This window comes from Lemur catta, chromosome 2 (assembly GCF_020740605.2).
Source record: "Lemur catta isolate mLemCat1 chromosome 2, mLemCat1.pri, whole genome shotgun sequence".
Taxonomy (NCBI): Eukaryota; Metazoa; Chordata; class Mammalia; order Primates; family Lemuridae; genus Lemur; species Lemur catta.
Genome location: NC_059129.1, coordinates 132,911,393 through 133,155,185, shown reverse-complemented (window position 1 = coordinate 133,155,185; position 243,793 = coordinate 132,911,393). Strand labels below are relative to the sequence as shown.

The window sequence follows — 243,793 nt, the reverse complement described above, 5'->3', positions numbered from 1 at the left end:
CAGCCGACGAATTCTGATAGGTTCTAAAACAGGATTTGTCATAAACGAATTGCTTGACCCTTGACACTCACTTGTAAAATAGACACTCTGACTTCCTAACCTCTGAGGAATGTGGGCAAAATCAAATGGGAGGGAAAGTGAGCAAGCACGCTAAAAAGATACTAAGGTACGCGACGGACTACCAGCTGAGGCCGACACCGCTCCGGCTCTCCGCCGTGGCTGCGGCGAGCGGGCGGCGAGAAACTGCGCAGGCGCGCTCTGGCGCCCGGCCACACCCCCGCCGCCGGTCCCACTCGGCGCGCGCACGCCGCCCGGCGTCCTCGCTCCCGGGGCGTCCCCCCGCGTGCGCCGGAGTCGCCAGGCTGCCCTCGGCACCGGAAGTGGCGGTGGCGGGTTTGCCTTGAAATTCTCGGCCAAGAGAAGCAGCGCCGGGGCTGGTGACGGTTAACTGGGCAGTACTGGGGCCGTGAGCGGAAAGCGGGGTGGTTGGGGCTGGACTGAGTCCCTCTTTCCTCGCTCGCAGGAGCCCCGCTCGGCCCTTGCCCTGCGCCTGGCGGTAGGCGGTTTCCCGGGGAGCCTGGGCCGCCACAGGTGAGTGTTTGCTCTCGCGGTGCTTTGGGGACCCCGGGTCCCCTAACTCCGGGCCGGCTCTGCAGTGAGGGCCCGCTGAGCATCCTGCGGTAAGTCTGCCTGCCTGCGCCTGCGCTGAGGTCTTAGATCCTTGCCGTTGTCGCTGACACCTGTGGCTCAGGCGACAGTCCCCACTACCTGAGGAATCGTGTCTGGCCAGGAACTTTTCAGAGGCTCCTGTCCATCCCATCGAAGCCACTGGCCGAGAGAATGTGTTTTTAGTTCTTCGCCTTTTTGACTGGTAGTCTCCCGAATCCGTCCACGCCCAACCCCTGGCCTGAAACCGTCACCCGTGAAAAACCCCGAAACCCATGACATTGGGGTACGCCTTACTTTCTTACAGTTTGTTAGGTTGATGTGATATTGTCGGGAATGTTGTTTTTTATTTAGTTATTCTAGAGCCGGGCGTCCTCTGGGAGGCTTATGGCCCTTTTGTTTGATGATACCTTTTAGAAACTTACCCCTGGAAACATTTGTTTCATGCATATATTATATTGATGACAAAGTTAGAGATAAACCTGAATACTTAAGCGTCTTACAATGGCTAATCTCAAGCCCTTATTTAATCAAAAGTAGTTTCTTTTTTAAACTGCGAAGTACCACTTTTAGTTACTAACTTCCGACAGCACAGTGATGCACCCTTTTCTCTTGAAAGCACTAATTTATGTCTAGTTCTTTGCAATCAGACCTTTAGTTACTGATGAAAACTATTCCTGATGTTTTCGAACGTGTGCGATAGATCTTTGACATGTAGTCACAATGATAGTCACTGTAGTAGATGTCAAGAAAGAGTTTTGTAAGGTTTATACGGTCTTAAATGTCTCAATATACAGCCCTATTTTCTTTTCCAAAGGAAATGGTTTTTGTAATCAGTGAGTTCTGATACCGAGAAATAGGAGTAGCACTCTTTGTTTTGTATTAACATTAACAACTTGGGACCTGTAACATGCCTTAAAAAAAAAAAAGGCAGTGCTGATCAAGTTTCCAACATTCCTAGACTGTGAAAAGCTGTATAAAGCTCCTTTCTGGCATTGGTTATTGAACAGTACTAGGCACACTGTGTAGTCTGTAATGATTCTGCACCTCATTTTGAAACTGGTATCACAAGTCTAACAAATATTGAGGATTACAGACTCTTGCACTATTAATACGGTAATAGTACTGTATTAATGTTGGAATTCTGTTTACAACAATGATTTGGGTTTCTTTTTTTAACTACTTGACTTCAAAAAAGCATTATCGCATCAATAACGTCAATGTTGATAACATGCTAAATAGATTTTACTTGTGGTGTTTATTGATACTGCTTGGATGGCTTTTAAATTTCATTTTAATTATTTTACTTGCTGATTTGTTTTGTTAAGCTGAAAGAAAGTTTACCAAATACATATGTAGTGGACTTTTTATGTATTTTTTTTCTGAACAGTTTTTTTTTTGGTGCTTTTTAAAAATAGTGATAACTTTCTTGTACTTGAATATTTATTATATGATGATTACATAGGTAAGAAAAATGTATGCCATGCTGTAATAGGTCTTGGGTCACTCATTTATTATGCTTATTCATAATCACCAGTGAGTGATGTAAATTGGCATATGTTTTTTTTCATATCCCAGAGATGAACATTCTGAAAATTTCTTACCAGTGTATTGCCACTCTTAAAGTCACACACACTTGGTTTACTGAAATGCCTTCACGAGAATGCATAATTGGGTTTCATGATCTCTTTTTGTTTTAGGAAATAAATTTTGCAAGTATTTTAAGACAGTTTCAGGCTTTCAACATTAATGTTGATTTTTTTAGTCTGTGCTTTAATATTAATAATATTCTGTGCTTGTCTCCTCTTAGTAAGCAAAGAAAAGAAACAACTTAGAATAAAGTAATATCTCTTCCAATAAAAGAATTTCAAGGTCTAATTCTGTCTTACTTTTGTCTTTAATGCAATTCCTTGCAACTCAGTTGGTGCACCTTGAATATTTTTTGAATGAATGACCTATGCACATTATGGTAAAAAACTGCAGTATGAGTGGAACCCAGCCTAAGATTTCTTAAAAAATTAAATGGATAAGGTATCTTCTTTAGGTGTGGAATAGGGAGGGCCCCATATTTGTTGTTAAGAGAGAGAATAAGAATCTTAGAACTCAGATTGTTACCTGTTCTTTTTCAGTCTCTTTGGTCTTCTTTTTCTTAATCCTAGAGGAGAAAAAAAAACACACTTTTAGTCTCTTTGTGGAGATACTACACTGCATCACATATTGTTTGCTAGAAATTTTGCTGTAAATGGAGTTTTGAGTATTTAATATTAAAAATTTGATTCTGTTACTTGCAATTTCATATTGCATCTTGCTCAATTTAAATAAATTTAGTCATTAGCAAAGTTGTAACTACTCAAGCCATGTAAGCAAAAGGATGGTTCTGTTAGAATAATATAAAGGAAAGACTTGATGTGAGATAAAGCAGGCACAGCCTATGATTATCTTTCTGTTTAATAGTTTGTAACCAAGAGTATGAATTTTGGGGCTATCTCATTTTTATAAGTGTTCTATTATTGTTGAACCAATAAGTAATGTTACAGTTCATAGTGCTTAAAATTTGGCCTGTTAGCTTTTTTCCAAATAGATTGATTTCTTCAAATTTGCCAGTTATTGTGCTAGGTAGACCCAGTTTCTGTCCTCCTGCAGTGTAATTTTAGCAATGATAGGGATACATTTTGAAAATTGGGAGAATTTCATAAATTTACAGTGTTGACATTCATTTGAGAAATGTGTTTTAGGCTTAGAAAATACTAAAGGGATGGGGAAAATTGTCTTTGTCTAACATTTAGTGAAGTAAGGGAGCTTTGATACTATTTTCTGTAAACACATTGTTTCTCTGATAACCAAGGATTTTTCAGGTTATTTGTTAATGTGGCCTTGGATTGACTTTATGCTTGTTAAAAAATTTCAATTCATTGGCTCCTAAGGAATTTATCTGATTAGAAAGAGAAGTTTAAAACACAGAACCTTTAAAGAAGGCCCAGAGTGACTTCTATGAGTTTGGAGCCATTGAACCATGGCCCTCAAAAAAAAAAAAAAAAAAAATTGAGGACCACCTACATATAAGTAATTAATTTAGAATTTTTTTTTTTTTTTTTTTAGTAGGAGAAAGGGAAGACAGATCTGGAGGGAGTTTATTAAGGAAAAGAGAGAGGGAAAATATATGAGAGGCTTGATATCCAAGCTCATCCAGATCAACTGTGTACTTTCAGCGGTTGGCCCCAATTATACTCTTCTAACCTTGCCCAAACTAGGTGTCACTATAGGGTATGGATGGCTTCAGGGCAGAAGTAATCACATAGGCATCAAGCTGTAATCCCAGTTTGGTAAGGATGAGCTGAGGATCCAGGAATGTGAGCGTACTGAGGGTCAGGAAGTGGACAAAGGACAGAACTCTTGGTAGTTAAGACAAAAACCTGGCAGTATTCAGTCATTCAAAGATTTGTTGAAATCTACTGTGTGACAACATGGTTCTAAGTGCTGGGGATCTAGCAGTAAATAACAGAGACATGGTCCCCAGCCATGAACCTTTTTTTAAGGTGGAATATTATCAGTGGTCATGAATCCAGGGAGTCACTACATAGGTCATGGGATCTTATTCCTTTTCTTTTGGACCTCAGATGCCCAGTCTTTTTTTTTTTAAAGGTGAAGAGTGGCCCTCGGCTCCCACCATAGGGACTGGTGGACCACTCCCCACCAGGATGCCCAGTCTTGAGTTACTCATAGACCTCATTTCATAGCTGTGTTGCTTCATAACAAATTACTCACAAATTTAGTGGCTTAAAACAGCAGACATTTATTATCTCACAGTTTCTTTGGGTCAGGAATCTCGGCATGCTTAGTTGAGGGCCTCAGATTCAAATTCTTTTTCAAAGCTGTAATCAAGGTATCAGCCAGGGCTGTAATCATTTTAAGGCTCAAATAAGGAAGGATTCACTTCCAAGCTCACTTACATGGTTATTGGCAGGATTCAGTTCCTCACTGGTTGTTGGCCTGGGGTCCTCTTATTTCTTTGCCATGTGAGCCTCTGTACAGGGCAGCTCACTATATGGTAGCTGGTTTCCTTTGAGTGGCCCCGCAAGAGACAGTGAGCAGGACAGAAGTCACAGTCTAGTCTCAGAAATGGCATTCCATTATTTGTTACAAACACACAGTCAAGGGGAGGTAATTACTCAGGGGTATGGGTACCAGGAGGTAGAGGTCTTTGAGAGTCACCTTAGAGACTCACTGCAATTATCCATAGATATAAGGTCCTTCTTTTGTTGTATTTATTTATTTTTTATTTCTCCTCTACCCTTCATCTGGTTTCTTCACTCACATTGTCCTCCTCAACCTCCATAGACTCTTAAATATACTTAATGTATGTTCTTGGATATGTATGTATCCTTTAAAAAAAAGTGTTTTATGTGGCATATGTATTTTTTAATTTATATAATGGTATAGGGATTTAGATCTTGTTCTGTGTCTAAGATTTATTTTTACCTAATCCTGTATTTTGATGATCTGTCCATATTGCTATCTGTAAGTTTTGTTCATTGCTACATGATATTCCATAGTATGTATCTACCGCATTCCTCTAGCAAGGAATAGTTAGATTGGCTCCAACTTCTTGATTTCTCAAACAGTTCTGTCTAAAAACAAGTCCCTTTATGGATCTATGTAAAACTTTCTTTGTAATATTTACAAAAGGGAGGGATTTCTGGGTCATAGGGTATATGTATACATGATTTCACTAACTACTGCCAGATTGCTCTCCAAAATGGCTATGCCAGTTTATGCCTACACATTGTATTTAATATGTAAGGTTTTCTTTTTCCTTAAATCCCTGCCAGTACTTAGTATTATTGGAGTTAACTAATTTTATTTTGAATCTGGTAAATAAAAGAGGTCTCTAATTGCTTTGGTTTGTATTCATCTGTTACTAGTATCTGTACTTGTTAGCCAGTGGATTTTCTTTTCTGTGAATTGCTCTTTACCCATTTTTGTGAAATACTTTTGTCCATTAGTGTGAGGAATTACAATGATAGATGTTTTTTTATTTTTTATTTTATTTTTTGAGACAGAGTCTTGCTCTGTTGCCTGGGTTAGAGTGCCGTGGCATCAGCCTAGCTCACAGCAACCTCAAACCCCTGGGCTTAAGCAATCCTCCTGCTTCAGCCTCCCAAGCAGTTGGGACTACAGGTGCTCACCACCACACCCAGCTAATTTTTTGTTTCTATTTTTAGTTGCCTGGCTGATTTTTTTCTATTTTTAGTAGAGATGGGGTCTCCCTCTTGCTCAGGCTGATCTTGAACTCCTGAGCTCAAGGGATCCTCCCGCCTCAGCCTCCCAGGGTGCTAGGATTGTAGCCATGAGCCACTGTGCCCAGCCAATGATAGATGTTCTGATCGTAAGTCATCCTTACTTTCCTGGGATAAACCCTTCTTGATTTTGTGTGTATGTGTGTGTGTGTGCACGTGTGTGTATGTGTTTTGATGCATTGTAGGTAAACTAATATTTTATTGTAAGTGAAATGGGCCTTGTTTTGCTCTTATTCATTTCTCAGTTAAGATCCCAGTCTCATAAAAAAGAGTTGGTCAGCTTTTCTCTTGTTTTCTGGATCAACATTTATGTGATTGGAATTTCTGTTTAGCAGTTTGATAAAAACTATACTAGATGCAGTGGCTCACACCTGTAATTCAAGAACTTTGGAAGACCAAGGCAGGAGGATCACTTGAGGCCAAGAGTTTTGAGACCAGCCCGGGTGCGGTGGCTCATGCCCGTAATCCTAGCACTCTGGGAGGCCGAGGCAGGAGGATTGCTCGAGGTCAGGAGTTCGAGACCAGCCTGAGCAAGAGCGAGACCCTGTCTCTACTAAAAAAATAGAAATTACCTGAACAGCTAAAAATATATAGAAAAAATTAGCCGGGCATGGTGGCTCATGCCTGTAGTCCCATCTACTTGGGAGGCTGAGGCAGAAGGATTGCTTGACCCAGGAGTTTGAGGTTGCTGTGAGCTAGGCTGATCCCGTGGCACTCTAGCCCAGACAACAGAGAGAGACTCTTTCTCAAAAAAAAAAAGAGTTTTGAGACCAGCCTGGGCAATAGCAAGACCTCCTCTCTACCAAAAAAACAAAAAAAAAGTTGTTTGGTAAAAACTCACCTATGAAAACCCTCTGGGCCTGGAGCTTTTTACATGGGGAAGTCTTTTATTAAATTGTCATTTTTTTAGGCTATAAGAGAAAAAGAAAAAAAAAGAAAATTTTGGTTTTTTTCATCTCAGATCTGCCTAGTCATTTTCTCTTTTTCACTTTGTATTTTGTTTATTTATACATCCTTTTCTTCTTCTTGATCAATCTTGTCAAGGATTTGTTTCTTGATTTTTCAAACACCCAGATTTTGGCTTTATTAATCTTTTCTAGTTTGTGGGGGTTTTCTTTTTGATTTCTTTTGTTTTTATTTAAGTTTGGCCCTTTGTTTTTTTCTCTTCATGTATTTTTTGGTCTGCTCTAGTTTTTTTCTAGCTTCCTGAGTTGATGGCTTGCTCAGTTGTGTTCACTCTTATGGTGGCAGGGCATGGTGAGTCTCTGCTGTTGTGTTCAGCCACTCTTCATCATTTGATATTGTACACTTGCCCCAATCCTGCCATTCAGGGCACCTCAGCATGGGAGCTGCTCTTCCTAAGGAACTGTCTTCCTTAGTAGTCATCATCTAGCCTAAGGTGAGTGGAAGCTCTTAAATTAAGAGCTCGTGTGTTGACTTTGTTTTTTTTTGTGGTGTTTTGCTTGTTTTTTAATCAGCTCCCCACTCTATCCAGGCCTGGGTTTGCGCTGAAGTACCCTGCTTGCCTCTGTCTGGTATTGGGCTACCACTGCTGGTTTTCTGTCCTGTGTGATGAGGGGGCTAAAGTGAGCAAAGATTGGCCAAGGCAATGAAGGTCAGAAAGGACACAGCTAGAAAACTAGCTATGTAATACTATGAAATACACCTATTTGGATACCCACTGACTCCCACTGAGTCAAAAATCTTACTTCCTTCATACTTATATCTCTTCTCAGCTTTCCTGTGATCTTTCATGATTTCTTCACCTTTTTAGTTCCCCAGGCTTGAAATTTCATTCATTTTCAGTGTCTTCTCCACGCAGTGAGTTCGTAAGTAATCTTGGGAGTTCTTTTACCACAGAGTTTCAGATTTGCTACTTTTTATTCCCATAGCCACATTCCTAATCCCAATTATTACCCTCTGAAAAGCACACAGATCTTTCCAACTTTGAACTTCATGGTGTTTATAGTTAATAAATAATAGTAATCACTGTCAACATTAAAAAGCAAATATCAGGTACCTACTTCTAATGCTTTAAATCCATATCTATATATCCATATCCTACTAAGTGCAAAGATTGGGCTAGGTTTTCTCATGTAGAAAGTTTCAGGGAAGATGTATTTAGCATTTATTAAAGACCTATTCTTTGCCAAGTATTATGCTAGGTAATTTAAATAGTCATTTATTGGCTGTGTGTGATAGCTTATGCCTGTAATCCCGGCGCTTTGGGAACCCACAGCAGGAGGATTTCTGGAGGCCAGGAGTTCGAGACCAACCTGGGCAACATAGTGAGACCCCAGCTCTACAAAAAAATTTTAAAAATTAGCTGGGCATGGTGGCGCTCACCTGTAGTCCCAAGTACTTAGGAGGCTAAGGTAGGAGGATTGCTTCAGCCCAGGAGTTGGAGGCTGTGGTGAGCTATGATCATGTCACTGCACTCTAGCCTGGGCAATGGAGAAAGACCCCATCTCTTAAAAAACAGTCATTTATTCTTTACAGTGCAATTCTTGGAAGTAGTTACTATCTTAATTTTACAGATTTAAAAACTGAGGCTTAGAATAAAGTTACGGGACTTGAGCAAAGTGGCAGAATTACAGTTCTAACCAAGATTTTTCTAACTTCAAAACACATATGCTTTCTGCTAATCCATACAGCCTCCAAAAAATGTATCTAACATTCAGCATTTGTTCTGGTGTTTAATAAGACTTGTGTGTCATGCGCTGAGGATACAGGCTCATACCTTTCAGATGTAAGTCCTGTTCTCAGAGAACTTAATCTAGGAGAGATAAGACATATTTTAGTAATGCAAAGTAGACAAGTGCCTTGAGATGAAAATCACAGTAAAGTGTTAGGGGACTTTACAGTAGGGAGAGTTTATTTTGAACTGAAGAGTTCAGGGGCTAGACATACTGGAAAATCTGCCATCTGAGCTGGGCATTGACACATAGGTAGGGTTTGGGTGTAGGAACCAAGGTGTTTCTTTGAAGGAGTGGAAATAGCAGGAGCACATGTACAGAGATGGAAAATTAGGTGTGTGTGATTGTGAGCTTCTTGAGGGAACACTGGAAAGTACACTATTAAAAAACTCTTTGGTACTTATTTTTAAGAGACATGTAACATGAAAATGTTTCTCTCTTTTTTTTCCAGCTTACAGTTGAGCATGAGTCTTCTTATGATTAGTGAGAATGTAAAATTGGCTCGTGAATATGCGTTGCTGGGAAACTATGACTCTGCTATGGTATATTATCAGGGAGTTCTTGACCAAATGAACAAGTATCTATACTCAGTCAAAGATACATACCTCCAGCAGAAATGGCAACAGGTGAGAATCATGGCTGCTGTATGTTTTAATGGCTGAAGATTTAGATAAATTGTCAATGCTATGTACAGCTACACATTAAGATTGTATGATTTATTACATGGATTTTTATATAATGTTACTTTAAACTTTATTATATTAGTAATAGTCCACTTTCACCATCAGCAGTATTATGAGTTCTACTTAATTATTCTAGTTGTTGGAATCTGATAGATTTTTTAAAAATTAATGGTTTTGACAATTTTTTTAGATTACATTTTTACCTGGCAAAAATAGAGTTGACTTTATTCAGCCATTGTCAAAACTGCAGAGGGACATGTGAATCTCACTGGTACCATATTCCCTGTAGAGCTTTATAAAACAGGTCATATTTGAATGCTATATGAGGAATTTCAGTCACTGAGTACCAACACAAATTTACACAAAGTGAAAACTGTAGAATTTACAGGTCCAGTTGAGGGTGGCATTTATAGCAAGATTCAACTATGTCACAACAGGAGAGAAATGTTAAGAAGTTAATAGTCTTTTTGAGTTGATGTTCTAGGTAGAATATTATCCCTCAGATCTACTGAACTGCTTTTTTAATATTGTTCCATATTTGTCTTTAATTTCTTTGAGAGAAACATCCTCTTTGACTTTAACTTCTTTCCTAAATCTGCCCCTTTATATCCATTACATTACCAGAAAGGGAAAATATTTTATATCGTAAGAAGTCTAAAGTTTTCACTGAAGGACATTTTACACCTTTTGTTGTTAGGCCAGAGGCTTTTATTTAAGTTGTCTAAGCTTTTGTGTAAAGATAATTTAAAATTAAACGTTTAAGTTGTAAAACAAAACATTATCAACTTCATTTCAATATTACACATATATAGTTTTTTACCAACTTTCTTATTGTGGTAAAGTATACATAACATTTACTGTCTTAACCATTTTTAAATGTACATTTCAGTGGTATTAATACATATGTTTATAATGTTGTGCAACCATCACCATATATAGTTTTTAAACTGAGTCAAGACCCAATATTATAATGCAGTTGAGTCAAAAACTATATATAGTTTTAAAATTGAGTCAAGATTGCTTTTTAAAAAATACCTTGGTTGTATGTGAGTTTAGACGTTTATCCTTTGAAGCCATGTTTTTCAAACTAAGTTGTGATCCTTTAGTCAGTTATAAAATTTGTGGCTTCTGATCACCATTTTATTTATTTTTTAAAAATTATTTACTGATATATAATAGTTGTATATATTTTGGGAGTACACATATTTTGATACCTGTATGTAATGTGTAATGGTCAAATCAGGGTAATTGGGACTGATTGGCATTTTTAAACTTAAATAGGATAAAAACCATCAAAGTACAAATTGGAAAAGTTTTATTTTTGTCAAACTTTAAAGTTACAGCTAACTTTTCAATTTGTTATGCAATTTAAATAAGAACAGTAACATGATTTAGTTAGCCAGGGTATTTAGTTCTTTGTCAGAGTTAATTTCGCAATTGAAAACAAAAAATTAATGAATCATTATTAAAATTTTGACAGAATATAAATATTGATGTAGTTTACTGATATTAAAATGGAGGTTTCTAAAATCTCTAATAAATGGCCCTAGTTTAATCTTGTCAATGATTTATTAGTTATGGAAATGTAAAGAGCCTTATTCTTCTTTGAAACCAGGTTTGGCAGGAAATAAATGTGGAAGCTAAACATGTTAAGGATATCATGAAAACACTAGAGAGCTTTAAACTAGACGGCACTCCCTTGAAAGCTGCACAGCATGAACTTCCAGCTTCTGAGGGAGAAGTCTGGTCCATGCCTGTACCTGTTGAACGAAGGTAAGTGGAGGTCTTTTAGAGAAACCAATTAGCCCAAGAAGCTTATAGCATTGATTATATCTAGGAGGAGGACTGGGTGGCTGAGAACAGGAATGGGAGGGAGTTTTTTCCTGAATATTGTCTTATAACTCTTGAATTTTGTATCATGTGACTCTATAACTTATTTCAATAAATAGAATTAGGTGGAAATAATCTGAAGATATGCTTTCATGAATGTATTCAAAGTAGTAGAGACAATATTATCTTGTAGAAGGAGACTGGAGCTAGGAATCTGTTTCTGTCTTTGCCACTATTATTTATAGCTTTGAGAAAATAATATAATCTTTTTAGGCTGCAGATTTTTTTTATGTAAAGTGATGAAGTTAGACCAACAGTGGTTCTCAAACAAGCTATCACAGAAGAACTGCTTTTCATCAAGTTATACTGCTGCTAAAATTGAAAGAAATGGAGTTTTTAATTCACAGAAAAATAAAAGACAAAATGTTCTGAATTTTAGAGTTTTCTCTAGCATTTTTTTCCCTGGCTTCCTACTACCAAGTGCCAGCAAATGAACAATTAGTGAAACTGGTATTTACTGAAATGCTATAAATAGCCAATTGTGCTTAGTTTCACTGCATATTTTTTAACTGACAAGTGTGCACGTGGACGTTACTATTTCACTGACAGAACAGATTTCCTATTTTGCATTGTACGTTTAAATATTGAATCTATCATGGCTTTCTAGAAAACATTGTGACTTCCAGGTTGCATTAGGATGTTGCTCAGATGTTTTTCAGTTTTAACATTCTATCATTGTGACTCTTGATTTTTGGTTGTACTTTATAATCATAGGTGCTGGATACTGAGCACCCACAATGTTCTGAACTATTTTAGGCTACAGGTGTTATTTCATTTATTGCTTACAATAAGCCTTCCAAATGAGTCTTATTTTCCCTGTATTTCAGATAAGATGGCTGAGGTGTAGGGAAATTGGATAACTTTTTCACAGTATTACCAAGCTAATAACCAATGGAGCTAGGATTTGAACCCAGATATATTGCATTTTATAATAGTCATTACAAAGCTGGCACTCTCTGTCATAGTAGTCCTTCTCAAACTAGCATATGGAACAGTCTCTTAGGGACATTAATTAAAAATGTGGAACTAGGGTGTCACTTACAGTCTGATATAATAGATACCAGGTGGAACTTAGCAATCTGAAGGTGATTCTGATACAAGTGGTCCATGGGTCACACTGAGAAGACCCATACCAAAATATTCCTGAGATTTAAGGGCAATTAATGGGTATTGATTTTTTGCCACTTTAATTTTCTTCAGATCCAGATAAAAATACTGTACTAATGTTCTGTTTTGAACTTCTGATATCTTTTAAGTATTTACTGAATTTTTCCCTTGCTTCATAAGTACTTTCACAGAAATTATATTTTCTGCTATATTTAATAGTTCATTAATAAAAGCACAGTAGGCTCATTAAAAAATAGAAAAATTCATAGAAGTAGGCGATCAGTCAGTCATTCTAGTTTATTTCCTTCTGATCTTCCATGCATTGTTCATTTTCATAGTAGTAGTTGCGCTATATCCAAAATTCACAACACTGTATGCTTTTTAAAGAAAAATAATAGGCAGCAATCACTGTAGAGTTACTATATGCCAGGTACTGTGTTAATTGCTTTTACATATATTATTTAATTGTCAAAACAACCTTAGAAGTTAGGTACTAATTTTTTTAGCCCCCGTTTCTGATGAGGAAACTTAAGCTTAGATAGGTCAAGTAATTTGCTCTTTGTGTTGTAAACATTGATGATCAATAAGTGATGTTAAACCTTTTTCTCTGCAGCTTTTTAAACATTATTTATTTAATTTTTTTGAGATAGAGTCTTGCTCTATTGCCCAGGCTAGAGTGCAGTGGCATCATCATGGCTCACTACAACATCAAATTCCTCAGCTCAAGCGATCCTCCTGCCTTAGCCTCCTAAGTAGCCGGGACTGCCTGTGTGTGCCACCATGCCCAGCTAATTTTTCTATTTTTTATAGAGATAGGGTCTCACTATGTTGCTCAGGCTGGTCTTGAACTCCTGGCTCAAGTGATCCTCCCACCTCAGTCTCCCAAAGTGCTATTATTACAGGCCTGCGTCACTGTGCCTGGCCTTCTCTGCTGCTTTTTAAGGGTTATTTGCTACTGTCCTGAGCGGTACTTAACCTACATAATTAACCATGCTCTTATTGGTGGTTTTCCCTTTTTTCGTTATTATTAATAAAGCTGCAGTGAATATTTTTTCCATATTTATGATTATTTTTCCACATTTAAGATTTTTTTCTTAATTTCAGAAGTAGAACTAATAATAGATAAGTCAAGTTGTATTTTTATTTTTTGTTTTTTTCTTGCCTGTTAATGTTTTACTTCTACTTGCTTTCTCATTTCTTTCCTCCTGGAGAATCATCACTTGGTCCTTGTATTAGTCTGCTTGGGCTACCATAACAGAATATTGTAGACTGGGTGGCTTAAACGACAGAAATTTGTTTCTCACAGTTCTGAAGGCTAGGAAGTAAGTCTAAGATCAAGGTGTGGCCAACTTGGTTCCAGGTGTGGGCTCTTTTCCTAAGGCAGACAGCTGCCTTCTCTCTCTATCCTCATATGGCAGAGAGAGTGAATGGGCTCTCTGGTGTCTTTTATAGGACACTAATCCTATCAGATCAGGGCCTCACCCTGTGTACTCATTTAACCTTAATTACTTCCTTACTCCAGATAGTCCTATTGAGGGTTGGGGCTTTAACATATGAATTGGGCAGGGGCACAAACATTCAGTCTATAACAGCCCAATAACTCCTCTCAGTTATTTGTAAGATCTTTCCAGTGAAGAGAGATGCCCAGTAAAAAATCAGTTGATTCTGAATTTAGTGAAGTATTTGGTCTCCTCAGTCTCACGAACAGAGGAAGGAGAATTCTCTGTCAGGCATAGTGGAAGTTAATGTCTTCTTGTTGCTTCTTGCTTTCTTCAGTAGCTTTTTCTGTTCCTGATTTTGAATGTCCTGGATTACTCGTAAGTTCTCCTGATTGACTTTATTTGCTGCATCTTTCTGTTTCTTCCTGTAATTTATTTTACTTGCTCCCTTAACTGGATTTCTTTCAAGACTCTTTATTTTTCTGTTAGTCTTCATTTATACTCATGCTTAAGAGAGTCATTCTTTCTTCAGTTGTGTTGGTAATACTAATCTTGTCATCACCTAAATTTTAGTCCCATTTAAAGAGCAGATTCATCTGATCCAGTATGGTTTTCTAGAGCTGTGCACAAAAAAAACGTGAGCACCAGGAGGTTCATTGAAGCCTATAAAGAATACATTAGAAATAGCTTAAATGCCCCTAGATGTGATTCTTTTAAAGCATCTTTTAAAAGTCAGCTGATGTCCCTAAAATATCTTCTCATAAATAAATAAAAAATAAAACCTAAAGTTTTCACATATCTTTCAAGGCCCTATGAGATCTAGTTTCTACAGCCTCTGTGACCTACGTTCTTATAACTCTGTCCCTCAGGCACTGTGCTGTGTGGGCTCACTGAACAAGCCAACCACACAAATGCTTCAGTCCTTTCACTAGCCTTTCCTTCAGCTCAGTGTTCAACGGCTGACTCGTTCAGGTCTCTCAACTTAATTGTAACCTCAGAAAGGCTGTCTCTGACTGCCCCAATAAAATACCACCCTCCGTCGTCCTATATCCCCTTACCCTTCTTTATTTTTCTTGATAGCACTTAGCATCATCCATGTACTGTTTATTTCTTCGTTGATTTCCGACCCCACACACACACACACACACAAATACTTCTATGAGAGTAAGGGTTTTTATTAAATTTATTTTTAATTTTATATCTAATACCTAGAGTAGCACTTGTCAATAGAAGGAGTTCAGTAAATTATTTTTTGAATGAATGAATGGCTAGCAGTAAGAAGTGGATGAAATGGCACATTTCATGTAATTGCCATCTAGTCATTCATGAGGTGATGATATAGGAATTGTCTCATGATACAATAAGGAGAGAAAAATATAGGAGTGTATATTGTATAGGAGTGTATGTTCCAATTTTGTTTAATTGAAAGGTAACTATTAATATAAGAAATAGACTAGTATGCTAAATGGTTAATTTTGGGTAGTAAAGTTACAGGCAACTTTTTTATTCTTTATGTAATCATCCCTTGGTAACTATGAGGGCTTGGTTCCAGGACCCTCGCAGATACCAAATTCCACAGATGTTCAAATCCCTTTTATCTAGTATTTGCATATAACCTATGCACATCCTCCTGTATACTTTAAATCATCTCTAGATTACTTATAATACCTAATACAATGTAAATGCTAAGTAAATAGTTGTTATGCTGTAATATTTAGGGAATAATGCAAAGAAAAAACGTCTACACATGTTCACTACAGCCTCAGCTCTCCCTTTTTTTTTTAATATTTTTGATTGGCTCTTGGTCAAATCCATGGATGTGGAATCCACAGATACAGAAGGCCAACTGTACTTTATTATATTTCAGTGTCTATTTTGTATTGTTTTTCTAGTAAAGAAAAAATATATATCTTACAGGAATATTTGTGCTTGGCTATCCAAGTTCTTAAATCTAAACTGAACCCCCATCATTGCTTCACGTACACATTGGTTTGGCTTTATTATCCTTCCACTTCCAAATTCTCATGCTGAACTTTCCATATATAAGAGTGTTTTTTTTTTTTTTAAGAGACAGGGTCTTGCTCTGTTGCCCAGGCTAGAGTGCAGTGGCATCATCATACACTACAGCCTTGAGCTCCTGGGCTCAAGTGATCCTCCTGCCTCAGCCTCCTGAGTTGGCTAGGACCATAGGTGTGCACTAACTTCTAAATTTTTTGTAGAGATGGGGTTTCACTGTGTTGACTAGGTGGTTCTTGAGCTCTTGGCCTCAAGTAATCCTCCCACCTTGGCTTCCCAAAGCTCTGGGAATACAGATGTGAGCCACCACACCCAGCTGGAGTGCCTTTTTTAATAGTGTGTCTCTCGGATTCCTCTCGCTGTTACTGCCTTAAGCTAAGCCCTCATTTTATGTCTCAATAACATTTGTAACCTAAAAACATCTTCCTGATTTCTGTGTTTTCTTTATCAGTGTATCTTGTTCAGTATTAGGCTAATCTTTCTAAAACGTTTTCAGTGGATCCTTGTTGGCAGTTAGCGAAAAGCCAAGCCTCTTGAACCAGTAGTCAAATCTTCTACTTACTGAACCACCTTTTCTGTTCAGTATCATCCCTTAATGTTCACCATTCTGTTAGGCTAATGTCTTTATAATCCTCTGCATAGATTAAGCTCATTTTTATTTCTTTGCATTTCTTCATTGATTTTCTTGTCGCCAGTTGCACCCCCTTCTTTAGTTCCACTCCTGTGTTTCCAGTCCTAGTTTATTTTATCTTCATGAGGCCATTTCCATTGCCATAGCACTAGGTCTGTTTCACACATTCTAGTATTCTTGCCTAGTTTTACATATCTTTTTTTCTTCTTTCTGCTTAACTGTACTGTGATTTATCTGAGAATAGGACTCCTTTCCTTTTTTCTCTTCCTCCTTTTAAATGACCCAGCGAAATCTAGGAACATAGTAGGAGCGTAATACATGTTTCAGAGGTCTGAATTCTGCCACAGAAATAAAGATGAAATGAGGGTGATGTATGTAAACATAAAGCACCATACCTGAGCTCTTGTAACTGTCCGTAGCTAGTGTTTATATCAGTTTTTTAAAATGGGAAAATGATTACATTTTATTAAAACACAAGAATTATGATGCAGGCTGAGCATCCCTAATCCAAAAATCCAAAATGCTCCAAAAGCTGAAACTTTTTGAGTGCCAACATGACACTGAAAGGTCACACTCAAAATGTTCATTGGAGCATTTCAGATTTTGGATTTTCAGATTAGGGATGCTCAACTGGTATGTGTATGCAAATATTCCAAGATCAGAAAAAATTGAAAATCCAAAACACTTCTGGTCTCCAACATTTCGGATAGGGGACACTCAACCTGTATATTCTGTTAATAAATAAAATGGTACCAAATTGCATATATACCAGTGAATAAATGTGAATTGAACACCACTTGTATTGCATTCTGGTTGTTTTGATAAAACTCTATTCTGATAATTGCTCTTTTCAATTTCCAACAGTCAGACTAATTTTTCATTTACCTTTGATATATACAGTAAGTTTCCTTTCTAAGTAGAAGTGACCAATGCTTCCCTTACATTATTTCTGTAATATAACAATACTGTAGTCCTCACATTAAATCAACACCAACAGCTATGTTAAATTTAAATTTTATATCTTCGGCTTTAACATCCTCAAGTTTGTTCAGTCCTGTCTTGTGTTCATAGACTCTAACTTACACACAATGTATGTTCATCCATATTTGGACCAACTTCAGGAGTTATGATTTTAATGATGTTTTATTTGATTAGACCCTCTCCAGGACCTAGAAAACGCCAATCTTCTCAATACAGTGACCCTAAACCACATGGTAACCGTCCAAGTACAGCTGTCAGAGTTCACCGTTCATCTGCACAGAATCTTCACAATGACAGAGGGAAAGCTGTTCGTTATCGTGAAAAGAAAGAACAGAATAAAGGAAGAGAGGAAAAGGTAAATGTTAATTGATTTTCATAAATGAAAAGCTATTTATTAACCTTAAAAATGAAGACTATACAACTTTCAATAAGTTTTAGTCATCAACTAGCTAGAGCTATAATAAAACCCTAGTTGTGGCTGGATGCGGTGGCTCATGTCTGTAATCCTAGCACTCTGGGAAGCCAAGGCCAGATGATTGCTCGAGGTCAAGAGTTGGAGACCAGCGTGAGCAACAGCGACACCCTGTCTCTATCAAAAATAGAAAAAAAATTAGCTGGGTGTGGTGGCACGCGCCTGTAGTCCCAGGCCTCTTTAAATTATTTTAAAAAATAAATTCTATCTTGCTAAGCTACCCCTTTCTTGATTCTTTGGCTAGAGAAAGCAGACTTCTGTTGGGGCTTTATTTGTCCATATTTGTGTTTCCAGGTTGCTGGATTCTTCAGCCCCAAGTCTGGATATATGGAAAAAAAAGAAACCCCAGGGAATTCACACCTTGTCTGAGTTCCTTAGCCAGTCTACTGCCTTCTCTATATCTTTCAGAGTCTTGCAGTTGTTTTTTATATAATGCCTAAGGGTTTTAGTTCTACTTAGTGGAAAGAAGTATGTCTTCTCCATCTTCCTGTAAGTGAAAGCCTGGTTGTTATTTTTAAGTAACTGTTTTAAGTGAGCAATGGATTTGTATTTATAATTTTGCTAGCTTTAAAAATAACTTTTTTAGGCCAGTCACAGTGGTTTACACCTCTAATCTTAGCACTTTGGAAGACCAAGGCGGGAGGATTGCTTGAAGCCAGGAGTTCAAGACCAACCTGAGCAACATAGCAACAGCTTGTCTCTACAAAAAATTGAAAAATTAGCCAGGCATGGTGGATTGCTCCTGCAGTCCTAGCTATTCAGGAGGCTGAGACAGGAGGATTGCTTGAGCCCAGGAGTTTTGGGTTGCAGTGAAATATGATGGTGCCACTGCATTCTAGCTGGGGTGACAGAGCGAGACTCTATCTCAAAACAAAAACAAAAACAGAACAAAAAAACACCTGGTCTTGGCCGGGAGTGGTGGCTCACGCCTGTAATCCTAGCACTCTGGGAGGCTGAGGCGGGAGGATCCCTCGAGGTCAGGAGTTCGAGACCAGCCTGAGCAAGAGCAAGACCCCCCCCCCCCCGTCTCTACTAAAAATAGAAAGAAATTATTTGGACAGTTAAAAAATATATAGAGAGAAAAAATTAGCCGGGCGTGGTGGCGCATGCCTGTAGTCCCAGCTACTCGGGAGGCTGAGGCAGCAGGATTGCTTGAGCCCAGGAGTTTGAGGTTACTGTGAGCTAGGCTGATGCCACTGCACTCTAGCCCGGGCAACAGAGCGAGACTCTGTCTCAAAAAAAACAAAAAAACACCTGGTCTTAAACCCAGGGACTTATCTCCTGGTTAATTGGTCCATCTGTGCAACTTTGTTTTGAGCATCAGAAAAGGAGTGTAGGTTCTTTTTAACCCCTTAACTATTTTTTATACCTCCTATTAGTTAGTATTTTCACTTAGAGGAAATTATTGAATAGATGTGTACATAAAAGAAATTGTACTAGTTCAACTAATTAAATAAAACCCCATTAAGTATGTCAACATTTGAAATTCCATACCTCCCTTTGGCTGATCCATTATAGCACTGTTTCTCCTTTTGTCCTAGCTTAAATTTGTTTTGCTTTGTCTGCAAACATTCCCTCAGCACTGTGTTCTATGGGAGAAAAGAAAGAGAACTATTAATAGAAAGTGCCTTTTATTTGTGTCTTCCTGAGCTTACATTATATGTTCCTGATAGTCAGGGACAGTGTCTTCTTTCTATTCCCCATAACTGCTAGCTAGCACAGAATAGATACTTGTTAAATATCTGTAAATGAGTAACAACTTTGTAAATACTTGGAAGAAACGATTACCTTCTCCTCTGTTAAGTGTTACATAGTACCTTCCCTGAATCTTTTGTTAGTGTTGGAGGCTGAATGTGGAAATCATGACACAGATGCTAAGACTTTGAATATCACAAATAATGGTAAGTCTAGACATTAACAATGGCATTAGCACCAATTCACAAAGGAATCATGTGCAACAAAAATGTTATGGGGATTGGGTAACAATTCTAGTACATGACAGAGTAAATGATTATATATCCTAATGCACAGCTTCATAAATTTTCTTTGCTCATAAAATCCATAAAAATCTCAGTAATTTTTATACAGCACCTCTAGGCCAAAAAGAATACCCATCCATTTATGAAGAAGTTAGGTTCAAACAACTTGTTTATGTCCTGACAGCCTAACACCTGCTGGGCACTGCAGTTTCTCAAACCTTGTAGTTGGAATGGACGTTCCACCCTGATTCCTCTTCCACATTGATTTTCTCACTATGTCTTTTATCATAGCAACTTCCAAAAACCCGGTTTCACAAAAATATGACATTATTTAAAAGGAATATAGCAGTAGGAATTGTGAACTACCTTGAGCTGGTAGTTCACACAGTGTTCAACAGATATCACCATGTTTCCCTCAAACATTTAAATGATCCTGCAGTGCCTTGCGAGGTTTGCCGTCATGCCCTGGGTACCTCGGTATACAGTTTGGGAACCATGGCCCTAATGACTGTCATCACAGAGAATGAGAGGAATCTCACCTAAGAACTGAGATGTCTCTTTTGGAGGGTGGAGGCAATAGTGAAAAAGGATGTTGTTAGGAGCATTGTTGAGGACTAAGTAGGTAGTTAAAGATTGAGCCATATAGTCTTGGCTAAATAAGCCATTGGTCTTTAATCTTATCTCCTCTAAAGCATTGAGATAAATGTCATACATGTCTAACATTGAACTAGTGACCATAGTTAATCTCAGTATTAATTTTTTTGATGCTAGCCAGTTCATTTACTTAGTCATTTTTGTTATTTTTGTTTCATAACTTTTGCCACACTCTTTTCTATAAAAATAAAAACTGAGTGTGAAACTGATATTGATATAGAAGAGTGACTTAGAGACTTTGATTTTATCCTTGTTGCTTGGACTAGTGTATTAGCTTTTTAAATAATATCAGTTGAGTCCAATCTTTGTTTTGTTTTGTTGTTTGAGACAAAATCTCACTGTGTCACTGTGGGTAGAGGTCAGTGGTGTCACCGTAGCTCACTTCAACCTCAAACTCCTGGGCTCAAGCGATCCTCTTCATTCAGCCTCCTGAGTTTCTGGGACTACAGGCACATACCACAATGCCCTGTTAATTTTTCTATTTTAAGTAAAGGCGGGGGTCTTGCTCTTGCTCAGGCTGGTCTCGAACTCCTTAGCTCAATCAGTACTCCTGCATCAGCCTCCCAGTACTAGGATTATAGGTGTGAGCCACCTCACCCAGCCCAATCTTTGTTTCTTACTCACAGAAACAAAATACAGTTTTTGAATCAATCAAAAGCTCTTGTTTTTTTCTCCCAATGTAGAATAAATCACCTGCTGCAGTTACAGAGCCAGAGACAAATAAATTTGATAGTACCGGATATGATAAGGACCTAGTAGAAGCTTTGGAAAGAGATATAATTTCCCAGAATCCCAATGTTCGATGGTAAGTCATATCACAACAAAATAATTGGTGCTAATGATACTTTTTGGAAGAGAAAATGGAACAAATGTGTGTATGCACTGAAGATCAGTCCTTGGGGAAAAACCAGAGTATATACAACATGAGCATGACACATCATGAAAAACTTTTCTTTGTTCAGGCTGTACCTTTTTTTTGTCTGAGATTATTTTAATTAATAAAAATTTATATACAAAATGGGAATAAGATCACAGAAATGTCATCATTTGGGGGCATCCTGTTATGGTGAAAAGGCAGTGATCTTTATGTATATTTGTTGCTTATTATCTATAGCATCCTATAAATGTTGCTTCTGTTTTCTATTAGAGCAGTGGTCCTCAACTTTATTAATGTTATTATACATCTAGTCAAAGATCTGTAACCTATCACAATGAATTGTGAAAGCCCACTTTCCCACAAAGTTAGGAATATTCTGTTATATATTTTCTGTTAAAACCTTAATGTTTATTAGGTGTAGTTTTGAGTGACATTACAAATTTTGGGGGATATTTGATATTTATACAATGAAAATACATTTTCTTAACAAAAATTGCTGTGTGTAGCAGTAGTAGTAATAGGTGTTCCAGTGGTTGTGGGCGACTCCATAGCAATCTCTGTTTTACTGTTTAACCTTGGTGTCTACCTCTTAATAGAACTGGAGGCAAAGTAACAGTATTGCAGCCTTTCTGTTCTTTGTGCCCTTTTTTAGTTTTTATGCCTTTTTTTCCCCCCAATGGGCTCTTTGTTTCTAAATCATGGACATTACAGACGTAGCCTCATAAGAGCAGAAATTTAAAATGAGATGGCATGATAACACTTAAGAATGGACCTGCGGTCCTATATTCTCATGAGCCAATCTGAAAACCATTACTGCCAAAAACTGAAAACAATATGGTGTTCTTTTTATATCCTGGTTGACATGGTAGGCCTCATCACAGTGTGTTAGCTCACTGGTGCCCAGAGAGAGGCTTAGCATTCTGTCAGCGGGGTAAAATCTTATGCTTCCAGTGGTTCTCAAGAATGACTGCATAGAGTTCAATATATAATCTAAGGAGCTGTTGATAAAATATCTTCTCTTTCAGGGATGATATCGCTGATTTAGTAGAAGCGAAAAAGTTGCTTAAGGAAGCTGTGGTGTTACCAATGTGGATGCCCGAATTCTTTAAGGGCATTAGGAGACCATGGAAAGTAAGTTTATTACCAGGACGGCATTGGCAAAGTGAATGGCAGCGTGTTGCTATAGAGAGCCAATATTTATCTATGTTAGGAAAAGTGGAGAGAGAAAGTGGAGTAAGGAAATTTTTAAATTAAAAAATATATGTTGTGCTATTCAGAATTTTGTTTAAACTAAAAGCTATTGTAAAGTTTCCAAATAAGAAATAGGTATCATGTGATCTTTGGAAAATTGAATTCATAGCAGTTAGAATTGAGAATCTATCTTATTTAGAATTAGCTTGTATTTGTAAATATGACCTAGCCAGCTAATGCAAAAATACTCCATTTTATGTGTCATGCTGCATAACTTGTAACCTATATTTTGGGGGTTGTTCTTAAGAAATAATTGAGAAATATCTGCATCTGGTGAGTACTTTGTAAAGTCATGGGCTGATCTAAAAAGAGACTGTCAATAAAACTTCCTTGGATTTGGAAAATGTGTTAATGGGTAACTGCATATATTACTAGTTTTAAAACTCCTTTAAATGTTAAGTGATAAGATACAGAATTATAGACATACTTTGAGTAAACTATGTAAAAACAAAACAAAACAAAAAACCTAATTGGTCTGAGTAAAAGGACTAGCAGGAAATACATCCAGATGCTAATGGTACTTCTGTTAGGGTATTGATATTATAAACTACTTTTTCTATCTTTGAGTTCCAAATTTTTAATAATGTAGTTATCTTCCTTTTGTAATGGACAGAGTAAATTTGTGACAAAGTATCCTTTTGCTTATCTTTTATTTGTCTTAATATTATATATAAATTGGTTAAAGTTTTATACTTAGTAATGAAATTCTTATGAGTTAGAACAAGGCAGATAAATCCTTTCCTTAGGCTATTAATCTCTCAACAGGGAGTGTTGATGGTTGGCCCACCTGGCACGGGAAAGACCCTCCTTGCTAAAGCAGTGGCTACAGAATGCAAGACAACATTCTTCAATGTCTCTTCATCAACTCTGACCTCCAAATACAGAGGAGAGTCTGAGAAGCTTGTTCGTCTTCTGTTTGAAATGGTGAATGTTTGAGACAGCTCTAATGATTCTTTACCTCTGTAAAGAGAGACAGTGAGTTGTAGCTCTCTCCAGTATATAGAACAGCTAGGCAGGATGACATTCTGCCCAGAGTATGATTCCTGCATCCTGGAAGCTAGTATCCTTTAACTTGAGTTTCTCTTTGTCTGCTTTGCTCTAGAGGTGGATCCATATCTGCTAGTGGATGAGTGTGCTCACATTATGGGACCTGCATTACTAATGTGCTATAGGGATCTGAAATTATGATGTTTTTTAAATCAATAGGCTTAGTTATAATATGGTAAATGCAGTATTTATCAACAGTGCCAAAAGGTGAGAATCTTAGGTAGTTCTGGAACTTAAGTCACCTCCAGTCTATTAACTACACCAAATACCTTCAGTTTAAGGATCTGATCTTTGGATTAAGTTCTTTGCTTCTTACTTTGAGTTTCCTTTTCTTTCTTCCACGTGTACAAGTCTTAGTACCAGTAGAAGAAATGCAATTCAACAAGTTCTGGTAGAGTGTTTAATTGAATTCAACAGCCTATTAAACTTCAGACTTTGTTAAGCTTCACTGATTACATCAGTCTTGCCTCTAAGGAACAGTGAAGGACAGTATTATGCCATTAAAACATATTAGAAAATGTCTAATGTGTTAGGACAGAGTTATGCCATTATGTAGATAGCGACAAAGACATGAATTCTTGATCATAATGGACAAAAGCCATCATATCAGATCTTTCATATCAGATCAAAATAAAACAAGAAATCTAAAACTTTCACAATTTCAGGTTATCCTTTTTTTTTTTTTTTTGAGACAGAGTCTCGCTCTGTTGCCTGGGCTAGAGTGCAGGTTATCCATTTTTTGAAAAGGCTTTTTTCTGTTTCAGTTCCTATGTTCTTTCTCCTTCAACTATGACAATTCATTTGCCATAAGGCAGAGTTTAAAAGGTTCTTAATGGCTTATTCATAGTCCATAGCACAATAGGAATCTAATGGAGAACCTCTTAGATCATTTCGCTGCCCTTTTTTTTTGAAATAGGGTTGCCCTCTGTCACCTGGGCTAGAGTGCAGTGACATCATCATACTCACTGCAACCTCAAATTTGTAGGCTCAAGTGATTCTCCTGCCTTAGCCTCCCTCCCAAGTAGCTGGGACTACATGCGCATGTCACCAGGCTTGGCCAATTTTTCTATCTCTTTTGTACAGATGGGGTCTTCCTCTTGCTCAGGCTAGTCTCAAACTCCTGGCTCCAAGCAATCCTCCTGCCTTGGCCTCCCAAAGCATGAGGATAACAGGCAAGAGCCACTGTGCCTGGTCAGATCATTTTGAAAAAGTAGTTTGCCCATTGCTTGAGAAGAAACAAAAGTAAATTGCCAATATTCCAGAATAAATAGGCCTTTATTTTTTTGAGACATGATTTCACTCTGTTGCCCAAGGAATACATTAGTGTGATCATAGCTCACTGCAACCCCAACTCTTGGGCCCAAATGATCCTCCTGCCTCAGCCTCCTGAATAGCTGGGACTACAAGTGCATGCCATGTCTGGTTGTCTGGTTAGTTTGTGTTTTTGTTTGTTTGTTTGTTTTTATAGAGACAAGGTCTCATTTTGTTGCCTAGGCTGGTCTTGAACTCCTGGGTCGAGTGATCCTCCTCCAGCCTTAGCCACTCAAAATGCTGGGATTACAGGCATGAGCCACCAGGCCATAATTAGGCCTTTTTTTTTTTAAAAAAAGTAAGCTAAATAGAATAAATGGTAAATGTAGAGTCTTTAGAGTCAGGTGGCCTGGGTTCAAATCCACTTCAGTCGCTTTCTTGGTTGCTTAACTGTGGGCAAATTCCTCTCCTTTTTTGATTCTCAGTTGCTTTATCTATAAAGAAGAGAACAATAATATAGAATGCACCCCTGTAACGTTAGGAGAGTGAGAGGAGCTAATACATGTAAATGCTTAATATACAGCCTAACTCATAAGGGCTCAATAAATATTTGCTGTTATTGTTTAAGAATTATTTGGTGTATTTCCTAATGTAAGAATTTTTTCTTTTTTTTTGAGACAGAGTCTCACCTGTCACTCTGGGTAGAGTGCAGTGGCATCAGCCTAGCTCACAACAACCTCAAACTCCTGGGCTCAAGTGATCCTCCTCCCTCATCCTCCCAAGTAGCTGGGACTACAGGCATACCCCACCACACCTGGCGAATTTTTTCTGTTTTTAGTAGAGATGGGGTCTCGTTCTTGCTCAGACTGGTTTCGAGCTCCTGTGCTCAAGCAGTCTTCCCGCCTCAGTCTCCCAGAGTGCTAGGATTATAGGCATAAGTCACTGCACCTGGCCCAAGAAGTTTGTTGTTAATCATTTTTTAAACCAAATATTCAATATAGAATCACTCCATAAGAAAGTTTAAGCCCAAAATGATGATCAAGATTTCTAGAAAATAGAATTTGGATGAATAAACAGCATTTTAAAGATTTTTCTAAAAATAAAAGTCCATAATGGCAAATGAACATTACACACTTAAACATGCAATTTTACTGGGTCTGTCAATTCTTTGAATTATTATAATCTAGTATTCTCTAAGAGGTTGGAAACACCCTGCCTCCTAAGTATGGATTTAGTCTTAGTCTGTTCACTTGGAAAATCCAAATTTTTAAATCCTACTTCTTTTCTGATTGAAAATTTGAATTCTAAGCCATCTGTTTCCTCCAGAGGGATAGTTTCATTTTTCATAAAGAGTCATTACTTAGGTTTTAGGTACTATGTGTAAAAATTTTTGTACTTGTTTTTCAAGAAATGGAAGGGAAAGAATGAACTTATCATCATTAAAGCATCCAAGAAAATTTGCAATCGAAATTTTAGGTAGGAACCATCTACCAGCAGTCCCTACACATCAACAAAAATTAAAATATCAATCTGTTGCCATATCAAGCGAAAACAACTAGACTGATTCTTCCCAAATACTGAGGTGTATAGAATGGTCGGGCTTCTATATGACACGTGCAAAATTGACTTTTGGTTGGCCAGGAAGGTACTGTATAGAGAGGTCTGTAGTAGATACCAATTGATTCTGCCTGCACAGCCCTAAGAAAGGCCTTTTTTTTCATTTGCAAATCATTCTTCTTTCATTCTTACTCCACTACTTCAAAAGAGGCCAACTCTACTTGGAGCTCCAAGGATATTATTTAGGCCTGGCCAATAAGATCACTCCAATTCTTTGACCAAAATGACGAGTTCAGGTATGAGCACATGACTCAAAACTGGCCAAATATTAATCTTTGGACTTTCACTGGCACAACAGCAATATGAAGGCTAATTTCTCTGGGATTACCATAAGGATAATAATAAAAATAAGGATTGAAAGCCAGGCATGGTGGTGTGTACCTGTAGTTCCAGCTACTCAGGAGGCAGAGGTGGGAGGATCTCTTGAGGCTAGGAGTTTGAGGCTGTAGTACACTATGATCATGCCTTGGAATAGCTACTGCACCCCAGCCTTGGCAACTTAGTGAGACCTTGTCTTTAAAACAAACAAACAAAACAAAAAAATCTGCTGTACAGGCCTACAATCAAAGCCAACCCAGAGGAAAAGAGAGCCAAAAGTCAGAGACACAGATTCTGGAGGACATCTGAATTGCTGGATCCTGCTAGGCCTAAAAACCTAACAAGTAACTTGTAAAATTCCCAGTTAATTCTAAAGTAAAAAAATAAACTCACTCTGGAAGGCCGAGGTGGAAGGATCGCTTGAGCTCAGGAGTTCAAGACTAGCCTGAGCAAGAACGAGACCCCATCTACTAAAAATAGAAAAAAAATTACCTGAGCAACTAAAAATAGAAAAAACTAGCTGGCCATGGTGGTGCATGCCTGTAATCCCAGCTACTCAGGAGGCTGAGACAGGAGGATTGCTTGAGCCCAGGAGTTTGAGGTTGCAGTGAGCTAGGCTGACACCATGGTGCTGTAGTCCAAGCAACAGAGTGAGACTCTTATCTCAAAAAATAAAAATAAATAAATTAACTAACTTGTTTAGTTACTGTAACAAATTGCTTCCTAAATCTCAAGAGAAGGGTGATACTGTTCAGTCTTAGCTACTTACTAGATTAATACTTGACTAAGACCTGTTATTTAATGGATCAAATTAATCTTCCCCGTTACTTTGTGGAAGAAATGCATTTACGGTGGAAAAATAAACTTGGAGGATATTATTCAGCCCTAAAAAGGAATGAAGTACTGTACATGCTGTAATATAGCTGAGGCTTGAAAAGATGCTAAACAAAAGAAGCCAGACACAAAACGCCATATATTATATGGTTCCATTTATATGAATTGTTGAGAACAGGCAAATTCATAAAGACATAAAGTAGATCGGTGGTTACCAAGAACCAGAGGGCAGTGCAGTATTGATTATCTTTTGGGGTGATGAAAATGTTCTGCAGTTAGATAATGGTGATGGTTACACAACACTGTGAATATACTAACACTGATTTGTATACTTTAAAATGGTGAATTTTATGTTATGTGAATTTTGTCTCAGTTTTAAAAAACTTGGGATATGTAAATAGACTCTTCTAATTGACTACTTAAGAATATTAAAATGTACCTGTTATTAGTCAAACGAAAAATATGGCAATTTAATTAGAATTTCTTGGAGGGAATCTATGTGATTCTATTTAAGGTAATCGTTCTTTTTAACCCAATTTTTTTCTAGAACTTCAGAACATTATCTGTTTACCCACCCAATAAATGTTTACCCACCATAGTTATTTATATCATAGTAGTATGCAGGATAATCCTGTATTTATATCACCCAGATAAATATATATAGCCAGTAATATTATTGAATGGAACAAAAGAATTGTGATATAAGTACGTAAGTCTGCATTAGAAGCTATATTTTAGCTGTTCTAATTCTATCCTCTCCCCCCAAATATTAGGGTAAAAGGGAGAGATGAGCAGTGTGTGTCAGCCTCCTCAGCTGTTTTCTAATTGCTAACCTGTAGATTGTTTTAAAATGAAATAAAAACTCCATGTTGCATGATTTCTTCCTTTAGGCTCGGTTTTATTCTCCAGCCACCATATTTATTGATGAGATAGATTCCATTTGCAGTCGCAGAGGGACTTCTGAAGAACACGAAGCAAGCAGAAGGGTGAAAGCAGAGCTGCTGGTTCAAATGGATGGTACGTACCTGAATACACACAAACTGACTTGGGGGGGGAGGGTGCTAGGTGTCTCCAGCTCCATGGGTTGAGCTCCACCCATAGTGCTAACCCATGGCTTTTAATAGGTGTTCGTAACTCCAGGTAGACTAGAGGGGCTGGCAAGTAGTTCCTGAGATTGACAGCAATAAATTCAGTACACTGACAGTGGTGGCGTGTCAGAAATAACATCCACAGGACATCCTTTGGCACATACACTGACCTCTCATTTTTAGCCATGAAATTGAAATAGAAATAAATACGCATAAATTGGACTTAGAGGTTATGTATGCTTTTGAAAAAAATTTTAAATTGGTATGTAGTTGAGCTGAACTGGTGTTTTGATTAAATCTATTTTGAGTCATAATTTTGCATACTACAAAAGTCATTTTCTTTGGATTACAAATTCACATATGTACCAGTTAGCTGTCTAAGTCTTAAGGCAGCTCGAAGACTATACTACCTTGTATTGTTGTGCTAAATATTTGGTGATCTTTAAATGACTGAGCTTTATTTGGTACAATCCAACTTAATATTTTTTTGTCTTCTCCTCCTTACCCCCTGACTTTAGGTGTTGGAGGTGCTTCTGAAAATGATGACCCTTCCAAAATGGTTATGGTTCTGGCAGCTACTAATTTTCCCTGGGATATAGATGAGGCTTTAAGACGACGTCTTGAGAAACGAATCTATATTCCTTTACCATCAGGTATCTTCATTTAAATCTTGTCAGAAAGCTCCTGTTAACTTTTAGGTAGTTTTGTTTAGAGAATTTAAAATTTGGTATTAACTTTCCTTAAGGGGATAAATGTAGAGTGTTTTCCCTTTTGTTAGTAGTTTGGCTGTATACCTTGATACTAAGAAATTAAAAATTCAGTGAGATGTATGGCTCTAGAAATGTTAAGCAAATGAGCTCTAAGAATTGGAAAACTCCTCACACAAAGTAGATTTGAGAAAAATAATACACTATATTTATATTGAAGGCTTACATTTTTAACTTTGTTTCTATCATTAGCAAAAGGCAGGGAGGAGCTATTACGAATAAGTCTACGTGAGCTGGAATTGGCTGATGATGTTGACCTTGCAAATATAGCAGAAAACATGGAAGGTTATTCAGGTGCAGACATTACCAACGTGTGCAGGTATGAATTATTTTGGAAACATATGTTTTTGTGGGTGTAAACTTCTAACATGAAGTTTTTATGTTGAATTAAGATAGATGAATAAAGATTGACCCTATAGTCAGAGTCACAAGTTTTGGGTTTAGTTTAGTATTAGCAGCTCCTGGTAAGATATTTGGGTATCTTTCATGTCAGTGAAGAGTCGACAGTTCATTTGAAAGCTACAACTTCAAGAAGCTATGCTAGAATAATTTGTGCAAAATAGAAAGTAATTAATTGTCTTGGATTTAAAAAATTGGTGTATTCCTTCACCTGTGAAATAGGAAATGATTGTGAAATATAATGACCTGGCACACCCACCAAGTACAGTCTCATTTTCAGTGAATATATCCTAAATGTGATGGGAATAGCAGTTGAAAGAAAGACCTTCTGTAATCCAGCTGATTTAAGTAGGTTTTGTCCTAATCTGTTAGCTCAGATGCTTATTAACCAGGAGCTTGACTTTACTAGTTTCCTCATCTCTAAAGTGAGTATACCACACAGGGTTATGAGGATTAGAGATAGCACGTGTATACACAAAGCAGGTGTCCTGCTATCCCTTTGCATAAATGGTGGCTGCTTTTAAAGATGCAACTTGGTGAAAAGCAAGAGCAACATGAATCTGAAGTTTCTCTCTTTTTTTTTTTTTTTGTAAAGCACATAGCGGGGAGGGGAAAAGGAGAAACCACTTGATCATCTGGCTTTTATGCTACATAGAGAAAATATTTAATTTTCTGGTTAACAGGTTCTCTTCTGTCTGATGTGATGTTTATTATTCCTTATTTTGTTGAATACTTACAATGAAATTCACTTGCTAACTTCTTTATTGTACTCTTTTTCTGGGCTTTTATATTCAGTATTAATTATTTAAATTGATGAGCATCTTTATTTTCAACATGGAGGATTTAACTGCTAAAAACCACAACAGGGCTTGTATTCCAATGAGATTCTATACAGTACTACATATGTGTATGTGTAAGATCATAATTAGAGAATGGTACAACAGATGCATTGAAAATTTCTTTTCACACTTTTTTTTTTCCCTGAAAATCTCACAGGTTTTAATTCAACCAAAATAACACTTTGTGGTTTTTTTTTTAAACTTAAAACAGGGATGCATCCTTGATGGCAATGAGAAGGCGTATTGAAGGTTTGACCCCAGAAGAAATCCGAAATCTCTCAAAAGAAGAAATGCACATGCCTACAACAATGGAGGATTTTGAAATGGCTTTAAAAAAGGTTTCTAAGTCAGTATCTGCTGCAGACATTGAAAGATATGAGAAATGGATATTTGAGTTTGGATCATGCTAAATTCTCACATATGAGAAATCTGCCTTAAGTATTTGAAATAATAATTAAATGGAGTAATTCATTGCACTGAGTGCTATATTTTTTTAAGCTTTCATAATGGTAAGATTTTTTAAAAACCTTTATGATTCTGAATAAAGGCAATATTTTTAAGCTGAAAATTTGTTTTACTTAACATTACCAGATTTCTATTTCACTGATCACAAATGCTAACAAACACAAATGTTACTTAGCTTGGAAAGCTGTCTTTGTTTTTCTTTTCTTTTTCTTTTTCTAGACTATGTTTTTTCCAACTGAATTAGCCATTCATACTGGGTTACTGAATAGCCAACAGACCACAAGGAAGACATCACTCTTGGCTCCTGTTTAAAACCAACAGCTACAATAGCAAACGACCAGTGTTGATTCAGGGCCTAGGAAAGCTGCATTAAATGCACTTCTAAGTATAGCATGTTCTCTCCCACTGTCTGCTATTCTTACTCATAGGAAGGAGAATAAGATTGGCCCTCGTTCCTCAGGTGCCAGTGGATAACTTAAAATCCCAAAACATTTTTACACAAGTAGCTAATTAAAGCATGAGCCAGGCCCAATGTGCCTTCTTTCCCACCAGCTGTTACAGTAGCTTCCCTTCTTTCTGGGAGAGTTTTAAAGACTTTTCATTTTACTGTGCATTTAAAAAGGAAAAAAAAATAGTCTTGCCTGACTAGTTTTTATTCTGCCTGTGTAAGAGGTTGCACTAGAGGCAAGTAGGTATTTTTCTAAGCCTGTGCCGCTCATTATACTCCAATTAAACTCATCAACTAATGCATACTAAACTCATGCATGCTAAAGTTAATGGTATAAATAAAAGCTAATAAGTGAAATAAAAGTTAATGGTATAAAGTTTTATAACTTATTGTGTCCTCCCAACCACAGCCTCAGGGATTGAGTACCTTGCTGTGGTCCCAGATCTCACTGGGAAGGAGAGAAGTCAGGATAGGAATCTGTGAACTGCAAAGCCTGTACTCTAGACCATGTGGCCTCCTAAATTTTTTTCCTTGCTAGAATCTATAAGTTTATGGTTAATGGAGGAAATAAGACTCTGTGATCATTTGGAGTTAGAACTGGTGCTTTCTAACAACTTATGTAGTGAGGAAGAGCATAAAGAAAAAGTGTTACTAGCTGGTAACTTTGGGATCAAATTATAAATTGCAGGCTATTATTTATTTTTCTATAATATGGAGATAGGAGTAATAACTCTGTAAAATGTAATAATTAAAAACATCTAGGCAAAATGAAACATCACTCCTTCATTCTACTGTCATCCTTCCCCACAACACACATATCTATTTAGCCTAAATATAAAGTGGTTTCAAAACCAACCATTACTTGGACAAGGGTTTTAAAATGATGGGTTGCCATTAAAAAAAAGTTAACAACATCACGTATTACATAAAGATAAGGTATATGTACTAGGTCACATTGTAAAATATGTCAATATATGTGATGTTTTTAAAAAGTCAGAACACTAGTAGGGTAAATAGCACTACACCTAGAACCACAAGACCAAGGGCACACTCCAATTCCATGGCATCAATGAACTCAGCTGATTTGAGCCTTGGTTTCAGCCAGTGTAAATGAAAGGAGCTATGAGGTAATTTCTCCTGGGCAAAATTTTCATATAATTATAACCAAAATAGCTGTACTTGTTTCCTCAAAAGAAAAAAAGTTTATTTTAGAGTGAGAACATGTCACTACTTTTAAATCCTGGTGCATTCAAGTAGTCTTGGTACAGGATACAATCAAATCACGATACACTTCAATGATTTTATGCTGAGTCATATACTTAGTATAAAGGCACATTGTACTGAATAAAAAATAAAAGTGTTAAGTTCTTGAGCTTTTAAATTAGAATTTTATAAAGTGCTTTCCATAAAGTCTTATATATTATAGTAATTAAGTGGATATAATTTCCTTAACAAAGGCACCTTGAAATGTTATTGGCACATGGCATTTTTTTTTTTTTTTTTTGGTAATTTCAAAGTCTCTTCAGTATCTTCTCTTCCACTTTTTGTTTAAATTTTCTGTAACAATTCATCATCTGAATAGCCAGCCCTTTTAGAGAACAAGGTGAACTTTAACTTGGCACTGTAAAGGTCAATTTTCAGACAGTCTTAGGAGTTTAATAATTTCTCTAGTGTTTAAACTGATTCTTAATGATTTTTAAAAAATTATATTCAAGTGGCAAATTCCATGATTTGAGATAGTGTTTTAAGTACATGTTTTATCTTCAAGGATTTCGGCTGTTTTCTCAGGATCATCTGGATATAAGTTGATAGCTGTCACAGGTATAACATTCACTTGATCCCACTGAAGAATTCCTCTGAAATAGAAGATGATTAATTACTATCAAAATTAAGTATTTCCTCTGCCTATATTTTGGAAGGGTTACTTCAAGGTTATAAATTAAATATAAACCTAAGGTCAGGTGCTTTTGCTTCATTCTATTTAAAAGTTTATAATGGTTGTACAAACTCTGAGCCTAAAGTCACTGTAACCAAACTGGAGGAACGAAAGGTACAGAGGAAGTTCATTACTTCGTATGGTAGGGAAGGAAAGGATAGGGTAAATATAGATCTCTAAAACACAGAGTTAGTTCCCTAGATATGCCCAGGTTGAGCAAAAAGACTAATAAGCCCGAGCAGCTTTCTAAACGATACTCACCACTGGAACACAACCTTAGATCTTCAGACAGCATTTCTCATTTTGTTACTTAAAATCTCTGACCAAACAGTAGGTCTTTGGATTGAATCCAAGACCCTGTATTGTAAGTTCAATGTTACCCAATCACAGCATCAACAGAGGCTAGTTGTTTATAGAACTGAACAAGCTGATTCTAAAGTTAATGGGAGAAACTGCACAAGAATAGCCATAACATTGTTTTAAAAGAATAGGGAGAAGAGCGAGTTGCCCTAACCACCTATCAAAGATATGGCTTAAAATCTTTGAATCTCCAGAGTGGTGTCTTTTATATGACAGAGATGACTGATGGCTGGGGCCTCCTGGATAGCCTCAGGATGGAGGCTGGTTGCCAGGGGAATCAACCCTGTGATTAGAGGGTTGGAACTTTCTGTCCCACCCCCCTACCCCCAACCCCCAACCTGGGGATGGGTGGGAAGGAAGGGGTGCTGAAAGTAAGGTTGAGTTGATCACCAAAGATGAATGATGTGATCAACTGTGCCTATGTAATGAAGCCTCTATAAAAACCCAAAAGGACTAGAGTGTGGAGAGCTTATGGATAGCTGAACACATGGAGGTGCACTGAGAGTAGTGTACCTGGAGAGGGCATGGAAGCTCCGTGCCCCTCCTGCCCTTCCTACACCTCGCCCTATGCATCTCTTCCATCTGCCCATTCATCTGTTTCCTTTGTAACAAACCAGTATATGGAAGTGTTTCCCTGAGTTCTGTGAGCCGTACTAAGTCGGGGTCATGGGAACCCTGATTTATTGCCAGTTGGTCAGAAGCACAGGTCACAACTTGGGGCTTGGGATTGGCATCTGAAATGAGGGGCAGTCTTGTGGAACTGAGCCCTTAACGTGTGGGACCTTATGCTCTCTCCAGGTACATAGTGTTGGAACTGAGTTGAATAAGAGGACCCCAGCTGGTTGCTCGTGGGGAGAAATCAAAGCATAAGGTATTGTACTGAGTGTGAGAGTAGGAAAAACCAAAGTGTTTTTCCTATTTCCTTCAGGACTGTGCAGCCATAAAAAGAATAGGTATGCTAAATATAATTATGAATTGTCAACCAAAAATAAAAACATAAATAAAATTGGCATTTAAAAAGCAGGTAACTATGGGGGACAAAAGAGGATAAGCTTATATATGCACTGACAGGAAAAGATCTGAAGTTCATAGTTCCCAAACTGCACTGAGACCCCTGGGTTGGCATGGCAAACTCACACAGGCTTCACAGAATATTTTCAATTTTCAGGAGACTTCATGTGTAATACTAGCTTGAGGGTAGTTCATGGTTTCAATATTAGACTGCAAAACATTTAATGAAGTCATATTTCCAAACTGGGTTTTTGGTGGTGCTACAGTTTAGAAGTTTGTTCTCTCCAAACCTCATGTTGAAATTTAATCCCCATTGTTGGAGCTAGTGCCTAATGGGAAGTGTTTGGGTCATGGGGGTGGATACCAATCCCTCATGAATAGATTAACGCTCTCCCTGCAGCTGCAGGGTGAATTCTCACTCTTAGTTCCTGCAAGAGCTGGTTGTTAAAAACAGCCTGACTGACACCTTCTGCCTTTCTCTTGCTCCCTCTCTCACCATGTGATCTCTACACATGCCTCCAGCTCCCCTTTGCGTTCCTGGTCAAGGAAAAGCAGGCTGAGGCCCTCACTGAAGCTGAGCAGATGCCCAACCCCATGCTTCTTGTACAGCTTGCAGAACTGTGAGCTAAATAAGCCTCTTTTTATAAATTACTTAGCCTTAGGTATTTCTTTATAGCAACATAAAACAGACTAACAAAGGTAGTTGCTGTGATAAAAAGCAAATACCATACAAAAACTAATGTTGAACACCATCCAATCTGATTCCAAGATACAAGTGATTGTGTAGTGCCCTATAGACACACACATGCCATTAGCAATCTCTTAAATTAGTAATTTAAGAATAAAATAAAAATATTTTTCTTTAAATTTTTCTTTTGGCCTAGGTAGTGACATTAAAAAAGAATTACTGGCACACTACGGATGTTATGGACTAAGAACGTTTAGGAACCTCTGTCTTAAGTGAAAAATGCAATCTGCAGAACAATTAAGAGTCTGAGTTGATAAACAATTACAATTATCTAGTATATATTTACATCAAGACATAGAATTTGGATAAAAGATGCCAACCCAAACATGATCATGGCTACCTCTAAGTAGAAAAATAAGAATTGAAGAACAGAGAAGTGAAGACATACAGTTACTTGCTCTCTACAGTTCTGTACTGATTAAATCTTTTTCTACCAGAACGTACCCTCAGTACAATTGCCATTAAAGTATATCGCAAACCTGGTTTTTAGTTTTATATTACATCTGTACAATGTAATTTAGCTAAGCTGAAAACTGGTCATCTCCCCATTGTGATTTTTTTCTATTAAGATAACTAAAATGATAATGGTTTAACTTGTGGAAATGCTAACAATAATTCATTTTAAAATTTATTATAAAATAATTCCTTTGATTAAAAAAGCAAATATAACAGGAAGTAAAAGTCAGTCTTTCTACCCCTGCTTTCTAACTCCCACTCATTAGAGATAACTTTTCTCATTCTGAAAAGTTTCTATGCATTTATGCACATATTATTACATAATACTTTTGTTTTACCCAAATGCAATCATATTGCTTTGCACCTTTTCCCTCTACTTAACAGATTTTGGACTTTTTCAGCCAGAGAGAATGCCACTGCACATGTGTGCCATTATTTAGTCAAGCCCTCACTGATAAACAGTTAAGAAGGTTCTTATTTTGCTTTTGTTTTCTATTACAAACAATGGTGCAGTGAATATCCTGCTAGTCTTATGAAATGAACTACATTTTAAACTGGTACTTTAGACTTGAAAATACATAGTGAAGTCCTCTTGTCCGTCTCTGATCATACACATTGCATTTTCCATTATATGTATTTTTTCCTTTCCGTAGTAAAGTTTGTTTATTTTCTATTTATAGAGACAAAGTCTTGCTATGTTGCCCAGGCTGGTCTCCAACTCCTGGCCTTAAGTGATCCTCCCAAAATGCTGGGATTACAGGTGTGAGCCACCACGCACAGCCAAGTTTAAGTTCTTAAAGAGCAGAGTTTATCTTATTTGCATTTGAATCTTTAAGCATCTTGATCACAATAGGTATTCAATAAATGTGTTTTAATTTTGCTAAAGTTGGAGGATGGGCTAGGAAAAAAATAGGTGTTATTTTCCCTCCCACTTGTCTTACCTTTCATTTTCATATTTTCTACTCTATAATAAGTATCTCACTTTTTAATTATTAAAAATACTGTTTCAAAGGTAAATACTTACTTGTATTCAGAAACTGGGAAAAGCACCTTTAAGATGGTTATTATCACAGCTGCTCCTATAATTCCAACCACCATGACGTTCAAAAACATAAAGAATACTGGGAAAACACTGCTCCAGAACCTACAGAGATCTTTTCTAAACTTTTCCATCCACTGACACATTACCTAAAAAAAGAGTTATGATTAGATATGCAAGTTTCACTGAGCTCCAAGAATAACCTTTAAGTTTTTTAATGTTTTAGCTTTCGTGTAATGAAAATATTCTATATTTTGATTGTGTTGGTGGGTACATAGGTGTTTTCATTTGTAAACTAACTATATTTTAAACAGGTGTATTTTATTTTAAAATGTACCTCAATAAAGTTATTTATAATTTTTAAAATTATGTTTCATAATATACACACAGAAAAGTTAATATCCTTTAAGATTATTTATATTGTTGTCTAACTATAAGTCAAGTGAAAATAATGACTAGTTGACAAGAGATTAGTTAGGCTAGTCCACTATAAACAAAATGTACCAGAGTCAACTGTTTCCAGTAGTTACACAAGAGAAAGAGGAGAAAGATAAACATATTAGTAGCTTTTAAAACAGATGAGAAGCTCACTGTGTGTAAAACATGTTTCTATACATTAAGAGCAAGAGAAGAATCTAAGGTGGGCATTGATGGCATGGGCTGTGAAGACAGTCTGCTCTGGGGCTCACCTGCAGGGGGAGGTCAGGCGACAGGGTGAGGATGCTACAATCCAAATCGCTACAGTGACCCCAAATAAGCAATCCTGACCTTCAGTGGGAACTTCTCCTTTGAGACTAATCACAGACCCTGATCATTTAAATGGAAATTATCTTGGTTAGGGGTCTAGCTAATATATAGAGAGATATTAAGAGACTCTCTCTGAACCCATGAATATCTTCCTAGTAAGCAGTATAAATGTCATAGGTAATATGAGTACTTAGTAGGTACCAATGTATATTTATATATAGTACCCCTCATTACAACCATCTCATTAGATACTACTTTATACTACTTTATGGGTTAAGTGGGTGCCCCATTGTACAGATAAAGAAACTGAGGTTAAAGAGATTAAGGATTTGTCTAAGATCACACAACCAGTAAGTGGCAGAACTGGGTTTCAAGCCCAGGGTGTCTGACTCCAAAAAGTATACTCTCAGCCATTTGTGCTTAATCACTGTACAAAATCCTGAGGGCATAATGCACATTGTGTACACAACGTAGGAGTTGCAGAACAGACAGAAATATGGGGATATGAGAAGGAATTCTGGAACTTAAAATTCCAAATGAAATCCATTACCGCGATAATCATGATCTGACTATATTATTATTAATGAAGTTTGAAGAAGAAAACAGTAATACCTAAAAATACTACATTAAAACCACCACGATGTGTTCATTATCACCAATGTTCACTCCATGGTTCCAACCTGGAGGTTTCCACCTCATTTTAAATGCCAGGACCTATTTTCTTCATCATAACCATAAATGCTATGATAACACCAAATAAAGATAACACCAAATACTTGGTTTACCTTATATGAAGATGGAGGCTCTGCTCTGAGAGGAGTTTCAGGTAATTTTCCAGGTAAAGCATCTTCATCTACAGTGGTTTCCACATTCCTGATAAGATACTGGCTAGTGGTCTGCAATGAACTAACACTTTCTACTGAGGAGGAAGAACAAAGTTAACAAAATCCTAGGGGCATGCTAGTGTCTCTCCTACTAGTCCTAAAATCACCATACCAATAACATTTAGGATAACAACATACATTTTACCATGGGAGAAAAAAATAAACATATTTGAATGTGCACTGATTTAAATGCCAGAAGGGAGATATAAACTAAGAAATTCAAGGGGGGATAAAGTACTTATGATTTTGTCACATAGGAAGCGAAAATTTTAAGAAGTTCTATGTTGCAGTGAAAAAATGAATCCTCCTTCCTCTAAATGAACTTTTACAATATTCTTATTACATATTTTGTGATGAGTACCCAGAGAAAGAGTGGATAATTACCAAAAAATGTCACTATCCAATCAGCATTGATGACGTTCTACTAAAGCTCAAAATAGATTCCTGAAGTCCTTAAATGTACATATAAAGTAATATATGTCAAAGTATTTTTTAAAGAGGCTTATTTCCAAACATATTAACTATAATTAAAGATATAAAGCAACTTTTTCAAATAGTGTAAAACTAACAAAGTTCAATAGCATATAAAGCTATCCAACTAAAGAAATAATTTCCTTAATACTTTAAATAATAGTCATTTAAATTACCTTTTTTGGAGAGGTTGGGAAGGGTAACTAGAATGTCATTGTCTCGGGAAATAGAGTACAGCATGCTTTCCTCCAAAGGAAGGGTGTAGTTTGAATGTCTGAGTATTCCCTGGTTCTTAACTAAAATATCAATTTCAGTGACATCCTTTTGTTGAGCCTATGAAAGGAAAAATAATTATTCTTTAAATAATGGTGCAACTCCATAAGAATTGAAAAGTGAATTTTCTTCCTTGATTTCTATAACTAAAAAACTTGTCCTATAGACAATTACTCTTTATCCCACCCCTCCTACTCCCACTTTGGGGCACTTAATTTGCAACTTTAGTAATATTCCTGGTTTGCTTTAGCACTACTATAAACTTAATCTCAGTTCCATTTCATTTACTCATAGAGACTTACAGGAAACAGTAGCAGACTGTGAACCAAATTCAATCCCTTCACTTACTTTCTCTGTTTAATGATGTTCATAACATTTTTAAATGATACAAACATACATGAATATAAGCAATTAAAAAATGCAATTTAAATGCTAATATAAGTATACAAAAAATCTAAATGATTAGATAAATGCAACATTAGGAAACCTTCCTTATCAAGTCAGAAACGAGTAACTGAACACATGCATAATACCTGGCACAAATTTAAAGCTATATGATTTAATTCCCAATTAATAAGCATACTATCTTACTTGTTTTCCATCAATCTCTACTACCTCTTCTTGAATGACAATTAGTTGCAAACTGGAAGCAGATGTCATAGGCCACTCATGAACTAAAATCCTTACACTGACAATTCCAAAATATTCTTTTTCCTCCAAATTTTCCAGATTTTCATTCTTCACTATAAAAAAAAGTAGTGACAGCTTTGAACAAATATTGCCACCAAATCTGTTACTAAATTTGATTATTTTGATGACATTTACATGGAACAAGACAGTTGTAAACCAAATTCTTTGGCTTTCTTCATCCCTGACTTCAATGCTGTTTCAGACTTATAAAAACAAACACAACTTGACAAATCCTTATGACCGTTTATGCTCATTTGAAAACAGGAAAATGCTTTGATCTTTAGATTTTGTATGAAATATCACAGTAGCAACATCTTTCCTATTCTTTTACGCAGGTTGGCAATAAGGAACCAACAGGGCGTAACTATTTATAAAGCAGGCCAGAAGATACAATCCCATGTTTTAGCAAAATAAGCACATTCACTCATCTATCCAATCATCCACAAAATCCTGTGACAGAAGGAGCCCAAGCAGTAAGAACACTAAGTTTTTTCCTCAGTCCTGTCCCTAGTAAGTAACTTGTTACTGTTGGAGAAGGTAGGAATGGGCAAATAAGGTGGGAGAGGCCCATGTCACCTCCTAGTAGGGGCAATTGGGTGGGACTGGCTATTGGCCATGTTCCTCTCTAGCTAGGAAACCCCCAGCCCCACCGCAATAGACAGGGGGTATAGTAGTTTCAGCTGGCTTATAGAGACAATGGCTATTCTATTAAGGTAGAAAGTGCTATAGAAAAAGATAAAACAACATACCCCAATAAAACTGCCACAAATAATCTGAGGATTCTATCTCTCAAATAATCTGAGGATTACTTGCCACATAGGAACCCAGATGCAACAGACCCAGCTGTTCAAACCGATTCTGTGTTTTTATAGTCCTTTGACTGGAATAGCCCAATATCTAGTTCATTAGCCATTTACTATTACAACATTTGCCCAACTATTCTCCCCTTCTTTAGTCCCACCTCCTCCAAACCACAGTGCCAGACTAATCTCACTATGGTGCAGCGTTGATTCCACAGGCTCCTGCTCAGACACCTTCAGTAGCATCCCTGTGAGTTTTTGGTAGTTCCCCAACTGGTCCACCTTCTTCAGGCTCCTCATCTTGGCCCTTGCTGCTCCTTTCTCTCTTGTGCCTAACCTCCTCACATCCTTTGGAGCTCACCACTGCAAAAAGTCCCCTGTCATGGTCCATCTCAGAGTTTCAATTGACCATTTACCCACTGGTCTCCCTCCTGGAACATTAAGCTCTTTGTCAGCAGGTCTGTGTGCCTGAAGGCTAGGGCACAAGAGACCCAATGGGTGAGAAAAATGCAGTCATGCAAATACATCAAAGCAATGACTCTTTAGCCCACAAATTTGGCACCTCTACTGTAGAATAAAATTAAATGAAAATCACCAAAAGCCCTTCATATTCCGACTTCGTTACTGTGGTAGACAGCTTTCAAAAATGGCCGTAAATGATCCTTGCCTCCAGGTCCTCATACCCTTGTGTAATAGTCTCCCTGTGTGCTGGACCTAGTGACTTATTGCTAACAAACTGAGCATAGAACAAGTGATGGAATGTCACTTCCTGATTAGGTTATAAAAGACTGTGACTTCTGTCTTGCTAGTACTTTCTCTCTTGCTGGCAGGTCTCACTTGTCCTCTCACTGATGAAGCCAGCTGCCATGTTGTGAGATGCTCTACAGAGAGGTTCATACAGCAAGGAATTGAGGGAGGCCGGCAGCCAACATCTGGTGAGGAACAGAGGCCTCTGCTCAAAAGCTCACAGGGAACAGAATCCTGCCACCAACCACACGAATGAGGCAGGATGCAGATCTTTCCCAGTTGAGTCTTGACATTACAGTAGCCTTGTGAGAGCCAGAGGAACCAGCTAAGCCAAGCTCAGATTCTTGACCTACAGAAACTATGAAATAATAAACATAGGCCACTGAGTTTGGGTTAAATTGTTATGTATCAATAAATAACAAAGATGCCTACTAAAGAAAAAATTTTTTAAGGAATTAAAGAAGATTTGTTGTTGCTGCATTTAATGTTTCGAAGATTCTTATTTTAATTAGATAAGATGAGCATTTACTTTGGCTATCAAAAGAAACAAATTAAATGCAACAGGGATGACTAGAAAGATGGCTATAACAAATAGAGCAGCTAGGTTGCATTTCATGTCAAATTTCCTGTGAATATAACATATAACATCAAAAAAATTATTATTTAAATAGTACTAGCACTTCTTTTCCTAGGTACCATAGATTAGCTTGTAGTACACCAACCTTTTTGCTGAGAACCACTATGTAAAAAATACACACCCACATATACACTCAAAACCAACATCTGACTAGAGGCTTCAGAGAGCTAAAAGACAGCACTTAAGGGGCCAAGAAGAGAGCTCACTGGGGTGAGCACAATATCTTATGCTACTTTTCCCCACAGGGCATTTGCCAACTCCCAAGCTGAACACATGGAAAAGTTGAAAAGCTGCAAGTAGAAAGCAAAGATTAGGAGGCAGAGAAGCCTGACAGGCAGTCTCACACAATCAGGAAGAAAATGAGATGTTTCAAATGAACAAAACCTCAGATAATTCATTGCTAACAAACCTGTACTAAAAGAAATACTAAAGGGAATTCTTTAGGCAGAAGGAAATGACCCCAGATGGGAGCACAGATAAGAAGGAACAGAGAGCACTGAAAAGGGTAACCATGAGGGTAAACATAAATGAATATTGGACTACATAAAACAGTAAGAGTCATTATGTTGCATGGGGTTTAACACCACAAAGAGTTAAAATACTTTATAATAATAGCTCAAAGGCAGAAAGGGAATAAATGGAATTTAAGTGTTCTAAGGTTCTTGCATTGTTTGGGAAATAATAAAAGTACTAATTTATTGCTATCAAGGGTAACTACTAAAAGTAGTAAAATAACACAAAACCAACAAGATGAGGGAACTATGAATCCAAAAATAATTAACTCAGAAGAAGGCAAAAAGGGGAAGAAAAACACAGAACAGGTGGGACAAAGAAGAAACAATTTAGACAGAGGATTTAAAACCAAATATATCAGTAATTATATCAATGCAAAGAAATTATACTACATATTAATGCATAATATGTAGTAATTATATTAATGTACATATGTATAAATAAATTAAAAACCAGATTGACAGAATGAATTAAAAACAACAAATATATGCTGCTTATAAGATATTCACCTTAAATAAAAGGACCCAGAAGGACTGAAAGAAAATGGAAAGGTAACACAAAAATCCACCTCCCCTCCTGCCCAGCCAAAAAGCAGTCATTGCTAAACTAATATAGATAAAGCTGATTTTAAGGCAAGAACATCAACAAAGGCAAAGACAGACATATAATGATAAAAAAGTCAATCCACCAAGAAGACAAAACAGTTCTGAATCTGTACGAGTAATATCATGTCAAAATATATAAAGCAAAAAATGAAAGAAATGAAAGAAGAACAGACAAATCCACAGAGTGGAGATTTTAACATATTCTTCAACAACATGATTAAAAATCTGACCTGGCATGCATCATATCCAACTAACTTTTTAAGTATACATGTAAAGAAACATTTATTAAAACTGACCATATGCTAAGCCATAAATCAAGTTTAATTTCAAAAGACTGAAATTATACAGACTATACCTCTGACAATAGAGAGGAAATCAGTAAAAAGTCTCAGATGTTTGGAAATTAAACAATATACTTCGAAATGACCATTAGGCAAGGAAATAGCAAAACAAATAATTAGACACTTTTAACTACATGATAATTAAAATATATAACAAATCAGCTGGGCATGGTGACTCATGCCTGTAATCCTAGCACTCTGGAGGCCAAGGTGGGGGGATAGCTTGAGCTCAGGAGTTCAAGACCAGCCTGAGCAAGAGCCAGACCCATCTTTATCAAAAATAGAAAAAATTAGCCAGGCATCAGGGTGTGTGCCTATAGTCCCAGGTACTGGGGAGGCTGAGGCAGGAGAATTGCTTGAGCCCAGGAATTTGAAGTTGCAGTGAGCTATGATGCCACTGCACTCTAGCTGGGGCAGCAGAGCAAGAGTCTGTCTCAAAAAAAAAAAAAAAAAAAAAAAAAATATATATATATATATAATAAATCAAGTATAGGATATAAGTGCTTAGAAAAAAATTCACTGCCTTAAATGCATATATTAAAACAGGTAATAAAGATTCTATCTATATTCCTCACAGTTGTTACTCCATTCAAATAATGATATATTCTAAAGTAACATATTTGCTTACCTTTAAACAACTCAAAAATTTAAAAGGTTAAATAGAAAAACGTTCTACTGACATAAGGGTAGATGAAACCGAAAACTAGAGAATGAGACAGACAATTCAGTGCCAATCTTATGAAAGAAAAAAAGTGCATATAACAGGAATAGTCAATTTAAAATAAGAAAAAAGTTTTGAACATATTAGTGTTATGTACTCTGAAAATGATGCATATTTTTACTTTAAAATGGAAATATATAATACCCAAGAATTGTTTTACGAATTTAATATAATTAAAAACAGAACAATTATGGAAATAATTTAGTAGTACTCACCTATCAAAGTATGACAGCTTATTCGGGTTACACCACTATTTACAGGAAAGTCATTTACATATACCTGTCCACTCTCATAGGTTATGTTAAGAACAACCTTAAAATAAAGCAGCATATACATTAATTCCAATGTTTATAAATAATGACCAACTTTTAATGTCAAAAATATATTATCCAACTAAATCACATGTGTAGGTAAAAATAAAATAGGCTGCATAACACTTAAAAATATATTAAAAATATAAAGAGACAAACCTGTTCTTTAGATACCTCCCCATTATCTTTCATGGTAGTTACATTAATTCTGATGCCATCCTGCAAAACAAATATTATATAAACTGAGTGGTTATGCATTTTACAGACTGAGAATAACTCAGCTTTTTCTTTTTCCCTCAATTATATTTACTGTCTAATCACTTATAACAGCATTAGAAAATTTTAAAAGACCGTCATTTTCATTTTATAGCTTTTCTTGCACCCTTATTCACAACTCCAATTTTTTATAATCTATATACTTTTCATTTAATTGTGAAATATATCACATGAGCATATATAAGCAAATGTAGAGTTTAGAAGATTTATACTCATGTATCTACTACCTAGCTTAAAATCTAGAATATCAGCCCTGCCCTAAAGCCCTTGCATGGTTCCCTTCCCTCCCCTCAGAGGAATCCCCATACCAACCTTCCCTGGTAATCATTTCTTGTTTTTCTTTGTAGGTTTACTACCTGTGTATCTCTCTCTAAACAACATATTTAGATTTATCTGCTTCTGAGCTTTGCGTAAGTGGAATAATTTTGTTTGTTTTTAGAGACAGGGTCTCACTCTGTTGCCTAGGCTGGAGTGCAGTGGCACAATCACAGCTCACTGCAGCCTTGTACTTTTGGGCTCAAGCCATCCTCCTGCCTTGGCCTCCTGAGTAGCTGGGATTACAGGCACATGCTACCACGTTTGGCTAATTAAAAAAATTTTTTTAGAGATGGGGTCTCACTATGTTGCCCAGGCTGGTTATCAAACTCCTAGGCTCAAGCCATCCCCTGCCTTGGCCTCCCAAAGTGCCGGGATTACAGAGATGAGCCACATGAGCCCAGCCCAGGGGAATAATATTGTACGTATTCTTCTGGAACTCCTTTCTTTTAATTGAAATTGATGCCTGTAGCTATAGTCACTTATTTACAGTGCCGTGTAACATTCCATCATCTGACTACCAATTTACTTGCTCATTCCACTACCCATGGAGATCTGAGTTGTTTCCAACTTTTTTGCTTTTATAAACAAAGTTGCTCTGACCCTTTCTTGAGTGTGTTTCTTAGCCAAGTATCTGCAGTGCTGCAGTTTTACTGTAGTCTACCTGAATATTTCAGTTTATTGATGACATGCTTTCTATAAAGAAAACACTATTTTAAGAAGTATTTGCCACTGACCATAGGAAGTAAAATCTGTCATTTGTAAATAAAATTCTTTCCTAAATTTATTCACAGATAGACACTGTTAACCTAGAATAAAACCATAGTCTTCTCAAATACATTTTCCTTGGGGTTGTATTAACTTTTAAAATAGAAAAATTATTCATAAACATCAAAAATAATACACAAGTATATTTCTTGGCACTGTGAACATCCTGAATACTCTCTATATAATTTCCAACAATTGAGAGAATAAGACTGAGGTGATTTCATGAGGTTGAGTTGATTCCAGGAATAACCTGTAGAACAGGATTTATACCATATAAGGCCCACACCATACATGTAGGCTGAATTTGGTGCACTTCCCAGCTCCCTAGGAAGCTTTCTAACTAGCAATAGTAATTCCTCAGAACCAGCCTGATTTCTCCCAGCCTACCTTGATCTAGATTAAGCTTCGGTTAGAACCAATAATACCTCTAAAACAAGGCAACATTCAATAAGCCACCAAATTTACAGCTATATTGTTTTATGTTCAAATGCCAGTTAACCATTCCTCTTTTCAAACTACAAGATTCATTAACTGTAAACTACTGTTCTTTGAAAAGCCCACAGGTAAGCCTCCAGGGCTAGAGTGCCATGGCATCAGCCTAGCTCATAGGCAACATCAAACTCCTGGGCTCAGGTGATTCTCCTGCCTCAGCCTCCCGAGTAGCTGGGAATATTGGTGCACACCACCACACCCAATTAATTTTTCTATTTTTAGTAGAGATGGGGGTCTCACTCTTGTTCAGGCTGGTCTCGAACTCCTGAGCTCAAGTGATCCTCCCACTTCGGCATACCCAGAGTGCTAGGATCACAGGCATGAGCCACCGGCACCCAGCCCAATGATGTTGTTCTAAGAAACCTTTCTATAACATCTGCCTTTCAGCAGTGAACACAAACTATAGGGTTAGTAATTTACTGCACTTACATGTATCACTTGCCTAGTAAAATACAGGATTTGAAAAAGACAACAGACACAAGCATACTGTATTTTCCAGAAAACCAAGTTCAATGAGATTCTTTTTTGGTCTTTCTGAATGATTTTATTGCAGAAAGGAACCACATTGTTTACAGCCTCCTGGCCTGGAGTTTGGGGCCAGGTCACATTTCTTGTTCTTCCTGAGAACCTGTGATTGAACTGGAAGTTCAGGCTTGTGAGCCTGGGTTGTGTGTACTAAGAAAGTGCCTAGAGACACTGAAAAGTTTCTCCTCACAAATTTTCAATTCTTCCCTCTAATTCCCTCTCATTCCTCATGGGATGCCCATCTGAGACACAACAGCCTTGCTAAGGGTAAAGGTAACAGACACCTGGTTTAAAATAAGTAAGTCTGAGGGAAATATATGAAATATACAGTTATGCATACAAGAAAGTAAATGTCATCTGAATGCCTCTTTTGGTGACTAAGTTGTTTTAACATTAGAAGAATATACTATGAAAACTTTTATTATTTTTTCAATCTTGTGTGACCTCAACTTCTGACAACTGCATACACAAAGACAGAAAAATGTTTACAACCCAATAAATCTGAGTCACTGAGGGAAGACAGGAGAACTTTCCTGACTTCAACCAGTTTTCTCAAATTTGCATCAGGCTAGATGCAAGGATGGACAGACGTGCTAAAGCAAGTATAGTAAAATGTTAACGGTAGTCTAGGTTTGCACTGTTCAATATGGTACTCACTAATCACATGTGACTATTTAAATAAAATTAAATAAAAATTGTAAATATCGGTTCCTCACTGGCACCGGCCACATTTCAAGTGTTCAGTGGCCACAGGAGTCTAGTGACTACTCTAACGGAGAGAGCAGACATAACCACCACTGCACAAAGTTCTCCTGGACAGCACATCTAGTATGAGGGACCACTGCAGAATTCTTTCAAATTTTCTATACATTTGGAAATTTTTCACAAAACATTGAAAAAAACTGAGACCAAGAGGCTTCAGCTTCCCACCTACACGTTCCAAGTAGTAAGAGTCTCCTTCTAGTTGCTCAGCATTCATTTAATCTGTGAAATTCTGAGTTTAAATATGAACTTTCCAAAAGTGGAATGAGGGCCTAAGAAGGGAGAACTAAAATGATGAAATCACTAAGAGCCAGCTGACATTGAAGTGTATTTCAAGCTTGCAGTCAAAAATGTATTCTTCTCAGATTATATAGACATAAAAGTCTCTTTGGACACGCAAGTGTTGATGATAATCTTTAACACATTGACTGCCACACTAGAAAAAAAAATTTTTCCCTGGGGCCACGGTGATTAAAAAAAAAAAAATGATGGTTTCTAATTTGTTATTTTTTATTTTTTTCTGTAAGCTATATGCAATACAATACATGTTTTTAGAATTAAATTGTCAATATTAATTGTAACAATAAGAACATCCACAAGATTTTCACGAACCAACTGCAGGGTTTTGTTTCACGAAGCCCTGGGCTCAAAACCAGCCTGCGTTAAATACAATTCATATGGCAGTCAATGTGTTAAAATTTAAAAAAGGCGAAAATACCGTCCACATTTCTAGAACTTTAGATTTATTTCATTTTGATTTGGTGTCCTGTTGCTGGTCCGTTGAATTCATATCTTTTAAGCAGATGCAACTGTAGTTTACATATAATTTCAGATATAAGTGGTTCTTAGGGGACCCAATGTTATGGCTTCCTGGAATGTCTCAGCGAAACTGAAACTGAGAAATACTTTTCATTTTTGTACCAAAGTGGAGGAAGGTCATTACTCTAAAACATTAAAAGTTAAAAAAAAAAAGGTGACATTTAGCGTGCCAGTCACCTTTGTATCTAGAGTATTCATATTCAAGTCTTGACTAGTAAGGCATACCAAGGTTATGTCGTCATTCTTAGAAAACTCAGATTTTAAAATATTCAAACTTCCCTACCATAGATTCAACTGTAGAAAGACAAATACTGGAGTAGGTCGGCCCGACTCCACGGCAAAAATGGTGAGAATCAGCCCCCTTTTAATACGATGATGCAATGGTTCCGAAACTTCAGCCGGCCTCGGAATCACCTGGCGGGCTCGTTGACAGACTGCCGGCCCCGCCCCCAGAGTAAGCGAACCGGGTTCCCCGGGGACGCAGATGCTGCCAGTCGCGCCCGGCTCGCGGAACCACTTCTCCGACACCCGACAAGAAGACAAAGTCGGTAAGAGCCAGGTCTTCAGCCTCTCCCCACCTCTCCAGCCCCGCGGAGCCCCACAGCCGCGCCCTGCCGACCGCCAGGCCGAGCAGGCACAGGTGGCCTGGAAACGCGCTCTGCAACTGGGCAACTGCCACCTCCCCCGAGCACACAGACACCGCCTTGCTCAAGTGCCGGGCTCTACCCCCGGACGGCGCCATTACAAGCCTGAGATCACCGGCGATCGCGCATTTTGGACGGCAAAGCCACGTCAGGACGAGCAACAGTTCGGGCCGCTCCGAGAATCTCTTAAGTTTTGTGACCCGAGGCTCCACCACGCAGTAACCGGCCCCTTTCCGTCCCTTCCGCTCGCCCTCGCGCCCCCTCCCACGCCGTCCCCATTTCCTCGCGTGCCGCTCCCCACTCCTCCTCTGGGAGACCCGGCCCCGGCCCCTGCTCGCCGGCAAGACGTGGGAGGCGTCGTTGCGGACGGCCCGGGCCTCCCCGAGGGTCCGAGCCCAAGAGTGGCCAGTCGTTCCCGCCCTGCCCTACCTGCGGGGCTCGGGACGGCGGTGGCGGCTCGGGGGCGCCCGTCGTCAACCACCCGGCGGCCGGCAGCGCCACTAGCAGCAGCAACCGGAGGGCGAACGGCCCCGGCGGAGCGCCCTCCATCTTGGACAGCCCCGGCGGCCGGAGGCGGGGGTGGAGCCAGCAAAGGGGCGGGGCAGAACCTTCCAGGGGCGGGGAGAGGGGCGGGGCCTGGCCAGAACTGACAGAGCAGGGCCCTCCCCAGTGGCCGCGGAAGGTGCTGGGAGTCTCCGACGTTCGGCTCTCCGGGGGAAGAGCGATCTGCGCACGCTCACAGCCGCGCAAGAGCAAGGAGCCACCTCAAATGGGACCTCAAAGTAGGACCCGGTGGTCTGGCCGGCGCTCGGGGTTGGGGAGGAGTTCCAACCTGAAGGACTGTGAACGTGTTCGTTGCCATTATTTTTTAAATTAGTATATACACACATATATGTATATGTGCGCATATATATACATGTACTATAAGATGAAACCTATGGTAATCTTTCAGAATACTATTACACGTTAAAAATGAAACATCACATTTGGAAGGAAAATTTTTATGAAGTCGTTGTTCCCGTCTTTGGCTGCACGTGGGAATCTCCCGTACAGCTTTAAAAAGTACTGAGGTCTCCCCGGGAACTCCAGTTTCTGGTTTAAATTAGTCCGGGCTGCGGCTCGGGCACTGGTAGTTTTCACAGTCCTGCAGGTGATTCACGATGCGTCCGAGGCTAAGAATCCACCACGCGTTAAATGTTCAATGTTCATTCAGCCACTGCTGGAGGCGGCGAGGGGACAATACTCAGCCGGAAGCCAGACCACCTGGGCTCTCACAGCCTTTTTCGTCAGTATCTTAATCTATAAAATGAAGATCTTAGACTTTTCCTCCACCTTTCAAAAAGGCCAGGTGCCGGACAACCTAAAGACAGCCCCTACATCCCAGAGCCTGCTGAAATTTTTCAAACCAGCCAATCCTAAGCCTGCTTACCCTGCTCTGCCCTGCCTTGTCTTTCCCTTGGAAAACACAAAGGCTCTTTGCTTCTGCTTTCCTCTCCTCCCCAGCCTTCTGACACACCCTGGTGCTTCCCCATGTGGCCCTGCAAGGTGTGGTGTCTTCCCCTCCTCACTACCTCATCCTAGTCCAGGAACTGTAACAAACTATCCTTTCAGTGGCAATTGTCTCCTGATCTATTGGCCTCTCCATGCCTGAAAAATAATAAAACCTATGTTTTAAAATACCTTATCAGTATATACTAAAGAGGTCAACGAAAAAATTATCACAACAAAGAAAGGGCAGTTAAAGTACTTCACAAGGACAGGAAGATGAAGCAGGTTTCTAGAAAGGGCAGAATATCCTGTTTTCCAGCCAAACAAAACGTTCTCTCAAGCCCTGACACCTGCCACTGTTCCATGCATATATCTCACTATAAATGTGATGACAACAGTGACTAGGATGAATCTCAATTCACCAAACTGGGATTCCTTAGGGTATGAGAGGAAAAAGCAGGGAAAGGGGTGGACACTGAGTAAAGGAAATCATATTGGCTTTGTCAAACACAGGAATACTTCTGTACCATATGAGCATAAATATGTGGGTTTTTGTATATACAATTAGGTAGAAGACAGCTCATTTAATGCAGTATCAGGATTATACTTTTGACAATTTTAGTACGGCTACAAACATTTCAACATGGTTGTTCAGAGTAGGTAGATGATGTCAAAATAAGAGAAATTAGTCATGGTGGTTGGTGATGTTGATATATTTTTTTTTTATTTGAACAAACTTATGGGGTACATGTGAAATTTTGTTACATGTATATAATACATAGTGATCAAGTCAGGATATTTAGGGTATTCATGTACCTGAGTACAATACATTTTTGTTTAACTATAGTTACCCTATTCTGCTATCAAACACTGAATTTATTCTAACTGTATGTCTGTACCCTTTAACCCACTTCTCTTCATCCTCCTCCCACCCCCTCACTCACCCTTCTTCGTCTCTTATGTATCTTTCCACCGCTTTACCTCCATGTGATCCAATTTTTTAGCTCCCATATATAAGAGAGAACATGCGATATTTGTCTTTTGGTGCCTGGGTTATTTCGCTTACCTCTAGTTCCATCCATGTTGCTGCAAATGACATGATTACATTCTTTTTTATGGCCAAATGGTATTCCATTATGTATATATACCATATTTTTTTATCCATTCATCCATTGATGGTCAGTTAGGGTGATTCTGTATCTTTGCTATTGTAAATAGTGCCACAATAAACATGTGAGTGCAGATATCCCTTTGATATATTGATTTCTTTTCTTTTGGGTAGATACCCTAGTAGTGGGATTGCTGGATCGAATGGTAATTTTATTTTTAGTTTTTTGATCAATCTGTATACTGTTTTCCATAGTGGCTATATTCCCACCAGAAGTGTATGAGTTTCCTTTTCTCTACATCCTCTCCAACATCTGTTATTTTTTGTCTTTTTAGTAATAGCCATTCTGGGCCCAGCGTGAACGCTCACGCCTGTAATCCCGGGAGGCCTAGGCAGGAGGATCGCTTGAGCTCAGGAGTTAGAGAATAGCCTGAGCAAAAGAAAGACCCCCTAAAAATATAAAAAATTAGCCGGGTGTAGTGGCATGTGCTTGTAGTCCCAGCTACTTCGGAGGCTGAGGCAGGAGGATCACTGAGCCCAGGAGTTTGAGGTTGCAGTGAGCTACGATGACGTCACTGACGCCACTGTACTCTAGCCGCGCGACAGAGTGAGACTCTGTCTAAAAAAAAAAAAGGAAGGAAAGGGAAGAAAAGAAAGAAAGAGAGGAAGGGAGGGAGAGAAGAAGGGAGGGATGGAAGAAAGAGAGGAAGGGGGAGGAGAAAGAGAAGGAAGGGAAGGGAAGAGGGAAGGGAGGGAATGGAAGGGGAGGGGAGGAAGGAAGGAGAGATAGAGAAAAAAAAGACTTACGAGGAAACCCCAGGAGTCATTCCAAAAAGGAGGTGGCAGAAGACCATGCCGCGGGCGCCCTCTGCCGGATACAAAGAAAGGGCCGCTCGGAGGGCCGCTCTGTTCTTTAGATGGACACAAAACGCTATACTGGGTCCCTTCTGCGCGACAGGCTTCCGCGGAAGTCGCCAAGGGCCGGCCGAGATTTTCAAAAGGGCCACGCCGGGAGCGAGACCAACCGGGATAACCCGTCAGCTGGACGTGCCGTGTGCAGAACAGAAGACGCTGCTGGAACGAGACGGCGGCGTCAGAGGTATGACGCAATCAGGCGTCGCGCCGAGGGTGACGCAAGACGTAGACGTCGGCGGGCTGCGCCAGTTACGCCCGCGGGCTTGTAGCGGAGGAGGAGAGGGCGCCATGGCGGTTCTGCTGGAGACCACTTTGGGCGACGTCGTCATCGACCTGTACACCGAGGAGCGGCCGCGCGGTGAGGCCTGTGCCCTGCTCACTTCTCGCCGGGGCCCCGAGCTCATTCCCCTACTTTCCCTTCTCTGCACAGTCCGTGGGGGCCGTTGGCTCGAGCTGCTGGGCTGCTGGTGCCCGCGACCGGGCTGTTTATTAGCGGGGTTTGCTTAGAAAAGTTTTTGTGAGAATTCGTTTGAGCCTCAGCAGCCCTTCTTCCGTATCTTGTGTTGGCCCGTCGGGTGGAGGGTGCTTGCGGTCATTTGGGGGGCGGTGTGTGGGCGTGTGTGTGCTACGCGGGCTGCATATACAATAAGCATAGCTTTTGTGGCTTTACTGTGCTTTCTTTTCTCGTGAGTGGAACATAACTATTGCTTGGTGTGTAATCAGTCAAGTCTTTATGAAAGCAGGTAGGATGTGCTTAGCGCGACGAATGTGGGCATCCCGCGTGGATGGAGGAAGAGGCTGTCCGGGAGTAGGAACGGAGCCTGCAAGGCACTGGGCTGAGTCCTGGGCTAGGCGTCTTGCTCTTGAGGGTCTGATTTTCCATTGAAGGAAGTTGACGGGGGAACCCATTTTAATTTTTTAAGTGTTGTAGTAGAAGAATGTAAGTTGCCATGGAAACCAGAGGAGGAAGTAATTCTTGGTGGGTGGGGTGGGGAGAAGCGAGGCAAGCAAAGACCGTAGAACACTTGAACTAGCTCGTTCAAAGATGAGTGAGAATGAGAGTTTTCTTTGCTTGGAATTTTCTGGTAACGGCAAGTAGTTTAACTTGGCCGGAAGGAATGGTATGAGTTGTGGAATGGCAGAGTGCGAGTATGGTCAGATAGATACGTTGTAGGTCAGATCGTGAATAGTCCTGTGTGTTCTACTGATGACCAGAGTCTTTGAAGGTTTTAAAAGCAGGATTGAAGTATGGCATACTTGTTTTGAGAAGATAATAGGAAGCAGTGTGAAGACTGTATTAGAGTAGGAAGAAACTGGAGACCAGTTTGTTACAATCAAGGTCCTGCCCCCATGGAATGCAGAGCCTATCAAAGAGGTTGAAACAAGTTGGAGTACTATACAAGTGCCTCCTGCCTTACAAAGATTTCTCCCACACTCAGCTATTCCTCCCTCCTCCTCGCCACCCCCACCCCCCCAAAAAAACACTACAAACTCTCCCATACCATCGTTACCATTCTTATGTTGCCTCTAACCCACGTTCCTCTCCATTCTTGCCCTTCTGGCAAACTTCTCATTGTGTAGATCTCAGATCAAACATGATCTCTTCTGTGAAGCTCTCCCTCCTCCCTAAGCAGAGTTATCCGTTTCTTCTGCTCTTTCTCAGGTCTTTTTATTAAATATAAACCACATGACACATTTTATTATAACATTTACCTATTGTCCTGGAATTATTTACAAATCTTGTCTCCTCTCAAGAATGTAAACTTCAGTGAGAGCAGGAACTGCACCTTAATTATCGCTGTATCTTCAGTACCAAGTACAATGCCTGCTCCTTTAAGGGCACACACTAGAGGTTCATTATATTGACTAATGCATATAAATGTGCTGTATTGGTTAGGACTGTGCAATTAATAGAAACCCAACTCAAACTGGCTTAAACAAAGAAGATTAATTGCCTCATGTTATTGGGGTAAAGTTGGCTTTAAGTATGGCTAGATCCAGGGTTTAAAAGAATATTATAGGCATTAAAAAAAAATTTTTTTTTGTAACCAGACACTGAATGAGGGAATTTTATTTCTATCTCTTGGTTTTGCTCTAAGTTCCTTTGACACTCTATCCATGTAGAGCAGCACCTGGCAAAATAAGTGAGCCTCTTTCCCCAGAGTTGTGAGGAACTAAAGGGGAGGCAGGGTTATCCCAATGTAATTAACAAGCAGTGGTTCTACAAAGATAGTCTGGAACACCAAGAACATTAAGTCCACCCCCTGTGTACGTATTTATAAGCATATGATTGGGTATCTCCTTATATGTATGTCTGTTTATTCTGTAATAAACTTATCCAGACTTACCTACTTCCTCCCTTTCTTTCTTCCTTTTTTTTTTTTGCTTTTAATTGTAGAAAATTTAAAACATACAGAAGTAGACAGAATCATGTAAATGAACTCTCATGTATGCATGACCAGTTTTGTTTAACAGTTGTCAACACATAGCTAATCTTATTTCATTTATAATACCCTCACCTCCACTGGATTTATTTAATCTGTAATTAAATAAATTTAATCTGTCATTACTTCAGTATGTATCTCTAAAAGATAAGGACTTTAAAAAAAAAACAGAACCACAAATCATTATCATACCTTGAAAATTAGTAGTAATTTCTTATATCATTTAAACTTTCTTATTATCTCATAAACATTTTAAAAACGGGTAATTTGAATTAAGATCCAAACAAGGTCCATATATTAAATTGGTTAATATACTCTTAAATATATTTTAATCTATAGGTTCTCCCCTCTTCCCCTTTTCTTTCTTGAAAAATTTTCTAGAAGGACTCTGGTTGATTTGTCTATGTTTGAAATTTGTAAAATTTCTCTCATTTTGCATTTGATTATTTCCCTGCTGTGTCTTTTAACATATTTCTCTATTCTATTTCCTATAAATTGCTACTTAGTTCTAGAGCCTTGATCAGATTCAGGTTTAAAGTTTTTGGCAAGAATATTTGATATAAGATAATGTGTACTTTCAGCTGCATCACATTCAGGAGGTACTTGATGTCTAGTTGACTCTTTTTGTGACGTTAAAATTGGTCAGTGGATTTAGGTCTTGTCACCTTTATAAAGTGTTCCCATCAGCTTTCCATCCAAAGATTTTGGCAGCCGTTGATGATCATTTCTTAGATCATTATTTTTGTTTTCTAGTAAAAAGGACTATTCCTTTTCTAGTTATTTCTTATTTGCACATTCTACTCCTTTTTTTCTTACTTATTATTTAGATCTCAGATTAAACATGATCTCTTCTGTAAAGCTCTCGCTCTTCCCTAAGCAGAGTTAGCTGTTTCTTCTGCTCTGTCTCAGGTCTTTTTATAAACCACATGACACATTTTATTATAACTTTTATCTATTGTCCAGGTTTAACAAGAATCCCAGAAATATATTTGGGAAAAACAACTGAAAGCCTGATATTCAGCACTCCCTAGGAGTTTAGCCCCATCTTTCCAGCTTTTTACCCTCTACTACTTTGTAATACCAGAATATTACAAAACTTGACTGGTCTGTTGGACTAGTCCCGCCCTGCCAAAAAAATTTAAATTCCCACTTTCAGATATTTTCTTTTTCTTCCTTTTTTTTTTTTTTTTTGAGACAGAGTCTCGCTCTGTTGCCTGGGCTAGAGTGAGTGCTGTGGCGTCAGCCTAGCTCACAGCAACCTCAAACTCCAGGGCTTAAGCGATCCTACTGCCTCAGCCTCCCGAGTAGCTGGGACTACAGGCATGTGCCACCATGCCCCGCTAATTTTTTTCTATATATATCTTTAGTTGGCCAGGTAATTTCTTTCTATTTTTAGTAGAGACAGGGTCTTGATCTTGCTCAGGCTGGTCTCGAACTCCTGGACCTTGAGCGATCCACCTGCCTCGGCCTCCCAGAGTGCTAGGATTACAGGCGTGAGCTACCGCGCCTGGCCCCCACTTTCAGATATTTTCATATCTTCCAAGAATAAAATGCTCATCTTTACTCTCTGCCAATCTGGTTCTTTTAATGTTTGCCTTAAGCCTCCCTGGGAGGTCTTCTAATTTCCCTACCCAGAAACAGTGTCTTTTGAACTCTTGTGGCATTTATTAAATTACTTTTTATCGTGTTACTATTTAAGTGACATAAATGATATTAATTAGATATGCCTAGAATTGTAACTACTTGTGTTCAGGTGTGAGGACCCTAGTTTAATGTAAGCTCCTTGAGGCCAGGGACTGCCTAATAGATGTTACTGTCTTTCTGGTTTCTAACTTAGCGCCTTAAGAACTTGTTAGCATGTCTTTCCACAACTAGACTGTGAACTTGTTGAGGGCAGGGACCACAGTTCAGTGGCATTTGTGATGGCAGTGTCAAGCATCTAGTAGATACTCAGTAAATGTTTGTTGGATAAGCAAATGAATTTATATGAGAAAGCTTGTTCATGGTAAGTATGAATTTTTGTGAAGGGTTATTTAACCACTGTAAAAAAATTTGACCTTGGATGTTTTATTTTTCTTAATTTATATAATCTGTACCCATTTTCATATCTTCTGCTAGATCCTTACCATTATATTAATAGTATCTCTTTAATTGTTCTTTTTCTCTTAATTAAATTAATTTATCAATAAATGATGGCTTATTCCAGATAAGTGTCCATTTCCTATATTAGCTCAGATGCCCAAAAAGTCCCATGAAAAAAACATAAAAAGATAATTTAAAATACGTTGTTTTTTTCCTAGACCTACTGCTCTTCTTTATAGTTTTGGATACTTGACTGTTTTTTTACTTTTCTTTTAATGGTTATTTAGAAATTAAATTGTACTGTGCTTTTACTTGTTTAAAAATAATTTGTGGATTACTGTGATAAATTTAGTATTTACTTTCTTTCAGCCTGCTTGAATTTCCTGAAGTTGTGCAAAATAAAATACTATAATTATTGCCTTATTCACAATGTACAGGTAAGTTGGTAGATATTAGTCATGTCCTTTGTTATTGAAACCACCTAGCATATTCTGTTAATTAACAAAGAATCCTGTGTATTATAGAGGGATTTTATCATACAAACTGGTGATCCTACAGGGACTGGTCGTGGAGGAGAGTCTATTTTTGGGTAAGTTCTCTTATTCTTAAATGAGGAAAAATAGAATTGCTCATTTCAATCTGCATTTTAAAATATGGTTCAAATTTAGGATTTTTCTCCAAGTTCCCTAAATGTCTGTTGTAAACAAGAAAAATATTTTGAATCATAGGGGCATTTCTATAAAAAAGTGGTTGGCAACCACGTACATTACTAGTACTTTTGTGTTTCATTTTGAGACTACGTATATTGTATGACCTTATTATATTTATTTTCAGTCAACTGTATGGTGATCAAGCAAGCTTTTTTGAGGCAGAAAAAGTACCAAGAATTAAGCACAAGAAGAAAGGCACTGTGTCCATGGTGAACAATGGCAGTGATCAGCATGGATCTCAGGTTAGGAAATGGGTGAGGACATGAGCTTTGCTTAGAAATGAAGGACTAGAAGGAACCCACAGAGTTATCTTCTTTAACTGTCCAGTAAGAAAGTTTCAATCAAAGATATTTGTTAGGAGAAAAAAGTTGCCCTTTTTAATATTAAAACATTATTTTATCCTCTTAAATGTAAGACATACCCATTGTGAGGAAATTAAAAAATACACAGATGTACAAAGAATAACATTACCCACAGTTCTACCATACTTGATTATCACTGTTGGTATTTGTGGCCCATTTCGTTTCAGTATTTGTTCTCTTTTAAAAACAGATTTTGCTGAGTACATTCATTGTCTTGTTTAATCCTCACAGCAACTCCATTGGTGTAAGTGCTTTCATTTTCCACTGAGTACACATGAAGAAGTTGAGCCATGGTTTGTCCAAATATTTTAAACAATCAAGGGGACATCTGTGTATGTGTTGATATTTTATATACAGGCATACCTTGGAGATATTGGGATTTGGTTCCAGACTACTGTAATACAGTGAATATCACAATAAAGCAAGTCACATGAATTTTTTGGTTTCCCAGTGCATATAAAAGTTATATTTATGCTACATTGCAGTGTATTAAGTGTACAATAGCATTAGGTCTAAAAACAATGTATATACTTTAATTTAAAAATATTGATAAAAAATGCTACTAATCATCTGAGCCGGCAGCAGGTCATCAGCTTTTAGTTGATGGAGGGTGGAGTCTCGCCTTAATGTTGATGGCTGCTGACTGATAGGGTGGTGGTTGCTGGAGGTTGGGTGCTGTGGCAATTTCTTAAATTAAGACAACAAATAAGTTTGCCACATAGATGGACTCTTCCTCTCATGAAAGATTTCTCTGTAACATGCAATGCTGTTTGATAGCATTTTACCCACAGTAGAACTTCTTTCAGAATTGGAGTCAGTCCCCAGAAACCCTACCGCTGCTGTGTCAACCAAGTTGATGTAATATTCTAAATACTTGGCTGTCATTTCAACAGTGTTCATACTAACTCCACCAGGAGTTGATTTCATCTCAAGAAACCACTTTCTTTGTTCATCCTTAAGAAGCAAGTTCACATCCTTTCAAGTTTGATAATGAGATTGCAGCAATTCAGTCACATCTTCTAGTTCTTTTGCTACTTCCACCATGTCTACAGTTAGTGAAGTCTTAAACCCCTCAAAGTTATCCATGAAGGTTGGAATCAACTTCTTCTAAAGTCCTGTTAATGTTGACATTTTGACCTCTTCCCATAAATCATGAATGTTCTCAATGGCATCTAGAATGGTGAATCCTTTCCAGAAGGTTTTCAGTGTACTTTGCCCAGATCCATCAGAGCAGTCACTGTCTAAGACATCTACAGCCTTACAAAATGTATTTCTTTATTTTTGTTTTTAGAGATGGGGTCTTGCTAAGTTGCCCAAGCTGGGCTCAAGTGATCCTCCCACCTTAGCCTCCTGAGTAGCTTATACTATATGTGCACACCACTGCACCTGGCTGTATTTCTCATATAATAAAACTTGAAAGTTGAAAATACTCCTTGATCCATGGCCTGCACAATGGATTTTGTATTAGCAGACATGAAAACAACAGTAATCTCCTTATTACATCTCCAACTCCTGGGTGACCATGTGCATTATCAATGAGCAGTAATCTTTTGAAAGGAATCATTTTTTCTGAGCAGCATGTCTCAACAGTGGGCTTAAGATATTTAGTGAACCACACTGTAAACAGATGTGCTGTCATCCAGTCTTTGTTGTTCCATTTATAGAGCACAGAGTTGATTTAGCATGATTCTTAAGGGTTCTAGGATTTTCAGAATGGTCAACAATCATTGGCTTCAACTTTGTCACCAGCTGCATTAGCCCCTAACAAGAGAGTCAACGTGTCCTTCGAAGCCGGGCATGACTTGTCTTTTCTAGCTATGGAAGTCCGAGGTGGCATTTTCCTCCAATATAAGGTTTTTTCTACATGGAAAATCTGTTATTTCATGTAGCCACCTTTATCAATAATCTTAGCTAGATCTCTGGATAACTTGCTGCAGCTTCTACATCAACTTGCTGCTTCACCTTGCAGTTGTATGTTGTGGAGATGGCCTCTTTCCTTAAACCTCATTAACCAACCTCTACTATCTTCAAACTTTTTTTCTGCAGCTCCCTCACCTCTTTCATCCTCAATAGAATTGAAGAAATTTAGGGCCTTCCTCTGGATTGAACTTTGGCTTAAGGGAGTGTTGTGGCTGGTTTGATCTTCTATCCAAATCACTAAAACTTTCTCCATATCAGCAATAAGGCTGTTTTACTTTGTTATCATTCACGTATTCACAGGAGTAGCACTTCTAATTTTCTTCAAGAGCTTTTTCTATGCATTTACAACTTGGCTAACTGTTTGGTGCAAGGGTCCTTAGCTTTCAGCCTATCTTGGCTTCCAACATGCCTTCCTCACTAATCTTAATCATTTCTAACTTTTGATTTAAAGTGAAAGGTGTGCCATTCTTCCTTTTACTTGAACACTTAGAGTCCATTACAGGGTTATTGACCTAATTTCAATATTGCTGTGTCTCAGGGAATAATGAGGTCCGAGGACCAGGAAAGAAATGGGGGAATGGCTGGTTGGTGGAGCAGTCAGAACACCCATGACATTTATGGATTGAATTTGCCATCTTATATGGGCACAGTTTATGGCACCCCCAAAACAATTACAATAGTAACATCAAAGATCCCTGATCACAGACTACCATAACATGTGTGATTGTAATTTGCCAGAATTACCAAAATGTGACACAGAGACACAAGGTGAGCACATGCTGTTGGAAAATGCACTAATAGACTTGCTTGACACATGGTTGCCACAACCTTTCAAACACACTACCTGTGAAGCACAATAAAGCAAAGTTTGTGTAATCTTTTTACTTAGTTCTAGTAACAAGTGTGTAAGAATCGGTGCAGTAAATGTAGTTTTACTTCTGTAAGTATTTTTTTGTCAGTCTGTAACTGATTTCGGTTTGAGTTATATATATATATATTTTTGTGTTATGTGTCTTTCTATATAGTTTCTTATTACTACAGGAGAAAGTCTAGATTACCTTGATGGTGTTCATACAGTATTTGGTGAGGTGACAGAAGGCATGGACATAATTAAGAAAATTAATGAGACTTTTGTTGACAAGGACTTTGTACCATATCAGGATATCAGGTGTGGTTACTAATTACTATCTGAATGTACTAGAATGTTTTAATATTACGATGTGTAATATTATGATGCACAAGTAGTGGTATGCATGAGACTGGTATTCATAGGACTGTTTTCTGGATAATTCTAATTCCACAATGTGAGTTAATACGAGACTATAAGAATCTTTATAATAAAAAGGACCTTTTGTATTTTTACATTTGTAATAATTATTTATAATTGCTTATGTTGGGTGAAATAATTGTTTTGGAATAATTTATTAATGTTTTAGTTTGGTGGTTTTTTTGGTGGAGGGGGTATACTACTTAAAGGGCTTTTATTTTTATTTGTTTTTTTTGAGACATGATCTTGCTCTTTTGCCCAGACTGGAGTGCATGGCATGATCATAGCTCACTGTAACCTCAAACTTCTGGGCTCAGGAATCCTCCCATTTTAGCCTCCCTAGTGGCTAGGACTACAGGCACATGCCAACATGTCCAGCTAATTTTAAAATTTTTTTGTAGAGATGGGGGTCTTATTATGTTTCCCAGACTGGTGTTGAACTGGAATCAAGCCATCCTCCTGCTTCAGCCTCCCCAAGTGCTCGGATTACCACCCTAAGCCACTGAATACCTGGCCTAATTTACTTTTTTTAAATGCAAATTATTGAGAAATAGGGCAGAAGTTCTAAGATTTAGACATTTATGTTCGCTTACATCTTAAAGTAATGCAGGGTAGTAAATATGATATCAAACAGTGAAAAACAGTAGCACTCATTATGAAAATATGCCTAGAGTAATAATATCCTTTTACAGTATTTTTTTTTTGGCATTAGAGATACTCAAGTTATTAGAATCTATGAAAATATGGATTTTGAAATAACTTAAATGTAACATTTAATTTGGGTTTATTTTCTAAGGATAAATCATACAGTGATTTTAGATGATCCATTTGATGACCCTCCTGATTTATTAATTCCTGATCGATCACCAGAACCCACGAGGGAACAATTAGATGTAAGTAGAGCCCTCTTGTGATTAAATGTACATGCATGTTAATGATTAGCATGGATTTAGCTTTTTTTGTCTACCAGAGCTTATTCCTTTAGAATTATTATATTACCTTGCTTAATTACACTAGAACAAGTTTAGAGTTCTTTTTCTCTTCTACAGAGATAGTCATTTATCTAGCTATCTTTTCATTTCCCTAATTTTTTTTTTTTTTCCAGTTTGTGTTCTACTGGAACAACCTTAGCTCTGGAAGCTTGTGTGAACACCTTGGGGAAGTTTTTCTTGACACATAACTCTAGTTAGGAATATAGGTTCAAGGCCAAATTAAACCATCATCTTATGAGGGAACTTTTCAACTAGGGATACCCTGGAGCCAGGCTAGAACCCAGAAATTTCTGTGGAACGGCACAAACTTTTCTCCTATATGTTTTAATATGACCCCTCAAAGTCGAGTTTATCTTTATGGTTGGGATTGGTGCTTAATTCTAAGATCATTTATCTTCTTCATTCAGTAGTTAGTTGGATAACAGATAGTGTCTATAAAAATGTTTATTTTGACTTTTTAATCAGAAACCCAATCTGGCTAATATTTTAGAATTAATTAAAATCAATTTTCAGAGTGTCATAAATTTGTTTTAGTTGGTATTTTAGCACATTTGATGTAAGTAAGAATAATGTGTTCCATGTTTTTCTGATTTTTTTATTCTTTAAAAGTAAATTCTGCCTTACAGAGTGGTCGAATAGGAGCAGATGAAGAAATTGATGATTTCAAAGGGAGATCAGCTGAAGAAGTAGAAGAAATAAAGGCAGAAAAAGAAGCTAAAACTCAAGCTATTCTTTTAGAGATGGTAAGATAACAGTCTTTTGTTCAAGTAGTTGTTTTGCAACATATTTAATATATACTCGTTGAAAGTTTATTTCTGGACCTTTGATAAGTCTTGAAATATTAAAAATCTAGCTAAAAATTTTTTATGGATTAAATTTGGTGATATATGATAATGCATATGAAAATAACAAATTTGGCTCCACTTTCAATATAGTGCCAAGTGCCTTTTGAAAAAGTGGGAAGTGAATATCTCACTTATAAATATTAACTGAATTTCAGTTTTTTAATATTCATCTCATTTTTCTTTTTTTAAATAAAGTCTTGAGAAATTATTCATCCAATTTTTAAATAGTGTTTATTTGGCTGAATTTTATGTATATCAAAGAATAATTCTTCATCATACCACTGAAATGTTAAGATTAAATAGAATAGTGGTTGAAAGGTAAAATAAACCTAGGTTGAAATTGAGTGCTTTAAAATATATTCCTTCTCTGTATTACTAGTAGTATGAAGTCCTTTGGGAAACAGTCAGTAGATGATCAATTGACCTGACTAAGGCATTGTTTTCTATTTCTTATTTTTGTGGAATAGATGTATTTACCACATGGTAGATGATCAATAAATATTTGAATGAATGGATGATAAAGTTTTTATTATTATTTTATATAATAGAACTTTCAGATTTGTGGGGTTTTTTTAGATTATATTAACATCACCAGTCTCAGTGAACAAATATTAAAGGATATAATTGAAGAAAACTTTGCTGAAATAAAAAACCTTGAAAATGCACATTTTAATGAACACACTGTGTATCTGAGAATATTGACCCAGAAGAAAGAAAATTACTGGACTTAAAGATCTTTTGAGCAACTGGGCAAAAGGAATAAGTTACTTATAAGGGAAAGAACAATAGATTATTAGACTTTTCAACAGCAACAGTTTAGGAAGTATATGTCAGAAGAAAATGTATTACAATTTCTTTTTTCTTTTTTGAGACAAGATCTTGCCCTGTCTCCCAGGCTAGAGTGCAGTGGCGTCATCACAGCTCCCTGTAACCTCAGATTCCTGGGCTCAAGCCATCCTCTTATCTCATCCTCCCAAGTAGCTGGGACTACAGGCATGTGCCACCATGCCGGGCTAATTTTTTTACTTTTTGTAGAGACAAGGTCTCAATATTGGCCAGGCTGGCCTCAAACTCCTGTTCTCAAGTAGTCCTCCTGCCTTGGTCTTCCAAAGTGCTAGGATTACAGGTATGAGCCACCGTGCCTGGCCTTTGTAGTCTCTTTAATCTGGAAGGGCCCCTTAACCTGTTTTTGTTTTTCATGACATTAACATTTTTGAAGACTGCAGATCATTTATTTTATAGAATATTTTTCAATTTAGGTTTATCTACTTTTGCCTCATGATTAGATTTAAGTTATGTGCGCATAGCCAAAATAGTATATGAGTAATGTTTTGTCCTCCTCAGATGTCACATCTGGAGGTACAGGACATCGATCTGCCCCTCATTGGAAAATAGTAATTTTGATCACCTGGTTAAGTTAATCTGCTGCCTGGTGTCTCCAGTAAACAATCTGTGGCAAGATACTTTGAGACCTTTCGAATATCTTATTCCTTGTCAAATTTTCCCCCTAAATTTCTTACCCATGTATGATTTTTGCCTGAACCAATCTTGACTCTGATGAGTGCAATAAGGTAATTTCCCAACTCTACCACTCTTCCACAATTGTTGTCCTCCATTCTACTGTAAGCAAGAGCCCTCCTTTCTTGTCAGCTTATCTACCTGTTCACTATCAATATGGACTCAGTTGGATTCCTTTTTTTGTTTTGTTTTTAATAATTAGACCACTTTTTAGAGTAATTTTAGGTTTAGAGAAAAATTGAATAGAAAGTACGGAGTTCTTGTGTACTCCCTCCTCCATTCTTCCCACAGTTTTTCCCATTATTAACATCTTGCATTAGTGTGGTACATTTGTTAGGATTGATAAGCCAATATTAATACATTATTATTAACTAAAATCCATAGTTTACATTAGGATTCACTCTTTGTGTGTACATGCTATGGAATTGACAAACGTATAACATATCCAGTATTGCAAGATCATACAGAATAATTTCACTGCCCTAAAATCACCTGTGCTCCACCTGTTCATCACCCCACCCCACCCTCCTTTCCTGGCAACTACTGATTTTTTTTTTTAAGGAGACAGAAGTCTCACTCTGTTGCCCAGATTGGAGTACAGTGATCACAGCTCACTGCAACCTTGAACTCCTGGGCTCAAGGGATCCTCTTGCCTCAGTCTCCCAGTAGCTAGGACCACAGGTGCTTGCCACCACACCCTGCTAATTTAAAAAAAAAAAATTTGTAGAGTTGGGGTTTTGCTATGTTGCTTAGGCTGGTCTCAAACTCTGGGCCTCGAGCAATCCTCCTCCCTTGACTTCCCAAAGTGCTGGGATTACAGGCGTGAGCCCATTTTTCTTTTAGTTGATGAACTTGATTGAGGTTAAAACTATAACAAAGTCCCACTGATCTTTTTACTGTCTATATAGTTTTAGCTTTTCCAAAATGTCATATAATTGGACTCATACAGTATGTAGCCTTTTTAGATTGGCTTCTTTAACTTAGCAATACACATTTAAGGTTCTGCCTTGTCACAGAAATAAACTTGATAGTCTATCTCTTTTGATTGCTAAATAATACTTCATTGTATGGATGTACCATGGTTTATTTATCCATTCACCTATTGAAAGATATCTTGGTTGCTTCCAAGTTTTGGCAAGTGTGAATAAAATTACTGTAACCGTTTGTGTACAGATTTTTGTGTGGGCATAAGTTTTTGTTGCATTGGGTAAATATCTAGGAGTGCAATTGCTGGATTATATGGTTTAGCTTTGTAAGAAACTGCCAAACTGTCTTCCAAAGTGGCTGTACATTTTGCATTCCTACCAGCAATGAATGAGAGTTGCTTTTTCTCTACATTCTTGCCAGCATTTGGTGGTATTATTCTTGATTTTAGCCATTGTAATAGGTGATCCTGTGTTCTTTTGATTCTTACTGTTAACATGTTTCTTCTGTTTTCTAAGAAAACAGAATACTTTATTTGTGTGTAATGATAATTCAACTAGTGTTTTGTAAAATTAGTTTTGAACCTCATAGCAGTTATGAATGTTTTAAATTTCTTATTGTATTTTAAAGTTAGCTTTGATGAAGTAGTATAACAAGTTATTTCTTCAATTTTTTATTTGATTATTATTAGTTCTTAATCCCCTAAATGTTCTGCAGGAACAAGTTCTTTTTTAACTCATTAACTTTTTTTCTGATGTGTGCTTCCCTTTGGATATTACAGGTGCTTTGGGGGATTTTTACTAATTTGCTCTCCCCCTTCTGTGTTACGATAATTCTTATTAGATATAGATTATTATTTTATGATAGATTTCAGAAACATTGAGCAAATCTTACTGGGTCTGTTGCTTCTTACTGTTTCTCATTTTCAAGATTTTTTGGGGGGAGGGAGGTATTTATCCAAGAGGAAACACTTTACATGATGATTTTTAACAAATCATCTCTAAGATTGAATATATGTATGAGGGAATATTGTTGGCTGGGAGGGTTAGCTCACACCTGTCATCTTAGCACTTTGGGAAGCCAAGGGGGGAGGACCACTTGAGCCCAGGAGTTCCAGATCAGCCTGGGCAACACAGTGAGACTCTGTCTCTATGAAAAATTAAAAAAAAATTAGCTGGATGTGGCAGCCCACTCCTGTAGTCCTAGCTGCTTGAGAGACTGAGGTAGAATTGCTTGAGCCCAGGAGTTCAGTGTTGCAGTGAGCTATGATGGCACCACTGCACTCTAGCCCAAGTGATAGAGTAGGACCCTGTCTCAAAACAAAAAAAAAATTTGGAAAAAAAAAAAGAAAAGGAATATTGTTGTCCCACCTAAAGGCTCATGGGAAATATTTTTCCCACAGTGAAGTCAATACTGTCATCATGGTTCTCTCCTATTGTCATCCTCAGTGGTTCTTCAGTAGGAAGTGCTGTGCTCTGCTAATGGCACTAGTTGATTGTGAAGTTGACTTCAGTTTGGCTGAAGTAGAAGGTCAAAGGGTGAGGATGAGAGGAAAAAAATAGAAACACTCTCTGGGAATTGTTGCTATTCCATCTTGAACAATAATGTGGAAAGAATTAAGCATTAAAAATCACAGAAGGCTTGCTTCAGTATGATAATATTTTTCAAAAGTTCAAAAACAAGCAAAACTAAATAATGTATTGCTTGGAGGTGCATACTATGTAGTAAAACTCTGACAGGCAAGGGAATGACCAGAAAGGAAAACCAAAAAGTGTATTTGTCATCTCAGAGAGACAGAGGGATAATGGGATTGAGGAACATTTTAGTTTTTAAGCCAGGTAGTAGCATCATAGGTGGGTTTTATTTTCATACTTTGTAAGGTAGATACACTGTACATAAATTCTCCTTTTTAAAAATATATCAAATACTTGAACAAAGAAAAAGTAGGGATAAAATTGGGGCTTTGTTTTTTTATTTTTTTATTTTTTGAGGCAGAGTCCCGCTCTGTCACCCTGGCTAGAGTGCCGTGGCATCAGCCTAGCTCACAGCAACCTCAGACTCCTGGGCTCAGGTGATTCTCCTGCCTCAGCCTCCCGAGTAGCTGGGAATACTGGTGCACACCACCACACCCAGTTAATTTTTCTATTTTTAGTAGAGATGGGGGTCTCACTCTTGCTCAGGCTGGTCTTGAACTGCTGACCTTGAGCGATCCTCCCGCCTCGGCCTTCCAGAGTGCTAGGATTACAGGCCTGAGCCGCCGCACCCGGCCTAAAATTGGGACTTTGAAGCCAGATAGAGCTGAGTTCAAATCTCAGCTCTGTTGCTTACTACTATGTAGCCTTGGCAAGTTACTTGTTTAACCTTTTTGGATTTTCTTTACTTGACTTTAAAACAGAAATTTCAGGATTGTTTTAAGAATCAGCAGTAATATATTTGAAGCCCCAAGCACAGTGTTCACACAAAGTATGATTCAGGAATTTATTAACTATTGATATTATTAATATGAGGAATAGCGTAGTTTCAGATTTCTTTTGCTGAGCCTGCAGTTTATAATGTAAATTTAAATGTTTTAGGGAAATCAGCATTGTGGGCTTAGATAGGATATTTAGAGTGGAAAATAAATAATGAAATTGATTTATGTTCTTGTTTATAATTGAGGTGGGAGACCTACCTGATGCAGATATTAAACCTCCAGAAAATGTGCTGTTTGTTTGTAAATTGAATCCTGTGACCACAGATGAGGATCTGGAAATAATATTCTCAAGATTTGGGCCAATAAGAAGGTAATCCCTAGAATTAACAAAGGAGAAATTTGGAAAAACTAGAATTAGTTGATGGTTTTCCGATGATATTAATATATTTTTGGTGAGTCTGTGAATTCTGGGTGAATTTTGTACTGGTGAATTTTTATGGGTGAGTCTTTTGACAGTATGGAACAAAAGTGTATATGTGTGTGTGTACACACACACATAAACACATATGCATAAACAATTGAATGATTGTCCCACTCTCGATACAAACATTTTTACTTTAAAACAGGAAATGAGTGGAACAATTTAAGTCTGCTTCTATGATATTCTCAACAACCTTCTTTAATATTTAATATATTTGTCTCAATTAATTCCCAGAATTATCAGCAATCTATGTCAAAATTAATTTAAATCTAAATTTTCCAAAATTTTTCTTTTGGTTAATTTTCCCTACATTATTAACGCAAAAATCTGTGAAGCTAGTATTTCTGTGAGAAAGAGGTCTGTTTTGTAATTGATAAAATATTATGTTTAGGATTTCCTTTTATGTTTTTAAAATGAGACTTATACATGGGGAAAGGGACAAACCAGGTGCTTTTCAATTCCAGCTTATTAGCCCTTCACTTGGTTATTTTGATAGGTTAGTTCTGTGTAATAGTTATACTTACAGTGTTAAATTTGAGCTTGGCTTATGTTAAAATTCAAAATCCAAAACATAAACTTACTAAATATTTACATGTTATGAATGTGCATGCATTATTCTACAGTAGCATTAGATATTCTATAATTCATCTATATTTGGCCTAGAAATGCATTATGATTTTAAAAATTGTTTAGCAGTTTACTTTTGCCAAAGGATAATTAAATATTTCTATTCTTCAGTGCTTAGGGATTGTAGGACTATAGGCCTACATAGAGCATTTAGAGTAGAATTTATATAATTTAGTTGCCAGGCTGATGAGCTGTTTTTAGAAAAGAATTGTTATTGAAAAAATTAGGAGAAATGTTCTAAATTTAACTTTGCCTTGTGATAACTGGCTTATTTTGTTCTTCAGTTTTGAGTGAGAGTGAATGCTTTCTTCTTCTTTTTTTTAATCACTTTTAAAAACTTTTTTTCAGTTGTGAAGTTATCCGAGATTGGAAGACAGGAGAGTCCCTCTGTTATGCTTTTATTGAATTTGAAAAGGTATGTTTTAATACATATATATTAAGTTTGGAATTTATTTTTTTTTTATGTGACATTAAAATGTGAAAAATACAGAACTTTTTCTGGTTTCTAGAATTACCCTTTAGGCACCTAAGAAAATTAACTTCATTATATTCAAATAGGGAATAAATTCAGCATCTGGGTTTTTTTTTTTTTTTTGAGACAGTGTCTCTCTGTTGCTGGGGCTAGAGTGCTGTGGCATCAGCCTAGCTCACAGCAACCTCAAATTCCTGGGCTCAAGCGATCCTCCTGTCTCAGCCTCCTGGGTAGCTGGGACTACAGGCACGTGCCACCATGCCCAGCTAATTTTTTCTATATTTAGTTGTTTGGCTAATTTCTTTCTATTTTTAGTAGAGACGAAGTCTCGCTCTTGCTCAGGCTGGTCTCGAACTCCTAAGCTCAAGCAGTCCTCCCGCCTCTGCCTCCCAGAGTGCTAGGATTACAGGTGTGAGCCACCGCACCCAGCCAGCATCTGTTGATGTTAATGTATATACCTTTACTTTAGGTTCAGGTACAGTGTGCATGAATGTATGTTTAGAACTTTTCAAGTTTTATGTAAAGTCCTTCACAGACTCTTCATGATTTTTCAGTGTTACTTAAGTGAAGACATAATTGAATAATAGAAAGTGAACTGAACTGGGTGTTAAGATCTAGGCATTAATGCAAGCTCTGTCACTAGCCAGATATTGTATTAGGTTATTAAAGTATGAAATGTCCAATTTCTTTAAGTATTAAGTTTGACAGGTGATATCTCTGACATTTCAGTTCGATGCTTCTTGTTTTATTTTTATTGTGAAGATACATTCTCAGTGTTTGAAACACATGCTTTGGCTTGTGATTATCTTTCAAAATTTTTTTTTTAGAGCTATTTTTGTGAAACCATGGCTAAGTCAAAAATTCATGTTAGTTTCGAATATAAGTTCCATCGTGGAACTAATGCAGTATAGATAGCTCGAAATATCAACGAAGTGTTTGGGAAGGATGTGGCTGATGAACACACAGTATATCAGTGGTTTGAGAAATTCTGTTCTGGAGATTTTAATCTTGAAAATGAGCCACATGGGTGACCTGAGACCAAGGTGGATAATGAGCTGAAAGCTGTAGTGGAATTGAATCCATCTCAACCTACGTGTGAATTAGCAGCAAGTTTGATATTTCTATTCCAACAATATTGGACCATTTGAAACAAATCAGCAAGATAAAGAAAGAAGCTGGATAGATGGATTCTACATGAATTAAAGGAGCGTCAGAAGAGAAATCATCTTGAAGCTTACCTTTCTTTGCAGTCACAACATAAAGGCAAATATTTCTATACCATGTTGTTACATGTGATGAGAAATGGATTCTTTTTGATAATCACAAGTGTTTGTCACAATGGTTGGATAAAGATGAAGTGCCAAAACAACAGTCCCAAACCGGATATTCATCAAAAAATGTTAATGGTGTCTGGTGGTCCAGTGCTGGTATTATCCACTATAGTTTCATGAAACCTGGTCAGTCGATTACAACGGATGGATGCTTGTGATTCAGCTGCCAAGACTGATCAACAGAAACAGGCCAATCCTCTTGCAAGACAATGCTTGACTACACGTAGCACAAACAGCACTGCTCAAACTACAGAGGCTGGACTTGGAAACTTTCTGTCATCCCCAGTATTCACCAGACCTTGCACCAACTGACTACCACTTCTTTCCAGGAAAAATATTCAATTCTCAACAAGCTGTGGAAAATGCCTTTCATGATTTCATCTCTACTCTCCAGGCTGCTTCGGTGCTGGCATAAACAGGCTAGCGTTAAGATGCCAAAACTGTGTCTATAGTTCAGGCACATACTTTGATTAATTGTATTGCTTCTTGTTTGAGATATAATAAACTATACTTTTGATTCAAAATTGGATATTTCATGTTTAATGACCTGATATGATATTTGACAGGTTATTTAACCCTTTTTTACCTTCCTTTTAAATAAAACTTGGATAGTGGATTAGATGGTCCCTTCTAGATCTATAATGAGATGATAGCTTATGTTGTTCAGATATGTACTTTAAACCAGGCATTATGTTACTTTTCTTGCATTTAATCCTCACAAGTCTGTAAGATAGATACTATCCTCCTTTTACAAAGAAGTAAACCGAGACACATAGTGATAATACGACTTGTTCAAAATCACACACTTAGTGAATATCATAGCTGGGATTTGAACTTAGGTATATCTCGAACTGTTCCTGTTGAGTTTAGCTGCTGTGCTATGCTATTTCTTTATGTAGCTTGGACTAATGTGTATTCACTAGTAGCTCATTGTAAGTTAGAGTTATTCCAAAGCATTTATTGAGCACCTTCTATGTTTCAGGCACTGCAGTAAAGCCTAGAGTTATAAGATGAATAATGAAGGGTTGAGTAAGACAGACACATAATAAATTTACCTAGACACGGTGTCAGATATAATAGAAATGATACATACAAGGTACCTTGGTGCCAGCAGAAAGAGGATCTTTACCTTTGGTTTGCTATGAAAAAATTTTTGTAGACCTGACACTGCCATTCTATCATTGACACCATAGGATATATTATTTATTTGCCTGACTTCTGCCACTTCTGGCCCCCCATGCCCTGCTTTTTGGTTTGTAAGAATTCTTTATATTTTTAGATGTGAGCTCTTTTTTGGTTTTATGTGATACAGATATCTTCTGCTCTATGGATTGTCTTTTTTTTTTTTTTTTTCTTTTTTTTAAGAGATGGGGTTTGCTATGTTGCCCAGGCTGGACTCAAACTCCTGGGCTCAGGTGATCCTCTCACCTCATCCTCTTGAGTAGCTGGAACTGTAGACGTGCCTTTTCCCTTTCTTAATGGTGTCTTTTGATAAACAGAAATTTCTAATTTTAATTTAGTTTATCAATATTTTTCTTCCTTTTTATGGCCTATTTAAAAAATCTTTGCTTATTCCAAAGTCATGAAGATATTCTTCTTTTTTTTGGGGGGGGGGGGGCGGGGGGACAAAGTCTCACTCTGTTGCCCAGGCTAGAGTGCCATGTGTCAGCCTAGCTCACAGCAACCTCAAACTCCTGGGCACAACCAATTCTTTTGTATCAGCCTCCTGAGTGGCTAGGACTACAGGCATGTGCCACCATGCCCAGCTAATTTTTTCAATATATTTTTAGTTGTCCAGCTAATTTCTTTCTATTTTTAGTAGAGACAGGGTCTCACTCTTGCTCAGGCTGGTCTCAAACTCCTGACCTTGAGCGATCCTCCCACCTCGGCCTCCCAGAGTGCTAGGAGTCGAGGTGTGAGCCACTGTGCCCAGCCTGAAGATATTCTTCTATGCTATTTTTAGAAGCTTTGTGAAATTGTTTCTCACTCAAATCTACAATTTGATTTTTGTGTGTGTATTTTATGTTAAGTTGTATTTTTCTTGCGTTGAGTAGCCAAGTGACCCAGCACCATTTATTGAAAAGGTTGTACTATCTCCACAGCTGTGCAGTGCCACTTGTGTTATAAATCAGGTATCTATATATGTGTAAAATCTGTTTCTGGATGTTGTGCTATTGCACTGGCTTATTTGCTATTCTTGTACCACTGTTACATCATGTTAATCACTATAGGTTTATAATGTCTTAATATCTTGTAGTGTGAGTCCTCCAACTTTGTTCTTGAAAATTGTCTTGGGTATTTTTGTCTTTTGCATTTCCATATGTATATTTTTGAATCAGTTTCTCAATTTTATAAAGATTTTAATCACTATAGGTTTATAATGTCTTAATATCTTGTAGTGTGAGTCCTCCAACTTTGTTCTTGAAAATTGTCTTGGGTATTTTTGTGTTTTGCATTTCCATATATATATCTTTGAATCAGTTTCTCAGTTTTATAAAGATTTCTTTATAAATAAACTATTATTTAGATATAAGTAAATTGAGTATTTGCAAATACTTTCCACCTGAAAAAATGATCTGAGAACTTTCTCTTTGGGGAATTGGCATGGTGATGGAATTACACCTGTGTAAATAATCAAATTCATCATATACACATTGATTGCCTACTGTGTGCCAGATGATGTTCTAAATGATGTAGATTAATAAAACTTTGTATCTTCATAGAGTTTATAATCCACTTAATCCTTGACCCATGGTAAATAATAAATATGATTATAACTAGTTCCTTTACCTGCTTCTCTTTGAATTGTATCTAGTAAGTTGTGAGTAAACTAAGGAATATATTTCCAGAAATGAAGAAGAAAATTCATCAGTGCTGGGTTGAAATGTGTCTAGTCTTCAGATGTAAGAAACAGAGATTTAGAGTTTGTGAAATTACTGACAGGAAGAGTTCTTGAATAGCACAGACCTTGGTATTACAGATCCACATCGTATTATCCAAAACTCTTGGAAATAGCTGGGCTTCCAAATTTAGAATTTTTCAGAATATAGAAAGGTAATATTATATGTATGCATACACAGACGTGCATATTACATCTATGCATTGTGTAATACCCTTCTAGGTCATCAATCACAAAATTATTTCTGCTGTGAAATGAATGAATATTCATACTAAGTGAAAAAAATAAGGTCATAGCCTACCATTAGGTCAAGTATTGCTGCCAAATTAATTTAACACCAAATTTATGAAAACAACTTTCACTTTTCAGGATGTTTTTGGATTTTGAGTAAAAAGAATTATATATAACATTATCAGTAAGTTTATGTATGTCCATTGTGATCAGCCTGTCGTGAAATCTTCACTCTGACTCTTGCCAACTCTGTGACTTTTGACAACTTCTGTACCTCTCTAAACTTTTGTTTTTCTCATTGAGAAAATGGGATAATACCAGGTAGTACCCATGGGTTTGTTAACAGAGTTAATTGAGGTAATAGATACAGAGCATTTAAAGCAGCAACTGGTGTGTAATAAGTATTCAAATATTAATTTTAGTAACAACAAACCTTTTGTGTTTTCAGTATCCTAGCTACAGAAACCTTTTCTGTAAAGATTTATACTTGAGATTTTATAATTACTTTCAGGAAGAAGATTGTGAGAAAGCATTCTTCAAAATGGACAATGTACTTATAGATGACAGAAGAATACACGTGGATTTTAGCCAGTCTGTTGCAAAGGTTAAATGGAAAGGAAAAGGTATGTTGTTTTATCTTCCTTTGTTTCTGTTCTGCTTTGCATGCTTGTATATATAGCCTTTGACTTGGTGCTGTTAATTAGGAGAAATATTAATTGATGTAATTCCTGCCATTTGTGATTTTACAAAGCTGCTATCTAGATAGAGTCTGAGGTAGAGTGTATGTGTGTCTCTGTGTGTATTTTAAACTGATGAAAAATATATTTTCTACGTTTGTATTATAGTTATCCAGTGCAGACATTATGTGTTTCCAAACTTGTTATTATGACTTTATGGTGGTTTGATTCTCTTAGATGCAAAACTTAAAAAAAGTTTTTTTAGGTTTATTTTAGCTGTCATATGATACAAAATTGAAAAGATCCATATCAGTATATAAAATGCCAATTTATTCATTTCAGTGGCTGCTCAGTGTTCTATTGAATGTATATGTCATAATTTATTGAACTAGTCCTATTATAATGGACATTCAGGTGTTTCTGATTTTTACTCTTCTATGTACTATCCATGTACATATGACATTTCACACATATGCATACATATATGTCAAACAAATTCCTGGTAGCATGCCAGACTTAAAGTTGGGTCTCTTGTATGCTGAAATAATACGAATTTTTGATTTTTGGTGCAGTGTTTTTAAAAGATTTTACTTTGGGCTGAGCATGGTGGCTCATGCCTATTATCCCAGCACTTTGGGAGGCTGAGGCAGGATTGTTTGAGGCCAGGAGTTCAACACCAGTTTGGGCAACATAGTGAGAACCTGTCTCTATAAAAAAATTTTAAAAAATTAGCCAGGCATAGTGGTGTGTGCCTGTAGTCCTAGTTCCTCCTGGCTGAGGCAGGAGGATCACTAGAGCCTAGGAGTTTGAGGTTACAGTGATCTATGGTTGTACCACTACCCTCCAGCCTGGGCAACAGAATGAGACCTTGTCTCCAGAAAAATAAAAAAGGTTTCACTTTGGTGGTTATTCACAGGTAATAGTAAATTTTACTAGGAGCTTTAGGATTACTTTCTTTTTCTATAACACTTTTCTAAATTACCCAGGGTTGGTAGCACATGCCTATAGTCCTAGTTGTCAGGAGGCTAAGGTGGGGAGGATTGCTCAAGCCGAGGAGTTGAAAGGCTGCAGCGAGCTATGATTGCATCATGCATTCCAGCCTGGGCAACAGAGTGATAACCCTCTTTAAAAAAAAAAAAAAATTATAACACTTGGTTGTTATTAATAAGAAAGAAATAGAGAGCACTATTTAGTAGTGAAGTGTTGAATTGTTTGGTAGATTGTATTACCTTATGGAGTTTAGACAAGGGAGAAATTATTAATAGCTGGTGTAGGCAAGGAAGGCCCAGTGGAAGTTGTGATCTCTGTGATGGGAGAGAGAGTGACTTGGATTGGGGTTCCACGTACTATTGGTCTCTTCATGAAACCTTCCCTACTACTAAGACACATGACTAGCTCTTAATAGTACTGTTTTGAGTGATTTGTGAAAACTAAATTGAAGTACTAAGATGTGTTTTTCACATGTGATAATTGCAGCTTTCTGAACAAAAGATTCAAATAAGTACATTCAAGAACTATTGGTGAGTGGCTGGCATAATGCACTGTCGTTCTGGTCCAGTAGTGCAGCCAGGTGGCTCTTACGTGGGGCTTTGTCCTCCAAAGAGCTAATTTAATAGTGTCATTTTGGAAATGTATGAAACAAGTATTATTATAATTCCTCATTATGGCTAAGGAATTTGAGGCATAATGTTTTGACAGGATTTACCCAGAGTCATATACACTGATGATTTAGGCTCTAAATCTAGTTTGGTTTTTTCTCTCAGTCCTGCCTTCTTCCCAACTCATCCATCCCCTGAAGAAATGATACTACTTTCCTAAGTTTTTCAATATAGTTTACTTACAAGTTGGCTTTTAAGTGAATTTCTTTGTTTTTTTTTTTCCTAAAATGTCACATAGGAGAGATGCTTTGATTCTGTGTATGCCATCATAAACATAGTTTATTGTTAATTTTGTGAAAACTATATATATTATTAATATTTTAAAAATAAAATGTATATTATGTATCATTCACAGTGCTAAGTGTTTTCCCTTATAGTCTAATGATTCTGTCAGCTCTGAAATGTTGGTATTGTTTCCAATTTATAAATGAAGAGAATGAATTTCAGAGAAGTGAAGTGTCTTACCGAGGACTCTCCCACTAGAGTCAAGGTTTAAATCTAGAACCTTTCACTTTAATGTTGCCCTTTCTATTATACCACAACTACCTCATCCATAGTGAAACTCCTAATGGCAGGCACATGACAAATAATTTTGCAATGATAAAATGATGCCTGTTTGTTACTGTTATTAGTTATTTTAACTCTTGCAATAGTCTGTTTCATATTTATATGAAAAATTGCCTGCTGGCTATTTTTGTTTCCAGAGTGTTCAGAATTACCAAGTAGATTCATCTTGTCTTTGATATTTACACCCCTTTTTCATTCTTAGTTCCCTCGTCCTTTAAAACCTTGACAATCAAAGAGTATACAGGATTCATAATCAAAACATCTCTCTGTGTTCCTCCAGTTTGCTTTGCTTGTACGTTTAACCTTAGATCCTTCTGTAGGAAGCTTTCCAGAGAGGCAGGTTAGTCAGCAGGTGTGGGACATGGATAGGAACTGAATCCTCATCTGGTAGCAGACTAGGCTTGAGCAGAGAGACTACATAAATGCTCTTTCTTTCTGGTCCTGCCGCTGTAGACTAGTCAGGATGTAACAGTAGGTCCTGTTTTCCCAAGGAGATTTTTGGCACTTGCGAGGAATAAAAGTGCCCCTAAGCCAGAATTTCAAGGCAGAGTGTGTGTTTTCTCTTTGGTACTTTCACTAATCCTCTCCTCTCACACCTCTTTAGGGAACTTCTACACATATCTTGCTGTCTCCTGTCTGCTTAGTGCTTTGTTGCGATTTGACGGCATAGTATCTCTTTTGTCAGATCATTAAAGGTTTTTTCAAGCCTTACTTCTTCCAAACTTGTTAAATCTTTCAGATCTTAAACTCGGGTCCCAAATCCTCAATCTTCCATTGAACTTAATGTTCTCATGGACTCAATGGCTCTACTTAAATACTACATTATTTGTGTGTAATTTATTTGAAAGTTTGATGATGTAATATTCACATATTTCATTAGGTGGCAGCATATGACTGCCTAGATGGAGATCTGATTTCAGTTAAATTAGTGGTGGAGATTGAATTACTATGATTCTTTTGTTCACTTCTCACCCTTTTTCTGTGTCCCAATATGTTACCATTTGTAATAACTCTTATACCTTTTATGAAATAATTATTGTTTCTGATTAATTAGGTCATTTTTCATACTAAGCTCTTTTTTTCTTTTCTTAATATACAGGTGGGAAATACACTAAGAGTGATTTCAAGGAGTATGAAAAGGAACAGGATAAACCATCTAATTTGGTTCTGAAAGACAAAGTAAAGCCCAAACAGGAGTATCCTTAAAAAGAATCAGTTAGTCAATATGTATTGACCATGCACTATGTGTCTAGTACTGTGTGATGTGTTACAGAAAGTCACGAAGGCTATAGAAGACAAGGTTCCTAAATCCAAGTTGTTTGTGAAGTAATAACTTAGTTTATCGTTACCTCTTTTCAATAGCTTGTCATTATTTCTTTTCAAGGTCTTACTCTTTTTCATTATACTCTAATGTATGGAGAAAGTTAGTGTTGAAAGAAATAAGCCTAATTCTTTTACCTTCCTACTCTTAGGTTAAATGCTTACCATATTCTCAGAAGATCTTTGGGTAAGAATTGTTATTGTTGCTAAGCTAAATCCGGTTTACTAGCTTATTCTTTTGTAATATATTTAACTTCCTTATCTGGATAACAAAATCCTGTAGTTCTCTGTTACAAGATTAGATTACTTTTTGCACGGTACATTGTCGTTTCATAAACACATACTGAGCTTCTACTGAATGCAAGAGTTGACTTTTATGGTATTAAAAGGAAGTCCATTGACTTGACCATTTAACTCAGATTCTTCCAAGTTTTAGGTTGAGACAAGTAAAAAGCAATGAAACATACTGTTTCTATTATGTCATTTTAATTTGTTCACTGATTTTTCCTGTTATAAATCTATCACTCCACACTTTGCAAAGGTGATTTCTTTTGTGATTCTTTCTGGTGAATGGTGTCTTTGTTTACTAGTTTCTGTTGGTATTTCAGGGTTTTTTTCCTCCATGCTATATAGACATTTCTTTTCCAAGTGTTCATCAAAGAAAGATGAAAATCAGATTGAACTGTTGTATATTCATGTTTTAAGATGTGTTGACTGTGCAATGCCTAAAGTATTGTGAAGTGTCAGAGCTGGATAAAGTCTGAAGGGTACTGACAAAATCAGCATGAGGAGAGGCTTTCACATTCAGACAGACCAAACAAGAGCTGAGATTTGGTCCAAAAAGATCAACTTTAGAGAACGTATGATTGAAAGCTCAAAATCATAAAAGGTATGGATGGAATACACTTGAGATTTATTTACCAAATCTTTTAAATTAAGTTTAGGCTAACCACTAATAACTGCAGCTGGAAGAAGGGGAATGTGTAGGACAAATAAAAGGAAGTACAGGCTGGGCACAGCAGTGGCTCACACCTGTAATCCCAATACCATGGGAGGTTGAGGCACAAGGATTGCTTGAGGCCAAGAGTTCGAGACTAGCCTGGCAATGTAGTGAGACTTTGTCTCTGCAAAAAATATTAAAACAATTAATTGGGCTTGGTGGCATACACATGTAGTCCCAGCTACTCAGGAGGCTGAGGGAGGAGGATCACTTGAGCCCAGGAGGTCAAGGTTGCAGTGAGCTATATTAGTATTACTGTGCTCCAGCCTGGTCTACAGAGCAAGACTCTGTCTCAAATAAAAGGAAAGAAAGGAAGTATAATTGTAGACCACAAAGTAGAGGGAGGCACCTTTTTCCCTTTGGATGTAGTTCAGGCTGAAAAGAATGAATACATAGCACGAAAATGTTCTAAATTCAAGAGAGTAGATTACTAAAGATTAAGAAAGGAAACTAGGCCTGTTTGAGAAAAAAATTTCTGGTTTAGTACTGTTCAATAGAACTTTCTGCAATGATAGAAATGTACTATATCTCCACTGTCCAGTATGGTTACTCATATAGCTATCAAGAATGTAAGATGGACTGAGGAATTGAATTTTAAATTTTATTTAATTTCAATTAATTTAAACCACCACATATGCCTATATTGAACAGCATAGCTTCTAGTTTTTTGAAGTTGATGTAGAAGACAGGCATATCTTGGGACAAACCACTGTTAATCATTCTCAAGTGATTAATGGGATTTGGAACAAGAAAGAAGAAATTTATGAGTCTGACCCAGTAGGATAATCTTTATGTTCTTGGTAACTGATAACTTTCATTTTAGTGAGGCATTTATAATTTTAGGTAGAATAATAGAGGGACAGCCAGAACACACATTTATAATTGTAAGGTTCTCTCTCTCTTATTCATATTATCTGTTATTTTGTTACTTATGGCAAGGGGAGAGGGTTTTAGGAGATAGTCTAATGTACAGATAAGTTGTTTTAAGTCAATTAGTATAGATTATTAATAAGAAGGGAAGTTTCTTTAACATGACCCAGCTAGACTTTGGGGATGAAATTGGAGAATAGTGGTCAGTGAGATCACAAATCTGTGTTGTATTTGAAGGATTTTGGAGGGATTTGACATCTAAAAATGTTGATTTTAGTGGTGTGGTGAGTAGAAGATAGTGGATAAGCAAGGAAGGGATATAACAAGTGTCTTGGTGGCATAACATGTAATCAACAAATTTTTTTTCTTTTTATTTCAAGATATTAAGGGATACAAATGTTTTTGTTAGATGGATACACCGTATAATGCCGAGGCCAGGGCTTTCAGTGTACAACAGATTCTTAGTTAGCATCTGTTACATACCCAGTTTCCTCAGTCCCTGCCCAAATGGAGCTTACATTTTATTGTTGGAGTAGGGGGGAAGAACAGACATTAAATAATTACCATTAATTAAAAATGTCTAGAGTATTGCAAAAACTAACATTTGTGGGATGTGGGACTTACAATAGTTGGCGGGCAAGTAACACTAAAAGAAGTGACCTGTGACTCGAATATAGGAGAGAGGAGGGCTGAGGTAGTATGCTGTTTTCTTTAACTGTTATCCATCATTTAAGAAATAGTTTACATGTTAACCCAGTAGTCACAGTACAATCATGAACACACGTGCACACACAATTGAAACAAAATTTTATAAAATAATATTTTTATTAGGTATCATGCACTCTATTCTATATTTTAAAAATTATGTTTGTGACCTGCTAAATGGATTTTGTATTCCATTGCTGAATTGTGATCATCAGATCAAAAACTCTAAAGCAATTTGGACAGAGGGAACAGCATGTGCACAGCACATATTTAGACCAAATCATATGCAAGGGATATTGAGTTTGTGTCTGAAAAGGAAGATCCAGAAGATAGGCTGGGGCTGGGAGCAGTGGCTCACATCTATAATTCCATCACTTTGGGAAGCCAAGGTGGGAGGTTCGCTTGAGGTCAGGAGTTTGCAACCAGCCTGAGCAAGAATGAGACCCCATCTCTACAAAAAATAGAAAAACTAATCAGGCCTGGTGGTGCATGCCTGTAGTCCCAGCTACTACATGGAAGGCTGAGGCAGGAGGAGGATCACTAGAGCCCAGGAGTTGAAAGTTGCTGCAATAAGCTATGATGACTCCACTGTACTCCAGCATAGCAGCCTGGGTGACAGAACAAGACCCTGTCTCCAGAAAAAAAAAAGGAAATAGTCTGGAAACAATGTGGGATAGTATAGTGTCAAGGAGAAAAGCAGTTGGAGATAATGGAATCATAATAGGGTGGTATGGCTGACTAACCCCCTTTAGCCATCTCGTGGGAAGTCAGAAAGGACAGTGTTTTCCTATTTGATCTTCTGTAGAAGTGAGACATCCCTGAGAAAAGCATTGATCGGTGGCACTATGACATGAGACTCTGATCTTAAGGGAAGTGTGTCTGCAACTAGAATAGCTCTGCTTGTTGGACTTCCTCATAGCTTGCTTTTTGAAAACCACTCTTCTAGCTCATGCCAGCCTTCCTCAAAATCCATTTTAGAAGTTGAGATTATTTTCAGTGGAGGTTGTAATCGTTTTATATTTTCTCTTCTAAGACAGTATATTAGAGAAAATGGTTATCTCTGAATTAAAACATAATTTTTATCGTTTATGTGAAATAATTTTAACACGTTTATGTGAAATTTTAAAAAGAGTCTCACAGTTCCATCACCTAGACAAATGACACTTCTGATTTCTCCTTTTTCCTTTTAAGCCTTTGTCTTTTGTAAAGTTATAATTGTATGGTATATGCAGTTTTTGCTTCAAGCTTTTTTCACTTTTAATTTTCATAAATACCTTTCCAGATTTTCTCATAGCGTTTGTCATTGTTAGTAACTTCCTGTAGAATATTATACATGTTGAAGTACTATTAATATAATGCATTTAAGTGTATCTTTATTACTAGATATTTTGTTGTTCCTACTTTATGGTATTAAAAATAATCGTATTGTGTATGCCTTTGTTCATTTAACTTATTTAAATTTTTTTTATAAATTCTTATTAGAATGTAAACATGATAACAATAGGATTGAACTAAAGGAAGAGTCATATGAATGTACCTGATTGTTATATGCTTCTCTGGCGTTGAGGTTTATAATATCTTAATTTTTTCATTATTGACAAACGTGTTTCCTTAATTTTTATGCTACTTATATTTTCATTTGTGGATATAGTTTTTTTTCCCCTCTGTATTTTTTGCCTACTAGTTGTTAATTGTTCAAGATCAGTGTCCTTTCCATTTTTCCTGACTATGAAAACATCATTTTTATTTTTAAAATGTACTCTATGCTTTTTTTTTTTATTTCAGCTTATTATGGGGGTACAAAAGTTTAGGTTATGTATATTGCCCATGCCCCCCGATCCCTCTGAGTCAGAGTTTCAAGCGTGTCCATTCCCCAGACAGTGTGCATCGCACTCATTATGTAGGTATACACCCATCCCCTTCCCCCACCCCCCACATACTCTATGCTTTTGAGATGGTTTTTGCTTTAAAAAGTTACCTTTAGCCTTATGATCTACTTTTATGACCTCCTTTGTTTACCAGATTCTTCTATTTGATGTCTTACCAGTGTTATTTCTTACACTTGTCCTTAACTAACTGCTGCAGTGCAAAATACGATCTTATACTAGATGAGCAGGCAGAAGACTCAAAATCAAGTCACTCACACACAAGTAAAAAACACAAGAAGAAAACCCGTCACTGCTCTGAAGAAAAAGAAGATGAGGACTACATGCCAATCAAAAATACTAATCAGGTACTTCTCATGTCCAGACTTAGATGTGGAAACACAAACATTTTATCCCTTTATAAATTACATCTTAATGGTGTAATTTAGGAGGTAACGGATAGCTCTGAATAGAGATAGAGATGTTTGCAACTTTAGAATGGTTGCACTGGAGTATTGGACTTAAATTTTCAAAAATATATATTACAAATTATAAAACGTTGTTTTTGAAGTAACTTAATGTATCTCTGTCATAAACTTCCACATTGTGAAGCAAGAGTGATTTCCATACCTGTGGATACTCATTTCCATCAAAAACAAGTATGATTATGCTGAAAAGTTCTTCTCATTTATCTGCTTAATTTATCACCAAATGTTATGTATAGCACTTACAACTCTTGAGGTTTTATGGCATCTAAAACATTTATGCCCTTCCATATTGTATATATGAAATAAAAATATAATTAGCTTGATCATCCTATAAGCTCTCCTGAACAGCACATTTTTAAAAACAATAATAAAAAAATCCCCAAAGAAAATTGATTGTAAAAAGAAGAAATCATTTCCAACCTGCCTTTTGGCGCTCAGTTAAATAAAAAGCAGATTACATCACGGCCCCTTGCTTTTGTTTTACCACAAGGAGACATTTGAGCTAGGACCTGGTGGATGAGAAGGATTTCAGTAGTCTGAGGTGAGAAGGGAGGGACTCAAGATAGTGAGAATGTCAAGCAGAGACAGAAATAGAGAAGTGAGGTATGGTAGGCAAAATAAAGGACTTACTGTCAGTAGAACAAGGTATTTCTACACTGCTAGTCATTGAAGTGACCTTGACAAGTTACTTAACTTTCTGAGCCACAGTTTCCTGCTCTGTGAAACTGAGATAATACTTCATAGGCGTATTGTTAGGATTAAGTGGAAAAAAAAAAAATATATATATATATATATATATGTATATGTGCAAACACTTTATGCACTGGCTATTATTGTTACAGCTTTTTAAAAAAAATTTTACTATTGTAGTCAAATTACTATGTTTTAGAGTTACTTGGAATAGTTTCTGTGGTTATGCCATTAACTAGATTCATATTTCAGTTAAATTGTTTTCAGTGTTTGCTTGCAAACTTTTTGTTTTATAGTTTAAAAAAACTATTTTCAAAGTAAAATCTACAAAATGTTACAGAGAATCTAGCTTCCATCCTTGTCCCTTCCTCCTGTCCTTCTTCCCTCTGTAGATAACTATTTTGTATGTTTTATGATTTGGACATTAAACATACAAAATTTAAAAAAATTTCTAAGCAAATAAATATATATATCTTAGTTCCCTATTTCCTAGGTAGCATTCGTTCCTACTTCTTGCTGTAGTCCAACAGAGGTATAATCTCTTTCTTTTATAGCCCTTTAGCTGTTTAAAGATTGCCATCATTCCTGCCCAACCCCCAGTTTTTAAGTTACATCTTTGTCAATTCCTTTAAATAAAAGTAGTAGTAGCTAACATTTTTTTGTCCTTACAATGTGAGGTTGGTTCTTTTATCACCTTTTGACAACAAAGAAAGTGAAAACAAAAAAGATAAAGTTATTTGTCCGTAATTTTACACAGCTAATAAGTAATGGAACTGCAGTTTAAACTCAGACTTGGACTCCTAACTACTCTACTGCTGCTCTTCTCACCTGGGATATATTCCAGTCAGTTTTCTTTCCTAAATCCCATTGTCATTTTAGTAAAATTTGTCCCATAGTGTAATATTCCAATGTGATATAACAGGAACCTCTCCTCCTCCTCAGTTTCTGTACTCTATTACTTTAAGATAACCCCAATCTTTTTTTAATGGTGGCTGTATCACATTTCTGTGAATATTTTGTATGTTTTCCACTAAAAACTCCTAATTCTCCCCTCCCCCGTGTGCTGCTTTTAGCTATGCCTCCTCCTCATCCTGCACTTATACATGGACTCTTCAATGAATTTAAACGTGAAATAAACATTGGCGCATTTGAGATAATCATAGGTCTAAAGTTCAGAGACTAGCTGGGTTTTAAGTCTGTCTCTCCCCCTCGGCTCCCCCCTTTTGTGGATCTTTTTGGTCCTGTTTAATTACTTAAAACCTTATAGTACAAATATCCTTCTCTTTTGACATGGAATAAAAAACATCAAGTTTTGGGAATGCTGTCAGTATTGATTTTTTTTTTTTTTTTTGAAGAATTTTAAGGCAATCAGAAACTTAGGAAACTGTTAACTTCTGAACAATGTCTTAACTTTATTTCTCCCCTCAAAATGTATTAAAGTAAATATTGTTTATTTTATACTTTGATTTAATAATACAGCTACATTAATTTTCTTTTCTTTCTAATAAAACTCAACCATCAGTATTTGAGGTTTTAGTAGACCCCAATTTTTTTGTATTCTGATTATTTTCCTTTTGATTTCAGTCTTAAAAAGGCAATTATTGAAGGGAACTTTTCAGTCCTAGGTTAATTTCAGATCTAGCTCAAATTTTCCTATTTGTTGGTAATTTGCTTGGTGAGTCTGGTTTCCTAAGAATGTTTTAACTTATTTCTTCAAATTCTTTGTTTTTTATTGAGTGACAGCCATACTATTCAATTCGAAAACGTCTCTGCTTAATTTTTCCACCTCATGTCTTAATTCCAAAGATGGTTTTTGTGTTGTTGAGGTTTGGGTTTTACTGGGGTTACAGGAAATGAGTATTCAGCTGGGGGTTGCCTAGCCGAGAAGTATTCATACTAGTTATCAGTCCTCCACTGGGGTTTTCATAGTGTTTTTATTCTTGTAATTTGGGACTCTATTTTTACTGTCATTTTAATTACTTAATGTTAATGATTTAGATTTAACTAAGTCTTTGATTTAGTCCCAGAGACCTGAACAAGGATAGCTTTTAGTTAGATTAGACTTTTTGACTACTTTACATCAAGTCATTTGCTAGGTTAAGTTGATTGCTTCAAGTTGGCCATTTTGTGTTTTTGGTTTTTTTCTTTCCTTTTTGGCCACACGGTAGTTTAATCATCTGTCTTAAATATATAATAAAATAATAGAATTGTTTAAAGTCCATACTGGAAAGGACTTAGAACTTACCTAATTCATTTCCCTCACTTTAAATATGAAGGTAGTGATCCCACAGGTCCTTAGGCCTTTATAGTTTAGTCGGAGAGCTAGACCTTAACATTTATTTTGATTCAGTCAGGTGTTTTTTTCATTATTCTGTACCCTCCCTTTTCAGTTTTGTATGTCGTTACTGATCCATTAAATACTTACCTCCAGAAACCTTCCCTGATAAATCTAACCTCAAGAGTACTTCTTGTTTGACATATCTCCTAAATGGCAAAGACTGTTTGAACCCAGATCTGCCTGACTTCAAAGCTTATTATAGTTTTGAAAATTATTCCAAGTAGGAGTGGATTTTAAAGTTTCAGTCCAATTCAGATTTTCATCTTCCTCAGTTTTTTCAAAGAATTAAGTATTATATAACCTTTTATTTCTTTTATTTGATATATTTTTAATCTTTTTTTATGTGATGTCATTTGGAAATACATCTCTCTTGTATTGTAAATACTCAAAGCATTTAAGTGCCTATTTATAAAATAATGTGCTGAGGATTATATGGAGTTATTTAATACATTGGCTGATAGTCTCTGCATTTTACATTTATTGTCTCAACCAATACAGAAATAAGTACTAGGTGTACAGACATAATAGTACATAGATATTTATATTTTGTGTAGTTACAGGAAGTATAAAAAATTCTTTTATCTAGGAATGTCATTTTGCTAGAAAGTAGATGGGAAAGGATTTTTCTACTTCATGAACTCTTATACAATGACAAGAACTATTGGGATTGTGTGGAAAATCATGAATCAGTTTATATTATTATATTCCACAAACACTGTGAATATAACGGTCATTTTAGATCTATTTTCAAATACTGCCAACTCTATGCCAGGTGTAAGGTATAGTTATCTAGACAATTAACCATTTGCTTAAAACCCAATTCTTAACCATGAGTATCCATCACTCTGGATTTTAAGCTTTGACATTTATGTCTACAATAATAATGTCTCTGTGGTGATCGAGTTGGGACCCTTAAGAGTTCAGTCCTTATAATTTTGCCTTTCCTTTGGGCAACCTTTTGAGAAAGTTGCATTTTACAGACTATCTCTTAAAAGTGCGTTGACTCTGGTCTCCTAACATTTTAGCCATGTGCTGAGATACTTGTTTTAATTAGGGATAGGGCACATCCCTCTTCTTTATGGGAAAATTACTACTGCTATTTAATTATTAAGAATAGAATTAAAGGTACCTCTTTGTTGTCTTTGAGGCAATGAATTATTCCAGTGTTTATAACTGATTTTTAAGAAATATGTAAATAATAATTTTAACAAAAACATACCAGCCTAATCTAAACATAGAAAATTTATTTGAAGATCTGGAGAGAGGCTGTTATAAAATACGGTAAAACACTTTAAAAATTAATCACTTAGATGAAAATATACAGTATTCCATTTAAGACTGGTTGACTTGTCTAAGCCCTTTTCCTGCTATGTTATTTAAGTGATGTCTTCTTTTGGGAGTCTTACAGGAATGGTAGTAGTTTCATTTCATTGCAGATCAATGGTGGGACCACATTTTGGGGAAGCAGAGGAACAGGAGGTGGAAATCTGACTATACATAACCAGAATTTTTGGTATTGCAACATTGCTCTAAAGATGCCCAGCTGTTTTTGCTTTGTAATTTATTTTATTGTTAAAATTTAATGAATTAATTAGAGATAGGGTCTCACTCTGGTGCTCAGGCTGGAGTGCAGTGGCACAATCATAGCTCACTGCAGCCTTGAACACCTGGGCTCAAGCGATCCTCCTGTGTCAGCCTCCTCAGTAGCTGGGACTACAGTTGCTCACCACCATGCCTGGCTAATTGTTTTTATTTTTATTTTTTATAGAGGCAGGGTCTTGCTATGTTGCCCAGGCTGGTCTTGAACTCCAGGCTTCAAGTGGTCCTCCTTCCTCGGCCTCCCAAATTGCTGGGATTACAGTTGTGAGCTACTGCACACAGCCTGCTTTGTAATTTATAAGATTATTAGCATTAGTGTTAGTGTTCAAATCTGAGCTGTTACAACAGCTTGCTGATGGTAGACTTTTCAAAGTTTCATTAAGTGGCAATGCCCACAAAATGATTATTTTACTGATTCATTTGTAACTCTCCATTCTTTTGACAGGATATCTACAGAGAAATGGGGTTTGGTCACTATGAGGAAGAAGAAAGCTGTTGGGAGAAACAAAAGAGTGAAAAGAGAGACCGGCCTCAGAACCGAAGTCGTAGCCGATCTCGAGAACGGGATGGCCATTATAGTAATAGTCACAAATCCAAATACCAAACAGATCCTTATGAAAGAGAAAGGAGTAAAAAACGAGACCGAAGCAGAAGTCCAAAGAAATCCAAAGATAAAGAAAAATCTAAGTACAGATGAAAGATAAGAGGCAGAAATGAGTGGCTAACATACTCACCCTTGTCTGACTTAGAGTACCAGGAAAGCAGGTGTTCAGATTTTGTGTCAAAACAGTTAAAGGCTCTGCTTGTTATTTTTCTCGTACTAGGATCATGGCCCTTTTAGGTTAATACTGATTATATAGGGCACTGAAAGATAAAGAACATTTTCTTTATATACATTTTTCACACTAATTTTATTATTATACATAAATGGTAGTCTTCATTTTTAAGTCACATTTTCACTCTTTTTTTTTTAGTGAAGTATTTCATACTACAAAAAAATATATAAACATGTATATATAAGGTACAAAGAATAATAAATGTAAATATCTGTGTACCCATTAGCCAGTTTAAGAAATAGACTATTACCTACATTTTAGAAGTCCATTATGGGCCCTCTCCCTCTCAAGTAATTATTTTGCATTTTGTGTTTGTCATTGTTATTAAAGTTTTACAACATATGTATGTATCCCTAAATGAAATGTTAATTTGTATGTTTTTGAATTTTATATAAATGGCATAATGTATGTTTACTTCTGTGACTTTCTTTTTCCAATGTAGCGTTTTTTTTGAGAGTCATTCATTTTTTTATTGCTATATAGTATTATATGAATATGCCACAACTTATTCTTCTGTTGATGGACATTTGGGTTTTGTTTTGCTTTCACTTTTGGAAACAATGCTGCTGTGAACATTGTCTACCTAGGCATGATATTGCTTGGTTGTGTGGTATGGGTATCTTCATCTTTCCAAGATAATACCAGATTTTATTCTGAAGTAGCTGTACCGGCACTGTGAGTTACCTTTGTTTCACATCATCTCCAACACTTGTTAACACACTGACTGCCACACTAAGGGAAAAAAAATTTCCCTGGGGCCATGATGTTTTTTTATTAAAACGATGCTTTCTAATTTGTTATTTTTTACTGTTTTCTGTGAATTATATGCAACTCCACGTTTTTAGAATTAAATTGACAGTTAATTGTAACAATAAGAACATCAACAAGTGAGATTTTTGCAAACCAACTGTAGGCTTTTGCTTTACAAGGCCCTGGGCTCAAAACTAGCCTTAGTTAAGTACAACTCACGTGGTAATCAATGTGTTAAATTTGGACTTTTGAATTTTGCCAATCTAGTGGATGTTAAATGGTTATCTTATTATGATTTCCAGCAGGAAGACTACTGTTCTTACCTTTGTTCTTCTCTATGTAAAGTGTTGGGGTTTTTTTTCTGGATGCGTTTAAGGTTTTCTCTTTATCACTGGTTTTAAGCAATTTCATTATGAGGTTCATGATGCAGTTTTCTTTCATGTCTCTTCTGCTGTGACTGTTTACCTGTGAGTTTATTGTTTTCATCAAATCTGCAAATTCTGGGACATTTTTTCTTCACTTAACATTTTTCTGTCTCTCTGCTCCTCTTCACTCATCTCCTAGAGTTCTAATTTTTAATAATTGTATGTATGTTAGTCCACTTGGAATTGTCTCGCAGCATGCTGATGTTCTTCAGGTTTTTTAAAGTCTTTTTTCCTCTCTGTTTCATGTTGGATAGTTTCCATTGCTGTGTCCTCATCGTTCATTAATCTTTTCTTCTCCAGATTCTTATCTCCTTTTAATCTCTTCCAGTGTATTTTTCACCTCAGACGTTATATTTTTAATCTTTAGAAGTTCTATTTGGGTCTTTATCTTCTATGTCTCACCCTGACATGCTCATGTTTTCCTTTATCTTTTTGAACATCTCGTATATATTTATAATAGCTGTTTTAATGTACTTGCCCATTCTGCATCATTTCTAGTCTGTTTCTATTATTCCCATCCAATCCCAACCCTTCCCTATATCCTGCCCATCCCCTCCCCCATTGGGTTGTAATTTCCTTCTTTGCATCCCTGGTAATGTTTGGTGGTTACATTGGGTGCTAGACTTTTTGTATTCAGTTATCTTGAGCTTTGTTCTAGGACATGATTAAGTTACTTGGAAGCAGTTTCATCATTTCATAGCTTGCTTTTAAGCTTAATGAGTTAGGACCAGAGAATGGCCTTTAATCTAGGGCTAATTTGACCGACTACTAAGGTAACAAATACCTTTGTGAATAATCTTCCTTCCCTATTACGCGGTTTCTCCCCTCTACCATTTGGGAACATGAACTGTTCTGAGCCATATATGAGCTCTCAAATTGTACCTTCTGTTCCTTTTTGGTAGTTCTTTCCCAGCCTTGGGTAGTTTCCTCACATACATCTGCTGATTATTGTTTAGCTGAAGACCCGAGGGGAGCCCTCTGGAGCTCCCTCCCTTTCCAATACTCTGCTCTACAAATTTTACCTTGCCTCCCCTGAATTCTCTACCCAGGAGGTTTATTTCTCTAGCCTAGTGCTACGGCCTGGGAATTCCATGTAGTAAGCTTGGGCGATTGTGGGGCTTTCCTTGTTTTGTTTTCGTTCTCTCAGGAGTCACTGTCCTGCACTGGCTGTTGTCCCCATGTCTGAAAAACTTTGTTGTATATATTTTGTACAGTTTTTTTTTTTCTAACAGGAATTTGAAAGAATGTACAGGTTTTTAATTTAAAATAGGGAAGGTAAATCATGCCTCTGTTACCCCATTTTGACAGAATAGAAGTTAGTTGTCGTTTGGATTTGTATTTCCTGAATGCTAACAAGGCTGAACATCTTTTCAGTTATATGTTATATTCATTCTTGATTGCTCTCTGTGAAAAGCTTGTTTCATATCTTTTGCCCATTTATATTAGGTTATCTTTTTCTAACTAATTTCTTTAAAGAGGTTTTTTTATATATTGTAGATACTAAGAATAAGTCAGGGAGTGTTTCTATTTTCTTAGAAGTGAAGAAAAAGATTTAAAATATCGGTTCCTTGAAAGTTGGCTAAAGCTTGCCTATAAAATTGTCTGAACCTTGCATTTCTTTTATGAGAAAATTTCTTAACTATTGATTAGATTTCAGTTATTATAGAGTTATTAGCTTTTCTATTTCTTTAGTGTTAATTATTTTTGTTATTACCTTTTTCTGGGAATTTGTCATCAGAGTTTTTAATTTATTGATGAAGTTGCTCATAGTTTAGCTGGTAGGTTTTTACTGTCCTTTTATTTTTACTTTATTGATGAATGTCCTTATGTTTTATTGCATGTCATGAACAGCTAGATTATTTTTAAATGTAATCTTTGGCGAATTTAGTGCATTTTGTTGTTTACTGATCTATTTGGATTTATTCCTACCACCTTCGTTTGTGCTTTTTATGTTTCTACCTCCCTCATTTTGGGGGGATTTACTTTAAATTATTACCACTCCCCCATCTTTTTGTTTTGGGAAACTGCCTTTGAATTTTACCACCCACACTTAACAGTGGAATGTTAGTATCTTTACCTTCCTCTCTAATGGAGAGAGTCTTGGAACTCTTTATGTCACCCCACTTAAGACTTTTGGGCTATAATCATCCAGTATGTTGAATCTTAGCTTGTGATTTTTTTTTTGAAACAGAATCTTTCTCTGTCGTCCTGGCTAGAGTGCAGTAGCGTCGTCGTAGCTCACTGCAACCTCAAACTCTTGGGCTTAGCCCAGGCCTCAGCCTCCCAAGTAGCTGGGACTGCAGGCATACATCACCATGCTCAGCTAATTTTTTTAATTTTTGTAGAGATGGGGGTCTCAATATATTGCCCAGGCTGGTCTGAAACTTTCTGAGCTCAAGCGATCCTCCTGCCTTGGCCTCCCGGAGCACTTAGGATTATAGGCATGAGCCACCATGCCTGGCCTATTAGCTTGTGATTTTTAAGCTTAAAATTAGACCTTGAGCTGGGCACAGTGGTGCACACCTGTAGTCCCAGCTACTTAGGAAGCTGAGCTGGGAGGATCGTTTGAGGCTGCAGTATGTTATGATCATGCCTGTGAATAGCCACTGCACTCCAGCCTGGGCAACATAGTGAGACCTCATCTCTTAAAAAAAAAAAAAATTAGACCTTGTGATGATTATTGCTTTTATGTAAATACTTGTTTAGATTTACCCATGCATTAAAATAGTTTCTTTACTTACTATTCCTTTTGCATCTCAGACCATTCACCTAGGAAAATTTTCTCTCTCACTGAAGCACGTCCTTTGAGGTTGCTTTAGCGACAATCTGTTGATGGTAAACTCTTAGTTTTTGTTTATCAGAAATGTTTTTAGTTCACTGATGTTGCATAAAGTTAATTTTCTGTATACATAATTCTAAGTTGACAATTACTTTTTCTCAGTACTTGTCTTTTACTGTCTTTTGACTTTTGTTACAGCTTCAGCAATGTTTGTTGTCATTCCAAATGTCATTCTTTCAGATGTAATATGACTTTTCTTTCTGGCTGCTTTTTTGCTATTATTAATTAAAGTTTTGATTTTTACGTTAATTGTAGAATAATACAGAGAAATCCCATGTACTCTTTACCTACTTTCTCCCAATGATACCATCCTATAAAACTGCAGTATACTATCATAACCAAGATGTTGACATTGACACAGTGGAGATAATAGAATATTTCCATCACTTACAAGGACCCCTTGGGTTGTCCTTCTATAGCCACACCTACTTCCCTGCCACTTTCATTTCCTCCTTAACTCCTGGCAACCACAGATCTGTTGTCCATTTCCATAATTTTGTCATTTCAAGGCTTTTATATAAGTGGAATTATAAAGTATTTGGCCTTGTGGGGGGAGCTGATCATAGTCCCAAAAGACACAATCCCGAACGCCATAATCCTGATTGTTGAAATCCTGAAAGATCAAAATCCCTAAAGTCTAAAATCCTGAAAATCACAGTCCCCAAAATATAATTCTGCAAAATCTAATTTAAAAATGCCTTAAAAGATACTTATATTTTAAAAGGGGATTTATTTGAAAGACATAAAAAACAGGACAGAACACTTCATAGGTCTTTTACACAATAAAATAAAATAGACAATAATAGAATACATGTTTTTCCAAGCATAAAAAGGTATACTATGACATACAGATATAACAGTTAAAAGCAGATAAACCATATTTATAAAGAAACATGTCAAAAAGGGAAATGTGTACATCTGTATCAGGTTAGTAATTGTGTACACCCAGCTTTATAACTGCAGTCACCTGAAATAACTGACAAACAACCGATTTTTCCCACCCACTTCGCTCAGACTCACACTAATCTCCACTGGAAACACTCATAGATACACTCAAAATAATGCTTTAACAGGTTTGTAGATATTCCTTAACCCAGTCAAATTGGCAAAATTAAGCCCACAAATCCACCCTTTGTCAGTTTGGAACATACACACATCTCCTTAAACTATACTTAATTTCCAAATAAAGACAACAACAAGGTAATAGTTCTGCCTAATATGCCGCAACTATCCTGTGATTGTGATTTTTGGCATTTTAGATGTTTGTTAGGGATTTTGATCTTTTGGGATTATGGCATTCGGGATTATGATCAAGTCCTCTTTAGAGACTGGCTTTGTTTCCCCCCCACACACTCAGCCTTATTCTTTGGAGATTCTTCCAGGTTTTTTCATTCATTTTTATGACTCAGTAGTATTACATGGTATGAATCCACTACAATTTGTTTAACCCTTCACCCACTGAAGGACATCGAGGTTGTTTACAGTTTGGGACTATAATGAATAAAGCTGCTGTCAGGTTTTGTGTGAACATAGTCTTCATTTCTCTTGGAATTTGCTCAGGAGTGCAATTGTTAGGTCATATAGTTACTGTCTAATTGAAATTTTAAGAAATCACTGAACTGTTTTACAAAGTGGGTCAAACCGTCATACATTCCCACCAGCAATGTATGAGTGATCCAGTTTATCCGTGTCCTCACCAGCATTTGGTGGTGTAACTCTTTTATTTTAGCCATTTTGATAGGTATATAGTGACTGTTTTGGTTTTCATTTCTGTCTCCTTCATTGCTAATGATATTGAACGTCTTTTCATGTACTCATTTTGCCATCTGCCTATCCTTTTTGGTGAAATGTCACTTTATGTCTAATTGGATTTTCTTGTTTTTTTTTTTTTTACTTTTGAGTTTTGAGAGTTCTTTATATATTTTACATACTAGTTCTTTGTTGGATATATTGTTTGCAGATATTTTCTCCCAGTGTGCAGCTTCTCTTCATCTTAAAGTTTTGCACAGCAAAAGATTTTTAATTTTGCTGCAATTTATCAGTTTTTCCTTTTCTGGACTGTGTTTTTGGTGTCAAAAGTAAGAACTCTTTGCCTAGCACTAGCTTCTGAAGTTTTTCTCCTTTTTTTCCTCCCCTAGAAATGTACATTTAAGTCTGTGATCCATTTTGAGTTAAATTGGGGGGAGCGGCTTATGGACATCCACTTGGACTAGCACTATTTATTGAAAAGGCTCTAGCTGCTTTTAAGGTTTTACTTTGTCTTTGATATTCTAGAATTTCACTGTAATGTGTCTAGACGTGTGTTTTCTTTGTGTTTATTGGTATATCATTTCCTGTGGCTGATGGCTTCATGTTTTTCATTATTCTGGAAACTGCCATTTTCTCTTCAAATACTGCCTCTCCCTGTTCTATGTATACTTTTGTAACCCCAGTCAGTTTTATGTAAGATTTTCTCATTCTGTTCTTTGTATCTTAATTCTCATATTTTCCATATGATGAATTCTGAGTAATTTTTTCAGGTCTGTATTCTAGGTCTCCCATTCTTTCTTCATATAAGCCCAATCTGCTGTTTAACCCATCTATTGAAATTTGAATTTATTTCAGCAATTCATTTTTAGAAGTTCTGTTTGATCCTTTTTTGAATTCTCCTGGTTATTTTATTTTATTTTGTTCCTTGCTCATTTATTTCTACTATTTTATTTACATGGCTACTTTATGTTTTTGATAATTTTAATATCTTATTTTTTTGAGAATTAAATTTTTTTCTCTTGCTGACCCTTGTAAACATAGTGGCTTCTTTCCTTGTGTGTTTTGGGTTTTTTTATTATTATTATTAAATTGAGAGTACATACTTTGAGACTCCTAAGGTACTTAAATTGAGGATGCTTTTCTTCAGAGGGGATTTATATTTACCTTTCAGATTCCAAGTGAGGCAATCACCTGGGGCCACTTTCATTCCTTGGCATTTCCACGTGCAAGCATAGTGTACTTTTGAACCCTAGACCATAGTGAGAGTTGACTAAATTTCAGAGAAAACGTGTCTATTATTAAGGTCTCCCGTCCACACCATCATGATTGCAGAACTGGGGAAAATGTTTTTTTTCTAGCCTAGTCTTTCTCTGATGGTGGCCCCTTCTAGTCTCCTGGTTTCATATGAAGATCTTAGATTCAGCTTCCCAATTCTCTTTCAAGCCCAAAGCCTCATCTGTCAATATCCCTCATCACTATGACCTGAGGCCCTTAATCCCCAGCTGTACATGCAAGGGCCACCCTGATTGGTGGTTTGCTTACCATTTTGTTAATGTATTTGCGGGTCATGAGGAATTTCCCCATCTTGCAATCTCATCAATGTATTTAAAAGTATGATTGTTGTAATTTATCTGGCATGTAATGTCTTATGGGGGAGGTGGAGAGGGTGGTCACAATTCAGAATACCTAGTCCACCGTACTGCTAGAGCAGATGTCTTCCCACTGTTGTACATCATTCTTAGCCATCAATAGAAAGAATTTTAATTACATAAGAAACTATCACCCTGAATATAAAAAAATAAGTATTGTCCATACAAAAGATTCTAAAATGTGGTCTGAAAGAATAAATGAGCAAAAGAGAGAAATACTGGTTGTATGTGATAGGAGCAGTGAGAAGAAATAACCTGATACCTGAAACTTGAATTCAATAGATTCAGTGGGAAAAACCAAAGTAAAATTTTTTAAACCTAGCATTTCAAGGAAAAACTTTCCTCAATTGCAAATGCTGATATTTTAGGTATGAGAAACTGTGGTTTTAATAAAGATGTGTGGATAGAAACACTTGAGTTACAGCAATCAGTAATTTTAATAATGATTCATTCCCTCTAGCCAGAGTGTTCACAAGTATGCTTGATTAACGTTAGCTTTAGGTTACTACTACTATGTAGGATAAAGTGACCATATTTTCTGCTTCTGTTTTGCTTCCCCAGGTTTTAGGTGAACTCTTATAATCAGGCTCCAGTGATATATCCTACTGGCTTTTGCTGAAACTGAGAAAAATTGAGTTGGTAGTAGTCAGATTTTTTTTTATTAAAAAAAGTTATTTTGAGCCTAAAACTTCTCAGTTATTATAACATCACTGTAAAGTTTCAGCTTCATCTTTCCTACCAATTGAATTTTTGAAGATTTTGATCAGAACCATTAAAGGCTAAATAAGAAAGAAACTTTAAATAGGTTGAGCAATTATACTTTTACAAATGTCTTTTAATAAATCGATTGCTTATTAGTTACTAAAAGATATATTCCATCTTTGTTTTCCACTCATCATCACAAAGTTAAATCTCAAGTTTGACATTTCTTACCCGTCTAGATTGAGTCACAAAGAATGCATAATGGAGAGTAAAATCGAAATCACAGAACCTTACCTTTTCAGTGGCTGTTGCTATGAAACCGTGTTTTGATGGGAAATTTCAGAGACGCTGTGCTTCCTGTTGTTAAACGACAAAATGTGGAGATCCCCTTCATTTTCAAAATTATCTCCTCTTAAAGCAAGTAATCTGAATCATTCTTCTGCCAAGGGGACAATCTTTATTCTTTGTCCACGCTGGACTATTAATTAGGCTTAATTAATTTTGCTAGGGGCACTACCAAGAGTTAACAGTTTTGTGTTTTGCCTCCTCTGTTATGCCTTGTTTATTGAATGGGCAGAGGGGCAGGATTTTTGAGTGATGTTTTATGGACAATTAAAAAGTTATATTTTTGCTATTTACTCTGCTTAGAACACTGGGAAGCTCAACAGACATAAAGGATTGCAAATATGGTAACATACTAGCAAGAGAGTTGGTATAAATAGAGAGGTAAGAAAAGTACTGCTAGCCCTGAATCTAGACCAAGACCACAATGAACTCGGGTTCCTTAAAATGAGAAAAGTTTTGTTTTCTTGGTCTGGTGGAGAGAGCTTGGGATTCCAAGTCGGAAAACTTGAGTCAGGAGTGAAGGTGTGTGAAGGTGGTAACAAGCGACGTGGGGGGGGGAGCAGTGCGATGAGCTGACTAACGCGGAGCACTAGCAGCACCATGCAGCGTGACGAGGGCCCAAAGAGAGGATGTTGAGTATGATTTCATTTAATATCTATTCCACACACAACCCCAAATCCAGAGTGAGCTTCCCAGAGGAGGCGATGTATAAGCTGAGACCCGCATTTGATATCCAAGTTGGCGCAGCGCTAGAACATAGAATAGATACCACAACAGTAAAAAATGTTAAAGTCGCACAGTCTTTGCTACATAATCCACTCATTTGGCATTATAGAAAATATTTCAAATATCTTCAGAATGGCCATGGATGGATGTGGCTTTAGTAAACTTCTTCAATCTGGTGGAAGAGTGTCAGAATGGAACCCACGTGGTTGACGGTGGTCTGTGCTGTGTCAGAGGGATGTGTGGCCAAGGGCTATCCTGGAAGAATCTTGAGGACAGGCATCTTGTATTCATCTGGGCACCTCTGCCATGCAGGGGAGTGCCTCACATGGTAGGAAACTGGCCTTGCAAATACTGCAATCTCCGTGGATGGCAGCATATATTTTTATCTTCAATATAATCCTCAATATAAGTGATGTTTCATTATTACATTGATAATTTTCTGCTACTCTCAGGTAAGCCAAAAACACATGGTCCTTTTCCCCTAGCATATGCTTATAGGAAATAATACGATGGGCTTGACCATGAAACTTGCCTAATTTGCAGGTCTGTCCCAGATGTGCAGGGAGAGGGACATCCAGCAAGTGCAGGCACAGGCAAAGCTGCATCCGTGCAGCCAGCTGCTCTGCTCCTCAGCCTGCCAAATCCTTCAGGCACAGGCCTCACTCTAGCTGCTCTGCTGTCTCCCCACCGTGAGGTAGGAGTGTGCTTAACTGTGAGTAGATGGTTATCACAACCAAGAGCTCTGAGGGATGGTGTTTGAGGGGATGAAGGGTGTGTTAGTTTCCTAGGGCTGTCATAACAAATTACACAAGCAGGATGGCTTAAAACAGCAGAATCTGTTCTCTCACAGTTCTGCAGGCTGCAAGTCTGAACCAAGGTGTTGGCAGGGCCGTGCTCGCTGTGCAGGCTCTCAGGAGAATCCTTGCTTGCCCACTCCTGGCTTCTCCAGTCGTTCCTTGGCTTACAGCTGCATCACTCTACTCTACCTCTGTCTTCACGTGGCCTTCTTCCTGTGTCTCCTCTGTGTCTCTCCACCCATCTCTGTCCTTTCTCTTATAAAGACACCAGTCATTGGATTTAGGACTCACTCTAATCTGGTATGACTGCCTCTTAACTTGATTACATTGGCAAAGACTCTGTTTCCAAATAAATAAAGTCACATTCACAGATATTGGAGATTGGGACTTGAACCTATCTTCTGGGGGACACAATTTAACCCACTACAGGGGATAAGGTGTTTGCAGAGCTCAAGAAAACCTGCAGCACCTTGGCCAGAGGTTAGCAAAGATGGTGAGCTGAACCTTAGAACCCAAGTTTCTAAACATAGGATGTTGCACGTGTTCAAATGTGACCCCATACAAGTCAATGTCATCAGCCCAGGGATAGGTGCTTTATCTTAACATGTGCTTCATCGTTCATTATCCTTTGCCTTCATCAAGGTTCTTCTACCTGTTTCCCAGAGTCCTTGTGTCTTTTCACTTACAGTCTCTCTTCCTAGGCGTGGATAGAGTGTTAGTACAAACCATCTCACATTTCCCCTCGGGCTTCTTGTAAGGAAACTAAAGACTCCAGAAAAGGTGGTTCCTTCTGAGTCAACTTCAATCCATAGGAGATACACATTGCAGCAGCTTCAGGGAGATTTTCCAAAATGCCAATTTATTTAGGTTATATGGACACAATCTTGCTAAGTAGGATCAAAACATAAGTCAGGCATTCGAGCCATGGGTAAATAGGACACTAAACAATAGGGTGACGAATCTAGTAGCCAAAGTTGGAGAAAGAACAGAGTGTCGTGGAATGTCATTACTTTTCCTACCGCTGGTTGCTAGGAAATTCTGACATCCTTGGCAGGCCAGGCTCTTGCCCTGGTTAGGGCCAGTTTATCAGCCTTAGCACTGTGAGACTATTGGTTTCCCAACCTGGTGGCTTCCTGATGGCCTAGAAATGGAAACCATTTTATTTCAAAATCTTAAAATGGCCTGTGTGTGAAAAAAGATATGAATGATTTCGTCAATTTTATTTTTAAAATGAAAATACTTTTTAAAAAAAAATGCTTTCTAAGTTTTTGCTGAGCTGAGTTAGTTTACCATGAGCCTTAGTCCCAGCCATACGGATCATGTCATGCTTCCTTGTGCCTCTGAGTCTATGCCTAGATTTTTCCTGCGGCTGGAATGTCCCAGAGCCCCAGACTCCCCCACCTGGAACACTCTAACTCAGCCTGTAAAGTCAGCCAAGCCCTCATTTCCTCCATAAGTCCTCTGCCTCTTCACACAGTCAGGCGCTTCCTCTTTGATGGGGCCTGTGCACCTGGCCATCCCTCTAGTCCAGCAGTTTTCAACCAGGGGTGACATTTCCCCCAAGGAGACACTTCATAATGTCTGGGAGACATTTTTAGTTGTCACAGTGGGGGCAGCAGCTGTGCCACAGCTAGCTGTGGTGATGGACCAGGGATGGTGCAGAGCATCCTACGGGGCACAGGACAGCCCCACAGCGTGGGATTATCCAGCCGCACGTGTCAATAGCACTGAGGTTGAGAAACCTTGCTTTACTCTGACATTTACCATGTGGCTGTAACTATTTGTTTACAATCATGCCTCTACTCACTCGGGCAGAAACTTCATTCAGTTAGTGATTATATTAATATTCTCAGCACGGTGCATCGTATAAAGCAACGTTTTCTAGACATGAAATGTACTTAGCAGTTTTATTGCCTTGATCCCTGCAGTTGTTTAAGATAACATCTCAGGTGGAACTCAGAGGAAGTGACACATAGATTTTATTTAATAAACTAAAATTGTTAAATACAGAATTGTTTTAAATTAGATTATTGGGCTAAGCCAATAACAATCACAGTGAGATTACTGGCTAAGCCAGTAACAATGACGTCTTCCCCACTTGCTTCTCTGTGTGTACTGGGGGGACACACATTCTTATTGATGACTTGGGGGGCTGTTTTACCTGTCTCTGTAGCCCTCTGATGATTTTTCAGGGTTTTCTGGGTGCTAGACTTTGCCATAAGTTCTAGTAAGCCAATCTTTAAAGCTTATGTTCAAAATATTAATAATAACGGCCATCTATTGAACATTTAATATATACACTGTTCTAAGCACTTTATATATATTAATTAAATTCTCACAGTATCCTTATGAGGTAGACAAGTTTACTCTCCCCATTTTATACATGAGGAAACCGAAGCACAGAGGGGTTAGATAATTCTGGAGGTTACACAGTTAGCAAGTAGCAGAGCAGTCTGGCTTCCAGTTCGTGACACCAAACTGCCCATCATAATAAGCTTAAAGTCTTTATTATACCATTCATCAAAATAAATTCCAGATCACAATTAAAGATCTGATTATAAAAAATAAAACTTTCCAACTTTAGAGAAAATTACAGGAAAAAATTTCTTTACAATCTCAGGATAGGGAAGGATTTCTCAAACCAGATTCAGAAAGCACAGGCTTTGAAGGAAAAAGGAATATTTTGACTATACAAAGGTAAAAACATCTGTAGGCCCCCAAAACATTATAGACCAAGCTGAAAAATGTGTGTTAGAGTTGAAGCAGATATTTACACAGCATATACAAAGATAAAGGATTAGTATGAAGAATATAGCCGGGCACGGTGGCTCACGCCTGTAATCCTAGCACTCTGGGAGGCCGAGACAGGTGGATTGCTCGAGGTCAGGAGTTCGAGACCAGCCTGAGCAAGAGCGAGACCCTGTCTCTACTAAAAATAGAAAGAAATTATATGGCCAACTAAAAATCTATATAGAAAAAATTAGCCAGGCATGGTGGTGCATGCCTGTAGTCCCAGCTACTCGGGAGGCTGAGGCAGTAGGATCGCTTAAGCCGAGGAGTCTGAGGTTGCTGTGAGCTAGGCTGACCCCACGGCACTCACTCTAACCCAGGTAACAAAGCGAGATTCTGTCTCAAAAAAAAAAGAAAGAATATATACAGGTTAATACAAATAAAAAGGAAAAAAAGACTACACAATAAGAAAATGGGCAACGGAGGAAAACTGCATGGCCAATAAACATGGAAAGATCCTCAAGTCCACTAGTAACCAGTGAAAGTTAAAATGAAAGTTAAAGTAACCATTGTATACCATTTCTCACACATCAGATTGGCAGGAACAAAATGCCTCATGATCCCAAATGTTGGCAGAAAATGGAGAAATGGAAACTCTCTCACGCCGCTGGCGGACAGGTCACTGGAAGGCAGCTGAGCCGTTTCCAGTAGGACCCAACCTGTGCATGTCCATGTCACCACCAAATAGCTACATACGCTCTGTTTTAGCTCACTAAGAAAACAGATGACACAGCCAAAGACTGTTTGTGGTGTTCCCTGGTGCTGCAGACAGAAGGAGGCTGCCAAGCCAGGGGTTCCCAACTGGGTCCATGGACCGGCTTCTGAGACTCCATGGCAAATATCTCTCTGCGGGTCTGAGCCTTCCTCTGTGGTGAGGGTCTGTACCCACGTGTCTACGATCCACCGTCTCAACACCTCCAGGCAGCTTCCTAAAAGCACAGACCTCAGTCTCACCACAGGGGCCAGAATGGGCAGAAATAGCCTTGGGGCAGATCTGATGCCAATTTTACACGGGGCAGAAGAGGGAAGTGTTTCAGGCTTGCTGCCCCACTCTTTTCTCAGTACCCTGACAGCGTTTAGAGATGTGGAGAATGTGCCCAACCAGCCCTGCAGGAGGGCAGCTGCTGCGTTCTCTCCACTCGCTCATGGGCAGAGCCTAGTTTGGGGTCGGTGATATTGTAACTAAAATGGTTACCACTAGCAGGCCTTATTTCTTGTTCAAGTGGGCAGTATGTAGCCTGAACAGTGGTTTAATTCTTTTAGCTCCTCAGAGTCATAGAAGTTAAATCCCTTTTGCTGTGGAGAGGAATCAAAATGAGGTTTCTCTAGATAAGATACTGCAAAGGTACCCTATGGTGGTTCTTTTGTCTTTAGAGACAGGGTCTTGCTATGTTGCCTAGGCTGGTCTCGAACTCCTGGCCTCAAGTGATCCTCCTGCCTCAGCTTCCCAAAGCACTGAGATTACAGGCATGAGCCACTGTGCCAGGCCATGGTTCTTTTTTTAATGGAGACAATCGAGTAACAACTTTTCTGGTCTAAATAATCTCTCCAGTATTTAAGACACAGAATTTTGGGAGACCCCATCAAATACTTGTCTGCTAGGTGAGCAGATTCCAACGTCTTTTTTGAGAAACAGTTTGGTGCTGCCACTGTGGTCTCTGTCCCAGGCAGAAGTGCTGTTTATCTGGGGTAGAATACAAATTGGGAATCTTAAATTTCATTACCCACGGGTGGCACTTGGTAGTCTCCTCAGAGAACCAATTTCCTCTTTGATTGATTGCTAAAAGAAATGAGTCTCAGTCATCTAGTGTTTGAAAGAGATCATCTAAGGAGCCCATTACAGGATGTATCTCTAGGTCCTGTTGCTTTATTTGGTTAGATGATCAGAGAGCAAGTCTCCTGGACAATGTTAGCTCATTTCCCCGTGGAAACGCCTTCCCTGAGTGGAGGTTATACTCTCGGCTTTTACTGGGGCTTTGGATGAAGAATGGGCACTTGAAGACCACCTGGCATCTTCTTATAGGATTTGAGCTGAGGAGATTGTCTAATATGTTATTCAACATAAGGACTTAGGTTTCTCCTAAAATTTAACACCAGGGAAATATTTAATCCTCTTGAAAACTCTGCATGCTTTTTTAGGGTTTTGAAAGCATAGAGGCAACGTGTGGTTGTGTAAAAATCACATTTTGAAGCCTGATGGTCCCGGGTTTCAATCCTGACTCAACTGCTTATTGAGTGAACTGGGCAAGTTCAGTTACCCTTACTCAGCCCCTGTGAGCTCATCTCAAAAGAGGAATAATTATTCCTGTGTCACAGAGCTGTTGTGTGGATTAGGACACTTTGATGCAAAGTACCAAATATATTGTTGGTGCTAAACAAATGGGAGTTGTTATTAGAAAATTCATTGTGCCAGAACATTCAAAGCTGGAATTAATGTTCCAGTGCAGTGACTATTCTATTACAGTGTTCTTTTTTCTTCTAATGATTTCTGATTGCGCTTTTCATTTTTATTTCAATTATCACATTCTCTGTGTTTTAATATTCTTGACTGCTTCAGATCTTCTTTGGGAGACAGGTGGGGAATAATCAACATAAGCAACAAATCCCCGCTAACTTGTGCTGTTCTTATGGCCTCAGCACCAACTCCCAGGTTCTCAACTTCTGCGGACCGTGTGTCCGTGGGCGGGTGACTGTCAGACACACGGCTGTTTGTTGAGCGGGTGTTGCTACATGCTTTGTGTTCTTTCCTCTTCTTCTGACCTCTGATGGGCATCCCCCAATTCAGGAAACAGTCACAGAATTCTGGGTCTGTTGCCTGTACCTGCTGAGGCTGGTGGCAAAATGGGCTGCAGAATGCTGTGGTCAGGTGGGTCTGGGCCAGACTTCCTGCCACGGTGAGGGCGAAGCTGCTGCCCACTCCGTGCTGGGCCGTGTGACCTCTGACACAGGCCAGTGCCCTGGCCCCCTAGTGCGAAGGACTTTGTGACTTGCTTGGGATTCCCCCTCGTTTGAAGGCAGGGACAGAGTCCTCCTCGGTGCCGTGTCCCCTGTGAACCCTTCTCCCCACAGCCAGCTCTGTTCTCTCCCTCACCCTGACACTCTTGCCTCCTGCAAGCTGTTACGTTTATTTGGCAGTGAGGACCAAGGTTCCTGAGGAGCAGCTAGGATCAAATGGTCTTCTCAGCTGGAGGCAGGAGTGGGGACTGGGGACAGACCCTCCTGGCTCTCCTGTGCAGCCAGCTCCCGCCCCAGCTGCACAGGGCGCCCTGTTTTGCATGTGGTTATTGAACTTCGATTCGGTGACTCATGCTGAGGTGCAAACTTCAAGTCCCCCTCCCTGGTTTGAATGCTTTCTTCCTTTCCTTTTTTTTTTTTTTTTTAAACTCAAAGCATAACTACCTTTGCAGCTGAATGTGACTCGTGACTCCGGCGTGCAGGAAGTGAGCATCGATATGAAGTGGCTCCTAGTGGCAGTGTGGCGCAGGCTGGCCTTCCCCTGACTCCAGTGGCAGCTGGGGGCCTGGCCTCTCTCTGACAGGAGAACGTTGGTGCGAAAGCCGGCCAAGTGTCCATTTTGAAGACCGGAGGGACACACCCTGCTGGTGAGTGCATGTCCCCTGGCCATCCCTCAGTGTGGCCAGTACCATGCAGATGTCAGTCCAGGGGGTGGGAGCAGAGAGACGGACCCCTGGGGCAGGAGGAGGGTGGGTTAGACAGCTGTCCTCATCCTTGGGTGAGTATTATCCTGAACAATCTGATTCTCACACCCTAAATTATTTTACATGCTCAAATAAAAAAATAAGTACATTTAATTTGTTAGGTGAAATCCTTGCTCATTTTAGCAAAATTGTATGCAATTTCCAGATGGCTTTTGTGGGGGAAAGATTAAGCAGAGGAAGCTCTTCGGTTTAAGTAAAACCTCTGTGGCCTTTGAAGATATTTTAATGTTAAGAAGTCAGAAGGAATAGAACTCTTAGGCATGCTTTAACCTTGTCTCCATGTTCATGAAAGCATCTTCTAGACTAGATGGTGATTTGTGGGTGTCTAGTCTCCTGACTGAATGCAGGTCAAAAACTTCTGGCAGCATCTCTTACAAAGGCTCTTTGGCTTCGAGAAGGTCAGTGAGGAAATTGAACTATCTTAATCTGACTGCAGTGAAGACACTTCTGGCTCATTCCCTGCAGCCCTTAGAAACCTCAGTTGTGCTCCCCAAGAGTATGAAGTCCTCTCCAAGGCCAGGTGATGCCAACCCTGGAGGGCCAATACCTGCCACATGAATATGTTGGGATGTGGGATGTTGCTTTGGGATGTGGATTAGGGCTTAAATGCTGTGTGTACATCGCTAAATAACCCACAGCAGCACAGAAGAGCAGGGGACAAGTTTGAGGACAAAGCGAAAGGCCAGGCTAGTCCAACCCACGTTCATAGCAGCATTATTCACAGCAGTGAGAGGCAGAAACAGCCCAAGTTGAGGGATGAAAGGATAAACAAGGTGTGGTGTACACATACGAATGAATGTTACTCAGCCCTTTAAAGGAAGGAAACCTTGACACCTGCTACAAACATGGATAAAAGTTAAGGACATCATGCTAAGTGAAATAGGCCAGTGACAGAAGGACAGATGCTCTGTGATTCCACTCACATGGGGTACTATGTATCAAGTTTATAGACACAGAAAGTAGAATGGTGGTTGCCAGGGGCTGGGGAAGAGGAAATGGGGAGTTGCTGTCTAATGGGTATAGTTTTGCAGTTTCAGTTTTGCAGGATGAAAAGAGTTCTGGAGATGGATGGTGGAGATAGTGGCACCACAATGTGAATGTACTTAATGCTACTGAACTTACCCTTAAAATGGTTAAAATGGTAAATTTTATGTGATGTATATTTTACCATGATTTTAAAAAATAAAAAAATAGTTACAACCCCCACCCCTGCAAAATAAAAGGCCAGGCAACAAAACGCAAGTCCCATGGGCTGAAGTCTTCGCCTCTCTGTGACTTCCTCAAAATCTAACTGACAGCTCCGCTGAGGGCCTCTAGAGCTGAGCTGACCCAGAGCATTTCTGCCTGGGCTCCGTGGAGAGCTGGGGGCAGGACAACTTCCTCATCGTGGTGGCTGAGCTCTGCAGGCTGTTGTCCTAGATTTCTGTGGAGCTGGCAGAGGAGACCCGGGAGCAGACTTGAGTGACAGGCTCATTTTGAGGCTGCCATATGGGTGCACCCTGCTTGGTGGCGGCCATTGGGTGGCACCCAAGCAGCCCTGGGTAGTGCCCTCCACGGCGGGAATCGCCACCCTTGGGAGTCTGGTCTTTCCCATTTGCTAGCTGTGGGACCCTGGGCATGTCACCAAAGCCTCTCTTTTCCTCAGTTTCCTCACCTGCACCATGAATGAGGTAGCTCTTTCCACCTCCCAGGGACAGTGGGGTTTCCACTGATAATATTCAAGGACGTGTTTTATAACTATAAAATACTGTGCACATGGGAGCTACCGGTTCTCTACGCATCTTATTCCACTCCTTTTCTCCTCTTTCAGTTTCTCTGTCATTCTTTTCCTCAGGGCCTCTTCCAGTCAGAGGTTACAGACCTTTGGCCTAGGGGCCCTCACCTGGATCAGCTGATTCTAGAACTAACAGATCTGATCTGATTCCTCTAGTCCCACCGGTGAAGTTCCACCTCCCTTCCTTCCCTCCGTGCCATCTTGCCAGGCCGGCTCTAAGTCTGGATTCCACCTGAACACACCTCCACGCTGGTCTTGACTGCTCCCACGGGAAAGTGGTCTGTGCTGACCATCTGACACCTCGTGAGGCGACTGTGAAGATTTTCTGAGTGTCGCTAATCATCTGTCCTGTTTGTGACTTCCAGTCAAGATTGAGGAAGAAAACTGAAATGAAGTGGTTCATACTCTCACGTCTCAAAAATAGGAAGGAAAGAAAAGCAGCTGGCCGTGGTGCAGCTCAGAGACCATCACGTCGGAAGGGAGGGCTGTGGTGACCCGAGGCCTCAGGCTCCTGAGAATAGCACCCGCACCCCGGTTTCTTCCTTATTTAGTTTTAAAAGGAAATGAAGTTGATTTTAAAGTCTCAAAGGGGGGAGGGAGCCCCGGCAGTAGGCGAATTCTTTCTGTCAATCTTGTGTAAAAACAGCTCTCTTGTCCCACTCACACTTTCAAAGGTCTCCTCAGGAAAGGAGCCCTGGGCTGTGGCTGGAGGGCTCTGTGGGGCTGTCGCCTGGGCAGGGTCTCGAGTGGCCGCTCTCCCTGCCCCACCCCAGGCGAATGACCCTGTCTTTTCATTCTGGAAATGCTCGTGTCAGAATGAACATGAACTCTCCTTGTAGCTGTTCCTTTGTGACCAAAGAGAAGCCACCCGACCCAGTCGTATTTTAGTTCTTCTATTTCAGCAATAACAAGATGCTTCCTCCATCCTGAACACAGCTCAAAGTGGCCAGTTATTTTTGGCATCTAATGGTGGTCAGTGTGTGCCATTGACCGGCTACTGACGTTTACTCTGTTCCAAGCGAGCCTCATTTCCTCGCCTGTATCTACCCTGTCTTCCCCCAGGGGTCACGGGAGGCTCATGGAAGAGTCTCTATATGAGAGCGACATGGAAATGATGAAGTGCATTTTTATCTTCCTGTCGCCCATCACTGTCCTTCTCTTCCCCTCTCCCTTTAGTTCCCACCCTCTTTTCTTTCTCCCACCTCTCCTTCCCTGCCCTCCTCTCTCCTTCCAAACTAAAATGAGCGCTGCGGCACTTGCATGGCAGGTGGGGTGGAGGTGGCGTGTAGCAGGCTGCCAGGATTGGGAAGGCTGTGACGGTGGGGTCCCCCCTGGAGGACAGGCACTCTGGCAGAGGGAAGAGCCTGCGTAGAGGCCTTTCGGGGTCAGCCCCCGGCATGAGGCTGGTTGGCCAGGCTGTGTGAGCGTCCTCTTCCTCCATGGAGTTTGGACCATAGCTGACTCCCCGCCCAAGGGGACCATCTTCCCGAGAGGGGACTGGTCACGAGGCAGAGAGAAGAAGGTGAGGCTGGACTAGAGGCAGGTGGCCGAGAGCCTGGATGGTGGATCCGGCCTGACTGTGATGATGCCACAGAGTGTGACTTAGCCCTTGTCCCACCTGGGAAGCCGGGCCTGCCTGCCCTGCTCGGAGCTGTAAGGCCCCAGCCTTGCCCGGCCCTTTACAGGAAGATAAGCTGTTCCTCACCTGAGTTTTGAAAGCACATTTTTCTAATCGAAAGTATCGTGCTTATCTTCATGATTTATGGCTTGCCCGTTGTTTACATTTTTTGGTCTGTTTTCCTGAATCGATGGTGAATGAGTTGAAATTGGATTGCATATTATTTTGTTTTTATAGAGCTGGGGCCTGGCACAGTGCTGGTGCCAAGCAGGTGAGCAGTAAACGTTGGTCACACGAGGGAGTGGGTGAGCTGGGCAGTGGTGATGTGACTGTAAAGCGAGGTGCTTATGGGAAATGCCCAGGAAATAGATTATTGACCAATTGGACGTAGGAGTGAGGGAAAGAGAGAGTCAGAGGTGACATTGAGATTTCTTCTTTGGGTCTTTGGGGGGATGCCATTCAACGAGACAGGGAACCCACGGAAAAAATATTTGAGGAGGGAGCATAACTCTAGCCTTGGACATTTATTTTTAAAACATCTATTAAACTCCTCAGATATTCTGGGCACCATGCCAGGTGCTGGTGATTCTGAGGCAGCAGGTTGGAATATTTGAGTTATTCAGTCTCTGGGTAAATGACAATTCGATGAGTTGTAACAGAGGTGTGAACAAAGTGCCGTGGCAGATGACTAATCTGCTCATTCTGTCCGTAGGGTCAGGGATGGCTGCTCTTAGTGACATTTGAGCCGAATCTTGAAGTTTGCCAAGCCTAAAAGGGCATTCCAAGCAGAGAGGAAAGCATATGTAGCACTGCAGTGCTGAGCTGGGTGCAGTGTGCCCATAGTCCCAGCTGTTTGGGAGGTTGAGATGAGAGGATGGTTTGAGGTCAGGAATTTGAGACCGCGTAGCCGGCTCTGTGTGTGGCCTATAGACACACCACCATTCTCCTAGGGCCACAGTGCAGAAAGCCTGGTGTCTTCCCTCCCTCAGTCTGACCCTCTCAAGCCCATTTCCTCCTGCCCCACCCACAGTTCCGTCCTGCCGTCTTCACGACTGACGACTGCCACGAACTCCTAAGAGTCTCCTTCCTCGAGCCCATCTGGCTTGTAGCCAGTACTGTATTTCTAAAACAAGTCTGACCATGTCACTCCCCCGCTGAGAAATATCCTCTGACCGCCGCCCCACCCCCGTCCACCTTACCGTCCACCACTGGCCTGCCTGACCCTTTCTCTAGAGCTACACTGAACTTCTCTCTGCACTCTAAGCATTCCAGAATGTTCCCATCACTGTGCTGCTGCTTCTTTTTGTTGTTTTTGCTTTTGTTTTTGTTTTTAGATTGGGTCTCACTCTGTTGCCCAGGCTGCAGTGCAGTGGCATGATCATAGCTCACTGCAGCCTCAAGTTCCTGAGCTCAAGTGATCTTCCCATCTTAGCCTCCAGAGTGTCTAAGACTACAGGCATGGGCCACCACGCCTAGCTAATTTTTTAATTTTTTGTAAAGACAGTGTCTCTTGTTGCCCAGGCTGGTCTCGAACTCCTGAGCTCAAGGGATCCTCCCACCTTGGCCTCCCAGAGTGCTAGGATTATAGGCGTGAGCCGCCACCGAGCCTGGCCACATTTTTACAAATATCTTTAATGTCTGGGTTAATAGAAAACAGCTGGATTCTCATATCTGCTTCTGTATTCTGTATTCAAACTTTTGCAATATCACACAACACGTAGTCTCTAGAATATACCATCATACACTCACGAGAGGATGAGGGTGAAATAAACAAATTACATCTTAGCATTATTATGAAAATAGTTTTTACCTCACAGACTCTCTGAAAAAGTCCTGGGGTCCCTGGACCACACTTTGAGAACCACTAAAGTAGACACTTAGCAAATATCTGTTGAAAGACATCATTCTGAGTTCCCATAGCACTTTATTTAAATAGCATGGCTGGCATTTATCTTATAGATTTATAACTGTGTATGCTTGGTGCTCAGTAGGAGGTCGAGCCAGACATGCAGCTGTGTGGCCCACTGGAATACAGGGGCTGCTGGAGGGTCTGGGCAGGACCCCAACACTGAAGGAGGGAACAGAGAGCTGGAAAGGCTCCGGAGGAGAAGGAGGCCAAGTTATACAACCTAAGGGAGCCCAGAGTTTCAAAAAGGGGACAGTCCGTAATTTTTTTATTTAAAATAGCAAGCCAGGGAGTGGTCTCCAGTGTCCAAAGCGGCAGAGAGTTTGTATGAGGCCAGGACTGTGAAGATGCTGTAAGATTTGGCAGTAAGCAGGGGACTGGTGACCTTGGGGGCATTTTAGGTATTTCAGCAGTGGTGCCAGCCCTCAGTGGCCAGGGTAGAGTGGGAGGTGAACAGGTGGGGACTGTGACAGAAACCTCTCTGTCCAGGAGGCTGGCTGCGAAACGCCCTTTCCCTGCCAGACTGCCATTGTTAGATTTGCTCTGGCTTCTCCACTTCAGGGAGAGGCCCACAGAGAATGGCAAGCCAAAGTAGGAACCTCGCAGAGACATGTGAATGATGCAAAGGAGTCAAATAGGAGACTAAGGACTGAAGGTAAAAAGCAAGGTAGATGTGCAATAATGTTCATTGAGCATGATTTGTAACAGCAGAAAATAGAAGACAAATTTCCATTGTTTGACATATGGTTAAAGGCTGGAGAACATCACTCATTCATTCATCAATCAATACACGTAATGAGATTCAGCTGCAGTAGGCACTGTCCTAAACGCTGGGGACACAGTGAGCAGCAGAGCAGGTAAACTGGCATGGAAAGATTTCCAAAATGCATTTTTAATAAGAAAAGCAAGTTGCTAAGCAATATGTACAGTATGACATAATTTCTGTAAAAACAAAACAACCCTAAAACAACATTGGTGCGCATTAGACATGCAGGTAAATATGTAGAGAGAGTGCTGGAGAGATGCAAGCAAACAGCGGAGGACAGCAGAGGAGGCAAGGGGGCTTGGGGCATGGACGAAGAGATATTGTATCTTTTATTCTTTATGCTTCCACCTTGTTTGAATTTTTCGTTCACAGTAAATGATTATATCTGTATTTTTAAATGATTTTTGAAAGATGTAGCTCTTTGTGGGTAGAAAAGAGAGAGGGACCCAGTCTGTCCATAGTGTTCCTGTTGGTTGGGTCTTATTCTTCCTTTTGAAAGTGTCTGTGCGGCTGCAGTGCCCTTCCCGGGCCACCCCACGGGTGTGGGCCAAGCAGGGATGCCCGGATGGGAAGGCTCGAATTCGGGATAGCACCTTCTATTGCAGAGGTCCGAGTTAATTGCTAGGGAAGGCTGTGCAGCGCACAGAGCTGAATTTGGGTGGGAGCATTGCCTTTCTGGGAGTAGAATTCACCAGGGGCCTCTATTAGGCAGCTAGGGCTGCCAGAGCCAAGCTGTGGCCTGGGAGCTTAAACAAGGGGACTCGTCTCCCAGTTCTGGAGGCTGGAAGTCTGGGACCAAGGCGGCTGCAGGGTGTCTCCCTGCATCTTCACGTGGGGGTCCCTCTGTGTGCCGGTGTCCAAATTTCCTCTTCTTATAAGGACCCCAGTCATATTGGATTAGAGCCCACCCTAGTGACCTCATTTTAAAGGTCCTGTCTCCAAATACAGTCACACTGGGAGGTACGGGGTGGGGGGTAAGGGCTTCAACACGGGAATTTTGGGAGGACACCAGTGGGCCCATGGCCAAGCCTCAGAAACCTTTCTCCGGCCTGTCCCGAGTGCTGGGTGCCAGGCCGTGTGGCTGGTGTCCTTCAGAAAGAGCACTAGTAAAAGCAGCGTGGTTGCTCTTCGGCTCCCCGACCACACTGAGCAACTGCAAGTCCCCACGGGGACCGGGCTTGACGTGATTTCCTGGCAGATAAGGCCAGGAGGGAGGGAAGGCGCGCTCAGCTCGCCTCCCGCGGCGGGCGGCCGCCCGCAGGCCCCTGACGGTCCCCTCTCTCCGCAGCTCATGCCCGCGGTGCTCGGCCTGCAGGGAGCCGGGGGCAGGACCCTCGCCGGCCGGCGGGCCCAGCATGGAGCGGCCGAGCAAGATGGATTTCTTCCAGAAGCTGGGCTACGGCCGCGAGGACGTGCTCAGGGTGCTGGGCAAGCTGGGCGAGGGCGCCCTGGTCAACGACGTGCTGCAGGAGCTGATCCGCACCGGCAGCCGCCCCGGGGCCCCGCAGGCCCAGGCCGGGCCCCAGCTCGTGCCCCGGGGCTCCTGCGGGCTCCCCGACTCCGCCCGGCGCGGCCTGGGGGCAGCCACCGAAGAGGACTGCGGAGACCCGTCCAGCTCACTGCGACCCATAGTGATTGACGGCAGCAACGTGGCGATGAGGTAGCCTTCCTTCCTTCACCCTGGGCGGGGGCGGGGCCCTGACTCAGCTGCCCTGAGAACTGCCCCTCTTCTCTGCGGGTTTGGGGCCAGTGCATGGGGCTTTGAATCCTTGTGCCACCCTTAGTAGTCGTGTGGCCTTAAGCAAGTCACTTAACCTCTCTGAACCTCACTTTCTCCATCCGTATTGCTGGGATAAAACCTCCCTAGAGGGTAGTTGTGAGCATTGGACCTGCACAAAATGCCTAGGACAGCGCCTGACACAGACTAAGTGTTCCACAGGTGTAGCTGTTATTATATCAACGCAGAGGAACAGCCTCCTTCTGGGGAAGGCGGTGGGAATCCCCAGGAGTCCAGGCTCAGGTGTTGGCAGATGTGGCTCCTTGCCTGGAGTCTGTCCGTAACCAGCTGCGTGACTCTGGGAGAGCCATAGTACTCATTTCCTCTTCTAAGAAAGAGGCTGATAGAGCTCTCTTCTGCTTCTCTCAAGGTTAGGAGAACCAGGTGGGAAGACAGACTTGAATTGCGTGGGAAGACTTCTGCTGGGCTTGTGGTTGGTAGGCTGGAGAGAGGCGTCCGTGGCCCCCCAAGCTGCAGACGCAGCTATGTGAATATTTGTGTATTGGGATGCATCTGAGCATCGTGCTGAATTGTTATTCTGTCTCTCTTGGCTGAGCTCCCTGGAACGAAATCTCTGCAGCCTCCCCCAACTCCCTGCTGGGCCAGGCAGGGTGTTGCTCAAACAAGTGGGTTATTCTACCACTTGGCTTAGTTAGGAAATTGTTCACTCACAGATGTAAATACATGTGCTTCCCTTTTCAAAAGCTGAGTAACTCTCACCTGGAGGTGGGAATCCAGAAAAGCAGTTATCCATAACACCTGAATGAGTCAAAAGAGCATCCGAGAGTTTCCCTGGGGATTTGGGCTCACTTTGGACTTGGCATTGCAGGGCAGAAGTTTGGAGGGTTCAAGCCATGATGTCCCAGCCTCAGGGGCTGTTCCTGCACACTCTTCGTGGTGTGTACTGAGAGTGTTTGTTAAAACCAGCCTCTTCTCCTGGGCCTTGATTATGTCAACAGGTGATGGAGCCCTCTTTTCCCCCTGGGATTTAGGGGCTGGTCCATGGGGTCACTGTCACATTCTCACCCACGTCCTGTGTAGGCACCAGATAGGTAAGCCTATGAAATCCTGCTCAGTTTAAGATCTCTGGGGAGTTAAAGGGATTTTTAAGAATCCAGTAGATTCTAAGGTTCCTACTGGGAGGGATTGTGAGAGGGGTCCTGGCCTCTGTGTGATCTGGCCAAGGCACCTCTCTCTCTGGACATTGATAGGCAGAGGGCTTTGCATGTGAGATGATATTGCTTAAATCAAAGACTTTCCCAGTCCTGAGATTATGATTTCTGTGATTCCAAATCCCAACAGCAGAATGGCTATAGGGTGAAAAGACTATTCCAGGGGCCGCTGGAAAGTATCAGCATTCTCTCTTGGGGGACCAGGCATTTTTTAGGAATTGTCATAATAAGGTGGTAGATTTTCTTTTGATGGGAGTCTCTGTTGCTGCTTGGAATTCAGACTTAAACTACGTCCTCTATTTGCACATGACCATAATGTGTCCTGGGTAAATCTGCTAGTCCCATCTCTGCCCCCGCAATCTCCTACAATTATACCCAGTTTAATCCCTTTGTGTTCAATATGTGTGGGTTACAAATGGAAACCATCACTCAGACTTACTACGAAGAGTGTCTCAGAGCATAAATGTGTTCACACACTGGCTGCCTACAAAACAGATAGCTATGTGCATTCTGTGTGTGTACATATACGTATGCACACACATATCTATCTACACACACACACATCTCCACCCCTGCCCCCTGGATCCCAACTATTAGGAAAAAGAGACAAATTGCACAACAACCACCCAATCATGAGACTTAATTTGTCCCTTCCAAAGGTAAGTTCTGGGAGAGAGTAGGGATCCCAGGTTCCACCCATCCCCCACCCCTTCTACAATGGTGTCTGCCATGTCCTCCAAAGGGAGTTTCAGCAGGACACATATCCCTCAGGGTCTGCCAGATTCTCAGTCATGAAAGAAATTCAAGTGGGACCTCACCCTTTACAGGGAAAGGATGTCTGAAACCCAAAGTGGTGTCTTGTTATTATCTGTTGACCTAAAAATTCAATTAATCTCAGAAACATGGTTTCTGAAAATTCTCTTTCACTGAGATTTTGTAGTGTTGCAGACATTGCCATTTTCTGTTGTTTTTTTTTTTTTTTTTTTGAGACAGGGTCTCATTCTGTCACCCGGGCTAGAGTACAGTAGCATCATCATAGCTCACCGCAACCTCAAACTCCTGAGTTCAAACAATCCTCCTGCCTCAGCCTCTTGAGTAACTGGGACTATAAGCACAAGCACCGCATCCAGCTAATTTTTCTATTTTTTTTGTGGAGACAGAGTCTCGCTCTTGCTCAGGCTGGTCTCGAGCTCCTGGCCCCAAACAATTCTCCCACCTCAGCCTCCCAAAGTGCTAGGATTACGGATGTGAGCCACCGAGATGCACCTGGCCCATCTCTGTTTCTGAAGGCGATACTGCTTCACACACCGGCCGGCCCTGGAGTGGTGGGAGGAGCTTAAAGACTGTCCCACCCTGAGCAGATGAGAAGCACGTCATGTGCTGGCAGGAATATCCTTCATTGTGCCTGTTGCTGGCTGTGGCTCTGTCCCTTGGAGCCTGGGGTGGGCTTCTGGAAGCTCTGGAGAACAGTTCGTTTTCTTGTCTTTTCCATCTTCTAGAGACTGCCTGCATTCCTTGGCTCATGGTCCCTCTGTCTTCAAAACCAGCAATGGCCTGAAATGATGCATTCGATGTGGCATACATATGTGCATTTATGTGTTTCTCTGGGGGAAGAATCATTGCTTTCAATAGATACTTATATGATCTATGATCCCCAAAATGTTAGGAACCACTGATGTAGAGCAAGCAGTTACAGACAATGTCGTGTTTTATGGTCAGGGATTTTTTTTTCCTGTGCCTCGCTTGGGAGGCACTAAGCCACATGTCCCTGTTAGCACAGAGAATGTGAGAGTGGGCCATCAGTCCTGTATGGACCCTCTCAGTTGCACAGGATGGGACTTGATGGGCTTGGCCAAGGACAACACTGGTTTGAGTCAGACTCCAACCTCCACCAGTGTGCTCCCTGGCCATGCCACCACAGGTAGAAGTTTTTGTGGGCTTCCCTCCCCAATGCTTCAGATGGTTTAGCCCAAGGCAGTGTGTTGTGGCTGAACCTGGAAGCTTGGCTGCTGTTCTCTGGAGTTCTGCACAGTGGGTCACTATCCAAGTGCTTTCTGCAAAATGGGCTCTTTCAAGCAGGACTAAGGGCATCATCTACCATTTCCTAAGGGATATGTCAACATAAGAACTCTAAGTCGAAACAGGGAGAGCACATAACAGGGCCCGGGCAGCATATCTCATGGCTGCCCCTGTTTGCCATAACCCACATAGGACACCAGGGAGGTCAGGGGCAGGGGACAGAATGTGGGCACCTGTAGCTCAGGGCCATCCAATACGACTCCCTGTGACGAGAGAGAGTGCTGTACCTACACTGTCCTATATGGGAGCCACTTGCCATATGCGGCTATCCAGCACTTGAACTGTGGCTAGTGCAACCAAGGAACTGAATTCTAAATTTTATCTTTTTAAATTAATCTGAATTTAACTATGAAAAGCAACATGTGGTGAGTGGCTATTATTGGACTGTACAGCTCTCCCTTTTCAGCCTACCAGCTGTGTAGCCTCAGGAGAGTCATCTGACTTTAAAAAAAAATTTTTTTTTGAGACAGCGTCTCACTCTGTTGCCCAGGCTGGAGTGCAGGGATGCAATCATAGCTCACTGCAACCTCCAACTCCTGGGCTCAGGCGATCTTCTTGCCTCCCGAGTAGCTGGGACTATAGGCACATGCCATGACACCTTGCTAATTTTTCTATTTTTTATAGAGACAGGGTCTCCCTCTTGCTCAGACTGGTCTCGAACTCCTGACCTCAAGCTATCCTCCTGCCTTGGCCTACCAAAATGCTAGGATTACAGGCGTGAACCACCGTGCCTGACCCAACATGGTTATTTTACATATACTTGAAAGAAGTAAATACATTTTTCTTATAAAGGAATTTTTCTTCTTCTTCAGAGGTTCAGAGAGAGTAAGTAACTTGCCCGAGGTCCCAGGGCAATAGCGCCGGCTTGGATTCAGTGCTCTTTCCCATGTGGGTCCCATTTCTTCCGCTCTTCCCCAGTCCAGCCTTGGGAAGGGCTGCAGGGTGGGAGACCCTGACCTCATAGGCCTTTGTCCTGGAGCCACAGCCCTTCCCCTGCAGGGTGAGCCCTGGGCACGCCAGCTCAGACAGGACATGTGAGGCCTCCGCTCCCTCCTCCAGGGGCCCTTTGCAGGGCTGGTGCCAGGACCCGCTCCTGCTGCTGCCCGGGGGCTGGAGCTCCTTGCATGTGCATTGAGTGGTAGCTCTGGTTGACCAGCAGCCTAGAGACTGATTGCTACAGTCCCCACACCTTCAGGATAGAGGAGTGTGTGTGTGTGTGTGTGTGTGTGTGTGTGTGTGTGTGAGAGAGAGAGAGAGAGAGAGAGAGAGAGAGAGAGAGAGAGAGACGGGGTCAGCTTGGGTTACTCAGCTGAATACCTGAGTTGACAGACACCTGGCCCTAAGAAAAATGTCCAGTAGGTTTTTAAAAAGAAGGCAGCTTTCATTGAAAGCATATTAAATGCCGCATCATGGTGTCTGGGAAGAACCTGAGTTCTCATGAGCCAACTGTTGCAGGGTTTCCTTGCCTGGGCAGGCAGGCTCACCAGTGGCCAATCTGTTTTACATTCTATAGGCAAATTTAGAAAAGGCAGGATTTGAAGTATAAGCCTGGGGGGAAACCACCTGATAATTTCACATCCTCTTTACTGCCCCAGAGGAGGGTTTCATTTGAATGTGTCCTCATTTGGGAGGGTACAGGGCTTTTTGAGTTGTTGTTTACATTTTTAACACATTGACTGCCACACTAGAAAAAAAATTTTTTTTTCCTTGTGGCCACGGTGTTTTACTATGAAAATAGAATAAAAAATGTCAAAACCAAAATGATCCTTTCCAATTTAATGAAAAATTTGTTATTTTTTATTGTTTTCTGTGTGTGAGTTATATGCAACTTGACGAATAGTTCATATGGGTCCCAAGGTGAAGAGACGTGTGAGTTACATATGCTTCATGAGGCTCCAGGTTCAAAACTAGCGTGAGTTAAATACAACTCACAGGGCAGTTAATGTGTTAAACTCTTAGAAAACTCATCAGACTCTGGCATATTCTGGAGTATGAAATCTCCAGTGAAGAGAGAGTTCAGGCTTGAAATCATGCCTCTCTCAGTTTTCATCAGGCCCCTCTCCGTGGTTTCCCGTAGGTGGAAAAGACACGGGTGGGGGGTTTACAACTGGGCCCCTGCATCTCCTCTGCCTGACGTTAGCCTTGGGCTCCTACCTGTCTGCACCCGTTTCTCCTTTGAGGAGTGCACCCAGAGCAGGCCCTGCCCACCCTCTCTCTTCCCCCTGACTTGAGCTGGGCAGAGATCTCCTGGTAAGAAGAGTCAAAGCGTTTGCAGTTTAGCCCCAGACAGCGGTGCCCCTCACACCTCAGACCCCTCAGGAAGCATTGCTCATCTTCCTTCCCTCCCACCCACGGCCACAACCTTGCTCTTCGCAGGACTGTTTTGGCCCTAACTTCTGCAGGGGCCTCTTGGGCAACAACGGTGCAATGAGATTGTCTAGTTACTGTAAATGACAGGCTCCCTAACTGCCGCTGCCCCAGGCACAGTTGTCCTGCAGGCAAAATTTGCCTCCGGCACCAACCCACTTCCGCTTCCCACCCTTCTGTTATTTACAATGTCCCGTTTCCTCTTCCCAGTGCCTGGCGCTCAGTCTGCTGCCTGGCCCTGTTCTCAGTGCCTGGCGAGGAGGGTGGGAAGGGCCCTCCCCAGGTGTGAGCATCTTAACTGCCGGTCATTATTGCCCCCAAAGAGCTGCCATCTGGACCCCAGGGGCAGAGACTGGGAAGGGGGAGGAATAAATGGTCTTCGGGGAAACCAGGGAGGAAGAGTCTGCAGCCCAACAGGTCAGGCAGCCACTAGACCAGAGAGCTGGGCACGTCTCTTTGCTTCGGCTTCTGTAAGGGTAAAATGAGGACAAAGATCACTTCCTCAAGGGCTTGTTGTAGTGATTAAATGAGATGAAGTGTGCAGAGTGGCCTGGCAAACTGAACTCTCTAGAGATATTAAAAATGAGCTCCAAGAAGCGGGGGTGATGTCTCTTCTTAGCACTCAGCGCAGAGCCTTGTCGTAGATGTTCGTAAAGAGACCTTGCGCCCTGAGGAAGGCGCCGATGAGTGGATGCCCTTGGGCTACGCCTCCCCTCTGTACACCCGGGAGTGGGAGCCCAGCATCCCCGTGGATGCTTATTGCCTGCCTGGGAGCTCTGCCAGGGTTCAGTTTCCCTCCCTCTCTCCCCGCTGAACCCCCTCACCCCAAAGGTGTTGGGGATGGAAAGTTGGCTTTTGAATGGTTAAACACCATGTAATGAGTCCCAAAAAAGACAGCTTAATTAAGAAGCAATTTTTGAAATAATCATGGCAGTGATATTGTTTTCTTCTGAAATGACTGAAGATAGACTTTGCTGCAGTCAAGAGACGCGTGCGTTTGCGGGGTGCAGTGGAGGGAAGGGTGTCACCGGTTGTTCGCATTAGTGCTGGTCTAGAGGGTCGGGGGTGTTTTCATGAAGCAGCACCCTTCTGTTTTCTTCCTCCTTCTCTGCTAGATCTTTTCTGCCTCTTGTGTAAGATTGCCCTCCTCAACGCATGAGCAGCTGCTAAATCCCACAGTTCCACCAGGTGCGGCCCTGGGCCACTCACTTTCTCTCTGGGCAGTCAGGTAATTTTGTCCATGCTGTGGTTTCAGCTATTGCTTAAGTAGAGATGACCTACAACTTTTGTCACTCAGACCTTTCCTCTGAACCCTCGCTGTTTATTTAAGATCTCCACTTAGAGGAAATCTCAAGTACACAGTGCAATTGTGGCCAGAACCAGACTCGTGATCTTTCCCTCTGAAGCCTCTTCCTGTCAGCATTCCGTGAGTCAGTGATAGCTCACCATCATCCTCAATGCATTCTCCTCTGTCACCCCTATGTCAATGGGCCACTGCGTTCTGGAGATTTTACCTTCCAAATATCTCTCAAGCTCACCTGCTCTTCTCCTTCATCCACCACCAGCCCAGTCCAAGTCACTATCAGTCTTTGCTCTGGTCACTACAACAGCTTAGCTGGTTCCCTACACCTGCTCTTGCTCCCTTCCAATTTATTGTCCTCTGTGCTGCCAGAATTTTGAATCAAAATCACATCACGTCACACATATCTCCAATCTTAACGTCCTCCCATGGCTTCTCATTCCCCTTCGGGCCCTCGAGGCCCTCCCTGTTCCCACACCACTCTCTCTTCACTGCCTCTGCTGACGTCTTTGTGAAGTTGGGAAACCCAGTAACACATTACAACCATCTCTCAGGGCGAGAGTAATTCTCATCCATTTTATGTTGATCCTCGTTAGCTTCGGTTAAAGAGAGGATCTTGTCAGTTGGTCCTTGGAATGTATTCCCCTGGGAACCCGAGACCCTCATACCTATCACAGGCTGCATGGTTTTAGTTAAGGCACAGAGTTTGTGAATGAAAGAATGAACTGTCTTTAAAATGCGGGTTTGCCTGGCTCCGATTATGAGACTGTGATCCAGGATATTCCCAGGGGAAATCGCTCTTAGGGGCACTTTCTGTGTCTCTACAGATTTCTTTGTTTTCCCATTGTAGCCATGGAAATAAAGAAATCTTCTCTTGCCGGGGGATCCAGCTGGCTGTGGACTGGTTCAGGGACAGAGGACACACCTACATCAAGGTTTTTGTCCCATCCTGGAGGAAAGAACCACCAAGAGCTGATAGCCCTATTCGAGGTATGCTGGAGCAGTACGTGCTCAAGAGGTACCAAATACACCGTTTCTGGATAGCACAGTGGTAGTCACTTATCCATTTGGTTACTTGTTTAATGATGTCTGTCTTCTTTACCGCCCTGTAAGCTCCGTGACGGCACCGATGATGCCTGTCCACTGCCATGGCCCTAGCAGCTAGCACCTAGCATGGCACCTGGCATATGCTACCTGTTTAATACATAGTTGTGGAACAGATGAATGAATAAATTAGTCTTTTAGTGTGAATGATTAAGTTTCAAAAATAATTGTGTCTGATAAGTTTGAACACCTGAGGGAAGATTAGATCTGCATTCCACCCCTAATAGTATACAGGATTTGAAAGAGACATTTACTCAGTCCAGTAATATTTATTTACAGAATACCTAGTCCAATCTCTTCATTTAGAAAAAAAAAACAAAGAAAATAGTGGTTTATTTTGTTATTTATTTATTTTTCCTTAGAACAACTCATGACATGTAATTTGGTTTAAATAAACAGGATTTTGTTGTTTTTTTTTTTTTATTTGGCTTTCTTATACAGGTTAAGTATCCCTTTTCTGAAATGCTTCGGACGAGAAGTATTTTGGATTTGGGGATATTTGCCTTATACCTGCTGGTTGAGCATCCCTAATTCAAAAATCTGACATTTGAAATGTTGCAATGAGCATTTCCTTTCAGTGTCAGTTGGTGCTTGAAAAGTTTTGAATTTTGGAGCATTTTGGATTTTTGGACCAGGGATGCTTAATCTGTAAGAGGAGATCAGGTGCTAACTGCTGTTGGCATTGTTTCAGCCCAGTCAACAGTGTAGGGCTGAGCTCTTGGTGATTCTGGGAGGTTTCCTTGACTTTTTCCTCCAGGATTTTTACCAAAGGTTTTTGGTTTTGGTTTGTTTTAAATTCTATCAGTGGTTACCAATTTCTTTTTCCTTTCTCTCTCATTACTCCAAGCTATTCTTGCCTCTTGGATGCAGCATTTTCTTGAATATTTCTATGCTTGTATAGACTTAAAAATATTCTCTTAATTTCCACAAATTTTATGCAGTTTTTTTCTGGGGTCAGTTCTCTTTGTTCCTCTTAGTGTCTGTCTGTCAGAGAGCCTGTCTGTCTCTCTCTCATTGTCTTTTGTGTTGTTAGATTTTCCTCTCAAAAGTCTGGTGATCTTTGTCAGCTTTTATTGTGAACAAAGAACTAGACTGGTTAAATATACAGTCATATTTCGCTTAATGATGGAGATACCTTCTGAGAAATGTATCATTAGGTGATTTCTTCGTGGTGTGAACATCACAGCATGTATGTACACAAACCTAGTTACAGTCTACTACACACTTATGTTACATGATACAGCTTATTGCTCCCAGGCTACACACCTGTACAGCATGTCACTGTATTGAATACTATAGGCAATTGTAACACAATGGTAAGTATTCATGTATCTAAACATAGAAAAGGTACAGGAAAAACAGCATATAAGATAAAATGTGGTGCACCTGTACAGGGCACTTACCATGAATGGAGCTTGCAGGATGGGAAGTTGCTCTGGGTGAGTCAGTGAGTGAGTGGGGAGTGAATGTGAAGGCCTGGGGCATTCCTGTGCACTAGTGTAGACTTCATAAGCACTGTACGCTTAGGCTGCATTAAATTTATAAAATTTTTCTCTCTTCAATAATAAATTAACCTTAGCTTAACGTAACTTTTTTACTTTACAAACTTTTAATTTTTTTAACTGTTTGACTTTTTTATAATAATACTTGGCTTACTTCACAAACTCATTGTACAGCTGTACAAAATCTTTTCTTTCTTTGTATCCTTATTTTATAAGCTTTTCTCTATTTTTAATTTCTTTTTAACTTTTTAAACTTGTTGTTAAAAAATAAGACACAGACACATTAGCCTAGGCCTATACAGGGTCAGGATGATCAATATCACTGTCGTCCACCTCCACATCTTGTCCCACTGCAAGGTCTTCAGGGCAGTAACACACATATACCTCCCGGAGGACCTGCCTGGGAATGTTTTACAGTTAACTTTTTTTTAATAAGTAGAAGGAATATATGCTAACAATAAAAAGTATAGTATAGTAAATATAGAAACCAGTACCATAGTCATTTGTTATCATCAGCAAGTTTTATGTTCTGTACACAATTGTACGTGCTGTGCTTTCAAACGACGGGCAGTGCAGTAGGTTTGTGTACACCAGCATCCCCACAAACACGTGAGTAATGTGTAGCCCCACAACATCAGGACTGCTACAACGTCTCTAGGCGATAGGAATTTTTCAGTTCCATTATAGTCCATTTATGGGACCATCATCGTATATGTGGTCTGAAACATCATTATGCAGCACATGACTATATATGTGGGCAATTGCCTTGGGTTTTCTCTCCTAGCATTCAAACCTCTCCCTAAATGGCAGTGCTGACCATCTGTGTGGCTAGCAGTTTTCACTTTAGCATACCTGGCGTGGAGCAGGCAGGCAGCAGGGCACCTGCAATGCAGTCGTTTTCCATTGCAAAACGATGATGGTTTTATCTAGGAGGTCAGCAGCCACAGTGGGAGGCCTCCTCCTTCCTGTTTGCATCTGCACTTTCTTTATAGTGGTAGGGGTAGGGTCGGGAGCAGTGGCGTTCCATGCCCTTGGCATCAGCTGGCGAGTAGCTCACTTGTTAGCCATCCCGCCCTGCCTGACCTCCGCTCCCTCCCGAGGCTGGGACTGCCCTGCGACTCTGTGGGGACGTGGCCCCCACCTCCGCTCCAGCCTTCTGTGCATCCTCCGGGCTGTGGTTCCCTCCATGCTGTGGGACCAACATGACCCTATCTGCTTTCTGTCTTCCTAAAATCTGTCAAAATCCTGGGTTTGCTGTTGTTCCCAAGCTTATTTGAATGTGATTACGGACCCCCTTTTGTGCTTCTTTATTCCCATTATGTTGGGACTTTGAGAGGGAGGGGATAAATTCTCCAAATTAATGAGACAAAGACAATGAACCAACAGAAAGATGAGCTAAAGAGTGAGTAAGGCGTTCACAGAAGAGAAAACATAAATGGCCAGTAAACTTATGAAAAGATGCCAAATCTCATTAGTAACCAGAGAAATGCAAAATGAAACCACAGTAAGAGGCGATTTTGTACCCACCAGATTGTCAGCAATTCAAAACCCTGAAAATGCTACGTGTTGGCAAGGTTGTCTCATATGCTGTGCTGGGTATGGAACTTGGTATCACCACTCTGGAAATCAATTTGGCATTATCTTGTAAAGTGCCTTTCCCTACAACTCAGCAAGAGCCACTCCTAGAGCTATATCCTAGAGAGGCTCTTGGACTTCTGTGCCAGGGACTTGCAAACAAAACTAACAGCGGTGAGCGTATCAACACGGCCAGACCTCACAAACACAATGCAAATGAAAACAACAAGTTGCATAGTACATGTATAGTATGATTCCATTTGTGTGAAGTCCAATGTGCAGCCCCATTGAAAATGATCCTTTATTCATATGTATTTTTAAAAATAAAAGCCAGGGAATTATAATATAAACACAAAGTTCTAAACCTTGGGTTATCTTAAGGGAAGTGGAGAGGACTGCAAACTGGTTGGGGCAGAGGGGACTTCCCAAACACGGGCCACCTTCATTTCTCAAAGCAGGTGCTTTAGAGGTGACTTTTTTTTATTATTCTTGGTATAATAGATACATTGCGCACATTGTTTTTTTGGTAGACCTCTGTCACCCAGGCAGTGGTGTCATCATAACTCACTGTAACCTCAAACTCCTGAGCTCAAGCAAGCCTCCTACTAGGACCACAAGCATGCGCCACCACGCCTGGTTAATTTTAAAATTTTTTTGTAGAAATGGGATCTTGCTATGTTGCCCAGGCTGGTCTTGAACTCCTGGCCTCAAATGATCCTCCTGCCTTCGCCTCCCAAAGTGGTGGGCTTTATAGGCATGAGGTACCACACCTGGCCACATTATGTATCTTTTTAAAGTCTGGAAACCATGTCATAATGGAAAGGACTTAAACTTGGGGGAAGAAACAATTTATGACAAATTATCAAGAGTATGCTCTTCCAAATGCTGAGTAAATATTCTGTGTTAAAGGGATTTTTCCTTTCTTTGCAAGTCTCCAAAGGCAAAAACTAAGATCAAACAGCAGAACTTCCTGGAATGGGACTTTTAGCCCCTGATAAGAAAGCCCTTGTAATGTTTCTACCACCTGATACATAGTTACCTCCTTTGTAGCTTTTGCTAGAACTCTCACACACCTGAGCTTATTCAGTCTGCTCGTCTGCTCACAGACACCCTGAGATGGGTAAGGGAGGTGCTGTCACCCTCCTTTTATAAATGTACAACCTGACATTAAAACAGCGGTAAAGTACTGAGAAACTGGGGCTCAGCCCAGAACCCAGGCTGCAGATTCTTAGCCTTGGGCTCTTTCTATTACATTCTTGAGTCCCTCAGATCTGTCAGTTATGTGATGCTGCACCCTAAAGGTGTCCCGAGCAGACTCCTGTATGGTGGGGAAGAGAGACCCCTGGTTCCCAGCGAAGGGCCCATGCAGGAGCCTCTTCCAGGAGGATGCGGGACCTGTCGTCATTGCTGAGGCATTGCCGGGGTTCCAGTTAAAACAGGAATGCCTTTCTCCAGAAGGAGGCCCCTGTGTCTACTGGGGAGGGGCACGTAACCCTCAAACACACCAGAGCTGCGGCCGAAACCTTCCTTCTGAAGTGACTTTGCCTTGTTGCGTACCATCCTCTGCACCCCTGTCGTGGCAGGGGCAAGACAAGCCAACGGCCCTCTTTACTTCGGGCTGTAGGCAAATTCAGTGAATTTAGTGAAAGAAGTGAAAGCGATGGTGGGAGAAACTGAACCTCCTGCCCCTCATCTGACCGTGTGGGGAGGGGGGTGGGGGGTGTCCCTGGCGAAGTCCTCACCCACAGTCTCTGTCACCTGTGCCCGCAGAGCAGCACGTGCTGGAGCAGCTGGAGCGGCAGGCGGTGCTCGTGTACACCCCGTCCCGCAAGGTGCACGGCAAGCGGCTGGTCTGCTACGACGACCGCTACATTGTGAAGGTGGCCTACGAGCAGGACGGCGTCATCGTCTCCAACGACAACTACCGGGACCTGCAGAGTGAGAACCCCGAGTGGAAGTGGTTCATCGAGCAGAGGCTGCTCATGTTCTCCTTCGTCAACGACCGGTATGGGCCGGGCAGGGTCCTGACACGGAGGGCAGTGGGGCAGAGGCCACCCCCACTTCCAGGCAGAGGGGTTGGGGTCTGGGGCTGCACAGTCACCTCTGTCCCCCTGAGTCTCCCCTTTCCTGGCCAGCCTTCTCTGTGGGCACTTTCCCCGGCAGGGCTATTTTGTCCCTGACCTTGCTGTCCCCACGGCCACACATCTGACTGACTCACCACAAAGCTGCCTAGCAAATGGGCCAGGCATGTGCTTTCTTTAGAAATTAATACTTCAAATAAGAGCATTGAAATAGTCATCATGGAAAAAAATCTGCACTTTGTTGTGTTGCCTTTTACTTATTTCAGGTTTTGGGCTCTTTTTAAAAACATTTTTTTGAATTACATATAGGATTGGGAAACAGAATCTTTTCTTTTGGGCTGTAAAGATCTTCACCTGCCTGGCACTGAGTCTGTCTCCCGACCTCAGTGTTGAAATTTCCAGAGAACCTGGTTGGCTCATCTCGTGCTGGGCGGTCCCCACCCCCACCCCAGGCCAGGTTCACCCCGGACCAACCAGCCACGGCTGCGGGAGGAGAGCGGCCTCAGGGCCACAAGCCCCCACCTGACAGCAGGTGCTGGGTGAGGCCCTCAGCTGAGCTAAGGTGGGAGGAGACTGAGGGCAGACACTGGGAGCCGGGCAAGGTGGTTCTGTGTGGGACAAGGCGGGGAGGGCACAGAAGGTTGGGACATCACTCCTATTCCAGTTTCTATTCCAAGCAATGACAGCTCAGCCCTCATTCTGGGCTGTGACTAGCTCTTGGGAACCTGAACTGAGACAAGCTCCCGAGCTCTCTGAGGCAGAGACTCTATCTGTCTTTCGTGCCATGTCCCCAGCATGCCTGGCACATAACGGGCAATAACTAGTTGTAGATGAATGAATGAGTGAAAGAGTTGCATGGACGAGTGAATGAATGGCTGCGGCCCTGGGGAGGGGGCTGGGGAGGGAGGAGAAGGCATGTGGTCTGGGCCCAGGCCACCTGCACACGACCCAGCAGTTCCTGAGCCTGAAGCCAGGGAAGCAGTGTGGTGCTGTGGAAACAGCTAGTGCTTTGGGGCAGGAGGGGAGGTTTCCAAGTGAGGCCCTGCCACTTGCTGGTTGTGTGTCCTGGGGGAATCGCTCAACCTCACTGAGCTGATCATTCTTCATGTAGAAAAGGCATTAATAATATTACCTCTGAGATTGTCGTAAGGACTAAAGAGAACTGTACCCCAGAAATGGTAACAGTTATTCCCAGGCCAGACCAGGACATGCTGCCCCTAGGAGTACTATCGTCCCCACTGCCACCTGCCCCTGCAGCCATGGAGGTGCAGCTGCCCTCCTGAGCCCCAGGGCAGATGTTTGGCAGTGGTACCCTGCAGTAGCCCCCATTGTCATTTCCAGATCTGCAAGGCCAGCAGCGCTCACTGTCCAGCTTCGGCCTGCAGGAATTGGCAAGTTTGTAACTGTGGGTTCCAGAAATCCTCACTGAGGACTGATGGATATGGCTGCCTCTGGCCTGGCGACAGCCCGGGGCCGGGGCCAAGTCCTTTCGATGCACTGGCCTCGGCTTAGGGCCTGCCAAAGGCCCCCCAGAGGCAGGGCCTGCCACCCGCCTGTGAGCAAGGGCACCTGCCCCGGCGCCCCGGGCACGTCCACAGGGCCCTCTTGGCACAGCTCCTGCTCCTGGGAGAGCAGGAGGTGAAGTCTTTGGGAACTTTTAATAACCGCAGTGGGCGGCTCCCTCGCTTCTTGGTCAGGGCCCAGCTCTGAGAAGCCGGCAGCGTAGCTGGGAGCTGAGCCACGGTGGCTGCCCTGGCCCAGGACTCACCCAGCTCTCCGCATGATCTCGGACTCTTAGGGGAACACCAACCCACAAAGAGTCTGCCCCCCATTTAAAATCCACAACTCCTTAGCAGAACCTTAGCATGACCTGGAAGTGTCTCTGGGAACAGAAGGATTCATGTAAAATGGATCTCACCAAACAAGGGGAGTTTTCTTTCCAAAGGGTTTAGTTTTCCCCTTTGGCCCTGAGCACCGTGAGCTGCTCTGCCTCCTTGTTAGGGCTCAGTGCCAGCGAGGAGGGAGGGGGCAGGCAGGGGGCAGGGCAGTGTCAGAGTGACTCGTCCAGAATAAGGGCAGCCCCAGAAACAGACCCAGCCCGTGCCCGGGTTAGCAGAGGAGCAGGTCGCGTGTGCCAGGAGGCGCTCTGTGCAGAGGACACCTGGCAGCCGCTGCTTCACTGATTCCCCAGCAGGTATCTCACTGGCTCTGCACATACTGATCCTTCCCCTGCATCTGCTCAGAGCTGTGTTTGGTGTGAGGTGAAACAGGAGAAATGGGACCTAAGCCTCCAGGGGCTCAGTCAACTCTGAAACCTCTGGAACTATTTGTTAGCCCCACGGAGGTTTCTAACCTTCTGTTGAGGACAGTGGGAAGCCAGGAGAGCCCTAGAGCGATTATGCTTCAGTTTTCCTGGATACAAATCACCTGGCAAGTTGTCAACATGCAGATTCCTGAACAACTTCAGATTCTAATTAAGCAGATCTGTGTGCAGCTCTGAGACTGCATTTTAACAAGTTGCTAGATGATTCTGATACTGCTGGCTTGAGCCAGGCAGGAGGAAGAGGCCCAGGGCTGTGCTGTGCAGCCGCTTGTGGGAAGTTTGGTGTGAAGGGATGGTTTTGCCTGCCTGGTGCTCGCTGGGTGGCTCAGCCTCCTCCCTCCCTCCAGGTGCCAGTGGTGAGTCCCAGTTGGTCTTGCAGTTGCCCCCCTGTGCTTATTTTCCAGGTTCATGCCTCCCGATGACCCCTTGGGCCGACACGGACCCACCCTGAGCAATTTCCTGAGCCGGAAGCCAAAGCCCCCAGAGCCGTCCTGGCAGCACTGCCCCTATGGTGGGTACCTCCCGCCCAGGGCTTCCTGGGCCCTGTTCAGGGCCTTGTGCAGGACACAGGGGCACAGTCGAAAGCGCTGGCCTGGTGGTCAGCAGCCTGGGTTCTCTCCCAACTTCTGCCCTGAACCAGCTGTGTGACCCTGGAGAGGTAACTTAACCTCTCTGGACTGCTGTTTCCTGACAGGGTTATTGTAAGGATGAACTGACATCCTGGATGGCTGTTGCAGAGGGGTGTTTGCTAGGCCCTGGCACAGGGGTCCCACTCAGGGCAAAGCCGTGTCTGAGAAGCAGGGGGCCGTGTGCAACCCCAGCTCCCGTTCTCAGTCCCTTCCCCTGGCCCCGGCATTTCTGTCCTCACCCTGCCCCCCTGTGGCCCCCTCCAATGGACTGTGGTCAGTGCTCTCCATGGAGAGTTTAGGATTTTATCCCAGAGCCTCCAGGATGCCAGCCTTCTAGCCAGCTTGTTCACTAACTTGTTTTGGCAAATTATTTGATGTCCCCAGGCTTTGGTTTTTATGCTTACAGAGGTTCATTAAAGCCCTGAGTGACATTCAGAGTAATTTCTTGTTAGAATTAAGGTGACCACACATATATTCAGATTGGCCCATCTAGCCCCAGTTCACTCTCAGAAGTGCAGGGGTTTGGATGGTAACGTGCTTGATCATTTGATCATGGCTCTGCCAGAACAGTCTGCAGGGAGAGAGCAATGCTTAGCAAGCGGGGACTGGGCAGTGGTGGAAACTGAGGCGGCACTGGGGGGCACAATCCTAGGCCATGAGCACCCACTCCCCACCACTCCTCCCCAAGATCGGCCCTATCTGCAGGGTCCCTGGGGAAGTGGAGGCTGAAGGTCATCAGATCAGGAGATTTGACCCCAATCCCTGGTCAAAGGGAGTTCCTGGACCGACACACACTCTGCCGACCCTGGGGTTCGTGTGCCCAGCGCACCCGCGCCCATGCCGCCCCCTCCTGCGCACTCTCTGGGGGCCTTCGGGCGGCACAGCCTCTCCGCGCCCCAGGTCTCACGCCGCCCTCTCTGCCCTGCCCCTCCCAGGCAAGAAGTGCACCTACGGCATCAAGTGCAAGTTCTACCACCCGGAGAGGCCGCACCACACGCAGCTGGCGGTGGCCGATGAGCTCCGCGCCCAAACGCGGGCCCAGCCGGGCGCTGAGCAGCAGCGGCCGCCGAGCACCCGGGGCGGCCCCGCAGGAGCCCGGCCGGGGCCCCGGGAGCCCGGTGCACGGAGCCTCCCGCCCGCGCCGCAGCCGGCGGACCTGGCCGCCCTGCGAGGGAGCTTCTCCCGGCTGGCCTTCAGCGACGACCTGGGGTCCCTCGGGCCGCGCCCTCTGGGCCCCGCCTGCGGCCCGGCGCCCGGGCTGTGCGGGCCCGACTGGGTGCCCAGCGGCGCCCCGGCGCCCCGGCCCTCGCCATCCCCGCGGGCGAGCAGCGCTGCCACCTCGGGCCCGCCCGGCCCCCCGCCCCTGCCCGGGCCGCAGCTCCAGCCGCGGGGCGGTCCCCGGCCCAGGGACCTGCACGGCGACCTGCTTCCCCCGCGCAGGCCGCCCGACGACCCGTGGGCCCGCCCCCTGAGCTCCGACCGCTTTCCGGGCCGCTCGGCCTGGGTGGAGCCGGCCTGGGGCCGCGCCTGTGGGGGACCTTCGGGGTACGCAGCCGCGGACGGCGAGGGAGACGCGCGCGCCCGGGCGCGCACCGCGCTCTGCAGCGTCTTCCCGCCGGAGCAGGTGGACCGCGTGATGGCCGAGTCCCCCGACCTCTCCGACCTCGCCCGGCTCATCCTCCTCCTTGTGCAGAGATGCCAGAGGGCCGGGGCGCCGCTGGGGAACCCCTAAGGGACTGGCTCACGCCCCGGCAAGGCATGGCTCCGTCTTGCCTTGCAACTCGGGCGCGAGGGTGGGTGGTTGCCAGCCCGGACCTGAGTCAGCCCACGTGGCTGCCCCTTTTCTTTAAAGACGGTCAGGGAAGCCTGCTTCCTCTTCCTTGATGGCACTTGATGATCATCACGGAGGCCTGGGCCTGCTGCGGGGAGGTCCGCCCACTTCTGTGGAGGGAGTACTTCTGGGGTGGGGGAAGACAGTTCCCACTGCAGCTCCAAGGGATTGTCCTAAACAGCCTGTGACTGTGTCAGGCTGTAAGTGGAATCCTCCAATGGGCCACGAAATCAATTTGTGGGTCACCACCACAAATACAATGGACTAGGACATCTCAGAGCACACCCTGCACAACCAGGCCGAGTATGAACTCTTGTCATCTAGCCCTGTGAATCCCACACCCTTGGTAGCCATGTAAAGTTAATGTGGGTCGTGGCCAAAAGTTTGACAGAGGCTGGTAAATGGTCTTGAATTTCATTGCATCAAATGATATTTGAAATATGCAGTCAGGTGGCCAGGGGAGGTTGGGTATCTGGAAGTCTTCATGTTAGCTACTGCTAACCTTGCCCACCAGGGGAGCCCAGCCTCGACTATTGCTCTGAAATTGTGTGCCTGGGCCTGGCTGGGGATGAGTGGCAGGGCACTTTGTCCTGAAGGCCTGCTTGGGGGGGTCTTCACCCCCTTCATGCACACACACCCCAGACCACACAAATATCACATGCACACACAAGGGCACACTCACACAGGTACACACCCCCCCATAGACACATACATACTGCTTGGCTCAGGGTCAAGTACCTCTGTTTTTCCAGCCATTCATCATGGCAGTTTCCAGAACAGGCCTTTCACTGGGAACCTTCAAAGCCATTCCTCACGCTATACTGGGGCAGGTGTCTGGACTTTTTCTGGGAAACCCGCAGGTGGGTCAGCAGAGAGCTCAGGTGAGCTCAGTCTTGGAGGTTTATTGCCACGGTCTGGGTGCTGTTTCTTCCAGCCAGCCAGTGCTTCGAGTGCTGGGGAGAAGGGGCCCACCCATTTGTAATGGCCAAGAAGTGCAGTGATGCTGCGTGGACCCTGCATCCTCAGAGGACCCTGGTGTCTCCAGACTGCATCCAGCCCTCCAGGCTGTGCCTCATTTGTTCACTAGGGGACTTGGGAGCTCCTTTTAGGGACAGTGCGAGGCACCTCCCAGGGGAAAGCCAGCCGCCAGCAAGAGCAGAGGGAAACTCTTTGCAGTTTATTTTTAGGCACAGTCTAGGGGACGCCTCAGGGAGACTGTGTTCCCAGCTCTTTCACTCATGGTAAATGCCGCCCCTGGGAGAGCAGCGATGTCAGTCTTTCCCGGACTCCTTTAATCTTTTTAAACCAGATTCTTAGCATAGTTTGAGCCAGAGCTGTTCCTCTCCTTTTCTTTCCCAGAGAGAACACCGCACCCACAATTTTACCTTATTTTGGGACCTCAGTCCTGAAGAGGGCCCGGTCTTTCTAGATAAATTGGATTTTCCTTGTGATGTGTATTTTTTTTTTCCTTTTGACAAGACACGCTTTCTGTTAGAGCTGCTTTTTGCTCTCTGGTTTTTCTCCTTATGTGGAATCATTGCATAGCTGATTGATTTACCGTTGTAAATGTTTAAACTGCTTCCTCTGAGGACAAGTTTGAGTTTTAGTAAGCTGTAAAGCTATTTTATTTGGTTCACTGTGATTAAGACAAGTACAAAAGAAAAGTAAAGAAACAGCATATTTGAAGTGTTATCCCCTTTGGAATTTTTCCAAAGTCTTAGTATGTCTTTGTGACACAAAAACATGGAAGGGACAGGTAAATGAATGTTCCTAGTTGCATAGCTGTTACTGTGCTCCAAAAATAAATCACTTTTTTACCACACCTGGACTCTTTATTGTCAAGTGGTATATCAGTTTCTCCTACGGGCTGTCCTCTGTAGATTGGCTTGTCACATTACATGGGGTGGCATGAAGACTGAGGCTGCGGCCGGTTTCAGCAGCTGCAGTTCAGTGTTATTCTGCCCTTGGGGGGAGGTGAGGGGCTACAGCCCACCTTTCCCAGGAGAAGCAGCGAGGCCCATGGCGAGGACTTACCTTTGCTGGGTGTTCAGCAGGTAGTTCCCATGGGCACAGGCTACTGGCCTGTCTCCTAGACTTCTGAAATCCTGATTATGGAACTATGAAGCCATCTCAAAAAAGCAGCTCTGCTTGTTTAAACCTGCAGCCCAGCTCCCGTCTGCTCAGACTGAAGGAGCCCGGCGCTGCCCTGGGTGTGCCCTGGGGCAGCTTTCCCAGAGGCCTCGGATGGCGGTTTGAGGCAGAACTGCAGAATGTCGGCGTGGAGGGGCAGAAGCAAGGGACCCAGTCATGTGGCACTGTTCCAAATAAAGTGAACCCAGTTTGACATAGCACTCAGCTGGGGGTACAGCTCAAATGAGGCCACAGAGGCTGCCTGCATCTGGGAGAAAAGTCCACTTAGGGGGCTGGGGTGGGGAGAAGAGCATAGAGGAGAGCGAGTGTCAGGGAAAGGCGTTCTGGGAACTGGAGCAATTCATTGGAATCACAGGTCCCACCCACCCTGAGGGAATGCAGGGAGCAACTACATAATTTGTGGGGCCCTGTGCAAAACCAAAATGCAGGGCTCCCTGTTCAAAATGTTTAAGAATTTCAAGATGGTGACAGCAGAGCCTGAAAACAAGCATGGGGTCCTAAGTGCAGGGCCCTGTGCAATGGCACAGGCCACACACCCAGGAAGCGAGCCCTGCATGGAGTTACCAAAAAGACAAGCAAGAGAACATTCTCAATAGCTAGTTTGTTCCTAACAAAATGTTGCGTGAAAGAAGTCAGAGCCCAAGACACACACACTTTATAGCTAGAAAAGGCCATTTGCATCTGGGGCAGGGGCTGGCCCAGGACCTCTGCCTGAGTGTGTGCCCCCTGCAGCCGCCAGAGGACTGGGTGGGGCCTCCCTGGGCTCTCCCTGCCTTTCTGATAGAAGGGGCTAACAGGGTGGAGGGGCAGTTGAGGGGCTTGGGAAAACCACACCCTGGATCTTCACTTTCAAACGCGATGTTGGTTACAGTAGCTCTACAGTTATACTAGTTTCTATTAAGTGAGGTTCTTTGGCTACAAGTGTAGTCCACAAAACTAAATGGCAGGAGGCCAGGGGTGGAGGTGGCTGTAGGGCTGACTGGAATTAGAGGCTAGAAACCCTGTCAAAACTCTCTTGTCTGTTTCCTTCTGCACCTGTTTCCTTCTGTTCACTCTCTCCTTCTAAGGCTTTTCCTACACAATGAGAGCCATTCTGCCGGCTGACTCAAGCACATATCCTTCCAGCTAAAGGACTCAAGAGGCAGCCTCAGAAAAATCCAGAGAAGGATCCTGATTGGCCTGTCTTGAGTCATGTGCCTCTCCTCGGACGAACCACTGTGGGATAAGGAAGTTCCACAGTTGATCCAGCCTGAGTCTCAGCCCACCTCTGGCTAGGATGGGGACATACACTGTCTGGAACAGACTGAAGAGGAGAGGGCAGGCAGAAGGTAACAAATGGGTGATGATTCCACAAAAAAGCCCAGACATCACCACCACGCAATATATCCACGTAACAAATCTGCACATGTACCCCATAAATCCATTAAAAAAAAACAAACAAAACAGGGGTGAACACTTGGAGCAGCAGCCACCAGGGGACCGGGCTAAGGACTTTATATTTCAGACAAGAACTGAAGGAAACTCACTAAAAGATCACCAGAATATATCTGGGTGATAGGATTTTGATTACAGGTGACCCTCTCTCACTTTTGATCTCTATTTTTCTAAATCTCTGTAGTTCATAACTTTGGTAACATGAAAAAAACTTTGCTAAGCAATGTATTTAACGAAAAATAAAATATACACTCATTATTCATAAAATTCAGGCATCTAGAAGTGCTATCTGATAGCACCAATGTGGATCCTTCCAGACCTCTTCCCCTGCATACAGGCATGTATATTTCATTGAAAGAAAATCCTCACTGGCCAGGTAGCCCCGGATGTCAGCCCTGAGCCTGAGTGCACAGTCCAGACGAGCAGTGCTCCTGGCTCCGCTGCTGGAAAGTTCTGTGCAGGCCCCAGCTCCTGGGAGGGGTGGAGGACCCTGGGAAGCTGCACCCCTGTCAGCTGCAGCGGCTGTTCCAGGGGAGAACCATTCCCCTGCGGCCCCCAAGGCCATGAACACCGTCCTGGGTCCTCCATCAGGGATTAGGATTTCACAAGTGCAAGGAGGCAGCCCTTGCTGTGGACACTTGGCCCTGGGGCCTTGCAGCCTCCTCTCCTGGGAGAGGAGGAGGAGGATGGACATTTCCCTGTTTGAGCTCTTTGAGTTGATTCAGCTCCAGGGAATTTTTTTGGCCAAGTCATTTTCAAAATAACTCTCCACGATCTGTTTGGTGCAAATGCAGTTGATTTATGACTTTGCTGACCTTTGAATCGTTGGCAAAGCTCTGCCTGGGGCCCTGGGGAGGTTTTCCTTTGTTTATTTACCCAGAGTGATTTAGGAACCGCAGTGCCAGGAGGTTTCCCTATTTCTTCCGCCCTAAGACCTGATCGCGTGGCCCTTGCCATCAGGGTTTGCACCCCGGTTGGGGCTCAGCCTCATATTTCATAGAGAATGGCAGTTATCCTTTGGATGCCCTGGACCGTGTCACTCACATTCTTTGGCCTGTAACCCTGTTGGAGACCCCCTTCCCTCCCGGGGAGATTCCCAGAGCTGCTGCCCACAGCCTGGCTCCCGCCCACCTCCTCTCGGCTCCCAGCTGTCCACTGCTGAGCGGCTGAGGATTGCAATGGATTATTACAATTATTTATTCCGGCAGGTTAGCTGCCATACAGTGTCTGGGAGGGAGGAGGGCTCGTGGGGCAGGAGGGAGAGCCCTGCGTGACCCTGGGCCCCCTTCCTTGGACTAGTGGGTGAGGGCTGTGCACTTCCATGCACGACTTAATATGTCCACGGCAGGGTAGAGTGGGGAGGAAACTCAGAGGTCCCCAGGGGACTCCTGTCTGGGGTGGCTGAGTCACTTGCTCAAGGCACAGGAACAGGTTGTGGCCCCAGGGCTATTCTGTCCTTTTAGATATTTCTGAAAAAAAGCCCATGTTCATTCCTTCATTTTCCCAGCACCTGATTTTAGGCGTCTGCTATGTGCCCTGTGTTCTAGACAGTGGAGAAAGTCTTGACCTGACAGAGCTTACTGCCTAGCACAAAACAAGACTCAGGTTCGTTGTGCCCTGCATGAGCTGTTCTGGGTCACCCCATCTAACCCTCACGACAACCTCTGGGAGGAGTACCATTAATTCCATCTTACAGAAGAGGAAACTGAGGCACAGAGAAGTAACTTGCCAAAGGTCAATTTTGTATCATCTTTATGGTAACTTACTTACTCTAAAAATAATCCAGTGCAAATAGTAGTAAGTATGTGTTTGTAAGTACCTAGTCTACACCCACAGCTTGGTTGGTTAGCACTGAAGGCCCCTAATTGGGAATCTTCGCTCCAGAGGCGGTACCTGAGGAGCCTTAATGATTGTTGCAGAAATAGATGCTAGAACCTTGTTAATTAGCATAAAGGACATTAGCAATAATTGGAAATGGTTGAAAAGAAGGCTATTTGGAATATGTGCTCAGTCCAGACAGGTCTCAGGCCCATGCACGGATCTGTGCCGTTCCGTCGGGCTTTGTCCCTCTGTCCCTCTGTCCCTCTCTCCCTCTGTCCCTCTGCGGAGCCAGGAGGCTGTGGTGGGCCTGGCTGGGTGGGGAGGAGACGGGGCTCCCAGGCTGCCCTCCTCACCAGCCTCTGCAAAACAAAGCAATATAAACCCCAAATCCCAGTTTTACTTCTTTCTTAACTCCCCATCCCCCTTGCAGCTGCCACCCACCCCAGTGACTTCAGGGCACCCACACACCCCGACACTGCCCTGTTCACTGTTAACCTGCTTCTAGGGTGAGCAGGTCTGACCCCTGCCCCCACCTTCCAGCCCTTTCTTCCTCCACTGGAGCTTGGGGTGGGAAAGGAGGGGAAACAGTGGAAAAGCTCAAGAGGGAAATAAAACCAGGTCCGTGTAGACCTGTCTGCTCTGGTTTGGACCCACTGCACCCCCCAGGAGCTCGCAGGCCAGAGCAGGGGCAAACGTGGGCACACATGGCACCGTGGCAGGAGCGGGATGGAGGGTCCCATTTCTCCTCACTCTTTCTATTTCCCCTTCTCCTGTAGAGCACGAATTCTGAACCCTCAAAAAAAAAACTTTTTTTTTTTTTGGCATCTGCTGAGACCTATGGATCCACTCTAAGATTACAAATGACCCTAATTAAATTGAAATACAGTTATCAAAACATAAAATGACAAATTTTGCTTATAGTTCTATATTTGCTTTACCGTTAGTGCATTAAATAACAAGATCTAATGGGGATGTGAGAACTCCTCATTACTACTGGCCAATGTCATCTCCCATGTGCCGCTCATGTAATGCAATTTCAAAGAAGTGAAGAACATAAAGGATATTTTGAGATGTCTGTACCCACTGCAATGTGATATGAAAATATTTGCGATTTGGCCACAAAGCCACAGGTAATAAATATGTGGTTTGTGGCCCACATTCATAATCGAAGAAAATGCTAAATTTCAGTTGGAAATCAGAGAAGATAAGAATGTTTCTTAACTGTCACTGGCCAGGAGAAAGCAACCAGTTTGGCCTAGAGACCAGGCAAAAGCTGTCTCAGGCCGGGTGTGTGGTCAGCTTCCCTGCGCCCCTCTGCGTGTGGGAGAGGCAGGGTTCTCACCGGAAGGAGGAGGTGGGGGGTGGGGTGGCATTTAGACAGAGGGGAGAGAGGGGAGGAATGTCCTTGGGCAGTGTCATGTGAAATCAGATGCGAGTGACCACCTTTGGATGTGGTTTGAGAAACAGAACACAGATCTGCAGACAGAGAAAAAGGACGCAGAGACAGAAGGGCTAAGCCTGCCGCTGAGTCCTGTTGCCATACCCAGGCATAGGTGGCTCAGTAAGGCACTCTGGTCTTGACCAAAAAGTTCCTTTTTCTGTTTAAGCCAAGTTCAGAGGATTTGTTTTATCTGCAAACAAGAGCCATAGCTCGGAGAAAGCAAGCCAGGAGCCTGGTGCTATGTGAGTTTACTGCCCCTTTTCTGTCGCTGGTCTGCCCGCGGCACATGGTAGAACTTCTTATGAAGCTCCCTGAGTTGGATAGAATTTAAGTTGAAAGAAAGGCAAGACAGAGATTATAGGAAGTCAAGGATGGGGTGAAAGTTTGTCCACTTTTAAGCTTATTTTTCTGAGGGAAGAGCTTGGAGCATGTTTCAATGTCATGGGAAGTAGGCAGCTGCAGCCCCAGGAAACAGAGGGTATGACTGATGGGACAAGCTCTCCCAGGGAGGGGGGGGGCTTCAGCACCTGCTGGGAGTGAGAAAGGCCCTGCTCCTTCTTTGGGGGCAGCGGGGGAGGGGTGGGCACTGACTTGGGTTGGAAGGAGTGGGATCCGTGAGGCAGGAAGTGTGAAGACTTATTGCCAGTGATTTTTCCTGTGAAGCAGAGAGCACGTTGTCACCTGGGATCTCTGGGGAGATGGGAGGGCTTAGCTGGCTTAGGGTGGCCCTATGGGGTGGCTGCCTCAGCTTACTTAAGCCAGCCACTACCTTCCTCCAAAGGGCAGGGACTGTCCTGTGGAAAACGGACTACATTCTTACTAAACTTGGGAGGTGTGGCAGGGTGGGACCTTGACAAGGGCTGAGAAGCATGTGGCAGAGACCACCTCCGCCCTTGAGCAAACTGTCAAACTGCCTGTAACAGGGGCTCCCGACAGCTCCAGAGAACAGAATGGAAAATATAACCAAACCAAACCCTTCACGCGACAACTGACTTTTGACACAGGTGCAAAGGCAATTCAACAGAGAAAGGATGGGCTTTTTAACAAATGGTGCTAGAACAATTGGACATCCACATGCAACACAAAACAAACAAATCAACTGAGATCATTCTTTTGAACTTGTGCTATAGAGAGGAACAAATTGATAAATTGGAGTGCTCTTTGAAAGACACTGTTAAGAGAATGAAAACACAAGTCACAGACTGGGAGAAAATATTTGCAAAGCTTATATCTGCATGTGAAAGGAAGCATGCACAGAATATATAGAGAACTTTTAAAGGTCAATAATAAAACAAACAAACCAATTAAGAAGTTGGGTAAGACACTTCACCAAAGAAGATACAGACGGCCAGGAAGCGCCTGAAAAGATGCTTAACAGTATTAGTTGTTAGGAACATGCAATGGGGGCAGCCCTACTGTGGTGTGGACCCGTGTCAGCCTCAGGGGCAGGCATGGGGGACATCCGTGGAGAGACGCAGTGGCCTGTGCCGACTGTTCCCAGTCTGCTTGTCCTCAAGGAGGGGTCTTCTCATGGCTGGGACGCTGGCTTCAGAGTTAGGCCCGTACTGGGCCTCCTGACTCCACAGGGCCCTGCCCTGCCTGAGGCCTTCATCTTTGCCCTTTTATGATGAACACCCCTGGGAAATCCCTGAGGGTGACAACCCTCCCATTTTAGGCCCAGCCCCAAAAGGCCACCAGGGGAGGTTTGAAGGAGACGGCAAGGCGGAACACAGGCACCCTTCTAAATAAAGGCTTCTGGAACAACTGAAAAATGGGGGTGGGTAGGTGGAGAGAAAGTGACAGCAGAGAGAGAGGAAGCAGGAGAAAATGCCCCCTGTCCTGGTCTGGCCGCGCACAGACCCCCACTGTGGACCTGGTGTTTCTCCTTCATCGGTTTTATTCCTACCCTGTTTCATCCAGCAAGTCCCTGCGCAGTAGAGTCTGTGAACTCCTGGGTTGGTACGTTCGCTACATTTTTTCCAACATACATTAAAGGAAATACGTACCTAGGGCTGTTTCTCTAGCGACAGAAAGCAACCAGTGGGCGCCTAGGGCTGGGGCGGTGTTGGGGGAGGTAAGAGGACGAAGGCTAAAGGGTGTGGCGTTTCTTTTCGGAGTGATGAAAATGTCCTATAATTGATTGTGGTGTTGGTTGCACAACGTTGTGACTATCCTGAAAATTGCTAAATTGTACACTTTAAATGGTGAATTGTATGGTATATGAATTACATCCTAATAATGCTGTATTTTAAAAAGAGAAAGATTTTTAGAAGATACATTAAGACAAAAAGAGAAAAGAAAAAAGGGGAAAAACCAAAAAATATATTAAAAAACAAAGGGGGAAAAAAAAAGAAAGAAAGAAAAGAGAGTGAACCGGTGTGGCTAATATCCTGAATCACCCTGTGTCCCAGGGTGTAAGGACCACACCTTGGGAATCGTCTAGCTCTGAGGGCCCCGGGGACACTGCCGGGGACCCAGCCGTGCTGAGGTTCTGGGTAGGCCCAGGGGAGCCGGCTTCTAGGGGCTGAAGAGGGCACAGCCTGGTCTCACCCAGGAGAGGGCACGTTGGTGGCAATAATCTCAGTGCGGCTGTGAGTCCCAGGCAGGGTTCTGGCTGTTTTGGGCCCTCCTGGGGGTGATGGCCCACGACGGTGTTGTCATCACAACAAGAGCTGTAAAAACAGCGAACCCAAGTGGCTGCCAAACATCTGTCATTATCGCCCCATGGAGAGAACATCTGTGATCCTAAGGTGCAGCTGACGCAGCTGCAGAGCCGCTGGGCCACAAGGCCATTGGACATGCTTGCAGCTCCAGGGCTGACACGGTAACTAAACGAAGGGAGGAAAAGAACCCAGAGTCACTTGAGGCCCCGCAGGCAGGGTGGGATCCTTGATGACCCATCACCCCATTCTGCCCAGGACTGTCCCAAGGTTAGCACTGAAAGTCCTGTATTCTCAGGGGCTAACCGGAGGTTGGTCACCTGATTCCTCACAAGCCCACGACCCCTCAAAGCAAACAGCCAGGCAGAAAGACTCCTGAAACGCCCCAAGAAGTGGCTTTCACCTTCTTCCGCTCCAGTGTCCACAGTGACGGGAACTTCTCCTGGAGAAGCCAGGAGGACAGTCTTGACACGAGCCTCGGAACAGAGACAACGAGAAGCCAGATGGCCGGGGCTGCCACCATGCCCCTAGGGAGGGATGATAGCAGGGGCCACCACGGGCCCCGCCCCTACTGTCCTCCTCAAGGGTTTGACAGTCACTGCTGAATCTACTGTCTTCCTGCTTTGCTCACTGTCACAACCATCAGACACAGTTGCCAAGGGCTGGGTCACCAGCAGCCTCAGGGAAGAGAGTGAGGTGGGACAGTGCACTGAGGGCCCTTGCCTGGCCCCGTTCCCTCCCTACTCCCCTCCTTCATGTCCTTGTCAAAACCTGCTCTCAGGAAACACTGGGCAAGTGGGAGTGACCAGAGGCAAGAAGACCTTTCCCAGTCCAGGATGTGTGTCCCACGAGCTCTTCTCTGTCACGATTCCCGGGAGCTGAGGCAGGAGTTGTTCGTGGGCGTCCTGCCCTGTGAGACACGGGAACCTCCCACGTCCAGACAGAGGACCTGCATGTCCCCTTCAGCAGCCACAGTCACAATGACAAGAATAAATGTCTTGCTTTTATTTTACACCATACTGATTATAAAAATTATGTACATTATTTCATCTGCTATGACAAATGTCATTTTTATCATACCACATTTTCCACGACCAAATTCACCTTAGTGGGATCATCATTTTATCCAGTAATGGGTCTATTTAATTTTTAAAAAACGAGGTTTACTAAAAAGACAGTTGGCTGTTAATGGAAAAATATGAAATAAACACCGAAATCTTATCCATGAATCCCACAGCCTTAACCCAACTCTGAGACATCATGGCACCCACTCAAAATGGCTCATAAATCAAGAGCCAGAACCAATCTTTTTTTTCCAGCATTATATTTGGTAAAAGCGAGTCAAGAATGACTTTTTAAATGATCACACAGAGTATGAGCACAAACATTTCATAAAGCAATAAATAAGCAAAATTTCAAAAGTTTTTCCGAGTAAAGATAGCCATTGTTAAGAAGCAGCTTTTAAAAATGGTTAAGTAAAACCAGGCGGGAACATATTATAATATAGATACCCTACATTTGTACAGAACGTTGGCATTTATCAAACACATTCCCATGTACCCTATTATGTAGTTTTCATATTAATTCACGGTGCTGTGAAGTAGGTTAAGGCCCATTTTATAGATCAAATAAACTGAGGCTGGCAGGGATGACTAGCCCAAGGTCAGTAGCTGGAAGGACTGGGCTCTACCTGTGAGGACCAGGGACCAACGCAGGACCTTTCCCATTACACTGTGAGCAGTGATTGGGTGGGGCTTCTTTGCTACCTGCTGGTTTGAGGTTCATTGAACTGGCCTTGGCCTTGGCCTCAGGCAGCCTACGTGCAAATCTCAGCTCTAACTCCTACCATCTGCTGTGTGTCCTTTGGAAAGTACCTTAGCGTCTCTGAACCTCAGCTTTCTCATCAGTAGAATGGATACAAAGAGTATCTGACATATTGGATCATTGAGAAGATTAAATGAGCTGCTGTAAGTAAAGCCCCAAGTGCAGCGCTTGACAGAATTCCTGCACAAAATGTTGGTGATTATTATTATTATATTGTTATCCAAGTAAATTATGAAACAAATTGGAGGCAGTGGCTGATGGACACTCTGCAGCCTCTGTGACCATGCTTTGCACATGACTGGTGCTCCATGAACATGTTGCTTTTCAGTAATTTTGAAGGACAAAGTAGTCAGGCTGTTGATGATTTCAGTGTCAAAGCAAGGAAGCAATCGGTTTCATTAGTGATGTTCTAATCATGCAGATTTAGAGCATTTACAAATGGGCATGGAAGGAGAAGGCCTGCCTCATCACGTGGTGTGTTGCCTGTTTCAGGAATGCATATTCATTTTATATGCCCTGTGTGTAACGTTGGAAATGCTAGTATGATTGGGTCAGTTTTGTTCTTAGTCACGTGTACATTCTCGGATGTTCGGACATTCAGATGCCTTGTGGGGAAGTGGTAATATGAACTCTAAGGTATTGTCCAGCCCTGACATTCTGTGATTTTTAAAAACCACCCCAACACAGCTGTGTAGCATCAATCACTGACCAGTTTGCTTTGAAATGGAAAAAGGTGTGTATTCCCACACCACGCAGCGTCTTCCTGCCCAGCTACAGAAATAGTTGTCCCTCTCAAATCTCACTTCGAATCTAGGTTTAAGTCACTCATTTTAAAGGGCTTCAAACACTTGCCTTAGTGCCGGCGAGGATACCGGGAGGAAGCTCCCCAGAACACGGGACGTGACCCTGAACTTCTGGAAGGGGAGGAAAAAGCACAATTGGATCCTCTAAAGTCGTTCAGGTCCCCTAGGGGGCGTTCGTCTGCTGTGGATAACTGAGAAAGGAGCTGATCAACTCTAACCACTCCCGTTCTGGATCCTTCGTTCTCTTCCGCACAGAGTTTCTAGAAGAACGGGCCACCCAGAACACATCGGGCAGCGTCCGGGCGGCGGTCCCCGGCGCGTCAGACCACAGAGCGCACGCGAGTACCCACACTGACCATTAGGTGTCGCTGTTGCAGCACGACAGGCATTGACCCGGGCGGAGGCGATTCTGCCCGCGCTCCAAGCCCTCCCTGCGCTTGGCTTTCCGCGTGGTCCCGCGGTTCCCACTAGCAGAGTAGCGCTGGGCCTGAGGCCGGTGAGCAATTGATGATGATGGTAAAATGCCGGCAAAACACCTACACCTGCACTCGGGCAGGTACTGCTCTTTTGTTGGAAGATGGAAGAGCTGTGGGTAATCACAGCCTACTAGAAAGGCAAATTAAATGTATTTTTTTTTTGAGACAAAGAGTCTCACTCTGTTGCCCGGGCTAGAGTGAGTGCCATGGCGTCAGCCTAGCTCACAGCAACCTCAAACTCCTGGGCTCAAGTGAGCCTCCTGCCTCAGCCTCCTGAGTAGCTGGGACTACAGGCATGTGCCACCATACCCCACCATGCCTGGCTAATTTTTTCTATATATTTTTAGTTGTCCAGCTAATTTCTTTCTATTTTTAGTAGAGACAGGGTCTCGCTCTTGCTCAGGCTGGTCTTGAACTCCTGACCTCGAGCGATCCTCCTGCCTCAGCCTCCCAGAGTGCTAGGATTACAGGTGTGAGCCACCTCGCCAGGCCAAATTAAATGTATTTATATTAATATATTGTACTTTAAAATTCATAGCAAACTATTTCAAACATACAGAAAATTACAGAGAATATTATAATGAATGCCTGAATTGAATTTTTACACCTTGCCATGGTTGCATTAGTGTTTTATTTCTTTTAATAATAATTTGTAATTTTTTTCTACAAGGGTATTGGGTGCATATTTTATTGAAATTAAGTTCTGGGAATGCTTTGTCTAATCTATTTGAGATGATTACATTTTTCTCTGTCATCTGTTACTGTGCAATTCACTTATACTTTTTTAATGTTGAGGCATCTTTACATATGGGATAAGCCAGTTAATTTTCTCCATTAGCTCTAACCAACAGAAGTTTCTGCAATGATGAAAATGTTCTACTCTGTCCAAGAGTGTAGCCACTAGACATCTGTGGCTATTGAGCATTTAAAATGTGGTTAGTGTGACTGAGGAACTGAACTCTCAATTTTATTTAACTTTAATTAATCTAATTATAAACTTAAATAGCCACGTATTGCTCCTGGCTGCTGTGCTGGGCAGTGTAGTGCCTTGCAAAGTCCAGCCGTGTGCCTGGAGTGGGACTGTTTGCGTATTGCCGGGGTTTTTCTCCTGTGATTCCCCTCACTTGAATGGGCTCTTTGCTGGTGGCTTATGGAGCCACTCTCTCATTCACAATTTCTGTCCTCAGGAAGTGCAGTAAAGAAGGCAAGACTATCGCTTTCCCCAGGGAAAGATAAAAAACAAACAAACAAACAAAAAAAAAAAAACAGCTGAAACTGAAACTAACCTGGTGCAATGAGAAAGTTACATGACTTTTTGTCATGTGTCGTTAGTGATGTCGGAAGCAGGGGATTGTGCTCTTTTGCAAGCAGGGGATTGTGCTCTTCCTCACTGCACACCTCACTGCACCCAAGCAGTGTACAAGTCCACATTCTGAGCAAAAGCCATAAGATTAATTTTTATTCAGAAAAATAATGTGCACGTGCATTACATTATTAAAGAAATACATTCCTTATATAGGAAACACAGGAAATAAGGAAAGGTGACAAGAAAAAACCCAAACACTTAACATTTGATATATTTCCTTTTAGTATATTTTCAATATGTAAGGTTTTTGTTGTTCTTAGGTGTGTGGTTGAGATCATTTTGCAGGTATAACTAAAAATCCTGCTTTTTAAAAAATAATATAACACGAGCATTTCTTCATCTTATTAGAAACTTTGTAAAGATGGTTTGTTGGAACTCTATTTTTCCCGTGGAGAGACTATAATTTACTTATGGCACATTATTTATTTTTCTTTTTCTGCTATCATAAATAAAAAATACCTTTGGCATAAAGCTTTTCCACCCTTCCAGAATTTACCCAAAAAGGAGTTATTAGACGCAAGCAAAGTAGCTGATATTTTAATGTTTGATGCCTATTGCCAAACTGCCTTCCAAAAAGGTGTGCAAATCTATACCGTCACCAGTATTAGACTTTATCACTCCTTCACCAGCAAGAATTCATTAAAAGCAAACCCCTAACCACTGTGATCAGCACCACACCAGCAATTTGATAGCAGACAAGCTTCAAGTCCCTTTCTTTGATTAACTGTTTTTTGGTGTGTTTAACATGTCTTTGATTGAAATTTTTCTGTATGTCTGTTAACACGTTTATTTCCTCTTTGGCGAATCATCTGCTCAAGTATTTTACCTACTTGGTAATCAACATCTCAGGTTGTTCATTGTAAATATACTACACCTATTAAAAATAGCAATTTTTTGTCTGTTTTATTTGTTGTGGACATTTCCTCTGTTTGCTTTTTAAAATTGGGCTGTTTTGAGATTCCCATATATCCAATTCTCCCTTTTCTGCCTCTTTCTCCTGCTCTGCCTGGCCGGGAGCGCTAGACGGGCTGCTCTTGTCTCGCGGGTCTTTGCCACCTTCCTCTGTGTGTGAACTGTCACCGAGGGGTCGCTTCTCTCCCCCAGCTCTAATGGACACCCCTGCACATGTTCCAACCTGACCTCGCTCTGTCCACAGGCCTGCTGCGCTCTCCATGTTCCCTGTCCCCACCAACCACACCGCCATCTGCCTGGCCGACCCGCCCCGCCAGAAGCTGGCCACACCCTTGACCCTCCCCTCTCCACTTCATTGTGTCCAATGTCCTGAACGTTCTGCCCCTGCCTGCCCACTGCCTCGCCCCCACGGGGAGCGCTCCTGTGGGATCCTCTCCTGGATGACGCCAATCAACTTTTTGCCCCCCAAACTTTATTAATAAAATGCCTATGCAGCTACTGCTCAGATTTTACAAATGCTAACATTAGCCATTCGATGCATTGAATGTTTAAAAGAAAGAGAATATTGTATCAATAGATGTCGCCGAAACCCTCTTTACGGCTTTGAGGCCCGTCCCCCGTCCCCTCTCAGGGGTATCCACAGCTCTGGAGCTGCTCGGCGCCCTCCCGTCTACTTTTTATGTCTTCCCTACATGCCAGGTTGAACACACACAGACTTTGCAGTAAGTGGTACAAACATCGTATATCCTTCTGCCTGCACCTTTCCTTCCCACCTGGCATTGCAGACCGAGAGGGAGCTCTGTTAGTGCAGGTGGCTCCGGTTTATTTGAATTGCTGCATAGATTCCATGGTTTGAATTTGCCCCAATTCACACATCTCCTCCCCTATTGGTGGACGTTTAGCTTATTTCTCTTTTTTGCATTACAGACCATGCTTTAATAAACGTTCTGACTCTCCTCTCCCTCCACTTGGGCATAAGTTTCTGTAGGGTTCCTCCCTGGAAGTAGAATTGCTGAGTAGACACGTCCTCAACCTCATTCGATTCTGCTCACGGTTTGAGAGCTTGTTTTTCACATTCTCACCAAAAAGGTATTGGCAGCTTTCCCGCAGTTGCTAAGGTGATGGGCGTGGATTGCAGTTCCCTGTGGTTAATTTGCACGCTCCTGTTCACAAGGGACGCTGGGCGCTGAGCACTTTTCCCTTGGGCTGAGGCTGCTGTTCTCCCCGCCTGTGAACTGCCCGTTCGCTCCTTTGCCCCAGCTCCGGCCGTTCCTGGCTGCTGCCCAAGCACTGCTGGAAAAGGCGGCCCTGACCAGGCGTGGTCCTGCCCTCCGGGCCTTCCTTCCCAAAGAGCCCAGTGCATGAGGCGGCCTCAGACCTGCCTCTGCGGGGCCCCACGCTCGCTCTCTCCTCTCTCCGGACTCCAGGCTGCCTGGGCTTCTGTGAGCTCCTCAGTGGCCAGGCCTGGGCCTCTGAGCCAGTCTCCTCTGCTCCAGCCCCACCTCCCTTCCCCAGGGCTTAGCCTTTGAAGCTCAGTTAATAGTATGGACCCTCAGGGTCCCTTGGCAGGAGGCCCAAGCACCTGGCACACGTGCTCCCGGCCGCTCCCTTCCTCAGACCCCCTTCAGCTCCCGCCGATCCCGCCCCGCTGGCCCTGTTTGCAGCTGTATCCTCCGTGCCTGGCACTGTCTGATGCTTGAATGTCAATCGAAAAAGAGACTGAGGCTCAGAGAGCCGAAGTGACAAACGACCAGGGCTCTAGACCAGGGCTCTGAGCCTCTGCCATGGGAGCCGGTCTCGGGTGGGGCTTGGGGAGGCTGGAGCAGACAGAGCCCACACTCACGCCGACCCCGGCAAGTCCACCTTTTATCTGTTTTATATGTTGAAGGTTTCGGTAAAATTTTATTTGGAAAAAGAGTTCAGCTGCTAAAAATTTTTGGAAAACTACTGCTTCAGGCCAAAATTGGCCATCAACTCCCTTCCTGTTCACTGCAAATTTCCAGCCAGTGATGCAATTTGCAGAGAAGCAGGGTCTTCCCGGTGCAGGTTTGAGCCGTCCCGGCTAGAGCCTGCCCACCGGGTAGACCCGGAGCTGCGCGTGGCTGTCTCCAGTGCAGGGAGGGTGAGCTCATGGGGAATCTGGAGGACGCCTCCTTGGCCCTGGGGCGGCCACTTCCTCCCAAGGGGAGCCCAGACAGAGCAGGAGTCAGTGGGGCACGGGACGCGGTTTTAGCTGACAAGAAGAAGCAGGGGCAGGAGAGTATCTTGGCAAACAAGCTGTATGGGAGTGAGCGACGAGCCCGTGCTCCTCTGCGTTAGGGAGGACGGAGAGGGAGGAGTCCAGAGTAAAGTGTCCCCTGGTGCTGCTCTTGCGTGCTCCCCGCGTCCTCGCACTGCGCTGGTGCCTTTCGCACGCTAGCATTTCATCCTCGCAGCCGATCATCTAGTGGGGTTTGGGATGAGGCAACTAAGGCATACAAGGGCTTAAATGACGTGCTCAAAACCCTCTTCCATTTCAGATCCCACAGGTACTTCTACAGCTTTCTCTGCGTCCAGAATGTTCCCACGAATGATCATCCGGCCAGTGCTATGCTGTGCCGTTTATGATGCCCGTTCATCCTATTGCCCACGTGAAATAGAATTTAGGCGACGATCAGACTGTGGAGGTGTTTGAAAGACACGGGCACAGAGGAGGGTGGACGGCCGTAACTGCTAAGCTGTATGGAGCCCTGGCCGAAGGAGAGTAAAACCTAATGAGCAGTTAAAGGCTCGGTGTGGGAGCCAGAGGGCCTCTTCGGTGTCTGCTGTAGTGGAGGAGCGGGCGCGGCTGAACCGTGGATTGAGGATCTGATAGTCACAGAACTTCCGGGATGTTTAAATGCCCAGTAGAGGCAGGTCTGTTGTGCTAAGGTCATTGCTCTGGTTGGGAGAACATGGCCCACAAGCACAGAGGACATGTGCATGGGTGCCTCTGAGGGGGCCCACCCTTCCCTAGTGAGAGGTCCCCTGCGCCAAAAGACGCTGTGGAGCCTCTGCCCTGAGGAGCTGCACTCACCCCGCTCCTGGCTGCCAGGCTGGTAACAGGCTCCAGTCCCAGCACACGGCGCCCTGGTCAGGGAGGACAGTGATCACGCTCCAGAGGAGCTGCAGGGATCGGACAGCTGGTGCCAGCAGGAGCCAGGGAGTACCTCTGCGGGTGGATTCCAAGGGGGTGTGATCAAGGGGCTAGAATATAAGACTGGATAAACAAGAATTCATTGATTTCGGGGCATTTTATTGGGACACAGGATTTAACACTCTGGCAGGGGTTCTAGAGGATGGGGCAAACTCCTGCTAAGGTGCTGTGGGAGGCCTATAAGCATGACAGCCAAGGCAGAGTGGACAGTGACCAAACCCCTGTGGCCCATCCACTCCATGTAGCCCAATCTGTCCTGGAATGAGGGTCTGCTTGTTCCTGGCGTGGATCTGTCTTTCCTGCCCACGAGCTTCAGCCAGTGCTACCGTGGCAGGGCGTCCTTAGCGCCTTACCCCTGGGCACAGATCCCACGTGGCACAGCAGGAGCTGTGCAGGAGCAGTTGGTCCCTGGACCCCAAGACCACTGGTCATACCACACGCTGCAGCCCAGCAGCAGGGGGCTGCACGGCACAGCTGATGTGCCAGCTTAGCAGGTGCACTCCGAGAAGACAGGCTGCCACCCTTCGGGATGCAGCCAGGTAAGACGTCAGACATCTCCCTGTGGTACTGTGTTCCCAGCAGGAACATGGCCCAGGAGACAAGGGGGGCACAGAAGCGACCATCAGTGACTGCTGGAGGCTGTGTGCTTCTCCTCCTGACGCTGGCTCTGCAGGGCTGTAGGTCATGGCCCAGAAAGGGAGGGCGCTCTGGCCAGAGCACACGGCAAGGTCTCGTGGACTCCAAGGCACCTTGTGGCCGGCACCTTGACCCCTTGCCTGCAGCGACCAGCAGGTGAAGGGTCCCCGTCCTCATCCTAGGAGGAGCGAGAGGTCAGGGAGGAGCACGTGTGGAGCCCAGGCCATGCACTTGGCCACCACCGGTACTCCCGTGCCGCACTGTAACTGCGGACAGACATTTGCGGTCAGCCAGTGACAGCTGATTGCAGACTCAGCACCCCTGGGAAGGAAGGTTGGGTCACACCAGCAGCACACCCCACGACCTGCTGAGGGTATGCAGAACTCTGAGGGGATAATGGAGGAGGGACAGGATGAGCCCTACTGTCCCACCAACCTCTGGGCCCTTGGAGAAGCTGCTTCCCGGACCTGCAATGAGGAGATAAAGTGGACCTTGGGGCTCAAGGCAGGGCAGTGACAGCCACCAGAGCCACCACACAGGAGTCCTGCTGGGGGAGGATCCACAGTCACATTTGCACACAGCTTCCTGCAGGCTGTGTCCAGCCCCTGGCCAAGCACGGTGGGCTACTAGGGCCACTGCGTGAGGACACTGGCCTCCTCTGATGAGCTGAGTCTTGAAGACCCCATGTCCCTCTCTTAGCACCAGGCCGTATTCTGGGAGTCTGTCTGTCGCGTCCCCCAGGACAGACCCTCCAGGGGCTCTGCCCGTGTCTGGTCACCGGTGTCTCCGACCAGGCCTTGTGGCTGCTGCCGCTGACAAGGATGCTCTCTGGATTTGAAAGATCTACTGTCAGGCCACTTCTCAAGGGGGTGAGGGTCTGTAAAATATCTTAGGATGTCACAATAAAATGCAGCCTTAAAAGAATTTAGAATTCAGTGCATTGTTCTCGTTTTTTGTTTTTTTAACTTTGCTACAGAACATTAAAAAAATCAGTTATGGGTTGGCGATGGCTTGAAGCCTGGCGTCTGAGAACCCAGGATGAAACCAGCCTCTGGGGCACTCCCGCTCCCCGGGCCTGGCTGCTGCCCCTGCGGGCATGTGCGCTGACACTGTGGTCCTTTCTAGGTATTTTTCCATTTCTGCTTTGTGGATGGGCAGGGGTGGGTCTTGCTCGAGTTAGATGCTCTCGCAGCTGTCGGAGATGGTTGGTACCTGCCCCCTGTAGGAAGGACTCTGTTCTGGTGCATCGAAGAGGACACTGCACTCGAATTTTCTAACAGCTTCTTCTGAGACAGAGATGGGAGAGGAGGCGAGGGGGGCCTGGTGCCCCTTCTCCCAGCTCCCTCCCCACGTGCTCATTTCCTGGGATCAATAATCAGGTGCTTTGAGGTTGGCTGGACCATGTATTGTGCTGTCTTTTGGAATGAATCAAAACCTTAATCACCTGCTCTCATAGTTTCTTTTGAACTGTGGAAATATCAACTCTGTAAGAAAATATGTCTGAAGGGAACACTGAAAATAGCTTCGACTTTTCTCTGTAAAGTTTTTCCGGGTGAGCAATGTTTTCAACTTAAAATGTTCCCTTGTAATTATGCCTCTGTCTGTATTTGTGATTTGCTTGACTTCCATTCTGTTTATTCAGCAGTTAAGGGCCCTGCCACGGTGATCAGCTGACAGAAGACATCCTCGCAGTGTGCTTAGAAAGCGAGAGAGTGGAGCCCAAATAAAGAAACCACACGTGTCGCTTCCCTGCTCAACACGGCACTTAACGTGGAAAGGAAGAGTCTCACTGCGGTGCCCCCCACTCTCCCTCTGCCACACGGATGGCACCGCGGGACAGAGAGCGGGAGGGAGAGAGAAGGAAGGAGGGAGGGAGAGAGGGAGGGAGGGAGGGAGGGAGAGAGGGAGGGAGGGAGGGAGGGAGGCAAGCAAAAGTGATGTCAGATTTGGAAATCTGTCCAACTTAAAAAAAAAAAGAAAAGAAAAGAACGGAAACTCCGCACTGCTGGTGTTCCACAACTGTAAGATGCCCCCAGTGCAGCATCTAGAGCAGAAATTGCCAGGCTTTAGGGAGCGGTGACAACAGAGCTGTCCCCTGGCCATCCCTTTTCCGTCCCGCCCCAGCAACAAGAGAGCAGCAACATCACAACCTGAGCCAGTACCGAAGTGATTAAAAGCTAGTTTTCTGAGCGTTTAGCAACACTCCTTGACTAATGAGGTCTATTATATCACAGAAAAGGAGAAGCCAGAAAAGCATTATGGTTTTAGGTTCGCAGTTTTTCAGGAAATGTAATGTTCTCTCACATTTAGAATTTTATTTATTCTTCTGAATTTGAGCATATGCTACTGAAGAGAGAATCTGAGACGAAACCATAACACGACCACTCTCGGAGCACGTGGCACCACTTCCAGCAGGTCCCCGCAGCCAGCCCAGGCCGCGCCCGGAGCAAAGGGGAGCGTGGGACTCTGCCTCCCGTTGGCCGCGCTGCCCCAGAGCCCAGAGCGAGCCTGGCACATGAGACTGCACTCGTTGAATGAACAAATAAATGAAATTTCTAAATCAAGGTTTAACTCTAGAAAGCAGAGACGTCTGGTAGTTGTTTGGGGTTTATAGGCGGCGTAGGATGCTGCGCGGTGGGCGCAGGAGAATTACTAGAGGCGCAGCCGCCAGCCCTCCAGGGCCACAGCCTCTGCCTCCGTGGATTCAGCCAGCTGCCGAGCAAAAATATTCAGGGAGAAAAACCAATAAAAATAATACAAATAAAAAACAATATAGAACAATACAGTATGACAACTGTTTACACAGCATTTACACTGTATTAGGTATTGTCAGTAATCTCGAGGTGATATCAAGTATACAGGAGGGTGCGCACATGCCGATTTATAGCAGGGACTTGAGCATCCACGGATTTTGGTATCCAAGGGGGTCCCGGAACCAATCCCCTGTGCATATGGAGGGACGGTTGTGTATTTTAGTGGAAAGACACTCGAAAATGGGAGAACTAAAGATGGCAGCTTCCTGGGAAACATCTGTTCTTACTGAGAATCCAAGCTTTGAGAAGGCCCGAGGCCAGGCCTGCAAAATGCCTGTCCCTGACGCTGGTGTCCCTTTATGGACTATCAGATGGTGGCTGCATGGGGGTGTGACACTACCAGGACAGTACAGCTCTTCCCTCCCTCAGAAAGAGTGGCCCTTTGGAAGGACCAGAGAACCAAATCACTAGGATGGCACGGATCCTGGTGCACATATGGCCACATTCATTAGGACCCTTTCAGTGTGTTACACTGGCTCCCTGCACGAAAATGGTGACAACACAATGCTCCTGCCACAGGGGACCACAAGCAGTGATCTTTCTTAGTACAAATTCAGCAGTGTTATGGTTTGAGAAGAAAATCATTCAGATATGTTGTGATCTAGAGGAGCTGGCACGTATACTACTAATATGAAGTAAGTTTTAGATAAAGCCCAAGTTAGCAAGAGTGTAGATAAAGGAAGTTATCAAACAGGATGATGTCTGCCAGTCTTTGGTTTTAAATACGACAAGGCTCTATTTTCTGTCTGATGTTTACTAAGGGGCATCTAGCCGGTAGTGTTATTAATGATAGTGAATAGTAGGGAAAAAAAGATTGTGATTGATAGAGAGGAAGAAGGTGACAAGTTTTAAAATCCTTGCCGCATGTTTTAGCCATTTGATATTAAATATGTTTTGGGATACTTTATGATCATAACAAAAAATCACCTACTAGCATTCATTGGAATGAGATTGTGTATACGCAGTCTGTCCATAATACGAAAAATAGAGACATTTATTGAAGATACAAGAAACATTGTACATAGGACAATGATGCCTCAGTCTCCTTCAAAGTAGGCACCTTGGGACCTCACACAGTTCTCCCAGCATCTCTTAGCCCAACTCGTACACGTTCAACATTCCCAGGTGTTCTGCCTGTTGCAGGCCTTCCAGAACATGGACATCTCCATCAGAGCTCTCCAGTGACCAGGTACATTTTCAATGAGCAGGAATCTGTTATTCTGAGTGGAAGTTCTTAATAGTGGACTTAAAATATTCAGTAAACCATGCTGTAAACAGATGTGCTGTCATCCAGGTTTTGTTGCCATTTATAGAGCACAGGCAGAGCAGATTTAGCATAATTCTTAAGGGCCCTGGGATTTTCGGAATGGCCAATGAGCACTGGCTTCAATTTTAAGTCACCAGCTGTGTTAGCCCCTAATGAATCAGCCTGTCCTCTGAAGCTTCGAAGCCAGGCATTTACTTCTCCTCTCTAGCTAAAAAAGTCCTAGATGGCATCTTTTTCCAATAGAAGGATGTTTTGTCTACATGGAAAACCTGTTGTTTCATGTAACCACTTTCACCACTTGTCTTAGCTAGATCTTCTAGGTAACTTATTGCAGCTTCCATGTCAGCACTGGCTGCTTCATTTTGCACTTTTATGTCACGGAGATGGCTTCTTTCCTCAAACCTCATGAACCAACCTCTGCTAGCTTCAAACTTTTCTTCCGCAGCTTCCTCATCTCTCTGCCTTCATAGAATTGAAGAGAGTTAAGGCCTTGTTCTGCTTTAGGCTTTGGCTTAAAGGAATGCTGTGGCTGGTGTGACTACTAAAACTTTCTCCCTATCGGCAAAAAGCCTGTCTTATCATTTGTGTGTTCACTGGAGTAGCGCTTTTAATTAATTTTTTTCAAGAACTTTTCCTTTACATTAACAACTTGGTCAACTGTTTGGCACAAGAGGCCTAACTTTTGGCCTATCTTGGCTTTCGACATGCGTTTTTCACTAAGCTTAATCATTTCTAGCTTTTGATTTAAAAGTGAGCGATGTAAGTCTTCCTTTCACTTAGAGTCCATTGTAGGGTTATTAATTGGCCTAATTTTAATATTGTTGTCCCAGGGAGGAGGGAAGCCTGAGGAAAGAGAGATGGGGGAAGAGCCGGTCAGCGGCAGTGAGCACACACACATTTATCCACGGAGGCCCCAAAACAAGTAACATAGTAACAGCAAAGGTTACTGATCACAGATCACCATAACAGATATAAATGATGAAAAAGCTTGAAATATTGTGAGAATTACCCATAACACAGAGACATAAAGCGAGCACATGCTGTTGGAAAAATGGCACCAACACACTTGCTTGAGGCAGGGATCCACAAATCTTTCATTTGTAAAACACAGTATCTGGGAAGCACAATAAAGGGACACATGATAACACCAAGCCTGTCTGTATGAACGTGGAGAGGTCAAAGTAGCAATGAATGCAAAGTGAGCACAAAATCCACCCGGTTGTCCGAGAGAAGGTGCAGTCTGGAAAGGCCTTGTGATCTTGACCCTTGAGGTGACCCTTGAAAGGTTAAACTTAAACAGCGAGCTGGGCAAACGGGATGGACACAAGTACACTGGGGATGTGCAAGACCTATGTAAGAGGGGAGATTAGGCCAATTCAGTTGTAAAAGGATTCTACCGGGAAGTAACTAAGGATGCTAAAGAGGCAAATAAGGAATAGAGGACAGAGTCTTACAAGTAAGCCCAGTGAACAAGGGGAAACAATCAAGATTTCTGACCAGGACAGTGGACATAGTGTTGTCTCTGCGGTGTACTGGGATCTAGCTGCAGGGACCTGGAGCCAGGGGCATCAGTGAGGTCACAGTGTGAAAGGGCACTAAGCCTCACAACCCACAGGTGGGCTCAAAGGTGAAAGTTTTTCCTTTTGAAACTCTCTGGAGCCAGGGGTGGTGGTGCATGCCTGTAGTCCCAGCTACTTGGGAGGCTGAGGCAGGAGGATCCCTGGAGCCCAGGAGTTCAAGGCCAGCCTGGGCAACAGAGTGAGACCTTGTCTGTAAACAACAACAACAAATATCTGGGAAGCATTTCCAAGGTGAAGAAACTGCAGTATTTGTTCACTGTGCTATGAGGATCCAGAAGCACTTTTGGAATGAAGATCAGTAAGCGGCAATGGTTCCATCTGGTGACAGAGGAAGGCTGCCCCCAGCAAGGGAAGAGAGCGGAGGTGAGACAGGGGCACCTGAGGAGGGAGGCACTGGAGTGACGTGGGCCTCGGTCAGTTTTAGGCTTAAAACAAATATGCAGATGTGCAAACACTGAAGTAAGTCCTTTCAATAAAGTGTTTATTTTCCTGTAGAAATAACTTGTTATACTCCATCATAAAATGTACATTTAAATAGCTAGACATACAATAGAAATATAAACGCACTTGATCTTCAGGTCAGCCTTTGATACTTCTATAATCTTTGTGAGGCAACCACCCTTTGACATTAAGAGGGAAAAATTCAATCTTAGTGAATGAAACATTAAATTATGATCCACTGAGATGGCCCTAGAGCAATTCAGAGAAATAAACGGCAAACTTACTTGTTAATACTGTTCAGAGAAAAATACCTCAAAACCCATTTATGTAAAAACATGACCCACTTTTAGGATAATGCAGTTCCTAGTGCAAGAGAAGGGGTAGTAGGCTCAGATGATAGTTTCACGTTACTCCTCAGAACACCCCTGTGAGGTGGGTTTAACATCAATTTGATTGTCTTCATTTAACAAGGAGGGGAAATAAAAGCAAGGAATTGCCCCAGGATTACAGGGTAAATCTATGGAGATGTCCAGATTGGATCTTAACTTTCCTGACCTTTCAGGAAAGGTCTACCTGAGGAACGGGGTACCATGGTGTTAAAAATGCTCTATGGGCCGGGCGAGGTGGCTGACGCCTGTAATCCTAGCACTCTGGGAGGCCGAGGCAGGAGGATTGCTTGAGGTCAGGAGTTCGAGACCAGCCTGAGTAAGAGCAAGACCCTGTCTCCACTAAAAATAGAAAGAAATTATATGGACAGCTAAAAATATATAGAAAAAATTAGCCGGGCCTGGTGGCACATGCCTGTAGTCCCACCTATTCGGGAGGCTGAGGCAGAAGGATTGCTTAAGCCCAGGAGTTTGAGGTTGCTGTGAGCTAGGCTGATGTCACGGCACTCTAGCCCGGGCAACAGAGTGAGACTCTGTCTCAAAAAAAAAAAAAAAAAAAAAAAGCTCTATGTACATCAGTATGTAAAGAATACTGTTAAAAATGCAACTGCTTTCATAACCTCTCTAAATAGCTTACTATTACAATGATACTTGGTAGTTCTATTTTTGAACCAATAAGGAAGAAATTTACAGTTGCAAAGACAAGGCATTTTTAAAAGATCAACTACACTAACTCCCCAAACCAAAACCCCAAACCAGCCTACTAAATACTGCGAAGGAAAAAAAACCTAACTTAACAAACACAAAGCTACAAAATTGTGTTTTCTTTACAAGAGACCTTTTTTCTCAGTTACCTAATTATATTTTCAGATGGAAGAAATAAAAATTAAAATGCAGCTCTAAGCCATGTCATCTTGAAGTGAAATGCATATCATATTATAGCTCCAACAAACTGGAGCCAAAGACAGTTTACTTATTGTGTCAAGTATTTTGTAATATTGTGTGGGAAACTATGCTAATACCCAGTGTATAAATATTAAACCTGGAACAGTCTTTGGTGTCACTAGATTATTTTCTAGGGCAATACAGCTAACTTCAATTACTCATGGGCTGAATATTATACTGTTTACCTCTTAACCCTATCTTTGCTCACTACAATTTCCTATCAACATTACATTGATGAAATGTCAGTTAATTTTATTATTTATAAATACTTTGATTAAAATATAAAGTTAATAGCTAATATATTAGGTTATTAAGCATAAAATGTCCGATTTCCTTAAGTACTAAGTTTGACAGTTTATATCTTTGATGTTTCACTGGACACTTGTTTTACTTTTATTGTGAAGGTACATTCTTCCCAACACACGTCTTCCCAACGCATGTTTTGGCTTGTGATTACCTTTCAAATTTTTTTTAGAGCAGTTTTTGTGAAACCATGGATAAGTCAAAGATTTGGGGGTTATTTTTGGATATGAGTTCCATCATGGAACCAATGCAACACAGACACTTCGAAATACCAATGAAGAGTTTGGGAAAGATGTGGCTAATGAACACACAGTACGTCGATGGTTTGGGAAATTTTGTTCTAGTGATTTTAATCCTGAAAATGAGCCAGGTGGGTGCCTGAGACCAAGGTGGATAATGATGAGCTGAAAGCTGTAGTGGAAGTGAATCCATCTCAACCTACAAATGAATTAGCATCAAGGTTTGATGTTACTATTCCAACAATATTGGACCATTTGAAACAAATGGGCAAGGTAAAGAAGCTGGATAGATGGGTTCCTCATGAATTAAACAAGCATCAGAAGACAAATGGTCTTGAAGCTTGCCTTTCTTTGCTGTCATGACATAAAGATGAACCATTTCTACACTGTATTTTTACATGTGACGAAAATGGATTCTTTTTGACAATCGCAAGTGTTTGGCACAATGGTTGAATAAAGATGAAGTGCTGAAACACAGTCCAAACATGAATATTTATCGAAAAAAGCTAACAGTGTCTGGTGGTCTCATGCTGGTATTATTCACTACAACTTCAAGAAACTTGGTCAATTACAGCCAATGTCTACTGCAACCAATTGGACAAAATGGTGAGGATGCTTGGGATGAAGCAGCTGAGATAGGTGAATAGAGAGAGGCCAATCCTCTTGCAAGACAATGCTAGACCACGTCACACAAACAGCAATGCTCAAAGTACAGATGCTGGCCTTACAAACTCTCTGTTATCCACTGTACAGATCTTGTACCAACTGACTATCACTTCTTCTAGGCTTTGGACCACTTCTTTCAAGGAAAAACATTAAATTCTTAACAAGCTGTGGAAAATGCCTTTTGTGATTTCAACTCCAGTCACTCTCCAGGCTTCTTTGCTGCTGGCATAATCAAGCTACCATTAAAATGGCAAAACTGTGTCAATAGTTTAGGTGTATACTTTGATTATTGTACTGCTTCTTTTTTGAGATATAATAAACTACACTTTTGATTTGAAATTGGACATTTCATATTTAATGACCTAATAGTTTTGGACTATCTGTAGATATGATTTTTGGCACAATTTTAATTCTTCAATGTGAAGTTAATTAATATGAGACTATAGACTGATTCAGGTTGGTCATTTAAAAAACTAAGTAGAGATTTTAAAAGAAAAATAAAGTTCCATTTTTTTTCCACAAAAATTTGCGATATAATACCCATCTTTGTATAATGTATTGGTTATGACAGTAGATGCTGGCTGGCATTTTGTTAACATAAAAGTGTTCCTGAGAAGTCCAGTTTACCTGCTCCACCAATTCCACCCCCCAAGTTCTTTTTTTTTTTTTTTTTTTTTGAGACAGAGTCTCGCTGTGTTGTCCAGGCTAGAGTGAGTGCCGTGGCGTCAGCCTAGCTCACAGCAACCTCAAACTCCTGGGCTCAACCGATCCTACTGCCTCAGCCTCCCAAGCAGCTGGGACTACAGGCATGTGCCACCATGCCCGGCTAATTTTTTCTATATATATTTTTAGTTGGCCAGATAATTTCTTTCTATTTTTAGTAGAGACGGGGTCTCGCTCTTGCTCAGGCTGGTCTCGAACTCCTGAGCTCCAGCGATCCACCCGTCTCGGCCTCCCAGAGTGCTAGGATTACAGGCGTGAGCCACCGCGCCCAGACCAAAGTTCTTTAAATATAGAAAATACTGGCACCCTGCTCCTCTGTGAAAGCTCAAAAAGAAAAAAAAAAAAAGAATGTTAGCACTCAATAATTAGTGTCAAGAAACACTTACAAGTCCATCTTTCCAATGGAGGTTCTTAGATCTATAATTCTATTTTAGTGCAATAATTCCTGAAGGTAGTCTCCAGATGACCAGCATGTTCAGACCTTATATACCCTGGCAGGCAAAGAATATTTCCTTCCCACTAGGTTTAAAAGACCATTCAAGGCTGGGCATGGTGGCTCATGCCTATAATCCCAGCACAAGGCTGAGGCACGAGAATCGTTTGAGGCCAGGAGTTTGAGACCAGCTGGGCAATATAGCAAGACCCTATCTCTACAAAAAATAAAAAAAATTAGCTGAGTCCCAGCTCCTTGGGAGGCTGAGGCAGGAGGATTGCTTGAGGTGCTGGAGGTTGCAGTGAGCTTTGGTGACACCACTGCACTCTAGTCCGGGCAACAGAGTGAGACCTTGTTTCAAAAAAAAAACAACAAAAACAAGCAAAGACCATTCAAGGTAGGCCTTTTTATCATATAATACTGTGTCATGGAGAGATCAGCAAATGATACTTTGCTTTTCTTAAGCTCAGAAAACCTGTGAGTCATAATTCTTTGAAAGCTGTGGATAAAAATTTTCTTCAAGAGAAGCACTACCATCCTCAACACCTACATTAAGTATCATTGGATAGAGCAAATATTAACCAAATGACTACTCAGGTTAAATGACCCAAGAAATCACATTTGTTTTCAACAATGGGGTGAATCTTCAAACCCCAATAAGAAATGAAATGGAAAGCTATAACAAACCGTTCAAAAAGCAATATCCATTTTTCTGGCTCAGTTGAATCATGGTTGGTTTCTTTCATCAGTTCAAAAGAAGTCTGGGGAAACTGATAAAATAATCCAGGAAATGCAGTTGAACGCCATGATATCACGAGAAGACTATGGAGAATGAGTTTTCTCTGATTTCAATTAAAGGTTAAAGTTCTGCTGAGGTATAAATTATCTTCTGTCCCACAGGCTTTAAAAACAACTCACAAAATCCACATTAGAATATAAGTTTTTTAATTTTTATAAATAACTTATCTGTTACAAAGTTTACCCAGCTAAATCACAAAACCATCAACTCAAGATATCCAAATTACGTTTTATTAATAAAACAAGTAAAAACTGATTTATCAATCTTCACATAGAACTGCAGATGAAGCTGAAAAACAAGGCCTATTTTTAAAACAAAATGCATCAAATGTAAGGGCTTTGGGTCTATTGTCTAATTAACTAGGATTGTCATATTTCTTCCCATATACAAAATGCAAAGCTTGAAAGTCAAGGCTTTGACATCCATAGCAATCACCTGTAATAATCCTGTTTATTTGAAACATAGCCACTTGCAAACATTTACAGTGGGTGACAGTCTACATTATCTTCTATCTTTTGCTATATTTCAGCACTTCCCTTCGCCCCATGCTCGGTACTGATATATAATTTCATAATTCTGTCTTTTTAAATGCATACTGTTCTTTTTCTTGATTCCATTTAGTTATATACATTCCTGATCATCTGAATATTTATTTTCCTTACAAAAATATATCATCAAAATAAAGAGATGCTTGAGGTTGCTTCAGTGTTCAAGTTTGCTTATTTTTCTTTTTTTCCAGCTTTTCTTCAGTTGTCCTAAATATGATTAGCCTTGTTTCATAAATACTTATGACACTGCCACCAAGTCAGGTTTAGAAATGGACTGCCCCAACAGTAAAGCATTTAAATTTCTCTCCAAAAAAAGGGCTGTAGGTACTGCTGCTATTGCTGGTTTTGAAACTGTACTTTCCCAATAATAAATCTCTTGTGAAAGTTCTGTGGGACACCAAGTAGATGAAGCAAGCTCAGCCTTGTTGTTCTGTCAGTGGGTTAAAAACATCTTTTGTTTAAAGCTTTCCTGTGGAAGAAAAAACACTGTGTTGTGTCACCCACTGCGGAAGTCAGTAGATACTGTGACCTACAGACATAATTCTCATCATATTGTCTGCAATTCACTGGCTGCATCTGTATGTCTTCACAGAACATTGGCACTCATGAGGGCAAAGTACAGAATAAGGAGAGGGAAATTATTCTGTGCATAGTTTCATCTCATTAATGCTTTTTTATTTTAAGGCATTGCTTCTCTCAGGTAAGGCTTAAAAAGGGACATGATCGTGCTTAATCACTAAAAGGAAAAAAGAAAATTAGTTAACAAAAGGCTATTACACTATACATATAGAAATATAAGAAAATAATAAAGAAGAAAAGAAATCACTTAAAGCAGACTCAAGAGATCTGTACAGTAGGAAAAGCTTTGGGGTATTTCACTGCATGTTTGTACAGACAATGCATGCTGCTTTCGTTTGCATCTTTAGCCCCTAGATGCTGGCTTCACAGAGTGGAGACGTTTTCAGGGAAGACAAAGACAAGGCCAAGAGTACCACAGATTTGTGAACTTCTTCCCCTATCCAATGGCACTATGCGGCAGCAAAACAGTTTTTAAATAGTTAAACCTTGTTCCTTTTCTTCGTGTATGTAGTGTTTCACTGAAAGCTTTACAAATAAAAAAGCTATCGTTCTATTCCTTCCTCCTGTCAAAATTCAGTAGTGACATGAGGGGAAAAGGTACTGGGAACACCTAGGCATTAACATATTGAGAATTATCCATATGGGATACTGGTAACACTGTACATGGTTAGCAGTGGGCACCCAAGTCTTCTGGCAGAATACCTTTCATGTGATGAATTTCAACTGCTCATGACATTATACTGAGGTATTATTAGCTCTGTGGGCTGACATTTAGCATTAGCACACCACCATCTTGTCACACCTTCAATTTGACAAAACCCTATGTAGCAGTGAAACTTTTCCCCGATGACAAACTACTTTCTTGAACTTCAGATGTGTTTTAGAGAAGATACAGGGCCTTCTGGCTCAGAAATGCCTTGGCATCTCACACTGTTCACAGCGGATTAAGGCTGGATGGTTCAAAAAAGTACAGGCAGTACAATTCCACTGAGCTCCCTCATCATCTTCTGTGTCTTGAGTCTTTGGTGTTTTGATGGTGGACCTTTGATCTGTAAGGAAGCAAAAAAATTATTTTAGAAGTAAAAATCACAAAGTCTAAAAAATTACTGGCAACTTTAAACACCATCTGTACCGCACAGCATGAAGCAGCTTGTTAACCAAATGAAGCATCTAACTGAAACTGACACACATGCTTGAGCATCACCAACCTCTATCAAGCTGGTACTTCTCCCTTCAGGGGAATAGCAACAAGGACATGATGTTATCACCGCCATATCTCCTTAAAGGAGAAAACAGCATCATTTTCTCCAATTTACAGCAAGAGAAAGGGTATCTAATAGCAAAGATTCCCACAGTATCACTTAAGATTGTAAAAAGGTGTCCTAATGCAAAACAGTACTGACAGTCTGATTAAATAATGTTAGAGTCTCATTTCCCACTGAAGTAGTGTTTGTATTTGTTTTCAACCAGAAATGGAAGTTTCTGTTAATACATGTTCTCTATCTGCTGAAAATGTAAGTCTTGAATAACACAAATAAAATATAAAGACCAACTAATTTCTAAAGTCTTATTGAACTATACATTAACAACAGACCCTGAAGAAGTAAATCAGTGTAAAAATATTGTCATATTTTATTTCTTGTATTATTTTTTATCACATTTAATATGGGATTGAAAGCTGGGAGAATGGAGTTCTGCTCTAGGGTTTGCTATTAACTCCTGATTTCTTTGCTCTGTGATTTTAGATAAATCACAGGTTTCTTATTTTAAAATAAAGGTCACTGCTGTTCTAAGAAGCCAATGTTCTAAAATGTTTAAATGGATAGTGGTAACTTTAATATACAGAATAATTATATTCTTCAAATGTTGTCTCATATGAAATTACATTTATGAAACTACTTTTAAAAATTTGAGTCTCATAATAAATTTAGAATAGTATTGCTACAAATTATTTTTGGGAAGTTTAAAGTAAAAGGAGAATGAATTGTTGGATTTCTCCCACCAAGGTAAATAATTTGAAGATTCAAAACTATGTTAAAACAATGTATATTAATATGCAAATTTTACCTACTCTGTTAAGCTGGTAACTAAATGATACCTTTCCTGCTATTTTAAAACAATTATACCTAGTAGATGAAAATACAGGAAGTTTTTACAAGAAATTTAAAATAATCAAGTGATATTTGGTACTCTGTTCCCCTTTAGCAACACCTTACTTACTGATTAGTCTTACAGTTTTTATTGCAAAGTCCCCAACTTTAGGTGTTGGTTTTCCATGTGTCACGATGTTTGCCACATGCACATACACTTTTGAGTGTTATTTATATAGTCTTTTCTCCAAATTGAATAATTTAAAAACATCTAATTAAATCTTACCCTAAGTAAAAATAATTGAAAAATCAAGAGTCTGACAATATTAGTTAGCATGCCCTGAAACACATTAAAAGAAATACAGTTCAAAGAAGTTTGACTTCTTACCACCTAAAATCATACTCCACACCTGGGAAACATTTCACAGAATAACTGTTTTAATCCGAGGAGCCGTCCTTCTTACTGGAATTTTGATCTCAGGCATTAGTTAGAAAACATGCCTACCTGGTGCATTTTTAGTACAAGTTTGTCTATTCCTTTTGTTTAACTGCAAAGGTTAAAATTTTAAGAATGGGGACCATAAGGAAGTAGTACCTTTTTATACTTCAATCTATTATTTAAGTGGTACTTAAGGCAATTGATACAGGATCTACAAAAGTTTTTTAAATGAAAATCTTCAGTGGTTTTCTTACATCTGCACAATCTCATTTGGTACTTAGAATTACAAATATTTTTATCAGAGGCATTTGGAAACTAAATAAGCAAAATTGTAGAAGAAAAAAAGGAAGTTAGATTGCAAAGAATGACGTGATTTCCACATTTAATTTTAGCTATTAAAAAACAAATCTCCACAATGTGAAGCAGAACTGATTCGAAGAAATAAATAAAACTCTATAAATGAAATTAATGTCTCTCTACTTCAGCCTTAAAGCAAAAAATGATTGATTCCCTATTTCTCCCCAAACAGCCACCATACAAGCTTCTTTCCCAAAAAAGCTTTTAAGTAATTATTTTTTTCTTTTACTCTTCTTTTTTTTTTTTATGTCAGACAGGTAATGTGCCTACATCCTAACAAGGTTTGAGAGAGGCACATCTCATACAGGCAATGTGAAAACCCAACCATCATGCTTATAAACTACAAAGGGGTCTTTTCTTACTTTTTATCATGGAAAGTTTCAAACATATACAGAAGTAGGGAGAAGAGTAAAATGAGCCCTCATGTATTCATTCTGCTTCAATAATTATCAAGACCAACCTTATTTCATTCTATATTTCTCCTCCCTTCTACTCTCCATTCACATATAATGGATTATGCTGAAGCAAAACAGGAATCTTTCAAGAGAAAAACTAGTTTTTGAAAGAGTAAAGAGATTATATTACGAAAACTCAGTCTGAAATACTTTGCTTATTTTAAGGAGTTAGTGCATATGCCACTGTTTCCTTTATTCCTTTATTCAATTAACATCCAAATAGCATCCAGTGTCTGAACACTAGCTTACTGTGACAAATGCCCTAATTTCACTTCTGATTCTCTGTAATAACTGCTCATTATATTCTAGCTAACTATGTTTAAAAACATTAAAATAAAATAAAATATGAGGACACACACAGCTAGGTCTAATTACACATAAACAAAAACGAAGGAGTGAAAAGAGCAGAATACTGAACGAGAATGTGAAAAATCTTTTAACACACCAAAGAACCAGCAACACACTTTTTCTTTCTTGTTCCCATTTTTTTCCTTTTAATAAAACTTTATTGACAAAAACAGACGGCAAACAGGATGTGGACCATAGGCCATAGTTTTCCCACCTCCTACTCTAAAGCCCAATTTAACTTGGATGGTATCCTACCAGTATATAACACATTGACTGCCACACTAGAAAATTTTTTTTTTTCGTAGGGGCCACAGTGTTTTACTATGAAAATAGAATGAAAACTTCAAAAACAAAATGATCCTTTCTCATTTAATGAAAAATGTATTGTTTTTTATTGTTTTCTGTGCATGAGTTATATGCAACTTCAAAAATAGTTCAAGCAGCTCCCAAGGTAAAGAGATATGTGACTTACAAATGGTTCACAAGGCCCCAGGCTCAAAACTAGCATGAGTTAAATACAACTCACATGGCAGTTAATGTGATAAGCATGTGAACTGCAGCTGCCTGATTCATAAAATGATTTACTTTTGTATTTCTTAACCTCTTCTCTTTCTTCCCCTACATTAAGTACTTAGTTTCTCAATGACAATAACCATAAATTTTATAGGATGTCCTGTAAGTCCAGCCTCACAGGAAAAATGTACACTTCTCTATCCATAATTCATACTTTCCTATTTCTATACACCTTAACGTTTCTTATGAAGGAAGAAGTAATACAAATAAGTTTTTTTTTTTACTTGAAGACAGAGCCTTGTTCTGTTACTCAAGCTAGAGTGCAGTGACGTCATCATAGCTCACTGCAACTTCACACCCCTGGGCTCAAGTGATTCTTCTGCCTCAGCCTTCCAAGTAGTTGGGGCTATACCTGGGACTATAGGCATGGTGCCACTACACCTGGCTAATTTTTCTATAGAGACAGGGTCTCGTTCTTGCTCAGGCTGGTCTCCAACTCCTGGACTCAAGCAATCCTCCCACTTTGGCCTCCCAGATTGCTGGGATTACAGGTGTGAGCCACTGTGCCCAGCCACAAATAAGTTTTATCTGTGAAGCCATTTGAAAATACAAACATAGGTAGAAAAAATTGCATGTTTTGAGTATTTGTTGCAGCACACTAGTGAGGCTGATATAACCCCGTTACTAACCCCACTAACCAAGTGTTGACTTATCAATCACATCAGAATTTGAATAAAAGCTCTGCTCTTGTTTTGCTGTCTTTTTTTTAGATGCCCTCCTCAACTTACTGAGGTACAGTTGACAGTTAAAAATTGTATATATTTAAGTTGTACAGCTTGATGATTTGATATATGTATACATTGTAAAATATTGACCAAAATCAAGATAATTAACATATCCAACACCTCATATAGTTACCATGTTTTGTTTTGTGTGTGCTGAGAACACTTAAGATCTACCCTTAGCAAATTTCAATTATTTAGTAAAATACGAACTATAACCACATTGTTGTTGTATACCAGATCCCTAAAACTTATTTATTTTGCATAGTTTAAACTTTGTACCCCTTGATCAAAATCTCCCCATATCCCCTGGTAACCACCATTCTATAGTCTTTGTTTCTAGGAGTTTGACATTTTTAGACTCCACATACAGATGAGATCATATAGTGTTTGTCTTTCTGCATCTGGCTGACTTCACTTAGTATAATGACCTTTAGGTTCGTCCATGTTATCACAAATAACAAGATTTCCTTATTTTTTAAGGCTGAATAATATTCCATTGTGTCTGTATGTGTGTGGGATACATTTATCTCACATTTCTTTATCCATTCATCCACAGACATTTAGGTTGTTTTCATATTTTGGCTAATGTGAATAGTGTTGAAATGAACATAGTGCAGATAGTTTTCTTTGAAGTACTGATTTGAGTTCCTTTGAATATATACTCAGAAGTGGGATTGCTGGATCATCAGGCTTTTAATTTTTTTTGAAGAACCTCCATATTATTTTCCTTAATGGCTGTATCAATTTATAATCCCACCACCTGTGTACAAGGATTCCCTTTCTCCATATCCTCACCAACACTAGTTATCTTTCATCTTTTCTTGTAACAGCCATTCTAACACATTTGTAAGGTGATGTCTCATTGTGGTTTTGATTTGCATTTCCCTGATGGTTAATGAAGTTGAGCACCTTTCCATGTACCTGTTGGCCATCTGTATGTCTTCTTTTGAGAAATGTCTATCCAGGTACTTTGCCCCTTTTTTAATTTGGTTATTTGCTTCTTTTACTATTAAGTTGCATGAGTTCCTTATCTATGTTGAATATTAACCCCTTATGAGACATACAGTTTTCAAATATTTTCTCTCATTCTGTTGGTTGCCTTTTCACTCTGTTATTTCCTTTGTTGTATAGATATGTTTTAATATGATGCAATCCTACTTGTTTATTTTTGTTTTTGTTGCCCAGGCTTTGGTATCATATCCAAAAAATCATTGTCCAGGCCAACGTCAAGAAGATTTTTACCTATGTTCTCTTCTAGTAGTTTTATAATTTTAGATCTTATGTTCAAGTATTTAATCCATTTTAAGTTGATTTTTGTATATGATGTGAAGTAATGGTCCAATTTTATTTTTCTGCATGTGGATATCCAGTTTTTGTTTTTTTGAGACAGAGTCTCACTCTGTTGCCCAGCCTAGAGTGAATGCCGTGGCATTAGCCTAGCTCACAGCAACCTCAAACTCCTGGGCTCAAGTGATCCTCCTGCCTCAGATCCCAAGTAGCTGGGACTACAGGTACGCGCCACCATGCCTGGCTAATTTTTTTCTCTATATTTTTAGTTATCCAACTAATTGATTTCTATTTTTTTAGTACAGATGCGGTCTTGCTCTTGCTCAGGCTGGTCTCAAACTCCTGTGTTCAAATGATCCGCCTGCCTCGGCCTCCCAGAGTGCTAGGATTACAGGCGTGAGCCACTGCGCCAGGCCGGATATCCAGTTTTCCCAGCACTATTTATCGAAGAGCCTATCCTTTCCCTATTGTGTGCTCTTGGCATCCCTGTCAAAAATAAGCAGACCACAGAAACATGGATTTATTTCTGGGCTCTCCATTCTGTTCCATTGGTCCATATGTCTATTTTTATGCCAGCACCATACTGTTTTGGTTACTATACCTTTGCGATAGATTTTAAAATCAGGGTGTATGATGCCTCCAGCTTTGTTCTTCTTAAGATTGTTTTGGCTATTTGGGATCTTTTCTGGCTCCATAAAATTTTAGGATTTTTTCTATTTTTGTAAAGAATGCCATTGAGATTTTGATGGGGATTGCACTGAATTTGTAGATCACTTTGGATAGTAAGGACATTTTAACAATACTAATTCTTCTAATCTATGAACACAGGCTGTCTTTCCATTTATCTGTCTCTTCTTTAATTTCTTTCATCAATGTCTTATAATTTTCAGTGTATAAAATTTTCACCTCTTTGGTTAAAAGTTTATTCCTAAGTATTTTATTCTTTTCGTTGCTACTGTGAATGGGACTACTTTCTTGATCTCTCTGATTTCATTTTTGGATAGTTCATTGTTTGTGTATAGAAACACAATTGACTTTTGCATGTTGATTTTGTACCCTGCAACTTTACTAAATTTATCAGTTTTAACAGTTTTTTTTTTTTGTTGCTGTTGTTGAGTCTTTAGGGTTTTCTATATACACGATCATGTCATCTGCAGAGATAACTTTACTTCTTCTTTTCTGATTTGGATGACTTATATTTCTTTTTCTTGTCTAACTGTTCTGGCTAGGACTCCCAATACTATGTTGAAAAGAAGGGTGAGAGTGGGCATCCTTGCCATATACTGCATCTTAGAAGGAAAGCTTTTAGTCTTCTTTCACTGATTATGTTACCCAAGGGGTTTTTATATATAGCCTTGATCATCAATTTCCTTCCTATTTTGTTGAGTTTTAATCATGGTGTTGAACTTTGTCAAATGCTTTTTATGCATTATTAAGATGATCACGTGGTATTTTCTTTCATTTTGTTTCAATGTATCGTATCACACTGATTTGTATGTGAATCATCCTGGCACCCCAGGGATAAATCCCACTTGGTCACAGTGTACGATCCTTTTAGTGTGTTGTGGAATTCAGTTTGCTAGTAATTTATTTAGGATATTTTACATTTATGTTTATCAGGATATTGCCCTATAGTTTTCTTTACTTGTAGTGTCTTTGGTTTGGTACCAGGACGATGCTGGCCTCAGAATGAGTTTGGAAGTGTTCCTTCTTCCAATTTTTAGAAGAGTTTAAGAAGGACTAGGATTAATTTTTCTTTGAATATTTGGTATAGTTTACTCATGAAGCCATCTGGTCCTGGGTTTTTCTTTGTTGGTAGATTTTTGATTACTGATTCAATCTCCTTATTTGTCCTTGGAGTGTTCAGGCTTTCTATTTCTTCTTGATTCAGTTTTGATAGGTTTTATGTTTCCAGGAATTTATCCATTTCCTTCTGGTTTATTCGCATTTAATAGTCCTAACAGTCCCTTCAGATCCTTTTATTTCTGAGGCATCTGTTGTATTGTCTCCTCTTTCCGTTCTGATTTTATTTGTCTTCTCTTTTTTTCTTTACTTGTCTAGCTAAGAGTTTGCCAATTTTGTTTATTTACAAAAAAACCCAACTATTAGTTTTGTTGATTTTTTCCTATTGTTTTTAATTCTCCATTTGACTTATTTTTTGCTTTTTATCTTTATTATTTTCCTCCATCTGCTAACTTTGGGTTTAGCTTGCTGTTCTCCCAGTTCCTTGAGGTGTAAAGTTACGTTGTTTGAGATTTTTCTTCTCTTTTAATGTAGGCATTAATCTCTATAAACTTACCTCTTAGTACTGCCTTTGCTGCATCCCACAGATTTTGTTATGTTGTTTTTTCATTTTTGTTTGTCTCGAGATACTTTTTTATTGCTCTTATTGATTTCTAGTTTCATGCCACTGTGGTCAGAAAAAATACCTGGAATGATTCTGATCTTCTTAAATTTGTTACGACTTGTTTTACGAACATGTGACCCATCCAAGAGAATAGAATATCCCATGTGTGCCTGAGAAGAATGTGTATTCTGCTGTTGGGTAGACAGTTCTATATGTGTTTGTTAGGTCCATCTAGTCTATAATGTTCAAGTCAGCTATTTCTTTATTGATTTTGTCTAGATGTGCTATTATTATAAATGGAGTGCTGAAGTCCCCTACTATTACAGTATTGCTGTTGATTTCTGTCCTTAGATCTGTCAATATTTGCTTTATGTATTTACATACTCTGATGTGGGGTGCATATATATATATATATATATAATTATGTTTTCCTGTCAAATTGATATTTTACCTTTATATAACCTTTGTCTCTAGAGACAGTTTTAGACTTAAAAATCTACCTTGTCTGATGTAAATATAGTTACTGCTGATTTCTTTTGGTTACGATTACAAGAAATATCTTTTTCTATCCCTTCTCTTTCAGCCTATGTATGTTTTTAAATATAAAATGAGTTTCTTATTGAAAGCATTTCATTAGATCCTGTTTTCTAAAATGTATTTGTCTACTCTATGCCTTTTGATTGGTGAGTTTAATTTATTTACATTTAAAGTAATTATCAGTGAGGACGTACTATTGCCATTCTGTTGTTTCCTGTCTATTTGACAGTTATTTTGCCCCTCTTTTCCTCTCTTGCTCTCTTTGTTATTTGATGATTTTTTAATAGTGATTTACTTTGATTATTTTCTCTATCCTTTGTGTATCTATTATAGGATTTTTCTTTATGGTTAGCTGGAGGCTTGCATAGAGTGTCTGTTAGTTATACTTATCTATTTTAAATTGGTAACTTCAATTGCACACAAAAATACTGTACCTTTACCACCTCCACCCTGTCATACTTTGTGTTTTTACAGTCAGAGTATGCTTTTTTAAATATTATATATCCATTAACAAATTTTTACATTTTAACTTTCATATTAGGGTTAAAAGTAAATTATACACCACAATTACAGTGTTATATTAATCTGTTTATGTCTATATGTTTACCATCATTAGTGGTTTTTATGCACTTGTTTCTACTTCTATACATATTTTAATGCCTAAATCAAAACACACAGACATATTTAAAAATGTCTATGTTTGATGTGGATATAAGTTTGATGTGAGGCCAGGCGCGGTGGCTCACGCCTGTAATCCTAGCACTCTGGGAGGCCGAGGCGGGTGGATTGCTCGAGGTCAGGAGTTTGAGACCAGCCTCAGCAAGAGCGAGACTCCGTCTCTACTAAAAAATAGAAAGAAATTATCTGGCCAACTAAAATATATATACAGAAAAAAATTAGCCAGGCATGGTGGCGCATGCCTGTAGTCCCAGCTACTCGGGAGGCTGAGGCAGTAGGATCACTTAAGCCCAGGAGTTTGAGGTTGCTGTGAGCTAGGCTGACGCCACGGCACTCACTCTAGCCTGGGCAACACAGCGAGACTCTGTCTCAAAAAAAAAAAAAAAAAAAAAAGTTTGATGTGTATATATTCTGTGAATATCAATGATGTAAAATGACCATTTATTTGGAATTCAGAGTATTTTGATTACTTAGAATTACGTATTAATTAAATAAAACATGATACGCATGAAAAAAACTTCCCTAAGGTATCTTTCTTACCATTTGTGTAAAACTGTAAAGAATATAAATCTTTGCACTTGATTTTTGTTTTTTAAACCAAGACTTGCTATTTTGGAATATACAGTGATTTCCTAAGGTCACACATATTACTCTTAAAAAGCTAAGTATATTATTACACCTTTGCATCATACCCAATGCCCAGCACTTAAATGAAAATACACAAACATCTTCCTAATGAATTCACCTAAGAAAGCCAAAGTTTGAAGCCTTTCTAGAGCTTCAGGGTTGCTAAAAATAAAAATTTTCTAAAATCTCGCCTTTCAAAATGTAATAGTTTTCACACTTCATGGATACACTAACCTTTGGGTTTTGGTGGCACAGGACCTACAAATCCAATATTGTCATAAAAGTTATGAATAGCGCTGGGATTAAAATGTGGTCCTGAAATATATAAAAAGTAAATATATCAACATTTATAGCTCAAAAACACTTTATTTTTAAAGCAAGTATTTCTTTCTAAAAAACACATTATAAACAGAAAAATGCTTTTAATTTATTTTGTCCCTCTAATGGCAAATTATACCTAAGATTTCAAAATACTTTAAATATAATTTATTAGGTATATTATAGTACTCAGAAACAGAGGTAAGTGGTAAACTGAGGAAGAGGTCAAATCAATGCTGGTAAGACATTAACAGAATCGAAAGTAGAATCCTGTTCTATCTGACAAGTTAAAATAACTTAAAATTTAACAATATAAAATATAATTTTAAATTATCAAACATGGACTTAAACAATTAAATAGCCCTGCCCCAAGTAAGTATAAAAACATTACATTAATGTAACATAATGGTTTGGATTTTATGCAAAAGGAATAAGTTCAAGGATTGTATTATAGTTTCTAGACCAGCATTAACTTTTTCTCTCCAAAGTTAAATTATGATATTTTTCTATGAATGTTTTAAGATAAGCAGCTTAGCCAACATTTTACAAGAAATAAAACTAATTGTCTTCCAGTTTAATGGATTCTGGAATACACTCAAAAGTGTGATTAAGGATTTCTTTTTTGCTGGCTTCCTTCCCTTTCCTGTCTTTTCATATTATATATTTCTATTATTTCCTCAACTTCAGAATTAGATTTAAGTGATAAAATTTCCTTTTAATTCTCTATGGAACTTAATTAAATTGTAAATATTTTCTACTACAATAACAAATTATTGCTTGTTACTTACTAACAGCTGAAGTATAAACAACTATCATTGTCCTAAGAATGTATAAATCTTATTTTTATTTTGTTCTCTATTTTATCAATTTAGATAGTGCCATTGAAAAGGGGATACCTTTTAAATTATACTCTTAAAAGTATAATTTTTGAAAGGTAAAAGAAAAAAAGGAAACAGGAAAACTTTATATGAATACATATATTTTAATCTCAATAAATATTGTGACAGATTCTACTAATAAATAAAACAATAGTTCTGGCAATGCATCTACACAATAGTATCGTCTTCCCTTAACACATGACTAAAGTGGATCTGAAGGATATAAAATATATCAAGTTATTCTTCAACCAAATACATAATTATCTTTTGAGGGTAAAGAGGAAATAACTCAATAGTTCTTTAGCACTATCTGGCTCCAAAGCCAAATGTTCTGAGACAGTATTAAGGTTATGATCGATAAGTCTGTTTTTAGCTACAGGAAAAGAGTTGGTAGATTAATACAATGAATTTCAGCTGAGTATGTACTGAACTTTACCTCGGGCTTGAAAAAGATCAATTTCTTTGGTTAAGCAGTCAATGTCAATCTGGAGTTGTCTATTACAACTTCTTAACTGCTGCATTTCTTCGAGCTGAAAAATAATTCTATGTAAGAAAGACTGGCATTGAATTCTCATGTCATTAGTTAATAAACAGTGGAGTTTGGCAGGGGAAAGTAAGGACAGAAAAATAAGTAGGAATTAAGAGCATTTGTAGAAAAACAGATTAAGACATACACTTATGGCAGATGGCCTATTCTCATGTTCAAGCATGGAGGTCACAACAGTTACATAAAGACTTACAGAAGGTATCTGGGACATGGAATTTGATCTTTTCAGGCGCCTTCGAGTTAGATTATTTTCCATTTCATTAACCTCAGATTTTAGTTTATCCAGCTTTTTCTTCTGAATCTCAAGTTCTCTTTGAAGTCGTTCCATTCTGGCTTTCTGGTGTACCAATAGAGCTGCAACACATATTAGTAAACATGAAGACTCACCCACTTTAGTCAATTAACCTTTAAGTAGACTTGGGAAAACAAAACAAACGAATATTTCTGTGACAAGAATTTGCCAAAAATTCCAAAGCTACGTCAAAACAAATATTTTGAGTTTAAACATTAAAATTTTGAAAAATATTAATGTGAAAATTGTTTTAATTATTTAAACAAATGTCACTCACTTTAATTTTTTAATTTTTTTTTTAGGATTTGGAAAAACTCACTTAATGGCTGAAGACAGCATTTTTAAACCTATAACTTCTCTAATGGTTCTTTAGTCAACTAACCTACTCACTGTATCTAATTCACATCTAACTTATGGAAAGGACAAGCCCTTTTACTCCAGAGTCTGGCACGTCTGATCTATGAATGAGGTATTCTAATATAAAAATTTTGTAGGTACTTTAGAAATAAATGTGGAATAGGTTGAATCTATTTTGACGTATATAACAAAACAGGTAGACTGATTTCAATCCACATGAATGTTAACATTAAATTATTCAAATCACAAAGTAAAAACTATATCATTTAAAGAAATCAAACGCTTATATTTCCTTACATTCAGATTATATTTTGTGAAAATATTTTCCCAAGATTTGTAAAGAAACAAAACAAGCAATCAATCTTGCAGCTTAAACGATGAACTGCTTAGGAGACCTCACTAAGCTATAAAAACTGGTTATAGATTCTTGTGATCCATCCTTGGATGTGAATCTCATCTTTTAGGATACCAGACTGGAAGTGAAGATACCTGAATAGCTGAATTTTATAAAGAGACAGCTTGGGATGATTCAACCTTGAGAAAAGAGGCAGATTTGACAAAGCACCTTAAACAACCTCTAGAAAGAAAAAAAGTCATTGAAATGAAAAAGTCGAATAGACAGACTAAACAGCAGATTAGAAACAGTCAAAGACACAGTTGGTGATCTGTCAGACGGATCTAAGAATACAGAATGCACACAGATAAAGTGATAAAAAACAAGAAAGGGGTTGAAAGGTCTCACATACATCTAAAAAATGAATTCCAGAAGGTGACAACAGAAAGAATAGACAAAAGGCAAGATCTGAAGAGAAATTGGATTTTAGAAAATGTTCTAAAATTGAAGGAAAAAAGGAAGTGACAAATTTTAGAAGATAATGAAATAATGTGTTTACCTAACTAAATTACCAAGAATACAAATGAATAAAGACATATTCAGACAAAGTTTGGAGGAATTCATCAACGATACATAGCTGCTGAAATAACTACTAAAGATGTGAAGGAAATTAAATACAAAAGGATAGAATAAAATGAGTAAATTTTACAAAAAGCTCTGACTATAAGACAAACCAGAAAAAGACTATGGTAAGGATGGGGGAGTAGCTAAAACAAAGCAAAACTAAAATATTAGCAAAGAATAATAAGAAATTGGAAATATAAAGATCAAAGGTGAAATATTCTAAGGTCTGGAAAGTATAAGAATACCTTCCAATGTTGCTCACCCAAATATACATGTTAAATATTTAGGGATCACTACTAAAGGAAACTAAACAGAATGTGCAGTTTCTAAATGAAGACAGGCCAAAAGGAGAAATAAAGAAAATTTAATTAAATTTAGATGGCAAGAAAAGAGGAAATAAAAGAAAGAAATACAAAACAAAAACCCAATAGGAATAATTCCAAATATATTATATCAGAAATCACAATAAATGCAACCTAATTAAATGTATCTATTGAGACCTGAGAGATCAATGGACTGGATTTTAAAAACTCAGCTATATGCTATTTAAAAAAAAAACACCCAAAACATAATTCACTCATTCCCTCTTTTAATAAGTTAACAGCCTACTATGTGTCAGGTGTTGTAAGCACTTGGGAAATTAATGAACAAAACAGGCAAAAATCCCTGCCCTTTTGGAACTTACATTACAATGATAGGATAGACTGTGGCAGGGCAGGAGAATAAGAACAAGACTCTATATAAGGGGTAAACAAACTATGCCCCATGGGCCAAATCTGGCCCACTTCCTGCTTTGTGAATAGAGTTTTATATACGGCCATGTTCATTTGTTTACTTGTTGTCTATGGCTGTTTTCATTTTACAACAGAACTGAATAGTTGTGACAGAAACTTTGTGGCCTGCAAAATCCTAAATAATTTACTATCTGGCCCGTCACCAGATCATGTAGAACCTTGTTGACCGCATTACTCCGAATAAAACGGGGACCCATCACAGCACAGAAAAGTTCAAAGTAAAAGGACTAAAGTAAGTATCCTGCACTTCAGACACCACTCAAGAGGCATAAAGTACTAGCAGCCAATTGCTCAAAGTAGTAATATTTAAAGGCTGATGCACTGAAGGCAACAACAAAACCAAAAGCCAACTCTACTCCAGACTATGTGGACTTGACCCCTTATACTAATAACCTAACAGAAAAAGAGGTATCCGAATTTCTGGGCATAAATACTATTTACTTCAGTCTCCTCTGTTCCTTTTACACACAATGTTTGGCATTCAATAAAAAATTATGAGACATACAGAAAAGCGAGAGAAAAATCCAATTCACCATCAAGAGATAAAGCAATCAACCGAACTGTACTCTAAGATGACCCAGATGCTGAAATGTCCTGACAGGTTCTTTAAAAATAACTATGATGAACATATTAAAGGAACTAGTTTAAACAGTGGACAACATGCGAAAACTGATGGAAAATTTGAGAAGAGAGGTAGGAATTATAAAAAGGTCAAATGTTAGAAATAAAAATATGACATCAGGAATAAAAATTCCTTTGACAGGCTTATCAGCACACTAGATACAGAAGAATCACTGAACTTGAAGATAGAAATTACCCAAACTGAACACACAAAAAAAGTGGGGAAAAGAGCAAAGAATTTAAGAGTTGCAGAACATATGAAATAGTATATGTGTGTAACTAGTAAAAGAGAAGAGAAAAACAAGGCAGGAGAAATATTTGAGGAGATAAAGGTCGAACATTTTCCAAAATTAATGAAGTACAACAAATCATAGATCCAAGAAGCCCAGAGATCCTCAAATAATGCTAAATCAAAACACCTAGACACAACATAGTTAAACTTGCTGAAAACCAAAGATAGAGGGAAAATCTTATGGCAGCCAGACAAAATTTAATATAGTTATTTCAGAAAAAGACTTGACTGTAGGGGAAAGTAGACTATGAGATAAAGTTGTTCTTAATGACTCAGTAGTCTACTCAGTTGGTAGACTACTTAGAATCTCTCAGGTATAACTGTCAATTATAAACAAGCTACAAGTGCTATGAATATAAGACAGAGATGTATCTATTTCTCAGCAATTTTTTTCTTCAAAGTGATTGAGTTTTTACGAGTTTAGTTCACTTTTCATTTGTGGTTTGGGATTTTTAGATAGGAATCTCAGAAAGAATTACTGAGAAAAAGGGGGTCAAGGTGAATTTCTAAAAATCACTATGAAAATTCAGCTAAAGCTATAAACTCTCTTCTCTGTGGGTTTTGTCTACAATTTTGACCTTTACTGTCCAAAATATTACCCAATACTTGTCCATTATGAAACAATGTTATTAGAGTCACAATGAAGAAGGATAATTATAGTAAAGATACTTTTCCTCTAACCAGCCTCCACTAAATGAAAAAAGGTTAGGTGCTGACTGGGAAGAAAGAAACACGACAGTTATACTTCCAGGGTCCAAAAGAAGGTTGGACAGAGAGTAAGGAAAGCTTACAAAATGAGTCGCTGGGTGAGGCTAGACATTTGTACCTGTTACAGAAAATGACTGTGAATAGAGATTTGAGAAAATGACTTACATTGGCTTTTTGGTTTTTGCTTGCTTTGACATGTAAAGAAACCATTGTAAACAAAATCATACCAACCACACATACAGATGAACCAGGCTCATGTACTCACATAGGAGGAGGGGTTATTTGTTACACAGACTACAGTGAAGAAAAAATTCTCTCCACCCCTGTCATTGATTTACATATAGATTAATACTGACTTAAAAAGCTAAGCTATAAAGATTCAATTATATTGGCCAGGACTTTTGTTTAAAGATGGTTGACTGAGCATTGTGTACAAACAAACCCCATAAAAATAACAGAGGAATAAAACAGGTATAATCCAACAGCAATAATAAACAAGTAGAAGGCAGGCCAGGTGCGGTGGTTCATGCCTGTAATCCTAGCACTCTGGGAGGCCAAGGCAGGAGGATTGCTGAGCTCAGGACTTAGAGACCAGCATAAGCAAGAGCGAGATCCCGTCTCTATTAAAAAATAGAAACAATTAGCTGGGTGTTGTGGTGCACCCAAGTAGTCCCAGCTACTCGGCAGGCTGAGGCAGGAGGATCACTTGAGCCCACGAGTTTCAGGCTGAAGTATGCTACGATGATGCCACTGCACTCTAGCCAGGGTGACAGAGCGAGACTCTGTCTCAAAAATAAATAAATAAAATAAGATAAAATAAAATAAAGAAGGCAATTAATTGACAATAGATGTCAGTAAGTTTCTGGAACACTAAAAGCAGATGAAATGACAGACTAATGAAGAAGAGTCTCAAGGACAGGGAGGGCTCTGCAGAAACCAAGAGGGTCTTGACTTTGTAAAATGCAGGTAACAACAGAAGGCAGAAGTGAAGAACATGCCAGAGGCTTAACTGGCTATCTGTATATGGAAAAGTCAATCTCTCTCCATCCTGAAGGGCCTCTGCCATAGGTTTATTTTTAAGCTTCCTCGCACCCCGCAAAACACACATTCCCCATCCTGGCCTCCACACATACAGAACACTAGGTGGTGATGGTAGAGTATTTGCTTGTAGCAGCTGACTCCTCACCTACCCATCACAAAGCAGTCTGCCAAGTAACAAGTCTCACTTTTGTACACAAGGCTTTTAGTTAGCCTTCACAGCACTTCATTCTTAAACATGAACCAACAGCCAAGGATCATCCCACACTTGAGGAACATTTGACATGAATGTGAAAGATCTGGATAAACGAAGAAAAAAACTAAACCCAGATTAAGTGAAGATAATTCAGAAGAGAGACGAGAACTTAAATTCTAATTAATATCATTAAGAGATGTGAGATACTATTGTACCCATAAAACAACAATCTGCTCTGAAAAATGAATCAGAAAGCTCTCAGAAATTAAATGCATCATTGCTAAGATAAAAATTTGACATATGGGTTGGAAAAAATTAAGGAAATCTAAAATGTAGAATAGAAAGACAAGGAGCTGGAATGTGCTGAGGATATAATAATGAGAAATAAACAGAAAGTTGGTCTAGAACATTAAAAGCTGACTTTACACTGGAGGAGTCCACTAAATGTAGGACAAGGACGATTAAAAAACAAAACAAAACAAAAACCTACACCAAGACACACCATTGTAAAATTTCAGACTACTAAAGACAAAAGGAAGATTCTAAATATTTCCAGAGAGAATATAATAGGTCACACACAAAGGTACAAGGTCACATATACATCAGATTTCCTCAGTGATACATTCTGTAGAAAAATAATTTTCAACTAAGAATTCTATACCCAGCTAAAAATATGAGGGTATTTTTAGATATTTAAGGACTTAGAATTTATCTCCCAAGTCTTTTACTGGAAAAATATTTAAGGAGATATTTTAAGTAATTTGGTGTATTAACCAAGAAAGAAGATAATATAAGATCCAAGAAACACTGACTCTATGATTTATATGAGTGATAAAAGAAATCCTTAGATGCTTTCTGTGTTTGCGTAAAAAAAAATCCTTACATGATGGCTGTGTAGTAATCCTACCAAACAACCTGTCAATACTGTAACAGGGAAGAGAAGTCTCCTAGAAAAAGGAATAGATGGTATCTTGGAGATGTTGGAAGGATATGATAAAAGCAGGGAATGAAAAATTAAAAATTTCAAGAAAAACAGAAAGCTATACAAAAGAACTATAATCCAGATAAACTATATGGCTCTGCAGTGAACATTTAGAAGTTTGACTACTATACATATACCATTTATTAAGTTCCAGCTTTTATAATCAACCTATAGGGCAAACACAATATATAACTGCTATGGCCTGGATGTTTGTATTCATATAATAAAATATAATCCCCATTGTGGTGGTATTAAGAGGTGGCGCCTTTGGGAAATGATTAGGTCATTATGGGATTAGTGCCTTTATCAAAGAAGCCTGAGGGAACTTGTTCTTCCCTTCTCTTTCTACCATGAGTACGCATAGAAGGCACTATTTATGAGGAATGAGCCTTCATAAGATACTAGATCTGCTGGCAACTTGATCTTGGAATTCCCAGCCTCTAGAACTGTGAGCAATAAATTTCTATTGTTTTTAAGTTACCCAGTCTAAGGTATTTTGTTATAGCAGCCTGAACAGACTAAGATAGAGACTATGAACAAAGTCCATATGCTATCTACTATGAATATATATTATGTAAGTAAAAATAAAAAAGACACAAGTTGGGAAAAGAGGTGAAGAGAAAGGAAGAGGTGCTAGCAGTCTATAGGTTATTAGTGAAAGCCTTATTTATCATTGCAAGAAGTTAGCAGAAAAAAATTTAAATTTCATAAATAAAGTCTAAATGTATTTAAAAAGCTATATTGAAGCTTTGTATGTTTTATAATACACACATGCAATTATATATAAAAACTATATTATATATTGAATATATTCATGCACATATAAAAATATGTATACTTTGATAAAATTTAAGTAGTATCTACTTAGATACAAGTAGTAAAAGCATAATAAGGCATCGGTAAAGACTGTGCTGCAGTTTCATGTATGAAATTTACATAGTAATGATATTTTAGTTATTCAGACAAAAATATGTAAGTTTTCACTATTCTGGAATTCAAGATAATTTGAATAGTAATGGAGCTTAATTTTTATACTACCTATTCAAAAGGCAATAAATAAATTAATACCATGAGTGAAGTATGAAGGACAGAAACAAAGTTACGGAAAGAATTGCAAGAGCTTATATATTATTACTTTGTATTTATAAATCATCATCACACTAAAGAAGAATCTGTTTTTTTTTTTGTTAGACTACTTCATTTCATTTTGCACTATGAAAAATTCAGCATTTTAGATTTTACATTATCAAATACATCTTTCAATTAAACACCTGAATTCAATTTTGTACCACTTGGTACGTAGTCTTACACCTTGAAAATTATAGCACTAGATAAATATCTATTAAATGTAAAATAATGACAATTTGACATTTAATGGATAGTAGGAGCAAAATACTAACTTTAAGTCCAAGAAATAGATATACTGATAAAATAAAAACTTGACATTTTAAAGTCTCCTTGAATGTTTACCTTTAATGTTACTCACTTAGCAAGATTCAATGTTATGAAATATGGCAAGACTTTTAGGCTGCTGGCATTGTAGATAGATGGCTTTTTTTTATATGTTGGTTCTACCAAGGAACTAAAGTAAGCAGTGTATTCAACATCTCAACCATATACTGACTTCTTTAGTTTTCTAAACTAAACTATCTTGTCCTCCTGAATAGATAAAGAAGGAGGAGGAATTACAGGTAGAAAAAAAATATTCAGTACCTTTTAAATCCTCTTTCAGTCAAAATTACAATTTTAATAGATAAAGATTAATTTAAGCATGCAACTCCCTCTTGTGGTTGTTAAAATGAGTATTCACTTGAGTGAATTCAAGTACTAGGGAGGGCTCTTAAACCACTCCTTCGGCCATTCTACATGTTTTATACAGCAAGCTTAAGTATTTAGCCAACTTTTGTCAGCTTCTGATGAACAACAGAGACAATTTCTTACTCAATTTTATCTGAAACTAGAAAACCACACTTCAAGTTCCAGATGATGTTAGCTTTATTAATTTCAGGCATTCTTTAGTGTAAATAACGTCTGATTTCCCTAGAAGTTTAAAAACAAAAATATGAGGGAGAATTTGCTTATTAAAAAAAATACCTATGCCATTGGAAAATGTATCAGGTATTTATAGATAGAAAGATTTTAGGCTTACTTAAAAGAAACAGGAGAAATTCTGCCATTGAAAAACATAATTGGTACTAACTTCTAGTATCTTTTTAGTTTTTCTGTCATGACAATTTTATATGCTTATCAGGTAAATGACTAAATCTTGCCCAAGTCATCGTACCTAAAAAGATACAATGTCAGCTTCTAAAATAAGTCAAGATTATTCTAGACTGTAACTTTGCTGACAGGGGGATCATATCTGTTTTACATACCATTATTACTATAGTCACTTATTTGGTGGTTGAGTCACAAAAGGTTTGAAGATGGCTATTACACTTTAAAATAAAGCAAATTGTTTTCATTTATTTTGCCATCTTTAAAGGCAGTTAAAATCAGATCTTACAACAGTGCTGCAACTGGGCCTGTAATTTGGGCAACTGATCTAACAACAAAACTATGAGGAATAATGCTTATTCTCTGTAATTACTTTAAAGAAATTTAAATTATTTATACATATGTATTAGTAAGAGATGAGTTTTAGTCATTTTTGGCAGAACTGGTGAGGCCTCTTGTTAGGTAATAATTTGTTGGCATTTATTTGTACATAATTAAGATTCTGCATGTGACCTTATAGTACTGAGATAAATATATTGTCTAAAGCTTTCATTTTAGACAGAAAGAAAACTGAGGCCTAGAGACATCAAAAGAGCTTCAGAGAAATACAACTGGATGAACCATTATAGGAAGTGGAGTGTTTATAGCTTTGAAAGGTTTATACTTTTAAAAGAAGACATTGTAGCTTGGTAGTTGCTTTTAAGTTCTGAAAGGATGCCATATGAGACCAATTCAATATAGTTTCAAGGAGAGGAACATCACTGTAACGAAGGAGAAAGTACAGCATAAGATTTCTGTTCTTTTTTCAAAATCTTGGAATTGAGGAAAGGCTCATATGACACAAAACCCAGAAGCCATAAGAAAAAAATGTTAAGTCTGAATATATAAAAGCAAACAATTTATAAAACAAAAAAATGTTATTGACCAGTTAAAAGTAATAACAAATTAGAAAAAAGAGTAGGTATCCTACAAAAACAGGCAAGTTTACAAAATAAGAAATACAAATGGCTTGAAAAAGAACACATGAAAAGATGCTTAACCTCACTCATATTTAAAGATGCAAATTTAAGGTCCTTAAAAAGATGCAAATTTTAAAAACCCAAACAATACATTTTTATCTAGCAGACTGACAAAGATGTATTTTTTTCAACTACCTACAAACATGATGAGTGGAGGAGGGGTGGGGGAAAGAACATTCTTATAAATGTTGCCAAAAATGTTCCTCATTTATAAACATGGAGTATAAACTGGTATACTTTAGAGAAAGCTTCAAAATTGAAATTGGCAACATTTACTGTGGCTGTCATTAGTGTTCTTCACCACATACTTCTGGTTCTCTATCTCCCAGTTATGTGACAGAATTGTGCCTCCCCATTCCCTCCAAATTAGGTGTGGCTGTGTGTCTTGTTTTAGCTAAAGAATAACATGTGTTGAGGCAGAAGCTGAAGGAGCCACAGCTGTTCCTACCATAGTTCCTTTGTCAAGGTACTTCCATTAACCTGCATCCCTGGGTGAGGATGATGCAGGACAGAGCCCAGTAGTTAATCTATAATGGACAAGAAATGTGAACTAGAAATAAACCTTTCTTGTGTTTAAGACATGGTTTGTTACTACAGCATAACCAAGCCTAAATGATACATCTATCAAAATTGAAAATAAACATATACTTGGACATAATAGTTTCACTCCTGGTAATCTCTTCTGCCAACATACTTGGACACAGACACAAATATGTATACACAAGGATTTTTACTGCAGCACTGTTTGTAAAAGCAAGAATAACAACTACCTTAAGGTCCATCAAAAAAGGATTGGTTAGATATTATAGTACAAAATACTATACAGCCATTTCTTAACCAGCAGATCTGTACATGCTGACATGGAATTCTCTCAAAGAGATAAAGACAAAAAGATTAAGATAAAAAGCAAAACACTTATGTTCCATTTGTCTAAAAAGAGGTATATATGTGTTTGACATAAAATTTCAATTTATTCAGAAGAATGCAAAATGAACTGTTTGTGAATAGCCATGGGTTATCTCTAGCGAGGGGAATTCTTCATTATATACCCTTTAGTTCTGCCTGAATTTTTAAAAAAATATCAAGTATGTAGAAAAATATTTGAATGCAATCCCTTATCAGAATCCTAGCTGACTGCTTTGTAGCAGCTGACAAGCTGGTTCTAATATTTATACAGAATTCCAAGAGACTCCAAACAGCCAAAACTCTCTTGAAAAACAAGGTAGGAGAACTCATACATCTCAATTTCAAAACCTACTACAAAGTAACAGTCCGGTACTGGCATAAGGAACATGACAGATCAAGGGAAAAGAACTGAGAATCCAGAAATAAACCTACATGTTTACGGTGAACCGATTTTCTGCAAGGGTACCAAGACCATTCAATGGTGGCAAGGGAGGTTTTTTTGAACAAATGGTGCTGGGATACCTCGATAGTCACATGCAAAAGAATGAAGCTGGATCCTTACCTCATGCCATTACACAGAAATTAACTCAAAATGGATGAAAGACCAACACATAAAAGCTTAAACTATATAATTCTTAAGAGAAACGATAGGGGTAAATCTTCATGACCTTAGATTTGACAACTGATTCTTAGATAAAGACACCAAAAGCAAGAGCAACAAAAGAAAAAAATAGATTGGACTTTAGCAAAATAAAAAACTTTTGTGCTTAAAGGACACCATCAAGAAAGTGAAAAGACAACACATAGAATGGGAGAAAATACTCTGAAGAACATTTTTGTAAAACAAAAAATGGAAGAAAATAATTGCAAGTCACATAAGGGACTTATTTCTAGAATATACAAAGAACCCATACAACTCAATAAAGACAAATAACCCAATTAAAAAATTGGAAAAGGATATGAATGGGCATTTTTCCAAAGAAAAAATGCAAATGGCCAATAAGCACATGGACTCATGCTCAATATCATTAGCCATTAGGGAAATACAAATCAAAACCACAATGAAATACTTCACAGCCACTAGAATGGCAAATATCACAGAGAGAGAGATCAAAACCATCACAGACTGCTGGTGGGAATGCAAAATGGTGCAGACACTTTGGAAATGTCTGGCATCTCGAAATGGTTAAACACAGAATTACCACACCCATCACTTCCACTCCTAGGCATATACTGAAGAGAAACACATGTACACACAAAAACTTGTACGTGAGTGTTTACTGTAGCATTATTCATAATGACCAAAAGGAAATAACCAAAATGTCCATCAACTGAAGAATGAATAAATAACATGCAGCATATTTATATAATGGCATATTAATTGGCCATAAAAAAGAAGTTAAGTACTAATATTTGCTACAACCTGGACGAACTTTTAAGTGAAGAGTGTGCTAAGTGAAAAAAGTCAGTCACAAAAGATCACAGAGTATAGGATTCCATTTATATGAGGTGTCCAGAATATGTAAATTTATAGAGACAGAAAGTAAGTAGACTAGTGGTTGCCTAATGCTGAGGGTGGGGGTAACAGGACAGGCAGATGGTAGCTTATAGGATATATGGGGTTTCTTTTTGAGGAATGAAAGTGTTCTACACTAGTACCTGTGTTGATGGTTGCACATAGCAGTGGATATACTAAAAACTGACTTGTACACTGCAAATGAGTGAATTGTACAGTATTAGCTATATTTCAATATAGCTGTTAAAATGAATAAACAATAAAAAAGACTTGAATGAAATATATTTATATGGCCGGGCGCGGTGGCTCATGCCTGTAATCCTAGCACTCTGGGAGGCCAAGGCACGCGGATTGTTTGAGCTCAGGAGTTCAAGACCAGCCTGAGCAAGAGCAAGACCCTGTCTCTACTAAAAATAGAAAAATTATATGGACAGTTAAAAATATACAGAAAAAATTAGCTGGGCATGGTGGCACATGCCTGTAGTGTCAGCTACTTGGGAGGCTGAGGCAGAAGGATTGCTCGAGCCCAGGAGTTTGAGGTTGCTGTGAGCTAGGCTGATGCCATGGCACTCTAGCCAGGGTGACAGGGTGGGACTGCCTCAAAAAAAAAAATATATATATATATATACATATATATTTATATATGCTGAAATGCAAATATCTTAAAATATATTAAGTAAAACATGTATACTGTATATTTCCATATTTAGAGTATGTCTGTTAGACACATTATAGGGTATGCATACACTACATAATCCCACATGTTCACATATACCCATATGCATAGTGCTCCTGCTTTAAAAAAAAATGTGTGTGTGTATATGGGTGTGTATGAGTGAATATAACAGAGAGAAACATTAAAGAACTGCAATGGAAATTACCTCTAATAGTTAATGGTGGAAGGGCTGAGAGGAAGGGACAGGTCAAGGGTTGAAAGAAGACACATTCTCATTGTATCTTCTTTTTTTGTTTAAAATTTCTTTTACTAGGTATATGTTATTTTCATAATACTTTTTAAAGATATTGGTTTAATACATGAAGTAACTTGCTAGTAGGTAGAGCTCTCCAATAATGGGACATGCTGTCTCAGGAGGCAGCCTGTCTCTCGCAGGTATTCAAGTATAGAATGGATTTACACCTGATAGGGATCTGAGTGCTGGACAGATAAGTGGACCAGATAACCTTTGGTGTAGGATTCTACATGACCTTAAAAGTTTATTCCAACCCTGAGATTTACCCCAAATTAAAAAGGTAGTTACTCTTAAGACTGAAAAGAACCTGTGGGTAGTGGGCTGATTTGAAAAAACAAAATTCTAGAAGTGGTTTGCTGTCAATTAATCTTAATTATTGAGTTAAAATTTTTTTTTAAGAGACAGAGTCTTGTTATGTTACCCAGGCTGGCCTCAAACCTGTGGGCTCAAGCGATCCTCCTGCTTCAGACGCTGAGCACTTGGGACTACAGGTGCATGCCACAGCACCAGGCCGAGTTAATTGTCAATAATGTGATTTCAATGCCAATACAGAACATTCTAGAAAAGGCACTTCCAATCAGCAGCTGCGTAAAGTGCAAATTTAAAAATCTGAATTTAAATTGTATCTCCTTTGAAAAGAGTATCTAGCCCACTGAATTTGTGTCATGATTAGCATTTTTATTAAATCTCATTAAACAGAAAAGTGTTGATCTGGAGAGACATACTGGTAAAAAAAATGACAAGAAACGAGAAACAAAGTTCAAGAAGCTAATTTTCAATTCATAATTTTTCTTACTTGTATTGCTATCTTAGGTTCCAAGTCAAGGTTAGTGCTTAACATTATGATGTGACCATAAATATAATGGGGAAAAAAGGTATTAAAATATCATTAAAAATACTTAGGATTATATATATATATATAATATATATATATAAAATATATATATTTTAAAACAACACAGTTTTCCAGTTAAGTTAATGCCACAGATGGATTTCTGCAGAAATAAGAGAATGAGCAATCATTTTTGGCAGTAGTGTTAGGTAAAGCATTTTGTCCTCCATACATAGAAAAGCTGCCAGTGTTACAAATCACTGTGAAATGGAGAGGACACTAGAAGGTCTCAAACACAGTGAATGATAAAGTATTTTTTGATATTTTTCAGAAGTTAGGTACAGTCAGGTGGTGTGACTCAAGGGGAAAAAATGTAGCTATGTGACCAGTGACATTCCCACTGGTAAGCAATTTTCACTTCTATATTTGTTCTTAACAAAATGAGAATCTTTTTTATACCTATTAACTTTAAAATTTCTCTCCAATCTTAATTTGTTTTTTCCATTTAGCACTCATTTTCCTCTTTGATTCCGGTAGTCTTTAAGGACTCAAGTTTAATTTATTTCCTTTGGAGGTGGTGGGGGTGGTGATAGTGGTGGTGCTAAAGACTTAGTACTGATATAAGCAAGGTCTTGGTAAAAGTTTCATTAATTTACTTCTTTTTCTTTTGACCTCTATATAGCAGAGGGCACATCAAACAATACATCTTTTATAAACATTTTCATTAAAATATTTTTATTATAGTATTTTTAGATTTCAAATGGTAGACTAAAAGAAAAATAATGCACTATGGTTACCACATTTATGTATGTTTCCTCCTCATTTTGCGAAAAATATTTTCCTATGATTCCAGTACCTGACTCAACTTATTTTTCTACTCTGAAACAGTATGTCCCAGGAGTTTTAGAAAGGTCACTTTCCCTGCAGGAGACAGAAATATTTTTCTCTTTCTTACCTATCTATACCACTCAAGTTAGAGTTCAGAAAAGATTCTTGCTTAAAGATCAGGATTATTCAGGCTACCTCATTTAGCACTACTGTAGAGAGTTCTTGTAAACTATGTAGGGTAAAAGCAGAAAAGATGCATTTTTCATCAAAGAACAATCGTTTGATTTGTCTTGAACTAGTGAATGAAACACTAGATCAAGATTCCATCATTGGATGCTAGGTCAACCCAGGTCAATACCAGTTCAACAGTATCCAGAAGGAAATGAGGAGATGAAGGGTTGCAGAATAGCACCCATCTCAATATAGTGCACACACATAGAAAATTCGAGGGCACATAGTCATACGGATGTTATGAACTTCTATATGTATGCAGGTATGTTTAAAGAAGGTAGAGCTGTGCACGGGGGCTCACACCTGTAATCTCAGCGCTTTGGGAGACTGAAGTGGGAGGAAAATTTGAGGCCAGGAGTTCGAGACCAGCCTAGGTAATGTAGTGAGAACCTGTCTCTACAAAAAATAAAAAAACAATTAGCTGGGTGTAGTGGTGTGCACCTGCAGTCTCAGCGACTTGGGAGGCTGAGGCAGGAAGATCGCTTGAGCCCAGGAGTTCAAGGCTGTAGTGAATTATGATCGCACCACTGCACTCGAGCCTGAGCAACAGAGCAAGACCCTGTCTCTTCAAAAAAAAAAAAAGTGACTGAGGTTGTTACAGCTGTTTGAACCCGAGTCTGAGTCTACAGCTATTAGTGAAGAGAAGCAATTTGAGTGGCAGATTCTGGGGAAGCCTGCTTCTTTGGTAGATCTTAAACCAGAACCTTCACATATCAGAAATTTTTTTTACTTTCAGGTGCCTTTAGAAGGTGCTCTCTAAACATATCCAGGGTACTACTTTATAGTTTCAAGTTATTTCTAATTGTTATCTGGTTATTATGATTTCTTTCCCTACAGTTGCCTCTTCCTGTTTTTTTATTGAATGATTTTTTAGCCCCACGCTTCTTAAATTGAGGTATATGTGGCACCCACAGTGGTGTGCCATGGGCTCTATGAAGCTGTACGATATCTTTCCAAAGAGTTTATCTTGACAATCTGGAAAGAAAGACATTATAGTACAGTGGTTAAGACTGTGGGCCCTGCTGTCAAATTCCTAGTTAGAATCTTGACTCTGCCACTTGTGCTTTTATAAGTTACTTGCAAGCAGAAATAATACTAGTGCCTACTTTATAGTTGGTTTTAGGAAATAAATGAGCATTCAGAATGGTGCCTAAAACATGGTAAACTTTCTGCAAATATTATTTATTACATATCTTAATATTAGATTGCTCATTTTCCCCCCTTAAGCAATATAAGCAGGGATGAAGAGACAGGAATGCTGAGAGGTCGCTGGTGGATTTAGATAGGGAGACCCGGGATGTCTCATTGAAAAGGTGACTTTGAGTGAAGACTGAAGCATGTGAGGGAATGAACTGTGGATTTCTGGGAGAAGAGAATTCAGACAATGGGATTTGCAAGTCTAAAGGCCCTAAGGTTTGCCTTCTATGTTTAAGGAAGAGTAAGGCCAGTAGGGCTGGAATAGAGTGAGCAGGTGGTAAGCAAAAGGAAAAAGCATGGCAGGGAGGGGCAGCTGATCATGTAAGGCTTCGTAGCTTTTACTGAAAATGAAACAGATGGCCATGATGGGCAGAGGAACGATAGGATTTGATGCAAAAGAAAGAATAGGAGAGAAATTGGATATACCAAGTTTAAGTAACACTTCCTTTTCACATTCCAGATATATGTGAATAACTTTGTTAATATAATTTGTAAAATCCAATTAAATGTGAATGTTTACTTGAAAATTTTCCTTATCAAATTATCTTCATAAAAAATTTGCTCTTCATTTTAAGAAACAGTAACTATCTAAACATAGGAAACCTACTTTTGGGGTTGTTGTTGGGTTTTTTTTTTTTGAGACAGGGTTTGGCTCTATCGCCCAGGCTGGAATGCTGTGGTGTTATCACAGCTCACTGCAACATCAAACTCCTGGGCTCAAGTGATTCACTGCCTCACTGCCACGCCTGGCTAATTTTTCTATTTTTTCTTGGGACAGGGTCTCGCTCTTGCTCAAGCTGGTCTCGAACTCCTGGCCTCAAGCAATCCTCCCACCTTGGCCTCCCAAAGTGCTAGGATTACAAGTGTGAGCCACTGCATTCAGCCTGAAGCCTGCTGTTTTAACAGAAGGCAAGGAGGAGAAAAAAGACTTTGGAGAAGAAGAGAAATTAAGTATCAGTGGAAGAAATAGTATATTAAAATTTATTCATTGCTGAAACTAAAGTGCTTGCAATTAGTCACGGATATGTGGAAAATAAAAGTATTAACACAATTTATAGGGCAATCAAAATCACCATGAACCTCTAAAAGCACACAGCACGCACCCATGCACCTAGGCTTCACCATTCAGAGGCTCTAATTAAGCAAGTTTGGGCTGAGTCCTGGGCACTTTATATTTTGAAAGCTGCATAGGTGATTATGGAACTTGAAAGCACCATAGCTTGGATTGAGGATCACTAGTGTATAACTGTTTGGAACATAAAATGGGCCCCCAAAATCAGGCTACTCTAAGAAACTCCACAGTAAAGTCACTGTATTAGAAATTGCAAAAAGGACAAGTGGTACCAGTGGTACCAGTGATCGTTGGGGGCTGCATGCTGCATGAAGGTGATGTTATACAGCATTTTCCAATCTACAGCTGGATGTGGAACAAGTCATTGCAGATACAAAGATAACTAAGATATGTCCTTACTCTAAAACTATGGTTCCCCAACCTCTAGGCCACAGAACCCAGCAATCAACACCGGCCCCCCGACCCCAACCCGTCTGTAGAAAAATTGTCTTCCATGAAACTGGTCCCTGGTGCCAAAAAGGTTGGGGACTGCTGCTTTACATGACTCAGTTAATCTACAAACTTGCAACAACATTCAAGAAAACAAACATTTAACCTTCACCTTCTTATCTGAATAAATATAGTGTTTCCTATTGAAAATTAAGTAATTTGAGGGGTTAGATAAAACATATGAATATATGAGAGAAATTATCTCTGCCTGAGTTAATACAGATAGAATTCAGTATTATGCCATAACTAATCTCTTTCAGAAAAGGATAATCAATCAAGATAGATTTAAAATTCACATTCTTATTCACAATTTCAAATAAAAAGAAATGTATTAACCAACATTTAAGGGAGGTTCAAGTTGAAAGAGACAAGTATCAGGAACAAGATTCAAATTTCTCTTTAGAGGTAAATTATTCTAGGACTCATCAGCAATTTAGACTTTCATATAAGATGAAAATGTCATATTAGAAAAATGAAGAAATTCCTTATTCTTCAAATACCTGGTCAAAGAAGGCAGATTTATCATATTAGTCAGGAATCAACTAGTTACTTGTAAAAATGTGTTTTCATGAATTTTTATTTGTAGAAATTGTAAAAGGAAAATCAGTATCACCACAGGTACAAGTCTAGCTGGAAAAAAAAGTGTTATGAACATTAACAAACAAACAAACAAATAAACCAATCAGTTGATTATTTTGAAGAGCTGATAACACAAACTTCAAGTTTTATGACAATAAAATTAAAATTTATATAAATGTGCTCAAATGTTAATATAACATTATTTGGAGTAACATTGAAAAGATGAAATAATAATGTTGATGCCCATTTCTGTTATGAAATGTACACCAATAAGTCCAGCATGGAAAATAATCCCACCTTTAGTATTAATACTAATACCTTTAGTATTAACATTACCTTGTGTGTAGGCAGCATCATCAGATCCCATACTCAATTTCCGTGCTTCACTTATTCTATCCACATGTGCCAAAGTAGGGTCCGTGAGGTGCTGAATATTCTCTGTTTCTACATAATGATCAGGATGGTTTAGAAGATTTGTAAGTTCAAAGGTAGGGGACACCACCCCTGGTGAAACTGCAGGGGGTTTATTGGGAGAAACTGTAATTTTGAAAGTGTATTTTGTATTGGGTTGAGTGACTACTACTCGAGGAGACGTTGCAGAGTTATTGCCCATTGCTCGACTTTTGGGAGGGTGGTGATGAATAAAGGCAGGACCCATGCTCACTTGGCCAGACATATTCCTGGAGGCAGCAGATGCTCCAGAGTTTGTGGATATGAAGAGTGTGGGCTGATTCCGCATGACCTGTTCATCTCCTGTGGCGGCATTAGCTGAAATATAGACCTTAGGTTGACTACGGGACATGAGCTCATCAGTATTTGGGGGACTGGCAGCTATGTAAACAGTGGGTTGATTTCTGTTTAAGGTCTGGCTGTTGACAGAAGCGGAACTGCCGGAGGTTCGAGGTCCAGAAGAACGCAATTTTGAAGAATTGTTTCTTTGTGGGGGTTCAAGTTTGATTTCAATCTGGTTTTTTCGAGGTCCTGTTGAAATATTCTGAATGTTATATTGGCTGTGGGCAGAAGATTGTGAGCTACCAGATGAATGAACTGTTGGTGGTTGTGGAGTAGTAGGTGAACTGATGGGCATGTAGACATGAGAGGTCTGGTGGCCTTGCTGATTTGCCTGTTGGGTTGAGGTATGTGACAGAGGATTAGATGCAGGATAAGTAGTCCAGGGACCAGGCTGTGAAGGTTGATAGACTTGTTGAGGGTTCATGGCATTAAACTGAGATACCCAGCCAGAATGCTGTTGTGTCTGTCGAGCTGTACCACTAGGAGTTGTAATATAAGGCCTAATATAGATAGAATTTCCCTGTGGACTGTTTAGTACAGGTGGAGGTACACCATGTATGTGCAAAGATGTAGGAGTATTACGACCAGTCTGGATATTTGGGGCTAAAGTTACCATAATAGGATTAAATCTGGGAGTTTGTTGAGAAAGGTTGGATGTTCCTTTGCTGCCTAAGTGAAATCCAAGATGTGGTGTTGAATTTGAGGCACCAGAACTACTGGACATTCCAAAAACATTAAAGCCTTGAGGAACTTGAGCTGGTGCTGTTTGTGGCTCCTGCTGAAATAGTTCATTATTAGACTGACCACCTTGAAGCTGTCCATCACTAATGCTGTGCGTTAGAGTCCTACTTCCATTCATTCTATTTCCCTCTCTTCCATGGTGGTAAACGTTCTGTGACTGCAAGTCCAAGTTGAGAGAAGTCATGTGATTGCGTAGACCAGAGATTCCAGAATCATCTGAAAAATTCAAGTCTCCTTCTCCATAAAGATACCTTGTACTCTCCTGAGAGAGAACAGCACAGCAGGCATCCAGGTTATTATTATTCTATGAAACAAAATAAAAATGGCTTGATGTTAACAACCAGAAGCTAATGCTTGTATTTTCATCATTATAAAAATATTACATGATTAACAAGTGATTGGTTAATACACTTATAACAGATATAAATTCAACCTTTTAATTTGAGAAATATTTTTATGCAAATGGTTGAATTAAAAATCCTCATTACTAGTGTAATGGAAAGCTCTCTGACTAGCAATTGCTAAAACTGAATCAAATCATTGTTCTGTTTTAGCAGTGAAAATGGATAAAAGGAGTAAAATGGATTCAAGTAAATAAAGTACAATTATAACCTAATTCAAAATGCAATTTTAATGTTGAACAAAATATAATCATTCAGCTTAAGTATATAATACCATATAAACATTTTTAAATAGTTAAGTGAAAAAATATTCTATCATTGCTTGCACATTCAAGTACTATGCAAATTCTTTTGAACTAATAAATAAGCATTTAAGAGGTTACATTTGTAGTATTTAAATTTAAAAAGTTCTAAAATTCTTACCATAGTCATCTCAATTCCTCACATGCTTTCTTTTAATTTATGTAAAATATATATCTGTATATGAAATATAAACTCAAGGTAGCCTCCAGAGGAACTGAGTTCATGTTTCTGCCTTTATTACATAAATTTAGTTGATATATATCTCTGCCTTTAGATAGCACCATAAAAATCTACCCCAGAGAAGTTAAAAAAAAATCCTGTTGTTTTTAAATTATCAAAAGAAACTAACCACTGTTCATAAATCATCTATAAAAACATTTACTGAACACCTACCATATGCACAGCACTGTTTGAGCTTGTGGAAGACTCAATGTCGTAAAACCCTAAAAGAGCTTGCAGCTCAATCAGAGAGACAAACCATAATTTTTTTTTCTTTTTTTTTAAGAGATAAGGTCTTGCTCTGTCTCCCAGGTTGGAGTGCAGTGGTGTGATCACAGCTTACTGCAGCCTCAAACTCCTGGGCTGAAGCAATCCTTCCAGCCTGTAGCTGGGACTACAGGCACACGACCATGCCTAGCTCATACTTTTTTTTTAGTAAGAGGAAGAGGAGACCAGACCGGATGAGGAAGAGACCACAGGGAAGAGGAGAACAGACTGGAACAGTAGATGAGACCGGGCGATGAGACTGGATGAGGATGAGGAGACCAGACCGGAAGAGAAGAGGAGACTGGGAGACCAGACCGGAAAAGGAGACGAGACCGGGAGATGAGATCAGATGAGAAAGGGGAGACCAGACCAGACGAGGAAGAGGAGAGCAGACGAGATGAGGAGATGACCCAACCGGAAGAGGAAGAGACCAGACCGGAAAAGTAGACGAGACTGGGAGAGGAGACTAGATGAGGAAGAGGACTCCAGACCAGAAGAGGAAGAGGACTTCAGACCAGGAGACGAGACGAGACTGGGAGACGAGACTGGATGAGAAAGAGGAGATCAGACCCGAAGAGGTCACCAGACCTGAAGAGGAGACGAGATCGGGAGATAAGACCGGATGAGAAAGAGGAGACTAGCTCGCAAGAGAAAACAAGACAGGGAGACAAGACCAGATGAGGAAGAGGAAACCAGACCAGAAGAGGAGAGCAGACGGGAAGAGGAGAGCAGACGGGAAGAGGAGAGCAGACGGGAAGAGGAGAGCAGACGGGAAGAGGAGAGCAGACGGGAAGAGGCGAAGAGACCGGGAGATGAGACGGACGAGGAAGAGGGACGAGACCGGAAGAGAGGCTCATACCTTTTAAACATTTTTTTTAGAGACGGAGTCTTGCTGCTATGTTGCCCAGGCTGCTCTTTTATCCTACTTGCTACTCTGAACTGATATATACTGGTTTTTCAAATAAAACTGAAAAACTGGTCACAATCTTTATTGATTACTCCTTATTATAGTTAGACCTTATCTTTTGCCAAGCCTAATTGGTGCTTTTCGCTGTAAGCTACATTCATTCATTCATTCATTTATTTATTTATTTATTTATTTTTGAGACAGAGTCTCACTCTGTTGCCCGGGCTAGAGTGCCGTGGTGTCAGCCTAGCTCACAGCAACCTCAAACTCCTGGGCTCAAGCAATCCTTCTGCCTCAGTCTCCCTAGTGGCTAGGACTACAGGCACATGCCACCATGCCTGGCTAAGTTTTTCCTATGTATTTTTAGTTGTTCAGCTAATTTCTTTGTATTTTTTTAGTAGAGACAGGGTCTCGCTCTTGCTCAGGCTGGTCTTGAACTCCTGAGCTCAAACGATCCACCTGCCTCAGCCTCTCAGAGTGCTAGGATTACAGGCGTGAGCCACTGTGCCCGGCCAGCTACTTTTATTGACATTCCAAATGAATTCTTTTCCCTAAGCTAAAGCTCAGAGATCACATCCCTCTCACCTTCTCCCTTCTATCATTCTTAAATTATGTATCTCCTACCAAATCCAACTCCACAATTCCTTTGTAAAAACTTGATACTCATATTTAAAAAGTCTTCCTGTTTAGCTCTCAAAAATTCCTTTAATCCTTTGTAATCTGATTATTTAATATGTTCATATTAAAGAGCAATATTCTAGCCCCAGCTATGCCATAATTTACATGCCCTTTCTAACACCCAGGCTGAAGTGCAGTGGCACAATCATAGCTTGCTGCAGCCTTGAACTTCTGGGCTCAAGTGATCCTCTTGCCTCAGCCTCCCTGGTAGCTGGGACTACAGACATCACTTTCTTATCAGCAAAACATGAAAGAATTTACAGGAGTTTTGTAAGGTTACAACAGGACAAAATGAAAGTACATTAGACTTTTTATTTTAGAAAATTTTAAACAGATACAAAAGTAGAGAGGAAATATGATAAACTCCCACATTCTCATCATCTATCTTTAACAACATGACGAATCTTTTTTCATACAATGTGTATGCCTGAGCTACTCCCCCCACCAAATTAGATAAAGTCTAAGACATCATCTTGTTTTCAGCTGTAAATATTTCAATATATATCTCTAAAAAACAGGGACTTAATATCATCTAATATTCAAATAGTGCTTAATCTCCCTGTGTCATAAATGTCTTTTTACAGTTAGTTTAAATCAGGATATAAATAAGGTCTACACATTTCATTTGGTTGATATGCCTCTTAGGTCTCTTCATTAACTCTTCCCTCTATGTTTTTGTGGAGAAAACTTAATATTTGTCCAGTAGAATTTCTCAGTAGGATTGTACCCTGTGGTGTCAAAATCCCCTGTATTTCACTGTAAGCTAGCAGTTATATTTAAGGGTGTGATCAAATGCATGTATATTTTTGGTAAGACACTTCATAGAGTCTATTGTCACATCACACAAGGAGACATAGTAATGTATACCTGTCTTTTTTGTGATTTTTAAAGCTGACTGGTGGAGTCAGAGGCTGTCAGCTTGATCCAAATAATGAGTTTTAGCAGCTATTATGATCACTGTTTAGAAACATTATTTCATTAGGGGTGGCAAAACAGTAATATTGGAGATATCCCAATTATCCCCAAATTTTAAGATTTCAAATCCAAAAATTATAAGATTTCATCTTCGTTTCTTAGCAACAATTTTTCTTTGAAGACCTGCTCTCTTCAACTATTTGGTTACTTTTTGCACAAAAGAGGCAGGATAAAGAAATTCTTTCTCTTTATGAGTTTTTAGAATAAGTCGATGCCCTAACAATCTCCAAAGGTGATTATAATTTATTTTTAGTATCATAAACTTCTGTATCTTTAATATTTTGATGTGCTTCAATCAATTGTGGTCACTATATCCTATCTTTAGGCTAGAGAGAACAGCTTCAAGTTGGCTCCTGGGTACATATAAAATGAAACCAATAGTTTTTCATAGCTTCTTTGCTTTCTGATATGGCAAGATGTCCAAGCTCATCTTGTACATTTCCTACTCCAGACCTGGAATCAGCCATTTCTCGAAGAAGCCACGGTTACTTTTAGTTGGAAACTGTAGACGATTCCCTTTAAATGTATCAAAAGGGATGGGATATGAGTTTTTAAAAGGCTAACGATCATTGTTTTGTATATAGCCACAAATCTGCATTCTCTTCAAAGCTACAAAAAAGTCTGAATCTTTATTTCCAGTTCCTCTTTTCACTTTTCCCTCAAACTCCTGCACAGACAGAGAAATTACAGATAGTGTCAAAGTATACCCTGTAACAACCCTTCTCAAACTCTGATTCATTTACTCCTTCAACCAACATTTACTGAGCATCCATTAGGCAAGTGTAAAGGAAAATGACTGCTCATCTCAAGAATCTCAAAGTCCAGAAGAGAAGATTAATGTGAACACAAATATAATGCAGGATGGTAGGATAAGAACTACAGGTGAAGGTCATCTGAAAGACTTCAACTAAGATGAGGGCACTTAAATACCAAGTCTTACATATAGTGAAAGAATAATACTTAATGCATTACTTAGAAAAGAAATAGCAATTTTAAATCTACAGATTGATTCAATCATCACACGAAAACTTAAAAAAAAGTGAAAAATTCAGTTAAAAAAGAAAAAAAATCAAAGTGGCAACTATGCAATATTGTAAGTTTTAATTACCAAATATAAAAACAATTTTAAAGATACAATTACAGCTGCTGGCAATATAGCTGTCTTAGAGAATACATACCACAAGGAAGCCATGTAACTGCAAAAAGAAGGATCTGTGCAAATAAAGTCAAGAAGAGAACAGAAGATAGACACTTATGTTCTCCTCCTAAGAAGCAAGATGTTTAAGAAGAACATGTACAGAGTGGCAGCCTGGTATGATCCTTTACCGATTTCTTAAAAAGTTCTGAACCAATATACTATTAGTGAGGATTTCCCAAGTGAAAGAACAGAAGGCCACTCAGTTGAGAAAGGGGGAGCAGCTCCCAAAAGAGAGGCTGTCATTTAGACGTAGCTTAATTTGCCTTTATAGTTTAAAAATCTCCTGTAAATTTCGGAAAACTTGCATCCTAGTTGTATCCCCAAAAAGCCCTCCCTATTCCTTTCTTGTCATATTTCTCAGCAGCTAAAAAGTATATTATCTGGATGCCCAGAATGATTATCAATTCACTTTTAAAACGTGTGGTCTGTTTGATGGGTAATTTGCTAGCAAAACATTTCATATGAGTCATCACTGGGTGCTGGGAAGCATGTTGAGTGTAGAAGAGTTTTTTTTTTGAAAAATCAGATTACCATAGTGAAGGTGGTATTACTGGATGTGCAAAGGAAATTCAAAATCACCTATTTTCTATTTTTGGGTAAAGTTGAAAACATGCTTATTTTATTTTTATATAGGTAATTAATTTACATAGATCAAAACAATAAAAAAAGATACATATTGAGAAGTCTCAATCCTAACTCTGTCCCCATCTGGCTATTCTCTCTTGCCTACTTAGTAACCATCTTTTATTATTTTGTTTTTCACTCTTCCAATATTTCTTTATGCAAACAGGGGCAAACACACATATGTGTATATATTTATTTGCCCTGCTCCATCTACATACCCCACTCTGCATCTTGTTTTCCTAACACATCCTGAAGATCATATTGTAAGAGTATACCAGAGCTATTTATTCTTTTGAAAATATTTTAAGTAATTCTACAAAAGACTTTATTTTTACTCCCAGTTGGGGTATTTCAAAATCTCTATATGGGAGAGGGGAGGAAGGGGATGGGTATATACACACCTAATGGGTGTGGTATGCACCGTCTGGGGGATGGACACACTTGAAGCTCTGACTCGGGTGGGGCAAAAACAATATATGTAACCTAAAGATTTATACCCCTGAATATGCTGAAATAAAAAAAAAAGGAAAAAGAAAAAGAAAAAAAATTTCTGTAGCTGTGCAACAGGGAAGTGTTCTGGACAATTCTTTCCAGTATGAAGTCTATAGAATTTTATCAAGGAATCTAAAGTATTTTCCTATTAGTTTTTCAATAACTTACCGAACATTCTCAGCACAGCTTTGTTTTACCACAAAATTCTATTTTATTTGAAAAGTCAGGAAAAGGTACTTGTGTTCTAGAGGGAAGACTAACTTTTTCTCACTATCTCTGCTCCTTCCCCAGACTTTAACTTCTGACTATATCCTTATTACATTTTTTCCCCTTTCTCATTCTATATAGACAAATGTAAATTACCAAATATTTATTATGGGCCTTCTACTATTATTACTCCTATTAGTATCAGCTACTAACATCTACTGAATACTCATTATGAATCAGGTATCCTACTAGTTGCTTTACCTGCATTCTGTGAATTTTTAAAATTCTCATTGTACAACTGAGTAAACGAAAGTCAGAAAATGAGGACCAGAGAGGTTAATTAAATTACTGCCACTAACTGCCAAGTCAGTTTATCACCAAAACACACGCTCTTAACCATTATACTATGGAAAGTGTCAGGCAAGTTTGGAGAATTCCATGCAGCTCAGGATGGCTACAGCAGAGAATGTGAGGAGACAGGACTGGGCAAGAGATCAGGCTGTAGGAGAAGCCAGGATCCCAGATCACAGAACTTCTATACATTAGGTGAGATATATGAGCCTCATTCTGGAGGGTATGGGAAACCCAAAAGGTTTTGGCCAGGTGTGGTGGCTCAAGCCTGTAATCCCAGCACTTTGGGAGGTTGAGGCGAGAGGATTGCTTGAGACCAGGAGTTAGAAACCAGTCTGAGCAAGTGCGAGACACCATCTCTACAAAAAATAGAAAAATTAGCTGGGTATGGTGGTGCGCGCCTGTAGTCCCAGCTACCCAGGTACTTGGGAGGCTGAGGCAGGAGGACTGCTTGAACCCAGAAGTTTGAGGTTGCAGTGAGCTATGATGATGCCACTGTACTCTAGCTGGTACAAAAGAGACCCTGTCTTAAAAAAATAAAAAAAGTAAATTAAAAAAAGAAGTTTTATGTATGTTATTTACATATATGAACTCTGCACTTTGGCAGAACTAAGAGGATAGACTGGAGAGATCAAAACTGGGTTAGGCTAAAGGCAGGCAGACCAATTAAAAGGTTAGATAAAAGGTGATAAGGGTTATAAACAACATGTAGTCACTTGATACCAAGTATAGATTTGATAATACTTTCACACAATTTCAAACTTTAAAAATCATTTGTTAAGAGTAAATCTGAGTCCCAAATAGTTTTTGATAGAAAGATTTCCAGTTTAATAAAATGTGAAGGCACAACTATCACTCTTCAGAATAATGGATTTCTAAAATTGTGTATACTAACAACCTAACAACAATGTAAAAATTAGGGGGTTAGTGATATTAACTGGGAAACTTACAAATTAAAAATATACAATATAAAAACAGACTTTTTTCTTTAGAATTGGTACTTCAGGCATTATCTAGTCAAACTCCTTCATTTTACAGATAAGAAAATCAAAGTATAAAGAGGGCATATTACTTGCCAAATATGCTTGGGGTGTCCATTTAGGATTAGAGCCCAAGTTTCCTGACTCCTTAATGATTTTTCTCACTTTCATATGAAGATCTGAAATTAGTTCTCCTAGCAAAATAGGAGGGGGGAAAGTGAAGAAAGCTCATGTCTAGTAAGTGTATGGACCATGTATCAGTGCTTTACATTCAGATCCATTTAACCCTCACAACTACTCTATAAGGTAGTTATTATTCATATTACAGATGGGAAACAGAGAACTCTATCTTGCCAAAGGCCACATGACTATCAGACACCGAAGCTCGTCTCTTTTCATCACAGCACAATAATGCCAACAAGAAGATAACTTAAAAGAGTTTTCTTCCAATGTTTAAAAAAATAACCAGGTTTGTATTCACAAATTCAGAAATCATTCAACACTGACCTGTAACATGCACCTGGATACAACAACTTCAGGTACTTCAGGGAATTTTTGTCGCAGGTCATGTAAAACCTGAAAATCAATTTGGTGGCTTCCTTGGGCCATTCGTATATTGCCTGATCAGGACTATTTGTACAATAGGCAATTCTAGGCCTTAGTGGAAATAGTACTCATCTCTTCTGTCCAAGCATTTTCTGTGAAAGAAAGAAAAAAAATTTTAATGAGAACTGATTACAGAATGAATATTATTGTGGGTTTAAAATGTCAGTACAGAAGGGTATGTGCTTTAGCACTTAACATTTAATATAAACTATAAAAATAAATATTATTTAGACCTAAAATGCTTTTCATATAGTTATACTGTCTTTTCAGCATAACTTCTGGTAAACTTTATATTGTCTAATTCATATGTATTTGTGTGCTCTATAATGGCTGAGCCAAAAGGCATTCAAATAAGAAATTACTGTCAAGGTTGTCTTCTCTCATTCTTTTAAAAATGGAAAATGAATAACTTTACTAATTTTTTTTTCTTAGTGATTAGAGGACAGCCTAAAGTGAGTAGTTGTATTTGCTTACTTAAAAATTTTAAAGTTTGGATACTGAAAAAATTTGGTTCTACAAATGAGTTTGTATGCTTTGTCTAAAACTTAATGATCTAAAACTCAATTCATTTGATATCTTGCTTTATCTTTTAGGCATACTTAATCCTTAGATGTACAACCAATTCATTCTCAGGAGCTTAGCTACATTTTATTCCCTCTGCTTCTATTAAATCAGTATTTTAACAAATACTAATATTTGGGCCCCAGTACTAGAGGTTCTGATTTAATTGGTTGGGGAGCAAGTGGCCTGGGCATGAGGAGTTCTATAAATTCCCTGGGTGATTACAATGTGTGGCCAAAGCTGAATACTACTTACTTTATTTTTTATTCCTAATGTTCCTAATGTAAACCATGTTTAATCTTGAAAACCTCTTTGGGATATAAATAGGATATAAGTACGTTAAACCTAAATAAAATATTAAAATATTTAAAATCATGCTATTTGATTAATAATTAAAATACATTTCATTTTAGGACAAATTTAACAAGAAGATAGTATCTTTAAAACTAATTTCTTATTTGTAGTATTTTTCTTTTAACCTCATTAACATAAGCTTAAAACAATACAAGTCTGAAAACTTCATGAATGTAGGAATTAGGTATCTGTTATTTATTATTGTGTATCTGTCACTTTTATAAAGTCCTCAACATAACAGTAGATGCTGAAATAGTTTTGAATAGATTTAGTTATGACAGAACTCCTGAGTCCTCAATAGAATAAATGCTCACTTAGATATCATGCATAGTAAGTCTTTTAGCTTTTTATCATTACTTGATTAAATTTTACTTAATTTTTCTGTGTGACTTTAGCTTAGTCACACCTCACAGATAAAATCACTGCCAAACTAAGTTACTTGCACTATGGACTTCGCAAAAGTATATGTAAAACATACATACATTTTTAGACTCAAAGTAGTGTTTCTACAAATGGGTTGCAGGCGAAAAGAGAAGTACTGAAAATTAGTAAATGATATTTAAAAATAATTTAAGGGATCATGAACATGTCACAGAACTGTTCGTCTTAAGATAACCTTTCGTGATTGCTCTTGAATTATTAGCCCATTTCTCTGCTCCTCCCCCATATAGGGCTTAAACTCCTGGAGAGGGTTGTTTATGCTTAAGTGTCTTCATTTTCTCCCTCCTAATTTCTTTTAAAAACACCCCAATGGAGCTTTTATAGTTTTTCTCCACTGAAACCACACTTATCTGAGCAGCATATACCCTCAGGTCATGAAACCTAGTGGTGAGTTCTAAGTCCTCATCTTACTAGAGCTCTCTCTCTGCAGCTTATGACCCAGTCAACCACTCCTTCATTCTTTAAATAATGACTTCCCTTGGCTTCTAAGATTTCTATCCTGGTTTTCCTTCTACCTACTGGCAGCTGCTTCTGAGTTTTCTTTGCTAGATCCTTTTCCTTTTCTGGACATCTAAATGTTGGTGGCTAGTGATGTTAGGATTTCTTTCCAACTATACCTACATTCCTCTTCAGGGTAATTTCATTCAAATACGCTGCTTTAAATAGCATCTATATCAACTCACAATAAAATAAATAATAAGCATCTATATACTGAGGCTTGGCAAATTATCATCTCTTCCTTTAGTTCCAGACTAATATATCCAACGGCCTGCCTGACATCTCCTTTTGGATATCAATTTATTTCAAACTTATTATGTACACAATCGAATTCTTAATCCACCCCCGCAACCAACATTTTTCTAATTTTTTCCATTTCAATAAATGGTACCATCATTCATCCAGGTGGTCTTTCTCTCATCTTATATTTAATCTACCATCAAGCCTTATTGGCTTATCTATAAAAAGTATTCTGAATCTGACCACTCCTCCACACCTGTTACGGCTCTTATCCAAGCCACCATCTAATTCACCTAGACTGCAATTGCAAAGGTCTAACTGGTTTCCTCTTGCCTTCATTCCTTGCTCCAGCACCCGCTCCCTCAACCCACCACAGCACACACACACCTCCAGTCTTTTGAGCAGAGTGATCATTATGGAAAGATCAGTCCTCATTCTCCCTGCTCAAAATCCAACATAGCAAGGCTGCTGGCTATCTGCCAGCCCTCTAACTTCATCTCCTATCACTCTCCTTATTCCCTTAATTCCAACTGGCCTTCTGGTGATCTCAAAGAAGCCAATCTTGTCCTTCCCTTAAGGCTTTTGGACTTATTGCTCCTTTTGCTTGGAACAGTTTTCCCTCAGATACTTACTTGCCTGGCTCCCTCTCTTACTTCACTAAGATCTTTCATCAAATGTCACTTCTTCGGAGAGTTTCCCTGACCACAATCTTTCTATCTAAAATAATACTCTGCTGCTCCCCTACCACACCCCCATATCCTCATACTGCTTTTTCTTCACAGCATTTATCAATACCTGAGATATATTTATTCATTATCTATCCATCCCAAAAACATTAGCTCCACAGGATCAAGGTCTTTGAAGATCATGGCTCTATCCCCTGGATCGAGATCATTCCTGACTCACAGAGGATGTGACATTTGTTGGATAAAATGAAAGTTTTACTATAAGGTTTCCTCATATTACTTTGTTTCCAAAACACATTTCAAATCTACTTGGGAAAAAATAATTTATACAAAACTTGAGGGACAGGCAAATAAATACTCAGTCTGAGTGACAACTTTATTATTTAAAAGAGGATGAATCATGAAAATAAATTTCAACATATTCCATTATTAAAATATATACTGAAATCTCTTACCACACTTGCTTGGTTTTCTATTAATAATAAAGACTACCAAGTACATAAATGAGACACTCTTCAAATGTACAATTTTATTTTACAGCTTCTACTTCCTGTAATGGCTGAATACCTCCTACTCGACCAGCTCTTTCACAAATAACAACTATAAACACTAGAAAAGCACAAAAAACTACTTGAAGGCAGAAACAAATAGCTTTTACCCAGACAGCAGGCCCCACTTTGTTTGGGTAGCTAAAACCTAGACAGAAAACCTGCAGTCTTACTTGACTGATGAGCCAAAGGACAAACTTTTGCATGACCACTATAGTTAAAAACTTACTGAGTAAATCACGGGAAGGAAAGAACCACAAAGAGGAAGCCCGAAATTCTGTGTATAAACTCTGTATGTATCTCTGATCTCCAAACTACACATGTGAGCCAGGCTAATGTTAAAATAACTGAACAAAGAATTCAGTTTGTACTTTTAGTTTAGTTATCTGCCCACTGAAACAAACAAACCAAACATCAATATTCACTGGAGGAACATAATAGAATCCAAAGTATCTACTTTATCAATTCATAATATCCTGAATACAATCCAAAATTATTACACATAAGAAACAGGAAAAACTGACCCATAGCTAAGAGAAAAGGCAACCAATGGAGACTAAGCCCAAAATGACCCAGCTGCCAGAACGGGCACGTAAATATTTTAAAGCAGCTATTTTAACTATGCTCAAGGATTTCAGAGCAAATATACTTGGACCTCTCAGCAAAGAAATAGAAACTATAAAAAAAGAACCAAAAGGAAATTTAAGAACTGAAAAATAAATATCTGAAATAAAAAAAATGCACTGGATGGACTTAACCACAGAGTGGAAATGACAGAGGAGTCAGTGAACTTGAAGATAAAGCAATAGAAATTATCCAATCTGAAGGATGAAGAGAAAAATGACTGGGGGAAAAAAAAGAACAGAACCTCAGGGACCTGTGGCAAAGTAACAAGAGTGGTAACATATCTCTAACTGGAGACCCAGAAGGAAAGGGAGAAAAATGAGGTAGAAAAAAGTATTTGAAGAAATAGTGGCTAAAAATTTTACCAAGTTACTGAAAGACAGAAATTTATAGACTTAAGAAGATGAGCAAACCCCAAATAGGAAAACAAAAGACAACTACACATAGGCACAATATAGTCAAACTGGTAGAAACTAAAGAAAAAGAAAATCTTGAAAACAGCCAAAGAAATGGCATGTTATGTATCAACTATGACAATAATTCGAATGAACACTGACTTATCTATGACAATAATTCGAATGAACACTGACTTATCAGAAACAATGGAAGCCAGAAGATAGTGAAAGGACATAATTTAAGTGCTGAAAGAGAAAAAACTCAAACTGTCCACCCACATTCTATAAATAAAAAAAGTAACCTTTAAGAATGAAGGCAAAATAACTATTAATATTTTAACATGAAGCCTTTGTGGAGCAGTAAATAATTTGTAAGCACAACCCAAATATATTACTGAAACAAACTGATATTTACCTAATTTCAAAATGAAAACCAATAAATGCCTTATAAATTTATTCTGGAAAATTATTTCTCATAACAAATACAGACATATTTTCTAGGTTAGATGCAAAATTACCACTCTCCTGAGAAAGAGAATAAAGAAATCATTGTTTGTAAAATGTTTTCAGCATTAGGTGCATAGTTTTGGGATCTAAACTTCTGCCAGCTAAAATGATCTAAGAGGACTAATTCCTTAAGGATTCTAAATTGTAGCAGAGTATATATAGCACAGAACAGTAAATACTGGAAAGGTTTATAAAAAACAAAGAAAGCAACTAGATTTATAGGAATGATGAAAATATGGACATTTATGAGATAACCAGATAAGAATATTTAAGATTGGGACTATCTTCACCTATTTACCTACCACCCACCCACCTCCCCGGTTTTAAAGGCAAAAAATAAAAACAAATTTATACCTAGATACATTGTAGTGAAACTGCAGAAAACCAAAGACAAAGATTCTATCCTTAAAACAAGAGAAAAGAAGAGCTATAACTTAGAAGGGAATACAATTAGACTGATAAACTTCTAATTAGTCACACTAGATGCCAGAAGACAAGAGAATACAGGTTGAGCATCCCTAATCCAAAATCCAAAAATGTCCCCAAATTGGAAACTTTTTGAGTGCTGACATGATGCTACAAGTGGAAAATTCCACAGAAGTGTTTGACAAAAACTTTGCTTCATGCACAAATTAAAAATATTGTATAAGATTGCCTTCAGGCTATGTGTATAAGACACATGTGAAATATAAATGAATTCTGTGTTCAGACTTGGGTCCTACCCCCAAGATATTATATATATATATGCAAATATTCCAAAATCTGATTCCAACTCAGCAATTCCAATTCTAGGAATTTACTTGAGGAAATAGACAATCACACAAAGATATACATGAAAAGATATTTATCACAGCATCATTTATAATACAAAAAAATTTAGAAACAACTTAAATAGAAGACAGATTTTTTAAAAAGTTATGGCATGTCCACACATGGATTAAATAAAAATTTTGTAAAGTATGAGATTTATCTATACGTACTGACGTGGACAGATATTCATTAATATCATTCAATGTGTGTGTGGGGAAGCTTATTACCAAACACCGTATAATGTAATCCCAATTATATATTGACGGAGAGCCTTTACTTTTATGTTATATATATCAGGACTGTCTGACATTTATGTTGAAAACGTACTACTTTAAAAAATAAAAATAAAAAAGACATTGTTATTTTAGTTTTTGGCTACTAGACTGCTACATAATGTCATAAATACTGATAAATGAAATAATCTGAATAGTTAAGGTATCTGTAACACTAAAAAAATACTATATGGTTTTTTGAAATGGCAAGTGTATTTTGACAAATTGCTATAAAAAATCCTATGGAAAAACAAAAGTCTGTTTGTAACAAACCAACTATATATTTTGTTTTAATACTGAATTCATTTTAGACCAAAACGAAATAAAAACAAACTCCTAAACCTCACACTAAAATAGTGAATATTCTACTTAATGTCTGATGTCAAGATTTTCTTATTGAGGTTATGCATGATCTACAGAAGAAGTTTGGAAAGACTTTTTTGTTTTAGATCCATCCTTAACTGCTATGATCTAAATGTCTGTCCTCTCCAAATTCTTGTGTCTAACTCCAACCCCCCAAAGTGATGGTATTAGGAGGTGGGGCCTTTGGGAGGTGAACAAGTATGAGAGTGGAACCCTCATGAATAGGATCAGTGCCCTTATAAAAGAGGCTGGAGGGAGCCTACTTGCCGTGGCCAACATGTGAGGACTTAACTAAAATATGCCATCTACAAACCAGGAAGGAGGCCCTCAGCAGACATCAAATCTGCTGGTGCCTTGATCTTGGACTTCCCAGCCCCTACAACTGAGAAAAATAAATTTCTGTTGTTTACAAGCTACTCAGTTTATGGTATTTTATTACAGCAGCCTGAAAGGACTCAGGCATCACCTCATTTCTGTAGTCTTGTTTAACTGTTGCTCATTTCCACAATCCATACCTATGTGTATAAAATGAAGGTGAGTCCTGATTTCAGTCAACCCTCAATTTTAGTCACAGTGGCACCCTGATATCCTGCTTGTAATAAAGCCATACTAAGTTTTCTATATATACCTGTTGAATGGCAATCTCCTACATTTCTACATGGTAACATGGAACTATCATTATCTCTAGTTAGAAGAAAATAAGCATTTGGACTTCTCCAGGATATCAGGAAATACTATGATTAAATTAAGAAGTATAAGAACAAATTCAGTAATTCCAATTTTAAGAAATCTATTTGAAAACTCAACACACCACTTTGTCATTTATCATTTCTCAAAGTGCACTTCAATGGCTGTTATTGTTATATGAAAAAACAAGTTCTTTGTGGCAATATGTTTGAAAAATGCTGTTACTTAAAGTCAAGGAGGTTTCTTTGTAGCTGGATTTTAATATGCTCTGTGAATCTTGGGTAGTAGAGCAGCAGATGAAATATTTCCCAAATTTAACTGGGCATGACCCCATTTATCCATAAACACCCTGAGGTAGGAAACACATGAAGAAACACTGTCATATAAAAAGGTAATCAAAAGACAGTGTTATCTTTCTGTCTTAGGAATTTATCCTAAGGAAATAATTCACCATAAGTTTAAAATAGTTTTCAAATAGCAAAAATATAGAAAGAACTAAAAAGTCTAACTTTTGGAGAGCTGCTTTGCAAATTGTAATTTATCAATATTTGACTTTATTGCAGACATTAAAACTTATAAAACCTCAGAAAATGAAAGGAAATGGTCATATAATTTTTGGTAAAAACAGTAAAAAACATCATGTAAATAATCTTTATTGGGGAAAAATTAAAATTGGAGGCAAAACAAAAATAGTATTTGTATAAGGGTAAAGAGATCATGGGAACTTTTGATTAAAAAGTAATGATCCTTAATTAACATCAAAATGTCTGTTAATATATCATTTGGTGAGTGCAAAGAGAAACAAGCACTTACATGTACTCACAGTGCAATCTCTATAGATGCCAAACTATCAATCTATCAAAATTAAAACTATGTACTTTTTGACTTCACAATTCTACTTTTATGAATCTGTTTGCAGATACAGTCACACAGAAAATTGTAGATATTTACCATAGTACTTTTTGTAATTACAAACTACCAAAAACAGCTTAAATATCTGCTAATGGTGACTACGTATAAACCACGTTCATTCATATAAGGGAGTACTATATAATCATTAAAAAGACGAGGTGCTAATATGGAATAATTCCCAAGATACACTATTCAGTTAAAAAAGACATACTATTCAGTTAAAAAACAATCATTACCAAGTGCAGAACAGGGTTTTGTATACTCTTGTATATAACAACACACACACTTTTACATGCACGGAATATCTCTAGAAGGATACACGAGAACTGGAACACTGGCTGCCTACAGGGAAACTAAGGGAGATTTATTTTTCATCAGTATGCTTTACTGTTCTATTAAAAAATACACACAGATAATTTAAAGTTTTTAAAAAGCAACCTATCACACTCAATGTTATATTCTACATTCAAAATATACGTTAAATAAAAAGAGAAAACGTTTTATATCCAGTCTTACAATTTAGACTTGGAGAGGAAAGGTACTTAAAAGTGGTAGGTAGTCCAAGATTACCCAAAGTTCTTAGATGAATTTTTATGATATGATTCTATGACATGATCTAGCTTTTTAAAACATTAAGTACTTAATCAATACAAGTTTTAAGGTTTGCACAATGCAAAATGAGTCTCCAAAGAATGCTTGTTTACCTACTTTTCTTTAAGATTATAGGAACAAATAAACAAACTGATGTGGTAACATAGGAAGGCAAACACAAAGATGTACCAACTAAGGTAAGCAGGTGTTGTGTTTGAAGGGCATGGTCTTGTTTTGGATCAGAAGTTGGGACCAATTAGATACATGTAATTGAGGTTTTAATGCATGTTATAAAGAAACAAATATCCAGTAAAGAACACTGTGGAGAAATATAGGTTAAATTTTATCTAGACATTTGTTAACCTTGAGAAGAAAGCAAACAGCATAGAAGCAGGACTTAACTTTTATGCATAAATGTAATCTGAACTCCAAAGTTTTAGTGGTGAGTCATTTGGATTAAAAAAATTTACATATGTCTCTCTCTTTATATACATATAAACACAGACACACACGTTTTCTGTAGAAGGCTACATAAAATTTTTTTGTACATGAAACATTTCCATATTTCAATTATTTCCTCAGCACAGGAGCACATGGCCTTAATATTAAATACTTACAATGTTAAGGTGAAAATATGAAAATTTCACTTAGATGTCATTTTTATTTAAGAAAAGTGTCTTCGCCCCCACCTTGTGATTTTCTCCTAGTGCCTATACAGTATTTTGCTTGCTAGCACTGAGTTAGTGGTCCTCCAACCTGGATGCACATCAAAATCACTTGTAGAAGAAACTGGTAACAATGATTATCTCTGATGAAGGAGAAGAGGGTATCTGGCAGAACAGGGGGCAGGGAGGGAGACTTAACAGACTTTCTTTTTCACTGTATACTTTTTTGTGCTTGTTGAATTCTGTACCATACTCATGTGTTACCTATTAAAAGAAGGCAGAAGGGAGAGAGTAAGGAGGAGAACGCAGCAGCAGCAGCAGCAGCAGCAGCAGCAGCAGCAGCAGCAGCAGCAGCAGCAACGGCAACCTACCGCCATCAGCAGCATCTATGGAGCTTCCAAGGTTCGGAAAGTAACTCAACCCTACTAATGAATATTAGAATTTCTGCATGTAGGGCCTGCACGTCTCTGTCACTAAAAAAACAAAAATAAATACTTCACCAGTAACTCTAATGGGCAGTCAAGGCATAGAATTATGAAACCATTAATTCCATTTGACAAGGCTAATGATGTCTAAACAGGTAAATCTCAGGGCAAACGAGTGTATAAGCAGGAGAAGAAAAAAGTGCTAAACCTTAAAAGTTCCTTAAGATTTGAGATATGGCACAGAAATGGCCAACTTTCCTTGTCAAGAAAAGGGTGTTTCCTAGGCCAGTATTTTTCAGTTTGGTCTGTGGACCACCTCTAACAGAATCACCGAGCTTCATCCTAGATCCACTGAATCAGAGTCCCTGAAGGGAGGGCCCAGGTACTTTCACTGATTCTTCTCTGAATCCGCTGTGATGACAACTGTTCATCTGAATGTCTCCTCAAGTAAAGTCTACTCCAGTTCCCACAAGACTTCTAGCTTATGATATAGTAAATGAAAGGCAGGGAAGGGACTAATCAAAACCCAAGATGACCACTATGGTCACAGGATCATGTATAAGAAAGGTGACAGTACAGAATCAATATAAGGAAGGAAAATAGACATGGGAAGGGGTATGGAATTTTGTGAGTTAAAAAAAAACTGGGTTAAAGGCAATGAAATAAGGAGGGATTATTTGAGCCTCTAACAGGCATGGTTAGGAATTCTTATGTAATTTGATGCAATGGGAAAGAAATAACTGGTGGAAGGGAAAATCACCTTTTTAAGTGTCCATAAATGGGTTCTGCAACTACTATGTATTTAGCAGCTCAGGCCAAATGCAGTTGTACAATCAACACATGTGGATCATCTTAAGTCAACTAAAACTGAAGCTTATATACTATAAAATACAAACTGTTCTTGGCCAGGTCAATTTCTGAAAAATCTTTGTTTACTATCAAGGAGGTACCATACAAAGTAAATGGTGAAGCAAAGCTAAGTTCCCAGAGATCCAACTTTTAAAATAAAAGGAATAACTAGTAATGTAACTTGTATAAACTATTTAGATTTACATAATTTAAACCTAACAAAGTATTGACCTTTACTATTAAAGTCTTAACAAAAAAAAAAGGGAATCAATTAATAAGTAAAATGTCACTCCTAGACAGGCATAAACTTTCCTGAAGAGAAGAATTTCCTAAGGGTAGAACTTAAGGAAACAAGGCTGGGTGCAGTGGCTCATGCCTGTGTCCTAGCACTCTAGGAGGCCGAGGTGGGAGGATCGCTTGAGCAAGGGCGAGACCCCATCTCTACAAAAAAAATAGGAAAACTAGCCAGAGGTGAATGCCTGTAGTCCCAGCTGCTCAGGAGGCTGAGGCAGTAGGATCATTCAAGCCCAGCAGTTTGAGGTTACAGTGAGCTATGATGACACTGCACTCTACCTGGGGTGAAAGAGCGAGACTGTCTCAAAAAAACAAAAAGAAACAGTATTCCACTAGTCTGCTTTAGCCATTTGTGTTTCTAAAAATTTCTTGTGAAAGAATATATTAACAGTTAAAAACAAAGATAACCTACCGTAGCTAAATATCAACATCAATTCCAAGTAAGTGGACATTGTCATCTAATGAGATGAGACAATTAAATGAAATAATGTATATAAAACACATAGTATGTGATATATAGTAGAAGCTGGTTAAGTATAAATTGTACGATTCCATTTATTTCTTTATAAAGTTTAATGTGCCACTTTCTTGTAATATATGCGTGGGCCAATCATTTAAGTTCTTTGTGCCTCAGTTTTCCCATCTATAACATAGTGATAAGAGAGTAGCTACCTCATAAGATTATAAGAATTAAATGAGTAATCCATGTAAGATAATAAAAAAGGACATAGTAAGTATACACGTAAATAAAATAGCAATACTATAATTTTATTCTTTGTAATGAATAAAAATAGTTTCAAGGATTAGTGGTAACGCAGTGAAAGATAATCGTACTATATTAATATTACACCTGCCTGGCCTATAGCAAAAAATAAAAACTGGTAGTAATAATAATTATTTGTTCTAAGTATCATGAATTTCCACAAAGTACAAAGGAACAAAACCTTAGTAAACAGGGCTGCATGTTACCCTAGCTGCAGAATATGGAAAGAGTTGATTCAACCTTTGAAGCCTTCCTTTTCACTATATATGGGACAAATAACTTGTGTAACTGAGGAACTCTGATGAAGTTCATAAAAAACTCAACAATACTAGGCTGTGCATAAGTGCTAGATAAGTGGTATAAATTGTGCTATTGGTGTTCAAAGGGATCTCTCTGGGCTGAGGAGGAAGTGGAAGAGTCTTGAAACACAGATACTTAATAAGGTTGAAATATGAACCAAGGCAACCAAATAATAGGCAGATTCTGGGGATAGTGTCACCTGTCTGGCTGGAAGAAGAAAGGAGAGATCAGAGAAAAGAAGGCGATTATGAAGAAGGTGTTTAGGGTGGGGAGTAGTTATAGAAGATGAGAAAGGCCAATGAAGGTTTTAAGTGTACAGTGGTCTTTATTAGAGAAGGCCTGGAGACACACTAACACAAAAGTTTTAATATGATGTAAAACTACATATATGTAATTTTATATTTGCCCCATTCTTACATGATTGTAAATTTTACTGGAACAAATTTAATTAGTTAATAAAGTAAAATATAGTTCAACCTGAATATCAAAGAGCAATAGGAATAAATACGTAAAATTCACTTCTCAACTGCGTTAGGATTCTTCCTTAGCTTACGGATAAGCTAAGAAGATCTTTCCAATTCAACATACCCTAAAATCAAATTCTGGTTTTCATAGTACCTACTAGAGACAATAATTTCTTCTGTAAACCATGAAATCCTTAGTTGGACAGGATCCTAGGAAGTTATCTTCTAAAAGTATATAATTTAAGAGGTTAGAAACAAGCCTTATTGCACAGTAGACTCCTTGCCATACTTCCTCTTCTATCCACCAGTCCAATTTACCTATCAAAACCAACCTCTGATCACAAAACTCTTTAAATTAAGTAATGTTAATTCCAAAGCGGAGAGATAATTTTGTTCATTGCTGTATCTTCAGTACTTAGAAAGTATATGTCAAGTAAATGCTCAGTAAATATGTTGCAATAAGTCTGTAATAACCACCAGTTTTTAAAGATTACTATACAAAGTGGTCCTATCCCCCCAAACTCAAGTGTTTCCCTTAACCTCAGCTGTAAGTCAATTCTGCTATAATATCTGTTTTGAAAATGTAAATTTGTTCCAACACAATTGATATATTAGAGAACAATTTAAGCGTTAAGTGAATTCTGCTGTAATTTCATTTGGGAGAAACACTAGGTAAACACAGAGAGCCATACCCAGCTGAAACAAGCTGCATATGAATACTCAAAAAGTAAACACATACACCTCAAACATCTACACACCTCGGCTTACCATGCATGCATCTGCATGTTACGACTCACACCTGGCAACATTTTATGTTACAATTTTCCTTTTGATTTCAGAAAACCCTTTTTCAACTACTTTGCAATAACTCACAAGCTGCAACCCTTCCTATGTTCACTTCCATAAGGAAACTTCAGGTCTTGTTCAAGGCAAAGTACAATATTTATTATAGTATTTACATATTTCTTAACCATTTAACATGAATAAACTATGCTATCTTTTTAAAAGGTTCCTATCTTAATTTTTTAAATGTTCACAGATGAAATTTTTGCGTTTTGTACTCACAATTGCATTTTTTCCATAAGCCCAGTGTTTGTATATGTGCACATGATTTTGCATAGCATGGTGATAATAATATTTAGGAGCACATAGTCAAATTTTGATATAACTGACTATATGTCAAAACTCCTCTGACCTCAACAACTGTTAACACTAACCTCTCCAGGATGGCCAATGGGAAGGTAGAATGTTTAAACCTTTTGTCAGTATGATGCTGACAGTTTCCAATACTAATTACAATTTTTGTGTCTTCTGTGGATTGGCTGACATTATCAGACGGCAATGAGGTATTCTTAAATAATATTTTCACCACAGAAAGAAGCATTGATATTCAGTCAGAATAGCAAGAATAAAAATTTAAGTTAAAGCCAATTTTGAAACCTTTTGACCTCAATGGAGATTTCAAAATTAAATATCAAATTAAGAATCACATTGTTTGTCTAAGTACATACACTATTATAAATACCTTTTACATTATTGATGTAGTATGCAAGCACCACATCATACAACAGTTAGGTAATTTTGGTGTACTTCACATTTGATTAACTTTAAAAGAATTTACAAATATCATTAATTTAACATAAAATTTGTCAATATTATTTGTACAGCAAATTATTGGAATTATATTTCTTGGAGCATGATGTTACAATTCTATCAAGGTAAAGAAAATTTTTTAAAAAAACCTGGCATACTAAGTTATTTTTCTAAGATAAAATGCAAGAATTAGAGCTATGCAATTAAAAATCTGAAGTTCAAATAATATCTCTATTTAGATAAAAATAAGACTATTACAGTCAATCTGTAGCATAAATTTTTATCACAAAACAGTGGTAATACTGAATCATTTCACATAATCAGTGATTTGCAAAAATCATATAACAAACCAGTCATCCAAAAGCTACCTATTTTAAGTTAGCTATAATGTTCAGATGTAGTGTGATTTAAAAGCCTGAAGGGAGCAAAAGATTATGTTACTAAAATTCAGATTTCTCAATTTTATAAGCCTACAATAATTTTCTTCCTAAAGAAAAACAATAAACATTAACAACCGAGGTAACATAATAATCCACACTACCTCCTCTGAAAGAGAAAAATCTCCCAATTTTCTCCTTCAATGCATTGCCTCAAGGCCACGAATGCTGACCATTTCTTATGGTTAAAAGGCTTACCAGTTATAAGTTCTTCTAAAAGGAATGTGCAAGTCAGCCACACTTGGCAATTTATGTGTTGTGGTTTTGTGGTAGGTACTACCATTTTCTAAGGATCAAGAAAACTGCAATAAATCTGAGAAAGAATGGTTGTACTTCATCAAAACGTAACTGACTACTTTTTGTGTATTTTCTAATTCATATCTCATTATTATTTTCTAATACATTATGGTTTTAAGAGGGAAACAAAGTTATCTTTCAGTGCCCCTTTTCACTGTAATTTTTGGATGCTCAATCCTGTGCATAATTATAATCTATAAAAGAAAACAAGAACTAAGTATGATAATAAGTTCCTATTTATGGGTAAAAGGGAAAGGAAGAGGAGAAAATGAAAGCACTTGAAAGAACCAGTTTTCATCTTACACCAACTATAAACATTTGTAACAAACCAATTAACTCAATGATGTAAAAAATGATAATTTAAATATTAATTTTAAATGGCACCTTAATATGAAGATTCCAAGAAACTTAAAAGAAGTTTCACCAACTGATTCCCATGCAGTTTCAATCCCTTACTTGGCCTCATTTTTCTTCCTCTTCATCACACATAACTCTACTTTCTAACGTCATGGCTGGCCAGTTGCGTTGTGTGTGTGTGTGTGTGTGTGTGTGTGTGAGAGAGAGAGAGAGAGAGAGAGAGAGAGAGAGAGAGAGAGAGAGAGAGAGAGAGAGAGAGAGGGAGAGAGACAGCACAGCATTGGGAGTATGATAATTAAGTTCATGGGCTAGACAAAATGTCAATGGGTGTTTGTTACTTATAATAAAGTACCAGAGTTCTTTCTGTCTATCCAGCCATACCTCCCTCCCTCCATCTATATCTATATAAATTAAAGCATCTAATCTAGAGAAAAACACATTTTTTAAAGAGGAACATACAAGGATGGTCATCCCAGTGTGTGCTTCTAAAAACAACCTCAATGTCCATTAAGGAGGAATAAGTAAGCGTATTATTGCACAGCCATACTAAGAAACACCATGTAGCTTTTTGTTTGTTTATTTTTTAGGGGAGTAAGATATCCAAATAATTATATGGAAAGACCTACAGATATTATTGATTGAAAAAAATCAAGATACAAAATCTATGTATAATATGATAACCTTTGTGTTAAAAAAAGACAAACAAAAAAGATATACTTTAAACGGATATTTTTATTAATGTATGAATGTATAGGAAAAGTTCTGTAAGTATACACACTAATTATTTTGGAGAGGGAGCTGGGTAGAGGGACATATGGAAGGAAGGTAGTAGTCCAACAATATTTAGTCATCTCTGTTATATTTAAATTTTTATATGTATATTCACATCTACTTGCATAATTAAGCATAAATAACTGAGAGATAGAGTAGAATATTTTCCCTATAAAATTATTCCCTATATATTTCCCCTTAACATTACTTGTATTTTGATACGTGGATAGGAGAGTAAGAGTAGAATAGAATGAGTTATTTGAAAGAACCTGTACTTAGCCCACCACAGGTACTTTCAAATAACTCAAAACCTTTGTGTCTATGCTGAAACTGTTAGTGATGTACAGATAACAGGTGCAGCAATAATCAATTATCAGGACGCCTGAAAGATGAGATTTACAGTCACATTTTAATTTAAATGTTACTTATGGATTTATATGTTTAGTTAGGTCTATGACTAACCATCTCTAAGCTTAATCTCCTGATTTAAAACCCGCGGTTAAAATAGAAAAAGCCAGGTCACTGTTTTTCCACACGAAGGCTAACTCAAGGTAAACTATTACTCAAGCCCTCAAAATCATTAAGTAGTACTGATCCACCAATGAGACGGTTTAACTGATTAAAAGAAAGAGGCAAAGAAAGGGTGGTAGAAAAAGAAGTAGGTTTATTGTTATTATTAAGCTTAAGAGTCCCCCAATAAACACAACACCCTTATGGAAAGTTATGATACACAAAGGTATCACACTATTTTTCCTGAGCCTATAGTATTAATCATTTTGCTTCTGCACTTACTATGGACCAGGTCCTGTGCTAAATGCTTAACGTGCATTATTTCAGTTACTTTTCACAATATTGCTTTAGTGAGGATTAAATGAGAAACTGCAGGTAAAACTCTTTACACAATGCCTAACAAATAGTAGTAGTACTACTACTACTGCCTAATCTCTAACTTCATTAATTCAATTCTTATTCTACTGCAGTCAGTTCAACAGATTTACTGACTTATATGCACCAGTGCTAAGAAATCTTCAATGGAGTCCCACTGCCTACTAAATTAAATCCAAACTCCTTCACTTGACATTCAAAAACACATATGACATAGCTCCATCTCACACCATATCCCTCCCTACCCCACTATTCTCTAAACACACTGGACTGCTCATAATTACTAGAACATATTACATACTTTCATTTCCATAACTTAGAAATACTCTTGCATTCTCTCTAAAGAATGTTATCATTCTTCAAGGCTCAGTAGAAATACTACCTTCTCCACAAAGCTAATTCTTGCTGGTACTCTCAAGTAGGTTGTGTGCATCTCTATTATACTTCCCTTTTGTATCACTTATCTGTAAGCTCACTGAAAGCAAGGTTTATTCATATGTATACCCTTCCTGTGCCCAATACAGTGTTTTAAACACAATTTATATTCAATGTAGAAAAATTTCACTGTTACTAATAGTTCCACTGAAAATAACTAGTAAGACTTGATATTCATATGTAATTCCCTCTTTAATTTCCCCTTTGATTTTCCTAATACTGGTAATGGTCCTATAGTAACTCTGCTAATAGCTCCCTTTCCAGTCCTAATTCAACACCGAGACATAATTCTTTCAATATGAAACAAATGTGGCACATAATCAGTGATCTAATGTTGACTAGGCTGCCTGACATTAAATTCATTATGCATTAACACTGCAGGAGGAAATATAAGGAAAGAGTTAGGTACATACTAGAATATTAGGATCATCTTTTAAATTCACAACTGGGATACAAAAATCTTCCATTCAATTTTGGGTAATCTCTAACCTAGAAGAATTGAACTTTAAAATCAAATATATGTATGGTTATCTACCTGTTTAATAAATAACCTCATCTTTTATGAATTAATTGTTTCTAAATCTATAGAAATTGGTAAAAGAAATAAGTGTCCTTAAAAGCTAACTGACCTCAGCCCTCTAATCACTCATGAGTAGTTTACTTTTGGTTAAAATCTAAGGCGTTAACCTCATTTTTTTATTTTGTTGTTACATTCCAGGACAATTCTGACTATTTATGACTTCCTTGACTGGCTTCTTTTGAGCAATCAAGTAAAAAAATTAGCAAATATTAGTTATACACTTGAATTTAAAATATACTTAAATTCTTCAGGTAAAAGTACTATAATACATTATTTGGTTCTATCCAGAAATATTGCTTATGACTTCCAATTACTAAAGAATATATTAACTCTTTATGGGAAGGCATCAGTAGTGTAGAACAGCTGAGAATCTTAGGAAGGAGAACTAGTTTCATTCATCTCATTTCCTCTAATGCTTGTACTATATGTGGACCTTGTAAAAGAAGACAATTTTGTTGTTAATATTTACTTTTCAATGAAGACTACTTTTTGTACATTTACAGGGCTTAACTCAACAGCATTTCAAATTTATTTTTCTTAAACTGCTTTTGCATTAGTTTGCTACTACTAGCAAACAGGTTAAATTAGAAATATTCAGGCAAAAGGTATGTTAAACTCAATACTAGCTGCATGTTACCTAGATGTTAGGGATGTTACTATACTTTAAAGCAAGATGACTACAAGTTTTGAAAGTAAAGTTTTGGTTATTATAGATTTCATAATAAGGCAGTTACATAGGCTAAGCTTGACTGGTGCCATGGACTTTAGCATACCTGGAAATAGAAAAATTCAAATTGTAGCTGTTCTTGGTTGGCCCATTGCCATTTTTGCAGCTTACAAATTTTTAATTAAGTAACTGCAGTGAGCTCATCTCTACTGGATACTTCTTTTCCAGGGCAGGTCCAGGAACTGGGTCTGGAGCCTTAAAAGCAGAAGAGAAACTAGAGTAAACTAGAGGTAGGTAGAACAAGAAATGTGACCAGACAACATTATAAGATCTAATAGCAGTGAGGTAGTCCCCCAAAGTCTCTCACATAAAGTATTTTGAAATGGAAAAAGGGTCTCTTAAATTGCAGGTTACCAGAACATGCTATTTAGTTAAGTCATTCTCTTAACCTACCCAACTTTTTCTGAACTCTCAATTCTAGAAATTCAAACAGTAGCTTTTATGAAATCTCTAATGGCTTTTAGCAACAGACTGTCCAACAGGAGACCACAGAGTAACTGTAACAGAAAGAGAAAAACAACAACAAAACCCATTTTATTGGTAAAATTGGAATTGTAAAGTCCTTATTTTCAGGTCATTTTGCTCTTCTATTTCGCAATCGTATTTCCAAACATCTTCTAACTGCTCCCCTAATTTCTGATAATCATTCTCGGGGGGTTCTTAACAAATGCTTTAGATATATCCAAGCAATGAACTGAATTTCAAGTTCCAATTTTTAAAAATACTTGGTAATTCTTAAAGAGGGAGGCAAAGAACAGCTCATAAGATGTGGTTTTTAACCACACTGGAAAATCTTTTTTCCATTACCGAAATAGATTCAATGATTTAAAAAAAAACTGTTTTTGTCAGGCCCACATAAAAACAAAAACAAACAAAAAAAATTGCAACTACAAAGGTTACAGAAATGGTAGGATATTAAAAATGGTAGAATATTGTACTAATTAGACCACCAGGGTCTGGAAATGATGTTCTTATGCTTGGTAGGCTGGCACCCTTAGGAGTTTCTCTTAGAAACTAATCCCATAGCAGTCAAAATAAACTGAATTTTCTGCTGCTGTCAAATGATGGCAGATATTGTGGGAATCATAACAGGACAAAAAAAAAAATCAAGAAGACAAAGATTCAAAAAACTTAACTCCCTACATTTCTAGTAACTAGCAATACAAAAAGCAAAATAGTGTAAAAGTAGTTTTTGTGAAAAATGTAAATTTCCCATCTTTTGTTATGGCATGTTGTAGGGAAAAGAATTTTGGGAGAGACACCTAGGTTCACATCTGATTTCAGTATGGCCTTGAATTAAAACTCTCTGCAGATGTTTCCCTTCTATTGAATGGGATACCACTACCCATCTCACTGGATTGCTATGAGATTTAGCTAAAGTATATACAAAACACCCAACAGCCTGGTCTATAGTAGGTATTCAATGCATTTTTCTGCATTACTAAAGAGTGAAACTTTTTGTTCTAAACATGTCGGTATACTGAAGTTTTCATTTTCATAAATGCTAAAGCAACCACTATGTAACAAGAGTTAGGTTTAAATAATTCAAACTGCATCATATTCTAAGAGATCTAAGTGATATATCAACACTGACTTTGCAATGGCTAGAAAGAGAATAACTGAGAGAGCTCAATTCTGAGAGCTGATGATAAATAAAATTGTAACAATTTTCATTTAAGATGTAATGTAATTCTTTTCCCTTCAAGTAAAAGTAGAAAATACTTCTGCCAACATACCTCTTGTTAAAAGGTTATATATAGATCTGGAATACAGTGCTTTTTAAAAAACATAAAAGCAAATAATGGATGATATAATTTGGTCTTTAAGTCAGAAAATACTTTAGGGGCAAAGAAAAGCCTTACATATGGACAATAATTTTCCTCCTACTGATAGAATAGTGTGTTCCACACAAAATTATTATTTACCAAATATGGCCCAAAGATCAGATTACTTTCTCTGACATTACAGAGTAATAGAGCAAGTATCACAAGCCACAAGGAATAAAAAAAAAAAAAAAAAAAATTTTCCTTATAGTCACTTTAAATGTGTTCACTGCCACAACTTTATTTCAAAATAGTTTTAAGAAGTTAACATGGAAATGATTTATTCAAAATAGATCACAACTTAATCAGGGATAAGATTAAATTAGTGTATTCCTCAGAAAGAAAAAAATAAGTATGAGGGTTCCCATTCACTAACCATTTAAAGACTATCAAGGAAAAAAACACGTGAGACAAACCATCACTTTTTGTTTATTTTATAACTAGCCATCGCATTGAAATCTCATTACTCACAGTAATATTTCAGTTGATTCTCTTGGCTTTTATAATATCATCTACAAATAATAATGAATTGATTTCCACTTTCAATAATCATAACCACATTAAGTAATTTTTACTGGTTATCAAAACTCCAATAAGCAGAACAGTTAAGACCAAAAATGTATTCAGTAGCTTTCTATTAAATAACTCCAGCTCCAGGGTTCCTTCATTTTTACTATACTAACTTGACATTACTGATAACTTTTTCCTCGAAAACTCCTTTTCTAGCCAATACTGTACACTCTTCTAGCGTCCCAGGATCTTTATTTCTATGCCTCTTCTTAATATAATGTTTGCCAAAAGGATGTAGGTACAAAGTTATGATATTTATTCTCTCACTTGTTTCTCTGGCATCTCATCTACACTCACAGCATAATCTAAAGAGAATCTCCTTTAAGTTGTAGTTTAAGCTTTCTCTTCTACTTGATGAAACTTACACATTCAGAATAGATTTGATGTTAAAAGGAATCTTACAGATTATCTAGTCTAACACCCTTATTTAATAAAAGAAAAACATAAAGTTCCAATCATATGTCAGTCATATCTGAATAAAAGTTTAGTTAATAAAAACAAAATCTGTCTCATTACTTATGAATCATAAAATAAATGCATACATTTATATGCAGTAAATATAAACAAAGTAATTAAACAAAATTCAACAGTAATCATTGGGTCTTGCTTCACTTTTGTTAAAGACATGTTTCTATTTCTAAGAGGTTTTTACTTACATAACAATGTCAATGTACGAGTCTACTTATCAAAGTGGATTAAAAAAAGTAGAGAATGGTAATAAAGTTAAAACCTACTCAATCCTATATATTCCTGCATTAATTAGTTATATTCCAGATTTTTGAACAAAACCACATTACTACTACCTATGCTAATGCTTTCCACTGGAGTTGATGTCCTGATCCAGTCTTCAAGAAGCAAATACCATGGTCACTTGCTACAGCACTTAGAACAGTACCTTGCACAGGGCAGCTATCACTGCTACTAAACAATTGCTACTTCTAAATATATTCACATTATTATAAATATGGCCATAGGAATGATTCAACCATACATAAAAGAATCCTGTTAGCGGATGAACACCTCACTCTACTCCTTTCAGTTTATTTTCCAGGTCTTGTTCCATGAGTAGGGTCATAACCCTCACTTATCTAGGAACACCTGTCCAACCACTCTCAATCCAGAAATGCTTTAAGATCTCAACATGAGTCTGTTAGGCTCCTTGTAGGATGCTGAAAATGAAAAGCTCATTTTAAAAGTAAATTTTACACTCCAACATCTCCAAGCTTTTAAGCTGATTTAGCTATGATATAGAATATATGAAAAATAAAAGGGAATGTCATGAGAAGCAAAAACATGTTTTTCCCTCTTAATTGTGCTTATATTTAAACTTTTCCCAAACTAGTTTCCTTCCAACTTCCCATTTTTTGTCTGAAGTAGCAATTGTCTTTTCGACCTGAAAACTGAAGTTACTTTTACTCTTCTCTTTCTTTACCTTTACCCAACTCCTTCAAATCTTGTCCATTTTATAATTAAATTCCTCAAAACACACCTCCTAAGACTCTCCTCACTGGATGTTACAGTCAATACAGTACACACAATCACTTCCATAGCTCTGAAATCTAAAAAGTTATAAAAGGATTGTTTCATGAAGCTTCATGGGAAAACTTATCTGGTGATGGCAAAAATCTGACTTGAACTGACAAAAGGTTATTCACTGGCTTGATTTAACCCACTTACTGTGAATATTTCCAGCTTTCAATGAAGAAATATTAGTGTCTAATTATAGGGTGATGCTTCAGACCTCGCTGGAGGAGTTATATAATATGAATTTCAGCCCCCTATACCACCAAGTTCTATAAGTTTTTCTTTCTAATACCCCCTGGAATCTATCCCTACTGCTACCATGCCATCCTTATCATTCAATATCTAAATGACCAGACCCTTGCTTACCTCCCTGCCACCATGGTCTTCCCACCTGACCTATAAGTATAGCACAACCAATTAAGAAATGTTCCTATATAACCACTTTAACTATTTCATTCCATTGCACAAGAATTTATTAATAATAAACTGAAACAGATACATAGTAAGAAAGTAAGGATAGCGATTGTGGAATTACAGATGAGTTTTTAATCTTTTTAAACCTTAGTTTCTCTACAGTTATGGGCTAAAAAGAGTTCCCCCCATTTTTTAAAACTTATTGAAACTTTAAAATTTTCTAAATTAACTTACATTTATTCTGTAATTGAGACAAAACAAACAAATGAACAAAGTTGACTAGGCTCCTTTCCTGCTTATCATTTTGACTAAAACCCCTCAGTGTGGTTTTCAATGCCTTCTCTAGTCTGGTTCTGCTATATCAGGGTTCATAGATCCCTTTGGCAGTCTGGAGAAAGCTACAGAGTCCCTTTTAGAGGTTTTAAATGCATAAAATATAATACCTAGGATTACAAAGAAAGCCAGTTTGCTAAAATATGTTAATTTTGAAAGTATGATTTTAAATGCATAAAATAAAATATATGATTACCAAGGAATTATACTGAAACACAGTGACCAAGTATTTTTTAAAACCTTATTTGTGGTATATTAACGTATATACTTCTTTATTAACACTTAATACACTGGGTCTAATAACAACCCTAATTTTGAAGTAGCAATATGTACAAATTATATCTAGTGATATACACAATGGTACAGTAATTTGAAACTATCTGTGGTTTTCCTATTAGTAATAAAGACGCAGGTATTGCTAAAATTATTGTGGTCTCTTGCTCAAAATCATAATAGAAGGAAATCCTAAATTATGAAAATATAAAGATGTCATTTTTTTCCTCATCCAAATGCATGGAACCCTCTAAATTCTATCACCAGATCCCTTCAGGATCCTGCAGCCTAGATTAAAACCATTCTACTAAATCCAACTACTTTTATTTCCCACAAGTCCACACACCCTTAGGAATCCAGTCAGTCTTGTCTAAACATGTTCAACTCGCTTTCTCTCCCTTCTTTCCTTACCATGCTACTGCCCTTGCTTAGAATGTCATTTCTTCACCCTGATGTTTATCAGAATATTAATTACCTTTTCAGAACCAATTCTAGTTTCACCTCCTTCTTGAATCCTTTTTCTCCTGCTTCAGCCCACACAGGTCTCTATTCCTAGCATTACTAATGTACCTGTGGGTCAATGCTGTATGATTCAACATTTAATTATCCTCTTATAATAGTTCTACTTCTGTGTTTCTTCATCAAAGTTGTAAGATCCCTGGGAACATGGGCTACGTGCTTAAATATAGGGCATTGCTTATATATAATATAGGCACATAAAATACACTCAATAAATAAAGTGACCTCAATAAACCAAGTAGATGATCACTTGTTTGGCAACTTCAAGTACCAGAAAATATATCAAGAGAAGACCAAAAATTCCACTAAGCAGCTAAAACAGATATTATAAATTAAACTTACAATTCATCTCTATCAGAGTCTAGATACTCCTGTTTAATAAAACCCAGAAGCTTATTCACTAGGCAGCAATGAATTTCCAGTAATAAGTCATGGAAGGAGTACTAAAGCAGGCACAAAACAATGATTCATTCCAAACATATCTGTTAAGCACCTACTACACACTAGGTACTGGTTCCAGAGTCCACAGATTCGATTCTCACACAGGAACTTAGTGCCTGGCCTTGGACTAGAACCTGGGGTTCCTGACTCATTCCGAAGCGCTGAAACAATTTTTATTTTCCAGAAAAGGTTTAGTATTCAGGAAGAGGGAGAGGGAGAGCTGTCCCTAATTCACAAAGCAGCAAAGCATGTAAAACATTATAAAGAAAAAGATTTAGAGCCACAAATATCTGTATCTATGTACATATAACATATTTTTAAAAATCTTTATAAAATCTCTAAAGAAATAGATTTTGGGGTGTCAATCATCTTTTGTAGAGTATTTATTACCTAATGATATTAGATGAATGAGGTGTTACTCCGCTTATTGACTGATTAATATTTTAATCACAAACACTTCATAAAGTTTTGTTTTTCTTTGAAGAGCTCTGCCAATTTGTCTCATTTATTTCATATAAAAACATAAAAACTTATCCTGGAGGTGGAGTGGGGTGGGGTGGTAGTAATGATATTGGTAAATACTATTCTAAGTAATATTTATCACTGGGGGAAAGGGACTAAAAGAGAAGGATAATGACAATGTGGTTAGGCAATGAGAAACTGCTCTCCACACATTTCAAGCTCTACTGTTGATTATGACTAAAAAAAAATTACTTTTCCTAAAGGGAAGTTCTTAGACTAATAGCAATGGAATTCAGAGTGAGTGAGTGAGGGAGAAGCGAGGGGTAGGACTAGAACAAGTAAATTAATAGCCTGATAATACCACGCTAACATCCTAAAGTCTTCTTGTCCAAAACTCAACTCAAATACTCAATGTATGTCTCTGTTAATCATAAATAGCATGACTCTGAAGCTAGAAACCTCAGTCTTCAATTCTTTTCCTCTCCACATACAACCAATGGCAAAGTTTCACTGATTTCTCTCACAAAAATTTCCTACATTCATCCCCCTTCTCATTCCCACCAATGTGTTCAGGTATCTGTTACCTGAACAACCACATAACCCAATGATCTCTGATCTGATTGCTTATTCTCATAAGTGTTTCTAAATTGTATTTCATTCTGGTAACAAACTTGCTAGCTTCCTAAAAGACAGGCTGGATCCTGTCACGTTCCTCCTAAGAGAGGCAAGATACTTTGTAGAGGTACACTGTACTGAGATTCAGTAGAAGGTGTTGACACTGACCTAGGGAATAACGGAAGAGGCAAGACAGAAAGAGAAGAAACTTGAGGACCAAGAACTTACAATAAAAGTCAGAAAAGTTAGATAAAATTTAGTAAAGAGGCCGGGCGCTGTAGCTCACGCCTGTAATCCTAGCTCTCCGGGAGGCCGAGGCAGGTGGATCGCTCGAGGTCAGGAGTTCGAGACCAGCCTGAGCAAGACCCCGTCTCTACTAAAAATAGAAATAAATTATCTGGACAACTAAAAATATATATAGAAAAAATTAGCCAGGCATGGTGGCATATGCCTGTAGTCCCAGCTACTCGGGAGGCTGAGGCAGTAGGATCGCTTAAGCCCAGGAGTTTGAGGTTGCTGTGAGCTAGGCTGACGCCATGGCACTCATTCTAGCCCAGGCAACAAAGTGAGACTCTGTCTCAAAAAAAAAAAAAAAAAAGAAAAAAAAAATTTAGTAAAGAATGGTATCAAGAAAGCCAAATGAAAAGTTGTAACAAAATGATTATACAGTTTTATTATTTTTATAGCAATGAATTTTCTAATAGCTTACATTTATTAAATGCTAGGCACTGGGCCAAACGATTTATAATGCATTCACTTAATGTTCCCAATAATCACGCGAGGTAGGTACCTCTATATGAGACTCAGTTGACTATATATTGCTCTCTCTCATTAGAAAAATAATTATTTTATATGTCCCTCCTCTCTTGTTCCCTGAGATGCTTAAAACAGAACATTAAACATTCCTAACTATGTTGGTGTCAACAATACCAGAGAAAGCCATTCTTCCTATGGACTTTATTAATTTGCATTGGACTAACATGATTTCTATCTGTACACATGTATATACAGATATATACATATACATGCTATTGATCTGGAAATAAAATAATACCATGGTTTTAAAAAATATACATTCTGGTACTTAAATCTGCATTGGAATAGTAAAAGCTGAGGGTAATTTTGTTTCGTGAAGTTCAAAAGTGAGGCCTGGAGTGGTGGCTCATGCCTGTAATCCTAGTACTCTGGGAGGCCGAGGTGGGAGGATTGCTTGAGGTCAGGAGTTCGAGAGCAGCCTGAGCAAGAGCGAGACCCCGTCTCTATTAAAAATAGAAACAAATGATTTGGACAGCTGAAAATATATACAGAAAAAAAAAATTAGCCGGGCATGGTGGCGCATGCCTGTAGTCCCCGCTACTCAGGAGGCTGAGGCAGAAGGATAGCTTAAGCCCAGGAGTTTGAGGTTGCTGTGAGCTAGGGCTGACGCCACGGCACTCTAGCCCGGGCAACAGAGTGAGACTCTGTCTCAAAAAAAAAAAAAAAGGCTCAAAAGTGAAAAGGTATATAAAAATGCTTTTGTAGGTATAATTATTACTAAAGAGAAATTTGGTCTATACCTCTATCATCCACCTAAAAATGGGAAGAAAGACTAGGTAGAACATAGACAGACAAATATTCCTTTATTTTAAAATGTGCACAAGAAATTTCCTATGAGACATGCTATTATGGACTCAACTCTAAGCCCAGCCTACCATTTGCAATGTACACTCCATTCACCACAAGAAGTCAGGGCCAAAGTTTATATGAATTTGCAGAAATCCATTAGGGAAAAAAGAGCAAATGGCAAAAGGCAACATATATGCCTCAGTAATCTTGGGTTAGCGACGCTACTGTGTATGGGGGCATTCTCCAGTAGTGGAATGCTTGTTTGAAAGCACCAGAAAAGATATCAACCACAACCTATACTCTGGAATCTCAAACACTCATTTACTTTAAAAAACAAGCATGTCCACTAGCTTTAAACTCTGGCAGTCTACATTCATTCATTCTTAAGTATTTACTGAGAGCTTAAGCCCTAAGGCATCATATTAATGTTACAAAAACTTACATTTAGTGGGAGAAACTGAAAAGTAAACAGATAATTGTAATATAACATGGTAAATCCTGCAATGGAATAAATAAATAGATAATTAATAAGAAAAATATCACTAGAGCTAATAATCAGTTACAACAGAAAAAAATCATGGCATTTAAAAAACATTTTCTAGAATACATTAATATAAAGCAAACATATCTGAGTGGGACTCAGAAGATTTTTTTTTTTTGGCCTTTTGTTTTGTTTTTTGAGACTGTTAATCAGGCTACAGTGCAGTGGCATCATCATAACTCACTGCATCCTCAAATTCCTGGGCTCAAGCGATCCTCCTGCGTCAGCCTCCCGAGTAGCTGGGACTACAGGCACAGGCCACTGTGCCCAGCTAACTTTTCTATTTTTAGTAGAGACGGGGTCTCACTCTTGCTCAGGCTGATCTCAAACTCCTGAGCTCAAGCAATCCTCCTGCCTCAGGCTTCCAGAGTGCTAGGATTACAGGCGTGAGCCACCGCACCCCACCTCTCTGCCTGTTTTTATCTGTAATAGAAATGTTGCCATAGAAAGCCATTTAGGCACTTAACAGCGTCAAACTCTTTTCACAATATTCATAAAGCTACTTCATTTTATAAAGATTTAGGACAAAACTCTGAAAATTAGTAGGACATTATTAGATGACCACTATTATAGCCATCTACCTATCAAATAAGTATAATTAAATACATATTACAGTAAATATCCATCCCCCAAATTATCTCCCAATCACATAATTTCTGATGCACAACAGTCTGCTGATAAACAGAACTAATCCAAATTTTCACAAAGCTCTTCACATGCTAGGAGAATCTGGCTTTTTGCTAATGAGCCATAAATAGCAGTAAAAACAAAGCAGTTAGTTACAGGCATAGTTTTTAACAAACACCACTACAATTTCTTACACATCAATTCAAGTGATGAGTGCCAAATTTATATTTTTAGCCTGAATCTCTTGCCTGAATTCCATTTTATATATTGAATGGATTGCCTACTTGATATCATCAGTTACATATCTAAAAGGGATTTCAAAGTTAACATGTTCAAAAACAAGCTCCTGATTGCCCAGCCCAGTCTAAACTTGCCACTTTTCACCATTTTTCCCCAACTCAGTGAAGGGCAACTCCACACTTCCAATTGCTTGGGCCAAAAATCTCAAGAGACCTTCTTGAATTCTCTTTTATGCTTCAGATTCAATTCATCAGCAACTCCTGCCCACACAAGGTTTGAAACATCCAAAATCTGACCTCTTCTCACCTTTTCCTGTAATCACCCTGGTCTCAGCCACCATCAGCTCTCACTACATTACTGCAATAAATTCTAATATGGTCTCCCTGCTTATATCTTTGCTCCATCCCCAAATGTACTTTACATAGCAAAGTTACCACCAGTTATAATTTAAAGAAAAGCCCTTAAAAAGGACCTTATCAATTGACATAGCAAAAACATTTGACAGAATTTAAGTCGCAGTCATAATAAAAACTCTTAACAAACTAGGAATAGAAAGGGAGCTTTCTCAACCTGATAAACAGCATCTACAAAAACCCTACCTAACATAAACTTAATAGTGAAAGGCTGAATGCTATCCCCCTAAGATCAGGAATAAACTTGTCAGCTCTCACCACTATGATGAAATATAGTATTGAAAGTACTAGTCAGAGCAGTATGACAAGAAAAGGAAATAAAAGGCACACAGATTGGAAAGGAAGAACTAAAACTGTCTCTATTCACAGACACATGAGAAAACCCACAGAATCTACAAAAACAAACAAACAAAAAAACAAACACACACACAAAAATAAAACATGTCCTAAAACTGATAATTAATTTAGCAAGGTCTCAGGACATAAGATTTACCCACAAAAATCAACCATTTTGCTGCATACTAACAATGAACAATTGGAAATAAAAATTAAAAACATAATACCAGTTACAATCATTATAAAAAAATTATCTAGGTATAAATCTAACAAAACAGGTATAGGATCTGTATACTAGAAACTACAAAATGCTGACGAAAGAAACCAAAGACCCAAATAAATGGAGAGACATACTATGTTCATGGATTGAAAGCTCAACAAAATAAAAATGTCAATTTTCTCCAAATTGACTTACAGGTTTAATGCAATTCTTACCAAAATCACAGCAAGATGTTTTCGTAGATTCTACATTTTACCTATAAAGGAACTGGAATAGATAAAGCAACTCTGAAAAAGGAAAATTAAATTGGAGTAATTTCACTACCTAATCTTAAGATTTACTATATAGCACAGTAATCAGTGTAGTACTGGTGGAGGTATAGACACAAAGATCAATGTAACAGAATAGAGAATCCAGAAAAAGACTCTGAGGATTACTGCCATCTGATTTTTGACAAAGGTGCAAGAGCAATGCAATGAAGGAAGGATAGTCTTTTCAACAAATGATGTTGGAACAATTGGTCATCTATTGCCAAAAAAGATTAACTTCAACCTACATACACTTCGCAACTTATATAAAAATTAAATCAAAATAGATCATAGATCTATATATGGAAGATCTTTTAGGGAACTTTTAGAATAGGAGAAAAATCTTTCAGACCAAAAATTAGCCAAAGTGTTCTAAGATTTGACAGGACAAGAAAGGCACAATCCATAAAAGAAAAAAATGCACAAAATGGTCTTCATCAAAACTAAAATTTTTTGCTCTGCAAAAGATGCTGTTAAGAGGATACAAAGACAAGCCACATACTAGGAGAAAGTATTTGTAAATCACATACTCAACAAAGGACTTTGAATACACAATGTGTAAGGAACTCTCCCTCAATAAAAAATAATCCAGTAAGAATATGGGCAAGAGACTTGAACAGATACTTCACCACAAAGGCTATACAGACAGCAAAGAAGCACATGAAAATCTGTTCAACAACATAAGCCACTGGAGAAATGCAAATTAATGCTACCATAAGATATCACTACATACCTATTAGACTGGCTGAAATAAGAAATACTGACAATACCAATGCTGGCAAGGATGCAGAGAAACTAGATCTTACATATATTGCTGGTGGGAATGTAAAATGGTACAGCCACTCTGGAAAAGACTGGCAGTTTCTTAAAAAGTTAAATATACGTCTATCATGCAACCCAACAATTGCACTTCTGGAGATTTATCCTATAGCGATAAAAACATATTTTCACATATAAACTTGTATAAAACTGTTCACAGCAGCTTTATTTTTATAGCCCCAAACTGTAAACTCAAGTCCTTCAGATTAGTAAATGCGTAAACAAACTGTGGTACATCCATACAACAATATACTTCTTAGCATTAAAAAGGAATGAACTATTGATACATGCAACAATTTGGATGAATCTCAAGGGCATTATGCTGAGTGGCGGGGGTGGGGTGGGGTGGGGTGGGGTGGGAGCCAATCTCTAAAGGTAAGATAATGTATGATTTCATGTATATAACATTCTTGAGGTGACAAAATTATAGTGACAGAGAACAGATGGGTGGTTGCCAGGTGTTAGAGTTGGAGGGAAAGGTGAGCCTATTAAGGGGGTAACACAAATGAGTTTCTTTATGATGATGAAACAATTCTATATCCTGACTGTGAGGGTTATATGAATTTATACACATGATAAATGTTATAGAACTATACACATACAAACACCAATAAATAAATCATGTTCTAAGAAGTGAAAGGGAAAAGGCAAATTAGATCATATCTTAAAACCCTTCGGTGGCTTCCTTTCTCATCCCCAGAAAAATCTAAAGTCCTTATCATAGTCTAAAGACCCTACATGGAAAGCACACATTCACCTGGATCTCATTTACCACCCCGGCTCCAACTACACTGACTGGCCTTCCTGCTCTTGGAAGATGGCAAGCATACTCCCACCTAAAGGTCTCTATATTTGCTACTGCCTCTATTTGGAAAGCTCTTTCCCTTTATCACTTCATTCAGGTAACTGCTCAAATGTCACCTAATCATAGAAGCCTTCCCTGTCTCCCCCCAATATAAAGTGATGTCTTCTTCCTCTTTCTCCTTCCATAGGGACCTTAAAATCAACAAACAGAACTCAAACATCTTCCTCTCCTGTTATTCCCCTGGTCTGTTCTGTATCAGTCAATATCACCCCACGGATGTGCCCAGGAACTCAAGCTAGGGCATGTGTGATCTTTATCTTGCTTTGCTTCACACTCAGTATTCCCTTGTGGAATACCTCCTCTACTCTTCTTAATTACCCCATTATCACAGCCTTCATTAAGGTCCTTTTCAACTCTCAAATAGATGCTTATAGGCCTGCCTCTCTCTCAAGCCTGGCTCTTTCCTAAAGTATTCTCTACCCTGCAGCCAGACTAGAATGTCAATTTAAGAACTTGTCTTCCATCATTTATAGGATGAAATCAAATCTTCTTTACGTAGCATACAAGTATCTTCATGTTTTGTCTTCTCATTTTCCACCTCACTTCCTATTAACTTACCACTGGTGTCTAATGCACTGTGGAATGACTCCCAGTTACCACGTACATGTGGACTTTCCCACCTCCATCCTTTATGCATGCTGTTTCTCTCTGTCCATCTTTCTACCTGCACCTGGACCTTTCTTCCTTGCTCATTTGACATGCACTCAGATTAAGGGTCGCCTTTCCTATGAAGTTTCCCTGTCATATCCTTTTATCCCTCATTGAATCAGATATCCCCTCCTATGATTCCTAAAGTATTTTATCTTTAACCCTGTCATGGCATTTGTCACAGTATATCACACTTGTTTGTATGTCTCTTAAGGACAAGAACTATATCTTACTCATCTGTCCATCCTCTTCACCTAGCAAAGTATCTGGCACATAGCAGAAACTCAAAACTACTGGATAAGTGAGTTAGTTTGAATAATAAAGAATTTAGAGATGAGACACAATGGAAGAATGAGTAAGGCAAGATTTCCTGGTTTAGCCAGCTATTCTGCAGAGGTGTGTCATAGAGAGCATATGAAACACACTCTATCGAGTTGCTTTCTATTCTTTTGACCATGTGATAGCTTATAAAAGTTGATGTACTGATTGATAGCTTGGTCTGGCTAAGATCACTAGTTCAATTTTCCCATGAATCAGTTACCTTCCCCAAAAAAGTACTACTTGTTTCACTTGGAGAACTACAGCAATGGCTCTGGACAGTCACCCTTTAAATGGACACCATTATTCATGAGGGGAAAATCTCATGAAGAGAATGAGGATGTCTTACTCAGGCCAACCCATCACCTCAGCTAGACACATCTCAAAGGGCATGTAAACCCAATCAATGTGTCAATGCACTTTTAGATGTAAAAAAGCAGAATTGCCATATGTGGAAGTGGGAATTTTCTTCTGAAATCCCCATTTCCACATGCTTATTTTTCCATTTCCTAGAAAATCATCCCTAAGAGTGGCATACAGTACTTTAGTCAAGTACAGTTCAGGTACATGCTAGTTACAGGGTAAACAGCAACAGTTACCCTCAATATAAATATATAGTATCCTTATTTCCAGCAACTTTTATTTGAAATCAATCCCTTGGATGTTTCCATGAGCACATTTTCTCTTCAATTCTAGTAACTACTTAAACTGTGATACCTACATACAACTACTTAACTTCTGAAGAGTAGACACCCATGTTTATTAGGTCACAACTGCCTTTTAAAAACTAACCAAGCAAGTATACCACCATTTGTGCTCAATAGATTAAAATGGAACTTGTAATCTTTCTTGGATTCTTTTTTAAAAGGCACCATTTGTGTTCAATGGATTAAAATGGAACATGTAATCTTTCCTGGATTCTCTTTAAAAAGCAACTATCTTCTTGCCTATACTGCTATTTTCTCTATAATTATTTTCTAATGATGACTTAGTACCAGTAGAAATCTTTAATCAGGAAATGCTAGCATAAAAGAAAAGCATAAAAGACAAAATAGTCCACAGAATGTCAAGAATATAGAAGCAAGTATCTATATAACAGGCTTTATACCATAGATTTAAATATCATTAATTTTTAAAGGGCAGTTTCTTCAATTTAATAATCTATTAATGGCTTTGCTGCATGTAAGATAATCTACTGCAAAAAAAGCAAAATTAATTTGCTGACCTAATTATCACTGGTATTAAGTAACCCATCCAAAAGGATCTGAAAATATGTTAGGTTTTCAAAATAATGGTATTTGATCAAAATAAAAATAAAACTTTTTTGCATATATATACAAATAATCCTTCACATTACATGTTGACTTTTGCTAACAGCAAAACTTTCAGCTATTAAAAACAAGACTAAAAAGACCAACATGTACCTCACAATTCCTTCTGCAAGAGTAACACGTCATTTACCCAATGATTAATGGCTGGGTCCCCATCACTATTTGTGCTTCTGGCTTTATTTTATAGACTGCACAAAAACTGCACATATGTAAGACAAAAGAGTTTATTATCTCTACAATAAGAGATTTCACAGACACAGCAGAATGTTCTAAACATACGTACTTAATAAAATACAGTTTTTTAAACTGTTTTAACAGCATCTATGGTAAATGGATTTATATTTCAGTAATAAGTATTACTATAGTACCAGGAAGAGTTCTGAAGTTTACTGATCAATATACAAATGGTATGTTAAAATATTATTTATACAAACAGCATTTAATACTAATTAGTAGAGCAAAATATTCTATAATCACACCAGTCTACTCAATGGATTAAGAAAAAAATTTTCAGGGAAAAAAAAATCAGAGCAAAAGACAAGCACAGTTAATCCAATAATAAATACAGGAGAAGAAAGCACTATTTCCCTTTTGAATGTGAAATACAAACACAGAAAAGAGTATTACTGAAATAACTGGAAAAAATTAGCTAGCAATTTAAAATAGAAAAAGTACAAAGATCATTTAATACAGATAAAGTGGTATAATTTTATAGTATTATATTAACCTGATATTTGAGGTGTTCTAAAAAATCTCATCCATGCCAAATTTCTAATGCTTTTCCTACCTTTCTTTAACTAAATTATAGATTTGTAAACTACAAATTGAAAATCCCACCTTTTCTTACAGGAATAGGGAAGAAAAATACAAAGAATTAATAATCTGGATGTTTATTCTGTGATTAAAAAATAACTGGATTTTTTAAATTTCATCCTTGATCTAAAGAGTTACAGTAAATTAAACAGTATAAAAATTATTTTTTTCATTCTATTTGTTAAGGAAAAACCAAGTGAACAGATACCCTGAAGAAAAAACCTAACAAAGTAAAATTCCAAATGTAAAATTACTTCCCATTATTTATGCTACATATCTAATGTAACTAGAAGAAAAATTCACCTTGTTCTATGGAAAAGATTAATACTTTTTTAATTAAACTTTGCTAAATATAAGGTTATCAAAATGAAGCTAATATGAAAAAGTTATAGGGAAGAAAAGCTGCCTTAAAAAGCACAGTATATCATAGGATATATCTTATACTTTGAGTCAGGTTTATTGACAGGTACTGTGCTAGGTAACATAAGACATACAGATAATGTAGCGTAGGTATTATTATTTGCATGTTTCTGAAGAAAAGTCCTTGGTGCAAAGAGTTTGAGTGATGCCTAAGACCACATAGCTGTAATTAGTAATAGAACTCAGATTTGAACTTAGACTCATCTGACTTTAAAGCCCAGGTCTTTTTATTATACCTCACTGACACCCACCATGGTAAAATTAAGACATTTAGTTAAAGGGGTAGAGGATGAAAAGCTGACAAGTTAACAAAGAGATCAATTAAAAATCAAAAATAATATTCTCCTCAGTTTCTAAAAGACTTAAAACCAGGTAAAAGTCCCTTTTACCACTCTCTCTCCAGTTCATATCAGAATTATTGCTTTTGCCGATTTCTCAAACTAAACAAAACCTGCCTGGTATGAGAACAATGTTATGCAAAGTCAAGTTGCTGAGTTCAAGTTTTCATTTGTATTAGCAAATATTTTCTCTCATTGACGAAGAATGGAAAATCATTCCACTGAACTGCTATTGGCTCCATACTGATGAAACAAGCCTTATCTTTGGCCTGCCTGGCTGGCAAATGGACAGAAAGCAAACTTGTGATGTACTCAATTTTGCTAACACTAAAAAGGTTAACATTGAGACATTAAAGGTAAAAATAATAAATAAATAATTTTTCTTAATCTAAATGTGAGCAAAACTTTAAGCTAAAATTCAAAATAGCAGTATTATTTAATGATTCAGATGATGGTTAATAAACCAGGCAATAAGAATTTACTGACCACAAATTACTCTTTCACACAATACTTTCTTTAATGGATTAATTCTTTTGAACAATTCTATTAATAATAATCACCGCTCACATATTTCCACCAAAATCTCTGCTGAAATCTACATTTTTTTTATTTCCTCTTCTTCCTCCTCCGTCTCCTCCTCTTCTCTCCTTGTCTTTCTGCAGGACTACTCCAACTTCTACTTTATTATTTGGCTTCTGTGACTTGTATCAGGAGTACCGGTACTAGGCCCATTTTTTGTTCTTCTTAAGTGAAACAAGACTGCCACTTTCTTTAACAAGGCAATTAAAATACTACAAATTCTCTTACTGCTCATCTGTTATACTTGTTTGTGGGTAAATGGGATTTCCTTTCTGAAGCCACTTAAACTGACACCTTGCAACAGTATTTCTTTCCAGTAGATTGTTATTGTTCAAAATAAGCAAAAGTATTATCAGAGTATAAAATATTCAATTCTATGTATTTCTATCTCACTTCCAAAACAGTATTGTGGCACACCAAATTTGAATAGAAAGCATCCTATATATGCCTTGTGGGGAATTTTTAAAAAATCTAAGAAACATTTTATGTAAATGATTAAAGGTCTTACAACCTGAGAGAAATCTTAAGTTAGAGGAAAGCTAAAATTATTCTTCTTTAGGTAGAGGATAACTTGCTACAGAATAAGAAAAAGCTGACTGGTGCTAAGATTTAAGCATTTGAAGAATGGCTACTGTTAAAGTGGGGAGTGGGACGGTTGTGGGATGTTTTTGTTTTTTTTGTGAGAACACCAACATTTCCCACATCATAGAAACTTAACTAAATGACTGAGCCATTTAATCCATAAAGTCAGTACAAACCTAATTTCACTGAAATTGCCTTAAAGAGATAAAATAAACTTGTCCTTTAATAGTTAGTTAAGAACATATAATTATGCATGAATTATTTTTTCTACTCTGCTTTAAAAGACTGCTGTATCACTTTTTCACTTTGATGTCAACATCATAAGAACAGGTTAATAAACACTAAGCTAGCTGCAAATAACTGATTTCTTCCTTTCAATTTCTACAATATTTTTCAAATTTTTTGCTAGATACAAAAAATAGTATTTAGAAGACTTTGCATAACATCTTAGCCTCTTCCTACAACTAGCCTTACTAAGACTTAAGTCCAGTGCAGCCACCCTTCCGACTCAGGAATTTACTACCAAACAGAGCTGTGATATACAGAAAACCTATCACTAAGAACCATTCGACATTTAACACACAGTATTTCTTGAGCTCTTAACTACAGGCCAAGCACTCAAGATACTGTGCAGTAAAGACTGAAAGGAGAAGACAATATGGGCTGTCCTTGAGAAGCTGTTTAGTGCTCTCCCAGGCTAAAAATGAACATAAGCATTGCAACTTGAATGGTTATTTCACTCTTCCCTCAAAAAACTCACTCACAATTTGCATTATGTTATTTTTGTAAAAGTTTTCCTTAATACTTTGTAAATTCTTTGAATTAATTACCCCAGTTCACACAATAAAGGAGTCAAATAATGACAAAAGGGAACATTTACTGAATACTATGTGCCAGGCACTGTACTAAATGTTCTACAAGTATTTACATGAACTGGAATTGTACACAGTATTTGTTGTCTACCTGTCAAAATGCTGAGATCCAGTTTATTAACCTATATGACAAGATGTGACACAATGTTCCTTCATCAGAAAAAGGAAGACTGTTGGTTTACTTCTGATGCTGAGATCCAGTTTATTAACCTACATGACAAGATGTGACACAATGTTCATCAGAAAAAGGAAGATTGTTGGTTTACTTCTGATACTACATTGACTAGATAGATAACATGCACAAACTCTCCAGAAAGTACTGGTGACTATAAGTTACTACTGTGTCTTAATTAACATTATGCTATCAGACAAAACTACTTGAGTTGTTCAAATGAAATGTGTATTAACTAATGTCCACACAGTGCTATTAGAGCTTCCTGGAGGGTCACCAACTTCAGACAAGTTTGTATGACAGACTACCAGATAAGCAGAAAACAAAAAGTTGCTATTTACTAAGCCCCTACTATATATAAGACAATTTACATAAATTGTATAATTCAATCATCACACAACCTTATAGCTATTATACTGATTTTACAGAGAAGAGAACAAGCTCAGAGAAGCTAAGAAATTGTAATTGGTCCCAAATCTAAAGGCAAAGTTAAGTGGCAAAACCAGGATTCAAACTAGGATAGTAAATTCCAAAATTTTCTACCCAGCCACAAAGCATCTTTCTGAAGTAGTAACAATAGGAAAAAACTCTGTAATTTTGAAGTACAAATGTAATTGCATTCTGAAGTTATAAAGTGTATTCTTAAAAGAAAAATTTTATGTATGGGATAGTTTTTGCTTTTTGAAATCAAAGATAATACCCATCACACAATTTTTTCAAAGATCAAATAAGCAATGTTCATTCCTCAACCTCCTTTTCTGTTTTTCTCCACAGTACTTTTTTCTCCCAGACTTACTACATTTTATTCATTTATTATGTCCTTTATCACTAAAATGTAAACTGTATGAGAACAGAAATTTTTGTCTATTATTCATGACTACATTTCCCTAGCACATAGTAAGTACTCAATAAATATTTGTGAAAGGAATGAAAGCCTAGCACACAGTAGGCATTCAATAAACATTTGTTCCTTTCTCTTTAATATGTAGGATACCACTCCCTTGAAACCAAATTCTGAACTGGAATCAATGATTAGAAATGTAATAAAATTTCTTAATAAAGTTTTACATTAGAAGTGAATGAGGCAAATAAAAAGTCACATTCAGCAAAGGCTCATTTATCAAGCATCATTAGGAGATAAAGGGGCCCATGTAAGTTAAATTTTGAACAAATACACTTTTAAGTGCCAAAATTTTAATCAATTTCCATAGGGACCACTCATTGACATTAACATTCATGATTTTACTCTGTGGCAATTTTGACTTGGATCTCCTTCTGAAACATCAACTTATCAGCTGACATTTCCACTGTGCTCACTCTGCACACCCCTTTTCTACAGATTAGGAAAGGAGAAGCTAAGCATATTCTGTAAAATGAATTAATAAAAATCCAAGTGAAAAATCTAAGTGAAATGGTAACTGCAAAGTAGGAGCTTTGTGACCACTATTCTTTTTTTTTTTACTAGAAGGCTGAATGAATACAGGTAAAGTACCACTTACTAATAAACAGGCTGTTTTGAGAGGTGGGATACTTAGAAAACAAAGAAGTACCCCCCACCTCTGACTCTTTATCAAGATTACAGTCAAGATTAGTGATTAACTAAAGAGAATGTAAAAAGCACAACTCCTAAGAGTACTTAGGTCTTTTAGCTTTCTGAGTAAGCAGCGCCCTCGTCCTTGATTTTTTAGGATCAGAATCATAAGATACAAAATGTTAAAATACTGTAAGTATTCTGGAAGCATGGGCCAAAGGCAAATAAATATGAACAGACATACACTAAATTCCATATAATTTCAATGTCTTCAAATTCTTACCATCTTAACACAGAGTTTTAAATAAGATGACATATATAGATTGCTAGAGCCTATGAAAAGATTCAGAGCAAACTGCCTTAGTACACGGTTCAGCATGATCATTTTCCTGTGCTTGGCAGCCACCACCACCTACATCTCCACATTCCTAGCTGCCTAAAACTGTTCATTGAATCCTCTACTAGCATCTTTTCCCCTTCTCTTTCTTCTTATTACTGTTTTGTCCCAATCTTCACACTTGCCTCTGTTATTATCTCATAATCCTTCTATTTTAGAAAGTCCCAATCTTAGATCAAATAAAGATGACATAAGCGAAACAAAGGAAAAGTGCTACTACTGTTCTCTGGGTCATGGGAACCTGGCCAGGCAGAGATATAATGGAATTAAAACCTTTGTCAATTATAGTTTAATTTATGAACTTTATACAGTATAAAGATTATTAGAAACTTTTTTCAAGACATCTATAACAAGGCAAAAATTATCTTCTAAACTATGTTGAGGATCATAAGAAACTTTTAGTCCTGATCTGTTTATATAACTAAAAAAATGCTGTTGTAGAAAATTCAGACACTCCTCAAGGGCTTTTGGGGCATGCAATTCATAGAGTAAAATAGCCTACATTATACCTATTTTTCAAAATGCAGTGGGTTCATAGATACACATGTACATTTCATTCTAAACAGTACTTTGTGAAAACAAATTTTCCTTACAAGGAAAATTACAGAAGTAGAATAAACTTTTATTTCTGTCAAAACACAGGACCAATCATGTTAAAACATTTACTGGAGTATAAGGTGTTACTAATACTAAAGAAGTAATCCTCAATCCCAACGTAATTAGAGATCTGGGTAGTGCCTATATAACTATGTAGAGTTTAAAAACCTCCTCATTCAGTAGGTGTAATAATTGTACCCAATATCCAAGTCTTAAAATATTCTTAGCTGAAGCAAGCGCTTCTTTCCACTAAAGAAGGACCAAATGTAGGTGCAATTTCAATCAAATGGGATTGATTTAAGTTAAAATTTACTTTTCAGGAAACATGTATCAGATGAGACGGTGATCATTTTAACCACTTCTTAATGAGTCACGAAAGCACAGGTTCTACTATGAGACAGTTCACTAAAGAAGGTTCGAATGGCAACATTTCATCAGAGGCCTTTAAAGAATACTTTAAAGTCAGGAAAAATTATTCTATGCAGCCAAGAGAGAAATGAAATACTGGAGTATATTCAGTGGATAACTTATTCATCTAATTAACATACTCAACTTTCAGTTTGATTCTTTAACAATTTAAAACTTAAGCACCCTCTATTAGAAACTCATTAGACTTATGAGGGAAAAACCCAAACAGAAGTTCTGAATCACTGGAATTTTTGTTCTATTTCCTGTTAACACACTGATAGTACCATCATTAAACATATTCGTTCCATGTACGTTTTTTAAAAAGCTATAGGATCCTCCTTATACTAACTGGACCCTAATTTAGTCTATAGCTCATTTGACAGTTCTTCCCATTGTTTCTAATTATTAAAGTGCTCAGCCAAAGCATACAGTAAAATGAAAATCTATGTCTTCCTTTATTTAGAAACTTCAATGGTTTCAAATTTTAAAGTTTCAAACTGTCAAGGCTTAAAATTGTGATTTCACTGTTGCAAAGAATTTAAAAGTATTTTTGAAAAGGTGTCAATACTCTGCTACTGTAAACCAAGAGTGTGGTAAGCAGTAGTAGAGTAAAAACTGAAAGCAAAAACTCTATTCCATGCCCACCAAAATTCCCGGCCAAATCTGGAATTGCATAATGAGCATGATATTCGTTTCAATATGCTAAACAGAAAACAATTCCTTTTATAAAATGTGAAGTCAACCGGGCCCCCAAATTTGACACTTTGCAAACTTACCTAAAACAGACAAAATGGATGCAAAATTATATTGCCGTGCAGTTGCTTTGAATACGACCTTAGTGTTCAAGAATTTCCAATGAATAGCACTGAACAGTCCTTGCACTGGGGACCTGAATTTCATGAACTACTGAGAAGCCCCTGTGAAGCCACAAATTCCCTCCACTCTCCTGGAAACCCCTCTTATCAGAAACATTTGAAGAATTTCTCCACAACAATTAAGCTGACTTGAAGAATGGAAACCTAACATCTCAAATATACTATATATGGAATGAAACATGGCCAAACACATAAATACAAACCCACACGGTCTCTGACACTTTGGTGTACAACTCTGCCCGAACATGCCACAGCATCAGCAACAGAAAGATCCACCTGTCACCTGTTCAGCAACACCGAGACCCTTTCAGCCTTCCTGCCTCAGCCGCAATCGTAGGGTTTTAGGTTGATGGGACAGAAAACTAGAATTATCCTGTGAAATCTAAGGAGCCACATATTCATAGCCAGGCTTGCTCCCCACTTCAAAGACGGCTGCAGAAAACGAAGATCGGAAAGGGAACGATGTTCTCTCCCCGATCGCCACACAATTTCCCTGTCTCTCCCCTCAACACCTCTGCCCCTAAGTCATCTTTATCTAGATCTCAGCTCCCCAAAATAAGTTTCCCCTCCCCCACCCCCACCTCACACACGCCTGAGGGCGGGATGGGGGCACCGGGGCAGGCAGGGGCC

The 243,793-nt window shown here is 39.2% G+C and overlaps 5 protein-coding genes and 2 non-coding genes across 10 annotated transcripts; 3 read left to right on the top strand and 4 right to left on the bottom strand.

Annotated features, from left to right (window-relative positions):
- The first annotated feature begins 460 nt into the window (after positions 1 to 460).
- On the top strand, positions 461 to 31,367 carry KATNA1 (katanin catalytic subunit A1). Its single transcript, XM_045544557.1, has 11 exons — positions 461 to 591; positions 9,111 to 9,285; positions 10,958 to 11,115; positions 17,581 to 17,761; positions 21,195 to 21,316; positions 22,414 to 22,519; positions 23,405 to 23,563; positions 28,597 to 28,723; positions 29,313 to 29,447; positions 29,754 to 29,880; positions 31,011 to 31,367. The coding sequence occupies exons 2-11, from the start codon at positions 9,124 to 9,126 to the stop codon at positions 31,207 to 31,209; spliced, it is 1,476 nt and encodes a 491-aa protein (XP_045400513.1). The 5' UTR covers positions 461 to 591; positions 9,111 to 9,123; the 3' UTR covers positions 31,210 to 31,367.
- Positions 31,368 to 31,484: 117 nt separating this feature from the next.
- LOC123633766 lies at positions 31,485 to 31,622 on the bottom strand. Its single transcript, XR_006733772.1, has one exon. It is a non-coding gene; the product is annotated as a small nucleolar RNA SNORA2/SNORA34 family (small nucleolar RNA).
- Positions 31,623 to 32,891: 1,269 nt separating this feature from the next.
- On the bottom strand, positions 32,892 to 50,232 carry GINM1 (glycoprotein integral membrane 1). 2 transcript variants are annotated; one of them, XM_045544558.1, is made up of 8 exons: positions 50,033 to 50,232; positions 45,162 to 45,221; positions 44,907 to 45,003; positions 40,229 to 40,380; positions 39,541 to 39,697; positions 38,795 to 38,928; positions 37,248 to 37,411; positions 32,892 to 33,568 (listed from the first exon to the last, which is right to left on the bottom strand). In XM_045544558.1, exons 1-8 carry the CDS (start codon positions 50,150 to 50,152, stop codon positions 33,457 to 33,459), a joined length of 996 nt encoding a protein of 331 aa, XP_045400514.1. In that variant the 5' UTR covers positions 50,153 to 50,232; the 3' UTR covers positions 32,892 to 33,456. The 2 variants fall into 2 exon arrangements, with proteins under 2 accessions (XP_045400514.1, XP_045400515.1); XM_045544559.1 differs by having other exon boundaries at positions 38,795 to 38,925.
- A 3,089-nt stretch (positions 50,233 to 53,321) lies between these two features.
- Positions 53,322 to 89,652, top strand: PPIL4 (peptidylprolyl isomerase like 4). 2 transcript variants are annotated; one of them, XM_045544556.1, is made up of 13 exons: positions 53,322 to 53,472; positions 58,010 to 58,077; positions 58,165 to 58,229; positions 58,475 to 58,592; positions 61,658 to 61,800; positions 62,696 to 62,792; positions 63,518 to 63,634; positions 68,837 to 68,961; positions 70,048 to 70,114; positions 75,144 to 75,255; positions 78,634 to 78,730; positions 83,515 to 83,662; positions 88,855 to 89,652. In XM_045544556.1, the coding sequence occupies exons 1-13, from the start codon at positions 53,403 to 53,405 to the stop codon at positions 89,104 to 89,106; spliced, it is 1,479 nt and encodes a 492-aa protein (XP_045400512.1). In that variant the 5' UTR covers positions 53,322 to 53,402; the 3' UTR covers positions 89,107 to 89,652. The 2 variants fall into 2 exon arrangements, with proteins under 2 accessions (XP_045400512.1, XP_045400511.1); XM_045544555.1 differs by having other exon boundaries at positions 53,369 to 53,472; positions 58,475 to 58,604.
- A 15,744-nt stretch (positions 89,653 to 105,396) lies between these two features.
- ZC3H12D (zinc finger CCCH-type containing 12D) lies at positions 105,397 to 133,352 on the top strand. Its single transcript, XM_045544554.1, has 6 exons — positions 105,397 to 105,619; positions 113,089 to 113,460; positions 121,346 to 121,485; positions 126,447 to 126,681; positions 129,485 to 129,591; positions 130,645 to 133,352. Exons 2-6 carry the CDS (start codon positions 113,156 to 113,158, stop codon positions 131,439 to 131,441), a joined length of 1,584 nt encoding a protein of 527 aa, XP_045400510.1. The 5' UTR covers positions 105,397 to 105,619; positions 113,089 to 113,155; the 3' UTR covers positions 131,442 to 133,352.
- A 27,611-nt stretch (positions 133,353 to 160,963) lies between these two features.
- TAB2 (TGF-beta activated kinase 1 (MAP3K7) binding protein 2) lies at positions 160,964 to 220,710 on the bottom strand. Of its 2 annotated transcripts, XM_045544552.1 has the most exons (7): positions 220,381 to 220,710; positions 201,905 to 202,095; positions 192,599 to 194,099; positions 174,361 to 174,521; positions 174,057 to 174,150; positions 172,659 to 172,739; positions 160,964 to 163,010 (listed from the first exon to the last, which is right to left on the bottom strand). In XM_045544552.1, exons 2-7 carry the CDS (start codon positions 202,004 to 202,006, stop codon positions 162,868 to 162,870), a joined length of 2,082 nt encoding a protein of 693 aa, XP_045400508.1. In that variant the 5' UTR covers positions 202,007 to 202,095; positions 220,381 to 220,710; the 3' UTR covers positions 160,964 to 162,867. The 2 variants fall into 2 exon arrangements, with proteins under 2 accessions (XP_045400508.1, XP_045400509.1); XM_045544553.1 differs by lacking the exon at positions 220,381 to 220,710 and having other exon boundaries at positions 201,905 to 202,196.
- On the bottom strand, positions 165,095 to 165,199 carry LOC123633793. Its single transcript, XR_006733794.1, has one exon. It is a non-coding gene; the product is annotated as a small nucleolar RNA U13 (small nucleolar RNA).
- Positions 220,711 to 243,793: the final 23,083 nt, after the last annotated feature.

Coding starts and splice junctions, on each gene's coding strand:
- KATNA1 (XM_045544557.1), top strand. CDS start 9,124: ATGAGTCTTCTTATGATTAGTGAGAATGTAAAATTGGCTCGTGAATAT. Junction 28,724..29,312: donor GCTGCTGGTTCAAATGGATG/GTACGTACCTGA, acceptor CCCTGACTTTAG/GTGTTGGAGGTGCTTCTGAA. Junction 29,448..29,753: donor CTATATTCCTTTACCATCAG/GTATCTTCATTT, acceptor TTCTATCATTAG/CAAAAGGCAGGGAGGAGCTA.
- GINM1 (XM_045544558.1), bottom strand. CDS start 50,152: ATGGAGGGCGCTCCGCCGGGGCCGTTCGCCCTCCGGTTGCTGCTGCTA. Junction 45,222..50,032: donor CGCCGTCCCGAGCCCCGCAG/GTAGGGCAGGGC, acceptor TTTGTTTTGCAG/GATGGCATCAGAATTAATGT. Junction 37,412..38,794: donor AGCCTCCATCTTCATATAAG/GTAAACCAAGTA, acceptor CTCTTTTTTTAG/GTAATGTGTCAGTGGATGGA.
- PPIL4 (XM_045544555.1), top strand. CDS start 53,403: ATGGCGGTTCTGCTGGAGACCACTTTGGGCGACGTCGTCATCGACCTG. Junction 68,962..70,047: donor AGATTTGGGCCAATAAGAAG/GTAATCCCTAGA, acceptor ACTTTTTTTCAG/TTGTGAAGTTATCCGAGATT. Junction 83,663..88,854: donor CAATCAAAAATACTAATCAG/GTACTTCTCATG, acceptor TTCTTTTGACAG/GATATCTACAGAGAAATGGG.
- ZC3H12D (XM_045544554.1), top strand. CDS start 113,156: ATGGAGCGGCCGAGCAAGATGGATTTCTTCCAGAAGCTGGGCTACGGC. Junction 121,486..126,446: donor AGCTGATAGCCCTATTCGAG/GTATGCTGGAGC, acceptor CTGTGCCCGCAG/AGCAGCACGTGCTGGAGCAG. Junction 126,682..129,484: donor TTCTCCTTCGTCAACGACCG/GTATGGGCCGGG, acceptor CTTATTTTCCAG/GTTCATGCCTCCCGATGACC.
- TAB2 (XM_045544552.1), bottom strand. CDS start 202,006: ATGGCCCAAGGAAGCCACCAAATTGATTTTCAGGTTTTACATGACCTG. Junction 194,100..201,904: donor TATCCAGGTGCATGTTACAG/GTCAGTGTTGAA, acceptor TTTGTTTCATAG/AATAATAATAACCTGGATGC. Junction 174,522..192,598: donor TGATGCTGCCTACACACAAG/GTAATGTTAATA, acceptor TATGTGTTGCAG/CTCTATTGGTACACCAGAAA.